At 47.1% G+C, this 288,358-nt stretch overlaps 1 protein-coding gene across 1 annotated transcript; it reads left to right on the forward strand.

Annotated features, from left to right (window-relative positions):
- Positions 1–60,367: 60,367 nt before the first annotated feature.
- On the forward strand, positions 60,368–231,136 carry LOC147727723 (uncharacterized). Its single transcript, XM_086961720.1, has 9 exons — positions 60,368–60,554; positions 137,676–137,802; positions 139,687–139,806; positions 152,028–152,129; positions 160,374–160,484; positions 175,555–175,647; positions 176,169–176,225; positions 177,098–177,211; positions 228,338–231,136. Exons 1-9 carry the CDS (start codon positions 60,456–60,458, stop codon positions 229,306–229,308), a joined length of 1,794 nt encoding a protein of 597 aa, XP_086817846.1. The 5' UTR covers positions 60,368–60,455; the 3' UTR covers positions 229,309–231,136.
- The last annotated feature ends 57,222 nt before the right edge of the window (positions 231,137–288,358 follow it).

Here is a 288,358-nt window from a genome sequence, read left to right on the forward strand (position 1 = left end):
CGTACGCAACGTGGGCTGGGCTTGCGTATGCCAGGCCAGCGTAGGGGTGTGAACAATTGTTCCGGGGATCTGGGCATTGTATGTTCCTGCCTGGCCAGGAAGTGTAGTTATGTGTGTTTCTTTTGCAGTTTTGACTTTGCAGAATGTGCAATTTATATTAAATGTAGCATGTATCGGGAGGGTGCAACTATCGCTAATGAGATGCTGTTCGAAAAGATTGAATGGCGAACATTACATGTCGTTGTCAAGGTTGTGGATATGCGCAGACATGCATGTCAATGGTGTGCGGTAGTATTGAAAGTGTTGCTATCGCGAAGCGTACACATGTGAACATGTTCGATGGAGGGAGGATCAGCAGTGAGGTTACGTCATACACAGTGATAACGCTCATTACAGTCAAGCAATGTATGTCAAACGTGAATCTGAAAGTCTCACTTATGACACACTACTATATTGCTAAAGGCTGACAACAGCGCGTGCAGCAATACAAATCTACACATTACTGTTTGTCACATGTGATTTAGGATGTGCACTCTGCCCGTGGCTGATGATACTCCTTAGAGCCACCAATTCCCCGGCCGAAAGGCAGCACAATAATGTGCACACACACACCCACCAGGGGCATCGTGTAACATACATTTGTTTTTGATGTAACGTTTGAGATGCATGGCCATCACACGTGGAAGGCTTAATGTACGACCATGAATATTGATCAAGATGATGGTTGCATGTTGTGTGTAGTATAAGATATGTGTACACAGAAAAAAACTTTTCAAAAAAGTTGTTTACGGTGAAGTGGTGTCTCTCATCAAACGCTGTAGAGATAATGACTAAAATGAGTGGGGTCGTCCAACTGTTACAATGGGAAATGTTATGAAGCAATCAAATGCTTTTTTAAAGTCACATGGCAATCGGGCATCGAGTGTGCAAGGAGGCCGCACCCGACGTGATTTTGAGAAAATATATTTATCATAATATAAGTTTATTACAGTTAGAAATATATAAATGTTTAAAATATTTTAGATTATCGCTTGCTGTCATATACTGTTTAAAGTTATTTACATATACTTTTGAGACAAAAAAAGAGGGCATGGCGTAACCGTCGTGACACCATACGTCTGTGACGTAACACAGGGCCTGGTGGCGTGCACTTGTCACATATGCAACGTGCAGCGGGCGCGACCCCATACGTACATGATGTAACGCATGGCTTGGTACTGCGTACCCGTCGGATACCAAAGTAGTAGCTGGGGCGACTTCATGCGTATATGATTTTCCGCGGGACGTGGTGTCATGAACCCGTCAGATACGAAATGCGAATCATTTACGAGTTTAACAATATGGTGGATTGGTTTCGCGTGGTGATGGAGCTTGGTACACTACCGGTATGGGAGTGCAGTTTTCTAAAAAAAAAAAAGAGATACATATTTTTGGGGGATATATAAAACATTACATCATTTTTTAGGTTAAAAAAAGAAGTAAAATAGAGTTCCTAAACATTTAAAAGTATAATGGAAAAAATATAGGTTTTATAAACATTTAAATACAAAAATTAACATTTAAAAAACCTTTGAAATTCACTGAAAAAAACCCATAGGTTTTACAGACGTTATAGTTAGGAATTAGCATTTAAAAAACCTTAGAAATTCACCAAAAAAAACATAGGTTTCAGGGACGTTATAGTTAGTTGAACATTTGACTCGTATAAAACCAGAGAAATTAGCTTGTTATAGTTAGTTGAGCTAACTATAACTCAGGCGCCCGCAATGCGCTGGTGATGACGTCACATATTACATCACTCATGACATGGTCAGTGACATCACTGATGACATCATTGATGACATCTCAAATGACATCACTGATGACATCATCCACGTGAAAATCTGATGTATATACTGATGCCCTAAAATATAGTTTGATACACGCACTCTAAAATACGGACTACTATTTTTGAAAACATACACACAACAATGCCAGATACTACATACCACCCACTATTTCCTAGTTCTGTACACACATCCAGTCACTTATACATGCAGTTACTCATCAATACAGTACTATAATATGCAATCATACACCTATACATACAGTAACACTCCACTACTCATCCATAGAGTTACTCACACACCAAGTCAGTCATGCAAAAAATCAATCACATACCAATTTACTCATGTATACAGTTATACACACCAACTCTGTTATTTATACACACATCACATCAGTTATTTATGCAAATACTAACACATACTTACTGTCTTATACAATCAATGATACAAGCAGACACTCATTTATACACACACTCTTCAAATAACTTACTCTCATGTATAGTCATTTATGTATATTCTAACACTCACATATACTGCCTTAAAACATATGTAGTTACTTACACATATACCACTGAGACATTCATTCACTCCCCAAGACACCCATACACACACTAACTCACCCATACAGCCATTCCTAGATGGACTTTTGAATCCATACAACCAGTGAATCACCCACTCAGACATCTACGCACAGTCACACACCCTGCCACCCACCCACACAGACACTCAGGCACCCATACAGATACTCAGACAACAAATCAATAACCAATGTAGACACTCATGTAGCTACTCACCAACCCATGCAGCCGCTTACACACCAACTGAGAGACTAATACAGACTTTTACAGAGTTTCGCAAAATTCTCTCAAAAAAGAATCTATCGGGGGAGGAGCTACGCGGGCATCCAAGATGGTCGCGTGAGCAGAGAGCTCCCGAGACCCGCGCCGCCCTCATTGATTTATCCTTTCGATATCCTGATTATTTTGATGGGCTTCTGAAATTCTACTCTTGCTGATACTGCTGCACTTTTCAGGGCTGAGATCGGACTTTGGGAACCGTCTCTACGTCGTCCTACTTTTCTGGCCTAGCCCCGGACGAGACCGGGGTCTCTGCTGCTCTGGATGGCCGAGACGTAATTCAACAACAACAGTCGCCTAACATCTGCTCGACCGGTGACATTGTCACTTTCACTTTCGGTTTTCCTTCTACCTCCGAGCTGGTTCCCTAGGAAGCACTTCTCATTCCTGGCTGCGGTGATCTGGCCAACTTTGCTCTCTGCCCGCAGCCCTGGGCCAGAAGGCTGGGATTCTTAGAAGAGGTGCTGTTCTGGAGACCAACGGATCGCTGCCATTTTTACTAGATCCAGGAAGACCCTTCGGGGTGCTGAATCCAATATGGCGACTAAACTCGAGACGGAGAAGCGCAGAAAAAAAATGCCTACCCGTGGGGGATCGGTCCAGTCTAACGTTATAGACCGCTACACACAACCGAGAGGCTCTCCCAGTGCTGCTGGCCGTAGTCTTGAAGACCCGAGGACGGACCTGGCGGCGACATCGGAGGTGTCCCTCCAAGATCTCATGGCCGCCATTGCCGGGATCAAGACGGACATGGGACAACAGTATGAAGCCATCGTGTCCAAGATCGACACTGTGGCGGTTGATGTAACCCTTATTAGAGCTGACTTGGCTAAGACCAATGAAAGGGTCAAAGCATTGGACCTTAAAGCCACCAGTCTTGTTACCGACATGGCGGATGCACAATCGGAGATCGGTAATCTGCGGTCATCACATGATCTACTGGCCAGACGCATGGAGGAATATGATAACAGGGCCCGATGGAACAACATTCGCCTGGTTGGGGTACCGGAGGACAGTGGTGCTGCATCAATCGATCTGTTGGTCGAAGAATTAATTGTGACTCAACTAGCTCCCGCAGGCCTGAGTAAGTTCTTTGCGGTCGAGCGTGCGTACCGCCTCCCGGGTGGAAAGACCAAACCGGGGGCTCCCCCGAGGCCTATCATTGCTAGACTATTCCACTTTCAGGATAGGGACGCCATTCTTCAGGCCTCTCGCAGACATGGCCCTCTGAAATTTGAGAACAGCTCCATTTCTATCTACCCTGACTTCACTCCTCAAGTGCAGCGGCAACGATTGGGATTCCAGGGAGTGAAACGTCGATTACGGGACTTGGGACTTAAGTACGCGATGCTGTTTCCTGCTTGCCTTCGCATCGAGTATAGAGAACGTACTTTCTTTTTTGATCGACCGGACAGTGTTGGCGACTGGTTGGACTCATTGCCCAAGGAGGACACCGGAGGTGGAGGCCCTGGAGGCGCGGACGGAGGTGCAACGGCACAGGAGTGACATTCTGGTTTCTGAGGTCCGACTCTGGGTCGCAGTTATTTACAGAGCACTGTCTATGTGTCCTCATTATTAGGCCTGGGGGTGGTGCGGGATGGGATTGTCTCTCCCTTCCTCCTCAGGGGTTCTTTGTGTAGAGTTTGATGAAGGGGCCACAGGCACACTGCAGTTTGGGGTGGCTTCTATGTCAGCAGGGGTGCAGGGTGGGGGGTGTTGTAACGGGTTCTTGGTCGGGGGTGGGGGGGGTTCTGGTTGTTCTTTATGTTTTGTATATGTTTTCTCACGTGGTAATTTCTTATTTGCTTGCATCCTTAGTTCTGGGGTTCCTGGAGAGGGTGGTTTGGGGGTTCTGCGGGGATGGGGGGGTGATATGAAAGTGATGTCTTGGAACGTTAATGGTCTGGGAGACAGGATTAAGCGTGGTATTGTGCTTCAATTTATTAGACGCCATTCCCCAGATATAGTTCTGCTGCAGGAGACCCACTTGATAGGGAACGCTTGTAAAGCCCTGGATCGGCGAGGCTACCGACTGGTGGCCCATGCTGGTTTCACATCCGGCTCCCGGGGGGTTGGTATAATGGTCAAATCCTCCTTGCCCCTTGAGATAGATGAAGTTTCCCTGGACGATCGGGGACGCTATGCTGCAGTTTTGGGGAGATGGGAGGGGACGCTGATTGTAATTGTTGCTGTTTATGTTCCTCCGGGACTCCAGGCTACCACTTATGCTGATCTTGGTAGGACTCTCTTAGGGCTTCCAGATGGTGTCCTTATAATGGGTGGGGATTTTAACTCAGTGGTTTCGGGTGAATGTGACCGACTACCCCCCAGGGTTTTGCCGTCATCCCAGCTGTGGTTGCCTGAACTGATTGAGACTTTTGGGTTAGTGGATGTCTGGCAGATGTTGCACCCTACGCAAACCCAGTATACCTTCCACTCTGGTGCACATGGCAGCCTTTTGAGGATTGATTACTTCCTGATGTTAACTGCTAATACCTCCTTGGTGCGTGGGGTCCGACATCTTCCCAGGGGTATTTCCGACCATTCCCCCCTGCTACTTGAGGTTTCGGTGGGAGGCCTCCTTGGGGGTAGGATCCCCCCTCTTCATCCCTGGCACTTTAGGACTCCTAAGCTTCGCTCAGACCTGGTTAAGGCCATTGATCGTTATTTTGACGAGAATGAGGGATCCGTCTCTTCCCCTACTACCCTGTGGGAGGTTTTCAAGACCGTTATACGGGGTTCCTCGCTGTCCTTTATTGCTTCCGATAAGAAGGCCAGGAGAGAAACTCTGTTAGCTCTTGAGGCAGAAATTGCCTCGCTTGAAAGTGACCTGGGTGGTGATGATACCCCTGCAATTTTGCATTCCTTAGCGCTGAAACAGGCAGACTATAGGGCCCTGGTGACTGACGCTGCTAAAGTGATGCGTATGAATCAGCTGGGCCGGCTCTATGATGTGGGTGATAAGACTAGTAAGCTGTTGGCGTGGTTGGATAGATCTGAGCGACTGAATCGTGTGGTACCCGTAATAACCCGTGAATCTGGAGTGTGCGTGACTGATCCGGGTGAGATTGTCGAATGTTTTGTTGATCATTTCCAAACAGTATACCGGTTTGTGAGTGATTGGGATGAAGCCGACTCCCGCTTGCTTTTGCGCGATATCGCGCTGCCTTGTGTGTCGGAGGAGGATAGCTCTGCTCTAGATGCGCCTATTACGGTGGACGAGATTGCCATTGCCATTCGGTCCTTGCGATCGGGTAAGGCTATGGGGCCCAACGGTTTATCTATCGAGCTCTACAAATTGCAACCAGATAAAATGGCGACCCATTTGCGTACTATGTTCGTTGATGCATTTGAGACAGGCCTCCTCCCTTCCGACCAGCGTTTGGCAACTATAGTAGTCATTTACAAGGACGGCAAGCCTCGAGATCGGTGCACTTCCTACCGCCCTATCTCGTTGCTTAATGCTGAACCTAAGATCCTGGCTAAGGTCCTTGCTAATCGCTTGTTGACAGTAATCTGTGTCTTGATCCATCTGGATCAGTCCGGTTTCATTCCTCATCGGAATACGGCGCTCAATCTCCGTAGACTCCACAGCGTTCTCGCGAGAGCTGGGACCCTTACTGAATCCGCTGTCTTGGCCTCCCTGGATGCCACGATGGCTTTTGACACCATTGAGTGGCCATATTTCTGGAGGCCCTTTCGAAGTTTGGTTTTGGCCCTAACTTTCTTGTGTGGGTGCGGCTTCTGTATGAACAGCCGTTGGCACAGGTTGTAGTTAATGGTAGAGTTTCTGGATCGTTTACACTGGGGCGTGGCACTCAACAGGGTTGCCCGCTCTCTCCACTTCTCTTTGCTTTGGCATTGGAACCACTGGCGGCGTGGCTTCGTTGGGAGCCCTCGATTAAGGGGATCCGGTGGGCACCGGATTTTGAGGATCGCGTCTCTCTTTACGCAGACGATATTCTGCTCTATTTTACCTCGCCTCAGAAATCCCTCAACGTGCTCTTTGATGTTCTTTCCTCTTTTGGGAAGAACTCGGGACTCGTTATTAACTGGTCCAAATCGTGCGTGCATGTTCTAGCGGGGGAACTGCCTACGCTACCTCGTAGATTCCCGATTCAAGTGGCGGAGACTGGGTTTCGGTATTTGGGGATTTTCATATCTATGGACTACTCTGTGCGGTATGACCGAAATCTCCATGCTCCTCTTCGTCGCCTTAAAGAGGATGTGCGGAGGTGGCGTGGCCTGCCTCTGTCCCCATTGGGACGCGCAGCACTTTTTAAAATGATGTCCCTTCCTAGATTTTTGTATGCCCTGCAAAATTTTTTTGATCCTGTTCCTTCTCGTTACTTTCGCGAGGTGGAGGGTCTTCAGAGGCAGTTAATTTGGGACGGACGGGCTCGCATCTCCTTGCCTAAACTCACGCTCCCTTGGTATGATGGAGGCATCGCCCTCCCGGACATCAGGCGCTACTATTGGGCCTCACAGCTTGGTGCGATTAACCACGTGACCTATTCCCCGGGGCCCACTCCCGCCTTCGCTATGGATAAATTTCTATTGCCGGGCGGCAACTTTAATAGGGCCTTATACTCGAAAGCGCCATTCCGACTTTTGACTGGACCTACGAAACGTGCCGTGCGTGCATGGAAAGATGCTACTGTGGCCACGGGTTGGAGTGATAGATTGACGCGCATGACTCCGTTATATGACTCAGAGCATTTGGGTGGCCTGTGGCGTACGAAAGGGTTTGACAGATGGGAAATGATTGGTATTAGCAGGGTGGAGGATCCTTGGGCCAGAGGCATAATTAAGTCCTTCGAGGCCCTGAAGGTGGAATATCAACTGGATGACAGGGAATATTTTCGCTATCTTCAGGTGCGACATGCCCTGCTTTCCGTGTTCCCCCCAGGGACGGAAATCCCCCAGTCATCCCCGCATGAGGATCGGATTCTGGACGGCCATGTGCCGGACAGTACGATTTCTCTAATTTATAAAAAGCTTATTAATACCAGGGCTGACCTTCTGGTGCGACTTAGGGCCTCTTGGACAGCGGATGGCCTCGAACTGGATGACGAGGATTGGCAGATGGCGATTTCCTCCCCCCGGGAGGTGGCTATTCCGGCCCGCCTTCGTTTTGTGCAACTGAAGATCCTCCACCGAGTTTACATGACTGGCACGCGTCTGGTTCGAATGGGGTTTTCTGCTGATGGGTTGTGTAAGCGTGGCTGTGGTATGGATGGCACCTTTCTCCATATTATATGTGAATGTCCGTTGATCTCCGCTTTCTGGTCCAGAGTGCATGCTGTAATGGGGCGAGTCACCGGAGTCTCTCTCCTCCCTGAGGCGAGGCGCTGCCTGCTTAATGTGTGGGAACCTACGGATTGTACTGCCGCTCAGACCTTTTGGATCACTCTGGGCAACATGGTTGCTAAGAGGGACATTGCGCAACTTTGGGGCTCCCACAGACCACCTGGAATAAGTGCTTGGAAAGAAAACATGGACTGGTGCATGTTTCGGGAAAAGACGGTATATGAGGCTCGTGGCTGTCCCAGGAAGTGGGGTAGGATTTGGTCACAGTGGAATGAATATCGTGGAGACATCTGTACCCCCCACTTGATTTTGCTGCTGATATTCCCTCGTCCCCGTAGTTGACGTTCCTACAGACTTACCACTATGCTTTTTTAATGTTTCTTTTCACCGTACCCCCGCCCCTTAGAACATTGCCTTTATCCTTAGAGATTGATTTCCCCCTTCCCCCTCTCCCCTGCCCCAGATACTGTTCTTATCATGTGAGTGTTTGTGTTGCTTGTTTCAATTTCATCAAAATTATAAAATGAAACCTACGTGATCCTCCCTATGATGTTTGATGCCACTGCACCGTAAAGATGTGATTTATGGCCTTTCCGCAGCGCACTGTGGCCTGGTATCCTGTTGATTGTCATAGCGGCCGGCCCGACTGGGTTGTAGGCAGACGCTGTGTATTGTGCATTCGAAAATAAAGGTTTAAAAAAAATTTAAAAAAAGAATCTATCCAGGTCAGCTCCTATCCTGAAAGTTTGGGGGTGATTCGTCAAGCGGGGGCTGAGGAAAAAGAGTGGTCCCAAAACGTGTTTTTCCCATGTTATTTTCCAAAGAAAATTTTGAAACGGGCTACAGCCTGAACTGCTGAACGGAATTACCCACAATTTGACAAAAAGGTAGAGCTTGGTTCAGAAAGCGACCTTTTTAGGTCTCGACTACAGTATTGCTTTAGCAGTGCTTGTTTGTGGAGATTATAATAAGGCTTTCAAAAGTCTACCCAAACTGCGGATTGGGTGCAGTTCATGTGAGCCAGGCCCGTGCACATCGCCAGCCACATCGCACATCGCACACCATTTGTCTGAGCCTCGGCATCAGACTTCAAAGGAATCCGCTCCCCCGCATCAGACTTCAAAGGAATGCGCTCCCCCGCCACAGCAATGCCAAGAGCTTGTTTCTTTATCTTTTAGCACTCCATGTAAGTGCATTTGTTTCCTTGTTCTCCTTTGCGTGCCGACGCTCCCTTCAAATACCTGACCCCCCTCGCTGTTCACTTCCTCTCACCCCATCCATTGCTTCTTGCACCCTGGCTTTAGTTTGTTTATTTTTTCTATTCCCTTCTCGGGCGCCTCTATTGCTTACCAAAACACCCACGTTGACTTCTCCCGCCCCAGGCCACCTGTGGCTTCCCTGACCCCTCCACACCCCTCCTATTGCGGTACTGAAAGATGGAGAAAGTCATTTGTGAGCCTAGCTTTCAGTAAATAAACGTGCAACATTTACGTTTCAGAGTTGTAAAAGAATTGAAACGGTGCTGCAAGTTTGCGGCGCACTTCTATTGTTTCAATGATTCTCTTTCTTGTCCATGGAAGGCACTCGCTAGAAAGATCAGTGTGTCAAATTGCAATTCGAATAAGCTCATATTTCATGGTTTTAGGACGTTAGTGTCTGTCCAGCAGTGGGCATACCTTGATTTACCAGATATACCTGGTAAAGCAACACACCGTGTACATGTTATAAGCTGCAGAGTGACATTACCGAATGCATGTTTTTATTTTTTACAATAATTTTGGTGGTAAGGAATTTTTGCTTTTTTCCATTAGTTTGAACTTAAAGTACTGCATATCTTGTGTTCCAGTGGAAACGGTAGAGATTTGCATAGTGTTAAAAATATTTTTAAATGGAGTGATTTTAATAGCATTTATTGATGGTAAAGAATTAGAGATTTTGTGATTTTATTTAGCCGAGTTTTAAGGAATGGAGTTTAATTTTGTCACTATGTTTAAGAGTGTAGTATGGCCCTATATTGCAAATAAATGATTTGGTAGCATCCTAAACCACCAGGCCAAAGATAGAGGTTTGTAAGTTTCACCAGAAACTTAAATCGCAAGGTTGTCTGTTGTGCACTTATTTATATTACATATTTATTTCGGGAAAGTTAGCATGAAGATTTTTTTTCCCTTAAAATAGGGAAATGCTTATTGAACAGTAAGTAAAACACTAAGCTAGTTTGGTTATTTAATACAAAGAGAATTGCACTGAATTACTTTGTTAAGAGTGTGTCATTTTAGAAGAAAAAAATCTTGGTTTAACAATCGCAGTCTTGTTGCAGAAGTGAACGGTTGTTGAAGTTCTCTGCAAGATGCAGCTGAAAATGGGCACTGATCGGAATTGAAATGTTTAGATATTCGTGTGAAAGGGCTGTCCTCTTCAAAGTGCAGCTAACTACCCAGAAATAAACCTAAATCACTGGTTATGTTGTAATATGGTTCTTTGTTGCCATCTCCTGGTTCTGGTTAAATTTACAAACCTCGCTGCCTTCACACTCGTAGTTTAACCCCTTGATGGGAATATTGGATCATATAACACAGTTACCCGTTATGTTTTATCTTTCTGTGTGTGTGTGTATATATATATGTAGATGTATGTATGTCGATATACATAAACACCACATATGTATGTGTTTGTATCATGTGGGGCTGTAGGTACATTTTCTTGCATACTCTCACCATCTAGTATTGGGCTTGAAATGTTACAATTTCTTTTTTTCAAGAAGTCTTTCAGGTCACAGAAACTTGGTGATGACAACTCTAGGAATGTGCACGGACGTGTATCGGGGTTGCTCCTAGTCACAACGAGAATGACTTTTCCTGTTATGTCCGTAGCGCCTGTGTCGTGCCTTGGACAATGGCACTAGGACTCTGGGGCACAGGATCAGGGGACGAGGGGACACCGGACACCACATCCGGTCAGGGGAGGGGACATGAGGACATTCTGGGAGCAGACCTCGAGGTGAGAGGTCGGGGAAGCATTGTACTCTGCAATGAGAATAAAACATACTTGAATTGCCCAGCTGTGTTCTGCGTGTTTCCTGGGGTCTGAACACGACATCTGGCGACGAAGGATGGGATGCTTCCATCGTGTGTGTGCCCACTGACGATCGACAAATATTCGCAATTTTGACCAGGAGCCCACCCTGGATCGCGTCCTGCCCATGAGGAAAGAATTGCCAAAGAAAGAAACACAGCGACGTGGGAGCCCACCCCGATCGCTGCAGAAAGAAGTACGCGAGTGCCGGTAAGAAGCTGTGTTCAAGCGCGAAGTCGGAAGAAATTGGCTGCCATTTTGGGGTCAGGCGCAAGAGCCAATCAGAGCGAAGAATACACAGGCGGCCATTTTGGAGTCAGGCAGCGTCCGGATTGGCTACGAAATCGTGCGAGAATCCTGGCGGCCATTTTGGGGTCAGGCAAATTGACCAATAAGGAACAGCGCGGTGGCCATTTTAGAGTCAGGCAAAGCGCGAGGATACACTAAACAGTGCAGATTAAAGAAAAAAAAGCACAAATAAAGACACAGAAAGGCAAACAAGTGAAAGAAAAGAAGGTGCATGAAAGAAAAGGGGGCAAATAAAGAAGAAAAAGGAACAAAAAGAAAGGACAGATAAGAAGAATAAAGAAAAGGCACAAACAAACACCAGTAAAGACAAATAAGTGGCAAATAAAAGAAAACATAAAGAAATAATAAGGAAGAAAGACAAACAAAGGAAAGGAGGCAAGAATGGCAGACCCAAAACCAAGTGCGCAATATAGGAGGCCACTACCATTCAGTCTATCTGAACCACAAACAGGAATAAGATGGGAAGAGTGGGTCAGACGATTTGAAAACTATGTGGAAGCAACTGATGTAACAACAGCAAAGATGAAAGGTTTATTTCTGAACCTAGTAGGAGATGAAGTGGAGGACCTACTGGTGACACTGCCAAAAGAAGAGATTGCCACCTATGACAAACTAAAGAAATGCTTAACGGACAAATTTGATCCCCAGAGAAATGTTGATTTCGAACGATACAGCTTTATGATCGCATTCCAACAAGCAGAAGAATGTATGGATGACTTTGCAACAAGGTTGCGGAAACTGGTAACTCATTGCGAATTTAACAAGTTCGACAACGAACAGGCAATAAGATTGCGCATCATCGAAGGCTGTCGCGACATCGAATTCTGCACAAGGATCCTAAAAGAACCGATCTCATTGGAAAACATCCTGGCGCTAGGAAGGGCTGAAGCAAGAGCGACAGCGCATGCAAAAGAAATGGAACGAGGTAAAGCAAGAGGTGGAGAACAGATTCAACGAATGACGAACAACAACCACTCAGGGGGCTGGAGAAAAGAAAAGAGTGAACAGACGGCGAAGAAACAGCCGGAAGGAACATGCTACAGGTGGGGACTTGAGTTCCCACACAGAGGCCCATGTCCGGCATTTGGTCAGACCTGCAGAAAATGCAATGGAAGAAACCACTATGTCAAGGGATGCAGTTCAGAAACGACCGACGAAGGACAGGAAGAGCACGAATGCCAACAAGCAGACACATCAGGCATGTCGAGACAGGGGCAAAAAGCTCATCAGTAGAGTCGGAAGAAGAGGAAGAAGTAGAAAAAACAGAATGATTATATCTCATGACAGATGTCACCATAGAGTCAGAAACGGAAGAGGAAAGTGAAGAAGAAAATGAAGCAAGAATATGCCTGATAGGGAAAAAGAAAATAAAGGAAACAGAGTCGGTGAACGTAAAGGTGGGGCCACACGAAGCAGAATTTGTCCTGGACAGTGGTGCGACATGCAACATTATGTGCGTCTCTGAATATGAAAGAATGAAGATAAAGCCGATTCTAAGACCATCTCGGGTCAAAGTATTCACGTGGGGGTCCAAAAGACCAGTAATAAACATGGGAAAATTCAAAGAAGAACTGACGTACATGGATCAAAGGACAACCGAAGAGATACACGTACTGAAAGGAGACATCCCGGCGCCATGCCTGCTGAGCAATGTCACGGCTCAAGTGATGGGTCTCATGGCAATGACATACAACATGTCAGAAAGGAAAAACATTCTGACAGAATACCCCAAGTTACTACAAGGACTAGGAAAGCTGAAAGGACGACAAATTACGTTGCACATTGACGAGACAGTAAGGCCAATCGCACAACACCACAGAAGAGTGCCAATTCACCTGCAGCCACAGGTAGAAGAGGAGCTTGAAGCACTACTAAAACAGGACATAATAGAGCCAGCGGAAGGACCGACTACTTGGGTGTTTCCCTTTGTGGCTGTCCCAAAGAAAGACACGTCCAAAATAAGAATATTTGTAGACATGAGGATACCAAACAAGGCCATTGAATGTGAACGACACCCTAGACCAAGCTTGGATGACATGATCAGTTGTCTCACAGGCATAAGGCGTTTTTCCAAACTGGACTTGTGCAAAGTATACCACCAACTAGAACTGGATCCTTAATCTAGGTACATCACAACATTCTCCACCCACCTAGGTCTGTTTAGATACAAACACCTGAGCTTTGGGATCTCATCGGCTGCAGAGATATTTCAAGAAATGATAAGACAAATAACAAGGCCAATAAAGAACAGCTTAAATTATAGCGATGACATTCTAGTATTTGGCAAGTCGGACGAGGAGCATGACAAGGCCTTAAGAGACGTGTGCTCCCACCTTGAACAGGCCGGCTTGACACTGAATGAAGACAAATGCGAACTAGGGAGAAACAAACTGGTTTTCTTCGGCCATATTTTCTCAAAAAAAGGAATGCGGCCGGATCATAGCAAGGTGGAAACATTGGAAAAGGCAAGGAAACCAACGGATGTAGCGGAAGTAAGGTCATTCCTTGGTCTAGCAAGCTACTGCGCAAGGTATATCAAAGACTTTGCCACTGTAAGTGCACCGTTAAGAGAGCTGACAAAGCAGGGACAAAGCTTCTCATTGACCGATGAATGAAGCAAAGCGTTTGAAGAAATAAGAAAGGCCGTAACAGCAGTGGATCACCTAGCCTATTTTGACCCAAGACTATGCACAGAATTAACAGTAGACGCAAGTCCAGTGGGACTAGGAGCAATATTGGCACAGCATCAACCAGGGAGAGACTCCCCAAGACACATAGTGGCGTACGGAAGCAAGAGCTTGTCGGAGGTTGAGAAAGGATACTCTCAACTGGAAAAGGAGAGTTTGGCAGTAGTGTGGGCCTGCGAACATTACCACATGTTCATCTACGGGAAACCTTTTACAATTATAACAGACCATCAGGCACTCACAACAATATATGGCAATCCGAACGCAAAGATACCGCCAAGGATAGAGAGATAGGAAATCAGGCTCATGGACTACAACTTTAAGATTATTCACAAGCCAGGAAAGGAACACAACCCAGCTGACTATGTGTCGCGGCACCCTCTGCCACAAGCATCGCAAGCAACAACGATGGCAGAGGAATACCTCAATTTTGCATTGAAACTCAGTACACAGACAACAATAACATTGGAAGAACTGGAATACGAAACAAAACAAGACCACACCATGCAGGAGATAATGAAAATCACCAAACAGCAAAGATGGAGGCACGTGAACAGCAACAGTAGTGTGGAAAGAGGGGTAGAGAAAGAAGAACTGCTAGCGTTCAAAAGGATAAGTGAGGAACTCTCGGAGTGCGGAAATGGGATAATAATGAGAGGCACTCGGATAGTAATGCCTCGGACACTGAGAAAAAGAACAGTAGAACTGGGGCATGAATCACACAGAGGAATTGTAGCAACCAAAAAAATGTTGGGGGAAAAAGTGTGGTTTCCGGGATTAGACAACATGGTGGAAGAAATGGTGACGCACTGTCACATTTGTCAAATAACAGGGCCCTCATCAAAGCCGGAACCGCTGCAAATGTCCCAACTACCAAAGGCGGTGTGGACAGAGCTGGCAGCAGATTTTTATGGCCCCTTGGAAACAGGAAGTTACCTGCTGGTAATCATAGATGAATACTCAAGGTTCCCAATAGTGAGACCGATAGCGTCCACATCGGCCAACGCAATGCTGACAGTGCTAGATGATGTATTCGCAGCATGGGGCTCACCCCAGACACTAAAAACAGACAATGGCCTGCCCTCCTCAGGTGAGGAATTCAAAAGATTCATGGCATACCTGGGAATTAACCACAGAAGAATAACACCGCTGTGGCCACAGGCAAATGGCATGGCAGAACGGTTCATGGGAACCATCAAGAAGGCGATACAGAGGGCGAAACTAACACAAAATCAACTGGTCAGGCCTTATGTCAGGTACTAAGGGACTATGGCAACACCCCTCACAGCTCCACGGGAAAGTGCCCTGCAGAACTGGTACTAAGACGTTCAAGCAGAACTAGACTGCCACAAATAAAGGAGGTGGAGAAGACAGAACAAAAGGATATCGCCGCAAGAGACAAGGATCAGAAAGCTAAGAGGAAGGCCTATGCTGACCAGAGAAGACATGCAACAAACACAAAAATAAAAGAAGGAGACACCGTGCTAGTGAAACAGAGACAAGTGAAGAAATCGGACAGCGCCTTCTCAAGAGACCCCTTGACGGTGACGGAAGTAAAGGGGCCAATGATCACAGCGTCAGCCGGCCAGTATCACATCACTCGGAACAGCTCGCACTTCAGGGAACTGAAAACAAAAGAAGAAGAGATGCCAAAGCAAGAGCTGGAGGAGGACAGACCACAAGCAGAATCACCCACTGACCTCCGAGAGCAGCGACCAAGAAGAGAATGCAAAAAGACAAAAAGATTAATTGAGGTGATGTAAGAGGACAGAAGCCGTGGACAATGACAGGTCAGAGGTGTAAAGATCTCTCTCTCTATCTCTCTCTCTCTCACACCATCATCAAACAGCAATCCAAAAGAAAAAAAAATGTTTTGTTCACAACAAGGGGGGAGATGTCGTGCCTTGGACAATTGCACTAGGACCCTGGGGCACAGGGTCAGGGGACAAGGGGACACCGGACACCACATCTGGTCAGGGGAGGGGACATGAGGACATTCTGGGAGCAGACCTCGAGGTGAGAGGTCGGGAAGCATTGTACTCTGCAATGAGAATAAAACATACTTGAATTGCCTAGCTGTGACCTGCGTGTTTCCTGGGGTCAGAACACGACAGCCTGTTGCCTTCCTTCCATCACCAAGAAAACTTTTTGATGCCACTTCATATTTTTATGATGCCCACTCCACACCTAAAGTTCATTGTCGGCCAGCAACTGAGCCACACTGCCCCTCAGGCAGTGCGCTCTCCTGACTAGCTTTGGAGAATGTGGACGTGCATAAGGTAATGAAACGGACACCCTTCAGAAGATAACCCGCAATGCTATTCCAAATACCCCCTGGGCGGATCTCCCCGCAGTCTGTAACTTGGGCATCTCGCTGGAGCACAACAAGAGCTGATGCTATTCTTGCTCTGCTTTCAGAAGCAAGCAAACTCTGAATCTGAGATTAGACAGACGTAGGGCCCACTGCAGAATGTAAAAGTCCTCTTCGGAAATTTCTGATATTTTCAGTACGGTGGACACGCTTGACGCCTAGAGAGAATCTGGTTATTCAACTGGCCATCAGGCCCACCAACCCAGACCTGAGATCATCGGCTCTGGCATTTCAGAGCCAGAAGGAAGAACAAGGACGTTTCATCCATCTCAGTCTAGCCCGGACCTTGTCTGAAAACCACGACACTTTTTCAGCCGCTCCTTCCAAGTCCAGGTTGCACGATAATGCGCCTCCTGTGAATAGATTTATGCATTTCCATAGCGCCCCACAATCGCCTCCACATGTGCCTGTTTTAGGAGTGCCCATCAAGCCAGTGGTCACAAGCGGAGGGTTAGTTAGAACATCTAGTGTTGATAGAGACGAGTACCCATCACGCTCTGTAGTGGTGAAACAGCAACAATCTGAAGCAGGGCAGGCCTTTTGCAGGCCTAGTTCCACAGGTGACAATCACCACAGATGTATCTCAAGCCAGCCATGGAGGACATTTCAACAACATGGCAGTCCAAGGTCTGTAGCCAACTCAACATCGAGGTCTCCACATCAACCACTTGGAACTGTTAGCCATTTATCTAGCCTTTAAACCCTTTCTTCAACAGATTTGAGGCAAAGTAGTTATTGTGCGCCCAGACAACATGACTGCCATCTACCTACAAAAGCAACTAGGCACACATTCCCCTCAGCTGTCGGTCCTAGCACAGAGAATCTGGCGCTGGGACATCCACCTCCAGTACATCTCCAACCAAAGAGTCTTCTGGGAGTAGACATTGACATGGCAGACCTGCTCAGCAGTACGCAGCAACAAGCCCACAAATAGGAATTTCACCCACAAGTCCTACACCCTTACTTTCAGAGATTTGACACCCTAAGCATAGAACTTTTCATCACATAAACAAAAATACAAAATCCCCAACCTTCACCACGCGGTTTCCACACCCGCAGTCCATGGGCAGTGCTCTGTGGATGATATGGTCAGGAATCTTTGTGTGCACTTTTCATCCTCTCCCAGTGATACATTATGTGGTCAGGAAGCTGAGGCAAACATCCCTTACACTCAACCAGTTGGCTCCAATGTGGGACAGAACACCATGGCTCTCAGCAATGCAGGAGATGTCCATTGCCTCTCACAGGAAGCTTCCCAACAGGCCGAGTCTTCACACAAAAAACAGCAAAGTCAGACACCCAGGCTCCAAGCGGCTCAACTGGTGATTTGGCTCATGTGGTCCTTGGGTTTGGTTCTCTTGATGTACCTCAAGAATGCATGGACAAACTTAGAGACATTCATATATATATACTGCGAATTGGCAATATTCCGTACACAATTATACTCCAAACCACATAAACCCTCTTATGCCTACGGTTCAAGACCATATCTTTAACCATGTACATTTACGAAAATTAGGACTGCCCTCCACATCAATTCGGCTACACCTAGCCACTATTATTAGGTATGCATTATGGTTTTTATGTGCCATTCCTCCAATGGTACCTCCAATATTGTCCTCATCAGGCCTAAGGGGCCCCTTTCCTTTCGAGCCGCTATATTCGCATGCTCTGTCTTTTCTTTACCTTCTCAGTCTCCTAAAGGTCATCCAATTTCTGTGGCAGAGATGGTGGATTGTTTAAATGCATCCAAACCTGTAATATAAAGAAAAAAAACCTTTCCCGTCCTAAGCCACACTCCTCCTGCAAACAGGGCACTTACCATAACAGACATTTGTAAAGCTGCCACATGGACTATGTAAACATGAGTTTGGGACTGTCGGTTGACCAATGGTCCAGATAACTAACTTTTAACCTTTAAAACCCACCATTGCGTTTTAGGTCTTGTTGAGACAGCGAATGCGCTGCTCAGAGAGACATTTAGTAGGTCAGTTTTCAAAGTGCTACAGGCTGGCTTCAGCCTTGCGTTCACGCGAGCGGGCACGCGCAGCAGCCGCCATCTGTCTCCTCAGTCATGGGTCATTAAACTGCTTGTTCCTTTCTTTCATGGCTCAATAAGCCTTACAGCATGCTCCTCCACCCCCTCCCAAGCAGCCCTCACTAACCCCTCCCACGCAGCCCTCCTCCTCTGTAGCAACACCCTTCCCTGCCTAGCCTTTCCTCACGACCAACACATAAACACACAACACACACACAACCACACACACACACACACAACCACACACACACAGCCACACACACAACCACACACACAACATCACACACACAACCACACTCACACACAACCACACACAGCCACACACTACCACATCCACCAACACCACGTCCACCACCACCACATCCACCACCACCACGTCCACCACCACCACGTCCACCACATCCACCTACACCACCACCACGTCCACCACCACTACCACCAGGTCTGCCACCACCATGTCTACCACATCCACCACCACGTCCACCACCACCATGTCCACCACCACCACCACGGCCACCACCACATCCACCACAAGGCCACTACCACGTCTACCTCTACCACATCCACGGCCATCACCACGTCCACCACCAAGTCCACCACCAAGTCCACCACCAAGTCCACCACCAAGCCCACCACCAAGTCCACCACCACACCCACCACTGCATCTACCACTATGTCCATCACCACCACCATGTACACCACCACCACGTCCACCACCACCACCACATCCACCACCACATCCACCACCACAACATCCACCATGTCCACCACCACTACGTCCACCACCACCATGTCCACCACCACCACCACCACCAGCATGTCCACCACCACAGCATCCACCACCACTGCGTCCACCACCACCACCATGTCCAACACCACCACGTCCACCACCACACCCACCACCACCTCCAAAACCATCACCACGTCCAGCACCACCACATCCACCACCACTACGTCCACCACCACCATGTCCACCACCACCACGTCCTCCACCACCACCGCGTCCAGCACCACCACTTCCACCACCACCACCATGTCCACCACCAACACCACCACATCCACCTCCACCATGTCCACCACCACCACCACGTCCTCCACATCCACCTACACCACCACCACGTCCACCACCAAATCCACCACCACTACCACTATGTCCACCACATCCACCACCACATTCACCACCACCATGTCCACCACTACGGCCACCACCACGTCCACCACGAGGCCACTACCACGTCCACCACCATGTCTACCTCCACCACCACCACATCCACTACCACCACCATGTCCACCACCAAGTCCACCACCAAGTCCACCACCAAGCCCACAACCAAGTCCACCACCACATCCACCACTACATCTACCACTATGTCCACTATGTCCATCACCACCACCATGTCCACCACCACCACATCCACCACCCCCACCACATCCACCACCACAACATCCACCATGTCCACCACCACCACGTCCACCACCACAGCATCCACCACCACTGTGTCCACCACCACCACTATGTCCAACACCACCACGTCCACCACCACACCCACCACCACCTCCACCACCACCTCCAAAACCATCACCACATCTACCACCACCACATCCACCACAACTATGTCAACCTCCACCATGTCCACCACCACCACGTCCTCCACCACCACCGCATCCACCACCACCACATTCACCACCACCACCACCATGTCCACCACCAACACCACCACATCCACCTCCACCATGCTCAATAAGCCTTACAAATGCTCCTCCACCCCCTCCCAAGCAGCCCTCACTAACCCCTCCCATGCAGCCCTCCTCCTCTGTAGCAACACCCTTCCCTGCCTAGCCTTTCCTCACGACCAACACATAAACACACAACACACAACACACACACAACCACACACACACACACACAACCACACACACACAGCCACACACACAACCACACACACAACATCACACACACAACCACACTCACACACAACCACACACAGCCACACACTACCACATCCACCAACACCACGTCCACCACCACCACATCCACCACCACCACGTCCACCACCACCACGTCCACCACATCCACCTACACCACCACCACGTCCACCACCACTACCACCAGGTCTGCCACCACCATGTCTACCACATCCACCACCACGTCCACCACCACCATGTCCACCACCACCACCACGGCCACCACCACATCCACCACAAGGCCACTACCACGTCTACCTCTACCACATCCACGGCCATCACCACGTCCACCACCAAGTCCACCACCAAGTCCACCACCAAGTCCACCACCAAGCCCACCACCAAGTCCACCACCACACCCACCACTGCATCTACCACTATGTCCATCACCACCACCATGTACACCACCACCACGTCCACCACCACCACCACATCCACCACCACATCCACCACCACAACATCCACCATGTCCACCACCACTACGTCCACCACCACCATGTCCACCACCACCACCACCACCAGCATGTCCACCACCACAGCATCCACCACCACTGCGTCCACCACCACCACCATGTCCAACACCACCACGTCCACCACCACACCCACCACTACATCTACCACTATGTCCACTATGTCCATCACCACCACCATGTCCACCACCACCACATCCACCACCCCCACCACATCCACCACCACAACATCCACCATGTCCACCACCACCACGTCCACCACCACAGCATCCACCACCACTGTGTCCACCACCACCACTATGTCCAACACCACCACGTCCACCACCACACCCACCACCACCTCCACCACCACCTCCAAAACCATCACCACATCTACCACCACCACATCCACCACAACTATGTCAACCTCCACCATGTCCACCACCACCACGTCCTCCACCACCACCGCATCCACCACCACCACATTCACCACCACCACCACCATGTCCACCACCAACACCACCACATCCACCTCCACCATGCTCAATAAGCCTTACAAATGCTCCTCCACCCCCTCCCAAGCAGCCCTCACTAACCCCTCCCACGCAGCCCTCCTCCTCTGTAGCAACACCCTTCCCTGCCTAGCCTTTCCTCACGACCAACACATAAACACACAACACACAACACACACACAACCACACACACACACACACAACCACACACACACAGCCACACACACAACCACACACACAACATCACACACACAACCACACTCACACACAACCACACACAGCCACACACTACCACATCCACCAACACCACGTCCACCACCACCACATCCACCACCACCACGTCCACCACCACCACGTCCACCACATCCACCTACACCACCACCACGTCCACCACCACTACCACCAGGTCTGCCACCACCATGTCTACCACATCCACCACCACGTCCACCACCACCATGTCCACCACCACCACCACGGCCACCACCACATCCACCACAAGGCCACTACCACGTCTACCTCTACCACATCCACGGCCATCACCACGTCCACCACCAAGTCCACCACCAAGTCCACCACCAAGTCCACCACCAAGCCCACCACCAAGTCCACCACCACACCCACCACTGCATCTACCACTATGTCCATCACCACCACCATGTACACCACCACCACGTCCACCACCACCACCACATCCACCACCACATCCACCACCACAACATCCACCATGTCCACCACCACTACGTCCACCACCACCATGTCCACCACCACCACCACCACCAGCATGTCCACCACCACAGCATCCACCACCACTGCGTCCACCACCACCACCATGTCCAACACCACCACGTCCACCACCACACCCACCACCACCTCCAAAACCATCACCACGTCCAGCACCACCACATCCACCACCACTACGTCCACCACCACCATGTCCACCACCACCACGTCCTCCACCACCACCGCGTCCAGCACCACCACTTCCACCACCACCACCATGTCCACCACCAACACCACCACATCCACCTCCACCATGTCCACCACCACCACCACGTCCTCCACATCCACCTACACCACCACCACGTCCACCACCAAATCCACCACCACTACCACTATGTCCACCACTTCCACCACCACATTCACCACCACCATGTCCACCACCACGGCCACCACCACGTCCACCACGAGGCCACTACCACGTCCACCACCATGTCTACCTCCACCACCACCACATCCACTACCACCACCATGTCCACCACCAAGTCCACCACCAAGTCCACCACCAAGCCCACAACCAAGTCCACCACCACATCCACCACTACATCTACCACTATGTCCACTATGTCCATCACCACCACCATGTCCACCACCACCACATCCACCACCCCCACCACATCCACCACCACAACATCCACCATGTCCACCACCACCACGTCCACCACCACAGCATCCACCACCACTGTGTCCACCACCACCACTATGTCCAACACCACCACGTCCACCACCACACCCACCACCACCTCCACCACCACCTCCAAAACCATCACCACATCTACCACCACCACATCCACCACCACTATGTCAACCACCACCATGTCCACCACCACCACGTCCTCCACCACCACCGCATCCACCACCACCACATCCACTACCACCACCATGTCCACCACCACATCCACCACCAAATCCACCACCACTACCACTATGTCCACCATATCCACCACCACGTTAACCACCACCATGTCCACCACCACCACCACGGCAACCACCACATCCACCACGAGGCCACTACCACGTCCACCACCATGGCTACCTCCACCACCACCACATCCACTACCACCACCATGTCCACCACCACGTCCACCACCAAGTCTACCACCAAGTCCACTACCAAGTCCACCACCAATTCCACCACCATGTCCACCACGACATCCACCACTACATCCACCATCACGTCCACTACATCCACCACCACGTCCACCACCACCAAGTCCACCACCACAACATCCACCACGTCCACCACCACCACACCCACCACCACGTCCACCATGTCCACCACCACCACGTCCATCACCACCACGTCCACCACCACCACATCCACCACCACTGCATCCACCACCACCCTGTCCACCACCACTGTGTCAACCACCAACACCACCACATCCACCACCACACCCACCACCACCTCCACCACCACCTCCACAACCACCACCACGTCCACCACCACCACATCCACCACCACTACGTCCACCACCACTACGTCCACCACCACCATGTCCACCACCACCACGTTCTCCACCACTACCACATGGTGGAGAAGTGTGGCTCAGGGGTTAGAGGCGGCAGACCCGGAAGTTGAGATCGGCCCTGGACCAGGGTTCAATTCCCTGCCTTGGCGGGTCTTGGGCTAAAAATTCCACGGACTCGATAATTCTCGCTCCAGTGCCTTCTCAACTCACGGGCTCACACTCTGCGACTCTGGGCAATAGCTTGCTTAATCTCCACAACGGCCCCTCGCGGCGGGATGCCTGGCTTTCACCTTGTGGATACCCTGCCGGGGTTATCTCACAGGGGAATACCAGGACGGGTTCCCTAAGCAAGCGCCGGGACACCCACTGCGGGTAGCTGTGCGCTATATAAGCTCAAATACATTTACATTTACACATCCACCACCACCACCACCACACCCACCTCCACCACCACCACGTCCACCACCACCACATCCACCACCACCACATCCACCACCACCACCACGGCCACCACCACGTTCACCACTAGGCCACCTCACTCTATCTTTCCTTCGCCCTCACTCTATCTATCTATCGCCCTCACTCTATCTATCTATCATCATCACTCTGTCGCACTCACTCTATCTATCTGTCGCCCTCACTCTATCTATCTGACGCCCTCACTTTATCTGTCGCCCTCACTCTGTCTATCACCCTCACTCTATCTATCTATCTATCTATCTATCTATATCTATCTATCTATCTATCTATCTATCTATCTATCTATCTATCTATCTATCTATCTATCTATCGCCCTCACTCTATCTATCGCCCTCACTCGATCTAAATCCCTCACTCGATCTATCACCCTCACTCTATATTTGCCCACACTCTATAATCTATTGCGCTCACTCTATCTATCTATTGCCCTCACTCTATCTATTGCCCTCACTCTATCTATCTATCTATATATCTATCGCCCTCACTCTATCTATCTGTCTATCTATCGCAATCACTCTATATATCTATCTATCTATCGATCGCCCCAGTCTATCTATCTGTCTATCTATATATCGCCCTCACTCATCTATCTATCGCCCTCACTCTATTTATCTATTGCCCTCACTCTATCTATTTATCGCCCTCCCTCCCTCTATCTATCTATCGCCCTCGCTCTATCTATCTATCGCATCACCGCAGCATCACTCATCACCACCACAGCATCACTCAAGGGCACCACAACATCACTCAGCGCCACCACAGCATCTATCTGTGCAACCATTCAACAACAACTGGTTCAAATATGTTCTCTCAATGTTTCAAGCTTTATTACAAATTGCACAAAAAGATGTTAATATTTCACTTCTGTTCTTGTATTTTCGTCACAATAAAATACACTGAACATAATCTTCACAAAAGTTATTTACAAAAGTTTAATCTATTGCCATTATAAATTACAATAGCTTTTATTTAAGTATTAATTATAAAAAATAAAAAAAGCCATTGTTATTTGTAATATCAATACATCTAAGTCACGTAAATACAACACATATTGCATTACAAATGCTATCGGTGTCACATTTGCGAAAGTTAAAACTATCGGCATTGTAAATGACAAAGCTATTAATTTTGCTATTTTCAAAAACAACACATAAATAAAAAATGTGTCATTTACAAAACCAATAGCTCAAACTTTCCTAATGCGAGACCTGCACTGGCTCTCCGTCAACAAGAGAATCACCTTCCGTCTCCTCACCCACGCACACAAAGCCCTACACGACCAAGGCCCGAGCTACCTCAACAACCGCCTCAACTTCTACGCTCCCAAACGCCACCTCCGATCGACCAACCATGCCCTCGCCGCCGTCCCCCGCATCCGAAGAGCGACAACAGGAGGAAGGTCCTTCTCCTACCTGGCCGCCAAGACCTGGAACTCCCTCCCTCCCGACCTGCGCCTGACCCAAGACCACCTCTCCTTCAGGAAGAAGCTCAAGACCTGGCTGTTCGAGCAGTAGCAGCACCCCCCCCCCCCCCCCCCCCCAAGCGCCTTGAGACCCTCTGGGTAAGTAGTGCGCCTTACAAATGTCTTTGATTGATTGATTGATTGATATTGCATTGCAAATGCTTGTCTTTAAATGGTGTAAATCTGTTCAGTAGTTGCTGAGAAATTAAAAAAATAAGAGTCAAAAAATCAATTTCCCATAGGAAACTTTAGGCAAGGCTACAGCCATAACTACTGAACGGAATTACCCCAGATTTGGCAAAAAGGTAGTGCTTGGTTCAGAAAGCGACCTTTTTTTAAATGGTGTAAATCCGTTCAGTAGTTGCTGAGAAATAAAAAAAAAAGTTTCGATATCTAGGGCTGCGGTGGATTCGCGAACCCTCCCGGCCACAAGCTTTATTCTAATTGGCTGTCAACACTCCAAACCAGGAAGTGTTCACAGCCATCTTGTTACGCGGTAGAACCGAGTCACAAGAAAACAGTAAAGGAAAGGTGAAAAAAAAGAAAAGTGGGCAGGGTAGAAACACCCTGACCCCCTATGCCTTCTCAGGGGGTCCAACAAGGACCCCCAGGGCTCCCCCCAATTAAAAAAAAAAACAAATTGGCTGATTTTGGGGGCTCCAAGGCCCCCACCAAGCTCCGGTGACCGCCACCTCCGGGGCAGTTAATGTTCAGATATGGTGGTCCGTAGCGGCCCCTGGGACTAGGGACCACCACCTCCCCGGGGCTTTGAAACAATTGGAGGGGGGCTGCGCTGCCACACTCCTGGAGCCTTTGATGGCCCTAGGGACCACCACCTCCCAGGGCCGGCTCCTGCAGTGTCCCGGGGTGCCCACCCCTTAGACACTGCTGTTTGAAATGACAGGGCAGGAACCGCACGGCTCCCGCCCTGTCATTGCAAACTCTGGTTTGCTTTATTGAAGCAAGAGCAGGGAAACCTGCTTTAGCTTCAATGAAGCAAAGCACAATTGCTTTTTCATAAGGGGAGCTGCATGTCAGGAGCTCCCCTTGTGGAAAAGCAATGCCAGCTCCCGCAGGAGGCGGGGAGCCAGCGAGACCATGGGGGAATTGGGGTCCCCCCCACGGTCCTTAACTAATAGGTCCAGCCCGGGGGTTGTGGACCCCGGGGCCAGAAGTGGCCCGGGAGGGGGGCATACAGGGTTCGGTGGATGGGGTTCCCGGCCTAAGGAGGGGGGCCACGCGGCCTCCCAAATATATAAAAAAAGAAAAGAATACTGGTCATGCACCCAGGGATGGGGACCCCGGGGGCCAAAAATGGCCTCGGGAGGGAGGACATGTGGCCCCTCCTCCCAAAAATAATTTAAAAACAAGGATGGCCATGCCCCGTGGGATGGGGTCCCCGGGGCCGAAATTTGCCTCGGGAGGGGGGCCGCATGGCCCCCTTCCCATTTTTTTTATAAAGAAAAAAAGAGCAGGCCCTGAGGAAAGGGGTCCCCAGGGCCACAATTAATGTAAAAGAAGGGGGGGCCACACAGCCCCACTTATAAAATAATTCGTTTTTTTTTAAAAAGCTGGCATCGTGGTTAGGCCTGCCCCCTCCCTGCAGCACTAAGCAAACGCGCCCCCTGGCGCGTTAGAAATTGAGGAATTAATTTCCCTTGAATACTGAGGGTCCCTGGGGGCCAACTAGCCCATCAGGTACCTCGAGTATGCCCCAGGGAGCTGTGTTGCAGAGAGGAGTTCAGAGGCCACGCCCCTTTTTATACATCTCTGCAACACAGCTCTGTGGTGCTTATGGGAGGTACCCAGTGGGCTAGTTGGCCCTCAGGGTTCCTCTGGACTCAAGGGGAATTAATCCCCCAATTTACAACGAGCCAGGGGGTGCATTTGCACAGTGCTGCAGGGAGGGGGCGGGCCTGACATAGCAAGTGTGCAAACCCAACCCCTGGCACATTGTAAATTGGGGCATTAAGTCCCCTTCAATCCCGAGGGTTCCCGGAGGTGAACTAGCCCACCAGGTACCTCCACTATGCGCCAGGAACTGCGTTGCAGAGAGGTGTTCAGAGGCCACGCCCCTTTTTATATCCTTCTGCAACACAGCTTCGTGGCGCTTACTGGAGGTAGCTGGTGGGCTAGTTGTCCCCCAGGGACCCTCAGGATTCAAGGGGAACTAATCCTCCAACTTAAAACCCACCAGGGGGCGCATTTGCACAGTGGTGAAGGGAGGGGGCGGGCCTGGTGCGACATGTGTGTACTTATTCAATCACTCCGCCAAAACCTAAGCACTTATAATTTCACCATGCACTTTCCTTGCAGCGCTCTAATCATCCAGTCACTACCCATGCACTCATGAAATGACCCATGCACTAACTCATGCACTGCTACAATACCCTGAGCAGTACCAATGCAGTCCAGCCATCGCCCTGTCACTACCCATGCACTCCTCCAATCACCCAGGCTGCACCATGTACTTATCCAAATAATCCACCAAAACCCAAGCACTTATAAATTCACCATGCACTCTCCTTCCAGTACTCTAATCTTCCAGTCAGTACCCATGCACTCATGGAATGACTCAGGCACTAACACATACACTGCTACAACCTCCTGTGCACTTCCCATGCAGATTTCTAACTACCTACACAGTACTGATTCACTCCTGCAATTACCCTGGTTGTACCCATGTACTCCAGAAATCCCTCTGTCGCTACCCATGCACTCCTCAAATCACCCATCCAGCATCATGTACTTATCCAATCCCTACGCCAAAAGCCAAGCACTTATAAATTCCCCATGCACTCTCCTTGCAGTACTCTAATCATCCAGTCAGTACCCATGCACTCATGCAATGACCCAGGCACTAACTCATGGCAAATACAGAGGAGGTCATGCTAATCACAGGGGAACCCCAACGCATAGTTATCCCTAGTGTATATAGGTGTTTTCACTGCATTGTAAGTATCTTTTAGCATAGCACTGGCTCCGGTCCCGGTTAGTCAGAGTCAGTTGCCACCAGTACCCATCATTAAAAAGTTGGGGGCACAGGAGTACTTTCTGCTCCTCTGTTGGTTCTTTCTTCACATCTTTTGCTTCTTCCTGCACTTTTCTTCGTCTTTCTGGACTTCTGTTGCCTCTTTCTGTATTTGTCTTGCTTCTTTATGCGCTTTTCTTCCTCTTTCTTCACATGTCCTAATTTTGTAGGCATAGTTAGAAATTAGCATTTAAAAAAACATTGACATTCACTGAAAAAACCATAGGTTTCATGCACGTTATAGTTAGAAATTTGCATGTAACAAACCTTAGAAATTCACTGAAAAAACCATAGGTTTCAGGAACGTTATAGTTAGTTGTACATTTCACTCGTACAAAACCATAGAAATCCCCCCGTTATAGTTAGTTCAGCTAACTATAACTCGCACCCTCGCAATGCACTCCTGATGACGTCACATATTACATCATTCATGACATGCTCAGTGACATCACTAATGTCATCACTGTCATCTCAAATGACATCACTGATGACATCATCCACGTCAAAATCTGATGCACCTCCTCACACTCTAATATAACCTTTGATACACCCACAGTAAAAAACAGACTACCATTTTTGAAACCATCGACACACCAATACTGGTTACTACATACGCACTCACTGAATCCTAGGTCTACACACACATCCACTCTAGCTCTCTAGCACTCATTCACCCATACAATCACTCATACATACAGGAACTCATCAATACCAAACTATCATGTGCATTCATACACCTATACAGACACTCACATACCGCCACTCATCCATGGAGTTACTCACACACCTAGTCAGTCATGCAAAGAATCAATCACACTCCCATTTCCTCAGCTATACAGTTACACACACCACCTCACTTATTCAAACATATACTAACACATACTTACTTTCTTATACAATCACTGAGACAAGTACACACTCATCCATACAGCTACTCTCACAATCAGTGACTCTCATGTATAGTAATTTATATAATCCAACTCTCCCATACACTGCCTTTTACATATGTAGTTACTTGGACATGTACCACTGAGACATCCAATTTCTCACCAACACACCCATACACACACTCACCTGCCCATACAGCTGCTTCCACATGCAGTCTTGAACCCATACATCCAGTGAATCAATCACTCACACATCTATGCACAGTCACACACCTCCCACCCACCCACACACTCACTCAGTCTCCCATACAAATACTCAGGCAACCAATCAATAACCCATATAGACACTCATGTAGCTACTGACCAACACATGCAACACAACAGACATACTAATACACACATTCAGACAGTTTATTCAATAACCCATGGTTCAGTAAGACCTATTTAATCACTCACTTATACAGTCTGTAGGCACCTACTAAATCCTTCATCCAGACACTTATACACCCACTCATTCTTCAATACACCTTGGCATATATAGAAAACATATTTAAACTTTAATGAAATACACAGTCACTGGATGATGTCATCAGTGATGTCATTTGAGATGTCATCAGAGATGTCATCAGTGATGTCACTGACCATGTCATGAATGATGTAATATGTGACGTCATTAGCAATGCATTGCGGGGGAGCGAGTTATAGTTAGCTGAACTAACTATAACGGGGGAATTTCTACGGTTTTGCACGAGTGAAATGTCCAACTAACTATAACGTCCCTGAAACCTATGGTTTTTTCAGTAAATATATATATATATATATATATATATATATATATATATATATATATATATATATATATATATATATATATACACACACACGCAAAGGTGAGCCTGGAACAAAGCTGCACATTTGCATTGTATCACATCATCATGCTGCTGAGGAAAGCAACTTTCAAGGCTAAAGTAAACAAGGTAGAGAGACCTAGTTGAGTCTCTCTGTCTCGAACTGCACACACAATAACATTTCCTGCCAACGCCTGTGAGTTGAGTGCTCCTGAACTTCCTAATTAGGCTGTCCATGTGCCAGATACATTGTATTCAGCTACTCTGGTACAATTAGGCACTTGAATGAAAACCCGACACAGCCAACATGATGTATTGTTAATGGAGGGCCTTCATACATCATAGAACACGCTTTGATATCATGGGTCTGCCACTGTCGAGCTCTGCCCCAGTAAATAATGAACCTCCTATATTATTCAAAATAGAAAATAAGAATGTGTCCCTGCGTCTGCCTTACCCGCTGTGCTTGTCTCCTTGCAAATCTGTGGAAATGAGTGTTCCAGACTGAAACACTAGAAAACAGAGGCTTATGCTTTTTTCCAAGCAAAGCGGCGGGAGGTTGGCCATCCGATTCTGTTGGCTGGCAGCAATCCAGGGCTCAGAAGCTGGCACTCAAACAGCAGCAGGCTCCTTCAGCTTACTATTGAGAAAAGTTTTAGTGTGAGAGCAATCATCATTGTTGTGAATGTATCTAGGACCCTAATTAGATATTCCTGATTTATGCCCTTATGTGGTTCTAACAAATCATATACTTATAAAGGCATAAGAAACATATCCATATTAAGTCATAGCCAATGCAGTCCAAATACGACAAGGCTACTCCTATAGACTCCTAGAAAGTACAACGCGTTCTTAAACAAACCAAGCCTCTAGCAGCCCGGGAATTTCCCCTGCTTCTGTTTTGATTTGTCCTAGAACTCCTGAGAGTCCTGAAAGAACTGCCAGTTCTTAGTGACGTCTTATGTCCAACCTTAAGTCAAACTCGGCACCTTCCAGGTATAAATAAACCAACATCTGCCTTAAGCAACACATGGTGGTTTGGAGCAGATCGGCTATCTACTTGCCAGACGCCCTGCTGATGTGAGTGCCAAAGGAAGCCGACCCTCCCTGCTGAGGCACTGAGAGAGACACTGTCTTTTCTCCTGCCGAGAAATCCAGCTCCAGTGTTTTCCGGTCACCCTTTCGGGTTTCTGGGAGATCGAGTCCTGAGAGAGAGATACAAGACCTCCTTCATTCTATACCTAAGGTACGGAGCTGATTAGACCCATAGAGAATTCTTGATTCAGATTCTTGGCAAAAAACTGTAACTCATCTACTCCTTCCCACGTACTAGGCTTAGGTTAAGTACACTGGGGTAGGCGTATCTTAGAAACACCAGTTGAGTACGTTTAATCATTATTTTATCATTGTATGTATTTTATCCATTTTAAAGTATCTTATGGCTTAGAAACCATATAAATGCTTTTGCAGTTCTATTTCATAATACTCCTTTTACTGTACGCACTTTACTTTATGACAAGTATTGCAATTGTGGCAATTAATTTCTCTTGCATGAGATAGAAGACTGCTCAATAAAGAACCCTTTTATTGAAAACGCCCGTCTCTCTATTTCTCTGCATCTCTGGTGAAACGAAGCATGCATGATTGACTGAGTAAAATAGCTATCTATTGTTTCCGCAACTCCTCTAGAGATATATTTCTTATTGCAGGGGGAACAAAGTTGTCATGTGATGTAGTTGTCAGAAGCTAATCCCTTCTGTTCTATTCAGGAAAGCTAAACACCTTCTTGTTTACTCGAGAAAGTTTCTAGTGACCTCTGAGCTAGCTGGCACACACAATTAAGTCTAACATATTCAATAGAGACCTAGTCGACCTTAGTCCTACGTCTACACTATCGTTTATGTTATTCCAATGCGTAGAGCCTATTGGGAATATAGGAACTACACGACACATTGTCCTGGCTCAAGTGCTTGCGTTGTTCGAATCCCATGTTGGAGCCATCCACAGCCTAGCCCACTACTTCAGAGAAGTCCCTCAAGGATGACGTAAAGTGTCATCCTTCCTCTGTGTCTAATCAGATCAAAACTACACACAGAAGAAGGATGAGGAGGCATGCCTTCCGTTGTACTTTAGCACCAATGGACCATCAAATTAAACAAGTAACGTTGTGGGAGGGGTGGGGGATGGGACGGAATGGAGCGGGGGCACCAGGCACATGGGGTCGTGGGAGGGGCAGGCAGCGCCATGGATGAAGGTGGGAGGGACAAATACTGCATTAAAAAACAAGCAGCTAGGGGACCCGAGCTGAACACAGGCAAATATTAAAGGGGCAGGAAACCAAGAAAAAAAAGAATCCCTCAAAAAACAAAATAAACAACCATAACGTAATGATACAGTACTTAGTCCCTGGTCCGTAGAAGGAATAAAGAGAAAAAAGGAGGGACAAAGAGGCAGGGCTGACAGCTAGCAAGCAAGGATTTTTAAAGGACACTAAAACAAATAAATGGCGTGCAAGGGGTTGGATTTAATTAACAAGAGAAGTATATTCTAAAGTATATACAAGAGGTCAAGAATGCGCGACCCAAAAAGTATATACAAGAGGTTTCAAATGCTCAACCTAAAAAGGAGTGAGGCGCACTGTTGGAAACTCAACCAAAGCAACAAAGATCCTCTGTTGCAACAGGTGGAAAACTTAATGGTGCATGGAACAATTTAAATTGGAAAATAATGCAAACAGCAGAGTGTGTGGCATACTGCTTTTCTGGCAGTGCACTACAACATTTAGAACCATGGAGCAGAGATAAAGACTGGGCCCATAGAGAAGTGTATGGCCACAAGAAAGAAGGAGAAATTTAGTGAGAGGAAACATGCAAAGGGGAAGATAGGAGGTGCAACAAGGACAACAGGAGCGATACAGAGAGGAAAAGAGCACGGGCGTCCGCAGGGGGTGGGGGGGGGGCAAGGGGGGGCACTTGCCCTCCCCTGGATCGCCAGTGCGTCCGGTGTGGGCCCAGTCAGGGCCGGCCCTAGTCCATCATGCTTTTGAAATAGTGCCATTGTTCCAGGTGGCAGCCCCTTTCCATTAGGTGGGAAGGGTGCAAGGGGGTGGCCGAGAAGGGTGCAAGGCAGAGGGGAGAAGGGTGCAAGGCAGAGAGGAGAAGGGTGCAAGGCAGAGGGGAGAAGGGTGCAAGGCAGAGAGGAGACGGGTGCAAGGTAGAGAGGAGAAGGGTGCAAGGTAGCGAGGAGAAGGATGCAAGGCAGAGAGGAGAAGGTGCAAGGCGGAGGGGAGAAGGGTGCAAGGCAGAGGGGAGAAGGGTGCAAACAGAGGAGAGAAGGGTGCAAGGCAGAGGGGAGAAGGGTGCAAGGCAGAGGGGAGAATGTTGCAAGGCAGAGGGGAGAAGGGTGCAAGGCAGAGGGGAGATGGGTGCAAGGCAGAGGGGAGAATGATGCAAGGCAGAGGGGAGAAGGGTGCAAGGCAGAGGGGAGAAGGGTGCAAGGCAGAGGGGAGATGGGTGCAAGGCAGAGGGGAGAAGGGTGCAAGGCAGAGGGGAAAATGGTGCAAGGCAGAGGGAGAATGGTGCAACGTAGAAAAGTTTGCAAGGCAGAGGTGGAGAAGGGTACAAGGGGGAGGGGGAGAAGGGTGCTAGGGGGAGGTCGAGAAGGGTGCAATGCAGAGGGGAGACGGGGTCAAGGGGAAGGGTACAAGGAAGAGAAGCATATGGGTTCAAGGTGGAGAGGTGGAGGGGGAGAAGGGTGCAAGCCAGAAGGGGAGAAGGGTGCAAGGTGGAGGGGGAGAAGGGTGCAAGGCGGAGGGGGAGAAGGGTGTAGGGCAGAGGGAGAGAAGGGTGCACGGCAGAGGGGAGAAGGGTGCAAGGCAGAGGGGGAGAAGGGTGCAAGGCTGAGGACAAAAAGGGTGCAAGCCAGAGGGTAGAAGGGTACAAGGCAGAGGGGAGAAGGGTGCAAGGCAGAGAGTAGAAGGGTGCAAGGCAGAGAAAAGAAGGGTGCAAGGTAGAGAAAGGTGCAAGGCGGAAGGGGAGAAGGGTGCAAGGGAGAGAGCGAGAAGGGTGCAAGGCAGAGAGGAGAAGGGTGCATGGCAGAGAGGAGAAGGGTGTGAGGTAGAGGAGGGTGCAAGGCGGAGGGGGAGAAGGGTGCAAGGAGGAGGTGAGAAGGGTTCAAGGCAGAGAGGAGAAGGGTGCAAGGCAGAGGGGTGAAGGGTGCAAAGCAGAGGAGAGAAGGGTGCAAGGCAGAGGGGAGAAGGGTGCAAGGCAGAGGTGAGAAGGGTGCAAGGCAGAGGGGAGAATGGTGCAAGGCAGAGAGGAGAAGGGTGCAAGGCAGAGGGGGAGAAGGGTGCAAGGAAGAGGGGAGAAGGGTTCAAGGCAGAGGGGAGAATGGTGAAAGGCAGAGAGGAGAAGGGTGCAAATCAGAGGGGGAGAAGGGTGCAAGGAAGAGGGGAGAAGGGTTCAAGGCAGAGAGGCAGAGAGGAGAAGGGTGCAAGGCAGAGGGGAGAAGGGTGCAAAGCAGAGGAGAGAAGGGTGAAAGGCAGAGGGGAGAAGGGAAGGGTGCAAGGCAGAGGTGAGAAGCGTGCAAGGCAGTGAGGAGAATGGTGGAAGGCAGAGGGAAGAAGGGTGCAAGGCAGAGGGAAGAAGGGTGCAAGGCAGAGGGGAGAAGGGTGCAAGGCAGAGGGGAGAAGGGTGCAAGGCAGAGGGGAGAAGGGTGCAAGGCAGAGGGGAGAAGGGTGCAAGGCAGAGGGGAGAATGGTGCAAGGCAAAGGGGAGAATGGTGCAAGGTAGATATGGGTGCAAGGCGGAGGTGGAGATGGGTACAAGGGGGAGGGGGAGAAGGGTGCTAGGGGAAGGTCGAGAAGGGTGCAATGCAGAGGGGAGACGGGGTCAAGAGGGAAGGGTGCAAGGCAGAGAAGGATATGGGTTCAAGGTGGAGAAGGGTGCAAGGTGGAGGGGGAGAAGGGTGCAAGCCAGAGGGGGAGAAGGGTGCAAGGTGGAGGGGGAGAAGGGTGCAAGGAAGAGGGAGAGAAGGGTGCAAGGCGGAGGGGGAGAAGGGTGCAAGGCCGAGGGCAAGAAGGGTGCAAGGCAGAGGGGAGAAGGGTGCAAGGCAGAGGGGAGAAGGGAGCAAGGCAGAGGGGAGAAGGGTGCAAGGCAGAGGGGAGAAGGGTGCAAGGCAGAGAGGGGAAGGGTGCAAGGTAGAGAAGGGTGCAAGGCAGAGGGGGAGAAGGGGTCAAGGGGGAGGGGGGAAGGGTGCAAGGCAGAGAAGGATATGGGTTCAAGGTTGAGAAGGGTGCAAGGCGGAGGGAGAGAAGGGTGCAAACAAGAGGGGGAGAAAGGTACAAGGCAGAGGGGGAGAAGGGTGCAAGGCAGAGGGGGAGAAGGGTGCAAGGCAGAGAATGGTGCAAGGCAGAGGGGAGAAGGGTGCAAGGCAGAGGGGAGAAGGGTGCAAAGCAGAGGGGAGAATGATGCAAGGTAGAAAAGGGTGCAAGGTGGTGGTGGAGTAGAGTACAAGGGGGAGGGGGAGGGGGAGAAGGGTGCAAGGGGAGGGCGAGAAGGGTGCAATGCAGAGGGGAGAAGGGTGCAAGGGGGGTGGTGATGAAGTTAAAAATGTGCCCCCCCTGGAAACATTTCTGCGGACGCCCATGGAAAAGAGCCACATAGAGAAGTTGAGAGACAGTCAAGGCAGAGAGGAAAAAAAATCAACTTGTCTCCCTCATTTAAAAGAGATTCAAATTTAAGCTGTCAAACGTGCATTAGTAGACAGAATTATTCAACATGTCAAACAAGACTATAAAACAAAAATGGCCCTTATAAGGATTTCAAAAAAACTAATGATGTTATTTGTATTTATTTTTTACACTTTTATATAGCACAAACTCAACCTGAAGGTACTTAACGCTTTACATGAGCAACAGTTACATTACAAAAGGACACATACACTTTTTTTTAGGCATGGGGAGTTTAAGTGATTAGCCTAGTGGTGATCTTACACAAAGCTATGGCAAGTCGTTGTATACTCAAGTTGCCAGTATGTGCTGAGCTCTCACCTGGTTGGCTCAAAATCATTTTTTGAAGGCCTCAACACCTGAAGGCTTGTCTTTACCCAGCTGTACTGCCTCCCTTGTTTCCACGTTTGGAAAAAGCATTGGAAGTAATTGCTGAAAGAAAGTCTGAGGTACTGCAGGAGAGACATTTAATTTGTCGGTCTGATAGTATACTTACAACTACATAGTTAAACCCGCAATCTCAGCTGCAGCAATAAAAAAAATTACTAGGCTAACAATATCTGTAAATCTCTCTTCTCTTGCAGCGTTGCCTCTGCTCAACCAATCAGCGGAAAAGAAAACAGACGATGGAAAGAGGATGAGAGAGGGACTTGGTAAACACCTATGAGAGGTGGGAAGGAGCAAGGAACTCCAGGACAGCTGGAGGTGAAGGGACCAAGGGAGGAGACAGATTCCAATTGCTTCAACTCTTATGAAGTGCTATTATTAAAGTAAAATAAAAAGTACCTCAAGAAGCACACGGCCAGAGGAAGGACACTGGCCACCACCAGGAAGCTGTAATTGGTCCACGCTACACAGAATGACGAGACTTTGAAGAGAAATTGAAAGTAGGAGATGCTGACCAATCAAAATGAGAGTGACCCTCAAGCCAACCAATAGTAACAGCCAGGCTCAAAGCCCTTTTAGAACCTGTTTGTTGTTTACAAGAGATCATGCAACAACAGCGCATGTGCACTGTCAGCAGGCAAGTCCTAAAATGTATCCCAGAAGCCTGCCGACCGAATACATTACCGGTGGGGTTGCCAGTGCCACCTGACCGGTTTTATATCAGAACGTCCGGTATTTTAATGTCTCTGCCAGTAAAATAATTAGTGAAGTCAGCTAAAGCCGGTATTTTTCTTTTTATACGTTTAGATTTTAAACAGTAAATGTTACAAGAAAACACTTTAAAAAGTGTCCTACAGGTACCTTAATGACCTCTCACTGTTAAAGTAAATTAAATAAAGACAGAAAGACTTTGTTAAAAATGAATGCAGAAGGCTTCACATAAAGTTCTACTAAAGATCATGTCCGGGTCTTTGCAAACTTCAACGTGAACAGCTGGCCTGTATTTTTAGGTCTTGGCTATTCTATTCCGTTAGGGATTGAATAGGCGAGATTATAGTAAGCAGCCCGGAAAGTCTACCTAGCCTGCTGACCGCATACAGTTCATGTGAGGCAGGCATGTGAGGCAGGCGCGTGCACATCAAACACCATCGGCCTCAGCATCAGACTTCAAAGGAAGCCACTCGCACAACACCATTTGTCTGAGCCTCGGCATCAGACTTTAACCCCTCCCATGCTCATGACGGAGCCGCTCCGTCATGAGCATCGGCTGAGCTGTGCTCATGACGGAGCGGTTCCGTCATGGCCCGCTCGGCGCGCCTGCGCGGCGCGAATTTTGCTCCTGCGCTGAGCGTTCAATTGAGCGGGCGCGTACGTCATGGAACCGCTCCGTCACGAGCACAGCTCAACCGCGGCTCGTGACGGAGCGGCTCCGTCACGAGCATGCGAGCGCTGCTCGACCCCCCCGCCCCCTTAGCGCTGCGGCGGAATTCCCGCCGCAGCGAAGGGGTTAAAGGAATCGGCTCCCAAGCTGCTCCCATGCCCCCCAATCAGACTTCAAAGGAATGCGCTCCCGCTCCCCCGCCCCCCCCGCCACAGCATTGCCGAGAGCTTGGTTTTTTTTGCATCCATTTTGCGTGGAAGCCGTGTTTTGTTCGGCGTTCTCTTCACCTTTCTCGGGTTTTTTTCGGGACGAAGGTGAAAGCCTGCCATGCTTGTTTACAGTAGCCTTGCTCCTCAAATGCTGTTGCTGTATTGCTATCTCTCTAGGGACACTCAGCTTGAAAACACTCGACTTGCTAGCTGCAATGCTACATCCGCTATGTTTTGCCTCTAGACACGTTGATCCCTCGCAGACTACGCTGACTCTGACCCTCCTGGTTCTGAAACTGACTAACGCAGTCACCAAGCAGTCTCTTCTCCCTGTCTTATGATGTCTGCCCTGCCACCATTTACTTTGGTCCCTCACCCTCACACACCCTCACACCCTCTCACCCTCACACACCATCACTCACCCTCACACAACCTCACTCACCCTCACAACCTCACCTCCCTCACCCTCACAACCCTCTCACCCTCAATCACCCTCTCACCCTCACTCACCCTCACCCCCTCACCCTCACACCCCTCACCTTCACACCCCCTCAATCCCTCACACACACCCTCACTGAGGTGCCGGGTTTTTAGGAACCCGGTGGTGCCAGGGGATAACACCCGAAGACCTCTGAGTTCTCCCTGTTCCGGACCAGAGAAACACGGAGTCTTCTAGGTGAAGTCAGAGATCGAGTTTTATTGTCTGAAACCAAGTAACAAGCGTCCTAGAAGTACAACAGCACAGGATGTAAGTTCTCAGGAGACTGTTCGTTTTTACAGAACTAGCCTTCTCCTTTTATACATAATATTACACTTCAGGCAAGAATTCCTTGTTTTATGATGCAACCATATACATATTTATACAACAAAGGAAAAGCAAAGTCATGACGGCCAGCCTACAATTTCGTATGTCCAGTTCCTGATAGATTACCCAGCTCGGCCCAGAACTACCATCAGCTATCGATGAAACCCCAATAAAATTGGGCACCTCCTTATCGTAAAACTGGCCATAAACAAAGAACAGGGACAGGTGTATGTAAGCGGATAACATTGGTTGGTATGTAGTGAATGGTTTATGGCATGTTGTGCCTTGATGCTATCTTACTCGGCCACTGGGCGGGGGACTGTCCGCACAGGTTTGGCTGAAGGCAGTGGAGTCAGCTCGGCCAGGTCATGGGGAAGACAGCTAAGGTGAACGTGTCCTTTTAGATCAAACTCGGCCTCAATCAATTGACTATATGAGGGCAAGCCACAAGATGGATGCCGTTTACAAAATGGAACCCGAGGGTTCGGAACGGGAACCACGATTTAAAGGTGATAGCATCACTCAATCACGACGCAAATGCATAGGGATAATATCCTAATCATTACCGGTCTGCCGATACCAAATTCGTTGTGGTACGATGATATTTTGTGACACGAGTGTTGGGCCTCGGTACCATATTATAGCAGGGCCCAGAATTTTCAGAACCACAGACCCTCCTTTTGCCCTTATATAGGCAATGACTCATGCTAATCGGAGTCCAAATCTGTATTCATGAAGTCATGGAGATGCTGCTGTAGCATCATCCTGTTGCTCAGTTCGTCTCTTGACACAGGCTTCCTTACACATGAGGTAGCACAGAGGCCACATATGGCAGGAGCGCACTGCAGAAACAGGCAGAACATAAACAGAATGGCTAAAATCATCCCAATGAATATCAGAGTTTTCCATCCCCAGGCAGATATCAGTTCCCAGAACCACCCTAGCAAGGACCAATCCCCTTTATCCACGTGAAGGGAATCAGAGATTTTGTGCAGTTTGGAGATGGCCTGGTACACTGTCGGAGCATTATCAGGGATGAAAATGCAGCAACTGGATTGGATCACTCTGCACACACCACCACGGTCTGCAAGTATGACATCTAGGGCAACTCTGTTCTGAAGAGTCATAAGGCGGTCCGACTGGAGCTCAGCAGTCAAGTTACTAAGGGCACCGGCCGTCTCAGTCACGGCGGATACAACTACTCTCGTCAATTGGCGAATGTTCCTGCTGTTCACCATAGGCCCCCAAAACGGCAGAAAACCTTTTGCGAAGTCTCCAAACTCTTGACCCGCAGTGTCGTCTTTACTCACAACACCCCTAACTGTCCTTGTCCGATGGTAATCTGCCTCAGCCGTGTAGGTGGGTGGCAGCAGAAACGAGATAAAACATGTGCCCGAGAAGTCAGGGGGCAACAATGTATACGCTCTGTCGTGGCAGACAAAGTAGGTACCCTTAGCTGCTAGGAATGAAGGGGAGGTCTGAGACTGCAAAACGTAAGTGTCAGTACAGACACTCTTCCCTAACTGGTCTCTAGGGTTTTTGCCATTTCCCTGCAGACATAAGTGACCTTGGTGGGGTACTATCCAGACTGGGGAGGATTTATTTGCTTTCAAACTCTCAGCCAAGGAAATTCCATATTGAGTTATATTCCATCTGCTGTAAGGCATTAATTCATCTCTGGGGATCGTTTTGTATGTGTCGACATCCCTACTCATATTCCTAATTCCCGCCACTAGTGCCTTGTTGCTTGAGTTTTTCCCCGGAACATATGGTTCGAGGGCGAACAGGAACATTGCTCTAAATGCCCAAAGAGAACCGTGGTAACCAAATGGCAGGACAAAATACGGAATACCCTTATCTGTCGTGTGTGGCATAAGTCCACATACCCAACAGTTCGGGGTGTTCATTACGGACTGGTGTTGGTGTAGGAGTTGGACGAATGAATTATTTACAAATTCTAATCTTCTGGCAGACTCGTGTTCAGGCAGAGGGTGAAAAGAATGTGGGGAAACAGTAGGAGGAGGTGTGGGCTGAGTGTTATGTACGAAGGTAACTCGAAAGATGAACAGAGCATAGCCAATCAAAAACATCATTATGCTACACAACATTAAAATGCATATTATTAAAAATTGTCTTTTCGCCATCACAGCGCATACTCTCTTTTCAAAGTTCGTAGATATAGCAGGTCTCTCTACCCTTGAAAACTCCATCCTCTAGTTGCTGCCCGCGGTGGGAGATTGATTCTGCTAAGAAGTGCTTCTGTTCAGTCCAGGGTAATTCCCTTAGACCAACCAGAACCGTTGACCTAAACGTCTCCAGCTGCACTCCCTAGACTGTCAACCGTGACCCTAGCAGTAGAACCGGATGGCGGTTCAAAAATCAAAAATGAGCAAGTTCCCTGGGCGAGAGAGCTGCAAAAATCAAAAATAGTTCTGGGGGGGGGGGAAGAAAAATCTTATTAGTTTACTTTTATTAGTTCATTTTTCTTGGCCTCAGATTATACCGTTGTTTCCCAGGTATGGTGTTGTCTTCAAACAAAGTTTCAGGTTCTGTAGTGTCCAACTGCATTGACGGTGGCACAAATCCTTGCAGAACTTGATCGCTCTCCTTTCCTGTACCAGTTCCTTTCAAACATGCATCACTGAAGGATTCGAAGCGTGGCAAGGACTCGAACTCGGAGTCAGCAATTCCCTTCTGGACACACCGGTCATATGGCAGAGGCAGAGGGACCCGTTTACAATGGATCCCGTGGATCCAGTTCTTCTTCCCTTCCACCCGAACGGCTGATCTTGTGGAAAGAAGGACCAGGTACGGGCCAGTCCACCTGGGCTGTTCGTTCTTCGTGCGCTGAAAATTCCGCACCAGCACCCAGGTGCCAGGTTTAATAGTGTGGCCTGGATCATCAGACGCTGGCGGAGAGGAACTGTGAACCTGTTGGTGTAAAACACTCAATTTAGTTGTCAATTCGTGCAAATAGTCAAGCAGTACAGGGTGCTCTATCTCGCTGAGTTTCTTGGGCCTTGGCACGCCCCAGATGTTGGCTGGGCGGCCAAACAAAATCTTGTGAGGGCTAAGTCCTAGTCTGGAATGGACAGTGATTCTGGTAGACAGGAGTGCTAAAGGCAGGGCGTCAGGCCACTTAAGACCTGTGCTGGCTTGGACCTTGGCCAATTTTAGTTTTAACGTGCTGTTGTAGCACTCTACTAATCCGGCTGATTGGGGGTGATTTGCAGCGTGGAACTTCTGGTGTATGCCTAGACATTCACACACTCTCTTCATCACTCGTCCCACGAATTCACTTCCATTATCACTCCAGACAATTCTAGGCATACCATACCTAGGAAAGAATTCCTTGACCAGGGCTTTGGCAGTCGACAAGGCAGTATTGTCCTTGAGGGGATACGCTTCCACCCACCTGGAAAAGGCACAAACAACAACAAGCACGTATTTCAGATCGTTGCACCTCTCCATGTGGATGAAATCGAGCTGCAAGACTTCGAACGGATACGTTGGAGGCGCAAAATGACCAGCTGGAGTTGGAGTTCCCCTACCGGGATTGTACTTCAAACACACCATACAGTTCTTGACCACGTTCTCCGCGCATTTTGGGATGCCACTATTCTGCCATACTGGGGCCAACAACTTACAGATTTCTTTCACGCTGATGTGAGCCATCCCATGAGCCATCGTCACCACTGCAGGCACATACGCGTCGGGTAACAGCCATCTTTGGTGTTCAGACAATTCGACCCAACAACCATTCGCATCCAATTTACCCTTGCTTTCTCTCCATTCATTCACCTCTTTCTCAGTCGCCTCGGACTGTATGGACTTCACACTTTCAATAGTGTCCTCACACATACCCACATCGGCAATCATCTCGCAGGACCTACGACATACATTCGACTCATTGTGTTCCTTGCAGTCTCTTTCGCAACTTCATCTGCGAATGCATTCCCACGACCAACATCATCTTGAATCTTTCTGTGTGCACTGCATTTCACAATCGCAACATGTAGTGGCAAGGTCAGTGACTCGAGAAGCTCGTTAACTAGCTGACCGTGCTGTATCTTTGCACCATGCGACGTCAGGAACCCACGTTCACGCCACAATCGTCCAAAACTATGAGCCACGCCAAAGGCGTACTGGCTGTCTGTATACACATTCACTCGTTTTCCTTTTGCCAACACACAAGCTCTTGTAAGTGCAATTAACTCTGCTGCTATGTTGTCACTGCATATGCTGCAGTCGTATCACCATTTGGCAACTTGAAGCATGAACCATCAACCCATAAAGCATCATTACATTCAGGAAGGGGAGTGTCCTGTAAGTCTACTCTCCCTTTTGTCTCTTCTTCTGTCTTAAGACAGCAATCATGTTTTTCGACCTCATCTGTCTCTGCTGGAATGGGCAATAAAGTGGCTGGGTTGAGTGCATCGCACCTCTTTATGTGAATGTGACTCGCTAATAGTGTCAGCTCATAACTTGACAGTCGAGCACTAGTTAAGTGCTGTGTCTTCGTTCTGTTTAGCAAAATGTCTACTGCATGTGCTTGCATAACGATCAGAGTGTTATTCATTACTAATCCAGCAGACTATCGAATACAGACAGCTGCTGCAGCAGTGGCCCTCAAGCAACTTGGTAATGCCTTAGCTACAGGATCTAGAGTCGCTGAGAAATACGCGCATGGACGCTGTTTGTCCCCAAAGGATTGTGTCAGGACTGATAATGCGCAACCTTCCTTCTCATGGACATATAGTGTGAAAGGCTTACTGTAGTCGGGGTTGCCCAACACAGGAGCCGAACACAATGCATCACGCAACTCGTGAAAACTCTTCTGACTATCTTCAGACCAAGGCACAGGATTGGGTGTATCTTTACAGATTAGTGCCAGCAAAGGTTTGGCCAACAATGAGAAGTTCGGTATCCACTGTCTGCAATATGATGTAATGCCCAAGAAAGCACGCACTTCTCTCTGTGTCCTTGGAACACTCAATCTTGCAATTGCCTGTATTCTCTCTGGGGTCAGTCTCCTTCCCTCCTTCGATAAGATGTGACCTAAGTAGGTCACTTCTTGTCGACAAAATTGCAGTTTCGAAAGAGAGACTTTGTGCTTCATGTCACATAAATGACGCAACAACGACAATGTGGCTTTCTTGCAAATCTCTTCAGTATCTGCAGCGATCAGCAAATCGTCTACGTACTGAATCAGAGTCGCACCATCAGGTAGAACAATCGTGTCAAGTTGAGATTTCAGAGCCTGACTGAATATAGATGGACTTTCACAGTAGCCCTGAGGAGCGCGTTTGAAGTGGAAGCTTCGTCCTCCTAAATTGAAGCCAAAAATATCTCTGCTCTCCTCAGCAATCGGGATGCTGAAGAAAGCGTTCTTCAAATCAATCACCGAGAACCAAGTGGCTGAAGCTGGCACCATAGTCAATAGGGCAGTAATGTCGGGAACAACTGGAAACTGTGGCACAACAATCTTATTCACTTCTCTCAGATCGATCACAAATCTGTACACAGGTGGCTGTGAAGGATCAGTACGCTTTAAAACAGGCAAAATAGGACTGTTACAAATGTTGCCTGTTGTCTCTTCAATGACATCTTTCTCAATCAGATCGTAAATGATTGCTAACAACGCCTTTTCACATTCGCTAGAGATCTTGTATTGGGGAATACGTGGCAACCTAACATTGGCTCGCAATGTAATGACATATGGCGCTATCTCCAGAAGACCCACGTCATTAGAACCAGTAGCCCAAAGTATATCTGGAAGAGATGACAATTCTGTTGGAATATTCTCCCTTGACAAATACATTGGGGAAATCACTTTCTTACCTAGGGTAAGTTGTACTCCCGAAGGAGAACAGTACAAAGTCGCATATAATCTCTCTAACAAATCCAAACCTAACAAGTTTTCACCACAACCTGTTGTAAGAATGAGGGGTGCTTCCAATTCACATGGCCCAACAGAAAGGGGCATAGGACTAGAAATCGGGTTTCTAACCGGGGCGCCAGAAAAACCTACTGAAAAATTCTTTTCGCCAGACAAAGGTGCGCCAGGAAGTTTTGAGTGCATAATAGAACTTATTGTAGCACCAGTATCCAGAAGAAAAGGTTCCGACACTCCTGATGTAATCACCTCAACATAAGGTCCATTTTGATCTACTGGAACTGAAACAACTCCCTCTCTTTGTCCATGGCTGTCCTAGCAATCATTACCCTCATTCCCGTTTTCTGCGTAATAGTCATCAACATAGTACTGAGCTGACCTAGAAGACGCATTATTCTGTTGGTCAAAGCTGTTCATGGAATTCTGAGGCGGAAAAGAAGTAGTATTCTGGGGGAAATTTCCACGGCCCCTACCCCTAGGAGCCTGTTGAACACCTCTACCTCTTGCACCAGAAACACCATTCAAACGTCGCAGTAAAGCTGGACAACTATTCTTGAAATGACCCTCTTCCTTGCAATACGCACACTGATTCGGACCATACAGTAAACGCTGTTGAGAAGACTCATTTCTTTGTGAGTTTCTCGAATACTGCTGTGGTTGCTGGTAATCAGGCTGACTAGCAGTGCGAGGCGGATAGGCTTGCTGGAGAAGGACTTTAGTTTTCAGATCTTTAGTCTTTTTGTCTGCCTTATCTAACTCGTCTTTGCGCCTATTTTCGTAGTACTGGGCTGTGGCTAGAATCTGCGCTGACGTGGAAACAGCCCAAGCACTCTCTGAATCTTTTAGTTTATTGCATAATTCAGGAAGCAAATTGTGTACGAATTTGTCTCTGGCCACCCTCGGTAGCCATATCCTGACCACTATAATCGACGAAAGTCTCTTCAAACCTCGTGAAAAAGTCAGACACATTCTCATCTTTCTTCTGCTTGCACGCAGACAACTTGTCCCAATTCACACGCAATTCAGGCATTAAAGTCTTCATATATGTGATAATTCTACCAGGGAGTTCAGCTACTAAAGGCTCGGGTTTGGAGCCACCAACTTGTCTAGCATCAGCAGCAGTAATATTAGCCCATGTGTCACCTAATTCTTGATCATGATCTGTATGACGAATCTTACTCCATAAAGGCTGTGGAACAACATTCCCAAACAACATGTCTACATCTGCTAAATTCATTATACATGAGCTGGCAGTCTGCGATAACTCCTTATAATACCCTGCAGGATTTTTACGGGGATCAGGCAATGTCTGCTTTAGAGCTAACACTTCAGATCTTTTCCAGGGGACATGTACCCATACACGCTGGAAATGTGGCAGAATGGCTGGATTCGCATTCGCGTCACCTTCCCTCCAAACTGGAGGAACTTCTCTCATGGGGTACTGTCTGGCCTTTTTCCTACCTGACATGTCATCCTCATACAGTGATCTAGAGACGTTTCCCTTACTCCTATAAGATAACAACAAATCTATAGCTCGTTCAACATCGGCACCTACAATCATGCCTTCATAAAACTTGAATCGCATACGGAACAATTCCTGCATTTTGCGTTTTGGATCATTGTCGCAAATCTTCTCAGAGGTATACACACATCTCTTCGAATACATATCTCTGAGTGAGTGCGTCCCACTGACGGAAGACTTCCATAACAGACTGAACATCATACTTTACAGTATCAGTAACCCATTTACGTGCTAACTCATTCAGCACTACTCTTTCCTCATAATCAGGCAGTTGACTACGCAACTGTCTACGTCCTGTTTTAGGGGTCGTTTTAGGCGACCCAAAGAAAGGTGAGAACAGACCAGTGACAGTACTTGCCACTCTCTGTCGAACAGAAGGAGAAGCTTGCGGAGAGGCAGATGTGCCAGAAAAGACAGGCTGATGTAAAGAGGAAGTCGAGGCAGTGGCAGAGGAAGTCGAGGCAGTGGCAGAAGTAGCATCAGGATAAACAGTTGGAGCAGTAGGCGAAGTCCTAGAGACAGCAGATGGAGTATGTAGCAAAGGCGGCGGCCCTTGAGAGGGCTGCGCAGGAGAAGTAGGAACCAGCTGAAGAGGAGCTGGTGCTTGTGCAAGAACTGCGTTTCGTGCACCGGGGCGCGGTATAACAAAGCGCTTCGGGGGTGCAGTAGCATCTAGCGCATATGGAGGTGGCGAACTCAGTAAATGGGACATTAATAGATCCTTCTCTGATGTCTCTTTTGAACCTCGTCCTTCATGTGGCAACATTGGGTAGCATTTATCTACTGCTAACTTCTTGCTTCTAAGCATTTGTTCACTCTCTTGCTCTTCCTCATTATCCCTGTATGCAACGGTGGCTTGCACCATTGACATACCTCTTTTATTTTTCCTTGCTAATTTTATTTCTTTCTGTTTGGCTTCTTTGCGCCACAAGCGAAAAGAGTCAAACATCGCCGGCCGGGCTTTCTTCTTAAAAAGTTTGACCTCGAGATTATCTAAAATTTCTGAGTCAAAGCTACCATATTGGGGCCATTTTAAAACACCATCCTTTCTGGTGTATTTTATCCACACTTCATTATATGTGATAGGGCCTACTCCATGCTTTATATAGAGCTCATATGTTGGAGTTCCAATCGGAGGAACCGGACATGAATCCTCTAATCGGGAGTCCTTACTACAACCAAGACAAAACAAGTTTCCAAGTCTGCTAAGACCAGGCATCTTTGCTCACTAGTCTAGCTTCAAACTTCAAAGGATTATCGAATACGATATTTTCATGAATACACGAATCCCTTGGTTTTGGCGCTTGCAAGTTCCAAACAAGGTGTATCTCAAGGATACCAAAACTAAGAATCAAACTAAGGACTGGGAGACGCTCCACTTATACTTAACTGAAGTATTGATGATCGATGACGTCACTAGAAGACTCGTCTATCGTTTCGCTCTACCAAGGATCACTGGGTCCAAAACAGGGCGATAGTCAGGGCAGCAGTCCTTCGTAGCCGTCGAGACGCGGGGAACCTCGCAGCAAAGACCTTCGGAACCACGTCGACATACAGGGGTCGCTGAAGTGGCTGGCCGTCCTCTGGAATTTTCACACGAAGCTCCTCACGAACATCTGGCTTGGACCGTCACCGTTTGATACCGCCCCGAGTTGAGCGCCAACTGAGGTGTCGGGTTTTTAGGAACCCGGTGGTGCCAGGGGATAACACCCGAAGACTTCTGAGTTCTCCCTGTTCCGGACCACAGAAACACGGAGTCTTCTAGGTGAAGTCAGAGATCGAGTTTTATTGGCTGCAACCAAGTAACAAGCGTCCTAGAAGTACAACAGCACGGTGTTAGACGGAGACCTGGAGGGTCGGCCGAGTACAGGGGGAGAGGCCTCCGGTGAGGGCCATCTCCGGTGATCGTACAGACAAGTAACTTCCCCCCCACAGATGGACACCACACAAAGATGAGTTCGACACACTTTATATACGAATCTTGAGGCAAGGTGATAACGATGACAGTGGGGCCAGGATACAAGGATCCTGCTAATTCTAGTCTCTGTAGGGAAAAGGGGTAGCGGGACAGTCTTAGTACCGGGCCGGTACTGGAACAGCAAGAGATGGAGCTCACAATCCACGAGTTTGAGGGTTCGCAAAGATGGGCCGCGCCAGCGCCAGCAGGCTACGAAGATGGTTCGAGGTGGTGAGGGCCGCGGCAGCGCCAGCAGGCTTCGAAGATGGTTCGAGGTGGTGAGGGCCGCGGCAGCGCCAGCAGGCTTCGAGGATGGTTCATGATGAGGAGGGCCGCGGCAGCGCCAGCAGGCTTCGAAGATGGTTCACAAGAAAGGGCCGCGGCAGCGCCAGCAGGCCTCCAAGGATGAGTTTGTCTCGGTGTCTCTCGACTCCAGGATACAACTGCCTTCCTGCTCTGGAGCTGCCCCTGTTATAGGTCTGGCCTCCTTTGATGTCCGGACCCTCGCACTTGGAGGTCGGGAGGTCCGGGATGAGGGAGTCCAGACACCCAGCAGGGGGGTGGAGCCAGCGCCCTGGGAGGCCGGGGGCGATCGACACCTGGCGGAGGGGAGCCATTGACACTCCTTCTCCCATTGACCTGCCAAGTGGTCTCTTCACCTCCTGGGTGGATGGTGGTGCCTCGATGTCGGGGCCTGGCCAGGCCCAGGGTTGGGGTCGATCCGAGGCCACGCGGCCTTGTTGTGTAGTGTCCAAAAATGGCAGCTGGGCCGGGGCAGTGGTACTGACGGGGGCCCAGGCCAGCCGATACCGGGGTGTTCAGGAGTTGGAGTCCCGTTGTGGACGGGCCGGGGGTTGCCCCGGTGGGTTGCCGGGATGGTTCTTGTCTTGGATACAGGGAGAGCAGGGGTCTGGGCCCCGCCATGCGGGGAGGGAGCGGGCCTTTCACGAGGCCTGTCCAACATGCGTCCCCCCCAGCTGAAGGCAGGGAGAGACACCCATCCTCTTGGGTACTCTCCTCGCCGAGGCAGAAGAAGCGGGACAGGCCGTCTGCGTTGGCGTGGTCTTGGCCTGGACGATGCTCCACGGTGAAGTCCATCCCCTGCAGGGAGATGGACCAGCGCAACAGTTTTGGGTTTTCTCCCCGCATCTGCATCAGCCATTGCAGGGGTCGGTGATCTGTTTGCACCCGGAAGTGGGTACCGAAGAGATCGGGCCGGAGCTTCTTGAGGGCCCACACTACGGCGAAGGCCTCCCGCTCGATGGTGCTCCAGCGCTGTTCTCGGGCCAGCAGGCGTCGGCTGATGAAGGCCACTGGCTGATCGACTCCCTCGGAGTTGAGTTGGGAGAGGACGGCCCCAACGCCATGATCTGAGGCGTCCGTCTGTACTATGAACTCCCGGCTGTAGTCGGGGGCCTGGAGCACGGGGTGGTGCACATGGCGGACTTCAATTTCTCAAAGGCCGCCTGACATTCCGGAGTCCAGTTGACTGTTTTGGGGTTTTTCTTGGATGTGAGTTCTGTGAGGGGCTCCACAATGCTGCCATAGTCTTTTATAAACCGCCGGTAGTACCCGGTGAGCCCCAAGAAGGCTCGGACCTCTGTTTGGGTGACCGGAGGTTCCCAGGCCTGGATGGCAGCGATCTTGAGCTGGAGGGGGGCCACCAGACCGCTCCCCACTTGGTGTCCCAGGTAGGTCACGGACCCTTGGCCAATCTGGCATTTGCTGGCTTTGATGGTGAGCCCGGCCTGCCGGAGGGCGTTCAGGACCTCCCGGAGGTGTTGGAGGTGTTCTGCCCAGTTGCGACTGTACACAGCAATATCGTCCAGATAGGCGGCACTGAATTCCTCGAGGCCCGCCAGTACCTGGTTCACAAGTCTCTGGAAGGTAGCTGGGGCGTTTTTCATGCCGAATGGCATCACCTTGAAGTGGTAGTGGCCATCCGGGGTAGAGAAGGCGGATCGCTCTTGGGCCCCTGGGGTGAGGCCGATCTGCCAGTAGCCCGCTGTTAGATCGAAGATGCTCAGGTAGCGGGCGGCCCTCATACGGTCAACCAGCTCATCCGCCCGGGGGATGGGGTGAGCGTCGGTTCTGGTAACGGCGTTCAGACCCCGGTAGTCCACACAGAACCTGAGCTCGGGGGCGACGCCCGGGGCGGCAGCCTTGGGGACCAGCACGACTGGGCTGGCCCAGGGGCTGTCAGATGGCTTGATCACTCCCAGAGCCAGCATTTTGGAGACTTCTGTCTGGATGCAGGTGCGCACTCGATCTGGCACTCGGTACGCCCTGTGTCGAATAGGGGGGCTATCCCCGGTATCCACGTCGTGAAGGCACCAGGGGGTGACCCCGGGGATGAGGGAGAACAGGTCGGCGAATTGGAGCAGAAGGTCTCGACAGTCTTGGCGTTGCTCTGAGGATAAGGCATCGGAGAGTCTGACCCCTTCCACGGAGCCGTCCTTTTCGAGCGTTCTCAGCAGGTCAAGAAGGGGCTCGGAGTCTTCTTCAGTCCCACTATCGGTAGCCATCAGGAGGCTGAGTTCCGAGCGCACGAAGTGGGGTTTGAGTCTGTTGGCGTGGAGGACCCGTAGGGGGTTCCGGGGTGACTCCATGTCGATCAGGTAGGTGACTGGGCCCTTGCGCTCTACCACCTTGAAGGGCCCCGCCCATTTGTCCTGTAGGGCGCAGGGTTCAACCGGGGACATCACCCAGACCTGTTGTCCCGGCTCGAACTCGATGGAGGAGGCATGCTGATCATACTATCGCTTCATGTCCTCCTGACTGGCTTCAAGGTTGGCCTTGGCGAGTTCCCTGAATCGCCGGGTCTGGTTACGGAGGGTCAGGAGATACTTGTATACATCCGGAGGAGTCTTCTGAGGGGCCACCTCCCACCCTTCTTTGACTAGGCTGAGGGGACCCGACGGGGTGTCCATACAGTAGTTCGAATGGGCTGAAGCCCAGGGATTTCTGGGGGACTTCTCGGTATGCGAACAGGAGGCACGGGAGCAGCACATCTCATTGGCGACGTAGGGGTTCTTCCAGGCCCATGATCATCCCCTTGAGGGTGCGGTTAAACCGCTCGACCAGCCCATTTCCTTGTGGGTGATAGGGGGTCGTGAATTTGTAGGTGACCCCGCACTGTTGCCAGAGTGTCTTCATGTATTTAGAGATAAAGTTCGTGCCCCTGTCGCTGACGACTTCCCGGGGGAAGCCCACCCGTGAGAAGATCCCTATCAGGGCTCGGCCTACCACGGGCGCCGTCACGGTCAGAAGAGGAATGGCCTCGGGATAGCGGGTGGCGTGGTCCACCAGGACCAGGATGAACCGGTGTCCTTGTGCTGTTCTGGGCTCCAGGGGCCCCACAGTGTCTATTCCCACCCGTTCAAACGGGGTGGTGACGATGGGGAAAGGCTGCAAGGGTGCTTTGAGTTTTCGGCCGCTCTTCCCGCTGGCCTGGCAGGTTGGGCAGGCCCGGCAGTGGTTTGTTACATCATTCCGCATTTTGGGCCAGTAGAAGTGGGTCACCAGGCGGCTGTACGTTTTGTCTTGCCCCAGGTGCCCAGCAAGAGGCACATCGTGTGCTAGGTTCAAGAGGAAGTCTCTGAAGCGGAGGGGGACCACCAGCACCCGGCTGGCCCCCAGCTCAGCAATCTTTTGCTCACTGTAGAGCAGATCATTGTCCCAATAAATCCAGTGGGCCCTCGAGGTGTCTCCTGCGCTCTGGGCGAGGGCTTGCTGTCGGAGTCCCTCGAGGGAGGGACATGTTCTCTGTTCCTGTCGAAATTGTTCCTGAGTGGGGCCACCCTCTTGACGCCACTGGGCCAGTTCGGGAAGGTCCCGGAGCCGATCAAGTCCTTCTTCGCTGGACTCCGGGGAACTGGGCTCCAGGGTTGCTCCTTCTTGGACGATCGGTGGAGGGGGTTCCGGCCATTCTGGTTCTTCGGGACTGGGGATGGCGCGGGCGGCCATGGACCGGGTCGTCACGCAGACCCATTCCGGGAGGCCCAGCATCCCCAGGTGTTCTCTTCGCTCAACGGCTGACCAGGGAGAACTTTCAAGGTCGTTCCCCAGGAGGCAGTCCATGGGGGCATCGTCGCGGACAGTCACTTTTAGCATGCCGGATACCCCTCCCCACTCGAAGGGGACGCAGGCCATCCGACACAGGCTCTCGGAGTTATCGGCCGACCGTACTGGGCAAAGGATGTTTGGTAAGATCTGGTCCGGGGTCACCAGGTGGCAGCGGACTGCGGTCACACTGGCCCCTGTGTCGCGGAGGGCTTCAGCCCGGTGCCCATTAACGTTGACCCACTGGCTGTACTTCTGCGTGTTGGCGGGAAGGGGTGCCCGTGGAATCAGGTCTCTTTCCCCTAGGCAGACCAGGGATATGGCGGCAGGTTCCCACTCGGGTGGGTCTGGCTCGTACTCTTCGGTGTTTTCTTGGGCTTGTTCTTCCCCCAGGGCGGCGGCAGCGACCTGGCGGGGCATGGGACTCTGGTTTTTCGGGCAGTTGAGGTCATTGGCGTAGTGGCCGGGTCGTGTGCATCGGTGGCAAGTAACGTTGGCGCGGAATCCTGGTCGCGTCGGAGGGCTTCCTCTTCCGGCCGGGGGCGGGGTGTTGCTGGTGGTGGGCACCGGGACGGTGTCTCTGCCCCGACCCTGGCCTCCTCCTCCCCCTCGGGGGCGATGGGGCCCTTGGGAGGCTCGGTTCTGTTCGCTGGGCCAGTTTCGGGAAACTCGGGTGCTCTCCCATCGGTCTGCCTCGATGGCGAGTTGCCGAGGTTCAGTCAGTTTACTGTCAAGGAGGTGCTGCCTGAGCTCGACGAAGCAGTTATTAGAGAGGTGCTCCCATATAATAAGGTCAAAGAGCTGCTCGTAAGTGGTCACCTTGCTGCCCTTGATCCACCCCTCGAAGGCTCGGCTAAAGAAGTTCACGTACTCCACCCAAGTCGTACCCGGGATCCGTTTGCAGTCGCGGAACCTCTGGCGGTACATCTCGGGCGTGAGTCCGTATCGAGTGAGGAGGGCGGCTTTCATGTGGTCGTAGGACGTCATCTGATGGTCCGGGAGTTGCAGCAGGGCCTTCTCGCCCTTCGTTGACAAACCTCCCCCATAACCCGGCTCCCCAGTCGCTCCGTGGGATCCGGTGGGAGGTCATTGCTACTTCGTAGGCTTTGAACCATTGCTGGATATCATCGTTCCGGTAATATTCTCTGACAACATCCTTGGGGATGTGGACCTTGGGGTCCGTAGTGACAGGGGGCCTCTGGTGCGCGGGGACTCCGAGGTCTTTGTTCTGCCTCCGAATCTCTAGTTCCTTCAAGTTGCGCTCATGCTCGTAGGCTAGTTTTTTCTCTTCCAGCTCTCTCTGCCTCTGTTTCTCTTCTCGCTCCTCTCGGAGCCGTAAGTGTTCTAAAGTTATTTTTTGTTCCGCCAATTTGAGTTCTCCATCTAAGCGAAGTCAAGCCAGTTCCAATTCGTGGAGCCGGCTCTTCTCCCGTTCTCGGGCCTCCTCCGGTGAGAGACCCAGCCTTCTTTCTTCTGTAGGAGCGGTGCTTGTTTCGGTGGTCTCGAGGCTTTGGTCTTGGGGTACGGCCGTACCCGTCTCCGCCCAAGATTCCAAGGCGTGTTTGATTTCATCTTTCGTGCTCAGTCCTGTGGTAGCAATGCCCAGTTCTATGCAGAATTGTTTTAGTTCTTTGTGGCTATATTCTTCTAGTTTTTCCATCAGGAATTTTTCCGTTGTTCCACTCTCCTTTGTCGTCATGGTGGCTGTGTGTCGTGGGGTGAGTTACTCTCTGTACGATTATGCGTCGGCTCGATCGCGCCGCTGGCCACCAATGTTAGACGGAGACCTGGAGGGTCGGCCGAGTACAGGGGGAGAGGCCTCCAGTGAGGGCCTTCTCAGGTGATCGTACAGACAAGTAACTTCCCCCCCACAGATGGACACCACACAAAGATGAGTTCGACACACTTTATATACGAATCTTGAGGCAAGGTGATAACGATACAGTGGGGCCAGGATACGAGGATCCTGCCAATTCTAGTCTCTGTAGGGAAAAGGGGTAGCGGGACAGTCTTAGTACCGGGCCGGTACTGGAACAGCAAGAGATGGAGCTCACAATCCTCGAGCTTGAGGGTTCGCAAAGATGGGCCGCGGCAGCGCCAGCAGGCTACGAAGATGGTTCGAGGTGGTGAGGGCCGCGGCAGCGCCAGCAGGCTTCAAAGATGGTTCGAGGTGGTGAGGGCCGCGGCAGCGCCAGCAGGCTTCGAGGATGGTTCACGATGAGGAGGGCCGCGGCAGCGCCAGTAGGCTAGGAAGATGATTCACGACGAAGAGGGCCGCGGCAGCGCCAGCAGGCCTGGACGATGGTTCACGATGAGGAGGGCCGCGGCAGCGCCAGCAGGCTTCGAAGATGGTTCACAAGAAAGGGCCGCAGCAGCGCCAGCAGGCCTCCAAGGATGAGTTCGTCTCGGTGTCTCTCGACTCCAGGATACAACTGCCTTCCTGCTCTGGAGCTGCCCCTGTTATAGGTCTGGCCTCCTTTGATGTCCGGACCCTCGTACTTGGAGGTCGGGAGGTCCGGGATGAGGGAGTCCAGACACCCAGCAGGGGGGTGGAGCCAGCGCCCGGGGAGGCCGGGGGCGATCGACACCTGGCGGAGGGGAGCCATTGACACTCCTTCTCCCATTGACCTGCCAAGTGGTCTCTTCACCTCCTGGGTGGATGGTGGTGCCTCGATGTCGGGGCCTGGCCAGGCCCAGGGTTGGGGTCGATCCGAGGCCACGCGGCCTTGTCGTGTAGTGTCCAAAAATGGCGGCTGGGCCGGGGCAGTGGTACTGACGGGGGCCCGGGCCAGCCGATACCGGGGTGTTCAGGAGTTGGAGTCCCGTTGTGGACGAACCGGGAGTTGCCCCGGTGGGTTGCCGGGATGGTTCTTGTGTTGGATACAGGGAGAGCAGGGGTCCGGGCCCCGCCATGCGGGGAGGGAGCGGGCCTTCCACGAGGCCTGTCCAACACACGGTATGTAAGTTCTCAGGAGACTGTTCGTTTTTACAGAACTAGCCTTCTCCTTTTATACATAATATTACACTTCAGGCAAGAATTCCTTGTTTTATGATGCAACCATATACATATTTATACAACAAAGGAAAAGCAAAGTCATGACGGCCAGCCTACAATTTCGTATGTCCAGTTCGTGATAGATTCCCCAGCTCGGCCCAGAACTACCATCAGATATCGATGAAACCCCAATAAAATCGGGCACCTCCAGGTGTATGTGTGCGGATAACATGGTTTGTATGTAGTGAATGGTTTATGGCATGTTGTGCCTTGATGCTATCTTACTCGGCCACTGGGCGGGGGACTGTCCGAACAGGTTTGGCTGAAGGCAGTGGAGTCAGCTCGGCCAGGTCATGGGGAAGTCAGCTAAGGTGAACGTGTCCTTTTAGATCAAACTCGGCCTCAATCAATTGACTATATGAGGGCAAGCCACAAGATGGATGCCGTTTACAAAATGGAACCCGAGGGTTCGGAACGGGAACCACGATTTAAAGGTGATAGCATCACTCAATCACGACGCAAATGCATAGGGATAATGTCCTAATCATTACCGGTACCAAATTCGTCATGGTACGATTATATTTTGTGACACGAGTGTTGGGCCTCGGTACCATATTATAGCAGGGCCCAGAATTTTCAGAACCAGATCACGCTCACACCCCCTCACCCTCACACCCCCTCGCCCTTAATCTCACACTCCCTCATCCTAACACACCCTTCCGCCCCCTCTCACCCTCACACACCCTCTCACCCTCACACACCCTCTCACCCCCACACTCTCACACACCCTCTCACCCTCACACTGCCTCTCACCCTCCAACCCCCTCACCCTCACACCCCTCACCCTCACAACCCCTCACTCTCAAACCCTTTCACCCTCACCCTCACACCCCCTCACCCTCACACACACCCTCACACACCCTCTGACCCTCACACACCCTCACCCTCACACCCCTTCACCTTCACCCTCACACCCTCTCACCCCCATCACCCTCACCCCTGTCACCCTCACCCTACCTCACCCTCACACTCCCTCTCACCCTCACACCCTCAACCATACACCCTCACCCTCACAACCCCACACCCTCACAACCCCACACCCTCCACGTCCTACCCCCTCACCCTCACACCCCCACACCCTCACACACACCCTCACACCCTCACCTTCACACTCACACCCCCTTACCCTCTCAGCCTCACACACCCTCACCCTCACACCCTCACACCCCTCACCCTCACACCCCCTCACCCTTAATCTCACACCCCCTCATCCTCACACACCCTTCCACCCCCTCTCACCCTCACACACCCTCTCACCCTCACACCCCTCACCCCCACCCCCTCACACACCCTCTCACCCTCACACACCCTCTCACCCTCACACTGCCTCTCACCCTCCCACCCACTCACCCTCACACCCCCTCAACCCTCACAACCCCTCACTCTCAAACCCCCTCACCCTCACACACCCACTCACCCTCACACACCCTCACCCTCACACCCCTTCAGCTTCACCCTCACACCCCTTCACCTTTACCCTCACACCCCCTCACACCCCCTCACCCTCTCACCCCATCACCCTCACCCCTGTCACCCTCACCCTACCTCACCCTCACACCACCTCTCACCCTCACACCCTCAACCATACACCCTCACCCTCACAACCCCACACCCTTCCCGTCCCACCCCCTCACCCTCACACCCCCACACCCTCACACACACCCTCACACCCACACCCCCTTACCCTCACACCCTCACACACCTTCACCCTCTCATCCTCACCCCCCTCACCCCCTCTCACCCTCACACCCCTCTCCCTCACACCCCCTCACACCCCCTCACCCTCATACCCTCTCACCCTCACACACCCTCACTCACCCTCACACCCTCACCCACCCTCACTCACCCTCTCACCCTCACACCCTTACCCCTCTCACTCTCACAACCCTCTCACCCTCACTCGACCTCTCACCCTCACACACCCTCACCCTCACACCCCCTCACTCTCACACCCCCTCATCCTCACCCTCACACACCCGCACCCTCACACACCCTCAACCTCACTCATCCTCTCACCCTCACATACCCTCTCACCCTCAGATCCCCTCACCCTCACATCCCCTCACCCCCCTCACCCTCACACCCCCTCATCCTTACACACTCCTTCACTCACCCTCTCTCCCACCCTCACACCCTCTCACCCACCCTCACCCTCACACCCCACACTGTCACACACCCTCTGACACACCCTCTCACCCTCACTCCCCCTCACACCATCACCCTCACGCCCTGACCCTCACACCCTCACACACCCCCTTACATAATCTATCACCCTCACATACCCTCACACACCCTCACCCTCACCCTCACACTCTCTCACCCCATCACCCCTGTCACCCTCACCCTCCCTCACCCTCTCACCCTCAGACCCTCACACCCGCTCACCCTCACAATCCCACACCCTCACAACCCCACATCCCCCCTCACACACCCTCACCCCCCCACACCCTCCCCCTAACACACCCTAACACCCCCTCACCCTCACACCCCCACACCCTTGCACCCCTCACCCTCACACACCCTCACACACCCTCAACCTCACACCCCCTCACCCCCCCTCCCCCTCACACCCCTCCCCCTCCCCCTCACAACCCCTCACCCTCACACCCCTCACCCTCACACCCCTTCACCTTCACATCCCCTCACCCAAACACACCCTCACCCTCACCCTTACACACCCTCACTCACCCTCACATACCCTCACTCACCCTCACACCCCCTCACCCTCTAACCCTCACAAAGCTTCACTCACTCTCACACCCCCTCACCCCTGACCCTCACACCCCCTCACCCCTCACACCCCCTCACCCCCTCACCCTCACATCCCCTCACCCTCACACCCCCTCACCCTCACACCCCCTTACTCACACACCCTCACCCATACACCCCATCACCCTCTCACCCTCACAAACCCTCACCCTCATCCTCACCCTCACACACCCTCACCCTCAGACGCCCTCACCCTCACTCGCCCTCACCCTCACTCACCCTCACACACACTCACCAGCATAGCATAACAAAGCATAGCATAGCATAACAAAACACAGCATAGCATAGCATAACATAACAAAAAAGCATAGGATAGCAAAACATAGCATAGCATTACAGAACAAAGCATAGGATAGAAAAACAAAACATAGCATAACAAAACAAAACATAGCACAGCAAAACACAACAAAGCATAGCATAGCATAACAAAATACAACAAAACATAGCATAACAAAACATAGCATAACATAACAAAGCATATTAAAACAAAACAGCAGAGTATAACAAAACATAGCATAGCATAACAAAACACAACAAAATATAGCAGAACAAAACATAGCATAACATAACAAAACATAGCATAACATAACATAAAACAAAGCATAGCATAACAAAACATAGCATAACAAAACATAGCAAAACCCAACAAAACATGGCATAGCATAAAAAAACCACAAAACATAGCATACATAACAAAACATAGCATTGCAAAGCATAGCAAAACATAGCATAGCAAAAAAAACACCACAAAACATAGCATACATAACAAAACATAGCATTGCATAGCAAAACATAGCATAGCATAACACACCACAACAAAACATAGCATAGCATAACAAAACACAACATAGCATAGCATAACAAAACAAAGCTTAGCATAGTATAACAAAACATAGCATAACAAAGCATAGCATAGCATAAAAACACAACAAAACATAGCATAGCATAACAAAACAAAGCATAGGATAGCAAAACTAAACATTGCATAGCATAACAAAACAAAGCACAGGATAGCAAAACAAAACATAGCATAACATAACAAAACATAGCATAACAAAATGCAACACATAGCATAACAAAACATAGCAAAACACAACAAAACATAGCATAGCTTAATAAAACACAACACAACATAGCATAGCAAAACAAAACATATAATAGCATAGCAAAACATAGCATACCAAACACAACAAAACATAGCATAGCATAACAAAACATAGCATAGCAAAACAAAGCATAGCATAATAAAACAAAGCATAGCATAATAAAACACAACAAAACATAGCATAGCATAACAAAACATAGCATAGCATAACAAAGCATAGCATAACAAAGCATAGCATAGCAAAACATAGCATAGCATAACAAAACATAGCATAGCATAAGAAAACACAGCAGAGCATAGCATAACAATTCAAAGCATAGGATAGCAAAACATAGCATAGCATAACGAACCAAAACATAGGATAGTGAAAAAAACATAGCTTAGCATACAGCATCACTCCGCACCACCACAGCATCACTCATGGGCACTACAACATCACTAGGCGCTACCACAGCATCACTGAACGCCACAGCATCACTCATTCGCCATCACAACATCACTCAGCGCCACCACAGCACCAATTAGTGCAACCATTCAACAACACCTGGTTCAAATATGTTCTCTCAATGTTTCAAGCTTTATTACAAATGTAACAAAAAGATGTTAATATTTCACTTCTGTTCTTGGATTTTCGTCACAATAAAATACACTGAACATAATCTTCACAAAAGTTATTTACATAAGCTAGTGCCATTATAAATTACAATAACTTTTATTTAAGTATTATTTATTGGAAAAAAATTAAAAGCCATTGTTATTTGTAATATCAATACATGTAAGTCACGTAAATACAACACATACTGCATTACAAATGCTATAGGTGTCACATTTGCCAAAGTTATAACTATTGGCATTGTAAATGACAAAGCTATTAATTTCGTTATTTCAAAAACAAAACATAAATAAAAAAATTGTCATTTACAATACCAATAGCTCAAACTTTCCTAATGCGATACCTATTGCATTGCAAATGCTTGTTCTCTGGGGAAGGTGGCAACCCTAGCGCCGGTGATCTACCGTCCTCACAAAGCACTCAATAACTCACAAAAAATGAACTGCGCGCGCTCAATGTGGAGACGCGCGTCGTGTGAGCAGGTTCAGTGACGCAAGGCTTTTTGCATTCTGAGCATGCTCCGTGTTGTGTCAAAACCAACATCTCCTTAACTCTATCCCTCAAAGCAGCCTCAACCGGGAGAGCTGTGAGCCGGGCTGATTGATTCCTGATGCTCACCCGCTGCTTAGACACGGCTCACGCACTGACCTCCGACCCGGAAAATACAGTTACACGCAGGAGAGGAATGTCCCAGCAGGTATCAGATAAGGTGCGTAAGTAAGTTAACCTGCGAGTAAAGAGTTATAACGTCTGTCCCCAACATATGTAAGAATCAGTAGGTAGATATAACTTTATAATTGTCCTAGTACTGTGCATAATTGCAACTCTGAAGGGTGACCCCCATATACAAATCGTTATTTAGTTGGTTCTACATTTGAAAGACTGTAAGCGGCACTTCTCGTCACTGTTGCGAACAGGTTGTGTGTGGAGAGAAGGGTGAAAGCAACCTGGGAGGAGACAACTCCGTGATTACATGTTAACATGCGTTGATGTCGAGGTTTTTGTTTTGTTGCGTGGTGTATCACTGCTGCAGCATGAAGGACACAGCCACACGAATTGGATGGTGTGTGGAGTGGGAAATACCACCCCGCCCCAAATCCCTTTTAATTGGTTAACAGGTCCTGTGACACGGTTGGAGGATGGATTTGAGTGACAGCCCTCGTGGAGCGTGAAGGTGACAAAAGGTTATGGTGACCTACACCCCCTAACAAGCAGAGCAGAGCCTGAGCAGTCTCAACTGGTAAAATAGTAGAAACATGGAGACTCTACTCTACAAGCGAGTTTATCATGTCTCAATGTCAATGACTCGTCAGGGATAGTAAACGCAATATAAAAAAGCATTGGCAAAGCCAATAGGTCTCGCCTTTGTACCTTTAAAGTGTTTAGCCATGCAACACATACATACACAAGTAGGAAGGACACTGAAAAATGCACATATGCTATAATTTTTTTTATTTAATTTGGGGTACCACAAGCTGGAGAATCCTGCAATATATGTAGCCCAAGAGTAGGTGGCATGAGGTAGTTTGGAGAGGGAAACTTATTAGACAGTATATGCCTTAGGTAGGAATCTCTCGGCATCCCTTGCATGTCTGAGCACTGCTCATTCTTCTCCCTGGAAGGCCACGGTACTGAAGTGTACACTAGCAAGGAATGATTCACTTGAGGGGTTTCTGGTCACCTGCAATGTAGTGATGGTGAAAGCCTTGTCCTACAGGAACACTGATCAGATCTAGAACACCTTGGACTTTAAACCGATAGCCTCCAATAGTAGCCTCCGTCGCCAATCAGAGGCTCTGAAAAATGGGGTGCAGCAGCAAAGCCATCCAAGCCAACAATAACATTCCAAACCGCCACCACCAATGTTTGACACAGTAAATCACAAGATGTTCAATTTTATTTACAGTCAGTACTTAAAAGCAGGGAACGCCTCATATGTTAAGTCTGGGTGTCTGTTACCATTAGTGTGCAGGTAACTAGGACGCTCCAAGTGCAGCCCGTTCCTTTCACATTTTAAATACGGAGTGCCGGCGTTTATCAGCATAGTTTCCATCGAGTAAGGCAGCCCAAGTACCTCTGAAGAGGAAACAACAACTTCGAAACAGCACCCTTCTTATTCCCATTTTATAAGCAATATGTATTACTAGACTAAAGTCAAGACTACGGTTAAACAAATTGCCTAGCTAGGCGGCGTCCCTTTAAAAAAAATATTTGGCCCCCGATGAGCTATCTTGAGGATGTTAGCGAAAGCATTATACTGGTGCACACTGCTGACTAGAACATCTTTCGGGAGGTATGACGACCGACACTACATCTAAACCCAGTGAATCCACTCTATTTCCATCGCTAGCTTTCTGGATAGATGGCAAATACAAACATGCAAGTGATTCCAAGGGGTAGACAATAAGACGTGCAGCTGCAACAGAGCATTAGGACCAATGAGTATATTCGTGCAAAAATTCTAATATAACAAACAGAAAAGGACAGCTGAAAGCCCTCTCGGTAGGCGGCACCTCCACTCGTTTATGAGCCCACCGACTTGCTACCAGGTGCGATTGAACAATCCCCAGAGGCAGGGAGTAATGTATTTCACTAGTACCCCAACTTAATCACGTAGACAGCTGCGAGCGTAAAGAGGGATGAGCCATAAACAACAGGCCAGGCGTGGCATCTTTGAAAAACAACTTCAAAGAAGCCCGGGAGTGGTGCGCGCTTGTGTCCCCCGCAGCACATGAAAAACAGATGGCACACTGCACGCTGATGCGTGTAAGCGCAGGCCGTGGGCAGCATAATTCCTGGCAAAGGTAGGTCTTGCACCAGCCTTTGTCCATTTGCGTGCTGCCTTCGCACGCAAAGACCAATGGAAAGAAAGCAACAAAAAAACGACACACATGTGCGTGTGAAAAGTACAGATTGATTTCAAGAGGTCGTTTTCCTAGGCAGCACATGCGCGCTGCCTAGGCTCGACCTAAATAATTACGAGCACATACACTGGACAGTCTCCGGTCTTTCCCCAGCTGTTGCAATCCTTCATCAGGCATGGAGCAATACTGGAGTTAGACAATTGTTGGAACAACTAATAATAGCATTCGTCTAGATGCTTTATTTCCATAGGCTGCTTTTGAGAAACTAGGAGACTGCCTGGCACATTGCAAGATTCTGGAAACTCCCATAGTGTAGTGTAGTTCCTATATTCCCAGTAGGCTCTACGCATTGGAATAATATACACTATAGATTTGACATAGGACTGAGGTCAGTATGTCTCTATTGAGTATACTAAACTTAAATGTGTGTGTGCTAGCTTACTGAGAGGTCACTAGAAACTTTCTCGAATAAACAAGAAGGGATTAGTCTCTGACAACCGCATAAACATGACAACTTTGTTCCCCTAGAACCTGAACGATATCTTCAGTCGCGGAAACAATAGATAACTATTTCACTCAGTCAATCGGGCATGCTTCGTTTCTACAGAGTTGCATAGAAATAGAGAGACTGGCGTTTCAATAAAAGCGGTTTATTGAACAGTCTTATTTCTCATGCAAGAGATATGAACTGCTACAATCGTTAGACAGAATGCGAAGTATAATGCATACAGCGTGAACAGTAATATAAAATAATACTCTAATAGCATTGTCTGTTGGTATGACATATATAAAAATATCTACATAAATAACACAGGCTAAAATTCTCAACTCTTGCTTTTAAAATACCCCTACCCCAATGTACCTAACCTAGGTCTAGTACGAGGGAAGAAGTAGGTGCTGTCGTAGCTTAGGTTTAGTTTTGCCAAGAATTTCCAAAGGTTTCTCTAGGTTCTAATCAGTTCCATACCGTAGAATGAGAGAGGTTGGTATCTCTTACACAGTAAGAATAAAAAGAACATTGGAATCAATAAGAATAAAAAGAACATTGGAACAATACAGAAGACGTTTTTTGGAGAAATGTTATTGCGAATAGAAGTTATTGTATACTCATTGTATTACTTTTACGCTCCTTCCCAATTGGATCAATAAGAATAAAAAGAACATTGGAACAATACAGAAGAAGTTTTTTGGAGAAGTGTTATTGCGAATAGAAGTTATTGTATACTCATTGTATTACTTTTACGCTCCTTCCCAATTGGATTAATTGATTGTTTACAGAGAGGTTGGGCGGTGCCTCTGTGGGGGCTAGAGCGTAACACTATTACTTCCCTAAACTGCTCTTTTAGTGCGACCAATCAGGTGACCCCTTATCGCCAAGTTCTGATCAGTAGAGTTCTCTTACACAGGACTCGATTTCCCTATACCCCGCAAGGGGAGTCAGAAACACTGGAGCTGGATTCTCGGCAGGAGGATGACAGCGTCTAGTCAGTGCGTCAGCCTGAGAGTTGGCTTCCTTCGGCCCTTGCTCTAGCGAGCTGCGTCGTGCAAGTAGGTAGTCGAACTGCACTGAACCACACCGTGCTTTGCCATAGCAAGTGAAGGTATATTTATACCTTGAAGGTGCTAAGGAATGCCAGTATTGACGTAAGAGTCGGGCATAGGAACGTCATGAACGAACCCCTAAGGAATAAATGTTCATGCATAATAATGAGTTTCTTGGAGAAATCATTATCCAGGCTATGGGAAGTCCCTTCAGCTTAATAGACTGGTTTTCCAAGAAATCGTTGTGACGTAGATGAACGGATGGAAGTAGCCATGCTTGTATTCGGGTAGAATGGCTTATGCCTAAATAAGTACTGGATTTCTATGCCTATATAAGGGCAATGTGAATCGTACCTATATAAGGGCAAGAATCTGGAAATTCATTCGGAATCTAAAATTGAACACAACAATAGGGCTACCTACGATTTGACATCCTTCAATAGAGCAGCTCTTTGGCTGTTTCTCCAAGTGGTTGGAAATGGGCTGTTTGGGGCTGCTTCTGGGCTGCTGCTGGTCTGTCTATGCCCCACTGTCAAGTCACTCATTGGACACTTCTGGGTGGGTAAATCAAGTTTACAGCTAGCGGAATACTCATCAGGAGGCCAGAGTGATCATTTTGATGGACGATAGCCAGGCTTGTGTTTCATAAAGTCACTGTCTTGGTAAGATCGTCCGCTTGCTTGAAAGATAAACACAATGGTCTTCGTGTCCTGGAGTCCTTTCCAGTTTGGCGATTAGTGTTGGGGCAACCAGCCCTTTCGAGGAAACTATGTCCTTGGTATGTCTGAGGCATCAGTGTTTATTTTTTGGTATGGATGCCCTAACTTGTAGGTCAAATAATTACAGGAGGCAGAACAGTTATTGGGGGGCGCTAGCGCATGGTGATGGCTTACGATATGTCCTGCTAGGCCTTCACCACCTGGTCATGGTGAACTTGGAGCAGAGATTCAAGGGCACTTGCGTGTGGCTTACTTCCCCACTCTACCTCTCTAACCTAAGAACCCGGTGGAGCACCAAGCCCTAGATCGTAGCATCTTATATGGTGGGGATGGCCTGACTGCTTATGGAATGTAATGTGATTGGTAATTTTTGGGATGCTCTTCACTGTCACTGCCACTATGGTGGAGAGTAGGATCTAATTTAATGCTTCACATGTGTGGAGAAACCTGGCATTTGGGTTCTTCAGGTTATGATGGGTCCTGGAACAGGACAGTGAGCATGGTTGTTGGAGCTTGCAAAACGTAATAGTCCTTGTTCCTTTCATTGGATGTGTTTTTCTGTAATGCCCTCTGCTGGTGTTGTAAGAATCTTCTTCAACGCCTTCAGACAGGATCAAACCTGATAATTGTACACAAAAGGACTCATTGTATGAGGCAATATCAGAGGAACCCCCTGGGGCCAAGAACATATTTAAACAAGCATTGACATAGCCAAAACGTCTCGCCTTTGGGACCTTATAAGTGCTTTGTTATCTAGCACAATATCCTTGGTGCAACAACATCTAGTGTTGCATGGCCAAACACTTATAAGGTCCCAAAGGCGAGACCTATTGGCTATGCTAATGCTTGTTTTTTGTTGTTGCAGATTTATATAGCACGAACTTGACCCAGAGGTATTGGAGCGCTTTACATGAGCACCATTTGTGTTACACGAGGACACATTCATATTTTGAAAGGCACAGAGAGATTAAGTGATTTGCTCAGAATCACAGGATGCTGAGCCGACGCCGAAGCTTGAACCTGCTTCTCCAGTTTTCAAGTCGGCAGCTCTAGCCCTAAGACTACATCCCCTCCCCAGATCCCCAATCTAAAGTTGCCAAAATTAACAAAGCAGAGAGTTCACAGAAGTGGGGCACTAACTCCACCTGGGTTTAGTAGATCGACGAGAATGTATGCACATGCATTGTTCTACAATCGTGGAAGCACAGGAATAAGCGAGAGGAATAACTCGCCTAAGTGGCTTGGCGTACAGGAATGGCTTGCAGTAAAATCAAGGCATAGGTGCGAGTCCAGCCAGAGTGGAAATCCCCAGCCGCTGCTCGAAAATTAAAGCAAGAGGATGGTGTAACCTTAAAACCTGCATTTCAGTGTGTATTCAGCGGGTGCTTCTCCACCCCTTCACAGCAGGGCTGACGCTCCCAGATGCAGAGGCCCCGGGCACTGCTTGCTGAGGTAAACTCTATACCATATTATTACTAACCTCACTCCCTTTGTATTTTACACAAAACTGGACATGCACCAGGTGTGAAATGCCAATTGGGCTACCTGACATTGTTGATTGCAGAAGATTGAACTGCATGTGTCGGGCTGGCCACAGCAAAATACAGTTCAATTTGACATGCTCAGATCCACAACCTCAGCTAGTCGCCCCAATCTGCCTGACATGCACACTGTCACCTTGAAGAGTGCATGGCTGGTACATCTATGTAACATTAAGGCTATGTAGCCCCTCCCACATTCTTCTGGCACCTAACAACTGGACAGCGACTGAAAAAAGCTGACACCCTGGCCAGGAAAATAAATAATTGCTGGAGTTTTTAGTTTAGTACTGAAGATGGGGGCACAAATATAGGGGGCAACGCCTCAACGTCCTCAAAGAGGCCAATCAACCATGACTGCTGTTAGGAGAGACAGCTGTGACTCGATTCATAAAGGAAGCAATGCATGGCATGGCATACGGAGAACCAGCAGTCCCCGATGCAGGGGCCGAAGGCAGTGACATGTAGGGCTCGGGAACCGAAAGCAGGCAGCGCTGGAAGCCTCTCATGCACACAGATTAATGGTTTCCTTGACTACTGCAATAAACATGCATCCTTAAAGAACTGCTGCCACCGTTTCTAAGGAGTCCCCTGCTTACAGATGCCCCCGCCCCAAATCAATCACCCCCAGAGTCTGACTCTGGCATATTGTATTGTGACCGGCATCTCTAGGACAGAAAGAATGATGCCCTCAAAACGTGATGTTCTTTACGGCCAGGAAAGGAAATAAAAATCATATGATACACTGTAGTGGTAGAGCTCAATAACAGCGTATACATAGGACAGTACTTTTAAAATTCAATATATTATTGGCCCTGTAGCAAATCAGAAGGTTTGTGGTAGTTCTCGAAATGTAAAAACGTAGATGAGGTGGTTGACAAGGTCTGGAAAAGTAGACGTTTTTGAAGCTGGTGAAGTACCCTGAAGAATGTTAATTAACTCTTTTCTTCAGCATGAACACCCGACCATGATACATTTGTACATGATCTATTTTGAATTAAGATTTGCTTAATTAGTGACTTCCAACACCAAGATTTGCCTCGAGGAAACAGAGGAGTAGATGGCCACAAAATTCCTGAAAGTAAATGCCCTAATAATAATAATAATAAAATAATGCCCATGAATATTTGCTACTTACCCACAACAAGCAAATGGTGCGCGCGAAAGTGATCGCGAGCAAGACGTGCGGCCGCGACCGGGAGTTGTGTGCGCGCGCAAAAAGGAAATAAAAAAAAACCATGCAGGCTGGCGAGTGGTGTGCGCGCACCATGACGAGAGAGAAAAGCCATATGGCGCCTCTGCTCGTCATTGTGCGCGTAACCGCATGCTCTATGCCAGCCAAAAGCGTGTAGTAGAACTTTTAAAAGCTTACACACTAATTGTCTCGCAGAGCAGCACATGCGTTGGCTCAGCAAGACCTAAAAAGATATGTTTGTGGTGGATCCGCGAATCCACTGTAAACTTTAAAAAAGAAAGGCAGGCTCATGCGCTTTCAAAATATACCCCCCCCCCCCCCCCCCCCCTACCCAGGGTGGGCCAGGGCCAGGGCCAGGGCCTGGGTAGCAGTGCAATGGATTTAAAAGAGGTGGGCATGAGCCCCACCTGAGCCTTCTACAGTTCCTTGGGACCCCATCACCAAGGGCGAATCAATTAAAAAGGGGATCGACGTGCAGTCCCCCTCCCCAAGCCTTGTTGCAGCCTACAGATCCCATTCCCCGGTCTTATACATATTTAAAAGGGAGGGGGCATGTGATCCCACTTCCTAAGCCTCTTCAGGCCCCAGGAACCCCATCCCCTGGGGCTTTTTCCTAATGTACACACAATGGATGCCAGCTAGGTCCACAGGGGCCCTGGGGCTCCCGCCGTGGCTCTCAATGAAAACTAAGCACATGGTTGTCCCAGGTGGGCATCAGAACACCCACAAAAAAAAAATGATAAAAAGAAAAAGTGTATAAAAAAATGAGCGGCCAGAGCGGCTCATTTATTATTCACTGCTCTGGTGGCATCCTTGCAGTCCTCGGGGAATCAGTAACGTGCAGGTCTCAGTTTGCAGGCTTGATTCGCTGGTCACAGCCGCAATCTTTCCGCCTGGGAAACGACCTGAACTCTTGGCCACAGTGACACCAGAAGCCCTTCCTGGTATACAGGGTTGCAAAATTACTATCATCCTTGTGCAGTCTCTTCTAAGTATCACTAAGCCAGCCCCTCCTGAAAAAAAGGCAGATCACAAGTCTCGTGCTCCTGGCCCAGTAAGTTCAACTGTGACCAGGCCCGGACTGGCCATAGCGGGCACCGGGCAATCCCCCGGTGCGCCGCAAGGGTGGGGGCCGGTTTGAGCCCCTGGGGCAGATTTTGTTACAGCGCCGTTTTTGGAGCATAGCTGCAAAATCGTCCGAAAACCGGCCCTAGCAAAGCACTTGGCGGCACCTCCAACCCCCCCGAGTGGGGAGAGGGGGGCCGGCCGAGCACTTTGCCAGGGCCAGTTTTGGTTCCCATATGGGGTCACCGCAACAAGGCTGTGCGGGCCTAGCACTTGCCACACAGCTCTCCTTACACAGCTCAGGTCACGGCAGCCCCCTCCTGGCTTACGGGGGTTCCCAACTAGGATCTGCATACCCGCAACAACACGATCTGTGCTGCAACCATCTTTTCACACCTCACAACGGGAGTCCACACGGCTGGCTCCCCTCTGGACCTCAGTCTCTAAAACTCTTTTCTCTTCATCACAGGGTACACTGCTCTTGGCAAAGAGGCAGGTGCTCCAGGGCAGGTGGTCTTGGTTTCCCAGGGTGATGTCCCCTCACCCAGCATGGAGACTAGCAGGTCTGGGCCTCATTCCTGGTCATAGGTAGAAGTCTTGCAGAGCTCCTTTTCCATTCTCGCCAACGATCTTCTCCAACGCTTTTACCTTAACAAAATCAAACTCATCAAAAGCGTTGGTCAAAATATAGGGAGGGATAATATTAGCCTTTGGGTCTTTAATAAAATCATGATTTTCCTCCCATTAAGACTGTGGAAAATCTGCATTTCACAGCAAGGCATGGAGGCCAATATTATGCATGTTAAAAGTTCATCTACTACTTTTTGTACTGCATTTTCCACAGGTTTAAAATAAATACAGTTGTCACATAGTACAGATGCAGGAGTCAATCGCATATCAATACAAACAGTATCTTCAACATTGAGGCTATTCCCCTACCCTAACCCCCCCCTCGATTTATATAAATTAAGATTCACCATCAGTATTTAATCATTCTGTTCATGGATCATCATTTGGAGTCCAGTAGGGGTGGTAAATGGGTCTCATTGAAGGTCGCCCGGGCCGTGTATAACTGGGCATTACGTCAACGTCCCTTGCGTGTTCTGTGTATTCGGTGGTTGTGTGTTGTCGCCCCTGTCGAGTCCAAAGTATCTCCTCCATGGGCCCCAGATTTGGTAAATTTCGCCAGAACCAGCGACTAAGAAAGGAGGACCGCATGCATTAACCTAAGAGTCCTTTCCCTGATGAAGGGGTGCATTATACCCCGAAATGCATTGGATACGCATAAGGATTGTACTATAATACACTAAGGATGAATCTATTAACAAAATGCATATAACAAACTCAAGAAAAATTATGAATAAAGAACCATAAGTATAAATTGGTCTTGAAAGTATTTGTGGAAACCTCTGCCACCACAGAGGGAATACAGTGTGCATACAAGGATGGGGCCAGTGTCCCACTGACCCCACTACACAGCCTGTAAATTTCTTTGGGGCATCCTCTACTACGATAGGTGGTTTGTTCAGCCGTCATATATGTGTCCATCCCCCTCGTCCATTCCTAAATGGTCGGCTTGGCGGCAACCCCCTACTTCCTGGCTATATCCCTCTTGTCGACCGCCAGTCCCAAGGAGATAAAAAGTAGGTGAGTTTTGGTGATGTCTACCTCACTTGATATCCCAAGTATCGCAAACTTGGGGTCCATCGGCATTGTCACCCCCAGGGCTGCACCCAGTACTTCGAAGACCTGTGTCCAGTACTGTGTCCAGTACAACTGTATCTCGGGACCATACTGTATGGAAAAAGTCGCCCTTGGCCATTATGCAAGTCAAACAGAATGGAGATTCCGCCCTACCCATCTTGTGCAACCTGTCCCTGTCACAGTAAATATGGTGTAGTATCTGAGTTCGATGAAGCGAAGGCTCGCTTTTATAGTGACCTCTCTGGGGTGCATCAACACCGCCTCCCAGTCTATGTCCTCATTGGGCCCCACTCCCTCTCCTACCGTGTCCGGAGTCTAAAATAAAAACTTTTAAACGTAGATTCATTTGACCAATCAGCTGCCTTCATAATACTGCTTAGACTGCCACCTGACAAAAAAGCTTTACTTTCCATAGCCCCTCTTGCAGAATGCACTCCAAAGAAGCATTGGCATAGCCAAAAGGTCTAGCTTTTGGGACCTTATAAGAATTTAGTTATGCAGCACAATATCTTTGGTGCAACAACATCAACTGTTGCATGGCTAAGCACTTATAAGGTCCCAAAGGCGAGACCTATTTGCTATTCCAGATCTTGTTTTTTAATGAAGTGGCCTCTGAGCTAACACTAGTGAGTGGTGCTTTTTTATATGCAGTCTCGTCCGTTCCACTCTAATGGCACCCAAATTGGGCTCGCAAACTGCTGAGTCAGCAGAAAAAAATAATGCAGGTAAAGAAAAAAGAAGAGAGCTGAGTGGCACAGGTTTACAAAGGAAGTCAGAGCACAACTACCCCAAAAAGGATTTTTACGTGAGATACAGCTACATTATTGAAAATATTTGCATGTAACTTTTACCAAGCATATGATTTTGCAGTACGCTTCAGAGCTCTCTCCCACTGTTAGCGAACTCGGCTGTCTCTTCAAGCACATAAACAAAACTTAAGTGCAAGACCCAGCACACCACCCAGCTACAGGCTATGGCGGTCTACCAAGGTTACTGAAGGAATGGGGATCTAATTGGGGTATTCGTGTTTTACGGTGGTTTCAGTCCCTTTGGTAAACCGGTTCTTTGATTTCTTACCCATAGGGTTAGTTGATGACTCCACAACAGTGGGTATGAATTTATTTGTGAACGGGTGGTTTGTGAGGATACATTTAAATAATGTGACAAAGGCAATTTGCCATCCATGGGTTAAAAAAGGAAAGTTTTGATCTAATACCTGAAACTTGTGGTTTTGAATTTAGCAGTAAGTTATAAAGCCCCCGTACGGAAGTTAGTGTTTGTATTAAAAGTTGATTGAATTGAAGGGCTTATGTGGCTTACATAAACGCTGTTCCTCCCTCTTAAAGCACAGAATCCTAATGAAACCTGGTGCTGGCTTTCTACTTGGTATGTTTTTAAGTATTATTAGCAGATAATGTTTTGCCCCTCAAACCTCATTGCAAGCATTCACAGCATGAAACTTCAGAATGCCGACACAATTTCGGATTTTAAAAATCAGTTTATAGTTTGCCGATTACACTACTAATGGTATAAGTTGTTGTAAATAAACTAAAATCGGTCATTCTTGCAGGTGCGAAATGAACGCCAAGTATGCTTAATGGCGAGTTTCATGCTTACAAAAAATACATTCAGAGCAAAGTTTTTAATAAACCGGATTGCTCTTTCTAGATAGTCTTCCAAATAATTTGTACTCACTGTAATAGTGGTGTTTCGCCCAGATAAACTGCAAGAGTTTCTTTTAGTGCAAAGTTCCTCATATCACAATGCAATTTTGTGGGTCCCTATTTTGGCAAACCTTTTGCTCTGAATTCCTCCACCCACAGTCACAGCCATGACCCCTTGTGCCATGCTGCCTTCTCCTCACTCCTTGGACCTCTAGAAATTTGGTGGAATGAAGAGACCAGTACATGTGTTGCTGTTTCAGACACCTTACACCCATGAATCTGAAAAGGATTTGAAGGGCAAATTTCAGCAAACATGTTTTCAGGGTATTAAATTGCACGCAATGTAAAATGCCAGAAATCATCCAGTCATTTTATTTCTTCCAGGATAACTTGTCACTTGTTTCTTTGTTTAGGAGCTACCATATTGTACAGCCTGTGAAACTAAAAGTAACAAGTGGGAGGGGTGGGGGGAGTGCAGCCAAGAGCAGGGACACGCAGCGCTTACCTTGCAGGATCGAGCGCGATAATTGCTAACACATGGCGCTGCTTGCTCCCGCAAGGGAATCTCCAAACGTGCTCGCGTTGCCATTCAAGGCAATGCAACTCGTGCACGTTTTTGCCTGAAAAAGCGAATCCATTCCTAAAGGTCTTTTTCCTATGTAGCACATGCGCGCTGCGTAGGCGAGACCTAAACACTCACATTAATTACTACTAGTTTCATTACCTCTTTAACTCATCTTGCCAAAGTAGGTGCAGACACTGCTCTGAATGGTTGTCTAAAAGAAATTAGCAACTGTGAACATCCTTGCTCTCTCAACCCCACAGTTCTTTTCTCATACTCTTTCAGACAACGCACCACACGCAAATGGTTTATGTCCCTCCATCCTTGGATAGAAAATCATCCTAGACATAGTCTTAGTATGCTTCCGTAAATCAAAACACACACCCTCAGACTGAAAATTCCTAGAGATCACCTCCAAGGCCCTTTGTATCATAAACTCTCCGAAAAGACACCAACCACAATAAGATCGCCATATTCCAAGACAAAAATTCTAACAAAAAAAACTCATTATTACTGCATTTTTCTACTTCCTTCAACCCCTGCAACACATCCTACAAAGACGTATACCTCGCCTATGAGGTACCTCCAATCAAACACCCTTAACTATACTTTTCACAAAAACATATTGTCCTACTGGAATCCCATCCACCAACCCATGACCTGCGGAAATACCTGACCTTCTCAAATTCACTGAGTTGTAAGCTAAACCTTTCCTAAACCGATCTGTCAAATGATTCACCACCTCCACTACAGGTGCTGATACGGGATCCAAAGCACTTGTAGCACACCAACTAGTTCTTCTTCTCCATACCTTTCTGTGCGCCTGATGCCCAGGACTCCTTAATAAGTTCTGAAACCTCCTCCGATAACCCAGACACCTGCCACACTCTCCTGAAATCAAACATCCCATCAGAACCAACTGTCCTTTTACTACCAACTCGTGGCAACTGCCTTGGGCATCCACAAGCTACTGTGGAAAACATTGTAACAACACTCCATCGTCTATCAACAGACTCCTCACAGCTGGAAACCAAACCTATGACTGCCGGAACTAAGTGACCAACACCAACTCCACCCTCTCTCTCCTGATCTTCCTGAGCACTCTCTGAATCACAGAGAAAAGAGGAAACGTATACAGCCTCCCTTTCTTCCAGCCCTGAAGAAACACATCTACCTCGAGTACCTCCGCATCCGGCCTCCAAATGTAGAATTTATGTATCTGCACATTCAAACTGTCTGCAAACAGATCCAACTCCAAAGGACATAATTTCCCTGTTCAACCTCCAATTGCTCGCATCTCTTAGATTCCTTGAATTCCAGTCCACCTCTACATTGTACTTCCCTGGATTATGCTGAGCCTGTAGCATAATCTCCCTGTCCAAGCAAAAACCCCAAAACTCCTTTGCCAACTCTGCTAATCCCCTTGATTGAGGACCCCCAACTTGTTCACATAATGAACTGCTTAAACATTGTCCATCTTCATCGGAACCCAACATTTCATCTGATCCTTTACAAAACTCCACACTGCGAATGACCCAGCCAGCAACTCCAAACAATTGATATGCATTTCCCTCTCTGATTTCTACCAACGCCTTCCTGTTGTCACTGATCCGCACCTGGCTCCCCATCCGTCCAGACTTGCATCCGACTCTATCACTACCTCTGAGACTTCCCCAAAAATAGCCCTTCCTTTCCATGGCTCCATATTCTGTAACCACCAGTTCATCTCCTGCATCGCCTCCTGACTCATCTCTGTCTTTTGGGAATACTACCGCCCCATGCACAAATTATACCCTTTCAAACTCTGAAGAGCCCTGTAATGTAGGGGTGCCAGAATAATCACCTGTATCATTGCTGATAGAAGTCCCAACAACCTCACTATCTGACACAAAGAAATCCAAACTGTTTGATTTACCCTCTTCAATTCTTTGCGTATCTTCTTTACCTTCCCTCTAAATTCTGTATCGGAACCTACAAAAAATCACCTCCTGGGCCGGTTTCAAACAAGATTTCTCCCTGTTTACCACAAAGCCTAAATCCTCCAACATCCGCAAGCCAGTTCCGTCTGCTCCAATGCCATTACTCTCTTTTCCGCCATGATCAACACATCGTCCAAATACAACATCGACCATACTCACCTTGATCTCAACCATGCCATCACTGGTCTCATGGCCCTCGTTAAACACCACAGTGCTGACTTGAGCTCAAATGGTAGACATTTGAATCTCCTTTGCATCCCTTTCCACCTGAACTGTAGGTAATTCCTGTGTTCTACACACACTGGAAATGTTAAGTAAACATCCTTTAAATCCAACCTTGTTAACCAATCTCCTTTCCTTAACAAACCCTCAACATGTGTATGCCTTTATCTTGAAATGATTGTAATACACCCAATTGTTTACCTCTCTCAGATGTATTACATGTCTCATCCCTTTGTCCTTTTTTTCAGCTAAGAAGCTATTGCTTATAAAATATGTTGGACTCTCTTCTGCCCTCTCTCTGGCCCCTTTCACAATAAGATCCTTTACATCCTGAGACCCCAACCTCTCCTGTTCTTTTGAAAAACGTAGTAGCCTTGGACAAAATTCCTGCAGGGGACCCCTATAAAATCTGTGTGATATCCCTGAAGAGTCCTCAACACCCAAGGATCCTGCATAATTTCTCTCCATCTTGAAACAAACTGAGCTTGTCTGCCACCCAGTTCTACATGGATACATGTAAGGTTGTTCCTTAAATTCACCTGTTCTACCTCTTATTCTTCTCTCACTCCGTGATTCACGTAATATTGTTCTCTGCCTCTGTGGATAAAATCCTCCTTGTTCCGACCTATACCCATATCCATAAGGTCTGAAACCTTTTGAGAAAGATCCATGAGTGATCCCTTGTCCGCGGGAAATCGACCCAGCATTCTTTCGGCCTCACCAAAAACCTGACGCATGTCCTTCTGGACCATATGTAAAGAATTAAAAGTGCCCACATATCTGGACGAACTCTTTACCAAACAACATCCCATTATTCTCCATTCCACATTCTTTGTTTGACAATTCCGCTAGCTTGGGGGTCTATTTTCATTAAAAGGCCACATTTGTATTGCCCAAAGGCAGATTGCCCACTGGACCCATTGTTGTAACTCAAACACATCTACCTCTCTGTTATTAGTATGCCTCTCTTCGCACAAATCAAAAACCTTTGTAAGGGGTCATAAAAAGTCCAAAAGCCTATCCGGGCACACCTTCAGACCCTTATCCAACCTTTTCCTAGGGTCTCAGCCTGTTTTATTGAGGAAACACAACATCTTAGGATCCAACTCTGGAGTATACGCCAGTTTCATTTGCAGGGTTGGTCTTGGAGACTCTAAACAAAGTCTTGTCCTTACCTCTTTAGGAATGTCCCTGCATATCCAATAAGAGACATACTGAGCCAGCTGCTCAGCTGGCAACCCCTGGGGTGACAAGGTGTGTTGTATTAAAAGCGGATCGAACATCTCTTCTTCAAGAGGATCTACAAAGTCACCTATTTCCATCCTTATTCTCTTATGACCGAACATCCTCTTCCTAATCTTTTCACTCTCATCCTCTGTCTCATCCAGATCTGATGAGCATGTGTAACGACAGGATAATTTGCCCTATTTGCATTAGTGATGACTAGTAGTCCACTGCCATCTCAGTATATTGCTATGAGTCCTTTATTTCAGCCTATTTGCAGGGTTTGCCTATTGTCTTTGGCATGCCATCTCAATATATTGCTATGAATCCTTTATTTCAGCCTATTTGTAGGGTTTGCCTATTGGCTTTGGCATGATTCTGTGCCTTCTTTGCCTCTTTTCGGGCCTAGAGGCCTAAACTAGAGAGCAGCCATCTTTGTCTTGCCTCTGCTGACTGAGGCACTTGCAGGGTAAAGGTGATGTTTAGAGTTAAGCCTGTTATGTGCTAGAGGGGAGCCAGTGGAAACTGGTTCTTATCGAAGGAATGTGTTTGTCTCTTGGGTCCAGACGCAACATGCAAGTGGCCACTGCGGTTGCGCAGAGAGCCTTGGAGCTGGCACAGGAATTAGGTGGGAGGCAGCTTTCTGTTGGAAATTTCCATGGTTAGAGAGCACTCTATATTATCAAAGTGCAGAGAGGCAGAGTTGTCGGATGGTTTTTGGAACTGAAGAGAGCGGTCAGATGGTTTTTGGAACTGAAGAGAGTGGTCAGATGGTTTACAGCAGTGGAGAGATCAGATGGAACTGAAGAGAGAGGTCAGATGGATTTGAGTAGGTGAAGCTGTCAGTCAATGAAGAAGCAGTTGCCAGTCAGATGGAAGAGTTGGAGCTACCAGTTGGAGCTTTCGGAGCAGTTGAACCAGTGGAGTGAAGTTAGCACGTTGGTGATGGTGCAGGAGAGAGAGAGAGTCCTGATTTCACCAGAGAGAGAGGAACAGACAGCAGAAGTTGGTCCGTTGGTGGTGGTGCCATGGTGATGGAGAGAGTCCTAATTCCACCAGAGAGGGACAGAGAGCTGGACCCTTCTTAATAGGGTGAGGTGTTCTTAAAATGTTTCTATTATGTCTGTTCACAATTAATCACTTTTTGTTTCAGCTATCTATTTGTCACAATTTATCACTTTTCTTTCAGCTATCTATTTGTATGCCATAATTAACCATCTTTACTTTTCAGTTCTTTATATAAATGTATGTGTTGATGATTAAATGCTATCATTGCACTATATAGAGCATTAGTCATTTAGATCCTTGTCATTGTAATAAAGAGACCCCAGTCAAATTATGTTTGTTTATTGTCTCTGAGAGAGATTAAAGGGTTCCTTTTTAACCAGATGCTGATGTATAGAGGGCTGGGAGACACCCCCACTTGCGGGTAACTGTTGATAACTAGGTACACTACTCAGGATCAAGGATGGTTGCAAGACAGAACATATAATTGGCCCTTAGTTTCTGTGGAGGAAGGTCGGGCCCCTTTTTGCTGACAGAGAGATGGGTGATTCCTCTCTGGTGAAGGGAAATCGGCTCCTAAGCAGGAATGCCCAAATTGTTGATAGAGCTACCCCACATAGCATAGACAGTCGCGAGACTATAAAGATATCGTCGGGTGACGTTAAAGATAAGATAAAGATAAAGGTAAGATAAAAATATCGTCGGGTGACGTTAAAGGTACAGTCTTACGGGACTATAAAGATAGAGACAGTCTTACGGGACTATAAAGATAGAGACAGTCTTACGGGACTATAAAGATAGAGACAGTCTTACGGGACTATAAATATAGCGATAAAGTGAGGTAACTATAGGATAAGATATGGAATCCATTAGATGTTAGTGGTATCTTTGATTGTACAGGCTTGTAAATAGCTTCTTTTCAATTTCTCAGGTGAGTATTCTAGATATCTTGTAAATAGTGGCCTGAGAAGAGTGTTGTTACGTGACGACTGGGTTAGCCACGATTGGTGAGCTGCCTGTCCTGAGAATCCGGTCGTTACAGCATGTCAATTACACATCTACACTTGAAGATGACCATCATATGCCACTACATTATGGCACTTAACTTTTGCCTTTATAGTATTCACTTTTGCCTTTATAGCATTTCCTTCATCTTCTGCCTGACGCCCTGAACCTTGGCTTTTCTTTAGGCACCTCCCAATGCTTCCTTTTTTTAACCCTTTTTGTACTTCAAACAGTCAAACCACTGGCTACTGGCTCAAACTCTCCGTAGACCAACATTTCTCCTCTTCTATATTTTTCTGAACTGCCTTTTCCTTAAAATGCCTCTCTTCACTACTATCAATCTTTCTATCCATCCTCTCAGCCTAGTCACCAAACACCTTCTCCGTATGTTCCCCATCTTTCCTTCTAATACATTTTCTCCAACTTGCTCCTTTTTAAAGAACTTAACTTGTTAAAACATTATCTACCCTTCCTCTGACACTCCTCAGCTGTTCCCTCTCACAGCTGACTGAATTTGCCTTTGTTTATGTAAATGATCTTCTCAAATTGCGATCGTCTTAACCTAAAACATGGCCACCTTTATTCCAATGTTGCCTATACTATGTTTCTCAATTTGTCAAACTGCCCGCCGCATGCATACATGCACCGTGGCCCCTTCCTGCCAAATTTCTATTGACGCACAAGCCGCATTAGCTTCTGCGACTCGCTTTGGGGCTGCTGCTTGTTCGGCTCCACATGTCCATTCGGTGCTTAGACACATATACACGGCTTCACGATAACTTCCTCTTTTTAGCGTGACCTACCAAGTGCCACTATCAACCGGTAAGCCTGATTTTCAAATAAAGTAATGGCAATCACCACTACACCAAAAACTAGTCCTTGTTCAAATCCTTGTCTTGCGAACACGTTAAACCACAAACTTAACTTTGTGCAAAATAACTTCTCTCTCACAAATGCATTTTACCTATGAACCTCCAAATTACTTTAAAAACGCTCCTCTCAATGAAATTAAATGATTCCTTCTCTTCTGACAAAAATGATAAAATCCGTGCGCCGCACATTCTTTACCCTGTCCTTCTAGGCTTGTAAGTCCTGCTGAGTTCATTCACTTTAATCATTTTCTAGTTCCACACTATCAATAGGACACATTTTAAGCTACCCAGCTTTAGTAATTCTGATAAACACAACTACTTCCAAATGAAAGTAATTCATACCTTTTTCCTAATCATATACACCTCTCTCATACACCATTGTAAGTAACTGAAAGATGTACTTATCCGTGTATAAGCAGCAACAAAAGGACGATGGCTGCAAGTTCTATAGTTATATGCATGTTCTAAAGAATTCAAGAATTCTTTGAGATGTTCTACTCTAATTCTACTAATTTGTTGCTGCTGTGTATGAGGACAATAAAGGAGTTGTGCATAGATTGGCCTCCGTGCCCTGCCGTAAAACTGTAACTTAATATGTTTTAATGTTTGTGTAGTTTAAGTTTGATTTGTTTGAAAAGAAGAAATAAAGTTTTAGTAATTTAAAGGTGGTGTGTAAATTCAAAATGCAAAGGATAATTTAAGTTTGGTTTATATAGAAAGAATAAATGAAGTTTTCCTAACTATAACCAACTTTAAATAAAAATGTGTTTCAAATCATTCAGAACAGTGTTGTTCAATGAAGTGTTGTTGTATGGAGTGTTGTACAGTACAGTGGAGGAGACTGTTGTTCAGTGGAGTGTCATAGAGTAGAGTAGCGTGGAGTACAGTGGAGTAAGCACAATGCAGTGGCGTAGCATATAGTACAGTGGAGTGCTGTGTCGTAAAGATTTGTACAGTCTCTTGGTGCCGAGTACAGCGTTGCACTGTGGAGTCTAGCGAGATAGAGTGGTGTCCAGAGTTGTACAGTTGAGTGTACAGGGATAGAGTGGAGTAGAGACTCCTAGATGGGCATAGAGTTTAGTATAGTTTTGAGGAGTGGAGTTACTTAGAGTGGAGGAGAGTGTTGTACAGTGGAGCGGTGAAAAGTGGAGCATGGAACAGTAGCGTAGAGAAGGGCAAAGTATCATATAATAGAGTAGAGTGAAGTGGATTCAAGAGGAGTGGCGTAGGGTACAATGGAGTATATTATCATAGAGCGGAGTGTTATGTTGTAGAGTAGAGTGGAGTAGTGCAGAGTGGCTGCGCATAGCAGACAGTGGAGTAAAGTGACTTAGAGAGGAGTTGTGTGTTGCACAGTGGATTAGTCTGGTGTGTTGTAGAGTCTTGGAAAGTGCCATAGAGTGAAGTGCCACATGGTCGATTAGAGTGTTGCACAGTGGAGTAGTGTGGAGTATAGTGGAGTGTGGTACAATTTGGTAGAGTTGAGTCCCATAGAGTTGTGTAGAGTGGAATGGTGTACTCTGCGTACAATAAGAGTTGAGTGGGGTAGCATAGAAGGAGTTGCGTAGAGTGTCGTTCAGTGGTGTAGAGTGTTGTACAGTGCCTCAGAGTAAACTAGAGTGCCATATAGTCACATAGACTAGAGTACACTGATGTACAGTGGAGTGCTATAAAGTAGAGTATTGTGTGGTAGAGTAAAGAAATACAGAATGTTGTTGCGTGGAGTAGAGCGGTGCAGAGCAGACTAGCATACAGTGGAGTAGTGGAGAACAGTGGAGTAGAGTGGAGTTGTGTATAATAAAATAGAGTAGATTAAAGTGGGGCGTAGTGGCGTAAAGGGAATTGCATAGTGTGTGCTAGAGTGGAGTGTCATACAGTGGAGTAGAGTATTGTATAGTGTCATAGGATAGGATAGGATAGGATACACATTTATAAAGCGCACAAATGCAACAGCGTCTTGGCGCTAGTGTAAGTGAGGGGATATCACCTAGATGTCAAACTATACTTGTGAGAACAGCAGAGTTTTTAAGATCTTCCTAAAAATTCGATGATTGGGCTGCAGTCGCAAGGTAGGTGGCAGCTTATTCCATAACTTAGCTGCACGATGGGAGAATGTTATTCCACCCCATCTGATTTTCTCTACTTGCATGAGGCAGGCATTACTGGATCTTAATGTCCTAGCTAGAATATAGGGACTGAATAGTCTCTGCATATCCTTGGCCCTTTCCCCGTAGAGCACTTTATGGACAGTGCATAAGGCCTTGAACTCCACCCTTTGCTGTATAGGGAGCCAATGGAGGGCTCTAATTCCCTCTGACGTAGAACTGCCTTTGGGAATATTCAGCAACAACCTATCAGCTGCATTTTGCAAGGACTGTAATTTGTTATTCTGGGCTTTATCAATTCCCAGAAGCAGCGCATTACAATTGTCTAGTTTCGACAGCAGAAGGCCCACTACCACTGTCTTTTGCAGAGCCTGGCCAATGAAAGAGAACATTTTTCTCAATTTTTTTAAAAGGAAAAAGCAGGAAGAGGTAAGGCTGTTTACTTGTGCTGAAAAATTGAGCTGACTATCAAAAATTATCCCCAGATTTCTAACTTTAGGCACCGGCTTGGGGCATTCCCCTGCACATGCTGGCCACCATGCAGAGTTCCACAGGGATTGTCCTGGTCCAAATTCCATAACTTACGTTTTGTCTGTATTGATTTTTAGGTAGCCCTGGTTCATCCAGGTCAGGGTCTCTAAAAGGCATCAATGGAACCTGGCAGCAGTATCCTCAGGTTGTTTGGCCACTGAGATGATTAACTGAGAATCAGCCGCGTAGGATACCATCGCAAAGCCGTGTTTCCTGACAAGTCTCGCCGAAGGGGTGACGTAGATATTAAAAAGCGTCGGCGAGAGCACTGAACCTTGCGGGACGCCACAAGGGAGACTGAAACCCTCTGATTGCATTCCCTCCCAATACAGCTTTTGTTCTCTTCCTTCCAAAAATGATGCAAGGAGAGCCAAGGATGAACCCCCGATACCAATGTCCAGTAACCATTGGAATAGCACCCAATGATATACAGTGTCGAAAGCTGCTGTCAGATCTAACATGGCGAGAATCGCCTTACCCCCTCTGTCCACAGTCTTTCGAGTCTCCTCAGTTGCTACCTTAAGGGCAGTTTCTGAGGAATGGTGGGATCTAAAACCGTGTTGGGTCAGGTCCAGCAGATTATTAGCATCCAAGTACTCTGTTAGTGTTATTCAGTATTTTCTCCAGCAATTTAGCTGCCATAGGAAGACCTGCTATAGGGCGATAGTTCTTAAGTTCCGAAGGATCCAAAGTGGATTTCTTCAGAATGGGTCTGATTATCGCTTTCTTCCAGGCAGTAGGATACTTCCCTGACTCAAGCACCTGATTGATTAGAGGAGTTAATTGGCCGACGATTTTACTAGCCCCTAAATGCATGATTCTAGGGGGACAATGGTCAGTAGGGGAACCTTATTTTATCGAACCTAGTATGTTCAGGATCTCCACATTGGTGGCTACAGGAAAACTGACTAGACTGGCATGAACTGCTTCTGCCTCGGCATGTAGTTCCTCATCCATATTTAAGCGATTCTTCTGAAGGTCGTCATAGATAAGGTGAACTTTATTTTGAAAATGTGTGGCCAGGTTATAACACATCTCTTGATCTGGCTGAAACCTCTCATCTTGCTGGGGTTTGGATAAAAAAGTGATTGCCTTAAACAGCTCTTTGGTGGAGTTGCTAGCATTCTCAATCCTCTGTGTGTAATACAGCTGTTTTGCCCTGCCAATGGCCTCTTTATACTGTGCAAGGGCCTGATTGTATATTGTTTTACTATCCTTATTATAATTTTGCCTCCAAAGTCGTTCAGCTCTCCTGCAGCTGACTTTCAGACCTTTCAGCTCTGAGTTATACCATGGCGCCGAGGGCTTAATCCTCTTAACCGTCACCACTTTCTCCGGGGCCACAGTGTCTGCTGCTGCCAGAAGCCATTGATTAAATGCTGCTACTGCCCTGTCATTGGTCTGACCTACCCAACCTGGAGGCTGAGCCAGTGCAGACTCTAAATCATTTAGTCGGACCTTATTCCAACATCTGATTTTTGTTTTCGCTGCAGCATTCTGCGTATAGCGCCTATGCAGAGAGGTTTTGAACTTGAAATGCACTGCTCTATGATCTGACCAAGGAAGAGCGATCACCTTGGTCACATTAATATGGTCATTATTATAGAAAATGCCATCCAATGTATGGCCCACCTGATGGGTAGGTTCCATAACCAGTTGATTGAAACCAAAGGCTGCCATGTTATCTAATAGTCTGCAGGTATCAATGTTATTACCTAATTTAAGATGATAGTAAAAATCCCCGATAATTAGCATAGAGTCAGAATCCGTACAAGATTCCAAATGTGTCACCAGGGCATGTGAAAAAGCAGCTCTAGGCCCAGGTGGGCGATAAATAAGAAGTCCCTGGAGCTTCCAAAAATTGTGAGCCTTTATAGAGAAACGAAATGCTTCTGCTGGTAGGTCAGTCACAGATTCAATGTACAGTTTGAAAAGGTCACAATATATAATTGCTAACCCCCCACCTTTATTAACCTCTCTGTCCTGGAACATCACTGCATATCCCTTTGGTAGCGCAATGTTCCAATCAGGGCCTGAGGCATGGTCTTTCCAGGTCTCGGTTAAAAAGAGGATATCAGGTGTATTATTTTGAATCAGGTCTTCAATTTGGTATTTATGTTTCCCCATTACCGTATATTTATTAACACACTCTGAATTTGCTGAGTTGTAGCTTGCATATGTTTCCCGTGTGTGTCAGTGGTTAAAATGTTACGTGGTGTAGCTTCAGTATCACAACCTTTACAAACAGCAGACAATATTACCGCCTCAAAGTCCCCCTGGTAATGGCCTTGAACAGGTCTGTTGGCTCTGTCAACAGATCCAGGATTCAACTCATATGTACAGCTGCTACAAACTAACTTTTTCAGATCCTTTTCTAGGGGCCTGATACCAAATGGCTTGCACTCACAATTATCAAGATCCAATAACTGCTGTTTACTGTATGTAATTACCTGAGAACAACCAGAGGTCCTGGCACTGGGCGCGTATCTGGCGTGGACGGGCGCAGATGGGCTTGCCTTTGGCGCACCCTCTGCGCGCACCCGCTGCGAGCGCCCGCTGCGCGGTCTCCCCATAGCGCAATTTATACTTCCTGTCAACACTAGCGCGCCAACCCAGGTGCAGTGCGGTCCCGTTTAACATCCGGGTACCGCCAGGGTCGAGCAGGCTAGCCTTTCAGCACACACAGAAGCGGCAGAGGATAATGGGGGTGAGTAACGAGAAACAGTGTGCAAGGTAAAAGAAAATGTTAAAATTGCAAAGTGCCCCGTAATTTTAAAAAAGAATTTTTAGAAATGTGTGATTCTAGCCACACAAGTACGGATAAAAGAACTGTCAATGCAAATATTGGCAAAATCGAAGCAACAGCCCCACAAACATAGAGTAGAGTAGTGTGTTGTACAGTGGAGTGTAGGTGCATAGAGTGTAGTAGAGTGTTGTACTATGGCATAGAGTGTTGTAGAGTGGAGTTGTATACAGTACAATAGAGTAGATGGAGTGGAGTGGCGTAGAGTGGAGTGTCCTAGAGTGGGATCCAGCAGGGTAGAGTAGAGTGGCATAGTGTAGAGTGGAGTGTCGTACAATAGAGTGCCTTAGAGTAGAGTGCACTGGTGTAGCACAGAGTGTAGTAAAGTGTCATAGAGTAGTGCCACACACAGTCGAGTGGTGTAGCATGTCATAAGTTGTCGGAAACTGTACAGTTGAGAATATGGAGTGGCATAGAGCGGAATACAGTGCTCTAGAGTGGAGTGATGTACAGTACACTACATGTGTTAGAGTGCGGTAGAGTGGAGTGGCATGGAGTGTCATCAAGTTGAGTGGCATAGAGTGGAGTGGAGTACACTGAAGTACACTGGAGTAATGCGCAATAGAGTTGAGTGGGGTAAATTGGGACGGAGTGGCATAGAGGGAGTTGTGTAGAGTGTCGTGGAGTGGAGTAAAATGTTGTACAGTGGCATAGAGTGTACTAGAGTGCTATATGGTGACACAGATTGGAATATAGTGTTGTACAGTGGAGAGGCATAGAGTAAAGTAGAGTTTGTTAAACTGAAGGGGCGTAGAGTTTTGTAGAGTGGATTACAGGGTTGTAGAGCAGAATAGACTGCTGTGGTATACAGTGGAGTGGAAAAAAGTGCAGTGTCATACAGTATTATGTGATAGAGTGTCATAGCGTAGAGTGTCATGGGGTAGAGTGTTGTGGCATAAAGTGTTGTGGAGTATAGTGGAGTGGCGTAGAGGGGCATAGCGTAGAGTATTGTGGCGCAAAATGTCTCGGTGTAACCTGGAATAGTGTAGACTGGAGTGGTGTAGAGTGACATAGGGTGGAGTGGTGTAGAGTTGCCTGGCATACAGTGGAATAGCTTACAGTGGAGTAATGTATAGTGGAGTGGCGTAGAGTGGAAATGTGTACAGTGGAATAGCATAAAGTGGAGTGGCATAGGGTGGGGTTCTGTACAGAGGAATAGTGTAGAGTGCAGTGGCGCAGAGTAGAATACAGTAGAGTGTAGTGACGTAGAGTGGAGTTGCGTACAGTGGGGTGGTATACAGTGGAATACTGTAGAGTGGAGTGGTGTACATTTGAGTGGTGTACAATTGAACCTATAGTCGAGTGGTGTAGACTGGAGTGGGGTACAGTGGAGTGGCCTGTCGTAGATTATAGTTGAGTGGCATGAAGTGGAGTAGTATGTTGTAGAGTAGAGTGGAGTTGCGTACCGTATAGTGCCGTACACTGGAGTAGCATAGAGTTGAATAGAGTTGAGTGCCCTCGACTGGAATAGCATTAAAGTGGAGTGCCGAACAGTAGAATAGCAACTAGTGGACTGGCGTAGAGTGGAGTGCCGTACACTGGAATAGCGTAGAGTGGGGTAGCATACAGTCGAAAAGCATAGAGTGGAATGGAGTGGGGTACAATACAATAGAGTAGCGTGGAGTAGAGTGGCGTACACTGGAGTGACATAGATTACAGTAGCATACCGTAGAGTACCATTCAGTGCCCTATGGTAACTGTAACCCGTGCCCTTGCAGTGCACTGCTAAGTACCCCACATATTGCATTATTCATGACATCATTGATAATATTATTATAACATTTACAGTGAAGTTATTGATAAGAAAACTGTGGATGGCAGAGCTGTGAGTTATAGTTTAAACATTTTTTTTAAAAAAAAATTTTTTATTGCATTTAAAAAAAGAACATATTCTACGATACCACCATGCAAGGCGGTCTTGGACATTCCCCCGCCCTTTTGAAAATTAAAAAACATCAAAATATATCAAACAAACAAAAACTAATATCTTTGACTATCGTGATTATACAGTCGACTTGAGAGATATAGGTACTGTACTGTCTCTGCAGATATGCTGCTTCTTCATTATGCCAGAAGTTTAATTATGTCTTGTCTAACCCACTTCGCCCCGTGCATCCGCCATTGCCCTTTGGTGTAGGAATTGTCGCAGTGGTTCCCATATGTCCTAAGACCTTGATGTTGTCAATAATTCCTCTGTATATCGATAGCTCCATATTATCCTTGCAATAAACAAGATCTTTAATCCAATACTCAGTTTTTGGTGATCGATTCCCTCCTCATGTAATGGCTACCCTGCGTTTAGCTATCAACAGCGCCAGGCGTATAAATCGACCCACCACCCACTTTACATGTGGAACACAGCACAATAAGCATACTAAGGGTGTGCATTGTATCTCCAGCCCTGACATTTCTGTTGTATCCCGCACCACAGCCCTCCAATAACAGGTCACCCTTCTACATTCCCACGCAAGATGCAGGAAGTCTGCTTTGGGGTGTCCGCACCTCCCGCACCTGCTATAGTCACTCAATCCATAGCTTTGTAACCTCACAGGCGTATAATAAACCTGGTGTATATACTTAAAATGTATAATACGTAAATTTCCATTCAGAGCAAGTTTGCCCATGAGTCCGCATACATTTTCCTAATCTGACACGGATATCGAGGAGGTCAGGCTGTCATTCCCTCTCTCCCGGCTTTTGTCTGGACCGCCACATCTCTTATCACGTATAGTCCTATATAGTCTGGTGATCAGCTTTTTATTGGTGGGAGTAGTTGGCACCAGTTGCAAAGAGTGTAGTATGGGGGGCCTCAAGGGGGTAGGTGTCATAGTGTGATCTAATTGCTTGTCTAAGTCTGTGAAACGCGAATCGGAACAGCAGTGTGGGATTGCTTATGTATTGCAGGGTGGCTGTGGTATAAAACATACCCTCTGGATACAGATCTTGCATCAACTGCATGCCTGTCTCTTTTAAGAGACACATTGATCCTGCCTCGTGAGTCACTGATAGTGCAGCATGGTACTCTATTTGCATTGCCAGGGCATAAATGGGGAGCTTGTGGGTCAGTTTCCCCATCGTTAAACAAGAAAAGGGGGTGTTTAGGTGGAAATCTTTATTGACCTAGCATTGCTACGATCCCTACATGTAGTACAACTAACTATACGTAGACAATGGGTCAGGGATAATTAAAGCTATCTGAGAAAACTGTATATTCATCGGGATACAATCCAGCGTAATAGGGTCAAGCGATCCCTCCCACATGACAGCCTAGACGGAAGTCAGGAGTACCGACGGACAGAGCGGTGCTCCATTTCTACCTGAGCTGTAGCCGGGTGAGGTGGAGAGCTTATTCCCCAAACAGTGGGTGATATGAATTTATATTATAAATCATTAAGTCTTACACACCAGCAGTAGCATTTTTGTTAAGGTCCTGAAGAAGCAGAAAGGGATCGCTTGACCCTATTACGCTGCAGAAACATGTCGACCTCCTTTACATCTAAGTAGTCATTTGTTATACTACTTTGCACTGTTTTTTAACTTTGGGTGTGGGTAGGATCCTATTAAATTCTTTTTCCACTCCTGCAACCCAATATTAATTCATTTATTTAATTTCTTTGCACTTGGCACGTTTATTCCTTTGCACTGCTAGTCAGTTTACCCCCTGTTACCAACTTTTCCTTCATCACATCTCAGTATCCTCCTAGAAGATTAGGCTACAATCCACCTAATCCACAGTGGACATGTTTCCACTTCCTTCGGGTGAAGGATCCCAAATGATGTAGGGCGGCACAGGATGGGTATCTGATGGGAACACAATTTTTCACCACGAATACCTTGGGTTCCTGGATTGTATCCCGATGAATATACAGTTTTCTCAGTTTCCCCATCACCTGCCACGCAGCGACCGTGGTATCTATCGTGTTGATGTCCGTTTTTCGGACTCCTTGCTTAGTGTGAGTGAGCATACAGTGTAGAGGGATAGGGGAGGCACCCCCTTCTTCCACTGCAACATGAGGGATGAATGAATGCGGTCTAACCCAAAAATACACATACTGTGCCTGAGCACTCATGTAGTAGACATGCAGGTCCGGCACTCCGAATCCCCCCCTGTCGTAATCTTGTGTAAGAACAGTCCAGCTTACCCGGGCCTGTTTGCCTCCCCAGACCTGTCGGAGTAGAGTCGTGCGGAGGGTGCCAAAAAATCCTTTCGTCAGAGTGAGCAGCATATTGGTAAACCAATACAGAAAGCGCGGCAATACCACCATTGTCGTAAGTGCGATGCTGTCCGCCAGGGACAGCTGCAAGGCTATCCATTTGTCGACTTGGTGATCTAAAGTGCTGCAAGCCCGTCGGTAATTCTCTTGTATAACCACGTCTGAGTCGGGGGGGGGAGGGGGCGCTAGAGGGCGCCGAGCAAGATGGCCGCACTTGCGTGAGGCTCCGCCGAGACCATCTAATATTCGCCTATTTATCCTGTTAAACCTAACTCTTATGCCCCGAATTTGAGTGGTGCACCCCCCGCTGACATTGGGGAATCACTGGTGCGTTTTCCTTCTGGGCAGCGGCTGCGGTGGACGTCCCCTGGGCCGGTCGACCATCCACCGGGATCCTGCCTGCGGAACCTCGGCCCGCGCGGAGGACCTGTCCCGCTGTAGTCCGGGCTGCAGATCCCCCTGCTGCCTGCGGGGGCCTTCTCCTTGTTGCGGGACGGCTGGTGTCTGCTCTGTCTTGGCTTGGGACCACGCGCCACCTACATCCCGGGCCTGGGCTGCACTGATCGCCACCATGGGCAGGCCGGAGAGGAATCAGCCGAAGATCACGTTTGAGGCCAAAAAGACGGCGCACATGTCTTCCCAGGGGCCGCCTGACACTGAGCAAGGGGGGGCGGTTGGGGGCACCCCGAATTTGGAATCTACGCTGGTGGCTATGCAAAAGACCCATGTATAACAAGAGATAGAGAGTGAAGGGATTTTGTCCACTTGAGCGGACGGAAGGGTACTCCCGGTCCCCAGGTTCAATAGCTATATAACTCTAATTGGGAAGAAGAAGTCCTTCTTTGTTTTTAAGGAACCCCTCACATGATGAAGCATGTCACCGACCAGGTCGGTGAGTGAGGGGTTCCTTAAAAACAAAGAAGGACGTCTTCTTCCCAATTAGAGTCTCATCCCACCAATACTGGCTGTTTAGCCTCACCTTTGGTGGTACTCCTTATATTTGTTATATAGCTATGCAAAAGACCCTCCAATCCATCGAAGGCACCATGGAATCTGTTAATCACCGCCTGGACCAAATGGCGACGCAATTCGACCGCCAAAACGAGCGGATGGGGGAGGTGGAGCAGAGGGTGTCCGCCACCGAAGATGGCCTTGCCACGGTCTCAACTAAGGTTTTCAACATGGAGAGGGTGCTGGCGGTCATACAGGCAAAAAATGAGGAGTTGGAAGGGAGGTCCAGAAGGAATAATGTCCGCGTCACGGGCCTGCCAGAATCCACGAATGTTGGTCGCATGGAGGACTATATGGAACGCATGCTTATAGACATTTTTGGGGCGGACCAGTTGTCTTGTGTCTTCATAGTAGAACGTGCTCATCGCTCCCTGGCAAAACGCCCGCCACCCGGGGCGCCGCCACGTCCGATAGTGGCCAGGATCTTGAACTATAGGGACCGGGACACCATTCTACGCCTCGCAAGGGAGAAAGGTACCATTGAATATCAGGGAAACAAGCTTGAGTTCTATCCTGACTTTACCAGGGCGGTGCAGACAGCGCGCAAAGAATTTGCCACAGTGAAACAGCTTTTGCGTGCCGAAGACGTTCCATACGCCATGTTATATCCTGCTCGCCTTCGGATAGGACCTCCGTCGGATAACAAGATCTTTTCCTCTCCTAAGGCGGCCATGGACTACGCCAAAAAACAGAAAAAACGCAAAAGGGCACCTAATGGGCTTCAGGATGGCGAGGACGAACAGCAGGATGAAGTAGCATAAATCGTTGCATGCATTACACCGCGGGGGGGAGCACAGTTGAGCAGCACTGCATTGTGCCTATTTTGGAATTGTACAGTTGGCGGATGAGCCCTCTCCTGCAGTACTCTGGTGTTGGGCTTGTCTCGTATGGCCCCCGCGACTAATGCTGTGGGACGAGCAGACTGGTCTACGATCATTTTGCCTAGTCACACCATATGAGCTGCTGTATTGTCCATGCGTACTGTGGGGGCTGTGGGGGGACTGGCTCGATGCTGTGGTTGGGGGAGGGCATGTGAGCCTACCGCGATGATAGCCTTGGCGCTGTGCACCTTTGTTGTTACCCCTACTGATCCATGACAGTCTCAATTGGTGTCATATAACAATGTGCTGATACTTGGCTGATGTTTTGCCTTTCTCTGAATTCACGAAGATGGGGTGCTAAGGGTTGGGTTTTTGGTCATTGAGAATGGTCTTGCTCTCGTCAGTTTGCTGACGGGAGTTGTGCGCCACTGCGCCCCTGGATATGGGAGATCTCCACTCACAGTTGATTGCATGGTTGGGGGTTGCAATGGGGGGGGGTATGGGATGGCTTTGGCATATTGGGGCTGCCGAAGTGGGTGGTGGGTTGGGGGAAGGGTTCTTGGAGTTTGTTGGGGAAATGTTGCTTATCCTGGTCGGTGGTTGGGGCTCTGAATTACCTGTAGGATGTATTGACCCTTGCTGGTATTTGTTTGATGTGCCTTGCAAGAGCGCTTGTGACCATTCTAGGTCACTGGGTGGCGACTGTTGGGTTGGTGGGTGGGAGCTGGGGGGGCCTATTGGTTGCTGGGCTGCTTGAAAGTTTGGCGATATGGATAGGGGGGTAAACTCAATTGTGTCACATGGAATGTGCGGGGACTCAATCGGCCGCAAAAGACACGGCAGATGCTTGCTTTTCTGAATAGGCACAGTGCTCAAGTTGTTTTTCTTCAGGAAACTCATCTTCGGGGGAAGGCGGCTGAAATAGTGTGTAAGCACTGGGCGGGGGTCCGACTGGCCACATCATTTTCCTCCTATGCCCGGGGGGTGATGATTCTGGTGAAGAAAAATGTCCAGTTTGAAATACACCATGAGGAAATTGACCAGGAGGGTAGATATATTATTGTGCAGGGTAAATTGTGTGGTACGCTGATCACCCTTCTTAATGTATATGGACCTAATGTCGATGATCCTGAATTTTATGTGACCCTTTGGAACAAACTTTATATGCTTCCCCCATCGGCTATCCTCTGTGGTGGTGATTTGAATGTCACGCTGGATACTGAATTGGACAAAAAGCAGGACAGGCCATGTGTGCGTAAGAAAGCGGCTGATGCGGTGTGTGAGGGTATGCGTGGGCTACAACTATTGGATATCTGGAGAATGAAGTACCCGAGCAGGCGAGAGGGCACATGTTACACGTCTGCGCATGATACGTGGTTGAGATTAGACTACTGGCTGGTAACTCGTGATGTGAGTGGATGGGTGTTGAACATCTGCCTCGCACCATCTCCGACCACGCGCCTGTTAAACTGGTGCTGCAGCTGCCTACACATGCACCTGCTCCTTTCACGTGGCGTTTCTCCCCTGGGGTATTGTCTGATCAGGTGCTGCGTGAGCGACTACGTCAGATCATTGAGGAGTTTTCTGTGCACAATGTGGGGTCTGTTGACAATATGAGTACTGTATGGGAGGCCTTCAAGGTGACGGTGAGGGGGGCGTGTATTGGCCTGAGATCAGGTGTGCTGACGTCTATCCGACATTCCATGACCAGGCTGGAAAAAGAGTTGCTGGCTCTGGAGCGTCGCCTGGAGCTCAGTGCGGAGGCCGCATTACTAGCCGAAGTCAGGTCAAAAGTCACTGCATATAATGAACTGGCGGAGCAGGAGGTGAAATTTCTATCCAAGCACTCCACGGCTAGATATTATGGAGAAGGGGGCAGACCGGGGAAAGGCCTAGCGGACCGGATCAGGGAACCCTGGGCGCGTCACTGTACGGTGCAGGAGATTGACGATCAGGGGGAAGTGGTGACTAGCACGGACGGTATTCTAAATTGCTTCACGAAACACTATGCACAACTCTATGAGCACAGGGACACGGCAGACGAGGAGGAAGTGAATAGGTATTTCGAGGACATAGCTTTGGTGTGGTTGTCCAGAGGACAGCAGGAGTTTCTGATGCATCATGTCGCTGAGGCTGAGTTTAGGGAGGCGATTGCTGCTCTCCCGAATGGGAAGGCGCCGGGCACGGATGGTTTGTCGTCCGAATTCTATAAAGAGTATGCAGATTTGCTGATACCGCAGCTGGCGATGGTCTTGGAGGAAGCGTTTGAATGTGGCCGGCTCCCGGCGACAATGCGAGAGGCGCTTCTGGTGGCATTGCCTAAACCAGGGAAGCCCCTGAATAAATGCGACTCGTATCGCCCCCTCTCACTCATGAACACCGACGTTAAAATCATTGCCAAAGTTTTAGCCACAAGATTGCGATTGCTCCTCCCAGTCATGGTGCTGCCGGATCAATCGGGGTTTGTCCCTCTCAGATCGACTACACATAATTTGAGGGCGTTGTTTGCTGTGCTTCACCTGCTTAAACCGGAGCTGGCTGCGGTGGCGGTCATGCTTGACGCTGCCAAGGCCTTTGATTCGGTGGCGTGGAGATATATGTTGGCTGTTCTGCACCGGATGGGGGTACCATTTTTCTTTACTTCGCTGATTGCACTCTTATATACTGAACCCACAGCGAGAGTGAGGGTCAATGGTCATGTTTCCTCCCCATTTCCGATACAGAGGGGGACAAGGCAGGGTTGCCCGCTTTCGCCCTTACTCTTTGCTATCATGATGGAACCACTGGCCTGTATTTTGAGGCAGAGGTATGCGGAGGCGGCGTTGAAATTCCCTCTTAGATCCTTGGCAGTGTCTATGTATGCTGACGACATGGTCCTCTATGTTCGCGAACCAGCGCTCCACCTAGAGAACATACTCCGGGAATTCATTAAGTTTGGTCGCCATTCTGGGCTGACCATTAATTGGGACAAATCTGTCGTGCTGCCCCTTACGGACATTACGCACCAGATCCCGTTGGAATTCCCACTGGAATGGGCAACCGAGTCGGTTCGATATCTAGGCGTCTGGGTGCACAGGGACTCCCAAGAAATTGTAAGGGCTAATTATGGTGTGGCCGTCTCTAAGTTGGAGGATCAGGTAGCACGCTGGACCCGTCTCCCTCTGGCACTGGCAGATCGAGTGTCCTTAATTAAAATGGTGGTACTGCCGAAATTTCTTTATCTCTTTGTCAATATACCAGTCCCATTGAAGTCGCACTTCTTTGCCAGGCTGCGGTCACTACTGATATCTCTCACCTGGGCAGGTAAGAAGCCACGTGTGACGTGGGAGGTGCTGACTAAACCATACGAACTGGGGGGGTTTGCCGTGCCGGACATGAAGCTTTATTATCTCTGTGCACAGGCGCATTTTGCGATTTACTGGCTGTGTGCTCCGCCGTACACGCCACACGTGGCGCTTGAAGCCAGTGCTGTTCTACCACATCCCCTGAGGGCCATGATTGTTAATGAACATTCGGTGTTCGAGAAGGGGGAGATTGACACTGTAAGGATCACGGCGACTGCTTGGGAAGAATTGGGCAGGCGGGCAGCCAGGTTGCCATGGTATGCGCCGGCTATGCCGCTGCTATATCACTCAGGCATTTCGGTGTCTGGTGAGATAGGGGGGTTACAGGTTCTGAGGGAAGCTGGACTTCAGACTATGGGGGACCTTTTCTCTGGTGCATCGTTTCTTCCCCTGCAGGCCATGACGGCCCGCTCCACTAACGCCACTATGTCTACCTTTATATATGTTAGGCTTCGGGCTGCGGTGCATACGCTATATCCAACATACCCGGAGGAGCCGTTGGCCCTTGGGGCTTTACAATTGCTTTACACTGCCACGGATAGGTCTAAGTTACTATCTAAACTGTATCGAGCTGCACAGGAAGATGAGGGAGAGGGCGCAGTCCTGGCTAGAGCCAGATGGGATAGAAGTCTCCCAGAACCATTGAGTGATGACGAGTGGACTGAATGTTGTGCTATGACAGGGGGGTACATGATCAATGGTAATTTTCGGCTTCTGCATTATAAATACATACATCAGTGGTACTACACGCCGGTTCAGCTGGTTAGGTTTGGCCTTCGAGAGTTTGCCCACTGTGTCCGATGCGGAGAGGATGACGCTGACTTTGTACACTTGGCCTGGGGCTGTTTGCGCATGTATGACTTCTGGAAGGTGGTGTCTGAGACGCTTACTGCCATGACATCGACCGAAGTTGCGTTGGATGTGCGCCTTTGCCTCCTGGGAATTGCTTCTGGAATATCGGCAAAGTCTAGAAGATTTGTAGTGTTGGCGCTCCAACTGGCCAAGCGAAGAGTGGCCATGAGTTGGGGAGGGAGGAGAGCGCCTGACGTGCGACTGTTGTTGAATGACATAGCTTATTGTACAGATCAACTGAATTGTTACTATGAGGGGCTCCCAGAGAAGGCACGACCACGAGATATATGGACTCCATTTACGCTTTATATGCTCTCCCTAGATAACACTGATAGCGAGAGGAGTGTGAGTGCTGCCTTATCTGAAGGAGGTGCTGAACCCGAGTGAGTACTGGCTGAGGGAGCGTGTGCCGTCTGTCCTGCACAATATCTTTGAGCTAAGGAAGTACTTGGGGGTCCCACAAGCACCATAATTGGTCAGAGAGACCTACTGCTTGTACGGGTGCTTGCCGTTGATTGACCCACGGTAAATAGGTCTATCAACGATTGCCTGCCCAGGTTAATACCCACCTACCACCACTGGGGTTGATTACATTATGGACACTGTATCTTACAGGTTCGGACTACTCACAAGGACCAGGATCGGGGGGGTTGGGGGTGGATTGGATTCTTTGTTTGCTTGAGTTTGGTTCTTCAAAATGTAAAATGAGACCGAGATACCATCAGGGCGCTACGGCCACAGTCTTATGGTGTACTTTGAACATTTTTTACTATGAACACCTGTTGTGCCTTCACGAATTGTGCCTTACTAAACTATAACCTTTTACTAGTGATGTATATTCCTGGACTCGTCTGTTTCGGCTGGTACACTGATTGCGGCCGGCCCTATCAGTGGGTTGTAGGCACACCGCTGTGTATATGTATAATGTGCAATAAAGGTCTACCAAAAAAAAAAAAAAAAAAAACACGTCTGGGTCGCGATGGATCCAGACCCCAAGGTATTTGACCGGGTCTGCAGACCAGACTAGCAGATATTCCATATCTGGCTGGGTTGTGGATTCCGTCAAGGGAATAATGGTGGACTTATCCCAATTTACAACTAGTACAGACAACAAGCCAAATCTGTCATATTCTCGCAATAGCTGTGCCAGATAATGAGAGGGCTCATGGACAAATAATACCATGTCATCCGCATATAGTGATATGGCGACCGGGCGGTGATTAAAATTTAAAGCTGTTTCCCTATGCTTTTGCCATATCACACATGCCAGAGGCTCTATCGCATCAGCTAAAAGTATTGGGGACAGAGGGCATCCTTGTCGGGTGCCTCGCTCAATAGAAAATGTTTCCAACGTCAGTCCACCCACCCGCACCCTGACCGACGGATCAGCATATAATAGCATAATCCACTTTATGAAAATTAACAGCAACCCTATTCGCTGCAAAATAAAAGACATATACTTCCACTTGATCGAATCAAAGGCCTTAGCCGGTGTCCAGCACCACCGCTGCCGCGGGTATGCTTGGTTCCTGTACATAGAGCATTGCAAATATAGTCCACAGGTTTTCCGATGTAGAACGCTTGGGTATAAAACCCGACTGGTCCAGTAGGACCAGGCAAGGAATGAGAGGCTGTAGTTTAATGGCAAGAATTTTAGCAAGAATTTTAGCTTCTATATTGATCAATGATAATGGCCTGTATGAGTCACATTGATCGGGAGGCTTATCCTTTTTAAGCAGCGTTATAATCAGCGCCTGACGAAGCGAAGGGGTCAACATTCCAGATTTGTGCACCTCGGCATACACCTCCAGCAGATAAGGCGTGAGTAGGTCAGCATAGGTTTTATAAAAATTCAATGGTGAGGCCATCGGGCCCAGGCGCTTTCGCGTTTGGTAGGACATTGATCGCAGCTTTAATATCCACAGCATCTATCGGCTGACTCAAATATTCCCTGTGGGCCTCCCACAACCATGCACAAGCCACATCTTCAAGATAGTCCTCCATCTCAGGAAATTCAGCCGCCCTCCCAGAAGTGTACAGATTAGCATACAATTCACGGAATTGCTCAGTTATTTCAACTGGGTTACAGTGTTTTCCCCTTGAGAGTCTGTTATCTTATCTATGTCCGGTTGTTCCACACGGTTCCTGATTTTATTGGCATGATTGCGACCCGGTCTACCCGCTTCTCTGTGTCTACGTGCCGTATGTCTGCACGACATATATCATATCTCGGACTCAGCAAGCGCATCATGTTCCAGTATTAACTTGTGTATGCGGGATATGGTGTCGGCCGATGGGGCAGCAGTGTGGCTGCGTTCTAGAGTTTTAAGCATGGTCTCTATTTTGGCAAGTTGGGCCCTGAGGTCCTTCAGCATGCCAACAGTTGTGCCTATGCACACTCCCCAAATCGTCACCTTGAAGGCCTCCTATAATATAGAGGCACTGTCTACCGAGCCCTTGTTGAGTTCAAAATATTGTTCTATGGCTGTTCGAACAGTAGTTTCATATAGGGGATCTAATAGTGCCTCAGAGTGTAACCGCCATGTGAAAGGGCAATGTATTGCAGTTGGGATTGTGATATCTAGCCTTACAAGGTTATAATCTGACAATGTGCACAGGAGGTTATCGATCGTTGTCACCCAGACAACCGCGTCCCCCCCCAGCAGCCAGTAATCTAGCCTGGACCAGCTATTGTAAGCTGGCGTAGCATGTGTGCCCTCTCTAACAGAGCCATTACGCACTCTCCAGACTTCAACCAATCCAAATTCCAATATGGCATTATGGACACTCTGAGCCACTCTAGGGGTGCGGTTGTCAGAGGGTTAGATTTATCAGGGTCCAAGTATGTGTTGAGGTCTTCCCCCCATACAATGGTAGTCTCGGGCCATTCTCTTAGTTTGGTAAACATCCTCAGAAAGCACTCTAGTTCATCTGCGATAGGGCCATATATGTGTATTATGGTTACAATGGAGTTCCCCAGTTTACCCTGAACCATTGCACAATGCGCCTCTACCTCTATGTTAGTACGCAAGGGTGTAAACGCAATTCCTCGCCTGACCAGGATGAGTACCCCTCTAGCGTAAGAGGAGTATGAGGAGGCCAATTTATATCCGGCCTAATTCAATGCAATATTACGCTCCGTATATTTGGTTAGAGCCGTTTCCTGTAATAGTGCAATGTGCGTACCATGGCGGGTCAAATAAGCAAATACTTGACACATTTTTGGGGGGGAGTTCAGCCCTCTAACGTTCTAAGTTAACAACCTTTAGCTTTCACCCATGCCCCTTTCTTGCTTCCTTCAACTGATGCAGAATATTAACCTATACAAAATGTTGCAGCAAGAGTACATAATCCGGTCCTGTAATAACCACAATCTCCCAATGTAGACATTAATGACACATTAATCAAAAAATAAAGCAACACAAACCAAATTCACCCAACTGTCCTACCCCCTCCCACTCCAACCTCCCAATTAGGTCGAGACTGACTCCTCCTCTCCCTCCCTACCATTTACCCAATCCTCCAGGAGAAGGACTATTCAATAAGGGATCACCCGCTGGGGGAAAGGAACAGCGGCAAACACCCACCTTGCGGTGAGGGGGCCAGGCTGCAGCAGTAGGTTGCGCAGTTGCACCAAATAGCATGAACAGGAACTACATCAGTGTCCCCCGGTACTCAACAATATTATAACATTGTACAATAAAGTGATAGTACTATATCGGCATCTTACCGGAACCTGTGCTAAACATATCTCAAGAAACAGCCATATTGGCTACCAGAACAATTCATTAGTAATAACATAAATTAGTGGGCCGCATCCTCAAGATCCAGCGGTCCTGTTGGGCTTTTTGAGCCACCCTGGTGAGGTCTATTAGGACAGATGTGTTTTGTAAACTTCAAGGCTGACTTAGAGTCTCTAAAGAAATGTGATTGCCATTCATGCGTTATTCTTAATTTAGCAGGGTATAGCATGGCATAAGGAACAGAGGCAGACTGCAGAATCTCTAAGGGCCACCTGTACGGCCGGAGTGCAGTCTGGAAAAAAGGATAGGTTATTTCCCTTGTGATTGATAGGACTCTTTGCTCTGGCCTCACGTAGTATAGCATCTCTGTCCGCATAATTTAGAAGGCGCGCAATGATCGGGCACAGCGGCGCTTCCAGTTTGGGCGGAGGACCAAGAGACCTGTGCGCTCTCTCCACTATCATGACCTTAGACAGCACAGGGGAAAACAGTTGGCGCAATAGATTGTCAATAAAAGACTACATTTTTGATATTGCTGTAGATTCTGGCAAGCCACTTATACGAAGGTTGTTCCGGCGGGAACGCGCTTCTGAATCTTTGTTCTTTGCCTTTATGACTTCAAGCACTTTCTCCATATGCAGTATCTGAGTCCGTGATTCAGCCTGAGAATCTTCTGTATCCGATAATCTATTCTCCAGAACATCGAGCCTGGTTTCATGTGCATCCACCTTCTTCTTTACCACATCTAAACTGGAAGTGAGCGCATCAATCTTACTGTCAATAGTTTTCAAGCCTGAGGGCAACTCTAGCAGTATAGTTCTTGTGTCGTCGTCTGAAATCTCTACGGTTTCCGATGCACCCTGTGTCGCAACGAGCGTCGTCATGGTTTCCGTTGCGTGTATGTTGCGCTTGCTTTCAAATAGAAGTTTTGGCTGTTTGGGATCAGGTTTTCCCATGGTGTCAGAGCTTTCCAGTACCCGCACAATCACCAACTGCACGCTGTTGCCTCCTCACCCAATCCGCAGGAGCGTGGAGCCCCGCTGTCAGACCCAGGATCATGATCGGCATGTGGGCTGTCTTCAGGCAGATTGTACTTTTGTGCACCCCAGGTGATGCAACCAGACCCCAAGGACACAGCCCCAGTGTCTGGACAATACGCTGGTGATCTATGCGCCGGCGATCCACGTGCAGCTCCCACTGCGCAGACCGTACAGTTGAGGCAAACCCTCACTTCCAGCCTTCCTCAAGTCCAATTCAGCCAAGGAATCTCGCCACAGGGCCACACCGTGTCACTCCCACTGCAGATCACAGAGCTCTCCTGCCCACAGCGCAACTCGTAAACCAATATTGTCTAGTGGCTCGCCACAACACTCGTGCCACAGGGACGTCCAGCCACCAAAGTATCAGCCCTCTATTGATAGCCCAGAGGCTAGGACCCGCAGCGTGCCAGCCCAGCAGCCCCCAGAGACCCAGTTCGCAGGGCACAGCACCACCCCGCAGCCCAGGGCGGAGGTACCAGCAAGGCCTCAGGCAGCTCCGGCCCGCCAAAGCAGACCAGACGTCCCCTAGGGTCCATCCGCCAGCACCACCACTTCCCTGGCAAAGCAGTCAGGCTATGTACCCTCTTGCGGGAGAGTAGACGTGGCCCCAGTACCCCGCCAGGCCCAGCCAGCCTGCACCAGCAGGCCCGGGCCTCACAAGGGCAATTGCCCGAGGACGCCCAGGCCCCACCGCACGGCCCCACCCAGACCCGACCCAGCAAGTGGCCCCTGCCTCACTACCTCACCACCGCAGGCCTCCTAGGTGGACACGCCAGTCAGTATCGGGGTCTCTCTGCAGGTCCCAAGGCACAGCCGCTCCGCTGCGCCGCCGACGCCAGCCCTCCGATGCACTCTCTCGGCACCCAGAGCCTCAGCTCCCGGTGCCCTCCGGATCTGCTTGCAGGATTACAGTTCAAGGCAGCTGTGGCAGGCACGGTCCGGACCGATATTTACAGGAGTTGCAGTCCAAGCACCAGGACGCGCCACCCCGTCCACTCAGCTCTTCAAGGCTCAACCCTCCAGCTCAGCAGACAGCACGGCCGCCATTTCCTCGTGGACATCGCTACTTCTTTCCTGCTCAGATAGTCAGGTTCCCGCTGGCCAAAGGAGACGAGATTGCCGCCGAATATACCCGCTGCGTTCACCAATCTGTATTTCAGGCTTTTTCAGGCGCATGCGCTCTTGATCGTTGGCATTTACCGGATATTTGAGCCTGGCCTACGGAGCTCCCTTAACAGGCAGCCATTCCGTAACGCTCCGTAGCCACGCCCAGAGCCGTGAGTTACAGTTACCTCAGGTCATGAGTTGAGATAACTATAACTGCTGAATTTCAATGGTTTTGTGCGTGCAAATTCCGAACCTAACTATAATATCTCTGCAACCTTTGTTTTTTTCAGTGAATTTCTAAGGTTTTTAAAATGTTATTTCCTAACTATAACGTCCCTGTAACCTTTGTTTTTTTCAATGAAGAGGTATATATGTATATATATATATATATATATATATATCTTCATTGAAAAAAACTAAGGTTACAGGGACGTTATAGTTAGGCTCAGGTTTCACGTGTAAAAAAACAGTGCAATTCAGCAGTCATAGTTAGCTAACTATAACTCGCACCCTCTGCAATGCACTGCTTATGACCTCACATATTACATCACTCATGACATGGTTATTCATGACTGTATGTAACAGGAGGGGTTGTTGGCCCCCAAAGACCTTCAGCATTTAAGGGGACTTCACTCCCTAACCACCACTGCACCAGGAGGCACGTTTGCAGAGTGGTGGTAAAGGGTGCGTGGCTTCCGGTGGCTTTCCGGAGGGATTTCTTTTTTTTTTCAGGGAAGGAGGGCTGCCTATCCCGCCCTTTCTTGGCCCGATTTTGGCCACAGGGACCCCATCTCCTGGGCCTTTTGCTTCTTTTTTTAAATATATTTTCTTTCAAGGGATGGGGCCAAGCATCCGCCCTCCCGGGCCATTTTCGTCCCTGGGGACCCCATTCCCTGAGACCAGGCCTCTCTGTTGGGGATCGCGGGGAAACCTGAAGGCCCCCTTGGTCCCTGCCAGTTCCCCGCCTCCTTGAGGAGCTAGCATTGCTTTTACACACAGGCAGCTGCTGACATGCATGACATGTGTGCCCAGGGGAGGTGGTGGTCTGTGAGCTGCGTAAAGGGGTGGAACCCCCCCACGCATTCTTAGTTATTTTAGCCCTGGGGAGGTGGTGGTCCCCGGGGCTAAAATAACGGATGTTTTTTTAAAAGTATTTAATAGATGCGCCCCAGAGATGTGGAGGTCCCCGGGGTCGAGGTGTCAGCGTGGCCCCCCCATGCAATTGAAATTAGCCCTGGGGAAGTGGCGGTCCCCAGGGCAGGGGGTCCGCAAGACGCCCCCATGTTGTTTTAATTAGCCCTGGGGAGGTGGCGGTCCCCAGGGCTGCGGGGGGGCTCAGTGGGCCTGACTGCATTAATAATTAAAATAGCCCTGGGGAGGTGTTGGTTCCTGGGGCTTTGATAAGCCCTAGGAGGGGGGCTCCGTGTGCTCCCCTCCTATATTTAGGATATGCCGGCAGGAACTGGCCCACCAGGGGTTATAATAATGCAAGCGCTGCAGGCCACGCTTGCTTTTGTTTTTAATTTTGCCCCGTATTCACGGATCTGAGACAAATGTTTTATAAAATATCTTTTTACCCCCAGCTGAGCCCGACAGGTACCCCCCACGCCATGTCTCGGGGGTCAGGGTATTCTTATCCTGCCCACTTTTCTTTTTAAAAAAAATGTTTTCTGGGCCTGTGTTTCAAGCAGAGTCCCAAGATGGCTGCCAACACTTCCTGGTTGATGTGTTGGCAGTCAATCAAATATTAGTAGGATTTAGGAGTCCACGGCATGGACTTGCGTCTCCAGATAGCTATATTTTTTTAAGCTAGGTATCAGAAAAATCACTGAACGGATTTACACCAAATCACAAAAAGCATTCTTTTTGGACCAATATCTAGCTTTCTGCCAAATTTGGTGTAATTCTGTTCAGCAGTTCAGACTGTAGCCGTGTTCTGAAAAATCCCCACAGACTTAACATGGGGAAAACGCGGTTTGGGAACCCCCTGTTTTTTGGCACCCGCTTGGCGGAGGATTATGAAGCTTTCAGCATACTAGCTGAACCAAAAAAGGGAATTTTTGAGATCATTTTGTGGAGATTCGTCAAGCGGGGCCAAAGTAATTGGAAACTTTGGTTCTATATTTTTTCCCTGAGTTTCATATAGCGCGAACTTGACTAGAGGGCATCGGAGCGCTTTACCCGAGCACCAGTTGCATTACGTGAGGACACATTATTTTTTTTGTTCGGCACGGGGAGATGAAGTGATTTGCCCAGAATCACAGGATGTTGCGTGTCTTTGCCGAGATTCGAGCCCGTTTCCCCAGATTTGAGGTCGACCTCTCTCGCCGCAGTCACCACTGTGTAATAATAATTTGGCCCTTATTACAATAGGAAATTGATTATTTTGCTAATAACTTTGGCACTGTTTGACCAATCTTCATGAAAGTTTTTAAAAAAAACTGTTCATCCACCGCAGCTCCTTCCTGAAAAGATTTGGGGTGATCAGTAAAGCGTGGTCTGAGAAAAAGGAGGGGCCCACAGTGCAATTTCACCCTGCAATTTCCATAGAAATTTTTCAACAGCACTACAGCCAAAACAGCTGATCCGAATAAACCAAATTTGGCAGAACGCTAAATCTTTAACTAGAAAGAGCAAATTTTTTCATTTGGTGTAAATCTATACAGATGCCATTCAAGGTGGTCTTGGCATGGCCTTACAGCCAACCACACGTCATGCAGGGCTAAAGGCCTTGCTTGGCAGGGGGTTGATTGACAGCAGGGAAGTTGGGTGCAGGCCCTGTTGAAGGCCATGAGCGCCAGAGTGTGGCTACCTGCGGGGGTGGGTACAGTGCATAGCCTTAGGCCAAGCCCTGCTGCCAACCACATGCCACATATGGCTCAAGGCCATACATGGCCTATTATTATTATTATTATTATTATTATTATTAAATTAAATTTATAGGGCGCACAGCTACCCGGAGGATTCCCGGCGCACAGGACAGAAAGCAGGCGGAAACGAACAATCTAGTTACTGATTTAAAAGCCATGTCTTAAGGCCTTTACAAAAGCTTTTGTGGCAAATTTCGTGGCAAAGTGGGGAAGGTAGAGAGTTCCACAGAGTTGGGGCCAGGTACGAGAAAGAACGTCCACTAATGCGTGAGAGTCTGAATCTAGGGACTATGAAGTTGGCTTGGGACGCGAACGAAGTAGACGTGAAGGAAGATAAGCCTGGGCTAAAGAGCATAGATAGTGGGGAGCAGTACCCAGCTTAATCTTATGCATATAGCATAAAGCCTTAAATTCAGTTCGTAGTACAATCTTGAGCCAGTGGAGAGCACGCAAAATGCCTGTGACGGAGGAAGTTTTCTGTACCTGGCAAAGTAGCCTGGCTGCAGAGTTCTGCACCACCTGCAGTTTGCGTATTAACTCGCTATTAGCTCCTAGATAAAGGACGTTGCCATAGTCAAGCCTTGACATGATTAGGGCCTGGATGACTGTTCTCTGTGAAGATTCAGGCATCAACCATATTATCTTGCGGAGCCATTTGAGGATCATGAAGCAAGTAGAAGTGATCATTGCTACTTGCTGCTTCATTGTCAGCTGATCGTCAATCATTATGCCCAAATTGCGTACCGTCTGTACCGGTTTGGGAGGTTCACCCATTTCAGGTAGCCAATGGAGCAGGCCCCAGAGATCCTTAGGGTTGGGTTGGCCAGCCACGCGGTGTTGGTTAAAGGCCTGGTCAATCAACTATAATGCACTGCTTGTATCCCTTCATATTACATCATTTACAGCATGTTAAGTAACAGTATTCCTAACAACACTCGCGTCACCTCAAATGACAAGACCATTGTGCAGGGTAGAAGGTCGAGCTATAATTGATCTATTCTTCCTAGGGAGTTTACAACCATCTGTGCGGAGGTACATGAGTTATAGAAAGTTTTGCGTGTGGTGGAAATTATAACTATATTATAACTATAACTTTAGAATTTTCATTATTTGTGTAGTTTGTTTGTTTAGTATCCAAACTTATGAATAAAGTTTTCTTAACAAAGATTTGTGTAGTTTATGTTCTTTTGCTATACAAATAATTAATTACATTTTCCTAACTATGACTTATCTTCAACCGTTGTTTTTTTCATTGAAGTTTTTTTTTTTTTTCATTTTTGAAAAATTGGTTTATAATCATATAATGGTGTTTATTTTACAGAGAAGAGGGGTACAGTGAAGTGGGGTTGAGTGACGTGGGGTCGAGTACAGTGGCGTAGAGTATAGTAGCAAACAGTATAACAGCGTAGAGTGAAGTTGGGTAAAGTGAAGCGGCGTAGAGTAGAATGTTGTACAGTACAGTTGCTTACAGTAGAGTGGTAGACAGTTAAGTGGGATAGAGTAAAGTGTGGTACAGTGAAGGGCGTAGAGTTCAGTGGCGTAGAGTAGAGTGGTGTACAGAGAAGTGCCGTGAAGTGAACTGGCGTAAAGTAGAGTGTCGTTAAGTAGAGTGCCAAAGGAGTGAAAAAGACAAAGTCCACCACTGACAATGACATAGGCGGAGGTTGACAGTGTCATTAAAAAATCTCGGGCTGATTGCGTCCCTGGCCTAAATGGGCATTGTTAAAGCATTTTATATCACACTGGGCTGGCCTCCTGACGTCAATGTTCAACTACATTCTCGAAAATAACGTCATCCCTGATAGCTGGAGGCGTTCAATACTTCACCCGATTTTAAAAAAAGGTCAGGCAAGTTCACCTTGCAACTACCAGCTAATTGCACTGATAGATGTCGAACTGATATATTTCTCCACGCTACTATTACATGATTTGGAATCTTGATCAAATGAAAATTGAACACTCCCCTTAAATCAAACTGGCTTTTTAAGGGGTCAAGGCACTCTAACTAATCTCATGGCACTGAGCCACATTACAAACAGAGCAAAGGCTACAGGAACATCTCTCTACATGTTTTTGGAGACTTCAAGGCAGCTTTTGATTTTGTGCCCCGGAACAAGCTATGGGCCAAACTTCAGCGATGGGCCATTCCATCCAACATCCTCAGTGCAATCAGGCTAGTTTATTCGTGATACATGGGTCAAGATAAAAATTGGTGATGGCACGCATGTATCAAGAAAAGTGCAACTAGCAACTTGCGTAAAACAGGGCTGCATGCTAGCCCCCCTTCTTTTTAATTTGTATTTGGCGAATCTCCCAGTAGAACCTGATGGGCAGATATCTCATGCATTGAGCGTTGGAGGATGACCAATGTCTCAAATTTTATATGCTGATGATCTACTGCTGTTTAGTAATACTCGAATAGGCCTTCAAAGGCTTCCTAATTCCCTTGGTACTTATACAGAAAGAGCAGCCTGGAAGTAAACTATAAAAAACTAGCATGATGGCGTGCAATCGGGGCCCCAACAAAAGTCGAAAATGGTATCTTAATGGAAATAAAATATGAAGTCACTACCTACGTATATTTAGGGGTCAAAATAGATGCAAATGGTGCCTTCGCATCCCAGAAGATGATTAGGGCAAAAGCCCAGGCCATCAATTATGGATTTTCTACACTGGCTGGATCCATCAAAGGTCATGATGTGAAATCTATGGGAGCAGTTATGAAAGCAAAATTGTTGCCTACCCCGCATATGGATCAGAGATAATGCTAGGTGATGAGGCTCCCCTGCTTGACAAACTGTTAACAAGAGCCTATAAAAAAGCCTTCAGGCTACCTCGGTCGGCATCACCTGCTCAACTCCAGTTCGAATTTTCACCTACAAAACAGTCACCTGCCAGGCCGGCGGCATTTGTAAAGCTCTGTCATAAACTCTGAGCAGCTCCCGATAACACCTTGGCAAATCTAGTCTGGTTTGAGATTAATTTACAACGGGGAAACAGCTCCCATAAGAAACATCTTGATAATAGTATCAGGTTACTGGAGTTGGACGATCTTTGGAACTCTAAGATCACCTGTCTAGCCTTTAAGAAAGTGGAAAATAAGCTGACCAGATTGCAAAGCTGGACCGCAGGTAAGGGAATGCTGTCCAAACGTCGTCACAGGTGGCTGGTGTTGAAATCTTATTCAATTCAAAGGGAATCGCTCCTGGTGACAGCACCTTACAACCGGAAGGTTAAACAGTAATTTTTGCCCCTCAGATTTGGAGAGATACCCACACTAGACCTCATGCCAAAATGGAGGATGGGCGGCCTATCCGAAGTCAGGACCTGTTGTTTGTGACATCAGGAGATTGAGACTGTGCTCCACATATATACACCTGCCTAATGCTAATTGACCAACGCAACAGCCTATTAAGGCGAGAATTTCTTGACCGGGGAATCAGATCTTGTAGGACAGCAATTGTGGAGTATACGGACCCAATCAATACTAGGTTGAACATTAGACTAGGGCAGGTTTTGGCTATTTTAAAAAAATCTTTTAAAAAAACTGATTAATATTGAGTACTGAGTGAACTTTATGGGGGGGTCTGAAACTTGATTTTAGACCATGATAACCCTGTCATCTTTTGGCAAATTTACATGAGCAGGTAAACTGCAAGGACGGGCTGCTAGGGTCCCCCAAAGTAGCAGTTCCCTATCCCATCTTGCTAAGGTAATAATTTGCTTAACCTGGCACTGTCTTCTTGCACATTGGCAGTTTAATAAAGCACAGTCTCGTATATTGGTACCCTGTTTGGCTTATAACCATTGTCCACTTAGCATAGCACCTACTCTCATTCCTTGAACTTACACCCAAGCACTTTACCTCCTATAGATGTGTATTTAGGAGAACGGTATTTGCTAGTCATGCAAATTTTGGGCCTTACTCCAACTAGGGATATATTCGGTCCTTGATTAAGTCATCTCGAGATTTTTATCATCTGTATTTGGCATAGGAAAGGTTGAAAGAAAATGTAAAGGTCCATTATTACGATGTTTTACGGCTGAGGTAAATATATGACAACTTTTTTGTCTTTTTTGTATTTTTTAATTCTTTTTTTTGTACTGTATATTGTTCTGTGTTTTTGGTTTTAATTGGCTAATAAACAATATATTTATGAAAAAAGAGTGGCGTACACTAGAGTGCCACAAAGTGAAGTGGGGTACAGTGAAGTACGGAAGAGTGGCGCACAGTGGCATAGATTAGAGTGACGTAGAGTGAAGTGGGGTAGAAAAGTGGCATATAGGAGGGTGTCGTACACTGAAGAATGGTATGGTAGATTACAGTGGTTCAGAGTGCAGTGGAGTAGAGTACAGTGGGGTAAAGTGGAGTGGAGTAGAGTGGCTTGGAGTCTCATACAGCCGAGGGGCATAGAGCAGAGTCGCATTGAGTACACTGTCGAACAGCAGAGTGAGTAGAGTGGGGTAAAGTGGAGTGGGCTAGAGTGAAGTAGGGTATAGTAGAGTGGTTAGAGTAGAGTTGCATAGACTGAAGTGGGGTAGACTGAAGTGAGGTACGCTGAAGTGGAGCCGACTAGAGTGGGTAGAGTAAAGTGGCGTAGAGTGAAGCAGAGTGAAGCGAGGTAGAGTGGCCTAGAGTGAAGTGGGGTAGACTAGAGTACAGAGGCATACAGTGCAGTGGTGTACAGTGTAGATTAGTGTGGTACAGAGTAGAGTACTGTGGCGTTCAGTAGAGTGATGCAAAGTATAGTAGAATAGGGGTGAAGTTGGGTAGAGTAGAATGGTGTAGAGTACAGTGGCGTAGAAAGAAGGGGTACAGTAGAATGGAATACAGTATAGTGCTGTAGAGTACAATGGCATAGAGTGTAATTGCTTAGAGTATAGTGGTACAGAGTACAGTACAGTGGTGCAGAGTACAGTAGAGTGGCAAACAGTGAAGTGGGGTGGAGTAGAGTGGCATCATGTAGAGTGGCGTACAGTACATTGGCGTAGAGTGCAGTGGTGTAGAGTAGAGTACAGTGACATAGAGGGGACTGGCGTAGAGTGATGTGCTATACAGTGGAGTAGAGTGCCGTAAAATGGAGTGGAGTACAGTTTCTTTAAGTGGGGTACAGTAGAGTGCCCTAAAGTACAGTGGCGTAGAGTGATGTGTGGTAGATTGAAGTGGGGTAGAGTAGAATGGCGCAGACTAGAGTTGGGTACAATGGAGTGGCGTAGGGTGAAGTGTGGTACAGTAGAGTGAAGTGAAGTAAGGTTGACTGAAATGGTGTGGTGTAGAGTGCAGTGGCGTAGAGTGGAGTACAGTACAGTGGAGTAGAGTGCCGTTGAATGGAGTGGAGTACAGTGTCTTTGAGTGGCGAACAGTAGAGTGACAAAGTACAGTGGCATAGAATGAGGTGGGGTGGATTGAACTTGGGTAGAATGAAGTAGAAGAGGGCCGTAGAACAGAGCTGGGTACAATGGAATGGCGTAGAGGGAAGTGAGTACACTAGAGTGGCATAGAGGAGAGTGGCGGCAAGTATCGCAGTATACCGAGATATTACAGTGGTATACCGCTGCACAATATATCACTACATTTGTTTGCCATATAACTTGAAACATAGTGAACTAATTTAGCTCAACTACCAGAGGGACACTTTCCACCCCATAATCAATTTTAATGCCAATTTTGACAAAAATCCAACTGTCGATTTTGCTGCTGTGCCTCCTGCTATAGGCTATGGAAGAACGTGATTTGGGATCCCACTTATTTTTTTGCACCCCCTTAACGAATCACCACAAAACTTTGCACCGTCAGCCAATATAGAAAAAGCAGTAGGTCTGCAAAGTTTTGTGGAGATTCATCAAACGGTGGCATCATTATTAACAAGCAAAATATGAGGAATTTTTATCTCTGTTAATCCTAACAATAACTACAGAGTGGCACATATATAAGTGCTTATGTTTTCAAAAATATTAAAAACTTATCTGTGTGGTAAAGTCCTGTGTTGTAAATTACCTAAAATTAGCCTTCTTGATTGTTACCTGTGTGGTAAAGTCTGCACTGTAAAGGTACCGCGTGGTAAAGTCTGCATGGTATGTCATACCCCTCTTTGTCATGTAGTTAGTTGTCTTTCCACAGTTTGGAACATTATGCCAAAGGTAGGACTGGCAGCCCTTTTGAGAAAATGGCATGGCCATAGGCATCTAGTTATGGGCCAGCCTCTCAGGGCTGAGTTAGCTCCTTGTATTCAATTCAATTCAATTCAGTGATTTATATAGCGCGCTACATACCCAGAGGGTCTCAAGGCGCTTGGAGAAGGGTGGGGAGTTACTTGTCGAATAACCAGGTTTTAAGTTGCTTTCTGAATGCTAGGTGGTTCTGAGTGAGGCGAAGGTGAGTGGGAAGTGAGTTCCAGGTTTTAGCCGCCAGGTAGGAGAAGGATCTTCCTCCCATGGTGGTTTTGTTAGTGCGAGGTACAGCAGCAAGGGCTTGGTGGGAGGAGCGTAGCTGGCGGGAGGGGGTGTAGAAGGAAAGTCGTGAGTTGAGGCATTCGGGTCCAAGTTCGTAAAGTGCTTTGTGTGCGTGGGTTAGAAGGCGGAATGTTATCCTCTTATTGATGGGGAGCCAGTGGAGGTTTTTTCAGGTGACCAGAAATGTGATCTTTACGCGGAATGTCTAGAATGAGTCTGGCTGATGCGTTCTGGATGCGTTGGAGTTTTTTCTGAAGTTTTGCGGTGGTACAGGCGTATAGGGTGTTTCCGTAGTCCAGGCGGCTTGTAACCAGTGCGTGGGTGACCGTCTTTCTAGTTTCAGTGGGGATCCAGCGAAATGTTTTTTTAAGCATGCGAAGAATGTTGAAGCAAGATGATGAAACTGCGTTGACTTGTCTGGTCATCGAGAGTGAGGAGTCCAGAATGACACCCAGGTTTCGTGCGTGGTCTGTTGGGATGGGTGCTTTTCCAAGGGATTCTGGCCACCACGAGTCGTCCCAGGCGGAGGGGGAGGTACCTAAGATAAGGACTTCTGATTTGTCGGAATTCAGTTTCAGGCGGCTGTGCTTCATCCACTCGGCTACTTCTCTCATTCCTTTGTGTAGGTTGGTTTTGGCGGTGTTAGGGTCTTTGGTGAGTGAGAGGATCAGTTGAGTGTCATCAGCGTAGGAGATGATGTTAAGGTTGTGTTGACGTGCGATGGTCGCGAGGGGGCTCATGTATACGTTGAAGAGGGTGGGGCTGAGTGAAGATCCTTGTGGCACGCCGCAAATGACTTCAGTGGCTTCTGATTTGAATGGTGGGAGGCGGACTCTCTGAGTTCTTCCGGCAAGGAACGAGGTGATCCACTCCAGTGCTTTTCCTTGAATTCCGATGTTTCTGAGGCGTTGTAACAGGGTGCTATGACAGACTGTGTCGAAGGCTGCGGAGAGGTCGAGGAGGATGAGGGCGACGGTGTCACCATTGTCCAGTAGGGTTCGAATGTCGTCTGTTGCTGCGATGAGTGCGGTCTCAGTGCTGTGTTTGGCTCGGAAGCCGGACTGTGAGGAGTCGAGGGATTTGTTGGTTTCGAGGAAGGCGGCGAGCTGGTTGTTGACAGCTTTCTCGATGACTTTGGCCGGGAATGGAAGAAGTGATATGGGGCAGTAGTTTTTGAGTTCGGTGGGGTCAGCTGTGGGTTTTTTCAGAAGGGCGCTGAGTTTGGCGTGTTTCCAGCTATCAGGGAAGGTGGCGGAGGTGAGGGAGCAGTTGATGACATCTCGGAGGTGGGGTGCGATGATGGAATCTGCTTTGTTGAAGATGTGGTGAGGGCATGGGTCTGTGGGGGATCCTGAGTGGATGGAGTTCATCAGGCGGATGGTATCATCCGTGGAGATTGGGTTCCAGTCATTAAGGATGTTCAAGGGGGGTGAAGGTGTGGCAGAAGGTTGGGTGGGTTGGTCTCCGGGTTGGTTGTCGAAGCTGTTGTGGATGTCTGCGATTTTGTTGTGGAAGAACGAAGCTAGGGAGTCGCAGAGGTCTTGAGAGGGAGTGATGTCGTTGGTGTTGGCAGTGGGGTTGGTGAATTCTTTGACGATGTTGAATAGTTCCTTGCTGTTGTGGGCGTTGTTGTCAAGTCGGTCTTTGAAAGCGGCTTTCTTGGCAGTTCGGATTAGTTGGTGGTGTATGCGGGTGGCGTTTTTGAAGGCGTCTCTGGTGCTGGTGTTTGGGTCTTTTTTCCAGGCCTTCTCGAGGGAGCGACAGAGTTTCTTGAGATCATCGTTGAACCAGGGGGCGTTTTTGTTGCCTTGTTTGATTTGATGTTTTTTCAGGGGTGCTAGGTTGTCGGCGCTGATGGTGAGCCATTGTGTGAGGTTAATGGCTGCTTGGTTGGCGTTCGATGAGTGGGCAGGGGGGTTTTGAAGAAGCGATGAGGAGATCTGGTCGATGGTGATTTTGTTCCAGTTTCTTCGCATAGTAGGTTGAGGATGGTTGTGGGTTGTGGTCTTTTTTGTAGATGAAGTGAACGCAGCTGTGGTCCGTCCAATGGAGAGCTGTGGTGTGACTGAAGGAGATATGTTTGCTGGAGGTGAAGATAGGGTCGAGTGTGTGACCTGCGAGGTGAGTGGGGGTATTAACAAGTTGTTTGAGTCTGAGGTTGGCGAGATTGTCTAGAAGGGCGGTGGTGTTGCTGTCGTTACTTTTTTCCAGATGAAAATTGAGGTCTCCCAGTAGAATATAGTCCTTGGAGGGCAGGGCGTGTGGGGTGATAAAGTCAGTGATGTCTTCACTGAATTGTGCTCGGGGTCCTGGTGGCCTGTAGATGAGGGTGCCTCTGAGTGTGGTCTTGGGGTCGGTGTGGATCTGGAAGTGAAGGTGCTTGGCGCTAGCGATGTTGACGTCTGAGCTGGTTGAGATGCGGATGGAATTCTTGTGGACAATAGCGATGCCTCCTCCTGTTTGCTTGTTGCGGTCTTTTCGAATGATCTTGTAGCCTTCCGGGATGGCAATGGTGATGTCTGGGGCTGAGGAGGCGTTCATCCATGTTTCAGTTAGGAAGGCTGGAGTTCTGGACTTTTATTAAGGTCCAGAGGTGTCAGGGACAACACCCGAAGACCCCTGAGTTCTACCTGTCTCGGTGCACAAATAAACAGAAACACGGGTTTCTCGATGGTGGCGTCAAGGACCAAAGGTTTTACTGCAGGGACACAGAAGTCACAGAAACTACACACGGGCAGATTCTAGGAGCCTGTTCAATTTGCACAAAGTTGGTTGCTCCTTAAATACAGTTTTTTTAGCTGGGGGCAACATTCTCCACATACTAGTGCGTTTCTTAACCTTTATGTCCTCAACAATAAATATTTGGCGTTACACAGGAATCGTCAACAATATCTGATGTCAAAACATTACGAATGAGAGGTTCCCACTGTTCGATCATAATCCCATGTCATCTTTTCATTCAAGAGCCAGACCGCCTCATTGTAAATTTCGTTACCTCCCCCTAATAAAGGGCCAGAAGGAAAGGAGCAGAGCCAGGTGCAGAAGATAGAAAAACAGGATAAGAGATGTTTGTGGGTCTTAAATGGGCAAGGCTACCAGCTTCGGCCGCCTAATCATGATCAGGCCAACGAACACGAGAACCAGTATAGCAGGACTGGCCTCAGGCAGAGGAGGCAGCTTTTGCCGAGTCATGCGGCCACAGCGTTTCCGTCCTAAGGTGCACGTGTCACTAGCAAGGTGAATCGCCGGCTAAAGCCTACGTGTCCTTAAGTGAAATGAATTGATCAGAGGTCACTGTGTGTCCATTGACTATGTGAGGGCAAGAATACAAGATGGATGCCATAATCTAAAATGGATGCCATCGGTGTATCGGAAATGTGGTTATAACAGGAGTGCTCTTGCTCGTAGCATAGCGAAAACACCAGGATATACTAAATGGATCATTTGCGGTTCACCGGTACCAAAATTATGAGTTTACGACAATGTTGAAAACACGGGTTCAAATCGTCACGGAACCTCAGACCCTCCTTTTGCCCTTACATAGGCAATTACTCAGTCTATGTCAGAGTCTATCTCGATGTTCATTAGGTCAGTGATATGTTGTTGCAGCATCATCCTTTCTCGCACCTTGTCTCCAAACACAGGCGGTTTTCTAAAACAGGTTGCAGCACAGAGGCTACACAAAGCAGGACCACATTGGATAATAAGGCAGCACGAGAATAGGAATACTAAGATAATACCAACGACCATCAGAACCTTCCATCCCCACGCTGATAGTAGAGTCCAAAGCCATTCCATTAAGGACCAATTTCCCTTGTCTACATGAATAGAGTCGGAAATCTTGTGTAGCTTAGAGATCGCTTCGTATACGGTCGGAGCATTTTTGGGGATAAAAAGACAGCAGCTCGATTGGATCATTCTGCATACCCCACCTCGATCTGCAAGTATTACGTCAAGAACCATACGGTTTTGTAACGTCATGAGACGATCCACCTGGAGCACAGCTGTTAAATTACTAAGGGCACCAGCAGTTTCTGTAATAGTAGATTCAACTACCCGTGTTAGCTGACGTAGATTTCTACTATTGGCCATAGGCCCCCAGAATGGAAGGAAACCTTTGAAAAAGTCTCCGGCTTCCTGACCAGCGGTATCTTCTTTGCTGAAAACACCTCTTGCTACTCTGGTCTTGTGATAATCTGGGGAAGCAGTGTATGTCGGAGGCAACAGACGAGCAATATAGCATGAACCTGAAAAGTCAGCAGGCAACCATGTATATGCCCTATCCTGACAGATGAAGTAGGTACCCTTAGCAGTTAGGAAGGCAGGGGAAGAGTTTGACGGATACACGTAAGTTTCAACACAGTCACTCTTCCCTAGCCGAGCTCTTGGATTTCTCCCATTACCCTGCAAGCAGAATTGACTTCGGTGAGGTACTACCCAGACTGGAGTGGAGCTCTTACGCTTGCTTTCACCCAAACTAATGCTATACTCCGTAGAATTCCAACTCAGATAAACTCGAAGCTCATCTCTAGGGATAATTGGGGAGTTATTGACGTCTTTAATCATGTCAGTTATTCCCTTTATCAAGGCTTTATTAACGGAGTTATACTTAGCGGAACGTGGAGGACGCGGGGATAGGTCTCGAGAGCATAGACAAATACAGTCTGGAAGGTCCGACATGATCCATTATAGCTAAAAGGCAAGACCAGGTAGGGAATGCCTTTATCCATAGTGTGTGGTATCAAACCACATACCCAGCAGTCTGTTGTGTTAACTACCAGTTGGTGTTGATGCAAGAGCTGTACAAAAGTGTTATTTATGAATTCTGAGCGTCGAGCTTGCTCATGTTCGGGGAATGGATGAAAGGAATGAAAAGAAGCAACAGTAGAAGAAACAAGATCAAGGGGAGGTACTGTAGTTGTTATCGGTGCAAAAATTAAATGGATACCAAAGACGATTCCACCCACCAACGTTATTAAAACAATCAAAAACGTAATTGCACATTGCATCAGAAAACATTTGTTATGAAGAATCTTGTATAATCTATTTCTGCGAACATAAATTACATTCTCTCGGTGCAGCCCAGGAAGCTCCATCTTCTACAACCGCTCGCGACCACTGATGATATGTACGTAGTTGAAAATGCCTCTATCAGCCCTGGGAGTTCCCAGAACTAACAGAAAGACCGACCTTGTGTCTGCCCCCCGCAGATTCAACTAGGCACAAAGCCACGACCCTACGGCGACCCAGACGGCAAGGTAATAAGAACAACAAAAATACACAGAGAAATACAAAATATTCAGCAAGCTTCCTGGCTGTAGGCAATGTATCAGATCAAAATATAAAAATAGGCAGTTTCCTGCTTTATTTGTCCTTAGAATGAGAACGTAGGTTGTATTTCAGTTTTCCTGGCGTAGTTTGATCCGGAAATAGTCTGTTTTCAGCAGGAGTAACAATGTTCGAGTTCGCAGAGGACAAATGTTCGTTTGATGCAGTGTTCTGTTCAGTGATCAAAGGAGCAGCTTCAGAAGAGGAGTCAGAGTTCGGTGAATCAGTTATCAGTTCTGCATCACTGAAAGGAACATATCTAGGAACCGGTTCTGTGTCAGAGGCACCAATTCCTTGTCTAACCCAATTATCATAAGGGAGTGGAAGGGGTACACGCTTAGTATGAGTCGCGTGGACCCAGTTTTTCCTTCCAGCCACACGTACAGCAGTCCTTGTTGCCAACAGCACTTGAAACGGGCCGACGAACTTGGGTTGAAGGTTCCTGGTCCGTCCAAAGTTCCTGATAACAATGTAATCGCCGGGATTCAGCTGATGACCTGGACTTTCCGGAGGCTTTGGCAATGCATCGAAAACCTGTTGGTGAATGAGACTCAATTTAGCAGTCAAGTCAAAAAGGTAATCAATTAGCATTGGGTATTCCAGTTGTTTAAACTCCCTAGGTCTTGGTACCCCCCAAACATTAGCAGGACGACCGAACACAATCTCATAGGGGCTAAGCCCTACTCGGGAATGCACAGTCGCTCTTGTGGATAACAGGGCCAAAGGTAATGCGTCTGGCCAGGACAAGCCCGTGGAGGCTTGTATCTTGGCCAATTTCAGCTTGAGGGTGCCATTGTACCCTTCAACTAAACCTGCTGACTGGGGGTGATTCGCACTGTGAAACTTTTGCTTGATACCCAAGCCTGCACACACACTCTGCATAACTTTCCCTACGAATTCACTCCCATTATCTGACCATACAATCCGTGGCATACCATACCTGGGGAAGTATTCTTTTAGGAGGATTTTGGCAGTGGACAAGGCAGTATTGTCTTTTAGTGGATATGCTTCGATCCACCTTGAAAAAGCACAGACTACCACTAGGACATATTTAAGGTTGTTACATCGATCCATGTGAATGAAATCCAACTGAATCACTTCGAAGGGGCAAGAAGGAGGAGCGAAGTGACCAGTGGGTGTGGGGGTTCCCTTGCCAGGATTATGCATCAGGCATATCATGCAATTTTTCACCACTCATTCTGCACACTTACTAATTCCATCATTCTTCCAGACTGGAGCCAACATCTTACAAATCCCTTTAGAACTGATGTGCGCTGCTCCATGCGCCATCGTTACCACCACAAGCACATACGCATCAGGCAACATCCAACGCTGCTGTTCCGACAAATCAATCCAACATCCACTCGAGTCCAATTTACCCGTATTCTCTTTCGATGCAAGCTTTTCCTCTTCAGTCGCTTCTTCCTGAATCGCTTTCCCACTTTCCACTGTGTCCTCACACATCCCCGAGTCAGCAACCCATCTTGCAGACGTTGCAACATACATCCCACTCATCGTATTCCTAGCTGTCTGTTTAGCTGTCTCATCAGCAAAGGCATTTCCACGACCAACATCATCCGTGACTGCTCGATGAGCACTGCACTTCACAATCGCAACTTCCATTGGTAAGGTTAGAGATTCCAACAAGTCATTGACTAGCTGACCATGCTGGATCTTAGTCCCATGGGACGTAATAAAACCTCTTTCCTTCCACAATCGGCCAAAACTATGCGCTACACCGAACGCGTACTGACTATCTGTGAACACATTCACTCTCTTTCCCTTAGCTAAAACACACGCTCTAGTCAATGCAATTAATTCTGCAGCTTGGGCAGAATTCTGACTCACTCTTGCAGTCTCCACAATCGTACTCAAAGTCGTTACTGCATAGGCAGCTGTTACATCACCATTCTCCAATTTAAAACAAGACCCGTCGACATACAACGTGCCATCAGGATCTGATAATGGAGTGTCTTTAAGATCAATCCGTCCTTTTGTCTCTTCCTAGGTTCTGAAACAACAGTCATGTGGTTCAGAATCACTCGACTCCTGACTAGTCGGCAACAGTGTTGCTGGATTCAATACATTGCATCTTTTAATCTGAATATGACTTGCTAGCAGTGTCAGCTCATAGCCTGATAATCTAGCACTGGTAAGGTGCTGTGTCTTTGTTCGGTTCATGAGTGTATCCACGGCATGTGGAACCATGACCACTAGCATGTTGTTCATGACCAAACCAGCAGATTGTCGAATGGACGCTGCAGCTGCTGCTGTAGCTCTCAAGCAACTAGGCAACACTCTAGCTACCGGGTCTAATGTTGATGAAAAATACGCACAAGGGCGTTGTTTATCACCAAATCGTTGCGTCAGAACACTCAATGCACAACCTTCTCTCTCGTGAACATAGAGTGTAAATGGCTTACTGTAGTCGGGTGTTCCCAACACCGGAGCTGAACACAGTGCATTTCGTAACTCAGAGAAACTTTGCTGACATTCGGAAGACCATGGCACCGGACTTGGAACACCTTTTCCAGTCAAGGCCACCAATGGTTTTGCCAAAAGAGAAAAATTTGGGATCCATTGCCTGCAGTATGAGGTAATACCTAAAAAGGCACGCACTTCTCTCTGTGTGCTAGGAACATTCATCTGCGTAATTGCTTTTATTCTCTCTGGGGTCAACCTTCTTCCCTCCTTTGACAAGAGATGACCTAGGTAGGTCACTTCTTGACAACAATATTGCATTTTGGAAGGTGACACCTTGTGATTTAAATCAGACAAATGATGCAATAAGGAAATTGTAGCTGCTTTGCAAGTTTCCTTGTCATCGGCAGCCACTAGAAGATCATCGACATATTGCACTAAAGCAGAACCAGGAGGAAGTACAAAAGAATCTAACTGACTTTTTAATGCCTGGCTGTAAATGGACGGGCTTTCACAATAGCCTTGTGGAGCACGTTTAAACCTGAAGCTTCGGCCTCCTAGAGAGAAGCCGAAAATATCTCTGCTTTCTTCGGCTATCGGAATGCTGAAAAAAGCATTCTTCAAGTCGATCACTGAGAACCATGTGGCTGTAGCAGGAATCAACGTTAACAATGCAGTAATGTCTGGAACCACAGGAAACTGTGGAATCACAATTTTGTTAACCTCTCTAAGGTCAATTACAAATCTATAGACTGGAGGTTTTGAAGGATCAGTGCGTTTTAGAATTGGCAGTACAGGGCTGTTACAGACATTTCCTCTAGTTTCCTCTATTACGTCTTTCTTGATCAAATCTTGCACTATTAATAAGAGCGCACGTTCACCTTCACTAGAGATCTTGTATTGTGGGATTCGTGGAAATTTGACATTTGCTTTCAAAGTTACTACATAGGGTGGAATTTCAAAAAGACCTACATCGTTAGGACCAGTCGCCCAAAGAGTATCAGGGAGAGAACGCAGCTCCAGTGGGAGCGCATCCATTGACAAGTACATCGGGGAGATGATTCTCTTACCCAATGTAAGCTGTACTCCTGACGGAGAACAGTACAAAGTCGCGTATAGGCGTTTTAACAAGTCTAAACCAAGCAGATTTTCATTACAACCAGTCGTCAAAATCAGGGGTGCTTTCAATTGACGAGGCCCAACAGAAATAGACAAAGGACCAGAAACGGGGTTGTGAACAGGGGCGCCTGAAAAACCTACTGAAACATTTGTTAAGCCAGACAAAGGTGCGCCAGGGAGTTTCGTATGTATGATAGAACTTTTTGCTGCACCAGTATCCAACAGAAACGGTTCGACTACACCTGATGTGGCTACTGCGACATAAGGCCCACTCTGATCTACTGGAACTGATACTACTCCCTCTCTTTGTCCATGGCTGTCCTAGTACTCATTTTGCTGAAATTCCTCACTAACTTCACAGTAATCCTCAATGTGATACTGTTGGGATCTAGTTGGCTGTGCAGATTGTCCGTTTCGCTGATCAAAATAATTAGAAGGGCGATCATTCGTTTGTGGAGGCATAGCACCTCGTCCTCGACCTCTAGAATTTTGCGTAGAACCACCACGACCTCTCTGAGCTGCAGCAGCATTATTTTGTGCTAGTACTGGACACTCATTCTTATAATGACCTTCCTTTTTGCAGTAAGCACACTGATTCCATTGATATTGCGGTCTCTGAGAACCATAGTCGGTCCTCTGGTAAGGCCCTTGCTGTGTGTTTGTCTGATTCGTGTGAGGCGGATATGCCTGCTGCAAAAGGACTTTAGTTTTTAAATCTTTTGTTTTCTTTTCTGACTTTTCTTTCTCTTCTTTATCCCTATTTTCATAGTACTGGGCAGTTGCAAGTATTTGCGCAGTCGTAGAGACAGCCCACGCACTTTCATAATCCTTTAATTTATTACTGAGCTCTGGTAACAGATTGTGCACAAATTTATCAACAAATAATCTCTGGCCTCCTTCCGTGCTCATATCCTGACCACTGTGATCTACGAAAGTTTCTTCAAATCTAGTGAAAAAGTCAGAGACGCTTTCGTCCTTCTTCTGTCTGCATGCGGACAATTTGTCCCAGTTAACGCGCAATGCTGGCATCAGAGTTTTCATTAAATCTATTATTCTACCGGGCAAATTAGCTATTAGAGGTTCGGGTTTAGAACCACCAATTTGTTGAACATCTGCCGCTACTATAGCCTGCCAATCACCACCTAGGGCAACTGGATGATTTTCTTTACGAATTTTAGCCCAAATTGGTTGTGGTACTACATTGCCAAATAGCATATCAATGTCCGCTAAATTCATTACGCAAGCTTCAACCGTCTGGGCCAGCTCTTTGTAATATCCAGCGGGATTTTTACGCGCATCTGGCAAGGCCTGTTTTACTGCTAACACTTCAGCTCGTTTCCACGGAATGTGTATCCACACTCTCTGGAATTGGGCCGGAGCGGCTGCAATACCATGGGCCGCATCAGCTTGTATAGCTTCGCGCCATATTGGCGGAACTTCTCTCATAGGATATTGACGACCTTGTTTTGTGCTACGTTTCTCTAAATCTCTTGGTGAACGGAGGGAAGGATCAAATCTAAAACCTAAAATCAGTTCCATTGCTTCTTTTAACTCCTGACCAACTATCATACCTGCAGCAAATTTTTGTTGAACATGAATTAATTTATCCGGAACTTGTTCAGAATCGTTCTCCTCCCATTCCTCACGTAAAAGGGAACACATAACATCAAACACATAGCGCTGTGTCGGTTCATTCCATTGCATAAATGTATCTAATACATCTCGTACATTATACCTTCCAACTTTCGAAATCCACCTAAGGGCTGTAGAATCTAATATTCCTCGTTCTTCAACACTAGGAAGCTGACTACGTCTCTGAACAGATTCAGAGGCAGGACTCCTAATCAAAGTTTTGTAAAAGGGAGATAGAATATTAGAGACAGATTCAGTGATCCTCCGACGAACAGAAAGCGGAGTCACATAGCTTGCAGAAGTTTGAAGTAGAGTAGTAGTTGGGACAGAAGAAACAGCAATAGTAGGGGAAGCAGGCAAAGTAATTTGCGAAACAACAGGTATCAGTGGTACAGGCATAGGCAGAGGAGCTGGCAACCCTGGAAGAGGGGGTGCCGGAGGAATATTGTTAACCATAGGAAGTGCAGGAGCTTGATTCAGGGGAGCAGGAGCAGGTATACCAGGCTGTCCAGCAACCGGTAACAGAACATTTGGCAGAGGTGGAGCTGTAGCACCCTGTGCATATGGTGGAGGTGACCTCAAAGAGTAAGACAACAAGGGATCCTTTTCAGGGTCCTCTACTGTCTTAGCTGTACTCGATGGCAAGGCAGGGTAGCACTTGTCTATCGCTAAATTACGCTCTCTATCGGCTACCTCTATCGCTTTCTCAGATTCATTGAGTTGCAGCTGCTTGGCAGACTGTTCTAAAGTCAACTCTTGCTCTTTTTGCTCTTTCTTCAACTTTTTAGTCTCTCTCTGTTTGGATTCTTTTCGCCAACAACGGAAAGAATCAAACATTGCCGGCCGGGCTTTCTTCTTAAACAACTTTATTTCTAAATTATCGAGAATTTCGGGTTCAAAACTACCATGTAGTGGCCAACTAAGGACACCATCTTTCTCCGTGTAACGGATCCATACCTCATTATAAGATATAGGACCCACACCGTGCTTGCAATAAAGATCATAAAGAGGAGTTCCAATCGGAGGAACCAGACACGAGTCCTCCAACCGGGAATCCCTGTTGCAACCAAAACATGACAACATACAGTTTTTCCGACTTACCATTTTATAAACCGGAACACAGAACAAACACAAACAAAGGTGCGCACTCGAACTAAGAACTTAGGCCTACCAAAGTGAACAAATGTATCGATACCCAAACTAAACCAAAAGATTATCGTAATTAGAACAACCAGTGATAATCTTACGAAACCAAACCAAACCAAGGAACTAAAAGGATTATCCAAACAGGAGCAAACCCTTACGAAGCAACCAAACAACTAGCAACCACTTAATACTTAACTGAGGCACTGAAGACGTCACCAAGGAGAAACCCGTCTCGTCTCGCCGTACTAAGGTCTGCACCTCGGGTCCAAGACAGGGCGACAGTCAAGGCAGCGGACCACTGCAGCCGTCCGAACGGGAACCCTCGTGGAAGAGAACGTCGGCCACTTTTGCGATATGCCGGGATCGATGAAGTGGGGCGCCTCCCTCTGGAATCTTCACACAAAGCTTCTCGAACTCTTCAGGCTTTTGGACCGGTACCGAATGACGTCGCCCCACATTGGGCGCCAATTGGAGTTCTGGACTTTTATTAAGGTCCAGAGGTGTCAGGGACAACACCCGAAGACCCCTGAGTTCTACCTGTCTCGGTGCACAAATAAACAGAAACACGGGCTTCTCGATGGTGGCGTCAAGGACCAAAGGTTTATTACTGCAGGGACACAGAAGTCACAGAAACTACACAAGGGCAGATTCTAGGAGCCTGTTCAATTTGCACAAAGTTGGTTGCTCCTTAAATACAGTTTTTTTAGCTGGGGGCAACATTCTCCACATACTAGTGCGTTTCTTAACCTTTATGTCCTCAACAATAAATATTTGGCGTTACACAGGAATCGTCAACAATATCTGATGTCAAAACATTACGAATGAGAGGTTCCCACTGTTCGATCATAATCCCATGTCATCTTTTCATTCAAGAGCCAGACCGCCTCATCGTAAATTTCGTTACCTCCCCCTAATAAAGGGCCAGAAGGAAAGGAGCAGAGCCAGGTGCAGAAGATAGAAAAACAGGATAAGAGATGTTTGTGGGTCGTAAATGGGCAAGGCTACCAGCTTCGGCCGCCTAATTATGATCAGGCCAACGAACACGAGAACCAGTATAGCAGGACTGGCCTCAGGCAGAGGAGGCAGCTTTTGCCGAGTCATGCGGCCACAGCGTTTCCGTCCTAAGGTGCACGTGTCACTAGCAAGGTGAATCGCCGGCTAAAGCCTACGTGTCCTTAAGTGAAATGAATTGATCAGAGGTCACTGTGTGTCCATTGACTATGTGAGGGCAAGAATACAAGATGGATGCCATAATCTAAAATGGATGCCATCGGTGTATCGGAAATGTGGTTATAACAGGAGTGCTCTTGCTCGTAGCATAGCGAAAACACCAGGATATACTAAATGGATCATTTGCGGTTCACCGGTACCAAAATTATGAGTTTACGACAATGTTGAAAACACGGGTTCAAATCGTCACGGAACCTCAAGGCGACGTCCGGAGAGATGGTGTCTAGTAGATTCCAGAGGTCGATGGCGTGTTTATGGACGGAGCGGGTGTTGAGCAGGATGCATTTTAGGTGGTTGGTGTCAGGTCTCTGTTTGGTGTTAGTGGATGTGGAGTTGGTCTTGGTGCCGTCAAACTTGCAGGAGTTGCACGTGAAGGGACCATGGGTGTGTCCGGGGGCGGCTTGAACGCAGTCGGAGAGTCTGCCGGGGTTAAGGGCTAGGAGGGTGGAGGCGGCGTATGTAATTCGGGTGGGGTGGGTGGGACGGGGACCAGGGGGTCTGGCGCTGGGAGCGGTCCAGGCGCGGACGGGCGTAGACGGGCTTACCTTTGGCGCACCTTCGGCGCGACTGGGGCGCGATCGCTGCGCGTGACCGCTGCGCGTCAGAGTCTCTACCATAAGTAGATAGTGGAGGGGGCGGGGCGAGGGGTGGTCCGCTGGGAGGCGGGATGCGGGGTGGAGCTGCAGGCTGGGACAATAACAACAACAGCAAGATGGCAGCCAAAGCGGAAGCAAGGACTACGGGGCTGGGGTGGGCAGAGTCGCCGGTCCAGTCGGCAGATGTGACCTAGTCAAAAAACAGCCAAGGCAGCAAATATGCAACCAGCGCGACGCTCTATCAATGCAAGCGCACCAAACGAGGATACAATCCTAGCGCACACAACAACAATGCTAATCACAATAGCGCTAGCGTTGGGCTGGAAACCAAGTGCAGGCAAGCGTAGGCACAAGCGTGGGCACAAGCGTAGGCACAAGCTACGATACCGCAGGAGGCTTGGTGAAGAGCGTGGTGGGAGCGGCCTCTGCAGATGGAGGCAGGACGGTGTATTGGCTTTGTCTCTATGTTGTGCTGTGATATAACTTGAATTCATGGTGTTTCGTGTCATGGGGCACATTTCCAGCAAACCACCCAGTGGTGGAAGTTTTTTTTTCTTTGTTAAATAATTTTTATAGGTTTTAGCAAATATGAATATTACATTTTGATACTTACAGTCATCTGTATTTTAGGTCAATCTTATAATGATGCAGTCAACAAGCACAATGATAGTTACTGTGTGGTTTGTAATAGCTTATAACATGAAGAACAAATAAAACTGAAAACTAGCCTGATCTGTGGGTTGGTAATCTGTTTCCAGTGCAAGTTGGTGACTAGAGCTAATAAGTGTCGTCAGCGACCAAATCTAGGTCCTGGATCGATGTGTGTATCAAGTATGTTTTAAGTCAGTGGTGGGCCAGCAATATCATTCAAAGTTGGTGTGGCTAGAGGTGTATAGTGTGGAGAGGTCTGGGTTGGGTGGTCCTGCATTGTCTGTGGTATTTTCTTTGAATTTGAGGAGTATATTTCCCAGTCAAATGAGATGGGATGTTTGCGGAGGCCACAAGCCTCTTCTCGGTGTAAGGCTGTAGATTTTGCCTCAGCCCAATGAATCACCGTGTTGTGCCACTGAGTTGTTCCCGGAAGCTTTGCTGATTTCCCTCCAATAGTGATGGTGCTTTTCGCTAGCAACCGGGCAAGGTCAAAGAAGCGGGTTGTTGCTCCTACACGTTTACGGTGCCTGTGTGACCCCAATACACAACCCTCTATTGTGCAAAGTTCCTTGTGGCCTGTAGCTGCATTGAAGACTGCAAGGCCTTGGCCTTGGCTGTGCGGCTCGGCCAGTACATGTGTATCAAGTCAGCCTGTCGGACATCCCAGCTCGAAAATCTTTTATGTAGAGCAAGACGTCATTCGCATAAAGGCACACTGCATGCAGCTTCCCTCCAATCAGAACACCCCAGTGCTGCACTGAGTTCCAAAGGTATTGCACCAGCGGTTCAGTCACCAGCACAAATAGGAGTGTGAAAGCGGACATCCCGGGAAGGATTCAGAAATCAGTCTGCCAGTTTTTAGGTCTCGGCTAAACGCGCGGAAGCGCGTCTCGCCGAGAACTATTGTTAGCGAGTGTGCTTCCCAGGAGACAGTTCCGGCCGCGCGCATCGCCTTGGAGCCGATTTGAAACGGGAACGCGCGCTGTGGCCAGGCGCTGTCTCCTGGGATGCTCAAGCACCACACACGCATGCGCATACACACACACAAGCGCCCATGCACGCACGCACATACATACATACAGAGACACCCCCCCTGACACATACACACACACGCGCACACACACAAGTGCTCCGAGGCCCCCCTTCCCTCCCCCGCCCTCACCCTCGCACACATACATACACACACGAGCATACACGCATACACACACACACAAGTGCACCAAGCCCCCCCAGCCTTTTGGAACTTACCTGGCCAATGTCGGGGACTCTGCTCTCAGCACGCGGCGCCCAACCTCCTGCTGGCGCGGCCCCGGGGCTCCACACCGCTCACAGGAGCCCCGGGCGCGAGACGCATTTGACTCCGCCTGCCTCCTCTTCCGGTCTGGACGTGGCCCCGCCCCCGTCACAGGCGACCGTGCCTGACTTCCGGGGCGGCCGCGGCGGGATTCCGGGGGCATTTAGGATGCTCCTCAGCATGTACGTAACCAAATCACGCACACTGAAACAGCATATGGAACACACAAATTGCTGATGATTCAGCTAAGAAAAAACCCCACAAAATTCTGACTCTGGTATGTGTGCTGATTCAGGGTATTGTTGCAATTCATTAGCCCATTAAAAATATTTTTCAACTAAGACTTAGAAACGATTTAAACAAGTTCCGTAAGGTTTAATCAGTTGCAGGAAGGTATTTGCAACTTGTGAATGAGCAGTTTAATATTTAGGAAAATAAAACAACAAGGCAAAGGTCATAACACCCTCAGATAGTTGATTAGTGAGTGCAGAGTTGTGAGTGCTGAGTGCAGAGTGCTGAGTGCAGAGTGCTGAGTGCAGAGTAGTGAGTGCAGAGTAGTGAGTGCAGAGTAGTGAGTGCAGAGTAGTGAGTGCAGAGTAGGGAGTGCAGGGTAGTAATGCAGAGTAGTGAGTGCTGAGTGCAGAGTAGTAATGCAGAGTAGTGAGTAGTGAGTGCTGAGTGCAGAGTAGTGAGTGCAGAGTAGTGAGTGCAGAGTAGTGAGTGCAGAGTAGTGAGTGCATAGTGAGTGCAGAGTAGTAATGCAGAGTAGTGAGTAGTGAGTGCAGAGTAGTGAGTGCAGAGTAGTGAGTGGTGAGTGCAGAGTAGTGAGGGCAGAGTAGTGAGGGCAGAGTAGTGAGGGCAGAGTAGTAATGCAGAGTAGTGAGTGCTGAGTGCAGATTAGTGAGTGCAGATTAGTGAGTGCAGAGTGCTGAGTGCAGAGTAGTGAGTGCAGAGTAGTGAGTGCAGAGTAGTGAGTGCAGAGTAGTGAGTGCAGAGTAGTAATGCAGAGTAGTGAGTGCTGAGTGCAGCGTAGTGAGTGCAGTGAGTGCAGAGTAGTGAGTGCAGAGTAGTGAGTGCAGAGTAGTGAGTGCAGAGTAGTGAGTGCAGAGTAGTGAGTGCAGAGTAGTAATGCAGAGTAGTGAGTGCTGAGTGCAGAGTAGTGAGTGCAGAGTAGTGAGTGCAGAGTAGTGAGTGCAGAGTAGTGAGTGCAGAGTAGTGAGTGCAGAGTGCTGAGTGCAGAGTGCTGAGTGCAGAGTGCTGAGTGCAGAGTGCTGAGTGCAGAGTAGTAATGCAGAGTAGTAATGCAGAGTAGTAATGCAGAGTAGTGAGTGCAGAGTAGTGAGTGCAGAGTAGTGAGTGCAGAGTAGTGAGTGCAGAGTAGTGAGTGCAGAGTAGTGAGTGCAGAGTGCAGAGTGCTGAGTGCAGAGTGCTGAGTGCAGAGTGCTGAGTGCAGAGTAGTGAGTGCAGAGTAGTGAGTGCAGAGTAGTGAGTGCAGAGTAGTGAGTGCAGAGTAGTGAGTGCAGAGTAGTGAGTGCAGAGTAGTGAGTGCAGAGTAGTGAGTGCAGAGTAGTGAGTGCAGAGTAGTGAGTGCAGAGTAGTGAGTGCAGAGTAGTAATGCAGAGTAGTGAGTGCTGAGTGCAGAGTAGTGAGTGCAGAGTAGTGAGTGCAGAGTAGTGAGTGCAGAGTAGTGAGTGCAGAGTAGTAAGTGCAGAGTAGTAAGTGCAGAGTAGTGAGTGCAGAGTAGTGAGTGCAGAGTAGTGAGTAGTGAGTGCAGAGTAGTGAGTGCAGAGTAGTGAGTGCAGAGTAGTGAGTGCAGAGTAGTGAGTGCAGAGTAGTGAGTGCAGAGTAGTGAGTGCAGAGTAGTGAGTGCAGAGTAGTGAGTAGTGAGTGCAGAGTGGTGAGTGCAGAGTGGTGAGTGCAGAGTGGTGAGTGCAGAGTGGTGAGTGCAGAGTAGTGAGTGCAGAGTAGTGAGTGCAGAGTAGTGAGCGCAGAGTAGTGAGTAGTGAGTGCAGAGTAGTGAGTAGTGAGTGCAGAGTAGTGAGTGCATAGTAGTGAGTGCAGAGTAGTGAGTGCAGAGTAGTGAGTAGTTAGTGCAGAGTAGTGAGTAGTGAGTGCAGAGTAGTGAGTGCAGAGTAGTGAGTGCAGAGTAGTGAGTGCAGAGTAGTGAGTGCAGAGTAGTGAGTGCAGAGTAGTGAGTGCAGAGTAGTGAGTGCAGAGTAGTGAGTAGTGAGTGCAGAGTAGTGAGTAGTGAGTGCAGAGTAGTGAGTGCAGAGTAGTGAGTGCAGAGTGGTGAGTGCAGAGTAGTGAGTGCAGAGTAGTGAGTGCAGAGTAGTGAGTGCAGAGTAGTGAGTGCAGAGTAGTGAGTGCAGAGTAGTGAGTGCAGAGTAGTAATGCAGAGTAGTGAGTGCTGAGTGCAGAGTAGTGAGTGCAGAGTAGTGAGTGCAGAGTAGTGAGTGCAGAGTAGTGAGTGCAGAGTAGTGAGTAGTGAGTGCAGAGTAGTGAGTAGTGAGTGCAGAGTAGTGAGTGCAGAGTAGTGAGTAGTGAGTGCAGAGTAGTGAGTAGTGAGTGCAGAGTGCAGAGTGCTGAGTGCAGAGTAGTGAGTGCAGAGTAGTGAGTAGTGAGTAGTGAGTGCTGAGTGCAGAGTAGTGAGTGCAGAGTAGTGAGTGCAGAGTAGTGAGTGCAGAGTAGTAAGTGCAGAGTAGTGAGTAGTGAGTGCAGAGTGCAGAGTAGTGAGTGCAGAGTAGTGAGTAGTGAGTAGTGAGTGCAGAGTAGTGAGTAGTGAGTAGTGAGTAGTGAGTAGTGAGTGCAGAGTAGTGAGTAGTGAGTGCAGTGTAGTGAGTGCAGAGTGCTGAGTGCAGAGTAGTGAGTGCTGAGTGCAGAGTGCTGAGTGCAGAGTAGTGAGTGCAGAGTAGTGAGTGCAGAGTAGTGAGTGCAGAGTAGTGAGTAGTGAGTGCAGAGTGCAGAGTAGTGAGTGCAGAGTAGTGAGTAGTGAGTAGTGAGTGCAGAGTAGTGAGTAGTGAGTAGTGAGTAGTGAGTAGTGAGTAGTGAGTGCAGAGTAGTGAGTAGTGAGTGCAGTGTAGTGAGTAGTGAGTGCAGTGTAGTGAGTGCAGAGTAGTGAGTGCAGAGTAGTGAGTAGTGAGTGCAGAGTAGTGAGTAGTGAGTGCAGAGAAGTGAGTAGTGAGTGTGCAGAGTAGTGAGTGCAGAGTGAGTGTGCAGAGTAGTGATTGCAGAGTGAGTGTGCAGAGCAGTGAGTGCAGAGTGAGTGTGCAGAGCAGTGAGTGCAGAGTGAGTGTGCAGAGCATTGTGTGCTGTTGAGTGCAGAGTGCTGTGTATTGGCAATGTTAATGACAATGCCATTTATTTGTGATTTAAAGAAAAAAAATGTCATGAGCAATGCCAATAGCTCTACCTTTAATGATGCCGAGACCATTGCATTGCAAATGCTTGTTAATCTTGCAGTCAGTCCAGTATATAAGAGTCTAATCAGATGGAAAATGTTGTCTCCCAATCTTATTTTATGGACTACTGCAAACATGTACTCCCAGTCTAGCATGTCAAAGGCCTTCTGCAGGTCCAGTTCAAAGCAGGCCTAATATGGCTGGTGCTCTGGGGCCTCAGCCATGATTCTGTGCAGTCTACGTATATTAAGAGACTTGGGTCTGCCGAGTATTAAACCATTTTGATCTGAATGGCTCATGGTTGGCATTACATTAAATGTTGTGTTGCTAATAACCTGCTAAGGATTATATAGTCACTACCTGGCATGGCTAGAGAACGGTATGGGCTGATCTCGAACGGATCACGCCCTGACTTCAGGAGTGAAATAAGTAAGGCTTCACACATGGACTGCGTCAGTTCCTCTGTGGTTAGGACAGCACTGTAGACCTCTACTAGTTGCAGGATCCTCTTATGTTATGTAAAATTGAATTGGTAAGCTATCCAATCCCAGTGTTTTACTGATTGGGGAGTCACAGTTACCTTTACGTACTCCTTGCTCAGTGAGAGGGGCATTTAAGGTCTCCCTATATTCAACAGGCACTATCCTAATGGTGATCGAGGGGAGGAAGTTTTCAATGTGGGGCCCTCGTAGGTAGTCCATTGTGGTTTTGGGCGTGGGGTTAGTTTCTTGTCAGCCAAGTGAGCATGCGCTCAGACTTTTCCCATTCAGGGTTTACTTTGGTGCTATATGCCTTGTAGCCTATGCATCATAAGTATCCCACTAACTGGGCATAACACTCTCCTGAAGCAGTTAATATCTTTCAAGCTTGTTGAGCCTCCATTGTGGTAGTTTCCAAGGATTGGATCAGTTCCAGGTGGATTGTGCCTCGTGCGCCTATTAGTGCATGAATTCAATGCCCTCCGGACTACCGTCTTCCAGACCTCCCATTCTACTAGGCGAGTGGAGGCTGTGTTACTATGTTTAGTAATGTAGTGGATACCGGAGTGTCTGGTGAAAGTCATCGTCTTCCAAGGCAGTTGGTTGGAGTCTCCAGGCCGGAACAGGTGATGTGTACCTCCCCCAGCCGAATTAATGGAGTAAGGGTGCATGTTCAGGGATGATTTTGCCTAGCTACTCTGCTGCAGATAGTAGTGCCTATGTAGCAGGGCAGCATAGGAATCGATCCAGGTGAGCATAGAGGTTGTGCAGGGGGAATAGAATGAGTATTCCCTGGAGTCTGGGTGTAGGGTCCTCCAGATATATAACAAGAACCAGTGCGTCAGCCATTGTTTAAAACGGTTGGTAGCATTCATCGTGAAGGTAGGGGCAATGAGGGGTGGGATCGATCTGGTGTCATGTCCAGCACACAGTTAAAGTTGTCATCAATAATCCATGGGAGGTGGGCCCAACGGACCAGGCGCACCATCAGTTCGAACAGGAATCATGGCTGGTCCATTTTCGAGGCGTAAAAGCTTTCCAATAATGCAGCAGTTCCATCTAAGATCCCTTCCACAAACACATAGCGTTCCTCCTTGTCTACTGCAACTTCCATATATTTAAACGAGACCTAATGTCTGATCCACAGAACGGCCCCCCTCGCATAGCCAGAGTAAGTTGTGCTATAACACTGGCCCCATCATCCTCTTTGTAGTTTGCGATCTTCCCCCTTGCCGGTATGGGTTTCCTGTAGGAAAGCAATATGGGCTTCCCTAAGTTTGAGTTATGTATGTGCTGCATGGCGTTTATTTGAGGAGAACTCCTGCCTCGGATGTTCCACATTCTGAAAGTGTTCCTAGCCATAGTGAATGAGAGTGTGGCCTAGTGAGTAGTGGAAGGACCTCGGCCCCCTAGTACCACACTCACCACCCAGGGTCTCTGTTGGACAGGCCTCGTGAAGGGGCCGCTCCCTCCCCGCATAATAAGGCCCGAACACCGGCTCTCCCGGTGTCACCAGAAGAACCACCCCGGCAACCCACAGAAGCAATCCGCAACCCGTCCCCAACGGGACGCCTGCTCCCGAACACCCCGACATCGGCCAGTCCGGGCCGCCATCAGCAGCATTGCCCCGGCCCAGCCGCCATCTTGGACACTGCCCCACGAGGCCGCGTGGCCTCAGCTCGACCCCAACCCTGGGCCTGGCCCGGCCCCAACATCGAGGCACCACCATCCACCCAGGAGATGAAGAGACCACTTGGCAGGTCAATGGGAGAGAGAGGTGTCGATGGCTCTCCCCCGCCAGGTGCCGATCGCCCCCGGTCTCCCTGGGCGCTGGCTCCACCCCCCTGCTGGGTGTCTGGACTCACTCATCCCGGACCTCCCGACCTCCAAGCGCGAGGGTCCGGACATCAAAGGGGGCCAGACCTATAACCGGGGCAGCTCCAGAGCAGGAAGGCAGTTGTATCCTGGAGTCGAGAGACACCTTGAAGAACTCATCCTTGACGGACTGCTGGCACTGCCACAGCCCTGCCTTGTGAATCATCGTTCCTGCCTGCTGGCGCTGCCGCGGCCCTCTGCAACCTACACCTTCGTCGGGACCTGCTGGCGCTGCCGCGGCCCATCCTTGTGAACCATCGCTCCTGCCTGCTGGCGCTGCCGCGGCCCTCTGCAACCTACACCTTCGTTGGGACCTGCTGGCGCTGCCGCGGCCCATCCTTGTGAACCATCGCTCCTGCCTGCTGGCGCTGCCGCGGCCCTCTGCAACCTACACCGTCGTCGGGACCTGCTGGCGCTGCCGCGGCCCATCCTTGTGTGAACCATCACCTTGCCTGCTGGCGCTGCCGCGGCCCTTCTCCAACAAGACTTATCATCCTAGCCTGCCGGCGCTGCCGCGGCCCGACCTACCAGAACTCCGAGCTCGAGGATTGTGAGCTACCCATCTTGCCACCCCCCGGTACCAGACCGGTACCAAGACTGTCCCGCTACCCTTTCCCCTTCAGAGACTAGAATTGAGAGGACCCTCGTGTCCCTACCTCACTGTATCGCTGATAACCTTGCTTCAAGAATCGTATATAAAGAGTGTTGACCTCATCCTTGTGTGGTATCCATCTGTGGGGGGGAAGTTACTCGTCTGTACGATCGCTGGAGACGGCCCTCACCGGAGGCCTCTCCCCCTGTCCCCGGCCGACCCTCCGGGTCCCCGTCTAACAGTCTCCCCATCCCAATAACTGAAGATCAGGCTTTACTATGACCAAAACTTCTCAACTCCTCTCCCAAAGTCGACAGTACTGCATCCAGCTGTCCAAACAACAAACCTGTGATGTATCCTCCATAACATGTGACGCTGCTAGTCCTAAGAAGCTCACAAGTGAGAGGGTTAGCTATCAACGCGGTCTCTATGGTATTGGCCATTGCAACTCAGTCGGCTCATCAGTAGGAGATATGACAGTCTCCACAGGATTTGCTGTATTTTATGTTTTTATATAAGTTCTATGAAACCCCTTGAAGGTATTTTTTGGTTCCTATTTTAAAAAGAATTAATTTTATTCAGGCCTGTCCTGCATTAATGTAGCTGCAATTGTGGAAAGAGGACTGTTTTAATTTTATAGTGGGTTTTTTAAAAGCTACTGTGAAATCCAGGGCCTGTATGGATGTTTAAACAATGGATGATCTATGTAGGATCTATCAGGTCTAGCGTGAGCCATTAAGAAAATAAAATAGGAAGTTATGTTTTCCGGGCACATTGCACTTTAAAGGTTCTGATCAATTGGGGAGGTTGGATATTGGGTTTTATCCATAAATTGTGTATATGGTCAAATTTTTTAAATCATGTTTTAACGTATTAATGTTTTTATGTACTTCTAACCGTTGTAACTTTTATGGTTTTCCGACGTGAAACCGAATAAAGTTTATTTGAATTTGAATTTGAAAATTTATGTACTGTAACTAAGAAGGAGGAGATTGCGGGTGGCTGAAAGCCAGTGAAGTAATTACTCCTCGACTGGCAGTGTGAGTATGTGGTTGTATCTCATTGTAGCGTGCCGCTTCAGGGGCCATGTCCATAGGGTGGCAGGCTCCCTTACAGCACTTAGATTAAGTCTTCAGAGGTTTGAGATGTTAACGTCAATGGGATCATGGATGCCATGCTTGATTGGGACACCCCCGATTCTTTGACTGAATAGGAACTGCCAGAATTGTCCTAGTCATCTCCGGTCTCTGAATTTCTAAGTGGTGATGCAGTGGGCAGTGTCGACAGTCTCTCCCAGTGCAATTGCGCTGGTGAGCCCAATCCTTGTCCAGTCTACGCAGCCTCACGCCATGCTTCGCACCCACCCCAGCCAGACTTACAAGTGGACCACCAGGGCCCCTCCCTGCCCACCACTGGCATGGCACTCAGCCGCTGTTCTATCCAATGCCAAATCTCTGCAGGTTCTGTGAAAAAGTAAGATTGTTGATCCATGATCACTTTCAAATTTGCCAGGAGTAGGACTGAGTATTTTAAACTCATGTCTCTCAGCCGTGGTTTAGCACCTAGGAATGGGGCTCACTATTGTTGAACTTCCGTAGTCTAGTCAAGAAATATCATCACATGCACATTTTCAAAAGTGATGCTGCTGTCTGCCTTCCAACAAAGAGTGCATCTTTATCTCTGGAATTTAGAATTTTGGCTATGGCTGGCCTGGGGTGCCCGTGCGGAGGTCTGCAGGTGGGCATCCATTCCTCCCGTTCCACGATGAAGCAAGAGGAGAGGCCAGCGGATGCTGCATGTGTCAAGAGCCATTTTTCTATGAAAGAAATGAGACTCACACCCTCTCAGAGTCCTACAATGCGGACATTATTGTGTCTTGATCACCATTTTGTATCCTTAAATCTACTCTCCAGAAAATGGATCTTGTCCATCAGATTAGGGAGTTGCGGCTGTGGCCCGTGGTGCTGGGTTGAAGGTCTTGTATGACCGACTTTGCTGTTTTCACTCAGTCTGAGAGTTTTCTATATTCATCATTCAGGGGCTCCAGTCCGAACACAACAGCGTCCACTTTAGTGGCCAGTTCCATTTTAGTGCTGACAAAGGCATAGATAATCTGGTTGAGCTGCTCAGATGAGTGGGGCACTGGGAGGTTTTCAGGGGCCATCCCCTTTTCATTGTGGGTCACTGAGGGGGGGTCAGCCAGATCAGTTTCTCCCCATTAATGGGACATCACTGCTCCCCCACAGGGCATGTCAAATAAGCTATCAAGGTAAGTACAGCTTGTGGGGGTGGGGGGGCAAGGACCCGCAGTACCCCTAGGCCGAGCACATGTCCTGTTTGCCCAGGGAGGCACGAGTAATTCCTCCCTCCTAACACTCCCTCCAGGCGCTAATCCTCATCTCTCCAAGTTGAGGCCCCATCACAGAGTGAGGTATAGGTCTTTTCCACCCAGGCAGCCAAAGGGCCTGACCTTTCTTTTCGTTTCTGCAGATAATTCTTCCGGATCTTCATAGATGGGGTTGGCAAGGCCTTCCCTCCCTCACCTTCACGAGTACAAGCATCTGTCATCTTGTGTTCCATTAAGACACATGATCTTTCTGGTGCCCTGCGCCTTGACCGCCATGTGCCTTTGAGGCATCCTTCAGTTTGGTCCCAGCCCCCAAGTGTGCTGCACTCACTGATGATGTTGGATCAAAGCCCGACCAGAAGCTCCACTAATATGCGGCCACCATTTTGCAGCGCTTGGCCATGCCCCTGTGATGGAAGAGTATGTTGAGTGGGTCATGCAGCATGGGTTAGGCGAGACTGCATCGTTGGTTTGCTTTGTTTTGCTACTGTTGTGTCCCTGACTCCTTTCCATCTGGTCCTGATTGTGGAGGAGTGACACAGGGGGCCCACAGGGGCCCACGGAGGACGGGTGCAGTGAGAAAACAGACGCGTGCTCCGTACAACTCTATGGGAAAGTCACGTTTGCAAATTTAAAGTTTAAGGACACTTCTACGAGGACTTCGAGCAAACCCTTTGGAACATAGGAGGTTCTAAGGTCATCCCACCAGTGAGTACCGAGGTACCTGTGTTACCTATCCCAAAGGAGCCAGGTGCATAGGGGGCAAGTGGTGTCGGAAACCTTTGTCGTTTTCATTGGAGACCTGCAACGAAGTACTGCTGCCAGGAAGGCGAAGAGTGTCCTGTGGAATCCAAGCCTGGATTCGAGGTGAGAGGAACCTGAAAGCAGAGGGGGCAGATTCTGGGTCACTTCAGGTGACCAGGGGGCTCGGTAGTCAAATGCCCACTGATGTTGGGTGCTTCAGGTGCAAAGAACGGTTGCTTGACTCTGCAGCCACGGAGACCAGGAGATATCGAGGATGACCAGGATCCGAAGGTGAGCTGTCCAGTGAAGTATGTCGAGGGCAGAGGGGTCGCTGTCCGGCTGCACCACCAACAATCCTTGGCAAATGCAACCCATGCAGTCAGAGGAAACAGGTAATGAAGTGGACCAGCAAGGTCCAGGGGAATCTCCAAGCAATAGAGAGTCAGGGCACGTCTGGAGCAACTAGGTAAGGCCAAGAACAAACAAGGTGACTCTCGCCAGGACCCACAGGCCAACGGACCAGGGATCGTGAGGAGACCTCAAGCAAGTTTACAGGACACTCGGAGAGTGGATGCAGGAAATCCTCTTTGCAAATACTGCTCAGGGTCAGGACTACACGGAGTCCACAGCACAGGATCAGGAATCGTCACTAAGAATATGCAAGTGCAAATATACGCGGTGCACAGGGGTTCGGGTTGCACGGTCCCCACGAGGGATACTTGTCTCAGAATCGCAGAGAGGGCAGATCGACATCCGTTACCTTCGGGAATCCACCTCCTGTGTTGATGAAATCTTTGTAGTCCTCAGGAGCTCAGGAGAAGCAGGAAAAAGGTGCCTGCTTTTGCAGGGGAGTAACGCCTTTACTCCAAGGGAGATTCTTCAGTCGTCCAGCGTTGTGTAGGCAGTCAAAGTACTTGTTTTTCTTAGCAGAATCTTGTCCAGGTAAACTCTTAAGTCCTGTAGTCAGGTAACCCACTTTATACCCATGGGAAGGGGTTGGAAAGAATCTGTGGATCCTCCTAGAGGAGGGGCAGGACAGAGGGGTGGCTACACCCATATCCTTTGTCCAGTTTTGCCCCAGAGCAGCAGCCAATGGCTCCCAGAACTGGTTTAGCTGGAATTTACACAGGGACACCAAAGGTGCCCCCAGTGCAGAATTTTTGGCACTCAGAGAGTGCACCCACCCAGCCCTAATACACTGCATCCTGTCTGGGAGGTGGTTACACCTCCCTGTGACAGGATGCCTATTGTCATGCCTTCCTCTGCTCGTGCTTGGCTAAGCAGCAGGAGGGCAGACCCGTGTCTGTGGCTGGCAGCATCCATTTTGTGCTGCCCAGGTCGAGAAAGCTGGTACTGTGTAGACTGGTGACCCACAGTAGTGGTTCTAGAAGGGTGGAATCGTACCTCCCACACCAGTTACTGGTGTGGAGGTATGATTCCAAAGTGTTTTTGACACCAAACACAACATGTTTCGAAGCAGCTGTTTTAAAGTTTGCTTTTACCGCGAGGTTATAATGCACTTAAACATATATGTCTGGCTGCGTCACAGACAACCCCGGAGAATGATCTCCGAAGGCTGCAGAGGGGCTCTCCTCATGCAGAGGCACCCTCTCACGTAAAATCCAGCACCCTGCCTTCAGGATTGATAAGGCCTGCCAGAGGGGTGACTGACAGGTATTTAAGTGTAGTGATTTAGATAGATATAGTGAACCTATAACTCAGTAAGTTGTGCAAGCACCATCTTACACAGTCTGCAGTAGCAGGCCTGTCATGTTAATTTGGATGGCCTCTCAGGGATGGCATAATACATGCTGCAGCCCATGGGAGTTCCCTGGGGTACATATGCCCTGGGTACATGGTGTACCATATACTAGAGACTGATAAGGGTACCCCAGTATCCAATCTAAAGTGTACCTAAAGTACATACATTGCAATTTAAGGGAGAAAGCAGATAGACTGTGGTCTTGGACAGCAGGATCCCAGTCAGACTAGTCAAAAACCAGCAAAACACCAGGACAAAAGTGGGGGTAACCATGTAGTCAGATTCTACCTTCCTACGCTGAGTTTCAAAAAGAGAAGGGAAATCCAGAGAGAAAACGACTCTCTTTAAAGGATTTCCCTTCTCCTACAACGCTCACCTGGCATGAAGTCATGCCGTAACTTCTCCACTAGTGAGAAGTGAGCAGTGTGAGCAGGCACACATCGATGTGCCTGCGGTCACTGCAGTCCAGAAACAAATGGACCGCCTGTGCCGGAGCACAAAACAGGGCCCGATAGAGACCTGTTTTGAGGCCCCCTTAAAAAAACTGCTGGTGCTCAGACTCGGTGAGACCTGGCCCACTTAAAGCCCTGCCTAGCGCTCTGCTGACTATGCTGTTGTTACTCGAGAACCTACGTTTGTGAACAGGACACTCCACTGTAGGAAGAACAGGAGCTGCAGAGGAGGAGCAAATATAATCCGCAAGAAAAGTGGAGGCTTTAGGTTTTAGCAAGGCATGTGGGTTATTGTTTGTGTATGTGGGCGTTTGCACGTGTGCACATGCATATTTGTGCTTGATCATATGTGTAAACGTGTCTATTACTATAAACTTTCGTTTTTATGTGCATATTTGTACATACGTGCGTTATTGATTTCTTGATAAATGCGCCTCTTCAGTTAACGGGGTACCTTGATCTGCAGACATATCTGTCCATGTTAGTTTCATTGTTGCCTCTGTAGTTGTGGATAGTCACTTCTTCTCTCATTCACTTTGCACAGTTTGGTCAGGGTGCTTACTTCCCACATGCTCTACAGTTCACCAATCTGCCCTAGGCAGTGAGACCAATATAAGACCAATATAAAATATTATTTTAAATTCATATACATTCATGGTATATTAAATTTCACTGATCAAAGTTGCTCAGATCCCTATTTTATTTTCCAGGGACCAGTTACATTCCAGGACGTTGCTGCCTATTTCTCTGACGAGGAGTGGAAGCTTTTACACGAATGGCAGAACGAGCTTTACAAGATTGTCATGAAGGAAATCCGGCAGGCCTTATCCTCATTGGGTAAAGATACAGTCTCTGCTTCTATAAGTGGTTGTTTTCAGTCTAAAACCATTCCTCATTTCTCATAGAGTGCACATTGCATGAAATGTAAATAAAAAATTAGGTTGAGTTTGATTGATTTCTGGGCAGCCACACGTCATGTAACTGATTGATATGCACTAGGGCCAAAAGGCTGGGGGTGTCCTGTTGCAAGAGTCCTGCCTCTGTGCCGGTACGCAGTGCTGCTCAATGCACCTTGTAGGTCTCAATGTGTTTAACTGTAATAGAAATGTACAGTAATCAATTTTCTCACCTCTTTCTTATTCCTGCATGCTTACATTCGTGTGGTATTCTGCATCAGTTCATGGAAACCACATATTACCACCATGACATGGTTGAGTGTAACCACAGCTAAAAAAATTCACCTGGATTCTAAATCTGGTGGTCATAGTGGACTTGCGAAAAATGTTGTTCTGCACTGAGGTATAATCCTGGTATTTACTGTACTGCGCTGAACAGGTTCTTTGTATCTCAGTTGAAAAGTTACAAATGGTTTCTGTTGAATTGTGATGGGGCCTATGGGGTTTTGGACTTTAGACAATATGTGCATATTGGAAAGTACAAGACTAGAAATTGAAACATCAGTAAAAACGTGTAGACACCATTAGCCACCAATAACCAGTTCCGATATACATCAGTTGTTAACTGGAGTGTTCTCCGTTACTGTTAAGTATGTGTCCAGAAACCCAAATCCCAGCAACTTTATATAGTAGAAAACATTTCCACCAGAATTAAGTGATCCTAGAAACTCAAGGTGCCTCATGTCAGTTTATGGCTAGTGTGGATGGTTCAGGGGCATGAGGTGTGGGCATTTAAATGACATGAACTTTGGCTTATAGGAATCCTTTACTTGACTCTTTGGTACTCTTCAGTAGGCTGACTGAACGTGCTGGATGCTGAAATCCTCCACAGCGTGGCTCACATAGACGAGACAGTATTGTAGACTCCATGTATGTTCAACTGCCATCTTGTCAGAAGAAACCTCAGACAAAAATACCAATGATCTTCCATTCTGAAATTTGTTATAAGGGGAAACAATCCTAGGAGTAGTCCACATATTAGAAATTCTTCGAATCAGTTTTTGGGATCAGAGCAGAATTGCAAAAGATTTTATCAACAAAACCCAGTTTCGATGTATAGAAAATTGACTTATGGACCGCCTGGGACATCATTAGATTCAATACATATTGGGATCTCCAAAGAGACATTGGACATTAGTTTATCGAATTTTAATAATTCATTCTCATTTTGAGAGCCACACGGAAGCTTTTTGGGAACGATCTTTGTTTGATCACTATCTATAGCCACCTTGAGATGCTTTATGCAATTCCTCGTGCCCTTTTTAGAATCCAACTTCTGCGCTAAATACCTTCCCCTCCCTCAACTCTTAATATACAAATGACCAACTCCAAATTTGCTAGTCTCTATAACCAAGGAAGGAGGTTACTGTACTACCACAATGTGAGGGCGCACTGAAGAATTACAAGTTGTTGGAATATAACTAGAATCAATCCTGTTTGGAATGTTAGTTCACAGATCTGTGCATTGTGAAGGTATGGACTTGCTGATATCTAAAGAACCAGTTTAAATATTTGTAATGGGTTTAAAGTGAAATCCCAGAACAGGAACAATGTGTCTCTGGTGGCATGGCATCATCTGCAGATCTTACTAAAGAACTGAGTACGTGTACCCAATAAATACATCTGGAATCCAAGGAGCTGTGGTCTGTTATGGTCTACTAACCCCAATTTGTGCTTCAAGTTCACTATGCATGCATTGGGTAATATCTGTCTATAAAATAACACGTTGTAAATTAACTCTTAATTTCTCTTTACTTTGCAACAGGCACTGTTATCGCCACTTCTGTCTTTTCCTTAAAACATAAAGACGACGATGACATGTGTCCAACAGACATTCCGGAATCTGAGAAAATATCCAGTAGTAAAAGGGTTAAGAGTGTCAAACGTGAGTAAGAAGTGCTCCTCTGGCTGCGACTTCAAGTCTCCACAGGACCTACTCCACTTCATGTTGTTTACAAATATTATGAAATGCCCAGGACTATTCATTTGAAATCTCTTTTAAAAAAGCTAAATTTTGCACAAGTACTTCCCGCTTTGTTTTATCTGCAATTGCTTAAATCTGACTGTATCCCGTTTGTGGCCGGCTTCCTGAAATGTGCAATGAACTACAGAAAATGTTTGGATTTTTAAAATTACTGTGTCTTAGAGATCTTTTTTAATGGTCATTTTAGCCCCCCCTTCTTGTATCAACGCCGCTTTTAAATTGTTTTTATCATAGTGAAACACTGTTATCAATTTATTGCTTTTAAGACATCGAACGTGTTGTATTTTAAAATGTTACTTTTATGGTTTCTATGAAAGAATGCCGAATAAAGTATTTTGATGATGATGATGAGTAAGAAGTGCTAAAATTGAGGGTGATGCGGTCAGTTTTGTGTACCTTATAATCATGTATGCATTTATTTAAACACCTTGATTTCATTCCTCTGAAATAGATCCCATAGCATCTTTCTCCCAACTTCTGATCAGTTTACAAAATCACCCTTCACAATCTTCGGAATAAAATTCAGATTACCCAGCAGTGGAGTAGAAGGGGAGGGGAAGTGATTTCTCGTTAATGTGTCCCATGTCTTAAATGTCAGTTTTATAATGTAAAAGTTGAAGCAGACTGGAAGTATTACACGCCTAAGTAGCCAAGGTATGGCCTAATGAGCTCCACCCATCACCGCCGCATCCACATGGATCCAGTGGTGCTCAGTTTCGTATAATAAGTATTCAAAAGTGATTCTGATTTGGGATGCCTGATAGTATATCTTTATATCATGGAGATCACCTAGGCAGGCTTGTAGGTCCTCTTTAGTGATCGGTGACCATTTTGATGCTTTTATAAGCTACTGTGCTGTGCTTAATGGGGCTTGTAATTTCTATTGTGTCCTGTGTGCCCCATATCAGGTCAGTCCTGTAGTAGGATCTATGTGCGTGTGAGAAAAAGACGAACTCTTGCTTCTCGGGATCATTACTTCTCCATAAATTTGTAAGGTCGAAGTCCTCATCCCCTGTAACAACTCCTTCAGCATTGCCACCTGTAAATACCTATCCTGCGGATGCCTACTTAGAAGTGTGTTAGGTGCTAGATTGAGGTCACTGGCCTAGATCAAGCTTGCCACATTTCATTTCCTATATTTGTAGGATACAAAGTAGGTATTTGGTATTCCCTGGAAAGTACACATTAAGGCAAGAAAATAGAAAAGAAATCATTTAGTGACAGTAACCAATATAGTCTGACGTTCACCTTCAACTCCCCACCCATGCACTTCCCCTACCCTTCTCCCCACTCCAACCCATTCCTTAACTGTCTCCAATCTTTGTAGGGCAGAAATTTGATGCATCCCTGACGTGCATTTTTTGTGTTCTACCTATTTTCACTCCATTCCACTAACTTTTGCAGAGGTTTGGCCTTGAAGTTCTACTACCGAAGTTTAAGAGTCATGTTTTACCTTCACAGTGACAGTACTTGGCCTATTGCGAGGGGGATTGTGCAGTGCGTAGCTGCTGAATGGCTTCATGTCATGTTGACACCTTTCAAACAACAGTGGTCCCATGCATTCAAAAATAAAGAAACGAGTAATAAATATAGAGAGAATCCGTTCTATATTCTGAAGGACATGTCCAGCCGGACAGAGGTCTATAATTTTACTGAGTATACACTTCAATTCCTTGGCACTGACCGAACAGGGCTAAATGATGACATACCCTGGTCCTCGTTCTGATATCATCAGACTAACACTCTTTCTGACTACGATATGTGTGATCATGAATATCTTTACAAAACCCTGCCTAGCAGATAGATCTAGCCAATATCCTTCAATCAACCAGGATTAAGATTAAATATAAGTTTTTGGGCTCTGTCCAGTGACATAGATAACACACTATTACTTATTTAGGCTTTGATCTAAGCCTTTACCGCTAAGGCCAGATCGGCAATTCCGCCGAATTTCTATCGAGTTTATTTGTTTAAACCTCACCATGACAACACAGAGTAAGCGCGTCATTGGCTAATCCCCTCGTGAGCTCAGCCATTCACAGCGTCTAAGACACGACAGACGCGTGACGCGCAGTTTTGGCGCGTCACGTGACTGCCTCGCCCAATTGGATAGAGGATGATAAAAATACGGAACAACAAACCGCCGGTACCTCCCCAGACGGCACAGATGCCGCGTAGGAGTACCGACGGATAGGTGAGTTCTCTCCTCATTTGGGTTCCCCCTCTTTCAAAGCTATGCGGTTGCAGCGCGCAACCCTTCCTAAAGCGCACACCACTTAGTTTTGCGTGCGGATGTTATTTCACCGCTAGACCTGCAGGCATGTTGTGCGCAATTACTTTAACAAAAACAGGCTTTAATTTGGGGCATTTTAGAGCATTCAGTTCGGTATTTTTCTTTTTTTGTTTTTTTTTTTTGTTTTTTTTTTTGGTGTAAAACTTTTATTGATATTCATCATCCACGTTACAACAGTACAATTACATAGTAATCATGACAGGAGATAAGAACAGAATGTCACGTACTTCTACACAGCTATTCAGCCGACAACCCTCCGGTCCGGCAGCACAGGATGAGGATGATATGGCAGACCATCAGGACGTAAATATCGGAGTCATGAAGTTTTACTTTTAAGGTTCATTTTTGTTTTGTTCCATTTATGAAAAATCAAAACCAAACCAAACATAGTGGCTCAATAGTAGTGTATAGACATGAAGCAATATAGAACATAAGATGCTAGTAGAACACGCCGACCCCCAACCCCAGGCCTACCCCCTTAACCCCCCCGCATAGCGTGAGCTGAATTTCCAACTATAAGAGTACATTTCTAGTCCTACCCCACAGTGACCCATAGGTTAAGCGATCATTCCCTCCTCATCTTCTGAATTCTCATCTTCATCCTCCTGCAGCGGGTCACACAGGTCCCCTCTGTACCTATTCCAAGCCTCCCACACCTTGTTCCATTTCTTTGGGTTCGCTCTGAGTTTGTAGACAGTTCTTTCAGTTATCATCAATTTGTCCATGTTTTCACACCACAGCGCCAAAGTAGGTAGCTCCGCTACCCCCCATCTCTGCGCCACATCACGCTTCGCCACCATTGTTCCAATTGTAACCCATTGCTGTTGTCTGAGGTTAAGATCAGTGCCCTCCCATATATTCAGGAGACAAAGGCGCGGTTCGGGTGTGAGGGAGGTATCAAGGGCCTGTGAGATCGTGCGCATGACCTGCTGCCAGTATCTGGCAATGAGAGGGCAGTCCCATAGTGTGTGCAATAATGTGCCATCCTCCCCACATTCCCTAAGACAACGAGGGGAGTCAGCCCTGTGCATTTTGTGTAGGGTGGTCCTCGTATAGTACGTTCTGTGTAGTATTTTTAACTGTATGAGCCTGAACCTGGCCGAAACCCCAGCCTCTCTCGGGGACGCCATCGCAGCATTCCAATCCGTCTCATCCATAGCACCCAACTCATCCTCCCACTTTTCTCGCAATTTCTGTAGAGGGTCTCGGAGATTATTTAGCAATTTACGATATGTGAGCGAGGTGGCCCTTGTTTGCATGAAGTCCGTGAGGAGCCGGTCTTCTAGGGGGGAGGATTCCGGGACTGTAGTTCCCGGTTCCAACACCGCCAGGAGAGCGTGTCTGATTTGGATATATCTGTATGTTTCTGTGGGGCCCAGGGCATAATGTTGTCGAAGTTGCTCGAATGGAACCACCCCTGCGGACGTCCAGAGATCTCCCACCGTAGAGATGCCTATATTGTCCCACTGGGTGAACCCTTTACTGGACCTTAGGCAGCCCAGTTTTTTGGTATCCCAAAGCGGGGTAAGCTTCGTGACGATTCCCTTCCACTGTAGCTTGGTGAGTGCCCTGTACCATAGGGTAACTGTGTGTTTAGTGGGGCCAATCAGGGCCTTAAGGAGACTTGGGTTATAGAGGGGGGCCAGGAGAGTTTGTGTTCCCAGTTGGGCCCTGTCCGCCATGTAAGCCGGGTCAGTGTGTGATGCATGGATCCACTGGTTGAGTACCTTGAGTTGGGATGCCCAGTAATAAAGCTGCACATTCGGTAGCGCAATTCCACCATCGTACCAGCCGCGGTTAAGTTTGTGGTGAGCTATTCTCGGGGGACGTTCACCCCAAAGCAGAGTGGTGACAACTGCGGTGATTTTCTGCAGGTAGGAGGGCGGGATCACAGCTGGCGCATTTTCAAAGATGTATAGGAGGCGCGGGAGCGCCATCATTTTAAACAGTGCAGCGCGGCCTAAGAGTGTGAGTGGCAGGGACGACCAGTGTCTCACGTCTGCCTTCAGACGGAGGAGGGGGGGCGCCAGGTTCCGGTCGGTAAAGACGGCCGTATCGCTAGTGACATGGATGCCCAAATATTTGAAGGAGACATCGGTCACCACCAACGGACAGTGTTCAGGGAGGACCGGCCGAGGGCCCTTCAAGACATAAAGGACCGATTTCGTCCAGTTGATTGTGTAGCCAGAGGCCGCACCGTGTTTGTCGCAGAGTGCCAATAAAATCGGAACACTCAGTTCGGGGGCTGACACGTACACCAACATATCATCCGCATACAATGATATTCTATCTTCCCAGGTCTCCGTCCATCTGATGCCCTTCAACAGTGGTGTTGTTCTGAGAACGATCGCAAGGGGTTCAAGGACCAATGCGAACAGCAACGGGGATAAAGGGCAGCCCTGGCGAGTCCCACGCGCTAAAGAGATCGCTCGGGAGATATGGCCATTGGCCGCCACATGGGCTATTGGGCCTGTGTAGAGTAATCGGATCCATGATAGAAACTTCGGTCCGAAGCCCATCCGGTGCAGAACCGCGAACAGGTACTGCCACTCTACCATATCGAAGGCCATCCTGGCGTCCAGGGACAAGATGGCCGCCGGTTCTGTCAGGGAGTGTGCTCGTGCCAACGCGCCGTGCACTCTACGGAGATTCAATGCCGTACTCCTGTGCGGCATAAAGCCGGACTGGTCTGGGTGGATCAGCTGGGATAGGTGTGGGGTCAATCTATTAGCAATCACCTTCGCCAGGATCTTCGCTTCTGCATTGATGAGCGAGATCGGGCGGTAGGATGTACAATACTCTGGAGGCTTATCGGGTTTTGGGATAGCTACTATCGTTGCCAAGCGCTGGTCCAAGGGTAGCGTTCCGGTCTCACGGCAGTTCTCGAACATGGCCAACAATGGTGGGCCTAGTGTGTCCGACATCGTTTGGAACCATTCGATTGGTATCCCATTGGGGCCCAGCGCTCTGCCCGTGTGCAGTGCGCCTATCGCCGTACGGAGTTCCTCTACCGTGAGATCCGCTTCTAACTCAGTTTGCGCCTCCGGCGTTAACACCTCCACTTCTACTTCTTGAAGTGCCAGTTCCGCCGTGACCACCACCTCTGGCAGTTCGGTATTTTTCAACTTCCGTTGACATATGCTCTTTGAAATTAAGTAACAACTATCTCAGACTACGGGCTCATCAGAACGGTATTTACATACCCATGGGCACACTTTCTCTACAGCGTTATGACAACAGCTGGTTTATAATTACGAACCCATTGTTTGGAGCGGATATAACATCATGCATACCGCCCCGCTCGCCATGCTAGAATTTGTGCATGCCTTATCTACACACTTAGGACAGTACTCTATAGCTATAACAGACCTTGTGTTGGCACTTTCGGTGGGTGATTCAAGAGTTTGGATTTATTCACCTTTACAGAGCGGTGCTTCACCAATGTCCTGAGCCGCAGCCAGGTGGGGTGAGGTCTCTACTTCTCACAAACCAGGTAAGAAGTAGTTTGTGAAACTTGAAAAAGTTTCAATTTCTATGATAAACGCTATACACTAGTACAAACAGTGTGGTCGGTCGTATTCTTTTGATATGGACCTCACCAATGCTGATAACTACAACAGGTGAAAAAGAAGGTTTATTTTGGACAGGTGGTGGGTGATATGCTCATGCCATGCATTTTTATTTCAGTCTACCGTTGATTGTGTGAGAAGACTTGGAATAAGCACACCTAGGAGGTCCAGGTGACACTTACATATCAATGTTGTTCCAGTACTCTTTTCTCTTATTCTAAAACACTTTGTCACATACTGGGGGTTTTTTCTGTTTGCAGTAGCGGTATATTTAGGTCCTGAAGAAAGCAAGGCTAATGGCCATAATTGCTGAAACATGTCGACCACGTTCCACCACTAGACAGTTTATAAGTTTTCCCTGTCTTGGCTATTTTTAATATTGGTGTTGGGAGCTATACTCTATTAAAATTTCTGTTGCTCCTTAAACCAATTTTATTCACTTTTTCTATTTTCTTGGTATTTCTTTGCACTGCACACACTTTTTTACCCCGTCAGTTACATCACCAACACATAGGTTTCCAACTCTAAAACCAATATACACTGACTAACAGGAAGGTCAATTTCTTTCTGTTAGAGAACAAGATCAGGTACAGTGTTGGTCCTCGGAGCCCCAAATGATGAAGGGCGGTTCCGAGTGGTGACTGATGGGTGCCAGAGACCAGATACTAACCTGACCTGGCCCCCTCAATATTATTATATTTCCAGTTATATGGCTAGAGGTAGCATTTCACTTTAACTGTCCTCAATACTTGCCTGTCAAATTCTTGACCCTCTGATACTTCTTTGTGATATATGTCTGTTGGGCGTGTATTCAGAGCAGGTCATTAAATTGCCCTTGGGTCCCCTTTAAATGTATGTGGTGTGGATACACTTCAATTCCAACAAAATACCTTCTACTGATCACCTGTGTGGTACACAAGCCTGTGCCCAACACTAACAGGTCTTAATACAGAAGGTAGATTTACAAACAAGGAAAGGCTTTTTAAGGCAAACAAACGTTTTCTGTATAGTAAATGCAGTTGTACAGAGAAATCACATGAACACCATTACATTACATAGTAATCAGGTTTTGCATATGGTGTCACAAAGGTCGACGGCGTTTCGGTCCCCCCATTCGTTATGGGGACCATCATCAGGACATTGGAATAATGCCTTAACTTTGTTAGCCTCTAATTACCTAGGAAAGAGATAGGAGAAGGAGTAACATTTATTTAAGGTAGGGCTTACATATTTAATGGTGGGTGACTAGGTGAAAGTGTGCCACTATTGTGAGTAACGCACTAATTCCAACGGCCATGGTCGTGAGGGTGACTGGCGTGGGGATAGTGGTGACCCAAGTAGTGGGATCTGACTGGTGACGGACTGATTATAGGCTGATAAGGATGGTACTATGCTAGTACAAGGCTAGCAAGTGTCTGCATGCTGGCAGGGAAAAGGTGGTAAAGTGAAAATTAACGTGGAGGCGGTAATGCGATGGTGCCTATCAAGTATGAATTCGTGCTATGGGTGAAGTCGTAGCGCGGGTGCTAACCATGCAAGGGACACTCACCGAGTGCCTATCGGGTGCATGAGATCAATTGCGACTGTGCTGAAACGAATTCGTACTGTAAGGATGAACCCACTGCTCCTGTGCAGGACATACACATGAACATGAGTGGGACATTGCGCAAGTGCCTGTCTGGTGCATGTTACCAATTAGGGCTCGTGGAGGCAACTGCTGCTAGCCGAGGTTACAATTAAGGTGCACGTAGCTAGGGAGGCATGCCGAAGTAAGGCTAGAAACAAGGGTGGTACCAGAATTAATAAACGGGTGCCTGGCAAGTGCATGTTACCGTAAGAGGCTAGTGCGGTCAGCTAATCAAAAATTGAGGCACGGCGGAGTCGGGGCATGCCGGTGAACGAACGCGAGTAGCGCAATTACCAGTAAGTCTTACCAGGGCAATGCGATTATGCCCGAGAGAGGAGGAGGCAACCGGAAAATAATGCCGCAACCCTAGGGAAGAACACGGGTGGTTAGGAGGGAAGGAGTGCAGACGTAGCCAGTGAAGGGGCCATAGGATGAGCCAGCTCTTACCGGAATGAGTTGCTAAGCGGGTCGTGGTTAATAACCAATTCCGACGGCGCCAGGAATCTGCCTGTGGAGAAGTATGAACCATAAGAATCATGGGCTCAAAGTTGTTGAAATAATAAGGAAGACCGGGCTGTGCAATGCTTACCGGGTGAGACGGAGTGCAGGGTCTGCCTAGCGTGCTCGGCAATGGGGCGTGCAGCAATAAAAGTGATGCCGATTGGTTGGGGGGCGTGCCACAGTGCTCAAATTAAAAATAAATGAAGGACAACAGATACGGGGGCCATGTTGGAATGTGCAGGGCAGTGATGGTAACAGTGAGAAAGCCTGGAAGGTACAGCGGTTCACTTGAGGAGTATATTCATGAAACAGCCAATACGGAACAATTCAGCTGAATATAAGGAACAGTTAAAAATAGAACATTAAAAAATTATTACAGAAGTAAATGAGAACAGACAATTAGGGGTTTAGATAAGGGCAGTCCATTCCTCTTGGATGTTCAGGCCAGAGTTCAGACTGTCTGTTTTCAGTATCCAACGTAGCTCTTCTCTGTCAAGCATTCTGGAGAGGTCTCCACCCCTGGATGGAATGATCACTTGTATAATTACAGTCCACTGTATATCATTTTCCGAATGTCCTTTGTTCGCAAAATGTTCCACCAAAGGGGCATTGGGTGTTTTACACCTTATCCGGCTTCGATGTTGGGAAATTCGAAGCTTTATTTTCTGCTTGGTCTGGCCAACATAAATTAGGTTCCACGGACAAAAAACGGCATAAATGATATTGCAGCTATTACAGTTAGTAAACGTTCGCAATTCATGTTTTACATCCTTATATACAAATTCTTTGAAGTTAATTGAGAAATCACATACCACACATGAACCACATCTGGAGTGACCAGTGAGAGGGGGCAGTGACCAAAGATCGTGAATGGTGGTATTCTTTAAGTTCTTAGTTGGTAAGGCAGCTCTGACTAGATGATTTCTCAGATTTTTATTTTTCTTAAAAGCAAATAGGGGGGATTTCCAATCAAAGGGGCCCGAGTTCACAATGTGCCAGTTTTTTTAATGCTCTTTTTAACTCGGTTAGAAACAGTGGAGAAGGTGGTAACACACACTGTAGCTTCCGAGGTTTGTTTCTGCTTGGGCTCAAGAAGTGTCTCTTGCGGGCAGTACCAGGCCCTTTTCATTGCATTCTTAATAAGACGCCTTGGGTAGCCCCTGGTTTTGAGTTTGTTGAGCAGTATATTAGCTTCACTAAAGTAGTCCTCTTTTAGTGAAGCTAATATACTGCTCAACAAACTCAAAACCTGGAGCTACCCACTTCTTGAGCCCAAGCAGAAACAAACCTCGGAAGCTATAGTGTGTGTTACCACCTTCTCCACTGTTTCTAACCGAGTTAAAAAGAGCATTAAAAAAAACTGGCACATTGTGAACTCGGGCCCCTTTGAATGGAAATCCTCCCTATTTGCTTTTAAGAAAAATAAAAATCTGAGAAATCATCTAGTCAGAGCTGCCTTACCAACTAAGAACTTAAAGAATACCACCCTTCACGATCTTTGGTCACTGCCCCCTCTCACTGGTCACTCCAGATGTGGTTCATGTGTGGTATGTGATTTCTCAATTGACTCCAAAGAATTTGTATATAAGGATGTAAAACATGAATTGCGAACGTTTATTAACTGTAATAGCTGCAATATCATTTATGCCGTTTTTTGTCCGTGAAACCTAATTTATGTTGTCTAGACCAAGCAGAAAATAAAGCTTCGAATTTCCCAACATCGAAGCCGGATAAGGTGTAAAACACCCAATGCCCCTTTGGTGGAACATTTTGCGAACAAAGGACATACGGAAAGTGATATACGGTGGACTGTAATTACACAAGTGATCATTCCATCCAGGGGTGGAGACCTCTCCAGAATGCTTGACAGAGAAGAGCTACGTTGGATACTGAAAACAGACAGTCTGAACTCTGGCCTGAACGTCCAAGAGGAATGGACTGCCCTTATCTAAACCCCTAATTGTCTGTTCTCATTTAGTTCTGTAATAATTTTTTAATGTTCTGTTTTTAACTGTTCCTTATATTCAGCTGAATTGTTCCGTATTGGCTGTTTCATGAATATACTCCTCAAGTGAACCGCTGCACCTTCCAGGCTTTCTCACTGTTACCATCACTGCCCTGCACATTCCAACATGGCCCCCGTATCTGTTGTCCTTCATTTATTTTTATTTTTAATTTGAGCACTGTGGCACGCCCCCCAACCAATCGGCATCACTTTTATTGCTGCACGCCCCATTGCCGAGCACGCCAGGCAGACCATGCACTCCGTCTCACCCGGTAAGCATTGCACAGCCCGGTCTTCCTTATTATTTCAACAACTTTGAGCCCACTATTCTTATGGGTCTTACTTCTCCACAGGCAGATTCCTGGCGTCGTCGGAATTGGTTATTAACCACGACCCGCTTAGCAACTCATCCCGGTAAGAGCTGGCTCATCCTATGGCCCCTTCACTGGCTACGTCTGCACTCCTTCCCTCCTAACCACCCGTGTTCTTCCCTAGGGTTGCAGCATTATTTTCCGGTTGCCTCCTCCTCTCTCTGGCATAATCGCATTGCCCTGGTAAGACTTACTGGTAATTGCGCTACTCGCGTTCGTTCACCGGCATGCCCCGACTCCGCCGTGCCTCAATTTTTGATTAGCTGACCGCACTAGCCTCTTACGGTAACATGCACTTGCCAGGCACCCGTTTATTAATTCTGGTACCACCCTTGTTTCTAGCCTTACTTCGGCATGCCTCCCTAGCTACGTGCACCTTAATTGTCACCTCGGCTAGCAGCAGTTGCCTCCACGAGCCCTAATTGGTAACATGCACCAGACAGGCACTTGCGCCATGTCCCACTCATGTTCATGTGTATGTCCTGCACAGGAGCGGTGGGTTCATCCTTACAGTACAAATTCGTTTCAGCACAGTCGCAATTGATCTCATGCACCCGATAGGCACTCGGTGAGTGTCCCATGCATGGTTAGCACCCGCGCTACGACTTTACCCATAGCACGAATTCATGCTTGATAGGCACCATCGCATTACCGCCTCCACGTTAATTTTCACTTTACCACCTTTTCCTTGCCAGCATGCAGACGCTTGCTAGTCTTGTACTAGCATAGTACCATCCTTATCAGTCTATAATCAGTCCGTCACCAGTCAGATCCCACTACTTGGGTCACCACTATCCCCACGCCAGTCACCCTCACGACCATGGCCGTTGGAATTAGTGCGTTACTCACAATAGTGGCACACTTTCACCTAGTCACCCACCATTAAATATGTAAGCCCTACCTTAAATAAATGTTACTCCTTCTCCTATCTCTTTCCTAGGTAATTAGAGGCTAACAAAGTTAAGGTATTATTCCATTGTCCTGATGATGTTCCCCATAACGAATGGGGGGACCGAAACGCCGTCGACCTTTGTGACACCATATGCAAAACCTGATTACTATGTAATGTAATGGTGTTCATGTGATTTCTCTGTACAACTGCATTTACTATACAGAAAACGTTTGTTTGCCTTAAAAAGCCTTTCCTTGTTTGTAAATCTACCTTCTGTATTAAGACCTGTTAGTGTTGGGCACAGGCTTGTGTACCACACAGGTGATCAGTAGAAGGTATTTTGTTGGAATTGAAGTGTATACTCAGTAAAATTATAGACCTCTGTCCGGCTGGACATGTCCTTCAGAATATAGAACGGATTCTCTCTATATTTATTACTCGTTTCTTTATTTTTGAATGCATGGGACCACTGTTGTTTGAAAGATTCAAGCTCCCCGAGGTCCCCTGTTGACTTAATTGGGGCCCCTTGTTGTTATAAATTATATATGTTGACACCTTGAGCTACTTAGTTTCCTTTTGAGCCTTTTTCTGGAACTTTCCCCGTTAAAAAATGCGGGTCAAATTCCAACCATTAAAATTACTGTTAGCAAAAACTGAAGGATATACTGAAAATTGCTTGGACGATAGAGGTCTACTTGGAAGCCGCAGTACTGCCACCTTTGGGGTTGCCTACCTCTGTGTTGTTCCTACAGATCAATGAAACACATGACAACCAGGGCGCTACAAGGGCATGACCAAGCTATCAGCATCCTAATGGTTCAGTAGTTAGTATTTGGAATGTGATTACTGTTTTTTCCCTAATAGAGCCTTCATATCCAAATTGTGACAATGCTTTGATGATGGAACAAGAACACGATTCAAGTCAAGATGACACCGGAGCGGAAACAAGCAGTCAATTCACTTCAGGTACGGTACAAGGGAGTGGGGGGAGTTCCTGAGTTGCTGGGGAGAGGCAGTTCTGTATGTGAAGCAAAGCATCGGAACGCTGTATTAAGTGGATTGCATTTAAAGCTGCCCCTCGTAGGAATAGGGATAGGCATGTTTCAGTGAGAACATATTTGATAGTCAGCCTCTGACACCCACTTAAACCACTGTTTGGGGATAGGAAAATTGAGGCCAATCTCAAAGTTCTCTCAATAGTCATTTTGGATTTTGTTGGTATGTATAAGCCCTCTTTGCAGTTGGGGTCTGCTTGTGGAGAGCTAGCTGTACATCTCTCTTTAAGTGTGTGTTCGCGTGTGTGTTGGGAGGGGGTAGAAAACTTCATTGGATATAGGTAGGCTCAGGAAAAGGCAATTCCAGCTGTCTGGTCCGTCTCAAACTTCAGAGCCTGGAGGAAAAGGGGAACATATTCCTGGATAAGTAGTATGTTGCTGGAATAAACGCTTGGGTATGTAGGCCTATTGTCAGGAAGGGCATCAGGAGCGGCCCTGGGCCAGATATAGTCCTACTCGATAAGCATTCCTTACTACCTGCATTCCTGAGTGTAAGGGGGAGGGTAGCCTACGTCCTGTTCACCCAAGTTAGGAGTGAAGGAGCTAAACTTCAAAGGTGCATGCAGATCCATATCAGTTGGTCTAGATTTACTGTCTTGCCCACCCCTGCATGGTCCTGTGCCATCATGCTCAGGGTAGGATGTTAACTACCTAGGTGTGTGACTATCTTGCACCCTAGCTAGAACGGTAGAAGAGATTCACAGTCCCTATGTTATTATATGTGAACCCCTAAACGTGTGCCATTGGCACACATTTGAATGAGACTGAGAGGGAATCCTGTTTGCAGGTTTCCATAGTGTGAGCCATGTGCCCATCTGGTGGATATGGATTGAGTTTAATTTGCCCAGGTACTTTTCCCTAATATGAATATGTTGGTTACCATAACTTATGTTTGGCAATCAACCTTTCTTGACACCGCTTTGAGGTTGACATTTGTTGGGTCTAGGGATTGTGATTTCTATCTACACGAAGTGAACACACTGTTACCTGCTTCACCTCTCAGGGTAATAAAGCTGGAGACCAGATAGCAGACTAGAGCCTGTGGGACTGGGGATCCACAGCACACTCTGGTTCAGTGTCAATACACAGAACCCTGCTCTAGGTACAGAGCCCTCTCTTGTACCATCAGAGTTGCTTCTTCCTGGTCACCCCAATGGGATGTAGTGAACTACCCCAATCTTCCAGGCCCAGTTATCCACTTTGGGTCACTGGAGAAGGACAAATGTTCTACACTTAAAATTTACCGGTCAGATACAAAAGTGGGATTGTGTATACAGCATTTCATTTGGAATTGTTACCCACACTGATTCATTGATTGTTATGCTTGTTCTTGGATGGACGTGCATGTTTGTTACCAAAATATATGTTTTGAGCCACTGTGTCGTAGACCCTCGGTAGGCAGTCCAGAAGGCATGAATGCAGTGCTTCACTATGTCACATGAAATACCAGTGTCTGCTTCAACTAACACATAGTTTAGCGTGTTGCTCAGTGAGTTAAATGTTTGCCCTGCAAAGGGCAGTGACCTGCTGGTCACAGGTCGAATTCTGGGGAAGACCGACTTCAATATACAGCTCTGTTAATCCATAGCTTACTGGCGATATTCAGCCAAAACACACACAAATGGGGGCACATACCACCCCCCCACACACACACAAGGACACACACTGGAAATAGATGTAGGGAGCCACTCATGACTCTCACACACAGGAATAAACTGTCTTCAGTGGCATTTTGTAATTACAGAGGATCCAAGCAGGCCACCCGACAACCCAACACTACATCATGTTAATATAAGACCTTCACACACACACACCACACCACACCTGTATCATTCTACTACAAAATATACCACATCACATCATACTGTTCCACTACACCACACACATTACTACTCGACTTCACACCATAACACAGCAAATCACAACACAGCATATCCCACTATCCAGTGCTAATCACCATCATCATACACCATGCCTCACTAGACCACACAATCCAATTCCACATTATACCACACCCATTCGCACCATGACATCCATTATCTCATCCATCACACTTTGGGAAACCTATCATATCCCATAGTGTCGCACACCTTCTGAGATCACATTAAACCACAATATAAAACACATCAAACCAGCTTTTGCATCAACACATCATTCCACACCCACCTTTACCCATTACACAATACAACACACAGTAAAACTCTAATACTTACTTCACATCACCAATTCCTCAAAACATACCCCCTATGCAATTATAAACCAAATGCAACACACCATCCCACTTATAGTACACTGTACAACACAATAACAAATTACACTCTTCCACAATAATCCTCAACCAGAAATTAAATATGTATCAGGGATCACAGGGACAATTAAAGCAGATAAGCGTATATACTACTTTGCCCCATTTTTCTTACATCTCCAGATTATCTTGTTCACATACTTTTGTCTTGTGCTCCCTTCCATTCCTTTGGTCAAAATCATCAACCCTCTTTTCCCTACCTTTCAATGTACTCTCTCCTGTCATTACAAACTTTTCAGTCTCACTGGAGTCTTCCCAGAACACTTACAATATTATGTGGGTAATACCACTGTCCAAAAAAATAACAGTTGGCTTCCTCTCACCTTACTGTTGTTGGTCCATGGCCCAACTCTTTCTTCACCAAATTGCTTGACTGCCTTATGTTCATGCTAATCACCCACCCTCTTCCTTACATCTCATACCTTATCTTAGCAAGTCCTCTCCACTGAGATGACACTGACACAAGTGTCCAACCTCCCCAACACATCCCACCATAACAATTTCCCTCCTTTACTCATCTCTTTGACTACTAAGAAAGTACGTGGTACAGACGTTGACCCATCGTAATGGTTAATATTGACTTTGTGGACACCAGGGTGCTCACTCGACTGATTCTCTTTCAACCAACCTGAGCACTCCTTCTCTGTCATAATGTATTATATGCGTTTAGACACATCTTTATCTCCTTCCCATGTTTTAATCAAAAATATCTGATTGTTTCATAGCTTGACAACATTGAATTAACCTTTCAACCCTTTGTGCGAAATTCCCCTACTCAGTAATCTCTGCCACTACTACTCTGCCAACCACTCACTCTCTCCCTCCTCTAGAAACCTCAGAGTGTAGCGGCTATACTTTTAGGCTGATTTCATTATTTTTTTTAAAACAGATTTTATTGGTCTTTCTATTACATCATATCATTACATTTCAACAGTTCAAGTCACATCACCTGATATGAACCCTCTCCTAGCTTCTATTGTTTATTACATTTCGGGTCCATCTGAAAGGTCGAATAAGATTTTAAAAAAACTGTAACATTAACTATTCCCCCTTCCCTCGAGTCACCAGGAGAGTGGATCGTATGTGGGGTCCTGAACCAGCACTTACAGTGATCAATCAGAATGTGTTTATAGGGTAGTGCGATGCACGGTCAATGAGTTAGACTTCATGGTTTTGCTTACATAAAAATTTGGATAGGCCGGTTACTGTTAGCATGTCTGCATCGGGGGCTCTTCCCTCTCTCCATCTGGGGTCTCTAGTTCCGGGTGCGCTAGATTGCTAATAAGGATCCCCCAGGTTCTGGCTAACTCTATTTTTCGCAATCCCCGCTTAACTTGCCGCATCAGTATTCTCCCCTCACAACGCGCCCACTTCAGGAGTTCTTTCTTCCAGGTGGATAGTTTGGGGCCTCCCTTTGCTTTCCAGTTTCAGGTTATTCCGCGCTACACTAGTACGAATGCCAAGTCTTGGTATTTATTAGTAACTTTGGTTTTCGCTGTGTGGGGGAACCAACCCAGCAGGCAGTGGGCTGGAGAGAAGGGGAGCTCCCTATCATTGACCTCTCCTATTGTTTGTAATACTCCTTCCCAAAACTCGTGCAGGTGGGGGCAGTCCCAGAACATGTGCAGGATGTGTGCCCGTACTTCGTCACAGTGTAGGCAAGCTGCCTCTTCTATCTGGAAATATCTACTTATGTGTTCGGGATCAGATATGCTCTAAGAAGGACATATTAATTTATCAATTTGAAGCATACATTTCTGGATACTTTTGGTATCCCAGCTCAGATACTGTCCCAGTCCTTCGCCATGATTGGTGTGCCTAAAGCCCCTTCCCATTGGAGTCGCATCATCTCCAGTGGGGACAGTCTACCTACGTGAAGCGTTCTGTACAAGCAGGACACTGCTTTAATGGTGCCCACCAATAGTGCCATATAATAACAGCTTTGTTGTGGTGGGGACTCTGTGGTTCCTGTTTGACAATGCTTGTGGATTTCTGCAGTGAGTGTTCTGTGTAATCAGAAATGTCCCTGGGGTAGCCCGAACCCCGCCCGAAACTCCTTGAACGGCAACAGTTCAGTGTCCCTGTAGAGGTCATCCATTTTTATTGCCCGGCTTCTATCCAAGCCTCATCAGTTACGCCCGTGTGGGAGTGGCCATAACATATCTTGGGGGATGTCTGGTGAGTATGGACCCCGCACTCCCATTCTCTGCAGCCCCCAGTGTCAGCAATTGATCTGTACTTTAAGTTCTTGGGGGTCCTTCCCTGTTGGCCTGCCTACCCTGAGAAACACTGGCAGCAGGTCATGTAGCTGTGATTTGGCCTGTCTTGGTGCCGCCGCCTGTTGTTGCTCTAGAGCTATTTTTCACACTAGCCACTGCAGCTGAACTGCTATATAATAAGTCTCAAAGTCTAGGGCGGCCAACCCACCCGCAGCTGTAGGTGGTTGCATTGTTGTGAGGGCAACCTTGCATCGCCCTGAGCCCCAGATAAAGGTCTGAATCTGGGAGTCCGTCCAGAACCCTGAAAAAGGCAGCCGGGATCCATAGTGGGAGTGCGTTAAAGTAGTACAGCAGGCGGGGAAGCACCACCATTTTAAGGAGAGCAATCCTGCCAGCTACGGGCCGCCAACCCATCAGCAGCTGTAGGTCGTGGCATTGTTGTGAGGGCAACTCTGCATCGCCCTGAGCCCCAGATAAAGGTCTGAATCTGGGAGTCCAGGACCCTGAAGAAGGCCGCTGGGATCGATAGTGGGAGTGTGTTAAAATAGTACAGAAGGCGGGCGAGCGCCACCATTTTAAGGAGCGCAATCCTGCCAGCTACCAAGAGTCGAAGGGTCAACCAAAGGTCCATAGCTGTTCGCAGTTCTTGCATGGCCCTCTCTATGTTGATCTCATAGAGATCTGGCCAGGTATGGTAAATGTAGGCTCCCAGATATGGCTCCCATTGCAGTCGTGCTAGATCTCTCGGGGGCATCCCATCTACATCACAGGGAAAACCCGAGATTTTTGCCAACTCACCTTGAGCCCTGCTATAGAGCCGTACCTCTCCAGCAAAGTACGGGCCCCCGCCAAGTCCCTGTCCCCCCCCCCCCCAAGTCCCTGTCCCCCCTTACAGAAACAGCAGCAGATCATCAGCTTAGAGCGCTATATGATGATAGACCTGTCCAACTCTCAGTCTTTCATATGTGTGCCCTGTTCTAGCTGCAATTGCAAGAGGCTCCATAGCAAGGGCAAACAATAGGGGGAGAGTGAATACCCCTGCCTGGTGCCGCACTCTACCAGTCAGCTCCCCTATATAGTCCTTCCTGTGCACACCCTGGCCATGGGTCTTGTATATAGGAGTCTGGTACAGTTAATAAACCCCTCCCCTAATCTCATATTTGTCATTACTTTGTACAAGTAGGGCCATTCTAGGCTGTCAAAAGCCTTCTCTATATCTACCGTAAAAATCGCTGCTTTTTCTTGGTCCCTCTCGTTTCCTCTAGTATGGTTAGTAACTGTTGGATATTCCCTGCTCTACTGCGTGATGGGATGAACCCTGCTTGGTCCTTGTGCTCTAGGGTAGTCATGAGGGTTAGGGTTTAAGATTTTATAATCTAATGTTGAGCATTGATAGCGGACAATAAGCCAATTTGTCATGGGGTGCTTTATTTGGTTTTAGATTGGGAACTATGATAGCCTCCCTTGTGGTGTCTGGGAGGGCGCGTGTCTCGTTAGCTGTCTCATAAAGCGTCAGGAGTTGAGGGATTAGTTCAGCTGAGTATGTGGAGTAAAACCTCACCGGGAATCCATCTGTGCCCAGGGTTTTATTGCATGCCATGTGTTTGATAGTGGCAGCTATCTCCTGGGTAGTTATGTTCCCTCCTAGGGCATCTGCTTCTTCCTCCATGCTCCGTGGGATCTGGAGGTCGGCCAGATATGTTCGTGTTTGTTGTAGGTCACTTGTAGACTAGCTAGTGTATAAGGCAGAGTAGTAACCTTCAAATGTATCATTAATCTATTCTGGCATATAAACCCAGGCTCCCTCCCTGATCTCTAATTCCAGGTTGGGTGAACCCTGTTTGCTTGGGTTGGCCAACCATGCAAGTAAAGAGCCGATTTGTCCCTCTCTGCATGTGTCTTGTCTGCATAGTAACTATACTCAAAACATAGTAGTCTCTCTACCTGTGTCGCTACCTCATCTTTAGCTGTCAGGAGTTCAGGTTGTAACTCTGGATTTCCTGGCCGTCTAGGTTTAAATGTCCCTTAAGCGGTCTTCTACCTTTTCTACATCTGTCAATAGAGTCTGCCTGATCCCCTTGGATTTGGGTATGCAGTATCCTCACGCCACAGCCTTGAAGGCATCCCATTCTATTTGGGGGGTGTGGACGCCGTTCCAGCATTTTCAGCAAGATACTGGGTGATTTTGGTCCCGATCGTTTCGCGGAAGACCTGGTCCGCCAACAATTCAGGTTTAAGACTCCACGTAGGTATAGAGGGTCTGGGATGCGCCCACTGCAGGTGTAATAACACAGGGTTGTGGTCCAATATAGTACGGGGCAGATATTCAATCACATCGATCAGGCTGTGTACATCAAGGGTGGTAAGAAACCAATCTAGGCAGACATGAACTTCATGAAGGCGTGAGGTGCGTTTCTTCTAAAAGCGCAATATGTGCCCCTATCCTATGTAGGAAAGAAAAAAACGGTTATATTTTCGCCATGGTATGCATGCCCCTGATATTCCATTTCAAGCCCTTATAAACCGGGTTGCTATTCATGTTTATTCTCTGTGTGGAGGACAAGTTCTTTCTATTCCCATCATGTGTTCTCACCCGCCCTTTAAGTGTGTCCCAGATCAGATTGTGTAAATTGTTTGCGAGACTTGGTGTGGAGGACAAGTTTCTCCTATTCCCATCATGTGTTCTCCCCCTCCCTGTTCAGTGTATCCCAGATCAGAGTGCGTAAATTGTTTGCGTGACTCGCTAATTCCCAACGTCAAAGGCAACCGTCAACAACCCCATCTCTCCCTTCCCGGGACAAGCAGCAACATGCTACTCGCCCAAACCATGTTAGTGTTCATCTACGTGCTAGCCAGTTTGGGATTTTATAGGGTGTTGTTGATCGGGATGAAATCATCCACAGAGGAAATTTTTACGTAGCGCAATGTATGTTTCAAGGCCATTCAAAGCAGGGATTATCAGTCTGCGGCAGTTTAGCAGTTCTTTTGCAAATGAACACTTTTTGAACCTCCACTAAAACAATCCATAACTCCCACACAAGCCACAAAAAGATACTCAAGAATGAAACATCACCCACCACATTTATGCTGATGAGACCTAACTCTACGTGAAAAGTTCCTCCAAGGAAGATATCAACAAGACCCTAACGAAAACTCACAACTCCCTAGCACGTAATCAACTCAAATTAAACTCCCTGAAAACTGAATTTCTTCTTATCTCCCGACCCAACATCACCACACCCATATCAGAATGGATCAACCACCTTGACGCCCTCAAATGCAAACCAGCCATCATTGAAACAACTAATTCCCACAGTATAACCCTAGACTAACACATTAACAAGAAAGCTCAAATTAGTGCATCCACTCACAGTGTTACTCACTAACTCTACCTTTTCAAAAAGGTAAAGACATTCATTCCGCCTTCAGGTACCTTGAACTTATTAGCACCTCTCACCTGGAACTTAGAGCTAAATTCTCCCTTAAGAGCACCATAAACCCCACTGTATGCTCAGGGTCCTGTGCGATTGAATCATCTCTATCCAACCTCTGTCTTTTGCCGTCAACCACCACCTCATATGCATAATTTTTTATATAATCTTACAAAAGTACTTCTTTTTTTTAATTACAGGGCATGCGACCAAAGAAGAAATTATTTCATGTAGCATTAAAGAAGAGGGAGGTCACTACTCTAGGGTCCACAGACGCTCAGAGAGAAGCAAGCCCATCAGTAGCGCCAAAGGTAAGCTCTCTGTGATTTACTGATTTAAAGTCCCAAGAATAGGACATCTGATTGGAATAACATTTCTTGCAATTGATCCTATTTTATGAAATGTGGCATTATATTTGGACTCCACAGTTGATATTGTACACCGAGTCTCACGCCTAACTTTTCTCTACCTGTGTGCCTTTTACTTCTCATCCTACTGTTAACTTGCTCATGTGTTATGGGGCAGATTTATCAAGACTTTGCTACACCGCAAAGTCTTGAAAGGGGATTTATTGTCCAGCGTAAATCTGTTTTGCACTGGAAAGGTGCAGCTTTTTAGGCTCAAGTAGGGCTTTACCAGTGCTTTGCACGCCTGTGCGTAAAGGGGACATTACTTGGGTGGTACTTGGACACATTTTGGAGTAAGCACTCATGTATTTTGAAGCAAAGCCCTATGTACTAAAATTCTCAGACTGGGCTTTGCATCAAAAAATAATGGCTTTTGGAGGCAGGCACAAAGTTGGAGAAATATATTTATTTCTCCAAATAATTCCCACATTGCATGCATGTTGACTGTACAGTACACATCCAATGATTTAAATATTTAAAAAATTGTCTAGACATAGGATTTTAGTAATGGAGGGGTATATTTCCGGTACAAAAGCTATACTAGACATCACACACACACCTTTGCACTAGGGTGCAAAGGTTTGTGTGTGGACCGTAGAAGCCTGTTTGTTTGCCAGGTCAGGGAACAGCACAGCAGCAGGCCACATTTAGTAATCATTGCTCGGCGATGCTTTCTCCCTCTTGCGCAACACAGCTCAGCAAAGTTGGTTGCTGCACTGCGTTAAACTTTATTGTAGTAAATCTGCCCCTATGTATCTAAATAGCATTTACACCATGTCAATCCTGTTTTATAGTGATATTCATGACCTGGTAATAGTAATGTACAGTCATGGAGTTTATGTGCGTGTGGGCATTTTTTCAAGTTTGCATACTTTTGGACAAATATTTATAACTTTAGATCAGACAGAAAGAGTAGAAAAATCTAAAGCATGGTTTCTTTTAGAGTCAGTATGCAGTTCAAGCTAATGCATAAATCACAAAATGCACTTTAAGATTAAATACACACATTACTAGAACAATTCAGTAAAGAATATGAGATCACATAGGTTAATGCAGAGCATTCACTAACAGTTAAGGAGAAACTTGTGATTATAATACCATGCCATAATAAACAGCTTCCTTAAAAAGCCAAGCTCTGTATAATAAGTTACCGCCTATTCAGTATAACTTTTTTGAAAAACAATATGCTGGAGACAATTACATATAAAAGCACAAAAACACATATGATTTATGCCTTGTGTTTTCCTTCTTTTCTTGCTAATCCTGAATGCTTGTAGCTGTCTCGCAGGCCTCATTATAGGTGCAGTTCAAAAGGAGAAGAGAGTAGAATCAGTAGCATTGCACAGTGCTGAATTGGCTGCAGTGGTTACAGATGATGGGCACTGGCACTGAGTTTTGGTGACTTGGACTTATTGTTCATCATCAGTCTTTGACCCAGAGCAACAGAGAGAAGAAAGACAGGAAAAGGATAAATAAAGTGGAAAAGAAAGATAAGAAAACGGTGTCAAAGTGAGAAAAATGATATGCTAGAGAGATATAAAGAAAGAGGAATAAAGAGTAATCTAAATCAGGCAGCCTTGGTACTTGGCAACTCTGGGATTCAGTAGCACCTCTTAAGAAAAGTTTGGCCCGTCAGTTTTTTTATTTTATTTTTTACAAATTATGCACTGCATGTACAAGAAGATACTAGCCCCACTTCAGACAAATTTGCGCTTCCGCTGGGAGAGGAACCTTCAAATCTGGTGTGAGTTCTTCATTTGATCAGGAAGAAGAGTACTGCAGCAGCTCCACACCACCCAGAGAGCAGGCACCAGTTCCACTTCATCAATTATTCTCTTAGTCACGGTAAGGTTATGGATGTAAATCTGGGGGCGTGGCTTGGAGCTCGGCAAGATGGCTGCACTGTAGTGCTGCTCTGCCGGCCGCCAAATAACATCCTGTGGGTATCCTGACCCCACCAGGCCATCCAGAGACGAACGTGGTGGGAATTTGATGAGCATTTAACAGGCCATACGAAAAGTTGCTTTACCTGCCTGTGAAGCAGCTGTGAGGCGGCCGACTACACGAGTGAAGCCCCGGCCGGATGAAAATGGCGGCGATGTAACCTGGGTTTGGCTGGGCTCTTCTTCCACCTCGAGCTCGTCTATCACGGACCCCGGGGCGTTACGGTGAGAGGCTGCGCTCGCCCGGCTTTAGACTGTGTCGCGGCCCGGGTGGAGGCCGCAACATCCACCACCACGCTGCCGCCGCTTGACTGCATTGGGGCCGCCCGTCACTGTATGAAATATATTGTGCCCATAGCAAGGACTTACGCTGCCCCACGTCGACTGGAGGATCCTGCCGCAAGGTTTTGGGGATATCGGGAGAGAGGCTCTAATGGCGGCGGAGGCCTAACGGGCATTGTGGCGCTGTGGGCCTCTGTTTCGGTGGTCTGTGGAGGGTACTTGGCACCGCTGGAGGAGCTGCGCATTGCGCTGTACATGTCTGTGGGTTGCTATGAAGGAGCTGCCACGAAAAAGGCGGACCTGCGGCGAGGGGGTGTAGAGAGCTGGAGAAGAGTGCACACTCTTTATGCTAGCCTTTGAGGGATTTGCCTACTGTGCTCACTACACTAGCGTGTTGCACTGCTGGGTGCACCGAGTGGGCTGCTACCAAGTGCCAGGATTTGTGCTGCTGGGGCACATCACGAGGGCTCCTTACCCATCCTAGAGCCCCCAAACACGACTCACACGTGTGTGGAGCAGCGGACATTTTGTGTTCTCAGGACTGGCATTGTGCTCCCTGGCGTGCTGGGCCCGAGCCTGGCAGATCACGAGGATCACACAGTTGACATACCACAACATTGTTGAGCCTCGACTAGACAAGTGAAGATACACTCTGTGGATGGCGTTCACTGTTGTTTGTCTTCTCGCTACGATAGATCACCATGGGGAAGCCGGAAAAGAACCAACCGCGCTTGAACTTCGAACAGCAAAAAGGAAGCAAATCATTGCAAAACACGCCTTCTGATTCTGAACTGGAGGCGGAATCTCAGGAGACCACAGCATTGGAAAAATCACTAGCTGCCATTCAATCTAGTTTGCAGGCCATAGATGGGAAGATAGAAGCCCTCAATGGCAGGATGGATCATTTTTAAGCGAAGCTTGACAAACAGGCTACAAGACTTGGAGAGGCAGAACAACGTATCACGAACACAGAAGATGGACTGCAACAAGTGGCGTCCAAGACAGAGGACATTAAAAAGATACTTGCAGTAATACAAGCCAAAAATGAGGACATCGAAGCGCGCTCTAGGCGCAACAATATCCGCATTTTGGGCCTCCCTGAGTCGACAAATGTGGGGCGTCTGGAGGACTACATGGAAGCAATGCTGCACGACGTTCTTGGTAGCGGAGAATAATCGCCTCTATTTGCAGTTGAACGCGCTCACCGTTTTCTAGCGGCCAGCCGAGACCTATCATTGCGTGACTGTTTAACTTTCGAGACCGGGACACCATCCTGCGTGTGACACGTCAGCGAGGCAACATAACATATCAAAACAATGTCCTGTCATTTTACTCTGATTTTACGGCAACTGTCCAAGCAGCTAGAAAGGAGTTCCAAAATGTCAAAAAATAACAGAACAGCAAAAGATGGCAGTAAGGAAATACTAGTTGCACCACCTAGCTATACACAGAAGTCACAGTGGATTGCTCTGCAAACGCTGCCCGCCTCTCTGGTCCACTGCCACAGGACCATGAACATCCAAAAACAAACAACAAGCAAATAGAGAGGCAGCAATAAACGTAATTATATAGTGTTTCAATACACCAAGACGAAGAAAATGTGCTTCAAAGATGTGAAAAAAGTCCTTTTCAATATATCCTTTTTTTACAGGATGTTAAGACAAACAGACAATATTCTTGGTACAGGATGATCACAAAGACAGCCAACGCGTTTCGCCCGCTTTGGTCTTCCTCGGGGCAAATACTCAAAATCACAGCAATGGCACTGGTGTCACAAAATAAATGGACAAAAATATAAACTTGTTGCGGATTTCGCGAAATCTTTGACTTAAATTGCTGGTGAGTCGTAAGACCCAGGATAACATGGAGGCTGCTTGAGAAAGATTTGACCATATAGGAGTGTTGCATATGTAAATGTACAGGAATTTATATAGCGCAAATCACCAACCGGTCTCTAAGCGCTTGCTTAGGGAACCCGTCCTAGTATTCCCCTGTGAGATAACCCCGGCAGGGTATCCGCAAGGTGAAAGCCAGGCATCCCGCCGCGAGGGGCCGTTGTGGAGATTAAGCAAGCTATTGCCCAGAGTCGCAGAGTGTGAACCTGTGAATCGAGTAGGCGCCAGAGCGAGAATTGTCGGGTCCATGGACATTTTAGGACTCAAGACCCTGCCGAGCCGGGAATTGAACCCTGGTCCCGGGCTGACCTCTGCTTCCAGGTCTGCCTCCTCTAACCAGTGAGCCACACTTCTCCATATCAGAGCATATACTCGCATTTTCTACTTGAATACCGACAGAGGATTGGTTAATAAATCATAACCAGAAATACTGCGTAAAAGAATCTTCTCAGGATCAATATTGTGTCCACTTTACGTTCCCCCTTTTTTCGTCTTGTTTTTTGACGCACTGGAAGATATAGCCTGTGTGTGGCATTCATACGTACACAGGAAATACTTAGACCTTCCTGTTACGGAAGAGGACGTTAAGGAGGCCATCTTATCCCTCCCGAACAACAAAGCTCCGGGCCCGGATGGCTTGACGTCGGAGTTTTATAAAGCGTTTTGCAAATATTCTGATACCGCATATCTTGGAAATGTATGCAGAGGCCCATGATACGGGCTGTCTCCCCCCGTATCTGTACCAAGCGCTGATAATCACCCTGTTAAAGAAGGACAAAACCCCTTCTAGATGTGATTCATATCGCCCATTATCGTTGATTAATTTGGATGCAAAAATACTCGCGGAAATTCTGGCCACTAAATTGCAACCCTTAATGCTACTGCTCGTGCTCCCGGATCAATCCGGCTTTATTCCGGAGCGCTCTACCTCCTTTAATCTTCGCACAATATTTGCAATGTTTCATGTGTTCAACCCTACCTTACCGGCCACCGCAGTTCTTTTAGACGCTGCAAAAGCGTTCGACTCTGTTGAATAGAAATACATATTCTACATTTTGGGCACAATGGGTTTCCCCCCAGTTTTTATCCGTTGGATTCAGGTGCTATACACAAATGCGTCTGCAAGAGTTCGGGTGGGGGGGTCTGACCTCTGAACCCTTTGCCATGACTCGCGGGACTCGTCAGAGCTGCCCCCTGTCCCCTTTTCTTTTTTTTATTGTGCTGGTGCCCTTTGCGTGTAAGATCAGACAGTCTCACAGAGCCGCTGCACTGAACTTTCATAATCGGCCAGTGGGCATCTCTCTGCGCGGACGACATGGTCCTCTATGTCCGCGAACCACAGCGTTACTTATCCCCGATTGTATGGGAGTACTTTCAATTTGGTCTCATTTCTGGACTTCAGATCAACTGGGAAAAATCTGTACTTATCCCGCTGACAACTGTCACATCCCCGCCCCAGGTGGAATATCCGCTAATGTGGTTGTGAGAAGTTAGCCTGGCATATGATGTCCACTATTCTAGTGGGCACCTTGCACCAGTCTAATCGACCCTTATTGATGGTGGTTGTAAAGTCAACCTTATAGACAAGCTATCCTATTGGTAGCATGGACCAGCAGTCATAGGCTAAGACTTCAGAGAGCATGTGAAGCAAGCTGTTTTACCAATTATAATCCCTTGAATACCAAATGAAAGGACACCACACAAGGTATATATCAAATATATATGTATTTATTCTAAACACAACCCCTCTGCACTCTTTAGGAGGTCAGAGGTAAAAGTACATCACAATTTACCCAATTAGCATACGATAAATTGCACAAATACAGTTATGCCCTAGGGGCCTCACCAACCATATACTAAGGAAGTGGTATAAGTACCACGTCAGAGTTAGACAGCAGGCCTAGGGCCTGTAGAATCGCTGGGACTAAACTAAACAACCAAAGGTTAGGGAGTAGGTGGCCCACGGGAGACACATGCAGTGTCTGAACACCGTCACGAGTTACCATTGACTTATAATGGGAAACAAAGAAGTTACAAAGTTACTGTTTAAGGACACTTCCGGATGGACTACGGTAAAACCCCTTTAGACTAGGACACTTCGAGATTCAAGACCCACGGGAGCACCAGAGTACTCGTGTTACCTCACCCAGGGAAGCCGGGTGCATAGGTGCCTTTTGGTGTCGGGTTTCATTGTCGTTTTCTATGGAGATCTGCAAAGAAGTGCTGCAGATGACCAGAGGAAAAGTGTCCGGGTGGATCCAAGGGTGGATCAATGATGTGAAGAACCTGAAAGCAGAGGGGACAGAGTCTGGGTCACTAGCCAGTGACCAAGAAGGAACCCGGAAGGAACCAGGCGATGTCGCGTGCTTGAAGGTGAAGAAGGTAAGCATGTCTCTTCAGCCAAGAGGTCCAGGAGGCATTGACGATGACCAGGCACTGGATTCGAGCTGTCCCACTAAGGATCTACTTGACTGCGGTCTCGGTATCCGGATTGGACCCAACAAGCCTTGGCAACCGCAACCCACGCAGGATGTCGAGATTGGCTCTGTTGCAGACCAGCAAGATCTGTGGCGCTTCTCCTTTGAGGGAAGCTGGAGCAAGCCTGGAGCAACCAGGAAAGCAGTTTAGTTCAAAAGAAAAGTCTTCAGGGAGCTCACTAGCCAACGGGCAAGGAACCGGGAAGACACGTCAAGCTGAAATGCAAGAGCGGGCCCCACTCGGCACTCGTGGAGTGTGGAGGGCTGAGCTTCAGTGCAAATGGCGCATGGGTCTGGGGCTTCACGTACACCAATGCACAACTACGAGGGTACCTATGTAGTTGAGCAGTTAGCAAAATACAGGATGGCCAGGGTGACCAGTCCCACATCTCTCGTGTCCGCCACGGGTCTCAGCTTTGCTGTGGATGTGGGTCGAAGTTAGAGAAGTCTGAGAGTCCAGTTCCTGTGTTGCTGAGTCTTCGGGTTCCAGTGAGAGCGTCGACAAAGCAGACCGGCAAGTTACTGGTGGTGCCTGTTTGCACAGGGTGGTCACTCCTTGACCACAAGGGAGATGTCTTCAGTCTTCCAGTCAGAATAGAATGTCGAAGGTCCAAGAGTTCTGTATCAAAGTTTCTTTCCAGGATAATCTAAAGTCCTGGGGACACAGCTCCTATACTTATACTAAACTAAGGGGCTGGATTACCTGCCTGGGTCCCTCCTATGGATGGACCTGAGAAGGGGGTGGTTACACCCCTTTCTCTTTGTCCAGTTTCGCGCCAGAGCTGGGACTGGAGTGCCCCAGCAACTGGTTGGAAACTGGCTATGCATGGAGCACCTTGTGTGCCCCAGGCAGTGTCTCAAAAAGCATCTGCTGATGCAGCCCTCCCTGTCCCAATACACATCTGCCTGTCTGGGGAGGTGCTGGCACCTCCCTGGACAGGGAACCTATAGTCCAGGCCTCCACTGCCGGAGTTTTGTCCAGCAGCAGGAGGCCAGACTGGTGTCTGTGGCAGCAGCATCCATTTTGTGATGCTGGGGCTCTGTTTAACTTTAACCGGGTAAAGCGGTAACATACGTGTCTTTTCCCACTAGAAGTGTGGAATGCTACCCCCGCCGCCAGAATTGGCGTGGGGTAGTATTCCAAGTGTACGACACCTTACACAACATGTTTTGATAAAGCCAAACCAAAGTTAGCATTAACCGCGAGGATTATAATGCACTTAAGAGTATATGGTATGGCTATATCATAGAACAGCTATAAGGAGATGGTTCGGAAAGCTGCAGAGGGGCTCGGCTCATGCTAGGGCACCCTCTCACATAAAACCAAGCACTCTGCCTCCAGGATTGTCAAAACACACAAGATGAGGGACGGAATGTTGCACAATGGCAAAACATTCCCCCCAGTCACAGATCTGGGTTTAATCCACTGTTATTTTGCTCACGAAGCCACCCCAGTTCAGACGTGGCCATATGCAAATCAGTCTTGACCCTGTGCCTCATGGGAACAGTCCAGACCGAACTGACAAGCCATGTCTTCCCTGGACCGGAATCAAGCATCCTAGAACCGGTTTCTGGCTATCAGCCTTCATCAGCCAGGATAGCTTGACTACAGTGGCGTAGTATGACATTGTTCTGCAGTCTGTCCATCACCTGTTGTTTTTGGATTGTCGAGGCCTACCATAGGAGTGACCTATAGGTGCATATGTATCTATATATAAGGTAGATATAGGTATACTATATCTAAGCAAGGGGCGATTAAACCACCTTACCCAAGCTGAGTGATCAGCCTGTGGTGTCAGTTTGGAGGGTCAGCAGGGGTGGCATAATACATGCTGCAGCCCCTGGTAGGCTTTGGATGCACCTATGCCCTGGGTACCTATGGTACACTATACAGGGGCTCACAAAGGTGACCCAATACCCAATCTGGTATGTACCTAAAGAACAGCTGGGCTGTGGGTCTGATTAGCAGGCCCACAGCCACACTAAAGTTGAAAACCCAGAGAATCACAGCAAAAATTGGGGGTGACCATAGGAAGCAGACCCTACTCTCCTACAGTGGTCAGCATATCCGGTTAAGTATCTTGGTATTTGGATACACAGAGACCCTGAGGTGGTAACTCGTGAAAATGATGGCCGCCTATATTCAACACTGGTACAACAGATAGATCGGTGGGTCTCATTGCCCCTTTCACTGGCAGATAGAATCGCAGTAATCAAGATGGTAATCCTTCCGAAGTTTTTATACTTATTTTGCAACATTCCCATCAAATTGACTAAACACTTTTTCAAGACTATCCTGGCGCAACTGCTGCGTCTTGTATGGGGGAACAAACAGCCAAGGATTAGCTGGGCAACTCTGAAGCTGGCGTATGAGAGGGGGGGGTTCAACGCGCCTGATTTCTATGTCTACTATCTGTGTGGGCGGCCCAATATGCCTATTTTTGGTTCCGTTCTCAGAACTTCATTTCTCATGTGGCGGTGGAGGAGGGTGATGCGCACCCAGTTCAGCTGCGAAGTCTCCTTACACATACATTAGACATACTCCCAGGTCAGAGATTAACCCATTAGACACCACCATACAGGCCCGGTAGGAAATCGGGAGGACGGCACATAAGCTTTCTCTATACGCACCGGCTCTACCTATTGAGGGGCATGCAGCGCTGTCGGTGGAGGGGGAATCAGGTTCAGCGGATTCTAGCGCTGTCAGCGGAGCCCAGGCACGAAAGATTCCTTGGTCGCCATTGTCGGCGAGGCAACAGGCCACGCCAACTTCGAGGCCACGCCCCCCGCCCCACCAGTATAAAAGCACTGACTAAAAGTGCATTCACCGGAACCTGCATACACCTGAGGCGGAAGCCGGGAGCGTCCTGATCCTTTGTTTTTAAAATTTACCTCACCTGTGTCACGCTTGTTGCTCTCTGTACTTTTTAACTCACGCTGCTTCCTGGCAGTCCTTAGACCTTCTGTGTGCACTCGAGCGCACCGCACAGCGGATTCTAGCGCTGTCAGCGGAGCCCAGGCACGAAAGATTCCTTGGTCGCCATTGTCGGCGAGGCAACAGGCCACGCCCACTTCGAGGCCACGCCCCCGGCCCCACCAGTATAAAAGCACTGACTAAAAGTGCATTCACCGGAACCTGCATACTCCTGAGGCGGAAGCCGGGAGCGTCCTGATCCTTTGTTTTTAAAATTTACCTCACCTGTGTCACGCTTGTTGCTCTCTGTACTTTTTAACTCACGCTGCTTCCTGGCAGTCCTTAGACCTTCTGTGTGCACTCGAGCGCACCGCACAGCGGATTCTAGCGCTGTCAGCGGAGCCCAGGCACGAAAGATTCCTTGGTCGCCATTGTCGGCGAGGCAACAGGCCACGCCCACTTCGAGGCCACGCCCCCCGCCCCGTTTAGGGGCTAGAAATTATGTGCATCCACCGTACGCGCAGCGGACGGGCGCAGCGGGCGCGCCTAAGGCAAGCCCGTCTTTGCCCGTCCTCGCCAAGTCATCGCCTCTCGCCAGACCCCCTGCTCAAAAAATACACGTGTACGATAGCAACCTACTGTGGTCACTTAACCCTTGCCCCAGATGTAACAATCTAGAAGGATGTATTGGTCAAACCGCCCTTCAATGCAAATTCTGCAATCTGACTATACCTGAGCCACGACCTATCTGCCACAAATCGCCCAGGAGAAGCCAAGCTTTGCTTACCATCCTACAGCTTAACGTGAGATCCCTGGTTAAACACCACGCGGAGGTAAGAACGCTCCTAATATACGAAAACCCTGATATCTTGTTTCTGTGTGAAACCTGGATGAGAGATGACCTAACCAGCATCCCTAATTTAGCACTACCGGAGGGGTTCTCCATGATTACCATCAATAGGGCCTCGAGAGGAGGGGGCATTGCTGCCATCGATAGATCGTCCTTCACATGCTCTTTCCTACCGGAAAGCATAACGGGCAGTGAATGCGCACGCTTTACTATATCCACAAGCCCTCATTTCTCTCTTTCGGGCCTACTTATATACAGACCCCCGGGGCCTTCCATGAAATTCAGAGAAGAGCTCATTGAGATAACCCATGCTTTGATCACCAGCTCAGCTAACTTCACCATCCTAGGGGACCTAAATCTTCATCTTGACGACACCGATGATGTTAATATTAGCAACTTCTTAGCTGACTTAGCAGCTCTACAGCTGACCCCTCTCGTTCAAACCCCCACTCATACAGCGGGTCACCTACTTGACCCGGTGTTTACTAATATCCCAGATGCCAGAGCAGACGACCCTAAACCTATGGCCTGGACCGATCACTCCCTGGTCAGTTTCTCGATCCTGAGTGTCTCTCCTCCCATGATAAAGGCACCTACTTCATGCCTAAAACGGCCTTGGCATAAACTTCAACATCTTAACCTTGCTGACAGCCAGGCGAGCTTAACTTGGAGGGTGTGAACAACATTGATACGTCGTATGCGTCCTTCCAGGACTGGCTCACCAAGGGACTGGACGCTGTTATACCGGCCAAGTGGACCAAGGGCCGCAACTCCCCCTCTAACCCCTGGTACGATGAAAAGCTGAAAACTATGAGGAAAGCATGTAAGAAAGCAGAACGCCACTGGAGGAAAGAATACAAGCTGGAGGAAAAAAACGCGTATCTGGCCTTGCTTAAAGCATACCATAAAGCCATACGCTTAGCTCGCGCAGCCTTCTTCGCGAATGAAATTAAAACAAGTCCCAACCCCATGAAAACCATTTTTAAAATTGTGCAAAAATTGCAACATGGAGATAAACCAGCCTCTCACATCACTTCTACTCAGCAATGTGATGATCTAGCAACTTTCTTCACCGATAAAGTGAAGAAGATCTACAACTCTTTCACTCACGACCTTCCAGAGGACATTAAATCCCCCAAAGTCATCTGTGAGAGCTACAGGCTCTCCTGCATTCCAGCCATCTCTCGCGAGGAACTGACTACAATATGCAGGAAGGTTAAATCTGGCGCACCTGCAGACCCCATGAAACCAGTCTACTTTCAAGGAGCCCTGGAATTCTTCCTCCCACCCCTGACCTCTCTTCTCAACCTCTCATTTGCCACGGCCACGGTACCCATCTGCTGGAAGCAGGCTTGGGTCACACCCATTATAAAGAAACCCACCTTAGACCCCTCGAAGCCGGAGAATTACCGTCCGGTTTCGCTGTTACCTTGGGTAGCGAAGCTAGCGGAGGCCCACGCGAACAAAGTGCTGAACGATCACATGGCAAAAAATAACATCCTGGACCCTTCCCAACACGGGTTCAGGCCGGGCCACAGCACGGAGTCCGCTCTCCTTAACTCCACAGAACGCCTGAGAGAAATCATGGACACCGGTAAAAGTGCCGCGCTGATTTTGCTCGATCTCAGCGCGGCCTTCGATACGGTCTCACATGCTATTTTACTTAAACGACTGGAAAACATTGGGATCATAGACTCAGCACTAGAGTGGTTCCGTTCATTTCTCACAAACAGATCCTTCCGGGTATCGGCACCCCCCTTCATCTCTAAACCCCAAGAAATAGGACAAGGAGTGCCACAGGGCTCTGCCCTCAGTCCATCCCTCTTTAATCTATACATGCAACCCCTGGCGGAAGTCGCCAAAAAATGGAATCTTACAATGGTGTCGTACGCCGACGACACCCAGTTGGTCATCAGCCTCAAGGAGGCTCCCTCCCCTGATGCCACTAGATTCAGGGATGGACTGACCGCTGTCGCCAATTGGATGACAGCGAACTGCCTCCAACTCAATGGTGGTAAAACGGAGGTGCTGATCATGGGCAAAAACTCCAACAGCTGGAGCAACCTTTGGTGGCCTTGCTCACTGGGCCCAGCCCCTCCTCCAAAAAATCTGGCTAAAAACTTGGGAGTCTGGCTGGACTCTGCACTTAATTTTCAGGCTCACACCAAAAAAGTGGCCGCGACTTGTATTGGATTACTGAGAAGCCTTAATCCCATCTTAGGCTTCTTTGATTCCAAAACGAGACAACTGATTGTTCAGTCGACCATCCTGGCCAGGTTATACTACGCCAGTGTTCTGCTGTTAGGAGCCAATAAAGCGGAAATTAAGAGATTCCAACGGATTCAGAATTCCGCAGCCAGGGCTATAGTAGGCTTGCCTAGAAGGTGCTCCGCGAGAGCTGCTATTCATAGAATGCACTGGCTGCCTGTGGAAGCCCGTATCCAATTCAAGGCCCTCATCTTTGCCTTTAGGATTCTGCGAACTGAGGGACCTGAGCTCCTTCGCCCACTGCTAACGCCCTATAACCCCCAACGAAATCTTCGCTCCAAAGGGCAACACTTAGTCCTGGTCCCCTACACGAAATACTGCCGTGTAGGAGGGCGCTCGTTCAGACTGTTAGGGGCTAAGTTATGGAACTCCCTCCCCCTACATATTCGTAGCATGAACAACCTATTGGCTTTCCGCAAAGCGATCAAAACTCACCTCTTTCCCCCCCTGTAGATGTCCACCTGCTTCTTTCCCAGTTTGTTATGTTGGTTCTAGCGCCGGGACGCCCCGTTGCCAGGGCAGCTGTTGCGCTTTACAAAACGCTTAACATAACATAACATATTAAGGCCCTTAGGGAGGCTGGTCTTCTGCTCATGGGCGACTTATACCCGGAAGGTAGGTATATTTCGGGGGATGAGTTGAACTACATACATAATCCCACACCACTCTTTCTATTCACCTGCTACAGGCTCCAACGAGCTATGAGGGATCACTATCTTAGCTTTCCTGAGGAGCCGGAGACCCTGCGCTCGCTGCATATGCTGCTTGTGGCTCCTTCTAGGAAGAAGCTGCTGACAAGGTTATACAAGACAGTGCAGGAGAAAACGGTACATAGGGCAAGTGGCAGCAGAGATCGCCGGAGTGTGATCCTAGATATACAGATTACAGATGATGTATGGGAGCAAATATGCATGCTAACGGGTAGGCTGACATCCAATAGTAACTTGCGAATCATCCATCTGAAGTACTTGCACCAGGTCTATCACACGCCAGATAAGCTACACAAAATGGGATTGAGAGAGTCAAGTAGATGTCGGAGGTGTGGTCATAGGGGGGCAGATTTCCTCCACCTTGCATGGAACTGTAGGATGGTTGAACAATACTGGGTGGAGGTTGTGAATCGACTACAATTAATGACGGGCCTGACAATCGCCTGCACGCCTTTAGAATGTCTGTTAGGATATGTACCGAGGTTGAAAGCCACAGCGGGTCGATTTATAAGAGTGGCTTTACTACTGGCTGGCAAAAGCGGTGACTCCTGTTCATATGGGATGGCAAATTACACCCAAAACCTGATCTGTGGATCAAGGACAAGGTATATTGCAGGGAGCAATTGGAACTTTATGCTGAAGAACTTCCTGTATCCTCCCGCCCGAGAGATATATGGGCTCCCCTGAGGGAATATTTACTGGCCACTGTTGAACAATCAGATTAGTAAAACAATGGTAAATTGGGATATAATGCATCACAATTGAACAACGAAGGTATGGGATGTGAATTCATTGTACCTTGAAAATGTACACCGCCACAATAACTGTAGAATACCTGTGTTCTTTCTTGTTATTGGTCCTGTGTCATAAGTAGCCATGGATGTTTTTTTTTTTGCCTTTGTTTTTGGTGTTCGAGTTGTAGCAATGTTTGGCAGATTCCTGAATACTGCTGGTCAATGTCGTTTGCTATCCTGGATCTGTGTATGATCTGTAATTTGAAATGCTTCATAAATAAATAAAAATAAATAAATACATAAATAAAAAGTTATGGATGTAAATCTACAGACGGGTTTAATCTCATGTACATACCCCAGAAGGGCAATAAATGCACCCAACCCTAAGTGTAGCTCAATTACCATCCCAGACAAATTCCTCAAACTCTTGTGTCCAAACCTGCATCACATGAGAGGACCTCCATGCCAGGTGCAAAGCATCAGCTTCATGGTACCACAGTGGGCACGACCCCCCTCCTTGTGGAACTGTGGGTTCCTAAAACTAGGTGTAGTGTAATAGATCCTGTGTAAAATACCAGCCATCCAGGCAAACCCTCTGAGTTTGCTGGCAACAGTAACTCCTTTGCGCGTCTGTCCGCTTCCCAGCCAGCCACCTCCTGCCATCTTACCCTGGCCTTCACTGGGATCCTGGGCTTAGCTCTCATTGACATATGATAAAGACTAATCGATTTCCTCCAAGACAACATTAAGACATGAAAACTATGTCAACTCGGGTAATGGTGCGGTGGGGAGGGCTCATTGTGGAATTCTTTCATCTAAGGAGATATTTTTTCTATTTGTAAAGGAAAGAATAATGTCGAACTTGGTTTTAGTAGTATTTGAACTGTTTCTTTTAAACCAGCCACAGCTCCTTTGCTCAGAAACGTACCGGAAGTAGGTTTTATGGATCACATCTACACAGAAGGAGGAGAAAGCACAACCAACCTGACTTCAGGTACGCGTATGTCACATATATTACTGTGTTGTAAAATTGATACAGTGCTTTCATTCAATAGCGGGGAACATCATCTTCTCTGGAAATGTATATACGTCCTTAGTTGTTTGTTCCTTGTGCAGCCTATTTCTTCTGACTAAAGGGATCAGGTTCACCCCTGTAGTATGTCACATCCTTTCACTTTCTGCAAGGCTAGAAAGAAGGCAACACTAAACACTAAGCATTAAAACATCTCATTTAGGTTGCTTGAATGTAAACCCTTTCTCTAAGCGAAGTGTATAGATAGCCTATAACCACTTTACACCCAGATGAGTAAAATGTTAGATATTGATGTGAAAGGAACATCAGCCACCACATCACAAACCTGCCTGAGGGTTGCACCATTTATATGTTCATGAGAGGGGACTATTCTTCATACCTGCCATTAAAGCTGGGATGTGCTGCCCTCTCTGTATAGAGGCAAAGAAACCAAAAATGGATACATTAATTTATAATTTGAATACAAGTGTAATATCTTACAGAATTTCCACGTTTGACTTCAGAAGAGAAAGGAGAACCCAGTCCTGCCCTCTGCTTAGGTGAGTTACAAATGTCTTTATGAGTTATTTGCTAGCATTGGCGGGGGCCCTATCTTTTGAGCTTAGTTTAATTACATGTGCTCTTGAGTTGGTACATGATTGGAAATGCACAGTGAGTGACACAACACACAGGTTACTTTAACCCTCTAATAGATTAGTCTCATCTGCCTTATTCCCCAGGGGCTCTTGCTAACAGCAGATATGGCATGTGATATATTCCTTTCAAACATATATATATGGAGGTCATATTTTCCCTTTAACTTTGCCAGTTTCTGACCAGTCCCTTTGATGTAGCTGTACATTTAGATCAGCTCTCCTCTTCCATCGCAAGCTTATGGTAACACCTTTAAACTGAACATCTACAGACCGATCAGCTATTCCATAAGGACCTGCCAGGTCACAGTGAGGGACTTTGAAAAAAAATGTGCAACATATCAAGGGCCACAACACTTTGCAACAAGAGCATGAACTGTACTTTCATGGAACAGATGCATCTGACCTCAGTCCACGTAAACTCCATCCATTCAGAAGACTTCAAGGGTTATTCCTAACCCCCTCTCCTGTCTCCAGGAAGCTCTTTGTCTGACTTTTATTGGATGATGTGATCGCCCTTTTGATATATGTATGACAGCTGCAAAGAAAACAAGTTGGTGGGTTTCTACGCAAGGTCTCACACCTGGGCATGGTGTTTTGGTGAACCTGTTAAATGATATCTGGGGCCTTGTTCGTTTCTGCCACTTCTGGATCAGAGCTTTAGATACACCGTTAAGTAGTCTCTCTTGCTGTTTCTTTTTTGTTAATGGAGCATAGCCCGCCATGAGAGATGTTTGTTTGCGTACGAAGACTTATATAGTTGCCCTTTCTTTTTGTAGCTGAAGAGGCAGTTGCTATGCCATCTGGATCCTTCAGCATTAAGGATGAGGGAAATGCTGAGTCTATGGACCACCAGGACTGTGAGAGAAATGAAAGCATCAGTAATCCTGCAGGCGAGTAGATTTTGTACCCTTTAAAGGAATCTTAATTTTCTCCTGATCCTAAATAAAGAGTTCTATTGCTAACTTACTAAATCTAGTGACTGGTTGAAATAAAAGAATCCTGAGCTCTGCTGTCTGTTCTCCTTTCCTCATCTATATCTCATTGTACATAAACAGCCATTTTGGTGATATTCTCCGTATTATTGTTGTAATAATTTGTATTGCTTGTCTTTCAAATGCAACAATAGCCATGCATTTTCTGCCATGACATGTATAGCTTCCATGTCCTACTATTTTGAAGTACATTTAGATTTCTCAATTGTTCGATCCCTTTATCCAACCAGATCCTATCTGCTAATGAGTGGGTACAGAAAGAGAAAGGGCCGCACTCCTACAGCCAAGATTTTATCTAATCTACATGCCCTTTACATCTACAAGATCCTGAACACATTTTTGTATTGCCAGACATGTCAATAATTTTTTAGTATAGACTTATCATAGACCTATTGACTCCTTAATCACCATATACTTGAGCAGTAAGTTTGGCGAATAGACATTTCGTCTTGCTTATTATTTTCGTGCCGCTTGACTAATCTGCACGAATTTTGACCCTCGCTTGGTGGATCTGTCAAAATTTTGCAGGTCAGGTTTAGTCAGAACAGTGCTATAGGGTTGTTTGGTGTTTATCCATTAAGACGTTTTCAAGGTATTTATCATTAAAAAAAGGTGTCTGGCAGGCATTAAAGGGTTAATCAGAAAACACATTTTGAGCATTTTGTTTTTTAATTGTTACAAAGGATTCGAAGATCCTAAGGATTCGGGCAATGTGGGGGACAGCAAAAGATTGGCTGTCTTCTTCTTGAAAAAAGTTACAAAATAGGTATAAAGGTTCTGATGTAGCATCTCCTGACCCTATGTTGTGGGGTCATGTGTTCCCAACGTGGCAGATAGTGCCCCCAAAATAAAACAAGCATTTGCAATGCAATAGGTCTCGCATTAGGAAAGTGTGAGCTATTTGTATTGTAAATGACATTTTTTTAAATATGTGTTGGCTTTAAAAATATATAAATTAATAGCATTGTTATTTACAAAGCCAATAGCTTACACTTTCCTAATGCGAGTCCTATTGGCTATGGCAATTCTTGTTGGCAACCCACCGGGGCAACCCCCGGCCCATCACCAACGGAACCCCAGCTCCTGAATCCCCCGGTATCGGCTGGCCCGGGCCCCTTTCAGCACCCCGGCCCAGCCGCCATTTTGGACACTACACGACAAGGCCGCGTGGCCTCAGATCGACCCCGACCCCGGGCCTGGCCAGGCCCCGACATCGAGGCACCACCATCCACCCAGGGGGTGAAGAGACCACTTGGCAGGTCAATGGGAGAAGGAGTGTCGATGGCTCTCCTCCGCCAGGTGTCGATCGCCCCCAGCCTCCCCGGGCGCTGGCTCCACCCCCCTGCTGGGTGTCTGGACTCCCTCATCCCGGACCTCCCGACCTCCAAGTGCGAGGGTCCGGACATCAAAGGGCGCCAGACCTATAACTGGGGCAGCTCCAGAACAGGAAGACAGTTGTATCCTGGAGTCGAGAGACACCGAGACGAACTCATCCCTGGAGGCCTGCTGGAGCTGCCGCGGCTCCTTCTTGTGAAACCATCTTCGGAGCCTGCTGGCGCTGCCGCGGCCCTCTTCATTGTGAAACCATCTATGAAGCCTGCTGGCGCTGCCGCGGCCCTCTTCATCGTGAAGCCATCCACGAAGCCTGCTGGCGCTGCCGCGGCCCTCTTCATCGTGAAACCATCTACGAAGCCTGCTGGCGCTGCCGCGGCCCTCTCCATCGTGAAACCATCTACGAAGCCTGCTGGCGCTGCCGCTGCCCTCTTCATCGTGAAACCATCTTCGGAGCCTGCTGGCGCTGCCGCGGCCCTCTTCATCGTGAAACCATCTTCGAAGCCTGCTGGCGCTGCCGCAGCCCATCCTTGCGAACTCTCCAGCTCGAGGATTGTGAGCTCCACCTCCTACTGCTCCCTTACCGGACCGGTACTAAGACTGTCCCGCTACCCCTTTTCCCCAAAGAGAATAGAATTGGCAGGATCCTCGTATCCTGGTCCCGCTGTATCGTTTATCGCCTTGCCTCGAGATTTCTATATAAAGTGTGCAGAACTCATCTTGTGTGGTGTCCATCTGTGGGGGGGAAAGTTACTTGTCTGTACGATCACCGGAGAAGGCCCTCACCGGAGGCCTCTCCCCCTGTACTCGGCCGACCCTCCGGGTCTCCGTCTAACATTGGTGGCCAGCGGCGCGATCCGAGCCGACGCATAATCGTACAGAGAGTAACTCACCCCACGACACACAGCCACCATGACGACAAAGGAAAGTGGAACAACGGAAAAATTCCTGATGGAGAAACTAGAAGAATACAGCCACAAGGAACTAAAACAATTCTGTATAGAACTGGGCATTGCTACCACAGGACTGAGCACGAAAGATGACCTCAAACACGCCTTGGAGGCTTGGGCAGAGACGGAAACGCCCTTACCCCAAAACCAAAGCCTCAAGACAACCGAAACAAGCACCGCTCCTACAGAGGAAAGAAGACCGGGCCTTTCGTCCGAGGAGGCCCGAGAACGGGAAAAGAGCCGGCTCCTCGAATTGGAACTGGCTCGACTTCGCTTAGATGGAGAACTCAAATTAGCGGAACAAAAAATAACGCTAAAACACTTACGGCTCTGAGAGGAGCGAGAAGAGAAAAAGAGTCAAAGGGAGCTGGAAGAGAAAAGACTAGCCTACGAGCATGAGCGCAACTTGAAGGAAATAGAGATTCGGAGACAGAACAAAGACCTCGGAGTTCCCGGGCACCAGAGCCCCCCGGTCACTACGGACCCCAAGGTCCACATCCCCAAGGATGTCGTCAGAGAATATTACCGGAACGATGATATCCAGCAATGGTTCAAAGCCTATGAAGTAGCAATGACCTCCCACCGGATCCCCCGGAGCGACTGGGGAGCCGGGTTATGGGGAAGGTTTGTTAACGAAGGGCCAGACGCCCTGCTGCAACTCCCTGACCATCAGATGACGTCCTACGACCACATGAAAGCCGCCCTCCTCACTCGATACGGGCTCACGCCCGAGATGTACCGCCAGAGGTTCCGCGACTGCAAACGGATCCCGGGTACAACTTGGGTGGAGTACGTGAACTTCTTCAGCCGAGCCTTCGAGGGGTGGATCAAGGGCAGCCAGGTGACCACTTACGAGCAGCTATTCGACCTTATTGTATGGGAGCACCTCTCCAATAACTGCTTCGTCGAGCTCCGGCAGCACCTCCTTGACAGTAAACTGACTGAACCCCGAAAACTCGCCATCGAAGCAGACCGATGGGAGAGCACCCGAGTTCCTCGAAACTGGTCCGGCGAGCAAAACAGAGCCTCCCAAGGGCCCCACCGTCCTCGGGGAGGAGGAGGAGGCCAGGGTCGGGGCCGAGACACCGTCCCGGTGACCACCACCAGCAACACCCCGCCCCCGGCCGGAAGAGGAAGCCCTCCGACGCGACCAGGGTTCCGCGCCAACGTTACCTGCCACCGATGCCAACGACCCGGCCACTACGCCAATGATCCCAACTGCCCGAAAAACCAGAGTTCCATGCCCCGCCAATTCGCTGCCGCCGTCCTGGGAGAAGAACATGCCCCAGAAGACCCCGAAGAGTACGGGCCAGACCAGCCCGAGTGGGAACCCGCCGCCATGTCCCTGGTCTGTCTAGGGGAAAGAGACTTGGTTCCGCGGGCACCCCTTCCCGCCAACACGCAGAAGTACAGCCAGTGGGTCACCATTAATGGACACCGGGCTGAAGCCCTCCGCGACACCGGGGCCAGTGTGACCGCAGTCCGCTGCCATCTGGTAACCCCGGACCAGATCTTACCAAATGTTCTTTGCCCAGTACGGTCGGCCGACAACTCCGAAAGCCTGTGTCGGATGGCCTGCGTCCCCTTCGAGTGGGGAGGGGTATCCGGCATGCTAAAAGTGACTGTCCGCGACGATGCCCCAGTAGACTGCCTCCTGGGAAACGACCTTGAAAGTTCCCCCTGGTCCGCCGTGGAGCGAAGAGAGCACCTGGGGATGCTGGGTCTCCCTGAATGGGTCTGCGTAACGACCCGGTCCATGGCCGCCCGCGCCATCTCCAGCCCCGAAGAACCAGAATGGCCAGAACCCCCTCCGCCAATCATCCCCGAAGGAGCAGCCCCGGAGCCCAGTTCCCCGTAGTCCAGCGAAGAAGGACTTGATCGGCTCCGGGGCCTTCCAGAAATGGCCCAGTGGCGTCAAGAGGGTGGCCTTACTCGGGAACAATTCCGACAGGAGCAGAGAACGTGTCCCTCCCTCGAGGGACTCAGACAGCAAGCCCTCACCCAGAACGCAGGAGACTCCTCGGGGGCCCACTGGATTTATTGGGACAATGACCTGCTCTACATTGAGCAAAAGATTGCCGAGCTGGGGGCCAGCCGGGTGCTGGTGGTCCCCCTCCGCTTCAGAGACTTCCTCTTGAACCTAGCACACGATATGCCTCTTGCCGGACACCTGGGGCAGGACAAAACATACAGCCGCCTGGTGACCCACTTCTACTGGCCGAAGATGCGGAATGATGTAACCAACCACTGCCGGGCCTGCCCAACATGCCAGGCCAGCGGGAAGAGCGGCCGAAAACTCAAAGCACCCCTGCAGCCGTTTCCCATCGTCACCACCCCGTTTGAACGGGTGGGAATAGACATTGTGGGGCCCCTGGAGCCCCGGACAGCACAAGGACACCGGTTCATCCTGGTCCTGGTGGACCACGCCACCCGCTATCCCGAGGCCATTCCTCTTCGGACCGTGACGGCGCCCGTGGTGGGCCGAGCACTGATGGGGATCTTCTCACGGGTGGGCTTCCCCCGGGAAGTCGTCAGTGACAGGGGCACAAACTTTATCTCCAAGTACATGAAGTCCCTATGGCAACAGTGCGGGGTCACCTACAAATTCACGACCCCCTATCACCCGCAAGGAAATGGGTTGGTAGAGCGGTTTAACCGCACCCTCAAGGGAATGATCATGGGCCTAGAGGAACCCCTACGTCGCCAATGGGACGTGCTACTCCTGTGCCTCCTGTTCGCTTACAGGGAGGTCCCCCAGAAATCCCTGGGCTTCAGTCCGTTCGAACTACTGTATGGACACCCCGTCCGGGGCCCCCTCAGCCTGGTCAAAGAAGGGTGGGAGGTGGCCCCTCAGAAGACTCCTCCGGATGTATACAAGTACCTCCTGACCCTCCGTAACCAGACCCGGTGATTCCGGGAACTTGCCAAGGCCAACCTGGAAGCCAGTCAAGAAGATATGAAGCGCTGGTATGATCAGCATGCCTCCTCCATCGAGTTCGAGCCGGGACAACAGGTTTGGGTGATGTCCCCGGTTGAACCTTGCGCCCTACAGGACAAATGGATGGGGCCCTTCAAAGTAGTAGAGCGCAAGGGTCCAGTCACCTACCTGATCGACAAGGAGTCACCCCGGAACCCCCTACGGGTCCTCCACGCCAACAGACTCAAACCCCACTTCGTGCGCTCAGAACTTAGCCTCCTGATGGCTACCGACAGTGGGGCTGAAGAAGTCTCCGAGCCTCTCCCTGACCTGCTGAAAACGCTCGAAAAGGACGGCTCCGTGGAAGGGGTCCGACTCTCCGATGCCTTGTCCCCAGAGCAACGCCAAGACTGTCGAGACCTTCTGCTCCAATTTTCCGACCTGTTTTCCCTCATCCCCGGGGTCACCCTCTGGTGCCTTCACGACGTCGATACCGGGGATAGCCCCCCTATCCGACACAGGGCGTACCGAGTGCCGGATCGAGTTCGCGCCTGCATCCAGACAGAAGTCTCAAAAATGCTGGCTCTGGGAGTGATCGAGCCATCTGACAGCCCCTGGGCCAGCCCGGTCGTGCTGGTCCCCAAGGCGGCCGCCCCGGGCGTCGCCCCCGAGCTCAGGTTCTGCGTGGACTATCGGGGCCTGAACGCTGTTACCAGGACCGACGCTCATCCCATCCCCCGGGCAGATGAGCTGATTGACAGCATGGGGGCCGCCCGCTACCTGAGCATCTTCGACTTAACCGCGGGCTACTGGCAGATCGGCCTCACCCCAGGGGCCCAAGAGCGATCCGCCTTCTCTACCCCGGATGGCCACTACCACTTCAAGGTGATGCCATTCGGCATGAAGAACGCCCCCGCCACCTTCCAGAGACTCGTGAACCAGGTACTGGCGGGCCTCGAGGAATTCAGCACCGCCTATCTGGACGATATTGCTGTGTACAGTCGCCACTGGGCAGAACACCTCCACCACCTTCAGGAGGTCCTGAACGCCCTCCGGCGGGCCGGGCTTACCATCAAAGCCAGCAAGTGCCAGATTGGCCAAGGGTCTGTGACATACCTGGGACACCAAGTGGGAAGCGGCCTGGTGGCCCCCCTCCAGCTCAAGATCGCTGCCATCCAGGCCTGGGAACCTCCGGTCACCCAAACAGAGGTCCGAGCCTTCTTGGGGCTCACCGGGTACTACCGGCGCTTTGTAAAAGACTATGGCAGCATTGTGGGGCCCCTCACAGAACTCACATCCAAGAAGAACCCCAAAAACGTCAACTGGACTCCTGACCGCCAGGCGGCTTTTGAGGAATTGAAGTCCGCCATGTGCACCGCCCCCGTGCTCCAGGCCCCCGACTACAGCCGGGAGTTCATAGTACAGACAGACGCCTCAGATCATGGCGTGGGGGCCGTCCTCTCCCAACTCAACACCGAGGGAGTTGACCAACCAGTGGCCTTCATCAGCCGACGCCTGCTGGCCCGAGAGCAGCGCTGGAGCACCATCGAACGGGAGGCCTTCGCAGTGGTGTGGGCCCTCAAGAAGCTCCGGCCCTATCTCTTCGGTACCCACTTCCGGGTGCAAACAGATCACCGCCCCCTGCAATGGCTAATGCAGATGCGGGGGGAGAACCCAAAGTTGTTGCGCTGGTCCATCTCCCTGCAGGGGATGGACTTCACTGTGGAGCATCGTCCAGGCCAAGACCACGCCAACGCAGACGGCCTGTCACGCTTCTTCCGCCTCGGCGAGGAGAGTACCCAAGGAGATGGGTGACTCTCCCTGTCTTCAGCTGGGGGGGACGCATGTTGGACAGGCCGCATGGAAGGCCCGGTCCCTCCCCGCATGGCGGGGCCCGGACCCCTGCTCCTCCTATGTCCTCCACAAGAACCATCCCGGCAACCCACCGGGGCAACCCCCGGCCCATCACCAACGGAACCCCAGCTCCTGAACCCCCCGGTATCGGCTGGCCCGAGCCCCTTTCAGCACCCCGGCCCCCGGCCCAGCCGCCATTTTGGACACTACACGACAAGGCCGCGTGGCCTCAGATCGACCCCAACCCCGGGCCTGGCCAGGCCCCGACATCGAGGCACCACCATCCACCCAGGGGGTGAAGAGACCACTTGGCAGGTCAATGGGAGAAGGAGTGTCGATGGCTCTCCTCCGCCAGGTGTTGATCGCCCCCAGCCTCCCCGGGCGCTGGCTCCACCCCCCTGCTGGGTGTCTGGACTCCCTCATCCCGGACCTCCCGACCTCCAAGTGCGAGGGTCCGGACATCAAAGGGCGCCAGACCTATAACTGGGGCAGCTCCAGAACAGGAAGGCAGTTGTATCCTGGAGTCGAGAGACACCGAGACGAACTCATCCCTGGAGGCCTGCTGGCGCTGCCGCGGCTCCTTCTTGTGAAACCATCTTCGGAGCCTGCTGGCGCTGCCGCGGCCCTCTTCATCGTGAAACCATCTACGAAGCCTGCTGGCGCTGCTGCGGCCCTCTTCATCGTGAAACCATCTACGAAGCCTGCTGGCGCTGCCGCGGCCCTCTTCATCGTGAAACCATCTACGAAGCCTGCTGGCGCTGCCGCGGCCCTCTCCATCGTGAAACCATCTACGAAGCCTGCTGGCGCTGCCGCGGCCCTCTTCATCGTGAAACCATCTTCAGAGCCTGCTGGCGCTGCGGCGGCCCTCTTCATCGTGAAACCATCTTCGAAGCCTGCTGGCGCTGCCGCGGCCCATCCTTGCGAACTCTCCAGCTCGAGGATTGTGAGCTCCACCTCCTACTGCTCCCGTACCGGACCGGTACTAAGACTGTCCCGCTACCCCTTTTCCCCAAAGAGACTAGAATTGGCAGGATCCTCGTATCCTGGTCCCGCTGTATCGTTTATCGCCTTGCCTCGAGATATCTATATAAAGTGTGCAGACTCATCTTGTGGGTGTCCATCTGTGGGGGGGGAAGTTACTTGTCTGTACGATCACCGGAGAAGGCCCTCACCGGAGGCCTCTCCCCCTGTACTCGCCCGACCCTCCGGGTCTCCGTCTAACAGGGCAGACTAGCAGCGCGAGAAGGGCAGAAATGCTGATTTTTAGCGCAAAGCATGGGCGGGGGGCAGTATGTGACAGAGCTAGAGCGTGGAATGTTTTAAGACATAAACTTAAAGAGAGGGCTAAGCGTCCTGGCAGACAGCCCCCTAATTTAAACTCGGACACTGTTATAGAAGCAGCCGAGGGCAAGAGACTGCCCGCTGGTAATACGAGAGTTTAAATTATTGGCATTGTAAATGACAAAGCCTTTTATTTATCTGTTTTGAAGAACACCAGTTCAAGGCATGGTCATTTACAATGACAATAACTTAAACTCTCGCAAATGCGAGACATATTGTGTTGCAAATGCTTATTATTATTAATATTATTTGTCATCTGGGTGATGGGGACACAATGAGAACAATTATAAGATATAGGCGAGACAGACTAGAAGAGGCTGCATTTGGGGGAGGAGGGAGTTCGGCAAGATAGATTACCTTTTAATTTGATCTCTCAACATACTCACATTCTGTGCAAAAATTAATTGACTTTTATAGTTGACACAATACCGGTTTGCCAGGCTGAAATTGTAGAGAAACAGTGCGGTCCCAGGTGTGACTGTGTGTCAGAACATGTCCCACATACCATCCCCTCATTAACGCCCCCCCCTAAAAAAAATAGTGTGCAATAGTATTCCAGCTAGAGGCAGCATTCTTCGTCCACTTCCGGACCGTGTTGGATCTTTCTTCGTACCAAGGGGGGGGGGGCAGGAAAATGCTGCAAAAATCTGACCAGAATTGTTTCCACGGTGGGCGCTTGTACAGAGCCCACGAGGTTCTGTTTGTCAGGAGCTGTGGAAACGGCAGATAGCTCGGTGTGTTAGGTACATGCTACAGGGATCTGTGTGTAACACTGTCACATAGGTCTTAAATTCCAACGCGGGCACGGAAAATGTATTAATTTCTCTCATTTTAATTTGTAAAGAGATTAATTCTGTCGTTGTTGCCGCCTCAGGGCACTTTAGAAGAAGGGATATCAGAGTGGTTCATGAAAGAACAGGGGGGCAACAAAAAAAGTCCACACGCGCCATACGTTGGTATGAGCTGATTTAAGTCTCCCTGCTGGAAGCGATGGAGCGACTAGAAAGTCTTGTCGGGGATAGTCGTCCAGTACTGTAGGGCTTATGAGTACGCTAGGTGGTACCACTATGCAAAAAAAGCAAAATCTAACTGTAAAAAAAACGCCAGAGCAGAGAAAATGATATACGAAAACACCATAATTATTTCCACAGGCAAACATAGAAACTAGCAGGTTATTCGGCGTTTCACTTTGTGTGGCTCCCCCTGCCAAAGTGTGGCTCTTGGACCGTGCTCCAAACTAATTAAATAAATAAACCAAACGTGTCCGCTAAAGTCGGCAGACTGCGCTCCAAGCTAATTATATAAATAAATAAGCGCGAGTGGGTGCCGTTGGTCAGGCTATCTTGATAAACAAGGCACAGCCTGCAGCCGTGAATAAGTGACGGCGGGGGGCGGGGCAGCTGAAGCCTTTGATGTGGCAAATGCTGCTGGCAGGGGGAAGCCTGTGGGGAAATGCGAGGCGCGGCCGTGAATAAGTGACGGCGGGGGGCGGGGCAGCTGAAGCCTTTGATGTGGCAAAAGCTGCTGGCAGGGGGGAAGCCTGTGGGGAAATGCAAGCTTGTGCACGAAGGAGCTTGTGGTCACGTGATTTCACGTGAACTGTTGAGAATCCTCATCATAAAAAGTCAGCTTTGTGGATGGATGGCAAAAGGTCTCTACGAGACCTAAAAAGGCACACATTTTCCTGCGGGATTGGCAGAACCAACTTTAGGTACGAGGAGGTGTGATTTTGCAGACATACCTGCAAATATTTTGAAAGTGGTTATTTTGTTCTAATCTTAAAGAGCTTAAACTAAAAAAGACAGTGCAAATATACATGGCAAAGAACGTGGAGAGTGAGCACTGTGGACATTGGGCTGGCACACTATGTATAGAGCCTGCTGTACAGGGCCAAAGGCCGTGTGCAGCTGGTTTGATAAGACCAGGAGCAGCACATGGCAGGGTTGAAGACCTTGTCCAGCATCCATTACATACTGCATTTTCTATGACATCCCTGATAACATCACTGATTACATCCCAAATAGCATCCTTGATGACAACACTGTGCATTGCAGGGTTGCAAGGTATAGTTACTTCAGTTAACTTATGTATTTCTGTTGTTTTAAATTTAAAATGTTACGTTTTACCTGACATTTTCATGTAACAATTACAACACTTTAACCATCGTTTTTTTCAGCATATAGATAGATATATTCACCCCCCAAAAAAAGGTTACAGGCACTTTATAGTTAGGTTCACGTTTTACCCACAGAAAACCATAGAATTTCAGCAGTTATAGTTATACTTATGGTTATACTCATGTTAAGAAACAAAATCTCGTGGCCTAAAGTTACTTAACAGTTACTTATAGTTTCTTCAGATAAGTATAGCTATAAGTATAACTATAACTGCTGAATTTCATGGTTTTGAGTGGGTAGAATGTGAACTTAATTATGAAGTCCCTGTAACCTTTGTGTTTTTTCTGTATATTTGTATTTTTTTTAATGTATAGTAATATAAAATTCTGTGGAGGAGCAGTGTCCCTCTATATACAGAGTTTTATTTCTTTAATAACTCCAAAACTGCTGAACAAATTTCACACCAAATTACAAAAAGGGCTCAATCTGGACCTAGAGCTAACTTTCTGCTAAATTTGGTGTGAATCTGTTTAGTGGTACGGCCTGTAGCTGTGTCTAAAAATTGCAAAATCCCCAAAGACATTGCATGGGGGAAAAACGTTTTGGAACCACCCCTTTTTCTCGGCCCCAGCTTGACTAATCATCCTGAAACTTTCCATGTAGACGTAGATAAAGTAGAACATTTAAAAATGAAAAAATTGTGACGTTTCGTCAAACTGCGCTAAAGGTATTAGCAAAACAAAAAATGCATCTTCTATGGGAAAAGTTGGTCCTAACTGTAAGCTGTAAGTTCCTGCTGGCTATCTCGAGTATATGTATATATATACTCTCCCCACTGGAAAAAACAAAGGTTCCTGGAAAATTGTAGTTAGGTTCTGATTTTACACACACACACACACAACCATAGAAATCCAGCAGTTATAGTTCTCTCAAGTACTATAACTCATGCCCGAGATAAAATCTGAGCCGCCACCATCCACAGTTTTCTCATCAATAACTTCACTACAAAGTTTGCAGTGATATTATCAATGATGCCATAGAAGATGTCATGAGTAATGTAAAATGAAGGGTATTAGCGGTAATTAGCAGTGCATGGCAAGGGTGTGACTTATAGTTACATTAGGGCACAATTTACAATTACTTGAGATAACTATAACTGCTGAATTTCTATAGTTTCGTGTGTGTAAAGTCCGAACATAACTATAACTCCCCTGTAACCTTTGTTTTTTTATGAATTTCTAAACACTTTTTACTTCTATTTCCTTATTTTAACGACCCTGTAACCTTTGGTATTTTTTGTGAGTTTCTAAGATTTCTTTAATTCAATTTCGTAACTATAACGTCGCTTTAACCTTTTTTTCCCCCCCAGTGAATTTCCATGTTTTAATGCCATTTCCTAACTGTAACGTCTCTGTAACCTTTGTTTTTATCAATGAATTGCTAAGTTTACTGCTATTGCCTAACTAAAATGTCAAGGAAACCTGGGTGTGTGTGAGGGTGTATAAGTGGTTGTGTGGGTGTTAAGTGGTTGTGTGGGTTTGTAAGTCGGTGTGTGAGTGTGTAGTGAGCGTGCCAGTGAGTGTGTGACTGGCTCTGTGGTTCTGTGACTGGATGTGTGAGTGGCTGAGTGGATCTGTGAATGGGTGTGTAAGTGGCTGTATGGGTGTGTTTGTGGGTGTGTGGGTGAATGCTTCTGTGAGTGGGTGTGTGAATGGTTCTCTGGGTCGCTGATTGGGTGTGAGTGGCTGTATGAGTGTGTGAGTTGGTGTTTGAGTGTTTTTCTGGGTCTCTGAGTGGGTGTGGTAGTGGCTGTATGAGTATGAGATTGGTGTTATGGATCTCGTGGATGTGTGAGTGGTTGTGTAATTACGTGTGTGACTGGCTGTGTGGGTCTATAATTGGATGTGTGAATCGTTTTGTGGGTCTCTGAGTGGGTGTGTGAGTGGCTGTGTGAGTGAGTGTGACGAACAGCTTATACTTTCCCAAGTAAAACTTTGTGTTTGTTGAAAAACAAAAATATCAGAACTTTGCAAGACTGATTCCAGGCACACCATCTGAATATGTTGGTCTAAGTTCTGCTAGCTCACAGTTCACCATTTGTACCCCTAATCTGACACTGTAACACATGGATTATACAACCTCAGAACATGACAACTCTGTCTCCCCAAGAAAAATATGGTAATAGGTCTAGAACTTATTTGCTTAGTTACTTATGCATACCCAAATAGATACACCAGTAATACACAGTAATGCGTTTCAATATTTATTGAAGCATTGTGATTCTTGAGTAAAATACATGCGCTGCAATAATCAACAGAAGGAAACAGAATAATGTGATTATGAGAATTGTGAATAAGATAAACAGTTCAACCATTTTGCTGTTTACTGAAAATATATGCTTGCATACAAGTACTGTAATACATTGTACTTTTACCTAGCGCTTCCTAAAAAGTGTGCGTAGGGAGGGGGTGAATCTGCCAAATCCCTGTAAGGTAATCTAACGCCCTTTACCTATGAGTAAGTGTCATCAGGTCCCCATCTTGGTGGAGAGCTGGGCAGCATCCCTCACAAGGGGTAAACAGTAATCACCTGGGCTGTAATTCAGGCATGTGGGTGACCGCTCAGTGCCAGCCAAATGCTCCTCTGTTTAAACAAAGGACTGATGTTGTGTTCGTATGATAAACATCAAGCATTTTGTCATGCCAAAGCCCCAGTCAGACCGCTATTGTTTATTCTAGTGTGATAGCTCTGTTGCAGATCGACTAATAACAAAGAAAAACTTTAAAAACGTGAGCATGTAAAATGGTGTTTCAACCTGGACCTAAAATTTGACCACATAACAGCTGTGTGAGCCTTGTCGTGAGTCTCTGAGTGGGTGTGTGAGTGGTTGTATGGATGTGTGAGTGGTTATGCAGGTGGGTGTATTTTTAATTGGGATCTGGATCAACCGCAGATTCACATGAGGGCCCCGCTGAGCGCCGCAGTGGATCTGTGGATCCTCACACACTAAAAAAAAAACATTTTTGTATAATAATTTGCCCATGAGGGGTCCCTCACAGACCCCCCCTTTGGTCCCTTGGGGTCAAGATTCCTCTATCCTGACCCCTTATATCCTATTTGCACTTTATTCAATCCTTCCCTGGGGAGCCATGTCCCGACTGAAAAAATGGCAGCTGCAACTATTCTCTCAGGTTGCGTCGTGCCAATCACGGTATTGCTGTTGGCGCTTGAATCTGCAGATCCTCCGAGGTGGATCTATACCTCTAGATATAGATTTAAAAAAATATTTAATGAAGCCAAAACTACTGAACAGGTTTATACCAAATTACAAAATGTACTCTTTCTGGACCAAGGTCTAGCTTTCACCCAAATCTGGTGTAATTCCTTTCAACGCAGTTGTGTCAAAAATCCAATGGGAACAGTCCACCCCGAACTACCAGGCCTTGTACTCTCTGGACCGTAAACAAGCATCCTGGGCCTGGTCTCGGGGTATCACCTCTCATCAACCATGCTAGCTTGAACCCACTGGCACAGCGAACAAGGGCCCCTTGTCTGGGCATACCCTTGGCCAATTAGGGCAAACATAGCACACACAACAAAATGATGGACAGAGTGCTGAAACTTTTCAAACACTCACCCCAAGTGAAGCGATCTAGGTTAAATTAATTGTTCCGTTCCTCACCATGCTACCCCCGGTTTGGATCTGGCCGTATGCAATTCAGTCTTGACCCTGCTCCCCATGGGAACAGTCCATCCAGAATTGCCAGGCCAGATCCTCCCATGACTGGAAACAAGCATCCTGGGACCGGTTTCTGAGTATCATCCCTCATCAGCCAGACTAGCTTGAATACAGTAGCACAAAGAGCAAGGGACCCACGTCTAGGCATACCCTTGACAACATAGCAAACAATACAAGATGATGGACGGAGTGCTGAAACTTTTCAAACACTTACCCCAGTCAAGAAATCTGGGGTAAATCCATCATCCCTTTGTTCACCATGCCACCCCAGTTTGGACCCAGCCATATGCAAATCTGTTTTGACCCTGTTCCTCATGGGAACAGTCTAGCCCAAACTGCCCAACCATGGTCCTTCATGGACTGGAAACAAGCATCCTGGGAACAGTGTACGTCATGATATATACCTTTTAAAACATAATCTAGTTTTGATAGGTAAAGATATATTATTGTGTGGACCTTGCAGGTGAATTGTAGGTGTGGGAAGATGATTCACAGTGCTTGATCTGGATAGAATATCTACTTGGGTATTCATGGGCAGCTTGGAGTCCATAGTAATTGCAAGGTTTCTTACCTCTTTAGATATTTTTGATGGTGGTGCTTAGATCGTCAGGCCAGGCTCAGGGAGGATCATCATTTTTCCAGTCTCCACAGGTGAGTATTTCAGTTTTGGAGGCAATCAATTTGAGATTGCTCCATGTCATCCACTGGCCAAGGCCCCTGTAGCAACAGAAGATTTTTGAGTTTCCAATGTCCTTGGCGTTTATTAATTTAAGAAGTATCTGTGTTTCATTGGCGTAGTTATAGCAGGTGAACTTGAAAACATTGATTAGTTCTGTTAAGGATTACATGTAGATGTTGAAAAGGATACATATGATGACAGAGCCTTAAGGGACTCCTTGTTTTATGTTGTAGGGTTTTGATGGGAGCAGAGTAGTATGGATTACTTTTTTCTATTCTGTAGATAACATGAGATCCAAATGAGAGTGGTATCCTCTAAGCCAGCTTCCTTAAGTCTCAGGAATAATGTGTCATGATCGACTGTGCCAGAGGCATCTGAAAGGTCTAAGCAAAATAGTGCAACAACCCCATTCTGGTCTATGGTGTTTTTAAGGTTGTCCAAGGTGGAGATTAGGACTGAGGTGCCTCTTCCTGGAAGGAATGCAAGTTGGAAAGCAGGCAGTTTTCAATGAATTGTGACACCTGGCGAAAGCTGCTCTTTCTTTAAGTTTGCCTATCAATGTTATGTTTGCTGTTGGTCTGTAATTGTTGGAATCTTAATGGCTAATATTTTTCTTCCTTTAATAATGGCCATATGTGTGCCTTTTTTCAAGTCATTTGGAAAAACTCCTGTTGCTAGGAAGTTGTTGATCAGTGTTCTGACTGGGATGACTGCTCAAGTTGTTTGAAAAATGGTTGTGAAGATTTGTGGGGGACGAGGGTCAGAGGGCTGCAATTTTACCTTTGACAAGATCCTGTCATAGTTCATATTAATAAACGTGGTGTTGCTGCTATATTGCTGTAGGATGCCTCCGAGTTGGAGCGGGGGGGGGGACGGGGGGGGGTAAATCAGGGCCCTACCACTGGGATTTTTATAATCCCCCCCCCCCCCCCCCCCAGATGCCCAAATGTAGCTGTTAAGACCCACTTAGAACTGCCATCGAGGAGACCATTTTGGGCTCCTCGCAGTGCTCCTAAACACAATGATACAGAACCCGTACTTGAATGTGTTAGTGTTAGAGACACATTACCACTCCAAACAATTTGTATCCAGTCAAGCCTCAGAGAGGAGATTTTGGCTTTTTCTAATAGGTTCTCCCCTTTGGCCCAGTTAGACGAGAATGACTGACTAGTGTCCTCAGACGTCTGCCCTCGGGTACCTAGCCCCAGCCCTCATAATATTGATGCTGAAGCCGATTCTAATTGTAGGTTAATTAGTTGGAATATCACAGGGCTTAGATCAAAAAGGAAGGCCCTGAATTGGTTAAAGTTCATTAGAAACCACGATATTATAGCTCTCCAAGAGACTTGGGATAAGGAGAGTAATTTCTGGATAGGTGGATTTAAATCTTATTTCTTGCCTGCCCGCCCAACGCCGGCAGGTAGAGCTAAGGGTGGTCTGATGTTTCTCTTTTCTTTAAAGTTAAAAGGGCCAGTAAAGCTGCTGGAGGCAACCTCCCATAACTGCTTGATAGCTGAACTCATTACCATTAACTATCCTAAAATATTGTTAATTAACTTCTATAATTCAGTGGAAAGTGAATATAATAATGAGCATCTTTCTTATTTGACACGTTTTTTAGAAACATATAGATTACAGCAATCCACTTATGTTCACATTATTTTCATGGGTGATTTCAATATTCATTTGTGTGATTTTAACTGTCGAATTGATGAGGTCCATGGACCCGCCAACTCTTCGCCACCTCACTTTGAACACACTCCTAAAGGGGAGGCTCTTGAAGATCTTCTTTTGGGTGCTCATCTTTATGAACCAGGCTTTTATGACCTGAGTGAGAGGGTAGCAACGTTTAAGGCGAGGGACAGGGAGGCTGTCATTGATTATATATTTGTATCTCCATCTCTGTTAGGGCACGTATTTTTTTATAACGCGAAATGTTCTCCCTTTAGTGATCATAACCCTGTCATTCTTGAGTTGGATAAGGGTCTGGACATTCTTTGTGTTTTGGCTAATGTCGGGAGGCCTAATCAAGTGATAACTAAAGACCAACGGAGGAAGTTGAAATGGGCTAAGGTAGTCCCCGATCATTTTTTTGCTAATTTATGCATGAAAGCCAAAAATGATATTGCAAAGTGTGTTGATTTTTCATCCTCTAAGGATTCAGTAATTACAGCTTTTGAAGCTATTTGTGAACAGGTCGCATCAGATTTGACCATTACAAGCAAGCCCAAATCCAACTCAGGGGAAAGGTGGTTTGATCTTAAATGCTCTAGGGCCCATCAAAACTTAATATAGGCATTGAAAGTTAAACCTAGAGACAGGGTAAAGATAGCTAGGCTCAGAAAAGAATATAAAATAGTAGTCCTTAACCTTAAAAGTGAGATCAAATCAGAGGCCTGGGACGCCCTAATGTCTGCTGAAATATTAAAGGACAGCTCAAAGTTTTTGGCCATTGCTAATAGCCCTCTGTTCTTGGTGCAGGAGAATGGTAGTCTGGAATTTAACATCCCAAAGGACCAGTGGTTATCGCATTTTGAAGGCATCTATGAGAGTAATGAAGTGTATGAGCCCTTTCCTGCCCTTGACACTGGCAATGATTTACCTTTGTTGGTTTTTAAAGAAGAAGATGGCGAGAAGGCAATAATGGAATCCTCTAGTAACAAGGCTCCTGGCCCGGACAGCGTCCCCGCCAACCTTTATACGGGTAATGTCAAAATTTGGGGCAACATTTTTAATTAACGATTTTAATTCTACAGTTGTCCAGGGGTTCCCTATTTCATGGTCCCAGTCTATCATTATTCCTGTTATCAAAAAAGGGGAGAGAGGGGACCCTAGGTGCTATAGGCCCATTTCGCTGATAGATTCTGCTGTCAAAATATTAGGCAAGGTGATTTTGACCAAGGTTTCGGATTGGTCACGGAGAATGAGGTTTTGTCCAATCTCCAGTACGGTTTTAGACCAGGCAGAAGCACCATGGACCAGTGCCTTAATCTGTACTTACAGACAAACAAATATACTGTAGCATCCAAAGGGTCTATATACTTGGGCTTTATGGATTTATCTACAGCCTTTGATCTTGTGAACAGATCAAGGCTATGGTCCATTTTGCTTGGCATAGGGATCGATCCATGTCTGGTATATTTTTTAGCTGACCTACATCGTGACCTGTTTGCAGCTGTTAGGGTCACACAGGAGGGTAAATGCACACAACACTTTAAATCTGGGAGAGGGGTCCGTCAAGGATGTATTCCGGCCCCTTTACTTTTTTCGTTATATATTAATGCCCTAGATAAAACATTAGACAAAGCCAGCTTGGATATCCCGCATGTAGGGAGCAGGACCATTCCGGGATTCCCTGTTGAACCGGTTGTTGCCGTAGTCTCTTCCTTGCACCTGGATCTTCCCTTGCTACCGCAGCTCCTCGCCGGACCCGCTTTGCGGGTCCCGCTTCGCTGTGTGGTGCGAGGCGCTCTGTGAACTGAGGGGCTTTGTTTCCTGACTTTGGACTTGGGAGAAAGGACAGGCAAGCTCAGGGCTGCGAGCGGACCCACAGGGACTATAACTTCCAGGAGTCCCTGCGTGAGGTCAACCCACAACACCTGGGTCGCTCTCCCTGACTGCCCCGCCCCCTGCCCCAGCATTGAAAGCAGCCTCCATCTAGAACGTCGTGGGATTCCCTGTTGAACCGGTTGTTGCCGTAGTCTCTTCCTTGCACCTGGATCTTCCCTTGCTACCGCAGCTCCTCGCCGGACCCGCTTCGCGGGTCCCGCTTGGCTGTGTGGTGCGAGGCGCTCTGTGAACTGAGGGGCTTTGTTTCCTGACTTTGGACTTGGGAGAAAGGACAGGCAAGCTCAGGGCTGCGAGCGGACCCGCAGGGACTCTAACTTCCAGGAGTCCCTGCGTGAGGTCAACCCACAACACCTGGGTCGCTCTCCCTGACTGCCCCGCCCCCTGCCCCAGCATTGAAAGCAGCCTCCATCTAGAACGTCGTGGGATTCCCTGTTGAACCGGTTGTTGCCGTAGTCTCTTCCTTGCACCTGGATCTTCCCTTGCTACCGCAGCTCCTCGCCGGACCCGCTTCGCGGGTCCCGCTTCGCGGGTCCCGCTTCGCTGTGTGGTGCGAGGCGCTCTGTGAACTGAGGGGCTTTGTTTCCTGACTTTGGACTTGGGAGAAAGGACAGGCAAGCTCAGGGCTGCGAGCGGACCCGCAGGGACTCTAACTTCCAGGAGTCCCTGCGTGAGGTCAACCCACAACACCTGGGTCGCTCTCCCTGACTGCCCCGCCCCCTGCCCCAGCATTGAAAGCAGCCTCAATCTAGACCGTCGTGGGATTCCCTGTTGAACCGGTTGTTGCCGTAGTCTCTTCCTTGCACCTGGATCTTCCCTTGCTACCGCAGCTCCTCGCCGGACCCGCTTCGCGGGTCCCGCTTCGCTGTGTGGTGCGAGGCGCTCTGTGAACTGAGGGGCTTTGTTTCCTGACTTTGGACTTGGGAGAAAGGACAGGCAAGCTCAGGGCTGCGAGCGGACCCGCAGGGACTCTAACTTCCAGGAGTCCCTGCGTGAGGTCAACCCACAACACCTGGGTCGCTCTCCCTGACTGCCCCGCCCCCTGCCCCAGCATTGAAAGCAGCCTCCATCTAGAACGTCGTGGGATTCCCTGTTGAACCGGTTGTTGCCGTAGTCTCTTCCTTGCACCTGGATCTTCCCTTGCTACCGCAGCTCCTCGCCGGACCCGCTTCGCGGGTCCCGCTTCGCTGCGTGGTGCGAGGCGCTCTGTGAACTGAGGGGCTTTGTTTCCTGACTTTGGACTTGGGAGAAAGGACAGGCAAGCTCAGGGCTGCGAGCGGACCCGCAGGGACTCTAACTTCCAGGAGTCCCTGCGTGAGGTCAACCCACAACACCTGGGTCGCTCTCCCTGACTGCCCCGCCCCCTGCCCCACCTCTTCCGCTTTATTATTGCACTGTGATCCCGCTGCGCGGGAGCGCGCGGGAGGGCGCCGGGAGAAGCCTGGGACAAGGGCGGGACCGTCTGTGGCCGTCCGGGGCCGAAGGAGGCCGGGCTGGGCCACCCCATTGACGAGTAGGATTTAAGATATATATTTTTACTTATTTCCGGGACTATATTGACTCATTCATTTGTGTGCCCCACTGTGTTTATATACTCGTAAATCCTACTAATAATGTCCCACACGTTAAATACCACTAGCTTACCACCCCCCCATTCTGAGGGTGGCACGACCATTCTAGGTCTCTTGGATAAATATTTTTTAATCGTGCCAACCAAGACATAGACAAAGAGATCTCACTGGCAGAAAAACGTGCAGACCGTAGGCTGTCCATTGAGCTTCTTAAAAGTTCCATGGAAAAACGTCTGCCGCAAGCCTATCCGGCATTGGTCAACCATCTGTCTTCTATAACTTTGCCTGGGGTGATTGAAATACCTAATACCTCTCCCTCAACTTTGGAGATTGAGGGCGGCTCACCACAAACATCGGACAATGCCACTTTGTCCACATCTCTACCTATAAATCCCATTGTTTATCCATCTACAGTGAAAACCATAGTTAAAACTAGTATGTCGGACCCAAAACCATGTGTAAAAAGGAAAAGGATTACTGCCCAAAGGAAATATCATCCTTCCAAACCCCCCAACAAGGTTAGAAAAGTGGCAAAAAATCCTTTACTTACACAAAAGGCACATAGTGGGGTAAGTGGAAGTGGCGACCTATTAAATGAGGGGGACAATGCAGTGTTAATGAGTTCTAATCCATCATTTAGTGACCCTCAGGGGAACGGGTTGGCTGTGAACGTTCCTCTAATAGACTAATTGATACCTGAGTTGGAAAAATTACTAAGGTCGCTTTTGACACCCATAGAGGTCAAAGTAAATAAGTTAATGGACCGACTAGACCACTTTGAGCAGGCTACCTTAGACAATTTTTTCCATACTAAGTCACTAATCAAATTGCAGCCCAAGATAACTGAGTCTAGTAGGGCTTAGGAAATCTCGGAAAAGGCTCAAAATCTGCCTGTTGTAGTAACACACCCCCAAGCAGACTGCACTACAAGCGAGTCCCAGACAAAGGGACCAAGTCAACCGCTTATTCCACCGGAGCAGGTCTGCCCGAGCACTAGCGTAAGGGAAAAAGTATCTAAGGTCCCAAACCTTATGGCAAAGGACAAGAATAAAAAACGTCCACAAAACAGCGACACCGTTGCAAGTAACCACCAGCCAACGCCAAGCACTTCCAATCCCCCCACAAACATTGGAGCAGAGGGCCTTAATGGCCCCAGGATAACCAATGCTTTATCCATAAATTCTCAACAAAAATCGAATATCCCTAACTCTTGTCCTAGTGCCCCGGTTAATAGACCACCACCGACTTACTTGGAGAAACCGTCCCGAAAGATTCCTCCTGTGAATCTTACCCCGGATTCCCACCCTTTCGTGACGGTTCTTACTAACGTTCCACCTCTTTTAGTCGGTCAAAGAGAAACCTTCCAGATGCTCAAAAACAAAGTAATGCACTGGTTAAAGGAAAATAGACCATTACCGGGGGGGCTGGATGGGTTGATAATAGGGGCTAGGAGGATTGACTGGATTGGGTACACCTGTAAAAACTTGGGGGGAGACTGTATTATCATCAATTTTCAAGACCCCAGGGTGGCTGGTTGGATAACAAGGCAGGGTTGGGGTACAAGTAGCGGTGGAATTGGCATTGTGGATCTTTCTTTTTTCTACCCAAGGCAAACATGCTTATTAAAAGGTGGTCCCATGAATCTAAATAGTTTCACCAATCCCCCGATGGTAAGGATTGCACCCCCACCCTCCACCCTACAGCAATGGCAACCCCAAAACATTGGCTTAAATTATAATAATTTGGAAGACACTCAATGTTTGAACTGGGGATATTGACCAAAGATTAACACAAGGGGATGCCTTTCATACTGGAAGCCATGTAGGAACCCTGAAACCCTGGCATTGAGTACTGATGTTGTGTTGAAGGTAACAAAAGATGATGAAAAGGCTGCATCTGAAGAGGAAAATACCGGGGATTTAATGCAAAACACGGGTGGTGAGGTGTTAACGGAACAAAATATTGTGGACAATGATCACAACTTGGGAGATGAGGATGGTAGTCAATTGAATCCCATAGGATTGCCCATTGTTAATATAATGGGTAGTGATAGCCCTGCTCTAGGAAGTTTTGTATCTTGGAACATTGCAGGATTGGGGAGTAAGTTGATGTTACAATCATGGGCCGACTTCATTAATGGGTTTGAACTGTGTTTCTTTCAGGAGACATGGGCCTGTGATCCTATTTACCTCCAAGGCTACCTAAATTTCTCGATTCCGGCATGTCGAGGTCCTAGGGGCAGACCCAAGGGAGGCCTCACAGTCTGGATTAGACAGAGTTCTGAACTTACTGTGAAAATGTGGGACTTGGGCTGTAGAGATATTCTAATGCTGCGAATTTTCTCAGTAGAGTGGGGTGTGATAGATTTATATAATGTCTATGCCAGAGGTTGCAATAATGGGAGTTCCCCCACTTTAGAGGCTCTATCTAATTTTCTGCAATCAAAGTCCCTTGGGAACAGAATAGTAATAGCTGGGGATTTAAATAGGACCTTTGAACCTCTAGACAGTACCGAAAACCCATTGGGGCAGGAAGAGGACAATCTATGGGGTGTTCCCTACCTGAATCTTGCCCCTGTCAAACGTTGGACAAAGGATATTCTTTCCTTAAATGCTATGTGTTTAGAATATGGGATGCGAGCCCTCAATGGTAGAACAAAGGGAGATAAGGAAGGTGTGTGTGCATATGATAATGGTCATAACAGAAGTAGGATAGACTACGTTATTTGTAGTCTTAATCTTTGGCAGGGGGTTTGTGACATGGAAGTCAAGGGCAGGATAGAAAGTGATCACAACCCTCTTTGCGTGACCCACACCTGGTGGAAGCACACACAGCCTAATCTACATGCAAGTGATGGGTTGCTCCCAGACATGGCGAATAATATGCGTAGATTGAAATGGCCCTCGGTGTTGGCGAATGCAGCCTCCATGGATTTTATTGGGTCTGAAGTGGACAAAGCAATCGTTTCCATGGAATTAGCTAGCCCCACACCGCCAGGATCTAGGGCGATCACTGAAATTCACAATAATCTTTTCGCCACCTTAAAGCCATACTTTATGAGAGCATGTAAGGGTAATCGCACAGTTTCCACCAAACCAGCAGGGTGGTTTAACCAACAGTGCAGGGCAGCCAGATTAACACTGGGTAACGCTATTAGAAGCAGGGACAGGGTAGCAATTAAAGCTGCAAGGAAGCAATATAACGCTAGCATTTCCTTGGCCAAAAAAGACTGGGATGAGAAGTATTGGGAGGAATTAAAGGAGGCCTCTGGAGCAAAGGATTCCAGGCTTTTCTGGAAGATAGTAAAGTGGGGCAGAGGTGGTACCCCAAAAAAAACGGACAATAATGTCGCTGAATCCGACTGGGTGAACTATTTTAGGCCCCAATATGCTGAGACTAAGGAGTGGGGTGGTGGGGATGCAATCTTGGCTGTATTTCCCAAGGATAATTTGTTTTCCGCCAAGGAAGTTGAACTTGTAATTAGCTCTGTTCAAGGGGGCAGGGCCCCCGGATTAGATGGGATACCCTCGGACGTTTTTAAAAATGATAAAAATAGGTGGGGCAGATATGTGCTCCTATTGGGGAACGCAATTGCAAAAGGTGCGCTAGTCCCAGAACAGTGGAAGGGAGCCATTATTATACCTGTCCACAAAAAAGGAGATCGATCCCTTCCAGCTAATTACAGGCCCATAAGTTTGATTGCCACCATCCAAAAAGTAATTGGGAAGATGGTGGTAAACAAACTTATGGACTGGGTGGACGAAAATGATTCTCTTTCCCCTTTTCAGGCAGGCTTTCGGAGGGCTACCAGTACCATCGACCAGGTGTTCCGCTTTACTATGTTACGGTGGGGGACGGTACTTCTTGGTGGGGGAAGCCTGTATGTCGCTTTTGTCGACCTGCGGGCTGCCTCCGACCTAGTCCCAAGGGGCAAGCTCTGGGCAGTGCTAAGTAAGATAGGCATTCCCGCAGAATTGCTCACTTTAATTATGAGGTTGCACGAATGCAATTTTGCCAAAGTACAGTGGGGGACAAATGGTCAATCCTCAATCGACTTTCCTGTGGAGCGTGGGGTGCGTCAAGGTTGTGCAATGGCACCCTTGCTCTTCATATTATATATCAATGGGATAGTCAGCAGGATGCAGGACGCTAGTGTGGACGTGCCTTCGTTGGCGGGCATCAGGGTTCCGATCCTGATGTTCGCTGACGACACTTTGATAATGTCCAAAACCCCAGCCGGTTTGCAACGGGCCCTGAATATTTTTGATGACTTTTGCCAGGAGCATGGCCTGGAAGTAAACATAGGCAAGACCAAGTTGATGGCTTTCTCCCGAGGACATAAACCTCGCCCTAGGATATATTTGAATAATATTGGGCTTGAGCTCGTAAGGGAGTTCACTTATCTGGGGGTAAAAATCGCAAGTAATTATGGTTGGTCCCACCACATAGAAAAGGCGGTCTTGAAACATCAGCAAATATCGGGGGCCTTACGGGTGGAGCACAATAGATCCAAAACAAAACCCATAAAACCTGTCCTCGCTGTATATGATGCCAAGGCAATAGGATCGGCCTTATATGGGGCGGAGCTGTTTGGTTTTGACAAATTAATTTCCTTACAGATAGCGGAAAACAGGTTTCTTAGGGGTATTACGGGACTGCCCCAGAGTACCCCATTAATCCCTCTTAGCCTCGACCTGGGAAGAAGATCGGTAACCGACCGAGCCAGATTGCGTCCCATTTTATTTTGGAGACGACTTTGGTCCACCCCTGAAATTAGGCATTATGCGGAAGGTTTCCTGGCAATAATCAAAATTGATACCTTCCATAAAATATCATGGCTGAAAAACTTAAGGGTATTGCTAGGTGAACTAGGTCTTTCCAACCTTTGGGACAATCCGTCGGGGGAAGTATTCCCAAGTAAAAATACACTTAAAGCGCTATATTGGGAATGGATAGACGTGAGGCTCTGGAGAGGGGTTAAATCTGACTCAATGGGAGGTCGCTTTCTGGAAAGTAAAATGTGTCCTGTACTAGAAAATTACTGGGACAGTATAACTGTTCCTATGGACAGAAAGTTGTTCTTCCAATTAAGATCTGGTTCCCTCCCGTTGAGAGATCTAACAGGCAGATGGAAGAGTTTGAATACACAGTGCTGCCCAGCGTGCGGCGCAACTAACGAAAGTGTGGGACACTTCCTATTTGCTTGTAAGGCTTATGCCTCCCCAAGAAGGGTTTGGTTAACCCCTACCTGTAAGAACCTTGGGACATCCAGTGCAGCTGAGGCGCAGAGAATTATTTGTACTACTTCTGAGGAGCCTATTGTCATGGGAATAGCAAAGTACCTGGGGTGGGCTTGGTCCATCAGGCGGAGAGCTCTTTCTCTTAATGTTTCTTGATTATGTTTTAACTTGTATATCTTTTTGTTTTATAATGATTAAGCTTGCGCAACTGTTTTAATGTATTGGACGAAATGCCTTGACTAAGTGTGATGTTTTTATATATATGTATGTTGTGCTTTTATGAGTCTATAACTCGAATAAAGCTTTTCTACTACTACTACAGCCTTTGATCTCGTGAACAGATCGAGGCTATGGGCCATTTTGCTTGGCATAGGGATCGATCCATGTCTGGTATATTTTTTAGCTGACCTACATCGTGACCTGTTTGCAGCTGTTAGGGTCACACAGGAGGGTAAATGCACACAACACTTTAAATCTGGGAGAGGGGTCCGTCAAGGATGTATTCTGGCCCCTTTACTTTTTTCGTTATATATTAATGCCCTAGATAAAACATTAGACAAAGCCAGCTTCGATATCCCGCATGTAGGGAGCAGGACCATTCCGGGCCTCCTATACGCGGATGACGCAGTGTTACTAGCACGAACCCCTTTAGGTCTTCAGAGACTATTAAACTATTTTTGGGGCCTTCATGAATTCCCTAGATCTGGTGGTTAATATCTCCAAATCCCATGTTTTGACCATGGGTAAGAAGAAAGTTAAAACTTTCTACTGTAATGGGGCTGAGGTTACTAGGGTGAAAGTTTTTACATACTTGGGGGTCCTGTTTGACGACAGATGTTCCTGGGCTCCCCAGCCTATAGTAAAAGAAAATGCTGTGGTGAGATCGTCGTCAGCCCTACTTAGTTTCGCACGGCGATTGGGAGCCAAGCCCTGTGAAGCCATTCTCGCCATTTATAGGGCAAAATGCTTGGCCATTGCGACATATGGTGCTGCTATTTGGGGGTATAAGCAAGCAGTAGGGGTTTAGATGGCTGAAAATAAATTTCTTCGTTCCCTTTTGTCCATCCCTCAATCCACCCCAACTTTTTCCATTCACCAGCAAGTGGGGATGGGATATGTTTCTGACTTGATGAGTCTGGCCCCCTTGGTTTGCTGGATAAAAACTTGGCTTAACCCTGAACTTACGTTGAACCACCAGATTTTAAGGGATTGCGTCGCTTTAGACAAAGCTAGTGAAATACAGTGGCTGACATATGTCAAGTATATGTTTTTTAACCCCTTCGATGCTTGTGACAAGGTCAACTCGTCATGGGTGTTACCTGCGCTGTGCGTTTGACGAGTTGACCTTGTCACATAACAAGGGATTTTTAAAATTGCAGCACAGCACGGGAATTGCTGTAGCAATGATGCGGTTAAACTTGGGCGTCCAGAAATTTATCATGCTCCTGAAGGAATCAAGAAAACTGACCTAAAGTGGGTTAAAACACAGTTTTTGAGTTTACTGGGGCAGGAACGGGAGGGAGAGGAAATAAAAAAACCTCTGGTTAGGGCCCATTATTTATTAATTTCATCTCCATCACTAGAGCCCTACTTAAGAATCGTGTCAAAGCCCTTCCACCGCTGGCTTCTGACCAGATTTTGCTTCAACCTGATTCACTTTTCGCTGGGTAATCTTCCAGGTTGGTGCAAACCTGAGGAATCAGCCCCTTGTAATTGTGATAGTTTCTCAATTCAGGACACTACACACTTTATAATGTTCTGTGACTTTTATGCTGAAATTAGGAAGAAGTTTTTAATTCCGCTCTTGAGAGGAAAGGGTTTTTATCAGGTCAGACCAGCCTTAATGTATCTTTAATTACTAGACAATACCTGGAACATCTTTAATATTGCTTTTTTTTCCTTGTAGCTGCTGTTCGCTCTAGGAGAAAAAGATTCCCATTGATGATTTATTTATGAAGTTTACCTGAATTTTAAAACACTATGAAATTCTTTAATATGATGTATTTCTTGGGTTTTAAATTTTAAAGTATTTGTGTAGTAACGGTTCATATTTTTGTATCGCCCATATGTATTGTATTGTTTTGTGTTTTTTATTTGCACTTTTATGATTTTAACTAATCGAATAAAGTGGTTTTGACTGACTGACTGACTGACCTTTGACAAGATCCTGACATTCAGTTGGTGACAAATATGAGTGCAGAGGCTGGGTTACCTTCAATTGGTGGAATTTGCTGGAAGTGGGATAGTGCTGATGGATCTTTGTGTGTTTCCTATGAATTCAACATGTCTTCTTTGGTTGACTAATAAGTTGCCAGCTTGTGATAACATTTCCTGAGAAATGGGGTGAGTTCCTTCATTGCATTTTTTCATTGCGACATTCTATGAGTATTTTTAGAAATTATTTTGTAGGGTATATAGAGTTGTGGATTCAGCCTATTTTTTTTAGCTTGTTTCATTGATGACTTGTCATTTTGTTATATCTATGTAGGCATTTGCTTCTGTCTTGAGGGTTGTTTGTTTTGAGTCAGATTTATTAAAGACTTACGATTTGTTGGGTTCTATTTTTAAAATTGCATTTTTTCTAGAGGGCTTTTTTCTTTTGTTATGTTCTGGTGTTTTGAATGTGAATAATTTAGCAGAAGCTGTATTGAGTAATCCATATAGGTTTGAACTGAGTTTCTTAAGTCCAGATCTGCATTGAAAGTAAGCTGGGTTTCTAGGTTCTCCAAATTCAGCTTGCTCCAAGGTCGATATGTTGTTGTGGGTAAGCTGAGTTTTGCCGGGGTGAGTTATGGTGTCTTGTGTTGGAAGGCAACCAAGTGGTGGTTGGACCTTGTGACTAGAGTAATCATTTGGAATGTTTCTAGGTCTGGGTTGCCGAAAATTACATCTAAGGTGTGTCCTGCAATGTGTGTGGGTTTAGGTCTAGGCTATTGTAGGTTGAGTGTGTCTAGGTCTGTGAGCATCATTCTGGGACTGGACATATGGTGAGAGTTGTTGTTTCCTCACATATGACCGGTAAGGGCCCGATTCCGATGCGGTTGGGAATGGCTCCGATGACCGTTCCGACCGCATCGGAATTGCCCATTCGGATTCCTTTCCAACCGGCCCATTTCGATGGGCTCGGTTGGAAGGGAATCCAAATCGGTTTTCTGAAAGGCATCCGACGGGCTCGGAGAGCCCGACCACCATTCAGAAAGCCTGCAGTAATCCCTCGGCCGGCTCTTTTCGGTCAAGGGATTACGATGGCAATTTCCCAATGCCTTTCTGTGCCAGCCTTCCCGACACAGAAAGACATCGGGAATTTGTCTTTGGGGGCGCCCATGGGTGCAAGGCCGCTGAATCGCAGCCAGGGGTCATCTATGGTGCCCCCCTGTTGATCCCTGCACCCCGGGAGGTCACCTTGAGGTCCCTGCCACAAGGTGCAGGGATGAACTGCATCTCTGCTCTTTGCAATGAGCGAATGCATTCCATTCGGAATGCATGCTCCCATTGCAAAGAATAGGCATACGGTTGCATCCTACTTCCTGGGCTGGTACTGGTTGTTTGGTTCGAGTTCCAAACCAATGCCGGACGGACTCATGTCCGTTCCGACATCAGAATCGGCCCGAAGTCTCCTCCTCTGTTGCCTATGTGATTTTGTGCAATGGTGGGATATCCTGGTGTAACAAATTCATGCAATACTGGAGCCATTTTTTCCCCCAGCCCTGATTCAATTATCAAGGGTAAGTCAGGTTCTGTGTCTATTAATTGGTCGAATATGTAGTTTTGTTTTTTGAACATAGAAACCACATTTATTAGTTGGCAGGTTAAAGGAGCTGTTTTGGAGGAGGTGGGATTTTGTACTGCAGTAGAGTTAGTATTGTCCTTGTAGGATGTAGGTGGTGTGCTATTGGTGATGGTGTTAGATGTAGCAAGACTGAAAATGAGTTGTTATGGGTGTCATTATCCTTGTCCAACTACCGTAAAAGGCATTTTGTGGATCTATACGCTACACAACATAGACATGCTGTGTCTATTTTTTGGGTGGTGAGATTGGTTATAATTGAAAGGGTGAGCTATGGAGTTGTCTTTGAATACTAGCAGTGGAGAAGTGTGGCTCAATGGTTAGAGCGGCAGACTTTGATGCAGAGCGCTGGCCAGGGACCAGGTTTCGATTCCCGCCTCGGCTGGATCGGGCTTAAATTCCTCTGACCGGATATTCTCGCCTCATTGCCGAATCCAAGCATGGGCCCCACGCTGCAACTCTGGGCAATAGCTTGCTTAGTCTCCACAACGGCCCCCGATACACAAGGGATGCCTGGTTTCACCATGGGATGCCCAGGAGTGGACACCTCACAAGGAAAAGCCAGGAGGGGTTCCCTTGTGGTAGGGGTACAAGCGCCGGGATGCTTACGGGTTACTGTTCGCGCTATACAAATACAACACATTGTTGTGTGGCAGAAAAGGGGATGCAAGGTTAGGAAGGGTAGTGTGGAGTGGCTTACTTTTGCTTATGTTCAAGGTGGAAGGGATATGGGTAGTGCTGGTGGTGAGCATGAGAGTCCGGTGTTATGGCTTTGAATTCTGCAACGGATGATAGATGAGTAAGTGAGCCATGGTATAGTGCATAAATACTTTGTACATTGCTTCCAATTAAGCCTGTCTGCTCTGTGCCATAGCTACCGGGGGGTTGAGCTCAGCTTAATTTGGTGACTTTAAGGGTTCACCCTGACAAGGGTTGTGATTATTCATTGAGGTGGGTAGTCATCTGCCACATTTAATAATTCAGTTTCGTACAGGGCCCCATGTGTATGTATGGGTAGATGGTTATGTAGGAGTGTTTTGTAGGGGTGGTTTGTGGGTGAGGGTTGTTTATAGGGACCATTTCTGCTGGCAGTGATGTATATTGTGTAGTTTTGTGGTTTTAGTATGAGAAGATATGTGATGTACCGAATACTAATTCCTGGATTGGGAGTTAAGATGGGTTGGTTGACACCCACCCCTATGGCTTGGGAAGAGGGCGCAGGGTTGAGTCAGTGAGAACTCAACTTTTTTTTATTTTGCTGAGGGGTTGAGGCATTCATTTCTTCTCACCCCTTACCCCTGGTCAAGATGAAGAGAAGTTGTTATTGAACATAGCCCCTGTCCCTTGGGCACCACAAAGAATTCAGGGGGTTATTTTATATGCAGAAAAGGCAACAGGAGGTGGGGTATGACCCCCTTGCACTTCAGCAAGCTGAGTGGACATTTCGTATTCCCACCCCCTCACTCTCACACAATATGAGGGGGTGTTAGTACAGAGTGGCGTGACTCACTCTTTGCAAAGTTGGTGGTAGCATGTGATATCACTTCTTTCTGGCTCTTGATCAAGCCAAGGCGCAGGTAAATGAATTCCCTACTGCTGTTAGGCAAGGTGGGGTATACTCGGATTAGCCCCTTGGTTCTGACCGAGTCATGTTGGTCGCAAAAGTATTTTTTTCATCTCTGCTCATCCTAACAGGCTAGGGGAAAATATTAATTTCCTACCCTTGTATGAATGTGCAGCGTAGGCTCTTCTATTGTGCTGCTTTCTTTTTCAATGTTTTTCTTTTTTGGGTTCAAAATATTTTATTAGGTTTTTTTTGCCGACAAAACAAAACATGATACAGGGTTGGTATATATAACAGATTAATGCCAAGTTCAAAAATATTGTCATAACAATATCTATATACCAAAAGTTCACAATTGTCATAAAAGCAGTGAAATTATAAGAACTGAATACGAAACAAGCGAGGCTACTCCTCAAAAACATTAGCCATACAACAATGTCATAAATGTTTTATAAATAAGTATCAATATAATCATCAATTGATTTCCATAACTGTTGAAATGACAATGTGTTTTTTATAGGTCCCATATAAGATAATTGGGCACCAGATCTAATAAAAGTGACATAAGACCACCAATCTTGGATTGATATTGTTTCAGCTGATTTCCAATTGGAGGTAATGGATTTAATAGTAATAGAAATAGGAAGATAAAACAGTTTGGAATGGGACTCTAATAAGGTGGATCATAAAACATGAGATTTACCAATAAGCCTGTTGTAAGTGAGGAACTCAGAGATAGGAAGTATTTTAACAATGATATCCCAAACATTCTTCCAAAATTGAAATATTACTGCATATTCAATACGCATGTGCTTTAACATACCTTCATAACATTTGCAGTTCCAACAAAGTGAAGAATCTATAAGTTTAGACTTATATAATTTGTAAGGAGTTCATAGACAATTGAATGAAATAAAAGTGTTTGTTTGAGATAATGATACAGAAAACCATCCTGAAATATGTATTGTCCATATTTGTTTCCATTCATTTAACAAAAAATTAAGAGAGAGTTCTGCATTCCAAAAAGTGGATAAAAGGTTAAATTGTTAGTACTTGTACAATTAAGCTATTTTTAAAATGTGGAAACAATATGTTGAGAGGCAGAAAAAGCTTTTATACATGTTACCGAATTAGGGAGGGGGTTTAATTTGGGGTAGCACATTTGGGAAAGTGCTAAGTAGTACATTACAAATAATTTCATATTTAGGAGCTTCGGTATTGGGTAACATGAATTTAGTCTGTAGTTCAGAGAAAGATAACAAAGCATCATTTTCATAAATATCCTGAAAGAAGAAAATACCAGCCGATATCCATGATTTCTAAAATGCAACCGTACAATTACATTTTAATGTAGAGAAATGATAGTAGAATTGGAAATACGTGACGAAAAAGAAGCATCAAATTCAGTAATAATCAATTTCGTGGATGCTATAATGGGGGAGGATTTAAAAAATGTATTTGAATTGGACATAGACAAAAGTGATGGGAGAGGAAATGGTGATACTAAGTTGCGTTCTATCATTAACCATCTAGGGGAATAACAAGGATCTGCACAAGTAAACCATAGTGAACCTTGTTATAAAATAAATGCCTTATGGTATTTAAAAAAAATCAGGTGTGCCAAATCCTCCATTAAATTTGGAAAGTTTAAGTTTAGCATAACCAATACGAGGAGGCTTATGATTCCATAATAACAACACAGTGGGGTAGGGGCCCAAGGGAGTTTTGAGACCAAGTTTTGACACGTTCCTTCGCATGACTTAACAACACAAAAGTGTCAAAGGGTCTAAACAAGATGCCTAAAGTGATAGAAACACCAAACACGTACACTATATTTATCCTGAACCTCAAGGTTAGTTTCCAGACCTCAAAGAGGGTCAGTAAAGGATACCCATCAGTCACCACACCGAACCGCCCTTCATCATTTGGGATTCATTATTGACCAAAGAGTAGAACACCTGCCTTTGATGGATGAGGACACGATGGAACAGCCTTCATCTACTCAGCCAGGTGTATGTATGGTCTTGCTATTCTGTATCAGAGTTCAAGGATGAAACCGAGAGACTGATGTTGCAGTGCAAAACAATAAAAGTGTGAAAAAATGTGTAGTAAAATTGGGTGAGGGAGTACTGTAAAAGTTTATTCTGGTGCTACTTACTCCTCCAATATTAAAAAGTCAACGGCAGTTTATGAGGATAGCTGCCTAGTGTGATGAGAGGTCAACATGTTTCAGCAAATCTCGTGGACAACTGAGTCCTTGCTTTCTTCAGGACCTATATGACTAATGCTACTGCAAATGTGAGAAGAGAAAATAACGTGTGATTTCATAATTACTAAGCAATCATAATAAGACAAGCTACGAGATCACCTGGTTCCCTAGGTGTCCTCTCCTTGTCCTATCTCGTGGACTGTGCATGACACTGAAAACAAGAGAGAAGATATCAAATGAAAGTGCAGGTGAGACATCACAACACATATTCAAATATGAGTGTCAGAGAAAATAAACATGTACACTCTATATCTAAAAGGTATACAACCAAACTCACTAATAGAGTGTGTTTTTATCATCATTTTGGATATAAGTTTACATTCCAAAAAGGAGAGAACTACATCTTACCGGTGTTGTAAGAAATAGAGACCTCACCCCACCTGGCTGCGGCTCAGGAAATGAGTGAAGCACCGCTCTAGTTGAAAAGGGGGGCAAGCAAACAAGTATCTGTCAACATGCTCCCTTTAAACCGAACAATAAACAATTAGTGCAAAAAATGAAAAAACATTGTAAAAATAGACGTGGAGAATCGCCCTGAAGATGTCACAATCTTAGCTATGCTAAGTGTAGAGTGAGAAATGTAGCGTGCTAAATTGCGCTCCATCTCAAACAGATCTGTTTTACCCACGGGTGCGGGGAGCGTACAAGGAAGAAGCATGCCTCTATAAGCGCATGGTCGAGAGGACAAGATTACAAAGAGCTTGTTGTGGCGTATGAAAACATGCCATGAGCGAGCTCAAAAACGCTGATCTAAGAACTAGAGTGGTCCAGATAAAGTGCTTACCTGTCCGTCGGTACTTCTCTGCCGGCATCCAAGCCGACTGGGGAGGTACCGGGGCAGGGAGTGCGCTGGGATTTAAAAGCTGTGGAACCATTGGGGGAAATGGCCAAGTGGGCACGTGAGAAACTGCCCTATTAGTTGATGATATTTTGAAAACTGTATTCTCATTGGGTATTCATGCGAGTCACGGCGGGCAGAGCTTGCCAGTGTTTTGGTTCTTTAGCAGTATATGCTAAAAGTGAGCAAGGGCGCGATCTTAATTATGAAAAGGTATCACCCCAGTCAATGGATGCTATAAAGTTTATCAGACCCATGCAGAAACTGCCTTGTGATTTATCAAAAAACGGGGGGAGTGTGGTCAGAAGACTGATCATCTATCGAGGCTGAAAAGTAATTTGGGTAGTTTTTATGTCAATAAACTTTATTGAGAGTGTGTGACATCTGTATCACTTTACCTGGGGGGGAGGAGAGGATCATTGACAATGATGGTAATACGCCCCCTGTGGACAGAATAGGGGTGATCCCGAGGATGCATGGTGTTAAAAGTATTTGATCACATCGGGAGAACATGTATTTACGATCGCAAAAGTATGGTCACTTAACTGCATGCAGTAACAAGTGGACAAAGCCAGGCATGTCAGTTTTGGAGGCCAACTTTGGGTATTTGTCGTAGCGGTGGATCGAGACAATTCTCCAACTGGGATACTCATAGAGTCATGCGAATTCCGAGAGCATTACAAATCAGACCATGGTATTTCATTGTTCAACCCTACTCGATTTGTGCCCAATTTGAAGATCCATTTTTGTTCCCTCAGTAAGAGGTATTTAGTCACGTCTGAAATATGAGCTGGGATATAGGGTTGTTCGAGGACTGTCCATTGGAAGGCCGTTGAAGGATGTCGTGCCTCTAAAAAGTGATTGGTCAGTTTGGTGGCCTGTCTTTTGCATCTTATAGTGCTTTTGTGCTCGGATATCCTAACCCTGATTTTGCGGGTCGTCATCCCAACATATTTTAGCCCACAGGGACAAGTGATGAGGTAGATTAATTTATCACTATTGCAAGTTGTAAATTTTGTCTGAATCCAGGGTCTGTTGGTTCCTATATCAATCTCAACTGATTTCCTGGTTTGAGGGCAAGCTTGGCATGAGCCACAGAGATGGTGGCCCGTCACGAGGGGTAGATCCCACATGGTGCCTAGAGCCCTAGGCATCTTATTGCGTGGTGTAGTGTGGATGATCTGGTCTCTAAGGTTAGGCCCTCTCTTGAATGAGAACAGGGGGGTCCGAATTGATTCATGCTCAGAATAGGCCAGTGTTTCTTGACCACTCTCTGTATCTTATTTGAAAGTGTTCCGAACGTATTAACAAATGTGAGTCTCTCTAGCTTAGGTTTAGGTGTGGATGGTTCCAAAAGTGCAAGGCAGCTGTTGTTCTTGGCTCGTTTTAGTGAGCGCCGAACCAGTCTAGGTGGATATTTGCGTGAACATAGTTGGTCATGTAGTACTGCAGAGTGGGCCTTGAATGCCATTTCGTTGGAGCAGTTCCTCTGAATATTGAGGAACTGCCCATATGGCAAATTCTCCTTCAGCGATTTGTGGTGGTGGCTATCAAAGCAGAGCAGCGAGTTCCTCGCCATAGGTTTTCTATAGAGTTCTGATTGAAGGCCATCTGCGGTTGCAACAATCAGCAAATCCAAGAAGGCAAGTTTGTTCCTGCCTATTTCCACTGTGAAGTGAAGAAAAGCATTCCTGTTTTTTAGCCAACTTAGGAAGTCTAACACACTCTCGTTGGGCCCTCGCCATACCACCAAGATGTTGTCGATCCTTTGCCATAGTTTTATGGAACTAAGGAAAGGATTTGAGGTGGTGAGGATGTGTTCCTGTTCGAATGAGTGAACGTAGAGGTTAGATAGACTGGGAGCATAAATGCTCCCCATACTGGTACCTGATGTCTGTAGGTACACAGTATCTTCAAATTTGAAAAAATTATGTTTCATGGCTAGGGTCGCGCAGGCCATAATAAAATGAACTGGAGTGATGCTCTCAAGGTCTCTCATTTGTAGTAGAGAACAAACTACCACTAAAGTTTCATCCTGTGGAATAGACGTGTACAGTGACTCGACGTCGAATGAAACAAGAAGGTCAGTAGTGGTGTCAAAATCAATATTAGGTAGTAGACGTAAGACGTCTGTAGTGTCTTTCAGGAATGTGGGCATCTCCTGTACCATTGGGAGTAGGAAGTGATCAACAAAGGTTGATAAGGGCTCAAGAATAGATCCAATATCTGAAATTATTGGGCGACCAGGGGGGGGGGGGTCTCTGCTTCTTATGTACCTTCGGGAGGACATAGAAATATGGAGTTTTGGGATGTTCTGTGCAGAGAGATGCAGCTTCCTGTGGTGTCAGCCAGCCTTCAGCTAGAGCTTCTTCTGTCATTGAACGGATGGTCTTTTTAAGATCTTCTGTTGGGTCATTCTCCAAAGGGCGATAAGATTTCTCATCGCTTAGTTGTCGTAAACATTCTGTACGGTAGGTGCTGGTGTCTAATAAAACAATAGCACCCCCTTTGTCAGCTAGTTTTATGGTAAGATCACTATCAGCAGACAGTGATCTGAGAGCTAGCTGTTCAGCTTTGGGAAAGTTGCAAAAGGCACCCTCGCTATGTGCAAACAAAGCGTCAATCTCCTTTTCCATTGCTTGCTCGAACGCGAGAACTTGGGGTGGCATGGTGTGGGTAGGTGGATTGAATGTAGATTTCTTTTTCAGCCCTGTGTTGATATCCCTCACTCCTTGGTCCTCTGTACTCTGCTTAGTAGCAAAGAAAAAGTGTAACCTTACTTTCCGTAGAAATTTTGCCAGTTCAATGGGTGTTTCAAAAGGGTCATTCTTATGCGTTGGAACAAAACCTAAGCCTCTATTGAGCGCTTTTTCTTCTGTTGGAGTTAGGATGTGTGAGCTCAGATTAATCACGAGCCCGGTTCCGTGCTGCTCTGGGCTTGTTCCTTGCTCTTGGTCGTCGTGCTCCTGAGGATCCTCGTGGATGTCGACGGTGGACTGTAATGTACCTGCGGCTGCTGGCCTCTTCTCTGTCCTCTTGATCGGCCTCGGCCAAACCCTAAAAAAGGCTGGCCTCCAAAATTACCGGGAAATTGTGGCGGAAAAGGACCCAGATGTTGTGGGTAGGGGCCCATCTGTTGAGGACCCACCTGTTTAGGAAAGCTTGGTCCTCCAAAATGCCAGGTATTCGGTGGCCACCATTGTTGAATCTGGTTGAGCTGTTCCATCTTGTCCTCATCCATCAAAGGCAGGTGTTCTACTCTTTGGTCAATAAGGAATCCCAAATGATGAAGGGCGGTTCCGTGTGGTGACTGATGGGTATCCTTTACTGACCCTCTTTGAGGTCTGGAAACTAACCTTGAGGTTCAGGATAAATATAGTGTATGTGTTTGGTGTTTCTATCACTTTAGGCATATTGTTTAGACCCTTTCACCCTTTTGTGTTGTTAAGGCTTATGATTCCAGACAAATTTCGAAATAAGTTTATCAATTTTTTTGTAGACTGAGAGAGGCAATTATATGGGGATCATAGATAAAGTACAGAAGATAATTGAGGCTAATACGATTTTACTGGTTTCAAGTTTCCTCCACCAAGATAAATGAAGTGTGGACCATTAACGACTTTTAGCTATAATTTTTGTAAACGAAGTATCACAATAGAGAGTAATGAAATGTTTTAGGAAAAGTGGAAAAGGTATACCTAAATACTTAATTTTCTCCTTTTGCACGATAATTTCAGTATTATCCAGTACTGAAGGTGTGCTATGGACATTCTGGGGAAAGAATTATGTTTTATGAGCATTCAAGGTATAACCAGAAACAGAATATTCATGTATAACAGTTTAAACTGCCGGTAATAGATGTGTCTGGGTTACTAAGGTATAGTGAAATATCATCTGCAAAAGCAGACGTTTTAAGATTAACATTACCTAACACTAGTCCTTCAATATCAATGGAATTTCGAATATTTGAGAGAAAAGGTTCAATTGCTAATAAAAAAGGAAGAGGTGACAAAGGACAGCTTTGTCGGGTTCCTCTATAGAGAGAAAAGGGATTACAAAATTGACCATTAATAAAGAGTCGAGCAGAAGGGGAGCCATATAATGTCGAAACCATTTTTATAAAATTATACCAAAATTAAAAGAAGATAGCATTTGAAAAAGAAATTGCCAATGAACTTTATTGAACGCTTTCTCCGCATGTAAAGCAAGAAGACCAGCAGGAGCAGTAAAGGTAGAGGCTTTATCAATAACATAAATGAGGAGTCGTGTATTATTAACAGAGAATTGTTTTCACATAAAACCAGATTGATCTATGTGAAGAAGGGACGACAGAATCCAAGCTAACCTGGTAGCTAGGATTGTTGCAAACATTTTACAATCCTTATTTATTAGGAGAATAGGACAATAATTTGAAACTTTAGTGTGGTCTTTATCTAGTTTAGGTAAAAATATAATTAAAGCTTCTGTAAAAGAGCCTCTGAGTAAGCCGGATGGGGTGAATGTAGTGAATAAATGATGCAAATGAGGGGTGGGAATATCAGCAAAAGTTTTATCAAATTCTGCAGGAATGCCATCAGGGCCAGGAGATTTTTGGGGTTTGAGTATTGAATAGCAATTAGAAGTTCTTCTGTAGTGATAGGGTTGTCTAATTTGGACTTATCAGACTTGGAAAGTTGTGGTAAATTAGCAGAAATTAACAAATGGTCAATAACTTGAGGGTCTGAAAGATTTGGGCTACTGTATAGTAAAGAATAAAATGTAAGAAACTCATCAATAATATCTGGGGTAGACACATCAATGGTACCATTGTGTTTAGCATGGATTTGATTTCTATCTTTCTTGATGGAGAGATAATTAGCTAAAGGTTTTCCTGACTTATTAGCGTTAAAAGCAAATGTAGCTTTTTGATTAGCAATTTGAATACCAGCTCTTTTACTTAACATAAAATTATATTCATATCTAAATGTTTACAGTGTGTTTTTAAAAACAATATTTTGAGAAGATATAAACAATTGTTCAAATTTTGCAATCTGCTTATCTAAGTGTAACAATTTGGTATTAAAGTTCTTAGGTTTGCGGGTCATTATAGAGATAACTATCCCTCTTAAATATGCCTCAAAAGCATGTAATTTTATAATAGGGGAGGTAACACCAATAGGATTATGTAAGAAATATTCATGAATACCTTTAAAATTGTGTCTTTATGAGAACATCTTGGAGAACAATATCTACATTCATGCACCAACGGGAATGACAGACAGAAAAATTATCAGTTTGTAAATGAAGTGAAACTACTGCGTGGTCCGAAATGTCAATGCTTCCAATAGCAGGTTGAGTTATAGACTTCACTAAGTCTGTAGACACTAAGAAATGATCTAAGTATTATTGAGAATTATGGAGATTAGAGAAAGAGGTGAATTATTTATGAGTAGAGAAATGTAGTCTCCAGATGTCAACCAACTTAGTGTTTTTAAACAAAGTTCTGAGGGAATGAAACGCTTAGGGAATTGTGAATTTGTTCGAGGACAGTCTATCTAAAAGGGGGTCACTAATCAAATTAAAGACATCCCCCATAATTAAGGAAACTTTCCCAAGTTGAGAAATTTCAGGAGTAATATGAGACCAAAAATCAGGGTCATCAGCCGTTGGTCCATAGCTATTAATTAAATGTAAAATCGTATGACAAGTTTTAACTTTGACTAAAAGAAATCTACCTTCAGAATCAGATAGTTTATCTAAAATTTGTAATTGAAGATTTTTTTTAAAAAAAGCCAGACCATTCTTTTTACCAAATGCAGGGGAGGAGATAATCTGACTAACCCATTTCCTTTGCATGTATGCTAAAATGTTGTCATCAATGTGAATTTCTTGCAATAAACAAATGTCAGCTTTTTGCCTACGTAAATAATCTAAAATCTGTAATCCTTTAACTGGATGTCGTTAACCTTTGACATTCAAGGAAACAGCTGTAACTTTGAGTACTATTCCTTTACTATGAAGGGAAACAAGAAGGAAAAAAGAAAGAAAGAGTAGAGAAAAATAGAAGATATGAAAGAAGCATTATAAGAGATCAAGGAAATAGCCGTAGAAACATAGAAAAATAAGGTAAGGAAACAAATGTATATACAAAATAGTGAAGAACATACATAGACATTAATGAGACACTCACCTGCATATAAGAAGAGAGAGGTGCACCCGTGCTTAAAAGAATATCATAGAAATAGCATGAATAGCAATGGCCTAAAATACAAGGTACATACAACTACCATAACAGGTAATTAAAGATGGTGAAAGGATTTGGAGATGTCGTCTTTCCAGATACACATGGTGGATGGATCAAAGAGTCCATATTTGAAGCCAGAGTTTCTCAGTTGTGGTCTCAGCGCTGCAAAATCCCGATGTATGGCAACAGTCTGTTTTAGCGAAATCTTGATGAATGAAGATTTTAGAGCCATTAACCAGAAGAGAAGGAATTTCACGAGCTGATTTCCGGATAAGGATGAGGCGATGATGACGCAGAACCTTAAAGATGACTTGCCTGGGCTTAGTGTGGCCTGGTTTACGGTGAGATGGGATAGGATGCGCTTTGTCAATCTCAAATTTCTCTGGAAACTTCAAATTCAATAAATTAGGCAGTAGGTTTTCAAGGTATCGTCTGCAATCATTCCCTTCCATATCTTCAGGAAAATTAAAAATATACAAGTTATATTGTCTATTTCTGTTCTCTAACTCAAGTAATCTAGTACTGATGAAGGGGGGTTTTGTATCAATTGGTACTAGCTCATCAGTTTTAGTTATAACGTCATGCAGTTTGATCTCATTATCCACAACCTTCATTGAAAGACTAGCCATATATATCTTTCCGTATATTTTTAATTTCCATGGCAATATTATCTGTATTTGATCTAACAGCCTTCACTTCCTCCAGAATAGTAATAAGGGAGGGTTCCGATGAATCTACCATTTTTGACAGGTGGAGTAGAAACTGTCTGTTTACGTTTATTTGCTGAAGACTTACTTTTCATTCTCAAGAAAATGAATAAATACAGGCAAGAGTGGTCAGTATCACAACAGAAATATAGACAAATATGCCAAACCAGTGCAGCAGCTAAAACCAGTAATGGGAGGAAACCAAGGCCAAAATTGCGCCTTCTCCAGAAGTAGAACTTTGCCTTCCTGACTGAAAACCTCGGAGCCAAGCTGAGGGAAGTCTCGGTGCAGGAGAAATGGCAAGTATTTTTGCTGTTATTCTCTTTATACGAAATCTGCTCCAAATGTGCCACCAAGTTGGGTGCTCAGTAATGAAAGGCCATGGTATCTATAGTGTGTCAGAGTAAACAGGAGTGACATCAAGGATCATGTCAGAATGCATAGGTACTTCTTAAATGATTTAATTATATGTCTACATACGTTTCTTTGTTTTTATCCTCTGTATGGTACCAGAAACCACTGTCAGGTTTGTGAAGCTCCCTGCTGCCCCAGTGGGCGCATCCACACTTCTAAATATTCAGAATCATTTTAATGATGATATTCTTAGAGTATAAGACTATTTTCTTGTTTATCCTTCAAGGCTTTTTTTTAAAGACAAATGTATTGATTTTGATTAGTAACACAAAAAACATGTAAACCATAATATTGGCTGGTTCAGTGTGCATGTTAATAGGGGCCTGACATATTATTTACCTACATGTCACAACATAATGCTTCCATCACTAGGCAGTAAGCAATAACAAAATGAAAAACATTTAGTAGGAGAAGGAAGACTTGGGTGTATTTCTGTCCAGCTTATATGGTTGAGGTTTAGGTGCAGCCCTTCAAGTTAGTCCATTAAAGTCATCCTTTGCCCCCCAAATCTTCTCAAACGTTCGTGGCATCCTCTGACCTCAGACATACAGTCCCCCTTCTGCAGTTAAGTGCCAGAATCAGGTCCCAACCTTAGGCACCTCTTCAATACTCTTTGCCATAGCCCTCCATGCTATGGCCTGGATTCTATGGGATTTTATTTTGAATGGAGGTGCATCCTCCCACATCCTTAACCACAAAACCTTTGATTCCAAGGGAACAGGCCTAGTTGTGATCTTTCCAACCTATCACATATAGGCTCTTATTCCGAGTTTCATGGTGCTGAGGCCGTGGTTAAATCATATGCATTTTACCATTACTGGTAAAATCACCTCAGTAGCATGAACTCAAGAGTAAGATTCAATCGAATCTGGAATTAAAGTGAGGTACCGATTTTTCCAGTCGTAAAACACAGAAAATGCCCTATTGCATGTTGGTTACCTCATACATTTTGCACCTGCTCTGAGCAAGTGCTCAATTATGTATGGGCCTGTAGGGGTGGTGGAAGGTGAAGAGGGACCAAGGGCAGAAAGGGAGGGTAGGGAAAGCTTTTTCTAGCATGGGGACCACAGTATTGTCCCCCATTAGATAGAAAGAAGAATTGAGACTTGGCCGTGTTTGGCTTGGCTGTGTTTAGTTTTCTACACTCTGTAAAACCAGGTGAGGAAAACCCAAACATTTCATAATTATGCAGAACGAATATAACTCATAAAAACGAGTTAATTAAGTTCCACATAACTTGCAATCAGGGCCCTAGCCGTACAAAATTAACTTATCTTAGAATATGACCAGACCTTATCGTAGAATGTACCCCTTTTGCTGCAATCCCCAGGCACGTCATTATCAGCCATACCTGACTTAAACAGTTGCGTTTATGTGTAGTAATCCCTACAGAGGATTTCATATTGCACTATTTGGAAACCAGTCGGTATAATTGAGTTACTCTTCTCAGTTGCCATCAGTAGATGAACCAAGGTCAGATTCCCATGTACAAGTCTATGGTATGTGGAGCATTGTCGGTCCGAGTCTGGTATATCTGGGATATAACCTTGACTACAGTGGGCCGTCTTGAATCTCTGCTCCAATGGTGAACCGCCCTGCGTGTCCGCAGGCATGTAAAATGGAGGGACTATAAGTCTCTTCTTCAAACACTGGCAGAGATCCTACTATTTGGCAACAACTGGACTTGATCGACTGCATGGTTTCCCAGAGGAACAATGACCATCTCATATTTCTGTCAACTCAACTTGGAACTTAGGTGTCATTGTTCATCGATAACTTCCCCTTTTTCTCTGACATAAAAATAATTATTTCCACCTGCTTTTTTCTAATGAAAATTGTAAAGAAAAGCATCTCAGTGCTACTTTAATCAATAAGAAAATCTGTAGGCTGCGCCCTAATTCATTCTATCTTTGAGAACTGTAATTCTTTTCTGCAAGCTCCTTGCTTTCCTTTAAGCCAGGCTTCAGCACATTCAAAATAATACTACACAGCTAATGCTATTACGTCAAATCCTTGAACTGGTTCCCTACGCAAAAACCTTGCCTTTTCAATGTATTTTGACAATGGCATAACATTCTACACTCTACCTTGGAGAACTACATGAAATCATTCTTTCCCTCTTTTCACCATCAAAGCATGGAAGGCTATTCCTCTTAGTCTTTGTTTCAAAAGCTGTTTAATTAGACTTCATGTGTATGGCTAATACTTTCTTCCGCTAACGCCTGGACACCCTTTCCCTGGGTATTTGTCTCTTTTATAAATCATCTTTAACACTACAGCAGAGCTTTTTAATGATTACTCGTTTTGCTTTTATTTACCTCTGTTTGGTGTCTCATTCTGATACTATAGTTGATCTCATGGTCAGTCAATTACATGTTTTATCTTAGCATACAATACCTCTGCATAACCTTTCTCACATATGACATGCTTAAGTGGGCATTGAAGGGGCACAAAGCCCATTAATTAAACTATAACTAGCTAGGAGGTTCAGTAATATGTTATGATGAGCAGTAGAACGAACGCCTCTGCAGAGTAACTAGTGAGATTTGCTGCACAAGGAATATCTCAAAGCCGTGTAGGGTCTTCTCCACTTTTTGAAAAAAAATCAACCCCAATCCAGTATGAGGAGCTTTGAAGCCTGTGTATCAATTTGGCTAGTGTGATCTTTTTGCGTAATGTGGGATGGCTCACCAGAGAAGGGTGGAACTTGCACCAATGACTTTTGCAAACAGCGTTCCCTGTTTTCTGCGCCAAACAATTACAGATACTTAAATCCCTGAGGTTTGACTGGTAAGGAACATCTGATGAGCCATCCTGGACTCAATCAATCAATCAGATGTTTGTTAAGCTCAACTACTCACCCATAACGGTCTCAAGGCGCTGGGGGAGGGGGGGGGGTTGCAGGTTCCAGTCCATCAAGGAGGGGGTCTGTCGAAGAGCCAGGTTTCTGAGGTTTCATGCGACGATTGGATAGAGGACAAATTTACCACAAGTAATAGTAAGTCGTGTGTTTAGCCTACTATAGTGGAGTCTAGGTCTGCGAAACTTAGCAGTATATGATCGATGAACATGTATACACCTGCAGTCCAAGTATCCAACCTGGCAAGACCACAAAGGAAACTATCTTGCCTGATCCAACAGGCCATTACCCCAAATGGTGAGCAAGAAAGAGTAATGTGATCAAGGAGCAACCCTGACTTGTACCACCATGAAGCATAAAAGTGTGGTATAGTACTCCATTTACTTTTATTCTGGTAGAGAGTTTTGATTTAAGATAGGAACCTAGGGACAAATCTCATCCTGTCTAACAGTGACAATGTAAATTGCCATTCCAAGGAATTGAATGCTTTTTCAGCTTTAAGTGACAATATTAGTACTGTTTCGACTACCCTGTATAAGCATTCAAAAGGATTGTATAATCTCCTAAGACTGATGGCCGTTTTACGAGTTTGGCGGTCCCATGAACTGCCGTATCAGCGGTGGTGGTCCAACTGCGGTGAGCTCGGCTGTCCAACCGCCGTATTGTGAGTTGGGTAGATTGGCTTTGCGAAGACCGCCACTGGACCGCCGACTTCCCGGTCCGGAAAAGGAGGCCACTATAGGGCGGTACAGGGGAGCTGCACTGTCATCCGTATTTCAAGTTGCCTGTTCCACAAGCGGACCGCGGTGGTTCGACGACCCACTGCAAGGTGGCGGTGACGAAGGATTTGGGGTGAGTACTCACCCCTTTCTTCTTTTTCCAGGCAAATTCTGACATGGTTCCCTTTCTCCAGGTCCCCACTTCACAGCAGGATCTTCATGCGGAGGATTACAACCCTCTTTGCAGCGATCTACAGGTGAGTCCTTTTCGAACCACTTACCCATTGTCAGGACTGACCCTGGTAATGAGTATATGCTATTTTTCCACATATAACATGCAGATGTGTGCATCCGACACATCTGCAGTCGAAACCCAAACACAGGCATCAATATTTTTGTGAAAAGTACTCACCACCGCTGCAAGATCCCTGCCTCCAAATCGCTGGACCCGTGGTAAACTCATAATACGGCAGTCTTTGGACCGCCGGTAGGGTGAATGCGGTCCTACGGCGGTCAGACCACCAAACTAGTAATAAGGCCCTGAGTCAGTCTGATCACTGTGGCATATACCCAGATGATCAGAGTGGATCAGTGTATTTGCTACCTTAGAATCTGTTGGCCAAATTCTTAGCCAGTACTTTGGTATCAACGTTTAATAATGAGATTAGCCTGTAGCATGAGCAAAGCTGTGGTGGTTTTCAAAGCTCATGTATTGGTACTGGTGTTTCCATTCCTAAATCCAGTTGAAGGATATCTTCCTGAGTTGCATCTATAAATATATTTAACACATGGTCCATTATCTTTGTAGACAGTCTTTTGAAAAGCTCTACTGGAAGTTCATTGGGAATGACCTCATGCCTTATTACTTTGAAGTTGCGATAATGCCTCCATTATTTTGTCCTCCCACAGTACACATCCAGCAGTCAGCAGGACTCCCACCTAGCGTTCAGAACTTTCCTTTTTGCTTACCCTTGCTACCAACTTACTTCCTTTTTGTCTAGATTCGTACAGCCACCTCTGTCTGCTCTCAAGTCCTCGCTCTCTCAACTATCCGTTGGCTAATGTCTAAATCCATTGACTGCATCTCAGCTATTTCCATCACCAACAAAGAACCCAATAGATCTCTCACTTTCTTTGTGGATTCATTTTGTTACAAATTAGGATTGACATTGCACCATCCTGCATCACTCTTGTATGCTTCCCAAAGTATCACACACACCCTCATTTTCTTGGTAGCATTTGGCTGTCATCTCTTTTTGTATTCGAGCTTTATCTTCAAATGATCATGTGTCATGTTTTCACTCTTCCCTTCTGCTGGTGTAAGAGGGGAGTGATTATTGTTTTCTTATGCGAAAATTATGTATTACTGATCCTGTGTGGCCTCTGCCTTCAAATGTGAAGAAATAGTCCAGTCCAGAATAAGAATGATGGCCCAGGTGTACAAAATGTTTTTACGGTCACAAACAGCGATGCAAACAGTTTGTGATTGTACAAACATTTTAACATGTTCAAACCCTGTGTTATGAGTCAGTAAATTATTACAGACTCCTAAAACAGGTATGTGACTCCATAGGAAATCACAATTTGAAACGGGCCTGTTGTAGTTGTCCCCTTCCATATACAATTATTTAGGACATGTCAATGTTTTGCTACTCAAATCAGGTTGAAAATGTAAACCACGTTGAAAATGTACAAACTCTCGAGTTGGATTGGTAAGCCATTCGCGAAGGGGTCTTTCGGGACCCCTTCTGCTTTGTGAATTAAAAAAGGTTAGTTGGGGAATAGGCTGTGGTCCAGAGGAGCATTGCCCACTCTCAAACTTAATTTTTTTAAAGCAGCCGATGTTCTTTTAAGGAATTTAGGCTGAATAAAAAAAAAAGTTTACTTTATTTAACTGCGATCACAGACATGGTGGTCTGCTGACCCCTGGGGGCCACAATCCCTGTGATGACAATCAGCAGAGGTAAGATGCAATTTGCAACCTACCTAATTTTCATCAGGCGGCCAGATCGCAACCCACTACAAATGGGAATTTTGAGAACCGACAATTACTGCATAAGGTCAGTGTCCAGAATTCCACGCTGATTACAAAAATACTGGTCCTAATTGCGACTAGTGTTTTGTACTTCAGGCTCTATGTGCCTTGCAGTAGAAAGAATATTGTGTTTCAAATGTGTGTTTTCCGGGGACAATGCAGTGTGGGGTAGTAAACAGTATTTGTCTCTCGGGTCTGATCTGGCATCCAGACCCCGTTAAGTTAGTTTTAGGGAGAAGTGCATTATCAACCACAGGTGTACTAATGATTGACTTACCATCTTTGTCTTTATCTTGTTGCCTAACCCATTCTCATTCTAATATAAAAATTTGAATTGGTGTTTACTTTGAGACAGACATCCATCTATTTTGGAAAATAACCCTTTATCAGAGGCCACATTCATATTAATTACACCCCTCCTCTCTGTATGCTTTTGGACCCTCACCTGCAAACAACAGAACAAGTAACTCTCCCCTAAATCCTCCTTCCTTACACTATGTGTATAGCACTTCCTATTCCACCAGTGCACATAGTCCCTGTCATCTTAACATTTTAACCTTATCAGCAGAATGTTGGCAATTGTAACCAAAACTCTGACCACTATTCAGTGGCAGGAACTTCATTGATGCCCTCCAGTCAGTCTTTTTTGCACCGCTTTAAAAGTAGTGTGTATAGTTAACAATTCAACCGTAGTCTCTATGAATTTCTGTTTACCACAATATTATCAGCATTTTTAAAAGGACACGTCATTCCTTGACATCGATAGAAGACAGTCCTAAATGTCATCAGAAGACCCAAAATGCCAGGCTTGAGCATTGAAAAAGTTTCATGAATGTGCTAGTAAAAATATCATGTACTTTATTCTTGTATCTCTCAACACACTTTACAGATTCAAGCTTCAGTGTCCTTTCACAGCTTAGTTAAATTTGGGTAACAGTAGTATAGATTAAGAGGTATTTATAGAGCGCAGCTGCTGCTTAAGAAGTGTCCTGGTACTTGTGCAATTCATTGTCGAGCAAGATCGGCTGTTATAGCTCACCAAACAGCACTATTTTCAACTGTGTCTTGAACAGGTATTCAGTGGGGATGGCACCAAGGGAGGGGGGAGAGCCTCCAGAAGCCAGGAGCAAGAACAGAGAAGGACCTGCCCCGGAGCTGGCTTTGCAGTATCTGGGAATGCACAAAAGGTTGTGGTTAGAAGAGTGGAGTTTCCTTGTAGCGTTTTTTGCTCACTGCAGTTGCAACAGCAGATTCAAGGGGGCGCCTAGAAAAAGTACTTTGGTGTAATCTAACCTGGAGGTGATAAGCACATGTACAATCCCTGTGCAAGTGTCTAGGGGGAGATGAAATGAAATGAATGAAATGAATGAAACTTATATAGCGCACGACTTACCCTGGGGCATCTCAGCGCTTGCTTAGGGAACCCGTCCTGGTATTCCCCTGTGAGATAACCCTGGCAGGGTATCCACAAGGTGAAAGCCAGGCATCCCACCGCGAGGGGCCGTTGTGGAGATTAAGCAAGCTATTGCCCAGAGTCGCAGAGTGTGAACCCGTGAGTCGAGAAGGCACTGGAGCGAGAATTAACGAGTCCGTGGAATTTTGAGCCCAAGACCCGCCGAGGCGGGGAATTGAACCCTGGTCCCGGGCCGAACTCAAGCTCCAGGTCTGCCGCCTCTAACCCCTGAGCCACACTTCTCCGATATTTTAAGAGCTTTCTTAAAGGTTTGAGCAGACCAAAGCACGTAGCTGTGGTGGCCTTATCGTTGAGTTTGAAGGAAAGTGCAGTGTCCATCAATGGCATTATTGTGGAATCAGGTTCCCAGAGATCTCAATGCCTGCAAAATAGCATTTCGGCTTTAACAGTTCAGGAGGCCTGTGAGAATTGCATTTGGAGAGACCCGGTTTTGGCAGAGGGACCAAGACACAGTGGGCACGCTCAATTGAAGAAAAAAAAACGGTTTGGAACATTTCATGATTAAGTCCTTCAGAAAAAGTTCAACACATTGCCCTTCATCCTTCTGTAGAACTCCCAATATGTGTAAATGTTTGCAGTGGCCTTCTGTGTCCTATACTGTCATGGCTGTTATGTAGACTCCCTCTTTAGGCGTGTAACCCGAACTTTCAGGCACCTCACATCAGCAGAGGCTTGCACCTTTCCGCTCTTTCAGGAAAATTCAATCTGAGTGCATTTATATCAGTTCCTAATCTTAATTTATGAGGGCAGTTTTTGTGTCATTGATTGCCCACCAACCTTCATATAGTAAATGCTAGGGGTCTGCAGTGACCTCGCCTAACATTGGTCTTGAGTAACCCTGGGCGTGGTACTACGCTACGCTCGCGGAGCGTGCGTAGTTTGCGCTACTACACGAATTGCACGTAGCACAGTGCAAAAACGCGTAGTGTGGCGGCCAATTTTTGCTTGCTCGCAGTCCTCAACGTTAAGTTGGTGACCTCGAGCGTGCAAAATCAACATCCCGGCGAGACTTTTTCCTCGCTCGCGATCAGCAACATCAAGTTGCCGATCGCGAGCCTGTAAAATAAACCTCCCGGCGAGATTCTCAATGCGGGGAGGTCAGGTTTCTCATTGCCAGTGGTTGCGTATGCTCGCAGTGAGAAACTACCAGTCCACGTTGAGAAAGCTGCCGCTCGAGTACAAATCTACTCGAGCAGCAGAAAACGACCGCTTGCACTGTGCAAGATGCCGTTTGCAATGATTGCACAGTGCGGACAAGCATCCGGCACTGTGCAATCAGTGCAAACAGCATTTCCCAACCGCACTACGCAGTTCGCTTAGCTTCGCGTAGCGTGCGTATTGCGAAGTGCACTTCGCTTAGCTACGCCTAGTGCTACTACGCAAACTACGCCCAGGGTTAGTCTTGATAGAGGATGGAGATTTTGAAAGTTTTACAAGTGAGCCCAAAAAAGAAGCATATTTATCGAACATGCTATGTTGCTGTATCCCAGTGGGCTTACCATGCCTCTTGGTGCAGCCAGAGTGCCATGTCACCCAAGGCCAGAGTGCAAAGACGTCCATGTGACACCTCAGTTGCCCCCGCAGTTCCAAGAATGGTGTTGTAACCAATTCAACTACTGCCAAACAGGCATCTCTTCTTTTATCTAGAGGATGATGTTGGTATTAGAAGGCCGCTGGGCAGGCCCTACACCAAGTATCTACTACCACCTACCAGGGCGACTGACCCAATTATGTGACAGATCATTATGTGATCTGCTGTTATCACCCCGATCATTGACTAGCGCGCACCACCACACAATCACTGCTGTGCCCTTCAGCCCACATGAACAGGTTCCTTTTCTGAGGTGGTTTCATCTCATATCGTTCTCGTCTGCAGACTAGCTACACACTATGGCTGCTTCAGGTCCTTTTACATGCCCTCGTAAGTATATCATATGTCCCTCACTGTTGTGCACATTTACTCTATAAGCTACAGGCCAGCTTCTAAGATTCCAGATGTTCCAACCAGCTATCGTCTGCAGGGGATTATAATCATCACCACCACTTCTTCCCCACTCTGATCTTTTCTTCCTACTAGCGTCCTATTCTTTTGGATCTCCACCACAGACTGCACCCGGCTGGCCCTACTTTCACCCAGCAGCAGGCAGTGCCATATTGCACCTCCCAGGTTTCAGCCCAAACCTTCTTGCAGCCTAAGAGAGTGAGAGAGTGTGGGAAGAGTGGGGCCACCCGCAATCAGTGATATGCCTCCCTTCCCTGGCGGTCGAGAGATTCCAGGCACAACAAAGACAGTACCAGAAAGGTGCATACTACCCACTCCCCTACAAGTTGGTAGAACTGGTACAGATCAGGTTGAACATGATATTTAGGCAGCGAGAGCTCAGGGGTACAGGAGCACTAACCCTGGCTGCAGAATACTTCTTTGTTCTTTATTTTAACTTGTTTTCTACTAGATACAACATATAATTGAAAATTGTGCATCTGTCAACATATACGCCCTTTTTTAGTTTGGAACATAGCGAGTTTATTGCATTTTTTGCATCTGTTTGACGGTTATATTATTAATTGCTAGAACCACAGTCACATATTCCTTCTCTGGCCTGTACTTGTGTTGTGTCGTATTTATTTGGTTATAACTTCCTTCTGCTTGCTATGGTATTGCTTTGATAAATGTGAATTATAATCATAGCAGAGAGGCTCACAGATCTATTGATAAGAAGCAGACATTGCCATTCTCTTTTCTTTACTGTGTTAGTCGTTGTTGGAATACGGTGTTGTGGTCAATATCTATTTAAATTGATTAGTGTATTTTTTGTCTATGTCTAAGGTGTGAGGCAGTCCATCAACAACACAGAACAACACCAAAGAAGCAGCTTGGAGATGATGCACACATTTAATGATTGTGAAAGGAGCTTCAATAACAATTTAGATTTTATTAACCATCCCACAATCCACAATGAAATGAAAGGATTTACAATCACGGACTGCTCTAGAGACTTTGGTCAAACCTCCAAAGATAAAGGAAATTACACAGGACATAGACCAGATCCGTGGTCTGAATGTAGAGAAACTCTCAGCGAATCAACAAACATTAATGTGCATCCGAAAACACACACAAAACTGTGTATATGTCGTCAATGTGGAATTTGTTTTAGCAAGCAAAAAAGCATTAACGCACATCTGAGAATGAACAATGAAGAAGAACAGAATACATGCTGGGAATGTGAGAAGAGTTTGCTCCAATCATCAACAAACCTTAAAAGTCATGGAGAAGTTGTGGTAGAGAATCCTTATATATGTAATGATTGTGGTAAACGTTTCAGAGATCCACATTTGTTAACAGCGCATCAGCAACTACATACTGCAGATAAACCCTATGTATGTAATGAATGTGGAAAGAGCTTCAAACAATTACAGACATTGACTGAGCATCAGCAAATACATTCAGGAGAAAGGGCATACATCTGTAATGAATGTGGAAAGACCTACCAGCAGCTACAGGCATTGTTGGCACATCAACGATTACATGCAGGAGAGAGGCCCTACATATGCAGTGAATGTGGAAAAAGTTTTGCTAAGAAACAAGCCCTGGTAATACATCAGCGAATACATACCGGAGAGAAGCCACATACATGTAGAATATGCGGAAAGAATTTCAGACAGTTACCACACCTTATCACACATCAGCGAATGCACACAGGAGAGAAACCCTGTATTTGTAACATTTGCCAGAAGAGGTTCTTTGATTCTTCAACTCTAAAGCGGCATCAACAAATTCACACACGAGAGAACCAATAAGAACGTAGCAATTATGCAAAAGCTTTAACAAGTCAAAAAGATGAATGCTTAGCACAATCATAACACCATTCAGGCTATTGTATTTGTGGCCAAACCATCCTCTCACATTCACACACTGTGTAGACAAACATGCACAGGTCTACCTTTAACTAATAATAGGTACACTCGAGGATATTGTCTCAAAGTCACAAATGAGGATAGAGGATATCCTACTATTCTGAACTTCTAGAAATAAGACTTAATTAGAGAGCAAAACACTGGAAACAGTAATTAACCTATGCAAAGATGACCTCTTTATAAAGTACAAAATACACTCTGTGAGACTCCTATCATAGTTATGTGCCAGTGCCATAGCTGAGCCCCTGCAAAGGAAATAAATTGACTTTGAAACAGGGCCATCTTGGACTCTCTATTTTCGTCTTTCACCTCCTGAAGAAAAACAAATACACTGCCACAGGAAAATGTCACTGTGTTGATGGCCCTCATGTTTTATGTTCAGCATATTGTGATAGAGTCTGAACTAGATGTGAAGTGTACTGGACAACATCTGTTGGCGGGCATTGTGCTACCTGATTATCAAGACCAGTGAATCACCCACTGAAATGGGGTTCCAATGAGCACTCACTGATTGAAATCAACCTGTTTTCTGAGCACGCTCAATATTTTCATCTATGAGACTAAAGACCGATGAAATTGCAAGGTCTTTTTTCAGGGTGTTAGTGAGTTATTTTATTCCTGAATAGTATCTGTGGTGTCTACTACAGTTTATCCTTGGTATTTCAAGGTCTAAGATGTTATTTCATTCCAATAGAATAACCATGTTATCAGCTTGGTACGCATGACTATTCAGCTGTTGTTATAGCAAGAAGTCATTGCACTGCTTACTTTTAAAAATTTGACTTGTCAGGTGTTTTATAGCATTGGGTTAGGGTACTGATGGTATATGAAGTGTTATAAAGGTATCTTGTTGCCTTCTGATTTGAGTTATTCTTTGTCCAGAAAATTCTCTGTTTAGGATTAAATTTACCTGCATAATAAGTTGTGAAAAAAAAATTACCTGCATAAGGCCATGCCATTACTTACAACAGCCCGTCTCTTGATAGGATCTCAATTAGTCTTCTTAGGCCACACCACTTGTAGAGCCCCTCCCCCTTACAGCTGTTTCAACCCATTTAAAGCATTTGTTATGCCACTCTGAAAATGTGTCATTAGGTATAAGATATACACTGAGCGACCCCTGACCCTGCTTGCAGGCCAGGTCACTCCCTCCTGCCGCACAGCTCCACCTGTGTGCCAGTGCCTTCCCCCTCGCTGCCGCGAGTTCTATCCCGCTGTGCTGACGGTTTTCGTATTCCTATCTCCTGCCACTTTATTTTCCACTGCTGTGTGCAATTTCTAATTTGTATTGTAAGTTTACTTGCCCTTATTCTTTGCACCCTGCCCGTTTCCCCCCTCCCCCCTTTTTCCTTCTCTACCCTCGCCTGATTCCCGCTGCTGCCCCCCTGCGGCCCCGCCCCCTCGCCGCCCCACCTCCCAGCTGCTCCTCCCTCTCTCCCCGCCTTAAATGGCGGCCGCTGCGTGGCCGCACGCAGCGGCCCGCAAGCGGCAAGCCCGTCTGCTCCCGTCCGCACCTGGACCACGCCCAGCGCCAGAAACCCTGCACCCCACGGACACCAGGACGCCAGACTCCGATACAACGCCAGCACTCTCCTCGCACTCAACACAGGCCGAGACCACCGCTACTACCAGGCTGCCCTGAAACGCACCCACGGACCTTTCTTCTGCCGCATCTGCAACTTCACCTGCGACAGAATCACCAAACCCCCAAGGACCGGACCCAACCACCTTCGCTGCATACTCCTCAACACCCGATCCGCACGCAAATCCGCCATCAAGCTCTGGGACCTACTCAACACCTCCGCCCCAGATGTTGCCTTCCTGATCAAGACCTGGTGGAACGACTCCTAGGCACCCGACATCGCCATAGCCATCCCGGACGGCTACAAGATCACCAGCAGGGATTGGGCCAATGGAATTGGAGGTGGCTTAGCCATCGTCCACAAATCCACCCTCCAGGTCCACACCCACGCAGACGACACCCTCAACACCGCTGAACACCTGCCCTTCCGGATCCACAATGACCCCAACACCACCCTAAGAGGAACACTCGTCTACAGACCCCTCAGACCCCGGGCTCAGTTCAGCGACTCCATCGCCGACCTCGCCAGCACCCACACACTCTCCTCCACGGACTACGTCCTCCTCGGGGACCTGAACTTCCACCTTGAGAACAACAACAATGCCAACTTCGTCACCCTGATCGACAACCTTGCCAACCTCAGCCTCAGACAACTGGTCACCACACCCACCCACGCTGCTGGGCACACACTTGACCCCGTCTTCTCCACAAGCACCCACGTCGCCTTCACCCACACCACCGAACTCCACTGGACCAACCACCGCTGCATCCATTTCACCTTCAAGAAACCAACCACGCACCTCCGCACCCAACAGCTGCCCCGCCGCTGCTGGAGCAAAGTCACCGAAAACCAGCTGACCTCCACCCTCGCCCAGAACCCACCCACCGACCCCACCGACCTGAACACCGCCAACCGCAATCTCAGACAGTGGTTCGACGACTGCGCCAACACCCTCGCCCCGCTCAAGAAACCCTCCAACAGCCAGACCAGCAAGAAAGCCACCTGGTTCACCGAAGAGCTCCAGACCTCCAAATGCACTTGCCGGAAACTGGAGAAGAAATGGCTCCACGAACGTACACCAGACAGCCACGCAGCCCACAAGGAAGCCACCCGCAGACATCACCACCTCATCAGAGCAACCAAGAGATCTTCCTTCAAAACCCGCCTGGACAACAATGCACGCGACAGCAAAGAGCTCTTCGGCCTAGTGAAGGAACTTTCCAACCTCAGCGCCAACACCAACGACATCCCACCCTCACAAGATCTGTGCGACTCACTGGCCACCTTCTTCCACAGCAAGATCGCTGACATCCACAACAGCTTCAAGACCACGACCACCCCGACTACGGCAGACTCCACCCCCCGCAAACACCACCGGCACCAACCACCTGACCTCCTGGTCCAACGTCAACGACAATGAGACACGTAAGGTCATGAACTCCATCCACTCAGGATTACCATCAGACCCCTGCCCACACCACATATTCAACAAAGCAGACGCAACCATTGCACGCCAACTTGGGAAGGTCATCAACATCTCCTTAGAGACAGCCACATTCCCGGAAAGCTGGAAGCACGCCGAAATCAACACCCTCCTCAAGAAGCCCAAGGCGGACCCTAAGGACCTCAAGAACTTCCGGCCCATCACCCTGCTCCTTTTTCCGGCAAAGGACATTGAGAAAATCGTCAACACGCAACTGACCCGCCACCTTGAGGACAACAACATCTTAGACCCGTCCAAGTCCGGATTCAGGCGAAAACACAGCACCGAGACAGCCCTCATCGCCGCCACAGTCGACATCAGGTGCCAACTAGACAACGGCGAAACATCAGCCCTCATCCTCCTGGACCTGTCAACCGCCTTCAACACGGTCTGCCACCGCACACTAAAGACAAGCCTCCAAGAAGCCGGAATGCAAGAGAAGGCCCTGGACTGGACCACATCCTTCCTCTTCGGCAGAACACAGAGAATCCGCCTCCCACCCTTTCAATCCGAAGCCACCAACATCATCTGCGACGTACCCCAGGGATCATCCCTCAGCCCGACCCTGTTCAACGTCTACATGGCCCTCCTCGCACAAGTAGCCCACCAGCACGACCTCAACATCATCTCCTACGCCGACGACACCCAGCTCATCCTCTCCCTCACCAAGGACCCACACACCGCCAAAACCAACCTCCACGAGGGAATGAACACCGTTGCCGAGTGGATGAGGAGCAGCCGTCTGAAACTGAACTCGGACAAGATGGAGGTCTTCATCCTCGGCCCCACCCACTCTGCCTGGGACGACTCCTGGTGGCCGACCACACTAGGAACAGCACAGACACCTAAGGACCACACACGCAACCTAGGATTCATCCTCAACTCCTCCCTCTCCATGTCGAAGCAGGTCAATGCCATCTCCTCCTCCTGCTACAACACCCTCTGCATGCTCCGCAGGATCTACAAGTGGATCCCGACTGAAACAAGAAGAACGGTGACCCAAGCCCTCGTCAGCAGCAGACTAGACTACGGCAATGCACTCTACGCAGGAATCCCTTCCAAACACCTACGACGACTGCAACGCATCCAAAACGCGTCCGCCGGACAGATCCTCAACATCCCCCATCGCAGCCACATCACCCCCCACCTGAGAGACCTACACTGGCTCCCCGTCAACAAGAGGATCACCTTCAAGCTTCTCACCCACGCACACAAAGCACTCCACAACACCGGACCAGCCTACCTGAACAGCAGACTCAGCTTCTACACCCCCACCCGCCAGCTCCGCTCCACCAGCCTCGCCCTCGCCGCCGTCACCCGCATCCAACGAACGATCTCCGGTGGCAGATCCTTCTCCTTCCTCGCCGCTAAGACCTGGAACACCCTCCCTACCCACCTGCGGCAAACCCAAGACCTGCTCACCTTCAGAAGACTCCTCAAGACCCTGCTCTTGGAGCTGTAGCAGCACCCCCTCCCCTCAGCGCCTTGAGACCCTCACGGGTAAGTAGCGCACTTTACAAGTGATTGATTGATTGATATTGCCTCTAGAGCGAAACCAGTTGTATAAAAATTTGCCTAAACTCAAAATCTATTTGCTGTTTTAGAGGTTAAATGCTGAAGTCTGCAAAATGAATAAATGCAGCCCTGGCGATAAACCAAGCTTGATGGTGGGTATCCTTAGCCTGCAGTTGTTTTTCACACTAACTGCATTTTTATTGGGTCATTTGAAGCAGTGAGCATTGTAAATATGACTCAGATAATAACAGTTTCGACATCATGCTTGACAATTGTTTCCACATAGCAGTAACTATTGCAGTTGATTTTTGGTATATAGACACACACCAAAACCATATGTAGATTAAAGTTTTAAACTTCACACATTTTAATTTTCAGATCTTGATGCAAAGGGGTGTCAGGAGATATTAACTTTTGAAGTATGAGTTGACTAAACCTGGAGATTGCTGCTTTAACCCAAATGCTGCAGCACGAAAAACACAAACATGTAACTAGGTGTAGAGACAGGAAAGGGTCTGCTGAGCTAAGCAAGGTGATCAGATAATATTCAGGTATTTCATATTATCACAGTTCGGAAAACGAAATATAGTGTTCTTTATAAATGGGCGAAGTGCAATAATTCTACAGACTCCTACTTTTATAAAAGATCCAAAATAACTTATAAATATTGAGCTACGAAATGTAACCACTGATACCCCTAATGGGGAATAACAAACTGGTGTAAAAGTCTTTTTGCTTACAGAAATAATATTTGCATTGATTACCAACTTATTTTAGACTTCTCTAGAAGAAGGCTGATAAACTGTAGAATACTCTTATATTCGGGAACATAAGGTGTGTACGGTCATCAGTTATAAAGTAGTTTATTGCGCAAGATCATATACCCTCAAATTTACAATGTTTTATTTAAAAGATATGTAAGTAATAACATGTTGCTGCAGATCTTAAAGCCGCCGAATGTAAGATGACGCTTCAAGACTTGAAACCAACTTGGAACAACCTGTTGCTTTTCTTTTGCCACAATTTGGAGATTATAACCAACACAAATATTTTGTAGATCAGTGTTGCTTCACTGTATAAAAGACTAAACTTCTGAAGGAGTCTTGTGTTTTTCCTCTGTTGCAAGGGTTACCACCAAAGAGTCAAGCAAATGAATTACTGTTCATGTTATTCCCTCAAACAGACATGACCATCTTCCAGAAAAACGGAGACGGAATCATCATAGACAGTAACAAAGGTATTCTGCCATTAATGCTTTTTTTGGTTAAATAAGCCACTTTTTTCCCAAAACAGGTAAAGCGTCCCTCACTTTGTCACCTTAGCTCTAGACATCCTACACATGCTTTCACCAATTGGCAACTTTATGTATATAGATCTATGCACTTTGTCTACAAACACCTACAATTGTGGCAGTTGTCTGACTACTAGTAGAACACATCCTATAAATCAGATGTTCCCTTTCTGGACAGTCTTACACCAGCTTCTCGAACACAAGGAAATAGTTTCAAATGGGGTGCACTTTCTAAGAATTATCAGCCTGATTCATCATTGGGACGTTTTGCGAGTCTGAATAGCGATTCATAAGGAATCGCTATTCCAGACTCGCAAAACGGTATTCATGTAGGAATCGCAAAAAAAAATGTGATTCCTACACATTCCTTATTTGCGATTAGCAAATTGCTAATCGCAAATAAGGAAAAACTCCCCATTCATTCCTATGGGCCAAAAGGCCCATAGGAATGAATGGGGAGTATTCCTTATTTGCGATTAGCAATTTGCTAATCGCGAATGAGATAGCGATTTGAAGGGTGCCAGGGGTGTCCAAAGGACACCCTGTAGCACCCCTTAAATGCACATTTGAACAGGTGTTGCGTACACACATGTCCAAAGGACATGTGTGTGTGTAACATGCAAAATAAAAAAATGCACTAAAGTGCTTTTTCTCTTTTTTCGCAATTTACCACCAAGTCAGACTTGGTGGTAAATTGCGACCAAATATAGCGATTTCGCAATTTCTAATTGGTTGATGAATTGCATTTAAGGAATCTCTATTAGAGATTCCTTAAATCCAATTCCTCGCAAATATGCGATTTCGGTAATAGCGATTTTTGCATTTGGGATGATGAATTCCAAATGCAAAAATCGCACTCGCAAAGGGGCAGATTCTCAGAATCTGGCCCTTTGCGAGCGCAATTACCTTTGATGAATCAGGCTGTAAGAGCCCTGATTGCTTATTTTGAAATTCATTTACCTGCTACACCACAAAGGTCTTAGGTCATAGCCTGCCTACTTGAAATGCAATACTGTGCCACGATTAGCAGTTTTGGGCATTTCTCCAGGGTAGTACTGATCTCCCCAGTAGAAAGGAGAAGACTGAATGTGCATCTTATACTCATGTGAGAGCAACCATTGGGAGGAAGGATTGAGAAAGATCACAAGGTAGAAAGATAGAGATTCGTTAATGTTGACACCAGGTTTTATATTCATTTACAGTGATGGTTTAATAGTTCTGGTACTGCTCATTTTACCACTGTACTTCTACTTTGTTGTTAAGCAAAATTATTAACCTACCCGTCTAATACTTTAATCAGATGTGGTATTCTCGCATGACTTGCATTCTTAAGTAGCATATGTTAAGAACCCAAGATGAATGCGCAATATTGTCTCAAGGTATCATGCTCCAGTAAAGATTTTAATTTCGACCATGAAGATAGTTTCTCCAGTATTTGGGTGTCTTTCATAGATTCACATGCTTGAATATTCCCCGTCGTCGGAGTGGGAGTCCCACGGTAAATAAAATAGCAATAAATACTAAATATATAATAATATATAATAAATATATATATACATAATAAGGAAAAACCCAAAAAATGCATACAAGAAGCATCTGGTACCTAACCAAAAAGTTCCCCATAGGAATGCATGGGGATAAAGAAGTTCCAATGCAGCCTATCCTTGTCATTATGTTAGTCCAAACTGCAGCCAATCAGGCGTCAGCAGCCCTCTAGAACCTTCTCCTCAGAGCTCAAGCCCTCAGATTTTCTACCGCACGTCGTGTGTAAGGGAGTCTCCCTGAGCTCTGCTCAGTTTTTTCAAGTGTTCCAGTTCTCACAAAATGTCTTCAAGTAAGAAGTCTCTCTTCAGAGCTTGTTCCTCCTGTGGAAAGCTGAGATTATTTCATGATGACCCACACAGTAAGTGTATTTACTGCCTTTACCCGGACCATGAAGTAGGCACCTGTAAACTCTGTAGAAAATTCTCAGAGAAAACTCAAAAGGACAGAGAAGGCTGTTTACTTGTCTGGCTTCAAAGGCTAAAGGACAAGGACAATGTACTTTCTGATGCTGAAAGTCTTGGGTCAGGCCGTTCTAAAGCAGCTTCTAGACGTGGTAGTGTGCAGGAGGTGCCTTCACCATTTCTTAAAAAGAGGAAAGTTTCCCTCGCTTTGGCCCCTGCGGTGTCTTCACCTTTACCTACCACGTCTGGGCCCTCGAGACATAGCTCTCAGGCTCCTTCTGCTTCAAAATCCAGTGTTTCTGTGAAGAAAACGGAATCTTCGTCGACGACGGTAGTCCCAGCTCCGTCGACGAGAATGGCTGTCTCTGGTTCCAAATCGACGACGACGGTCACGACGACGCTGGCCTCTGGATCGTCGTCAGCTTTAGCGTCGACGTCTTTGTCGTCGATGAGAGTGATTCTCAGTTCCAAGACCGTGTCTTCTTTGATTCCTATTTCATCTTCGTCGACGAAGAAAGTCCACTCGTCGACGACCCGGTCGTCGTCGACTAGAAGTTTGAAGACTCTGACTCTGTCGACGCCCTCGACGATGAGCGCACTGTCGACGTCTGTCCCGTCGACGAGGGGGCCTGTACCATCTGCTCCGTCGACGACCGCTCCGTCGACGACCGCTCCGTCGACGACCGCCCCGTCGACGACCACTCCGTCGACGACCGCTCCGTCGGCGACCGCTCCGTCGACGACGACTCCGTCGACGACGACTCCGTCGACGAAGACATTGAAAGTGAAGGCTCCATCGACGATGGCTCCGACGATACCAATGAAAATTGCTCCGTCGACGGTCTCCTCGTCGACGATGGCTTCCAAGTCGATTCCATCGCAGAAGTCGACTGATGTCATGCCGTCGACGCGTACGCAAGACACAATTTCAACGCCGGCCTCTTCATTTGCTACAATGCCTCTATTGCCTTTACAGTCCAGCAAACCACAGTTCGAGACTTTTACTGAGCGAGAGATGATTAATCCTCCATCTCCGCTGTTTGCTACTGATTCTGATCAAGAGTCTGATGACCAAGCGCACAGTCTTTCGGATCTGAATATTAAGTGCCAAGAATTCAGTAACGACTAGGAAGATCAGTATGGCCAACATCAAACAACTCACCCTCAAGTTCCAACTGCGATGTTGCCTATATCAATGATATCGAACCCCCAAAGTATGTTGGAAGATTACAATCGGCGTTTCCCACCAACGCCACAGGTTACAGCTGTTCCATCGGTGCTGAATCCAGTTTCTGACCCGGTTCTGGCTCCTCCTCAACCAGCGTCGCCTGTAACTGTTCACCGAACTACATCAGTTCGTGTTCACACTACCATTTATCCAGAGGATGATGATGACGAGAATCCTCCAGAGCGTGAGGATGGTGAAGTTTCTGAAGTAGATGAGGATGGTGAAGAACATTTAGCCGAGTGGGATGACTATCGTGCTCAAACACCATCTCCTTCACAGGTGCCAACAGCGGATTCTCCTCCAGTAGACATCGCAGGCTTCCACCAGTTAATGGACAGGGCGGCGCAGCGATTCAAATTGCCACGAGCACACCGAGAGGAAGATTGCTTCCTATACGATTTCAAGAACCAGCCCTTGAAACAGATCCACACAGTCCCGATTATAGACTTCATCTGGTCTGAGGGGGAGAAATTAATGAAGACGCCAAACTCTCTGCCAGCACAACTGCCGAGGTTAGAGAAGAAATACAAAGCTCCTGTAGGATCTCCAGCATGCCTTACAGGTCAACCTAAGCCCGACTCTGTCGTCACGCAGGCAGCTCAACGAGGTTCAAAGAATCCGGCGTCTACAATCACTGCTCCTCCGGACCGTGAGGGCCGTCGCCTAGATGCTATTGGGCGAAAACTTTCCTCCATGTCCTCTACAACGGTTCGAGTAGCTAACGCAATGGCCATATTAGGTCGTTATGACCGTCAGGCTTGGGCTGACATGTCCGCCTATGTGGCGTTACTCCCGGATGCTTCCAAGGCAGAGGCACAGAAAATTCTGCAAGAAGGAGAAAGGACGGCAGAAGAACTTATTGATTGTGCAGTGGATGTAGCCTGCACTGGTTTTCGCCAACTCGCTGGAGCGGCCGTCCTGCGTCGCCAGGGTTGGTTACGCTCAACTTCGTTTCGACAGGAAGTTCAGGCAAGAATCCTAGATATGCCATATGACGGCGAGTCATTGTTTGGAGCGCATATTGATGAAGCGCTACAATCCATTAAAAAGGACACGGACACTGCACGTGCTTTGGGTACCCTTCAGTTTAAGAACAGCCCTTTCGGGGTGCTCGAGGACGTGGCACTACATCTACTTTTCGTGGAGGAAGCAGTCAATATCGGTCCTTCAACCAAGGTAACCAACGTTTCACCGGTAACCGCCAGCAGTCTTCCCGTCAGCAACCTGCCAGAACTTACAGAGGGAAGTCTAATTTCAGAGGACAATCCAACAAACGTCAATGACTTGTCTATCGAACGGAGAATTGGAGGTCAAATCTCTCTGTTTGGTTCTCAATGGTCCTCCATTACTACGGACCGTTGGGCACTCGACATTGTGAAGAGAGGCCATGCATTGGAATTTGTCGAGGTACCTCCTTCAACGCCACCTTCCGGACCGCCACCTCCGCACCTCAAAGAACTATTTCATCAAGTTCGCCTTCTCATTCAAAAAGGTGCGGTGGAAGTTGTGCCAAAGTCTCAGAGAGGGAAGGGGTTTTATTCCCGTTTTTTCCTTGTCATCAAAAAGAACGGAGAATGGAGACCAATACTGGACTTGAGAGCACTCAATCATTATCTCAAGGATCAGACCTTCCGTATGCTAACGCTTACAGAGATCTTGCGTTTGCTCTCAGTCGGAGATTTCATGACTACCATCGATCTCCGAGACGCTTACTTCCATGTCCCAATTCTAGCGGGTCATCGCAAGTTCCTGCGCTTCAAGGTGGGGCACCTTCATTTCCAATTCAGGGTCCTTCCATTTGGCCTCCGTTCGGCCCCCCGAGTCTTTACAAAAATGTTGGCTCCGGTCATGGCTTTTCTTCGTCTCCAAGGCATACAGATATTCCCATATCTCGACGATTGCCTCCTGAAATCTCAATCCCGCGCACAACTTCTACACCATACTGCAGTTTGTCAGACAGTATTCCGCTCCTTGGGTCTGTCCATCAATCTGGAGAAATCTCAATTGCAGCCAACAACTTGCAAGGATTTCCTAGGAGCAACGCTGGACACCAAACTAGCCAAGGCATTTGCCTCCCGGGAACGTCAGCAAAGGATTCTCCGACTAGTTTCGCTACTCCTAGCAAAGAAGTGCGTTTCAGTCCGTTTGTTGAAGTCCTTTCTGGGGATGGCTTCGTCGTGCATCGCTCTTGTTCCTCATTGCCGACTACGAGCACGACCTATCCAACAGGCTCTGGACAAGCAGTGGCGTCAAGTCACCGGTTCCTTCAACGATCAGGTTTCCATCACCATTCCCATGAAGAAGGCGCTCAAATGGTGGGCACAACCACACCAGCTAGCGGCAGGCACGTCTTTTCTGTCCAACACCCCAGATCTGACACTAACAACGGATGCCTCCCTGGAGGGCTGGGGAGCTCACCTCCAAGACCTGTCCGTCAAAGGGAAATGGACTTTGCATCAAAAGACCTGGCACATCAACAAGTTGGAGCTTATGGCTATCTTTTTGGCCCTGAAATCATTTCAACCAGTGCTGCAGGGAGAGTCAGTTCTCATACAGACGGACAACACGACCTGCATGCATTATATGAACAAGCACGGCGGAACAAAGTCTCCGGTGTTATCCCGCCTGGCAGAGGCGATTTGGGACTGGTCCATCAATCATCAAATCCAAATCACCGCAGTTCATCTTCCGGGGTTGTCCAACCTCCTGGCGGATTCCCTAAGCAGGTCCCGATCATCCAACCACGAGTGGGAACTCCACCAGCCAACACTCGATATGGTCTTTCACCGTTGGGGATTCACGGAAATCGACCTCTTTGCGACTCCAGAGAACCGCAAATGCCCCGCTTACGCAAGCTGGCATCCCCACAAAGGATCCCAAGGCAATGCCCTTTTGATGGATTGGTCGAATCTCTTCGCCTACGCTTTTCCTCCGATCCCTCTGGTGCCTCGAGTACTTTGGAAGATGCGGAGAGAACCCTGCCACATCCTTCTGATTGCTCCCAGGTGGCCACGACAAGCGTGGTTCTCGGAGCTGCTACTCCTGTCTCAATGCAAACCCATTCTTCTTCATCCTCGAATGGATCTTCTCTCCATGAACAGGGGTCAAATCTACCATCCGGACCCCTCTTCCCTGAGCTTGTCAGCCTGGAACCTGAGCACTGTGAATTTGCACATCTAATCATTCCTCAGGAGTGTCGTAACATCCTCGCTCAGGCCAGGGCTCCATCAACTATAAAGACTTATAAGTTGAAATGGAAGCGCTTTTGCCACTGGTGTGCAGACGCCGGAGTACATCCTTTGCGTGCCACGCCCGCTGAGCTCCTCCCTTTCTTTCTCCATCTGGCTCAGTCGGGTTTGTCACATGCTACTTTAAGGGTCTTTCTGGCGGCAATATCACGCTTCCGCCATGATGGCTCCGCCTCCTTATGCTCATCCAGGTTGATACGTCAATTCTTTAAAGGACTTCTTCGGACTTTTCCTCCAGTTCGGCGTCCCCCTCCCGAGTGGCGCCTCAACATTGTCCTTTCACAATTAATGACTGCACCGTTTGAGCCAATCCATAAAGCGGACCTCAAGTATGTCACCTGGAAGGTTGCGCTTTTACTTGCTCTGACGTCTTCACGTCGAGTGAGTGATATGCATGCTTTCACGATCAAACAACCATTTCTGCAGTTTAAACCGGAGTCTGTGCTCTTACGCACTAACCCTACTTTCCTTCCAAAAGAGCCGTCAGACTTCCATATTAATGAGCCTGTTATACTGAAGTCTTTCTTTGCTAACCCGCAATCTCCTGCGGAACAACGCTTGCACTCTTTGGACATTAGAAGATGTTTAAAGTTCTACATCAGCAGAACAGCCCAGTTCCGAAAATCGGATCAGCTCTTCGTGGCCTATGGCCGTTTTCAAAAAGGGCGACCAGTCACCAAACCTACGGTAGCCCGCTGGGTGGCTTCGGCGATTGCTTTCTGCCATCAGAAAGCGGGAAAGCCTTTACAGTCTACAGTAAGAGCCCACTCTACCAGATCTGTAGCCTCTTCAACTGCACTCTTTGCCGGAGTTCCATTGCATCAGATTTGCAGAGCAGCCACGTGGTCCAGCAGACACACGTTTACAAAGCACTACAATCTGGGTGCCATGGCTGAAGGAGATACCGCAGTGGGGCAAGCTGTGCTCCGTAATCTTTTTCAATAAGGTGAGCCTCTGTTCTACCCTCCTCCTATGGTTTCCAGTTTTTATGCATGTCTTCTCTATGTATACATATAGTTGTATAACTTCTATGGCATGGGTTTATACCTGTTGATTCCAACCTTTGGTGTATACATTGCATCCTGGAAACTTTGTGTTCGGATACGGACTGCTTACTATTCTATATTCAAGCATGTGAATCTATGAAAGACACCCAAATACTGGAGAAGAACAATTGTTACTTACCTGTAAACAGGTGGTTCTCCAGTATTGGTGTCTTTCATAGATTCACATGCGACCCTCCCAACCTCCCCTCAGAGGCTCTCTTCTCCTCATGGACTCTGTGGTCACTCTTGTGCTACGAAAATCTGAGGGCTTGAGCTCTGAGGAGAAGGTTCTAGAGGGCTGCTGACGCCTGATTGGCTGCAGTTTGGACTAACATAATGACAAGGATAGGCTGCATTGGAACTTCTTTATCCCCATGCATTCCTATGGGGAACTTTTTGGTTAGGTACCAGATGCTTCTTGTATGCATTTTTTGGGTTTTTCCTTATTATGTATATATATATTTATTATATATTTAGTATTTATTGCTATTTTATTTACCGTGGGACTCCCACTCCGACGACGGGGAATATTCAAGCATGTGAATCTATGAAAGACACCAATACTGGAGAACCACCTGTTTACAGGTAAGTAACAATTGTTCATTCTGAGACACAATAAGAATTTGAAATAACTACTATGATCGTAATTTCAGTATCATTCATATTCAGGTCAGCTGGTATGGGGTCACGAGAACTACGGTCACACATGAGTGCTAGGGAAAAGCAATCATTTATATAATATACTCATTGTCATTCCGTCAGAATGCCTTTCTGGAATGCCTCATTGAAAAATCCTGCTAAAATCAAAAGCAAAGTGACTTGCTAATGATAATAGTTATGAGAAACACAATTTATACACCACATCTCTATATCTGTGTGTTTGTGGGTGTACAAATAAATATTTTCTATATAACTTAGGCGATCACTAGCAATTATTTTTTGCATGATATTCATGCAAAAAAAAACTCTTGTAGTTAGTTATAAGACATTGCCAGAACTTGGGGATACCTTCTTTGAACCAAATTGGCATGCGCACTTTAACCACAAATTTGTGCATGACAGATTTACTTTAAATTGTTTGAGCCAGCAAACGTTAAAGGCGGGCAGGGGGAGAAAAATGCACTTTTGTTTTGTTTACTTCCATTGAGATGTTTGCTTACCTGTAGCTCAAAAGCAATGTAAGCAATGTAATACATTTCTGTTTTGTGAGAATGTACAGTGTAGAATTGTTTTCAAAATGTTTGCTACATTCGATTATTTGCTAATAAAATAATTTTGAATAAGGTGTTGGTTTTGCGTTGTGGAACTTGTAGTATAGGAGAGTGAAAACATGAGCAGAGCAAATCCAACTTGATAAATCTTCAGAAAAATGTCCTTCGAAGGCAGTGCTTGCTGTTGCTAATTAGATTGATTTTGGTTAATTTTGTTATACTGCACATGAGAGGTCTTGCTGAATTCATCTCATCCTTATTAAGTAATATTTTCTGAAACACATACTAGTCTTGCTGTATGTGTTTCTGTGTTCTATACACTATAAACAGCCGAAGAATCAATTCAGGATTATGCTCACATTTGGTTCTTAGGTCTTCTAATGTGGCTCAGGGGCTGGGAGGAACTTGAGAGTCCGACCAATGGTGGATGAAGTTCATAGATTCATATTTAAATGTCCTTCAATCACAGTCTATGAGGTCAGATAACATAAACAGAATTGATACCAACTGGTCAGGCAGTGAAGATGTCATTTTTGCACAGTTTGAGCAGAGCAAATGTCAAGTGAAAAATTGCCTGGCACTGGAGTAATTTCAGAACATAGCCCATGTTATGTAAACCTTAAAAAAAATGAAGTGTTTTAATTTAGAGATATTATTTCCTTTGCGTGCTTTGGTACCTAGTTATGAATTAGCATGTTTTTTCTCTCTGTAATAGAAGTACTTTTATTAAGAGTGTATATGATGATTGTTTACATGAGCCCAACAGTAACTGCTATATGATTATGTAAACTGTAGATGTGTACATTTTAAAAATCCACAGAGACTATCTTTGACGGAGGCAATTTATACATGTTTGACTTATTTATTCTGTCTGAACATATAAACATCACAGTTGACCAATAGACACCAGACTCCACCACGTGTCTCTATTTATAATACCAGCTTGAATCCAGTGGCATCCTTACCGGGTCCTGGACATGACAATGGTAAGTCTACTGTTTTGCCAATTAATGCTGAACTAAATCCATTGCCACCGTAGAATGTCTTTTGGGGCACATATGGTATATTATGGGCCATTCTAGTAACCACACCTCAGGTAACCCTTCCTGCTATGCTAGATGAATTACGTATTATAAACCGTTCTTGTATTATCGTCACTGCCTATGACCTCCGTGCTCTTGCTACAGACACTAGTGCAGAATAGGTTCACAAATTACAAACCTGGTAAAGACTTGTCTACTTTGAGCCAGTGAAGCCATGTCATCCTAGCTAAGCATCTGGCCCATTGGCTAATGTTTTTTTATGGAAAGAACCTACTGAGAGCACCCAGCTTAACTGCCTGCAACATAACGCACATAATACTAGATAGGGGCATGGTACCAGTGCCTGTCTAGTTGACAAAGTTTTCAGTGCATGCCATGCTTTTGTTTAGAACAAGAAATTTAATTTAGGGTGGAGTAGGTCTGACCTTTATCACCATTATGCACCGTGGTGGTATACAGCACTGTTGAGAAATAGAAAGATTTGTACCGAATTCAATCACATTACCCTCAACATGATAGTTAAAAGTTCAACAAAGAGCTCTAGTTGCGTTTCCATAAAGTTATCCATTAGTTTGTGCTAGATCAGGCATCAGATCTATTTACAAGTTAAATATATACTGTGTACTAAGATGGTGAACTGCCTGATGAGGAGAGAGGGCCCTTGATCACAAGAAGGTCCACACAAAGCCCAAATGACGAAGAATCTTCATGGGGACAGCGAAGGCACCACAAGATTCATACAAACCGGCATGAGAAGTAGAAAAAGCGAAAGAACACAGATAAGCATCACATGGATAATGCTGCTGTAGACACTCTTTCAGACATCTAAATTGGTGAACCTGACCACCCTGACCTACTACTACAATTTCTTGCCTGTATCTAGTCATTTCCAAGCCTAGAGAGACCGAGAGGTCTTCCTCTTCCATACCCACTGAGAGCATAGTTTCACTGACTGGAGCCAATTACCCTGATTTTGAAGCCATTTGTGTTGTCTTTCACCCACCTTTCTAGCCCTTGGAGTTCCACAGATGTCAATATTTAAAGCCACAAATGGCTTCTAACGCGGGGAGTCCAGAATTATCTGAGTGCAGCCCCATCGGATAATTATTATCACAGAACTAATATTCTAAAAAATCTAGTGCCTAGCACACAATGCTATATGTTAACAGAGTACCCAGTGGAATCTTTTGTCTTATTGCCTCAAAAGTAAACCCTGTGTAATGCAGCTTAACCAGCACCACATTTTGCCATATATGTGACAGTCAATTATTGAATGCCACAAAATAAAATGCCTGTCTCATTTTGATGAGATATACTTCTCACATCAAATTACAAAAGGTGCTGTGTCTACGGTGAGGTACACAAAAGTGAGCAACCCAATATACCCTTGAGGGTTTGGGCAATAGATATGTTATGGTAATTGAACCTTCAAGGGTTTTAATTGTCTTAATGTTTCGAATATTATTTTAAATATCTACAATTGTACGACCTGATATATTTGATGCCGTTAATGCACAACAACTGTGACAAATGTCTTTTTAAGTTAATTTCTGTTTGTCACTGAACAGTGATCTTTTTGAGACAAAAGAGAGCAAGAGAAGGGGTGTATATGAAAGAGTATTCGGATTTAATATTTGTTACAAGGGTACATGATAGATAAACAACGTTGTAAGAGAACATACAAATAAATTGATCTATAAAAATTCTCTATACAACAATTGCAAAAGCTTTTCTACCTATTTACAATCTAATTTATTATCCGGTAGAAAAAGCAATCGTCGACGTTTCGGTCTCTATTCTTGCGTTTCCGAGACCATCCTCAGGACATAAAAAATCATATCTTGGGAGACCCTCAATCACGAAAATTCTGAATATGGTGGTAATGTGCGACACAGCATAAATCAAAATGATTGTATGTCTCTTAGTAGAATAACCTGTTTGAAGTCCTTATTCGCCTGACTTCATAGATGTATAGAAAAGGAATTGGGCAGATAAGATATCTAAAAAAATTGGTGAAAATCTCCTATCGTATTATTCTGGCGTTTGTAGTTACAACGTTGAGTCTATCACAGTCAGCTCTCAACAACTGAAATTAATTTGCTGCAGCCCGTCACTTCCAAGTCAGTTCCTGACTGAAAATTGTTTTTGAAATTTACGAAGGGAAAATACATTTTAAAATGTCAATAATTACAATGTTTTTATAGTTGTGTTCAAACTTTATTTTTACACATATTGAAGAAAAAAATTCTTTAGAAAAAATAGTAAATGTTTTGAATAAAACATGGTGCATTTTGTAAATATGTTTTAATAGTTGTTAAAAATGGTTTTTTAAAGTATTTGAACAATTTTTGAATTTTTTGGGAGCTATATTATTAAAATGTATTGGTAAGATATTTAGTATATTATTTCAATTTTGTGTTAAAATATTGAAGTGTATTTAAAATTTACAAAAAATATTATTTTATAAAATTTGGTTTAAAATATATTTAATAAATTTTAAAAAATAATAATGTATTTAAGGATGTTCGTTGTTATTGAGAATAATTATGTGGTTCTTCAAATATTTGGTTAAATGTTTGTTAACTTTGGGCCTGATTATGATGGCAGTGAGACCGCCACCGACAGCCTGTTGGTGGCGGTCCTACCGCCATCGTAAGCATGTTATCTGCCTGCCACATTAAGGTGGCGGGCGGAGTAGTCGCGGTCATAGAAGCCAACTGCAACAATTCCTACAATGGTGGCGGTGCCTGCTAGGCACCCCCGTAGGAATTATGATGTCACTCCCCGACAGCCGGTTCATGGCGGGTTACCTGGCATGAAAAGACTGGCTGAAAGGGACATTGGGGGCTCATAACAGGCCCCCCTCTCCCCTAGCCCTCAGTCTTCGGTTTTGGGAGGCACCTATGGTGCCTCCCCCAACATGTCCCTGCACCATGTGACAGGCACATTGTGCAGTACACGCCACAATACAAAAAATACACTTTGGGGCCGATTCAGATTCGGGGAAAAAAAACCGTCTGTCCGAATCTTATCCAGAGCCCTCTCCGTACGAATCGTACACGTCCGTCCGAATCGCGTAGTACGATCCGTATCTCGTCAATCCGTCCGAATCGGCGTGAACCGTACGAATTGCAAGGGTGAAACCGTACGGACCCTCACAGTGAACCGTGCGATTTGTAAACATGCTGTACGACCCGACGAGCACGATCTGGACCGGGGTGTGAGGATGCGATTCGTACGGTCCACGTCCGGTAAGGGTGATGATTCGTACAGACAACCACACAATCACATACACACTGTATGGTGCGTGCACCCCATGATTGCAGGGGTAGGGTGCGAACCCCTGAGATCATGGGGTGTACGCACCGTACCCCATGATCGCAGGGTGTACGCACCGTACACCCTGCAATCATGGGGTACGGTGCGTACAGCCTGCGATCATGGGGTACGGTATGTACACCCTGCTATCATGGGGTACGGTGTGTAGACCCCATGATCGCAGGGGTACACACCGTACCCCTGCAGACATGGGGTGTACGCACCGTTCCTGGGGGGGCGTTCCGTACCTGTTTCGAGGTGAACTCTGCTTCTCCAGATGTTTTGGGCTCCCGTAAAAAAACCGGCGTACAATGCGTACCCGACACGAATCGTACTTGCTAGGTCGGGAAAACCTGCTTCGAACCGTACGGATGTCGCATACAGCGGGTTCCGAGGGGTAATTGTGCGGAGATTAGAGTCGTACAGTCTTTGTACGATTCGTACGGAGTCCTGCTCCTGGTACGAATCGTACTTCTTCGTACGTACGGGAACTTTGAAGGTGCACGATTCGTATGGGAAAAACGCTCCGTACGGCTATTCGGAGTGGTTTTTACCCAAATCGGAATCGACCCCCTTGTGTGCGCCTTGAAGGCGGTCGATATGTAATTCGGGGTGTGGGACCCGATCCCGATACGCTATGTCCTCAAAGGGCAAGTACAGACACTAGATGACCACACAGGCTCACACTTCCCCACATGGGGATCTGACTGTGGTACCAAGGAATGTCAGGGGGCTAGTCAACAAAATCAAGAGGGGCGCCATTCTTCGTCAGGCTAAGCGTTACTGAGCTGACATCCTTCTCCTGCAGGAGACGCACCTATTGGGCATCAAAGCTCCCTGTCTGGCAAGGTTTGGATACTACTTGATATACCATGCAGGGTTCACCAGGTGTTCCTGGGGGGCTGCTATTCTCATCATTCGTCGTGTTCCCTTCGTGCACACGAAGCACTGGACAGATCCAGGGGGACGATACATCATAATATCAGGCACAATATATGGAAAACACATTAACAATGGTAGTATTTATGCTCCCCCCTAAGTGAATGCATTCATTGACAAAATCTCCCGACCCTGGGGCAAACTCCCAGATGGAGTGACTCTTCTGGGGGAGACCGGAATGATGTCATGTCATCACTAGATAGAAAGTGTGGGACCAACAAAGACCCCTTAATCGATGCCTTGAAATTGAGCCTTCTTGCCACCACACTGGGATGGTCAGACATATGTTGCGAGTACCACCCCACCAAGCTGGGCTATAGTTACATGTCCACAGTTCATGGTTCCCTATCCCAGTTGGATTACATGTTCACGCCCTGTAGCTATATCGGACCACTCCCCGGTCTCTGTTAAACTCCATACACGCTCCCAAAAAACTCCCTTTAAGTAGCATGTGTCCCCATGGCACCTCCGTGATCCTGATTACCGGGAAACTCACTAGGGCAATTCAGGAATTCCTAGACCTAAATGTTGCATCCATCTGCCCCATCCAAGGCTACCCTACGGGAGGCCCAGAAGCCCACAGTCCGAGGGATCGACATCAGCTATCGCGCAAATGAGAAACATAAACATTCTGCCCAACTGGCCGAATAGGAAGCCAGCTATACATCCCTAGAGGCACAATATTTTCAGGAACCCAGCCCCCCCCATCACGGCATGCTTTAAATGCAACAGCACATACAACAAGTTCCTCCTAAGTGTCCCCAGAGTTCGTATTGCCAGAAACGGTGACAGAGCCTTCAGTAAAACAGCTCCGGAAGCATGGAACTCCCTGCCCCTTCAGATTAGGACGGAACCTGACTATCTGAGATTCCGTAGACAGCTAAAAACATGGCTCTTTTAGATCTGCCTATGCCTGGTCTGGGTTTCTGATAGGACTTTCCTCTGCAAGCACTCTGAGACCTTCGGGTGATTTATGTGCTATACAAATGAAATAAAAGTAAAGTAAAAGTAACAACACCTCATAGGTGAGGTGAAAGAAATCTGGTTGGCTTCACGACACGATCTATCAATGGTGGGAGAAGTCCAGCAAAACGTTTCATAGATTATGTCTGGTGGCGAGGTACCCGGCCGCCATCCCAATTATTCGAGGCACAGAAGGGGGTTTGCATTCATCTCCGGGGGCGGTCGTCAAGAAATCCGCAAACTACTTCTGTGCATTTGACACGCGACAAGAACAGTTATCGTAAGTGCCCATCGGGGAGTTCCTTAGAGATATCCCCCCGTAAACTAACAGACCAGATGCATGATCACCTAGATGCCCCTATAACTATGGACGAACTAAACACTGCACTTGTAGCAATGCGTCCCGGGCAGGAACCCGGCCTCAATGGATTTCCCATGAAATTTCTTCGGCCACACGTGCCCACATTAGGCCCTCACTTGTTCGAGGCAATACACAACACCTTTGAACAACTCCTGTTACCTCGGCATTGGCGGCATGCTGAGATTGTCCTATTTGTCAAGACAGGTGGTCCACCAGAAGATCCATCCTCATACCGTACCATCTCCCTCATCAACTTCGAGTTTGGGTAAGGTCCTAGCGGATCGCCTGCGGGCTTGTGTACAGGACCTGATCAATCCAGATCAATCTGGCCTTATGCCACATCGGGCCACCCGCCACAACATTTGTCGGGTCCACAATGCCATGGCTATGGCCCCGGAGCTAGGGCACCCTGCAGCCATATTATTAATCAATATAGAAGGCGTCAATTTCAGCCCACGTTTTCTAACATATATCCGCCTACTGTACACAAATTTCACCGCCTTGGTCCGCATGGCTGGACATCTTTCGGCCACCTTCCCTGTCTGTTGCGGTACGCGACAGACCTGCCCCCTGTCTTCACTCCTATTCGCCCTGGCGGTGGAACCTTTGGCGGCGTGGGTACGCGGCGACCTGGTACTTTGAGTAACCACGGTTGCAACCTGACCGCATCACGTTATATGCGGATAATCTCCTCTTCTTTATGGCCTACCCATGGATCTCAGGCCCACGAATCTTGCAGATTCGCCAAGTATTTGGCCAGACTACAGGGCTCCATACCAACCCTTCTAAATCCGTGCTGTTCCCAGTATGCGGTGATCAGGGACGTGCACCTGGGTGGCCCAGTTAACCCACACAACCTAGGGCTTTAAATACCTGGTATCTTCATGTCACCATGCCCAAAGACTTCGCACAATATCAATCCACTTGTCGTCAGTCTTCGAGATGAGACAACAATATGATCCTCTCTTGCGTTCTAGCTGCACGGGCGCTCAGCGATTTTCAAAATTGTCTTCCTACCTCGAGTACTATACCGACTGCAGAATTTCCCATATCATATACTACGATCCTGGTTTGCACAACACCATCCATAATAAATTCCTATGGAATGGTGGGGCGGTTCGGGTGGCACTACAAACTTGCGCCCAATCAACATATTGTGGCGGCATCGCAAAAGCAGATGTATATTCCTATTACGCAGCCGCACATTTATTGATCATAAATGAATGGTGGTATAACTCACCAACAGACCTGCCGTTCGCACTGGAGCATGCGGCGATAGAGGGTGTCTCCCTTCTTCAGCTATTAAATAGTACACAAAACCTAGTTTTTTGCCTCATGCCAGCAGAATAGTGGTCTGGCTCTGGAGATTCACAGTTGGCGGAATGGGCTGGAGTGGCCACTTGAACCAAGCGACTCCCCTGTGGCACGGTACCTATCTGCATCAGGTGACAGCTCTAGTGGGATTTCGCAAGTGGGACCTATTGGGCATATTTACATTGGGGGATGTTATGCAGGGCACTGCTCTAAAGTCCTTCACTAGTTACAGGTGGTATTTCAGCTTAACAAGACGCAATTCTATAAATGCCTTCAATTACGTCATACTCTTACCCCATTGATTCTCTCTCTGGACACCCTGCCTGAATTCCATCCCCTCGAGGGCCGCCTCCTCATGGAAGACCTGGGTCCCCATAAAATCAGTCAGATCTTTCAGACCCTAACGACACACGCCAGAACCACGGTACATAAGACTAGAAAGGCATGGCAGGACAATATACCAGACCTAACAGATGACAATATGGCCAAAGTTTTAGCTAGCCCCCGGGGAGTGGCTGTGTCGTGTCGATACCGCCTCATCCAATACATACATTGTGTGTACTATACACGACTTAGTCTCTGGAAGATGGGGGTCAACCAATCCCCCCCAGTGTTACGTTGCGGAAGGGACAAGGGATCACTCATACATGCAGTGTGGAGCTGCACCGCACTACAGCCCTTCTGGCGCAAAGTCTCAGCCTGCTTGGGCAGGGTATTATCCTGGGATCTCCCGTTCGAACCAAAATTATTTCTACTACGTAGTACTGACGGGAAAAGAGGGAACCGGTATAAACAGCACCTTCTGTTTCTGGCCCTCACTATTGCCAAGCGTGACATTGCCCAGTTATGGAAGGGGGCCTTTCCCCCGACATTAGGGAAGTGGGGGAAAGACCTAGACAGTTGCATGTGAGCAGAGATTGTGGTATTTTAAGTATGTGGCCACCCCCAGGAACATAGGAAAATATGGTGCCGATGGGGAATATACCGGGGAATAGACTTACCCCCCTCCCCTCTCAGACCCCCTGATGGGAGATCCTGCCCGCGCTCCCCAGACAACACCATGTACATTGCACCTCATCACTGCTCATTCACGCACCTAGCTGAGCTTCCCAAGATGCACGGGTATGGGATCTGTCTGCATCAAATTGTATTTGTTGAGATGTATATATATTTTGCAATTAATACCGTATACATGCTTGGTACACCCAAATTATTTTTGTCTTTACTATGTATATTGTAAAAGCATCTTACTTATTTGCAGTCCAATCCCTACAATTGAAACAACAATAGAAAAACCTATTACTCAAAGGTCCAAGATGCAAGCCCAAGATTATATAAAGTCTCCAATCCACGCCAAAACCTGCTCACCTTCAATTAAAGCCCCATTCAGCTAAGACATCCTCATTCCCCGCAGCCGGCCCGATAAATCCCGCCGTCAGAGCACTTCCCACGTCCATCTCCTTAAAAGTCTAATCACAACCAATCATGAGCGAGTCCCTTTAGCTCATTCATTAGCATAAAACCAGAACTGTTTCCACTGTGGTCCTCATCACCTTTCAACCAATGAAAGCCCTTCTTTATACATTTCCAGTGCCCGAAAACCAGCCTATCAGAATTCTGCTTCTGCGCAAACCACGTGACCAATGCCAACCCTTCTTTTCATATTTCCGGTCCCGGGAAGTACGCGCATAGCATTTGGGTGCACTCGGTTAATACACAAAACTCCATTTTGTCAGTGCACGCTACACTTGTGCACACCCAAAAACCAATCACATCTATCCTGTTATACAAAGGTTGTTGCGGCCACACTGTATCCCGTCCTAGAGCCAATTATGCTCAAGTACACTTCAAATCTTCCTGCCTACAAGATACCTGTTTCCTCTCTGGTCCGCATTACAGTTTTCTCCAATCAAAATCTTTCTATTCATTCTGGCTCGCGTTTGCTTAAATTTCTCAACAAAATTCCCTCACTGTAGTGTGTCACTGCATAACTCTCGTTGTTAATAAATACTGTGTAACCAAAGCCATCAGGTGCTTGTTACATTATTAAATTGTTTTTGTTGAGATGTATATATGTTTTGCAATTAATACTGTATACATGCTTGGTACACCCAAATTGTTTTTGTCTTTACTATGTATATGCCGGGCCACGGCACAGAATGTACCATGGAAATTTAATAAAATGTGTTATAAATAATTTTTTTCTTCATATTTTATGTAAATACATAACTTTTTTTATAGTTGTAAAACAAATACAGGTAATAATAGGGTTGAATACATTTTCGATAATTTAAATTTTCATGTTTTTTGGAACATTGTACTTTTTTAATATAGTTTTTTAAATCAATTTTATATACATTTTATAAGTGTTATTTAACATAAATATTAGTATATATAAAAAAAATGTGTAATATCGCTTAATGTATACTTTACAATTTTTGCAGTACTTTTTACAGCATTGTGTAATATTTTTTTCATTTTTTAACATTTTATTAAACATTTTAATTTTGTTTTTGCTTTTTACCCATTCATTCCTATGGGGAGATAGTTTATTTTTTTTTACTTTTATTAACGAGCATTCTTTTTCTACCACTAGCTGTATTCAGTAGTCTTTTGGTGTTCTTTTGGGTTGTTTTTTAAAGTTGTGGTTGTGTGCTGCTGTTCATCGGTAAAGGTAAGTTAATTTGTACAGTTTTCTGAGGTGTTTGTAAGGTAAAGGGCTGTAGTAAGGTTGTGTAGACTATGGGGTCGATTACAATGTCATTCGGAAAGCATTCCGACCGATCCAGATCCAGGGAGTCCATCCAACCAATTGTGATGCTTCCTTATAAGATTCAGTTGAACTCCCATTGACTTCAATGGGAACCTGTGTTGCGACCGAATCCACAGGCTTCGGTTGAAGAAAGGGGTAGCTGGGGTTAATTGTGCATCCTGTGCCTTGGTGCCTGCTACACTGTGTATGGGTGGAAAGAGGGGTCCCTTGGGTACCCCCAGGGGCCCCTCTCGGAAGGGCCCAATTGTTGGGGGGCCTGCTACGGGCCCCCAAAGTCAGACTCTGGCGGCCGATCCGAGTCGTAACAACTGATTCATAAAGGCTTTTTGAATCAGACATCGTAAATGCGCGGTCCGTAGACCTGTCCAAGTCGGCTCCGAATTACTTGATTCCTCCAAATGCCATCCGGAACCGAATCGGAAAGTCCAAACGCTTTACGTAATCGGTCGGTCGGAAACCTTTCCGAAATGGTCGGAAAGACTGGTTCTGAATCGGATTCGGAGGACCCGAATCCGATTCGGAGCCTTTCCGAAAGGCATTGTAATTGACTCCTATGTGTATGTAATAATTGGTAAGTTTTTTTATTTTTATAAAGTAATTTTTTAAGATAGATTTCCATGTTTTTTGGGTTCTTTTTTAAATCTTTATTCAGGTTTTTAAAGGAACCTACAACTGTGGACTATTTCAAGGTATTGCCTTTGTTTATTCTTCATTTTAGGTCTTTTTCTTATATTTTTAAATACTTTTTTGGTGGATTACTATTTTCTTCTATGTTGGTTTGGACTGAGATCTGCAGCAACAACATCTTAAGTTTATTGCATTACGTTATTGTGGGTGGGAAATGTGATATGTTTTAAATAATGTTATGTTGAAGCATTTAATCGTTTTTTTGTTGAAAATATGTGTTGCACTTTTTTAATTATGTATACTTAAGTTGTTATTTTTTTTCTTTAATATATATTTGTAATGCTAGTATTGAGATGTGTATTATCAGTATGTAATCTTTATTATAGTATCATTTATTAACTGATATAATATTTTATTAGCATAAAAATATATTTTAATTTTCTGATGTAGTTTATTGTGTATTTTAAGGTTTGTGGTTGGTTTTATATGTGGATTAATTGCCTCAATAACACATGCCTTAACCACATGGTCTAAACACCAAAGGTGTCTTTACCACTCATGCCTTTACCACGCAATTTCATGTTCGGAAGATGGGCATTTGTGGTAAAGATCACACTCCTACTCCTACTCCTCTGCCCTAAACCCTAAAAACACCCTATACCTAAAATTCCTACCTCCCCAGTACCTGAGCCCAACTGCCCCAGCCCTAAAACCTAACCCAACCTACCGCCAACGCAGCCCAACTGCCCCCTCAGCCTTAAAACTGTTCCTTACTTGTCCCCTGCCCTGAGCCCTAAAACTCCTGACCCCCCACCCCCAAAACTACCCCAAACCAAATACTCTACCACCACCTCCGCCCCCTGTCCTGAGTTCTAAAACTTCCAAATGCCCCCTCTGCCTGAAAACTGCCTTTATCCTGTCTCCTGCCCTGAGCCCTACAACTTAGCCCCCGTGTAGGAGAGTAGGGTCTGCTATCCTATGGTCACCCCAATTTTTGCTTTTTGCTTCACTGGTTTTCGACTTAATGAGGCTGTGGGCCTGCTAATCAGACCCCCAGCCTGCTGTTCTCTCTCTAAATTCACATACATGTACTATAGATACATAACCCAATTGGAACTGGACTCCTTGTCAGCTCCTGTACCATGCACTATAGGTGCTCAGCGCATAGGTGCCACCAAGGCCTACCAGGGGCTGCAGCATAGCTTTTGCCACCCCTGGCTGGTTCTTAAATTGACACAACTGGCTGATCACTCAGCTGGGGCAAGTTGTTGAAATCACCTCTTGCTTAGATATAGTATACCTATATCTAAACCTATATCTGGACACTTATAAACCTGTGAGTCACTCCTATGGAAGGCCTTATCAATCCTGGAGGCAGAGTGCGTGGTTTAACGTGAGATGGAGCTCGAGCATGAGCTGAGCCTGTCTGCAGCTGTCTGGAACCTCTCCCTAAGCTGTTCCTGGATAATGCCATACCATATACTATTAAGTGCATTATAATCCTCGCGGTTATATGTTCACTTTGGTTTGGCTTTATCAAAACATGTCGTGTAAGGTGTCATACGATTTGGAATACTATCCCCTCAACAGTCCTGTCGATGGGGATAGCATTCCACCCCTCTAGAGGGAGAAGACATGTTACTTTACTGAAACGCGGTTGATTTTAAAAGAGCCTCAGCATCACAAAATGGACGCTTCTGCCACAGACACAAGTCTGACCTCCTGCTGCTGACCGAAACTCAGCAGAGGAGGCCTGGACAAAGGCTTTCCTGTCGCGGGGAGGTATCACACCACCCCAGACAGGAGATAGTGGATTATAGCAGGGAGGTTTGAAAGAAACCAGACAGTGCCTGGGGCGCACAAGGCTTCCCCTTGCATAATCCGGTCAAACCGGTTCTGGGGCACACCAGCCCCAGTCCCAGCGCGACCTGGACAAAAGGAAAGGGGTGTAACCACCCCCTTCCTGGGTCCCACCCATAGGAGGGGACCTAGCAGGTAATCCAGCCCCCTAGATTGGTATAAGAATGGGAGCAGTGCCAAAGCACTCAGATTATCCTGACTGAAACCTATGAAACGAAACTCTGGACCCTTCGACATCCTACTCGACGTAGAAGACTGAAGAATCTCCCTTGTGGTCAAGGAGTGACCACCCTGTGCAAACAGGTACCATCTAGCACCTTGACGTTTGCTTTGTTGCAGTTCCCGCCGGAACTCAAGCGACAGAGTTCGACAAGACCAAGCGTGCCTGCCTTCTAACAGCCCGATCCACAGTCCCTGCAGAGCTGAGACCCGTGGAGGCGACCTGAAGCGTGGGGCCCGCCATTTTGGAAAGACCATGAGACGCTGACCGTGCAGCCCACGAGTGACCCTCGAAGCTGTACATCGGGTTTGAGAAGCCCCAGCCCTGAGCCTCTTTTGCACCGAAGCTCACCCCTCTACACTCACCCAGTGCTGCGTGGGGCCCTTCTGCTTCTTTTGGCTCAACGCGTTGGCCCGGTCACTTGCCCGTTGGCTTGTGGCCCCTGTGCCGACGAACCTTGAAATCTAACTTGTGATTCTGGCTGCTCCAGACTTGCACCCTCTCCTCTGAAAAGGAGCACCCGCTCTAACCCTCCTGGTCCGAGTGCAACGCCATCTTCGAATCCTGCGTGGGTTGCCCTTGCCAAGGGTTGTTTGCTCCAATCCGGAAGCCGACACCGCCGTCAGTGAGAGCCTGAGTGGGACAGCTCGTGATCCACTCCTGGACATCCTCAGTGCCCCAGAGTCCACGTGGCAGCGGAGAGAAGCGACCCGTCAGCGACCTGAAAGCGCCTGACATTGCCTGGTTCCTTCTGGTTCCACCCTGGTCACTGCAAAGTGACCCAGACTCTGTCCCTTCTGCTTTCAGATCATCTTTAACTTCGATCCACCCTTGGATCACACCAGACACTTCTCGTCACGACGCCTGCAGCATCTTCAGCTCCAAGCACCAGCAACCTGTGTGACAAAACCCGACACTACTTCGCACCTGTGCACCCGCTTCCTGTGGGTGAGGTAACTCAGCAACGCCGGTGTTCTCACACTGATACACACCTCTAGTGTATGTGTCTTAAGTTTCGTCCTTCTAGGTTGAGCGGAAGTATTCTTAAACAGTAACTTTATAACGTTTACGCACCATTGACTTTGCATTGGTGCATGCCTGTGCTTTAAGCGCTGCACCCGAATCCCGCCGGCTTTTCCCGACTTCAGCATTGCTAGTCCCGACTGCTCCCAGCGATTCCCTAGGCCGCAGGCCTAACCACTGTTCGATTGATATCTCTTATACCACTTTCTTAGTATATGGTTTGAGTGGCCACCCGCCCTCATCCATAATTGTGCAACTTTCATATGTTTAACTGTGCTTTTGTTTAAACGCTTGTGCCTCTGCACTCATAAAGAGTACAGAGGATTATTCTAGTGATAAATACATATATTTTTATAATATATACTTGTGTGGTGTCCTTTCATTTGATATTACAGGATTGTGATTGGTAAAACAGCTTGCTTAACACGATCTCTAGAGTTAAGCCTTTAAGGCTGCTTAGTCCATGCTACCATTAGGATAGCTTGTCTAGAAGGTTGACTTACAACCAGACCCCATAAGGGATTATTTGGACTGATACAAGGTGGTTCCAGAATTGGAAACATCATATATCAGGCCAACTTCTCACACCCCCAAAAACTACTCTGACTCCAGCCCCCTCCCTGAGCTCTAAAATAAACAAGCCCCAACCCCCTAAACCCTAACCCATCCCCAGCCCAACTGCCCCCTCAGTCTTAAAACTGTCCCTTTTCTGTCCTCTGCTCTGAACAATAAAACTCCCGAACCCCTGCAGCACTGAAAACTAGCCTGACCCCTCCCCAAAACTACCCCAACCCAAATAATCTAAACCCACCTCTGTCCCCTGAGCCCTAAAACACCCAACATTCCCATACGCCTGAAAACTGCCCCAATCCTGTCCCCTTCTCTGATCCCTACAATTTAGCCCCTAAAAACGACTCCAACCTCAGCCCTCTCCCTGAGCCGTAAAACAAGTCCCTACCTCCTAAAACCTAACTCCACCTACCCCCGCCCAAGCCCACCTGCCCCCTCAGTCTTAAAACCGTCCCTTTCCTGTACCCTGACCTGAGCCCTAAAACTCTTGACTGGTCACCCCCAAAACTAGCACCAATCCTAATAATCTACCCCCCACCTCCATCCCCTGCCATGAGCCCTAAAACTCCGGACCTCCCCAGCCCTCCCGACCCTGTGTCGCCCTGTAAACTACTCTGATCCCCTCCCAACCATGAAAACTACCCGCTAACCCCTACAAACTACCCCCACCCCCTCAAAACCGATTTACCTCTGCACCTTGTTCCAATCCTTCCTCTTCCTGCACTTCCACCTGGCAGCAGCAGCAACTAGACAGCGCATATGCCTTAACCACATTTATGCATGGTTAAGGCATAGTCATGGTTCAGATGTGCGTGCTACTCCGTGTGTGGTTCAGTCCCACGTAGTTCAAGCTGCATGGTTAAGGCTGTTTCCCTCAGAACATGGCAAGATTAAACAAGCATTTACAATGCAATAGGTCTCGGGTTAATTAAGTTTGAGCTATTGGAATTGCTGAATATTGCAACACCAACTGCAACAAAAGTCTATAAATTGTAGGCCAAAAAAATGTGTATTTATTTTTGTAGCAATGGTGGCATGCTGCGCTTTAGATGAATATGTTTAAAAGTAAAGTGCGCCTTACTGAGATTGCTACAATAGTTAATTGTGGATGCGTTAACAAATGATGTTTGCACTGATGGCTGGTGGTGTGTGTGCCTGTAGAAATTGTGCACTGCCGGCTGGTGGTGTGTGTGCCTGGTGAAAGCGTGCACTGATGGCTGGTGGTGTGTGTGCCTGGTGGAAGCGTGCACGGACGCCTGGTGGTGTTTGTGCCCGCTGAAAGCGGGCTCTGACGGCTGTTGGTGTTTGTGCCCAGTGAAAGCGTGCACTGACAACTAGTGGTGTGTATGTCTGGTGAAAGCGTGCAGTGACAGATAGTGGTGTGTGCCTGGTGAAAGTGTGCACTGACTGCTGGAGGAGTGTGCCTGCACAAAATGTGCACCGTCTACAGCACCACTCAACCCCCAACGCCTGCATCACCACTCAATCCCCACCGCTTACAGCACCGCCCAACTCCAAACGCCTACAGCACCGCTCAACACCCACCGCGTACAACACTACTCAACCCGCAACGCCTACATCACCACTCAACCCGCAATGCCTACAGCACCACTCAACCTGCAACGTCTACAGCACCACTCAATCCCCCACTGCATACAGCACCACTCAATCCCCACCGCGTACAGCACCACTCAACTCGCAACGCCTACATCCCCACTCAACCCGCAATGCCTACATCACCACTTAATCTCTACCACGATCAGCACCACTCAACCCGCAACACCTACAGCACCACTCAATCTCCACCGCGTACAGCACCACTCAACCCGCAACGCCTACAGCACCACTCAACTCGCAACACCTACAGCACCACTCAATCCCCACCTCGTACAGCAGCACTCAACCTGCAATGCCTACATTACCACGCAACCCGCAACGCCTACATAACCACTCAACCCGCAACGCCTACAGCACCACTCAATCCCTAACGCATACAGCACCACTCAACCCGCAACACCTACAGCATGACTCAATCTCCACCGCATACAGCACCACTCAACCCACAACACCTACAGCACCACTCAATCACACCTGCGTACAGCACCACTCAACCCGCAACGCCCACAGCACCACTCAACCCGCAACGCCTACAACACTACTCAATCCCCACCGCGGGCAGCACCACTCAACCCGCAACGCCTACATCACCACTCAACCCGCAACGCCGACATCAACACTCAACCTGCAACGCCTAACTAACAATTTCATTTTAGTCCAATGCACACACTTCTAATGTATTCGCGTATTATTGAGCAAGTAACTGTCACATATACATTTCTACTTCCAAAAATTATATTTTAGTACCGGAGCTGGTGGATCAATTCACTAATAATACAGGTGATGGGCAGGAAATAAACTGGTGCATGTTCGGCAAGCACTTGTATAATTACTCGGCTCTCAGCATAAAATGACAGGTCGGAAGGCATTATTCTACACCTAAATGGCACTCATTAGATCAACATGGTAAAGATAAAGGGCGCAGTCAGTAATACAGGTACACAATGGGACAGTGCAATGTTCCCCAAGTAATTTAAAAATACATGCACACGAACATCGACTACTACAGAAGGCAGCTCGGTGGTTCAAATAAGTTTAGCTTGAGCCGTCTCTCTTTCGGAATACTAGATTTTCATCCCAGCTCGGAGAGAACTGCACAGACCACTTGCCGTCACACGAGCCGCTGCACTGCGCAAGTTTCATGGCAGAGTGGGAACACTTGCTAGTATCAAGCCGGCCGACAGAGCCCTCAGGTTCCGTGAGAATCGTAATGACGTTTTTGACTTGTTCGAATATGGACGAGTTCGGTATCTATGAACCGCAAATGACGAGTTTAGTGGGTGTACGCGTTTTCGCTACACTACTTTGCACCGCTCGTCCTATTCGTGGGTTTCTCCATCTGAACCCACGGGTTCCATTTTAGATACGGCATCCATTTTGTTTCTTGCCCTCAAGTAGCCAGCGAACGGACACTGTCCGCTTCGTGACCCTGGGATTCCCAAGCTCTTGCGGAAGACACATGTTCCTTTGAGTGTGTCTTTATGACGAGGGGGATGACACGGCAAAGGCAGATGGCTCCGCTCTAGGCTCATCTTGCCGTGCCGGTCTATTGTTTCAGCCGTGCATGCATTAGGCACGACTCCTTTGATCCTGCAATCATGCTTCCGATATTGCCCCCTACACTCTTTTTCAATCTGTTGTCTGTCTTTGTCTTCCTTGCACCTGTTTCTGTCTCTTTTCTTAACTCGTTTACAGCCAGAATGGAATGTGCCTAATGGTGAGATAGCGTGCTTTTACAGTTGGGAACCGGCGATGCTACTGTAATTATGTTTCGGGCTCCTGAAAACATGAATGCAACCCTTTTGAAGTTTACTGTGGGAACTGAGTCGTAACCTTTTGTTCGCCATGTTGTGCAAGTACGAAAATGTGTATAAAAGGAGCGATCCACTTTTGCAATTTGAAGCAGTCTCTCAGAACCTACACTTTGAGTACTTCTTGCGATCTCTGTATCCCTGCAGTAAATAAACGCTGATCTTTGACGCCAAAGGAAGTGTCCCGTGTCTCTGTAATTTGTATGCCGGAACAGGTAACCCACGAAGGTTTCAGGTGTTGTCCCCTGGCACCGCTGGGCCTTAGAATAGCCCAGTCCTTCAGTTGGCGCCCAACGTGGGGCGACATCAGCGGTACCGGTCCAAAGCCCGACGATCGTGAGGAACTTCGTGTGAAATCTCAGAGGGAAGGTGCACCCCGCTTCATCGATCCTGTTGTCGAAATAAGTGGTCCGAAGACTTTTCCCGCGAAGCTTCCCGCCTCCTGAAGGCTGCGACGGACTGATGCCCTGACTGTCGACCTGTTTTGGTGCCTGGCGTAGTCCTTTGTACGGCGAGACGATAGACGGGCCTTCCTGGTGACGCCATTGTTCTTTCAGTTAAGTATTTGTGGGTCGCTCCCAGAAACCTTGGTCGTTGTTGTTGAAACTTGGTTGTTTGCATGGTTCCATTGCATGTGTGGTTCTTAGTTGTTGGTTCTTAGTTGTTGAGTTTTATTTGAAGATTGCAATTGCCAAAAACCGAGGGTTCTGCATTTTTGCGAGGACATCGTAACTCGATAACCCTTGAAGTTTGTAAACTCGGTTAGTGTGCACGATGCCTGGCCGTAGTACTTTGTTTGGTTTCCTTAAATGTTGCGGTACGGATTCCCAGTTGGAGGACTCATGTCCGATACCTCCAGTTGGAACTCCAATTTATGAGCTCTATAGTCGACACGGAGTGGGTCCTATCGTATATAATGAATATTGGATCCGTTATACTAAAGATGATGGTGTCCTTAGTTGGCCACCCCATGGTAGTTTCGAACCTGCAATTTTAGATAATCTCGAAGCAAAATTGTTTAAGAAGAAAGCTAGGCCGGCCATGTTTGATTCCTTTCGGTTATGGCGCAAAGAGGCCAAGCAGAAAGAAATCAAACAGATTAAGAAAAATAAGAGAGAAGGTATCATTACGGTGATGAAAAATGCAGAAGAGTATCAGCGGGACAAAGACGAGAAGGAAAAGGAAGTTTTTACTAGACCACATCATATGGCGGTGGATAAATGTTATCCGGTTTTACCGTCAAGTTCTGATAAGAAGGGAGAAGAAGCAGTAGAGGACTCTTTGTTGTCCTATGTACTGAAATCACCACCTCCTTATGCACAGGATACTACAGCCCCTGTGGTTCCTCCTGTCCCTCAACCTGTTGTTCCGGCAGCTGCTGGTCAGCCTGTCGTTGGTCCTGTTCCTCCGAATCCTCTTGTTCCTCAAGTTGTCCCTGTTCCCTTACCTACCTTTCTTCCTACTGCTCCATTGTCTATACCTTCTCAGTCTATTTTTCCTGCTACTTATGCTATCTTGGCTACTCCTACTGCTCCTACGTTCAGTCCTCATGTTGTTGCCCCTGTACTTCTCTCCTCTTCTCCTTCTGTTCGTAGTTGCATACCTAATGCTGTTGCTAATCTTTACTCTCCACTTTTCGGACCAATACTTGGGTCCGATGTTTCGGATGTCTCTCAGAGACGAAGTCAAATTCCTGGTGGTAGGGAGAGTGAGACGTTAGTGAAAATGATTAGACATCCTGCTAAGTACACTCCGCGCATAGTTTACGATACGTTCTCTCAATTTAATGAGCCCACACAAAGATTCGTGTTTGAGGAAATGTGTAAATCCTTGAGAGAGGAGTGGGATAATGATGAGGTAGACAATGTAGCGCCCGAAATGACTGAACTCCAGAATCAGTTTTCGAACGGTATGATTGTGGGTGGTAATGTCCGACGTGCTTTAGAGCGTCTCTTAGCCTTTAGATCCACAGTGCATCCTCGAGTGTTGTTTGACAAAGACTCTGAGGATTGGGAGGCACAACCTGGTCAGTATCCCATGCGAGAAGTTCCCCCAGTGTGGATGCCAGGTAATGCTGCTGCCAATCCTCCAATTTTGCCATTTTCCAGAGAGTTTGGATACACCTCCCATGGAAGCGATCAGAAGTTTAGCAGGTGAAACAATCTTTGCCTGACCCCCGGAAAAATCCGGCAGGTTATTATAAGGAGTTATCCCAACTTGTGGATGCTACTATTATGAACCTTGCTGATATTGACATGTTGTTTGGCAATGTAGTACCGCAACCGATTTGGGCGAAAATCCGTCATGAGGATCACGCAGCTGAGTTAGGCGGTGATTGGGCCGCACTTGTAGCGGCTGACGCTCTACAAGTTGGTGGGGCTAAGCCTGAGCAGTTGATTACGGCTCTGCCTCAAAGGATCATTACACTTATGAAGACACTTATGCCAGCAATGAGAGTTAACTGGGATAAATTGTCTGCGTGTAAACAAAAGAAAGACAAGAGTGTCTCCGATTTCTTTACCAGATTTGAGGAGGCATTTATCGATCATAGTGGTCAGGATATGAGCACTGAGGGAGGTCAGCGACTGTTTGTTGAAAATTTTGTGTCAAATTTGTTGCCTGAGCTAAGCAACAAATTGAAAAATTCCGAAAGTTCGTGGGCTGTTTCGACCACTGCTCAAATATTAGCCACGGCTCAATATTATGAAAATAGAGAAAAAGAAGAACATGATTGTGCAGATAAGAAAACGAAGGAGCTTAAAACTAAGGTTTTGTTGCAGCAAGCATATCCTCCGCTTTCGAATCAAAATGATTCACAACAGCAAAATCGATCACAATCACAGTCTTCTAGGACGCAGTCGCGTACTGACTCTTCTACACCAAGATCTATGCTTGGGTATAATCAATGCGCATATTGTAGGGGTGAGGGCCATTTGAAGTTTAATTGTCCAGTTTTACGTGACCGAAATAATGGTGTTTCGGCTCGAGGTGGTCGTAGTGGTCCTCAACAAGCATCGTGTGGTAGAGGTCGCGGTATCTCTCAAAATCAGAATGAGCGTTCTACTACTTCATCGGACTCGAACAATTGCTTTGATCAACGCGATTCATCGTCCGGTAGATCTGCACAGTATCATGTGGATGACTATTACGTCGAGCATGACATTGATGCTGACGGTAATTACTAGGACAGCCACAGACAAAGAGAGGGAGTAGTATCGGTTCCGGTTGATCAGAGAGAGCCTTACGTCGCAGTTGCCACATCGGGCGTGGTTGAGCCTTTTCTGTTGGACACTGGTGCAGCGAAAAGTTCCATTATGCATTCGAAACTCCCTGGCGCACCTTTGTTTGGCTTAACAAATGTTTCCGTTGGATTCTCTGGCGCCCCGGTTAGCAATCCAGTTTCTAGCCCTTTGCCCCTTACAATTGGGCCGTGTGAGCTAGAAGCTCCTTTGATTTTGACTACTGGTTGTGGTGAGAATCTTTTGGGCCTGGATTTGTTTAAGCGGTTATATGCGACTCTGTATTGTTCTCCTGCGGGAGTGGAGCTTACATTGGGTCAGAGAGTGATCTCTCCTATGTACTTGTCAACTGATAAGCTCCCACCGGGATTGAGTTCTCTTCCTGAGTCTTTGTGGGCCACAGGTCCCAATGATGTGGGCCTGCTGGATATATCACCTTATGTTGTCCAATTGAAATTGAATGTGCGATTACCACGTATCCCCCAGTATCGTATCTCTCTTGATGGTGAACGAGCGCTATTAGCGATCATTTATGACTTGATCAAGAAGGATGTTATTGAGGAAACTCGGGGAAATGTGTGTAATAGTCCTGTGTTACCTATTTTGAAACAAACTGATCCATCCAAGCCTCCAGTGTATTGTTTTGTCATGGATTTGAGAGAGGTAAACAAAATTGTGATTCCACAATTTCCTGTGGTGCCTGATATTACAGCTTTGTTGATTCTGATTCCAGCCTCTGCATCTTGGTTCTCGGTAATCCATTTGAAGAATGCTTTCTTTAGCATTCCGATTGCTGAGGAAAACAGAGATCTATTCGGCTTCTCATTAGGTGGTCGCAGCTTCAGGTTTAAACGCGCTCCCCAGGGCTACTGTGAGAGTCCATCGATCTACAGCCAAGCTCTTAGGAGTCAACTTGACGCGTTTGTGTTACCAGCTGGTGCGGCCTTGATTCAGTATGTTGATGATCTGTTAGTGGCTGCTGACACTAAGCAGATTTGCAAAACTGCTACAGTATCGCTGTTACAGCATCTATGTGACTTACATCACAAGGTGTCACCTTCTAAGCTACAGTATTGTTGTCAAGAAGTAACCTATTTAGGTCACTTATTGTCAAAGGAGGGAAGAAGGTTGACCCCAGAACGAATTGCAGCGATTGCTCGAATGACTGTGCCAACAACTCAGAGATGTGCGTGCCTTTCTAGGTATCACGTCGTACTGCAGGCAATGGATTCCACATTTTTCATTGCTAGCGAAGCCATTGTTAGCTCTCACGTGCAAGGATGTTCCGACTCCTTTGCCATGGACCGAAGAGTGTCAGAAAAGTTTTTCTGAATTGCGTGATGCGTTGTGTTCGGCTCCTGTGTTAGGCACTCCTGATTACAGTAAGCCGTTTACACTATACGTTCACGAGAGAGAGGGTTGTGCGTGGAGTGTCTTGACGCAACAATTTGGCGGTAAGCAGCGTCCATGTGCATATTTTTCCTCGACCTTGGACCCAGTAGCTAGAGCACTGCCGAGTTGTCTAAGAGCGACAGCGGCAGCTGCGGTGTCCATTCGGCAATCTGCAGGCCTGGTCATGGATAATATGCTTACGATGATGGTTCCGCATGCAGTTGACACTCTCTTGAATCGAACGAAAACTCAACATTTGACGAGCGCAAGGTTGTCTGGTTACGAGTTGACACTTTTGGCAAGTCATATACAAATAAAGCGTTGTAATGTGCTGAATCCGGCGACATTGTTGCTGACTAATATGGAATCAGATGATGCAGCACCACATGATTGTTATCTAAGAACTGAAGAAGAAACGAAGGGTCGTGTTGACCTAAAAACATTCCATTGGCAGATCCCGATGGTACTCTGTATTTTGATGGTTCATGTTTCAAGTTGCCGAATGGTGATGTGACAACCGCGTATGCTGTAGTGACGTTGAGTAAGGTTGTGGAAACTGCGAGATTGAGCCAGAATTCAGCGCAAGCGGCAGAGTTGATTGAGTTAACGAGAGCGTGTGTTTTGTCTAAAGGAAAGCGAGTGAATGTGTTTACTGATAGTCAATATGCATTTGGCGTAGCTCATAGCTTTGGTCGATTGTGGAGAGAAAGAGGATTTATGACATCACATGGCACGAAGATCCAACACGGACAGCTCGTGAACGATCTTTTGGATGCACTTACATTGCCTAAGCAGGTGGCAATCATTAAATGCAGCGCGCACCGAAAGGTTACGGATGATGTTGGTCGTGGTAACGCGTTTGCGGATGAGATTGCTAAGGAAATGGCTAAGGATCTGACAACTCGAATGTATGTTATGAGTTCAGTGAGATGGCCGACGGAGACTGGTATGTGTGAAGACACTGTTGAGAGCGTGAAAGCGATTCAGAATGAGGCTACCGAGATTGAAAAGACTAAGTGGAAAGAAAGCACGGGAAAGTTAGACGCGCATGGATGTTGGGTTGATTTGTCAGAATGTCAGAGGTGGATGTTACCGGATGCATATGTGCTAGCCGTTGTGACTATGGCTCACGGCTTGTCACATATTAGCGCGAAAGGTATATGTAAGTTGTTGTCTCCTGTATGGAAAAATGATGGGATTGCTAAGTGTGCTGAAAGAGTGGTTAAGAATTGTATGGTATGCTTGATGTATAATCCTGGCAAGGGCACCCCCACTCCACCAGGTCATTTTGCTCCTCCTACTTTTCCCTTTGAAGTTATCCAATTGGACTTCATTCATATGGAGAGATGCAATAACCTGAAATATGTTTTGGTTGTGGTTTGCGCGTTCTCCAGATGGATTGAGGCCTACCCTCTTAAAGATAATACTGCCCTGTCCACAGCGAAAGTCCTACTGAAGGAATACTTTCCTCTGTATGGAATGCCACGGATCGTATGGTCGGATAATGGAAGTGAGTTTGTGGGGAGTGTGATGAAGAGTGTGTGTAAGGGCCTTGGAATACGGCAGAAATTCCATAGCGCCAATCATCCCCAGTCAGCAGGTTTAGTGGAAGGGTACAATGGCACTCTGAAACTGAAACTTGCCAAAATTCAAGCCACGACTGGTCTGTCATGGCCCGATGCACTGCCTCTAGCTCTCTTGTCGACCAGGGTGACAGTACACTCTCGAGTAGGGCTTAGCCCATATGAGATTGTGTTCGGCCGTCCTGCAAACATTTGGGGAGTTCTGAGGCCTAAGGCATTTGATAGTCTCGAATATCCAATGTTGATTGATTATCTTTATGATCTGACTGCTAAATTGAGTTTAATTCATCAACAGGTCTTCGAAGCTCTACCGGCACAGACAGAGGGTCCTGGACATCGGCTCCAACTGGGTGACTGGGTAGTCACCCGCAATTTTGGAAGAAAGCGTAATTTCGAGCCGAGATTTGTGGGACCTTATCAAGTTTTACTGGCAACAAGGACTGCAGTTCTGTTGGAAGGCAGGAAAAACTGGGTGCATGCCACCCACACGAAGAAAGTCCCAATTCCTTTGCCAGCAGATAACTGGGTAAGAACTGGTATTGCCCCAACAGAGACCGAGACCCCTCTACGTTATGTGCCGTTCAGTGATGCTCAACCTGTAGGAAGCAATTCATCGCAGCCAGATACATCTGTTGAATCATCAGCATTGGAAAATTCAAGTCCGGAACTGTCATCTGAACGATCGAACACTGTTTTGCGATCAGAACCGTTATTTGAAGAGCAAACTCGACCTGGAAGAAGTCGATATTTTCTTCGTTCACGTGACAAAGACTAATAAAAAATCCCTTTTTGTTTCTGAATCCATATTACCCCCCTACCGTTGCTACGAACGTTATGAACAATTGCATTTTGTATTGATTTTTGAGTTCTTTTTCACGTGTGTTCCTCTTTTTGTAGAGCTAAGAGACTTGTATTAAATTGAATGTTTGTTTAAGAAAACCTATCATCCGGGTTGACTATAGGGCCGTGCGGGTACTTCCTTCTGTTTAGCAGGTTCCTGACACTAGGTCGGTTACTTTTGTCGATTCCTGGGAACTCCTGGGAATTGATAATCGCTACTCGGAACGAAGTGCGTCAAGAACGTTACGGACGGTTTTTAGAGGATGGAGTTCTCTAAGCTGTCGGAAGTAGAGAGGATGTCGGCGCAAAGATCTGCATTGCATAAGGTTTTGCGAACAAAATGTTTTCTGTTTCAGGTATTCCTGCTGTTCCTAACTGTTTCTATGCTATTGGTGGGTGGAGTGTATTTCGGAATCCAGTCATTATTGCCTTCCACCTCACCTACTTCTTCTTCTCCTGAATTGAATTATATTCCCACTGTTTCTCCACATTCCTTTCATCTTCTGCCTCAACATGAACAGGTTAGACGTGCGGAATTCATGAACAACTCCTTTGTCCAACTCCTACATCAGCATCAGTTGGTGATGAATACTACTAACTGTTGGGTGTGTGGGTTAATGCCACATGGAATCCACTCAGGGAGTGGTGGTGGTCCCTAAAGTGATGAGGAACACACAGTGTTGTTTAAATGCCCCTCACACACCAACAGGCCCCTTGGTGTCATGCTTCATCATCGGGGCCTTCGCACCCCTCTGCGGGATGCGGCGTGCTACGACTCACGGCTACGCAGGAGCACTAAGTAGTGAACTATGTGAGGGGGTGTGTTTACTAAGTGAGTGAAGTGAGGTGAAAAAGTGAGTAATCTAAAAAATACCTGGCACGTAGGAAAAAATAATTTATTAGGTCCTCGGCTGGTATTGTTAAAAATGTGCAAAGTGGGGTTGTAGGTATACGAATTAAGGTATTACAACCACTTCAGAGTGTCAACATGTTTCGGAGCGCAAGGGCTCCTTCTTCAGGACAAGGATAAGCACGTATCCTCACCTTACTCACATGAGAAATGTTAAAGTGTTTAAAAAGAATTACAAAATGTGTAATGTACTTCAATCAATCAATCAGTGACACTTATAAAGCGCGCTACATACCCGTAGGGTCTCAAGGCGCTGGGGGGGGGGGGGGGGGGGGGGGTGCCGCTACTGCTCGAACAGCCAGGTCTTCTGCTTCTTCCTGAAGGAGAGGTGGTCTTGGGTCAGGCGCAGGTCGGTCGGGACTTAACAATGTTATAGGTGAGTTCAGTTGCGCCCAATAGGCGTTGATGAGAACTTATTGATCTCAGTCCGATAACCTCATGAGCCTATGCGTGGTATTGGGGGGATCCTTCCATACTGCTCAGTAAAGCAACGGTTACTGCATAGCTATTTGCCTGCCTTCCCCTCAACGCTGCTCCGATGAAGTGCAGCGTTGAGGGGAAGGCAGGCAAATAGCTATGAACTCACCTATAACATTTTTTAGATTACTCACTTTTTCACCTCACTTCACTCACTTAGTAAACACACCCCCTCACATAGTTCACTACTTAGTGCTCCTGCGTAGCCGTGAGTCGTAGCACGCCGCATCCCGCAGAGGGGTGCGAAGGCCCCGATGATGAAGCATGACACCAAGGGGCCTATTGGTGTGTGAGGGGCATTTAAACAACACTGTGTGTTCCCCATCACTTTAGGGACCACCACCACTCCCTGAGTGGATTCCATTTTGTTTGTTCGCATTACCAAGGGAGACCGAATCCACTGACTCTCTCTCTCTCTCCCCCCCTCTGGTTATATCTTGGTTAATGCCACATACCATGGATAAGGGTATTCAGTATTTGGTTCTTCCTTATAGTTCCCAGGGGTCAGCTCGGGCATTCCAAACTATGTTCCGTAGTGCACTAGATTCCTACCCCCGTCGAGAGCCACGCTCTGCAGACCTTGGTCCCGGTCCGTACCACAAGACTTTGGCAATAGCGATTGCTGACTTAGATAGAGATATTTTTGATGCATCGCTTATTCCGGAGGAAGAGGTGCGAGCATACAAGGATCTGAGTGAGGCTGAGTATAGCATGTCAGTGGGTGATAGACAGCTTAAGAGTTCGTCTCCAATCTGGATCGTACCCCACCTCGGTAATTTCTGCTTGCAAGGTCTTGGTCGAAATCAAAGAGCTCAGCTTGGGAAGAGTGCTTGTACTGAAACGTATGTTTTACCAATGCTCTCTTCCCCTGTTTTCCTGATTGCCAAGGGTACCTATTTTGTATGTTATGATCGCGCATATACATGGTTGCCCCGTGACTTCTCGGGCACCTGTTATATTGCGAATCTTTTGCCACCAACTTTCACAGTTGCCTCGGATTATCACAAGACTAGAGTTGTGAGAGGCGTTATTAGCAAAGAGGACACTGCCGGTCAAGAAGCAGGAGACTTCTTTAAGGGTTTCCTGCCGTTTTGGGGACCTATGGTTAATAGTAGGAACCTGAGACAGTTGACTCGTGTGGTAGAATCGACTGCTAATATAACTGCAAGTGCTCTTGGTAAGCTGACAGCAGAGCTTCAGGCGGATAGACTTATGACGTTGCAGAACCGTATGGTTCTAGACGTTGTTCTCGCAGACAGAGGTGGTGTGTGCAAGGTGATCCATTCGAGTTGCTGTATTTTCATTCCTGATAACGCTCCTACTGTATATCAAGCCATCTCGAAGTTGCATAAGATCTCCGAGTCCATACACGTGGACGTAGGTGATTGGACGCTACTAGGATGGTTTTGGGGCCTGATGTCGACTTGGGGATGGAAGATTCTGATGATCGTAGGGGTTGTTGTGACGTTTCTGTTCACGTGTTGTCTTTGCGTGCAGTGTGGTCCTGCCTTATGTGGCCTCTGTGCTACAACATGTATAAGACGGCCATCTGTTACCAAAGAGACATTGATGGATAGAAGGATGTTCCAGCAACAACTAAACGATCTGATGAATATCGAAATCGACTCTGATATCGACTAGTGCTTGCCTACATGAGGGCAAAAGGAGCGTCTGAGGTTCCGTGAGAATCGTAATGACGTTTTTGATTTGTTCGAATATGGACGAGTTCGGTATCTATGAATCGCAAATGACGAGTTTAGTGGGTGTACGCGTTTTCGCTACACTACTTTGCACCGCTCGTCCTATTCGTGGGTTTCTCCATCTGAACCCGCGGGTTCCATTTTAGATACGGCATCCATTTTGTTTCTTGCCCTCAAGTAGCCAGCGAACGGACACTGTCCGCTTCGTGACCCTGGGATTCCCAAGCTCTTGCGGAAGACACATGTTCCTTTGAGTGTGTCTTTATGACGAGGGGGATGACACTGCAAAGGCAGATGGCTCCGATCGAGGCTCATCTTGCCGTGCCGGTCTATTGTTTCAGCCGTGCATGCATCAGGCTCGACTCCTTTGATCCTGCAATCATGCTTCTGATATTGCCCCCTACACTCTTTTTCAATCTGTTGTCTGTCTTTGTCTTCCTTGCACCTGTTTCTGTCTCTTTTTTTAACTCGTTTACAGCCAGAATGGAATGTGCCTAATGGTGAGATAGCGTGCTTTTACAGTTGGGAACCGGCGATGCTACTGTAATTATGTTTCGGGCTCCTGAAAACATGAATGCAACCCTTTTGAAGTTTACTGTGGGAACTGAGTCGTAACCTTTTGTTCGCCATGTTGTGCAAGTACGAAAATGCGTATAAAAGGAGCGATCCACTTTTGCAATTTGAAGCAGTCTCTCAGAACCTACACTTTGTGTACTTCTTGCGATCTCTGTATCCCTGCAGTAAATAAACGCTGATCTTTGACGCCGAAGGAAGTGTCCCGTGTCTCTGTAATTTGTACGCCGGAACAGGTAACCCACGAAGGTTTCAGGTGTTGTCCCCTGGCACCGCTGGGCCTTAGAATAGCCCAGTCCTTCAGCCCCCCTCAACTCCCCTCCTCCACCTTCACAAACACAGGGCGACACCTACCTTGAGCAGCGGCCGGGGCCCTCCACTTCTTCAAACCGCATTTTGGTGTCTCCCGGCAGGCTGTACACAAACGAGAGTCCCGGGGCACTGAGAGCTAGCAGAGGGGACAGGCAGCAGTCCCCCGGCCCCCTTCGCGGCTTCCTCGATCTGCCTGCATCGCCCCTCTGGTGGCCTGTGACAGCTCCGGCCGGACAGCGACAAAGCTTTTTCTAGTGGCAGCCTCCATCCACCATGGAAGGGGGGAGCAGCTCTAACATCGGAGAGCCCTGCAGGCAGTATCACCTGCTACCCCTAACGGAGCATGTAAAGCACCATATTACAACATGGGGTGGTGAGGCCCGGAACCATCTCCTTTCATTCGCAGTCTGTGACTGCATGGCCTGACAAATAATACCGTACCTGAGCATCAAGCGGAGAGCTTCTCTAAAGCTCGCTTCAGTCAGAGGACATTTTTGTGGGGCGCTTCTCTGCCCGTCCCTATTGGAAAAGGGTGGGTAACACACCATCTAACCTATACTACATCTGTAGGGTAACACCTGTACCGCAATGTGATCTGTATATCAACCTCCACCTGCAGTGCACGAGAGTTACAGCAGACCACATGTGCTGTATAGCACTAAAGACATATACCTTCCTATGCTCCGCCATGTCAACAAGGATCCATTTTGAATTATGTTCATGCCTCTCCCTACATCAACAGAGCACATTGGACACAGCCTTGTAGTTGGCCAAGCATTGCCCCCTCAACAGAGCAGGCCATAATCTTTCACCAATCTACATATCAAGCATTGAAAGATGTTAGTTTAAATAGACAACAACTGAAAGCACAACATTGCACCAAAGTCACATTATTAAAAAATATACCTCCGGGCTGAACAGCCGCTTCAAGCCAAGCAATGCACAACCAAACAGGACTGCCCTTCAGCCCAAATATACATGGACATTATGCACTTTCAGAACCAGACTTCATTTCAGAATGAGTGAAACATGACCCAATGAAATCGATCACTAAACCGTACATACGTCGATTCAACCCCTGGCAGCCAGTACCAAAACTACTTACTTCTGAACAATAGGAAACAGAGCAAAGAACTGGTCAGCAGACCGATTACACTTCAGTTAATAAGAACCTTAAAGGGTGCCTAGTTTCAGAAAGCAGCTGGGGACCATACAAATAGTATACATGCGCTATACAAGTGCCATAATACGCTAAGCAGTCAGACATCCCATGGACAAAAGCCTGCAGCCTCGACTGATATTGTGATAACAAAATGTGTCTGGCATCAGGAACTAACGCCTTCTTCCGAGGTCCTACGCTGGACGTACTCTCCCTTGCAAACCCCTCGACCTGCTACCACCTGCGTTCTTTGCTGCCACTTTGCCTAGGGTGGCGAAATTCCATGAACAAGTTGTGGGAATTCACTTGTTTTGACAATCCTCCCCTGTGCCACCCGCGAATTAATGTCAGGAATAGACTAATTTGCATACAGCCAGGTTCTGAAACTGGGATGGTGCAGTGAGCTAAAAAACGGTGTTGGATCTAGCCCTGATCTCTTGACTGGGTGAGAGTATTCTGTTTAATTCAGAGACTCTGTCCCTCACCACCCCTTGTTGTAAATATTTTTGTCCACCGTAAGCGTGGAAGGGTATACTCAGATGTGAGTCCCTTGCTCATTGCACCATCAGGATTCAAGCAAGCCGGGCCGAAGACGGCTGAAATGCCAGAAACCGGTCCCCGGTAGCTTGTTTCCTTCCCAGTGTAAGAATTGGCTTTTGTAGTTTGGTTTGCCCTGTTCCCATCATGCACTGGGACAGGAATAGACTAATTTGCATACAGCCAGGTTCTGAAACTGGGATGGTGCAGTGAGCTAAAAAACGGTGTTGGATTTAGCCCTGATCTCTTGACTGGGTGAGAGTATTCTGTTTAATTCAGAGACTCTGTCCCTCACCACCCCTTGTTGTAAATATTTTTGTCCACCCTAAGCGTGGAAGGGTATACTCAGATGTGAGTCCCTTGCTCATTGCACCATCAGGATTCAAGCAAGCCGGGCCGAAGACGGCTGAAATGCCAGAAACCGGTCCCCGGTAGCTTGTTTCCTTCCCAGTGTAAGAATTGGCTTTTGTAGTTTGGTTTGCCCTGTTCCCATCATGCACTGGGACAGGAATAGACTAATTTGCATACAGCCAGGTTCTGAAACTGGGATGGTGCAGTGAGCTAAAAAACGGTGTTGGATCTAGCCCTGATCTCTTGACTGGGTGAGAGTATTCTGTTTAATTCAGAGACTCTGTCCCTCACCACCCCTTGTTGTAAATATTTTTGTCCACCCTAAGCGTGGAAGGGTATACTCAGATGTGAGTCCCTTGCTCATTGCACCATCAGGATTCAAGCAAGCCGGGCCCAAGACGGCTGAAATGCCAGAAACCGGTCCCCGGTAGCTTGTTTCCTTCCCAGTGTAAGAATTGGCTTTTGTAGTTTGGTTTGCCCTGTTCCCATCATGCACTGGGACAGGAATAGACTAATTTGCATACAGCCAGGTTCTGAAACTGGGATGGTGCAGTGAGCTAAAAAACGGTGTTGGATCTAGCCCTGATCTCTTGACTGGGTGAGAGTATTCTGTTTAATTCAGAGACTCTGTCCCTCACCACCCCTTGTTGTAAATATTTTTGTCCACCCTAAGCGTGGAAGGGTATACTCAGATGTGAGTCCCTTGCTCATTGCACCATCAGGATTCAAGCAAGCCGGGCCGAAGACGGCTGAAATGCCAGAAACCGGTCCCCGGTAGCTTGTTTCCTTCCCAGTGTAAGAATTGGCTTTTGTTGTTTGGTTTGCCCTGTTCCCATCATGCACTGGGACAGGAATAGACTAATTTGCATACAGCCAGGTTCTGAAACTGGGATGGTGCAGTGAGCTAAAAAACGGTGTTGGATCTAGCCCTGATCTCTTGACTGGGTGAGAGTATTCTGTTTAATTCAGAGACTCTGTCCCTCACCACCCCTTGTTGTAAATATTTTTGTCCACCCTAAGCGTGGAAGGGTATACTCAGATGTGAGTCCCTTGCTCATTGCACCATCAGGATTCAAGCAAGCCGGGCCGAAGACGGCTGAAATGCCAGAAACCGGTCCCCGGTAGCTTGTTTCCTTCCCAGTGTAAGAATTGGCTTTTGTAGTTTGGTTTGCCCTGTTCCCATCATGCACTGGGACAGGAATAGACTAATTTGCATACAGCCAGGTTCTGAAACTGGGATGGTGCAGTGAGCTAAAAAACGGTGTTGGATCTAGCCCTGATCTCTTGACTGGGTGAGAGTATTCTGTTTAATTCAGAGACTCTGTCCCTCACCACCCCTTGTTGTAAATATTTTTGTCCACCCTAAGCGTGGAAGGGTATACTCAGATGTGAGTCCCTTGCTCATTGCACCATCAGGATTCAAGCAAGCCGGGCCGAAGACGGCTGAAATGCCAGAAACCGGTCCCCGGTAGCTTGTTTCCTTCCCAGTGTAAGAATTGGCTTTTGTAGTTTGGTTTGCCCTGTTCCCATCATGCACTGGGACAGGAATAGACTAATTTGCATACAGCCAGGTTCTGAAACTGGGATGGTGCAGTGAGCTAAAAAACGGTGTTGGATCTAGCCCTGATCTCTTGACTGGGTGAGAGTATTCTGTTTAATTCAGAGACTCTGTCCCTCACCACCCCTTGTTGTAAATATTTTTGTCCACCCTAAGCGTGGAAGGGTATACTCAGATGTGAGTCCCTTGCTCATTGCACCATCAGGATTCAAGCAAGCCGGGCCGAAGACGGCTGAAATGCCAGAAACCGGTCCCCGGTAGCTTGTTTCCTTCCCAGTGTAAGAATTGGCTTTTGTAGTTTGGTTTGCCCTGTTCCCATCATGCACTGGGACAGGAATAGACTAATTTGCATACAGCCAGGTTCTGAAACTGGGATGGTGCAGTGAGCTAAAAAACGGTGTTGGATCTAGCCCTGATCTCTTGACTGGGTGAGAGTATTCTGTTTAATTCAGAGACTCTGTCCCTCACCACCCCTTGTTGTAAATATTTTTGTCCACCCTAAGCGTGGAAGGGTATACTCAGATGTGAGTCCCTTGCTCATTGCACCATCAGGATTCAAGCAAGCCGGGCCGAAGACGGCTGAAATGCCAGAAACCGGTCCCCGGTAGCTTGTTTCCTTCCCAGTGTAAGAATTGGCTTTTGTAGTTTGGTTTGCCCTGTTCCCATCATGCACTGGGACAGGAATAGACTAATTTGCATACAGCCAGGTTCTGAAACTGGGATGGTGCAGTGAGCTAAAAAACGGTGTTGGATCTAGCCCTGATCTCTTGACTGGGTGAGAGTATTCTGTTTAATTCAGAGACTCTGTCCCTCACCACCCCTTGTTGTAAATATTTTTGTCCACCCTAAGCGTGGAAGGGTATACTCAGATGTGAGTTCCTTGCTCATTGCACCATCAGGATTCAAGCAAGCCGGGCCGAAGACGGCTGAAATGCCAGAAACCGGTCCCCGGTAGCTTGTTTCCTTCCCAGTGTAAGAATTGGCTTTTGTAGTTTGGTTTGCCCTGTTCCCATCATGCACTGGGACAGGAATAGACTAATTTGCATACAGCCAGGTTCTGAAACTGGGATGGTGCAGTGAGCTAAAAAACGGTGTTGGATCTAGCCCTGATCTCTTGACTGGGTGAGAGTATTCTGTTTAATTCAGAGACTCTGTCCCTCACCACCCCTTGTTGTAAATATTTTTGTCCACCCTAAGCGTGGAAGGGTATACTCAGATGTGAGTCCCTTGCTCATTGCACCATCAGGATTCAAGCAAGCCGGGCCGAAGACGGCTGAAATGCCAGAAACCGGTCCCCGGTAGCTTGTTTCCTTCCCAGTGTAAGAATTGGCTTTTGTAGTTTGGTTTGCCCTGTTCCCATCATGCACTGGGACAGGAATAGACTAATTTGCATACAGCCAGGTTCTGAAACTGGGATGGTGCAGTGAGCTAAAAAACGGTGTTGGATCTAGCCCTGATCTCTTGACTGGGTGAGAGTATTCTGTTTAATTCAGAGACTCTGTCCCTCACCACCCCTTGTTGTAAATACCCGCGAATTAATGTGCACTATTTCAAACCGGTTGACGTGCTCCCACCTTCTCCACTTCCCGCCATAACCGTGGTTTATTGGGGCCCAGGCCATGCCCGCTTCTGGCAGACAGCCCGCCACCATCCACCTGTCACCATAAAAATTAAGCCCAGAATACGGGCTTTAAAACAAAATTAGCTGAACTGAATAAGGAAATGGCAGAGCACAAGGAGTACTTAATGAATCAAAAAGTAGCTAAGCTCCAAAAGGATATCAAAAGATTTTCCAAGGAGAAAGTCTACCCGTACCTGAAGGACGATTACGTACCACCAGGAACAAACTACAACTCAGACTCCAGTACGACTTCGTCCAGACGAGGTTCTAACAGCGGCTCTGAGAGTAGTGACGATAATGACACAACTAATATCCAACCTAGGGCCAAAAGGGGTAGAGGGCGAGGACAACAAAACCTCCACAACTACCCGAACTTTCCCCACCAAGGGCAACCAATGGGTCCCCCGTTTTGGCAATATCCTCAATTTCAGCCATTCCAGCCACCATTTGCGCCACAATACCCACCTTTCTTTGTGCCCCAAGGATCAGCACGCCCCCCTTTTTTAGGCAGAGGTTGGGGCAGAGGGCGCGGGCGAAAGCGAGGCAACGCCTCCGAGAAGAAAGTGCAGTGGGAGGATACACGCCCCCACGGAATGGACACCCGGAGCACGAACAGGTCAGGGCCAAAATGAGCCTCGTGGTCAATCTCTCGGATCGCATTCTGACCGAGAATGAGGAACAAGTTCTCCAAAGAGGACTGGGCTTTGTCCCTACACCAAGGATCGACTTGTTTAATCAAACCAGGGAGATACAATCTTTCTTCAGAAAGGTCAGGCTTAAGGCTTTTTTTGAAGGCAAAGCCCCAGAACCAGCACAAGACTCAGGATTGCATAACCCTTCGACATTTACACCCCACAATGGGATGGTCCCCAATGAGGTCCTGACCTTTGAACAGGCGGTACTGAAAGACATTGAGACTTTGGATAGGCAAACAAACCATTCTAATATCTCCCGCAAAGACATGGAGGTGCTTAAAACATTGGCAGACGACCCGCTCATCACTATAAAACAGGCTGACAAAGGCGGGGCCACTGTCCTAATGAACACTAAAGACTACGAGCTTGAATGTCTTTGGCAACTCAATGATGGTCGGTACTACACCCCCATTCCTTGTGACCCGACCCCACTCCTGCAAACAACTATCACAGGCCTGGTGGAAACTGCTGAATGTGAGCGTTGGATAAGCAAAAAGGAGGCAGAATTTTTAAACCAAAAAAATCCTAGGGTTCCCTACTTCTACACACTTCCGAAAATTCATAAGGGGACAAGACCAGTCCCAGGGAGACCTATAGTTTCTGGTATCGACTCGGTATTAGAACCTCTGTCCAAATTTTGCGACCATTTCCTCCAGCCCTTGGTTAATCGCATCCTTTCTTACATTCAGGACACTGCCGACACCCTACGGCACCTTAACTCAGTCGAGAATGCAAGCCAGATTGACCTTTTGATTACCCTAGATGTTGAAGCCCTTTATACCAACATCCCACAAAGGGCCACACTAGAGGTAATCGAGTCACGCCTGAGGATGGAGGATTGGGATTCTAACACTCCGCCCTCATTCATTATGGAATGCGCGACACTGGCACTCACTGAAAACTTCTTTGAGTTTAAGGGGCAATTCTTCCATCAGACCCAAGGAACCTCGATGGGCAGCACTTTTGCCCCGTCGGTGGCATGTCTATATATGGCCGACTTCGAGGACAGATTCATCCACCACCAATCCAACCCATTCTTAGCCAATATCACAATGTGGAAGCGCTTCATTGATGATATCCTCATTCTATGGTCGGGTCGTCCTAACTCACATGAGGCCTTCTTCGTATGGGTTAACTCACTCAACCCATATCTTCGGTTCACCATGTCCTCCTCGCCCAAAGAGATTGCTTTTCTCGACCTAACAGTACAACTGTTAGATGGTAGACTCCAGACAACAATGTTTAGGAAACCAACAGACCGAAACAGTCTCCTACATTTTGAGAGCCACCATCCCAAAGCCTTACGGTCCAATTTACCATTTGGACAATTCCTCCGGATTAGACGGAATTGTAGTAACATTACAGACTACAAAAAGGAATCCACCATCTTATCAAGAAACCTACTAGACAGAGGCTATCCCAAAGGAGAGGTTATGAAAGCAAAAAAACGGGCAAGGAATAATAACAGAGAGGCACTCCTGGAGAGACGAGATAAACTACCCATCGAAAACCAACCGATCACCTGTGTGACGACATTTACCCCACTATCAACCAAGATCAAAAACACAATTAAACGCCACTGGGGAATCCTTAACACAGGTGATTTGACTTTTGAACAACCGAGGTTTGCTTTCAAAAGGTCACAGAATGTGAAGGACATATTGATCCACACTAGACCTAAGACCACCAAAAAAAGTTCCCAACAGACACTATGGAACCTACCACCGGTTACCGGCCACTACCCATGCGGTAACTGTGGGGTTTGCAAATACACTACCCCCCAGAAAACAATACACCTCACTGACAACTTTAAATGGGTCATCCAGGGCCACACAAACTGCAACACCACTCACTGCATCTATATGCTGACTTGCCCATGTGTTCTCAAGTACATTGGGATGACTACACGTACAATTAAGACAAGGATCACTGAACACCGCAGTAATTTCCGGTGAAAGAAATCGCACACCAAGATGTGCAAACACTATCTTGAGAAACAACACAGCGCCGACTGCATACGATGGGTGATTCTTGAGGCAAGTCCTAATTGCCCAAAAAATGCCCTGTTCCGCAAAGAACAAAGGTGGGTACACCGCCTTTCAACAGATAGACAAGGTCTGAATGAAGACATTCCCTGGCATTCCCTGTAAACATCCAACCCCTTGTCACTGTATCAACCCACGTCAGGTCAAGCACTAATTACACCACTCCATCATGGCCGGTATTACCTTGGTTACCACGTGACCCGCACAGAGGGCGTTAACTGACGCAACCTTATGACGAGTCCACCTATAAATAGTCCACGCCCCGCTAGTTCATTACCTATTCGAGCTCGGCGGTGATGGGTAGGCGACTCAGCACGGACACGGATAACTTGAGGTAAGATCAAACAACTCCATAGGTGCCCTATAGGGAGGAAAAGACACCAAGAACTTTCATAACTTTAGGTCTCCTTCCCTAGCCTGAACTTTAGGCAACTTCTGTTGTACCGACCCGCCGACAACTCAGGTGGCTATCAGTCCAAGACCTTTAGGTGAGTCTGTAATTAACCACGTCATGATTTGCCACCTCTTGATTCGAGTTCTCTCCCTGAGATAGCAGTTGCGTTTTTTAACTACTGGTTTTAACTACTGTTTTTAATCACAACGCACCCACCACGGACATAGGTATAAGAGTGTTCACTACACCACACACTCTTTATACATCACAGGCATGTTCGTATGTGTGACACAACACACACCACTTGCACTTCACTGCACTGAGATGCTAGATTGGCTGATACCAAAGACAATTGTTGATATTTAACATGATACCTGCTCTAATGTCTCCTTTTGTCTCCATACTTCAGGCACAGGATTTCCCCTGAGGTAAAGCACACGAGGTTCATGACACTAGCATGTCCCTATTTTAACCCCCCACCCACATTTTTCACCAGGTCCTGACGAATCGCGGGAAATCCCCTAGCGAGAAACATGTTGACCGACCTTCACATTAGTCTAGTTTGAAACACGGCACGTAACTCTCCGTGACCCAACAAGCTAAACTACACCTTTTAATGATAGTAGGAGGACCTCCAGAATAAAGTCTTTTCCGGGAACCTCTACTATATTTTAAACCTCACCCTTCCATTTCAGGATACTATTGCCCTGGCCCACATACCCGCACTTCATCAACAGGCAGCTGGACAAAAAGATCTCCGCCAAAGAGCCCCTCTTTGAGGTGAGCCCGTCTGGGATTGCACCGCCTCCCCGACGAGGAGCAACCGCCGATGATGAAGCATGACATCCCTCGGGGTGTGTGAGGCAAACATGTCCAACTTAATGGATGCCCAAGGGTGTTAACATACACCTTCGGCACAGCCAGTCCCCTTTCTTACCAGGAACAGTTCAGCAACCCCCGCTTGATGTTTAAGTACTCTACGCACGGGCACACGCTGGAACTGGACCTTCCACCTCCCTCTTGAGGTGGTAATTGGTGCCCGTTCGATCAATAGATCACACTCCCTCTTGTTTGACGACGACTCATGCACGGTGAAAACCGTGGGAGCTCAATAACGGTGGGTGAGATTGTTCATATCCCCCAACCTGTGATTAACCGATTGGCGAATCACACATTTTACCCTTCTTGGGTAACTAACCTCTTTCTCTCTTTGATTCCCTTCACCGGCTCCACCTGACTAGTACACAATGGAAGGTCAGGGGCTTAGCTTTGGTGAAGAAGACGCAGCTGCTATTATGAGAGCTCCATCACTGTTTGGCATAGACGTCGAAACTGCTTCAGGAAGTAACACCACTGAGTGGCAAACTTTATCAGACTTAAAACGAGAATGGATTAGGATCACAATACATGGAGCAATGATGGCACAATATTTTAAAGCCAAAATTGCCCCGAATGGCCTAATAGTGAAGAACTTCCCAAGGATATTCTGGGAAGATGGGCAATTCAAGATCGAGTGGTCGCAAGTAGCATGGAAATGCACTCATGATCTCTTGATCCTTATCGTCAACACTGCCAAAAGACTAGCAGACGCACTACTAGTCCGCATTCAGGAAGCTGAGGCAGCATTGAAGACCACAGCCCAGAATACGGGCTTTAAAACAAAATTAGCTGAACTGAATAAGGAAATGGCAGAGCACAAGGAGTACTTAATGAATCAAAAAGTAGCTAAGCTCCAAAAGGATATCAAAAGCTTTTCCAAGGAGAAAGTCTACCCGTACCTGAAGGACGATTACGTACCACCAGGAACAAACTACAACTCAGACTCCAGTACGACTTCGTCCAGACGAGGTTCTAACAGCGGCTCTGAGATTAGTGACGATAATGACACAACTAATATCCAACCTAGGGCCAAAAGGGGTAGAGGGCGAGGACAACAAAACCTCCACAACTACCCGAACTTTCCCCACCAAGGGCAACCAATGGGTCCCCCGTTTTGGCAATATCCTCAATTTCAGCCATTCCAGCCACCATTTGCGCCACAATACCCACCTTTCTTTGCGCCCCAAGGATCAGCACGCCCCCCTTTTTTAGGCAGAGGTTGGGGCAGAGGGCGCGGGCGAAAGCGAGGCAACGCCTCCGAGAAGAAAGTGCAGTGGGAGGATACACGCCCCCACGGAATGGACACCCGGAGCACGAACAGGTCAGGGCCAAAATGAGCCTCGTGGTCAATCTCTCGGATCGCATTCTGACCGGGAATGAGGAACAAGTTCTCCAAAGAGGACTGGGCTTTGTCCCTACACCAAGGATCGACTTGTTTAATCAAACCAGGGAGATACAATCTTTCTTCAGAAAGGTCAGGCTTATGGCTTTTTTTGAAGGCAAAGCCCCAGAACCAGCACAAGACTCAGGATTGCATAACCCTTCGACATTTACACCCCACAATGGGATGGTCCCCAATGAGGTCCTGACCTTTGAACAGGCGGTACTGAAAGACATTGAGACTTTGGATAGGCAAACAAACCATTCTAATATCTCCCGCAAAGACATGGAGGTGCTTAAAACATTGGCAGACGACCCGCTCATCACTATAAAACAGGCTGACAAAGGCGGGGCCACTGTCCTAATGAACACTAAAGACTACGAGCTTGAATGTCTAAGGCAACTCAATGATGGTCGGTACTACACCCCCATTCCTTGTGACCCGACCCCACGCCTGCAAACAACTATCACAGGCCTGGTGGAAACTGCTGAATGTGAGCGTTGGATAAGCAAAAAGGAGGCAGAATTTTTAAACCAAAAAAATCCTAGGGTTCCCTACTTCTACACACTTCCGAAAATTCATAAGGGGACAAGACCAGTCCCAGGGAGACCTATAGTTTCTGGTATCGACTCGGTATTAGAACCTCTGTCCAAATTTTGCGACCATTTCCTCCAGCCCTTGGTTAAACGCATCCCTTCTTACATTCAGGACACTGCCGACACCCTACGGCACCTTAACTCAGTCGAGAATGCAAGCCAGATTGACCTTTTGATTACCCTAGATGTTGAAGCCCTTTATACCAACATCCCACAAAGGGCCACACTAGAGGTAATCGAGTCACGCCTGAGGATGGAGGATTGGGATTCTAACACTCCGCCCTCATTCATTATGGAATGCGCGACACTGGCACTCACTGAAAACTTCTTTGAGTTTAAGGGGCAATTCTTCCATCAGACCCAAGGAACCTCGATGGGCAGCACTTTTGCCCCGTCGGTGGCATGTCTATATATGGCCGACTTCGAGGACAGATTCATCCACCACCAATCCAACCCATTCTTAGCCAATATCACAATGTGGAAGCGCTTCATTGATGATATCCTCATTCTATGGTCGGGTCGTCCTAACTCACATGAGGCCTTCTTCGTATGGGTTAACTCACTCAACCCATATCTTCGGTTCACCATGTCCTCCTCGCCCAAAGAGATTGCTTTTCTCGACCTAACAGTACAACTGTTAGATGGTAGACTCCAGACAACAATGTTTAGGAAACCAACAGACCGAAACAGTCTCCTACATTTTGAGAGCCACCATCCCAAAGCCTTACGGTCCAATTTACCATTTGGACAATTCCTCCGGATTAGACGGAATTGTAGTAACATTACAGACTACAAAAAGGAATCCACCATCTTATCAAGAAACCTACTAGACAGAGGCTATCCCAAAGGAGAGGTTATGAAAGCAAAAAAACGGGCAAGGAATAATAACAGAGAGGCACTCCTGGAGAGACGGGATAAACTACCCATCGAAAACCAACCGATCACCTGTGTGACGACATTTACCCCACTATCAACCAAGATCAAAAACACAATTAAACGCCACTGGGGAATCCTTAACACAGGTGATTTGACTTTTGAACAACCGAGGTTTGCTTTCAAAAGGTCACAGAATGTGAAGGACATATTGATCCACACTAGACCTAAGACCACCAAAAAAAGTTCCCAACAGACACTATGGAACCTACCACCGGTTACCGGCCACTATCCATGCGGTAACTGTGGGGTTTGCAAATACACTACCCCCCAGAAAACAATACACCTCACTGACAACTTTAAATGGGTCATCCAGGGCCACACGAACTGCAACACCACTCACTGCATCTATATGCTGACTTGCCCATGTGGTCTCAAGTACATTGGGATGACTACACGTACAATTAAGACAAGGATCACTGAACACCGCAGTAATTTCCGGTGAAAGAAATCGCACACCAAGATGTGCAAACACTATCTTGAGAAACAACACAGCGCCGACTGCATACGATGGGTGATTCTTGAGGCAAGTCCTAATTGCCCAAAAAATGCCCTGTTCCGCAAAGAACAAAGGTGGGTACACCGCCTTTCAACAGATAGACAAGGTCTGAATGAACACATTCCCTGGCATTCCCTGTAAACATCCAACCCCTTGTCACTGTATCAACCCACGTCAGGTCAAGCACTAATTACACCACTCCATCATGGCCGGTATTACCTTGGTTACCACGTGACCCGCACAGAGGGCGTTAACTGACGCAACCTTATGACGAGTCCACCTATAAATAGTCCACGCCCCGCTAGTTCATTACCTATTCGAGCTCGGCGGTGATGGGTAGGTGACTCAGCACGGACACGGATAACTTGAGGTAAGATCAAACAACTCCATAGGTGCCCTATAGGGAGGAAAAGACACCAAGAACTTTCATAACTTTAGGTCTCCTTCCCTAGCCTGAACTTTAGGCAACTTCTGTTGTACCGACCCGCCGACAACTCAGGTGGCTATCAGTCCAAGACCTTTAGGTGAGTCTGTAATTAACCACGTCATGATTTGCCACCTCTTGATTCGAGTTCTCTCCCTGAGATAGCAGTTGCGTTTTTTAACTACTGGTTTTAACTACTGTTTTTAATCACAACGCACCCACCACGGACATAGGTATAAGAGTGTTCACTACACCACACACTCTTTATACATCACAGGCATGTTCGTATGTGTGACACAACACACACCACTTGCACTTCACTGCACTGAGATGCTAGATTGGCTGATACCAAAGACAATTGTTGATATTTAACATGATACCTGCTCTAATGTCTCCTTTTGTCTCCATACTTCAGGCACAGGATTTCCCCTGAGGTAAAGCACACGAGGTTCATGACACTAGCATGTCCCTATTTTAACCCCCCACCCACATTTTTCACCAGGTCCTGACGAATCGTGGAAATCCCCTAGCGAGAAACATGTTGACCGACCTTCACATTAGTCTAGTTTGAAACACGGCACGTAACTCTCCGTGACCCAACAAGCTAAACTACACCTTTTAATGATAGTAGGAGGACCTCCAGAATAAAGTCTTTTCCGGGAACCTCTACTATATTTTAAACCTCACCCTTCCATTTCAGGATACTATTGCCCTGGCCCACATACCCGCACTTCATCAACAGGCAGCTGGACAAAAAGATCTCCGCCAAAGAGCCCCTCTTTGAGGTGAGCCCGTCGGGGATTGCACCGCCTCCCCGACGAGGAGCAACCGCCGATGATGAAGCATGACATCCCTCGGGGTGTGTGAGGCAAACATGTCCAACTTAATGGATGCCCAAGGGTGTTAACATACACCTTCGGCACAGCCAGTCCCCTTTCTTACCAGGAACAGTTCAGCAACCCCCGCTTGATGTTTAAGTACCATAAAAATTAAGCCTGGCAGCGACGGATCATGTAGAAAAGGCTGCTGGGTGTTAATGCTGCCCGAACCAGTTTTACGAGAGTTTAGAGAGGACAGTTTTACGAGGGTTTAAGTTTTTAGGGCGCTCTACTGTAATGTTTGCCTTTCTTAATTGTAAACACTCAGCACAACGCTTGGCACCGTCCTCTGATGACATATTACGGTCCTTGGCCAGCAGTCAGATTCCAGACTCCGCCTCATTAGTAGATGGAAGTGTGACTTTAGGGCCAGGATTAACAAAAACGGAACAATTCCGTTTTGTATAGACTTGGCTACTTGTACCGTACATTTGCGAAATGGACCCCCCCCCCAAAAAAAGCAGCACTGAAAGCGATCACTTTCACAATCGATATTATAAAAAAAAAAAGCCTGCGAGTGGCGCGCACATGCGCCACTGCCAGCATATGTCTTCAAATATCGCAGCCGTGTCTGGCCTCGATAATTGAAGACATATGGCCTTTGGTGTGCGTAACAGAAACCAATAGGCCATGGGCGGAGCTACACGACCGCCCATAGCCTATTGCGTGTTCTGTTTTAAAAATACACGCACACAAAGCCCAATGAAAATGGGCCTAGGAAATAACACGCACGACCTGTGTGGAATTTCCAGGTCCATTTTTAAAACCCCCGAGAAAAGGACTCTGGCTGCGCGAACACTGCTGCGCAGTGTACGCTAGGCCGAGATCTAAAAAGTATGTTTTACCTTTTACTTACATGGCACCCTGCGCTTAGGGTTACTTAGGGCCTACCTTAGGGGTGACATATGTAATAAAAGGGGGGGTTAAGGCTTGACAAATAGTTTTAAATGCCAAGTCGAAGTGGCAG

This window comes from Lissotriton vulgaris, chromosome 3_1 (genome assembly GCF_964263255.1).
Source record: "Lissotriton vulgaris chromosome 3_1, aLisVul1.2, whole genome shotgun sequence".
Taxonomy (NCBI): Eukaryota; Metazoa; Chordata; class Amphibia; order Caudata; family Salamandridae; genus Lissotriton; species Lissotriton vulgaris.

Excerpts from the sequence above, each read along its gene's own strand:
- LOC147727723 (XM_086961720.1), top strand. The coding sequence starts at position 60,456 with ATGCTCACCCGCTGCTTAGACACGGCTCACGCACTGACCTCCGACCCG. Across the intron at positions 60,555-137,675 it reads CCCAGCAGGTATCAGATAAG|GGACCAGTTACATTCCAGGA; the intron begins GTGCGTAAGTAA and ends TTTATTTTCCAG. Across the intron at positions 177,212-228,337 it reads AAGCATCAGTAATCCTGCAG|GTGTGAGGCAGTCCATCAAC; the intron begins GCGAGTAGATTT and ends TCTATGTCTAAG.